A 202,034-nucleotide genomic window follows, 5' to 3' on the forward strand; every position below is an offset into this window, starting at 1 on the left:
AATGCGATCAAACTGAAGTGAACTTGCAGCAGTGCTTTTGTACATGCCATGCAGTTAGACACTCTACCCCATACAAATAATTATTATGAACTCTTGTTCATATGTATACAAAACATAGCTGAAATAGCCTGTTGAAACCATTACAACCTACATGTTTATTTTAAGCCTTATTTATTAATTAACTTAGCCTTAGGTATGTTATTAATTAACTTGATTATTTCAAAGTGTGTAATGGAAACCGACTTATACTCTAGGATATCTTGTTACCAATGCCTTGACCTCAGCCTATATCACTCTGTAGCAGAATACTTGACACACATGATAGTTTGTGTCTTGAAAACCATTGTTTGGATGAGATGGTAGTGAGGGAAGATGTTTTACATCATTGGTGATAACCACCAGGGAAGGATCCGTACTTTGGAGAGGGACTCAAATTCTCAATTTAAAGTTCAACTGAGCTGCTCTATAGCTATATTTGTATAATAGCTAATAATAATTACGTATTAATTACAGAGACGTAAGTGTGATAGTAGTAGCTAGATGATTACCTCTTAGCTGGACATATATCTGTAGCATGATAACTGTCACCACAGCATTCAATTGTGTTGCACTTTTATGTTGGCCAGTAGAAGTGCCCATGTGGAAGAGGTTGCCTTGGAGAATGAGGAAATTGAAGCAACTAAAAGGAATGTCATATTGATTAGGTGTTCCATCAAGCAATGGCTGCATTCTGTACAGTAGGGAATTTGGATCAAATTTCACAGCGAAAAGGAAAAGTTTAATTGATTTTAAGCTAATCATTTAATCACCAAAAAGTTGGCTTTGGCATGATGCAATTACTACTACTGCATAGGAAACCCCAAAGTATGTCTGCACTTTTTGGCTTCTTGCATGAATCCTGTTTCCAAAGATTATATACCATTTTTGATTCCGTAAAGTGAAGATTCCCACACCATAAAGTATGGTGGTATAGTAAGGATCATGAATTTCTTGGATTTTCAAGCCTAAAATTTCATCCTAAATAAAACCAGCCTCATTTACAGTATTGGTTAGGCGTAAAGTATTGGTTAGGCGTAATCAAGGCCAAAGTGTCCATACAGTGAATACTGATGCCCATACACTTTATAATACAGCAGTAGATGATGTTTAAGCAAAAACATTAACTGGCCATGCACTTTCGATCCCCTGCCACACAGTGAAGATATTATGATACAATTAGGGACTGTATCACAGCTGTTGAAATGTTATACATAATGTACAGATATCAGTGTACATGTAATTAAACCTTTCAACAAAAATGATTAATACATGCAACACAGGTTGCATTCCACATAGGCATGATATAGCTATGAATGTCTGTTGACTAAGATAATTACTAGTTCTGATGTGGTGAAGTTTAATCATTTAAAGTCTCCAGTTCTTGTTAGGTTAGGTAATCCAAAGGCTGCAGCACATGTTGCTGTCAGACCTTCAGTGCTGGTCACTGTAAAGTACTACTAATAATAAATAGTTAGGTTTAAAGGAAGAAAATCCGTCCCTCCCGGAGGAGACTGAGTGTGGCGCTCGACTAGACATTGGGTGGCCCGCAGTTCGAATCCTGGGGTAGGAGGGATTTTTTTCCTTTCTTTGGCCCTTTTCTGTTTCACCTTATTGTTAGCTAGGTTAAGTAATCATTTAAAGTCTCCAGTTCTTGTTAGGTTAGGTAATCCAGAGGCTGCAGCACATGTTGCTGTCAGACCTTCAGTACTGGTCACTGTAAAGTACTACTAATAAAAAAAATAATAAAAAGTGATGTAATTTTGTGTACATGTATAAACATGTTTATGTTTTAATGTACTTATTATCACAACCACAACAGGTAGCTACTTATGATCTAATACATTAACACATGTTGTAAAGTTTTATGGTCACTGTTGGCTGGTGACATCATGCATTTCCTGTGTGCATAAGTGATAGAGTTATTTGCACTTTCATAATTAATTACTATAATAAGTACCTGATGACCACTGTTATGATTTAAAAGGAAATGAAACATCTAAAACAAACTGTTAACAGTCATAAAGAATTTATAATTAAAACTCTTGCTATCATAAATAGGGAGCCGTCGATTTTGCTGGCAAACTATTTGGCATAGCTAATGGGGTGGTAAAAGCAATGAGAAAAATGCTGGCATCCAGTAATAGGTGCTATTTTTGTGAAGTGGACATAAAATAACACAAAAGATCGAGATATAGCTACTAATAGAACAGTCAGACGTGCTAAAATATCGACAACAGAACAACAAGTGACAATCGAGATACCTTAATAAAACAGTCACACATGTTAAGCAATAGCTATTAGCTAGCTTCCTGCTTTACATGTTAGAAGTAAGTGACTTTAAAGCGCAACCAAAGTGTAGCTTTTCACTTGGAAATATTCAATTAACAAAGATTAGTGCTGAGCAAAATTTATAATTCTTGAGCAAAATATGGAGCGTAGCTAATAGGTGAAAAATAAAAGAATTGCTGGAAAGAAAAATAGGTGGGAAAAAAAAGCAAAATAGACTGGTTCCTATAATCATAAACTATAGTAGTGTTGCATAATCTATAGAGTAGCTTAGCTATACCTGTGCTTCTAGGCATTATTCATAGGTAGTTAAATCAGTTTGTGTATATATATATATACAGTCACAGCGGCGGAGGAAGTAGTTCATATGAGGGGGGGCTGGGCTGACCCAGACTTATTTCTATAGTTTGGTAAAGTGAGACCAAAAAAAAAAAAAAAAAAAAGGTCGCAACCAACTGACAAGAGCTTTCCACCTCACCAGCTATCATTTCTAGCTGATAAACTACATAAAAATCCTTTCATAGCTCGCTACACACTGACTACTTTATTAGAGTGACTGCTCTATTAGAGTATCTCGATCTTTATCACGGTTTTCAGCCCCACTCCAAGAAAGATAATTTCGGTGTGATATCATTCTGAGGGGGGGCTAAGCCCCCCCTCAGCAGACCAAGGGGGGGCTTTAGGCCCCTAGCCCCCCCCTTTCCGCCGCCTATGTACAGTCAGTAATAAGAAGGAAATATACTTTACCTGTATAGCTAGCCTCTACCATGTTCTATGCCTCTCAGAACAGATAGGAGGTATGAGACTATTTAACCATAGCTTTATAATACGAATCACAATGTGGTCCAACTATACAATATGTATGCTTAAGTAACTTGATCAGTATAGCAGTTGTTCACAAAGTAGCCACATACATACAACATGCATGTGTGCGTGTCTATACACATGGGAGTATATTATTTTTTACTTTACAGTGACCAGCACACTGAAGGTCTGACAGCAACTTGTGCTGCAGCCTTAGGATTACCTATACCTAATTACTAGGACCAAGATACTGAGGAGAGTATCCTACTCTCATATACCCCTGTAGAAGGGCGTATCGTGAAGTTATGACGTATCGACATGATGTTTTGGTTTGTGACGTACTGGAAGCCCTAAAAGTGCAAGAATCGTTAGCACCCTTTCGCACTCGCGACGCTCAGGATATAGCCGTATTCGCGAATGACCTAGCAAGAAACGCTTACGAAGTGGTCTTAACCCATGAAGGAACGATTGTATAATTCGGTGAGAAACGCTTAAAACTGGAGTTAATTTGGTCATAGATATACTAACCCCAGGTACCTGGGGTTAGTATATCTATTATTATTATTATTGTTAATTAGCAAAGCCCACTAGGGGCAACACGCTAATGAGCATTGCAATTACATATTATATTATATTACTTACAGCATTCTTAAATGTTTCAAGATCTATTGTGTCGATGTTAGGAATTTGAAGGGAGTTCCATTGAATAATTGTTCGAGGGAGGAAGGAGTATTTGTACACATCAACTCTTGTTTGCAATTGAGTTAGCTTGAGAGGATGTTGAGCACGGGTGGAGGACACTGGAGTTGGTGACGGTAAGCAATGATCAGGTATTGCTATATAGTAAGTTCCTGACAATCTTGAATAGGAAGGTGAGTCTAGCAATTGTTCTTCTGTTTTGAAGTGTAGGCCATTCAAGACTGGTTAACATGTCTGTGATGCTATCATGGTTTTGGTTAGATCTGTGCCAGAGTTTGTTCAAAACGAAATGAGCAGCGCGGTGTTGAATCATTTCTAGTTTACTAATACTAGTGTGATAGTATATACCAACTTGATTGAGAAGTCCAATCTGGTTAAATGTTATCGCAAGCCGTCATTCACGTCCTTCATTAAATGCTTACCCAGAAGCACCAGCAAATTTAATTTCACTTAATTCCTTTATTATGGTTTCAGAAATACGACAATTTCCTAAGGAAAAGTTGGAATTTACATGTCATTTTCCAGGCAACAGTGTACTGATAATGCTGTTATTAGTGTATCAGTTGGATGTTGGTCAACACAGCTTATCACGTGGTGTTCACACTTGTTTACAAAAGTAACGTTGCAGAGGAAAAGTTTCTGCCTACAGAAGAAGATGAGCTTTATCAACCAGTTGTTGTATATTGTTTACCTCCTCATTTAATCGGACTGTTTTACTTACCACACTTGGCCATGGCTTTGATGTTGTGTTTATTGGCCTTCTTAATTCATTGAGTCTACCGTAAACATTTCAATGATGACAAAAGCAAAGCTGACATAGTTAAGCAGATAGTAGCAATGTTTTAGTGGCATAGAAGAATATGGTAACATTTTTTGCATCATTACTGAAAATGTTTTCTCCTATAACAACTTGGTAACTGTTTCCTTAATATTGGAGTGTACTGCTTATTTGTGTATTGTATACATGTGCCAGTTGACTCTGTTTATACCAAAAGTTGTGCCAGTATTAAGAAACTACTACTTTCACAAATAGCATTTGATATTATTTGTTTTTTAATTGTTGTACATAATTATAATGTTTATAGTTTGTAAAGATACATTTATGTAGAATAGATCAAATTTTTGTAATTATCCTGCTGTTCTGTTGTGGTTTCTTTCAAATTAACAAGCAACCTATATAAAGGTACCCTTTATAGGCATGCTCTGCAACATGCAGCCGTACCTGTGACAAATAGCTCAGTCTATCTATGTTTATCACACTGACACAGTGCACTGGAATTTAAGAAAAAAGAACAAACAAACAAAACAAAAAACTGGGAGTAACCTGGTGTTAAACTTGAGATTAACCTTGAGCTTTAAATCCTATTAGACAGGAATTTCAATAGCTAATGAATAACACATGAAGTAGTACTACTTTCAAACCATATTGAATCAACTCATATGCAATAGCTGAAATAGCCCATTGAAACCATTACAACTAACATGTTTATTTAAGCATCATTTATTAATTAACTTAACCTTATGTTATTAGTCAATTGCAACTTGATTATTTCAAAGTGTGTAATGGAAACCAGTTAAGCTCCACTTATACTCTAGGATATCTTGTTACCAATGCCTCGACCTCAGCCTATATCACTCTGTAACAGAATACTTGACACACATGACATGATAGTTTGTGTCTTGCAAACCATTGTTTGGGATGGATGGTATAGCGAGGGAAGATGTTTTATATCATTGTGATAACCACCGGGGAAGGATCCGTACTTTGGGAGAGGGGCTCAAATTCTCACTTTAAAGGATTTAATTTCAACTGAGCTGCTCTAGCTATATATATTTGTACAATAGCTTCTAATAATGTATTTATCACATAAGCATAAGTGTGATAGTAGTAGCTAGACATCTATATACATACCATAATGGCTACTTCTTAGTTGGATATATCTGTGGCATGATAACTATCACCACAGCATTCAATTGCCGGTGTTGCAGGTAGTGATTATAAATTTGGGAGAGTAGATTAAATATAAAATAATTGTTAGTTTTTCTTAGCACAGGTTTGCTGTTCAAACAGTGATCAAGTTGGCAGCGTAGTATGAATAGCTACACATCAGAATAAAACATCACTCATTTACAGAAAAAATTGGATAAGTCAAATCCCTTTGATCCCTCCTGACATACAGCTCTTCTCCTAATATGACATACAGCTCTTCTCCCCATGACAATTGCACGATTTCCATAAAATACTGCATGGATCAAGAAGAACACAAATGCTAACTTTTTATGCTAGCCAGTAGAAGTGCCCATGTGGAACAGGTTGCTTTGGAGAATGAGGAATTTGAAGCAACTTAAAGGAATGTCATATTGATTAGGTATTCTGTCAAGCAATGGCTGCATTCTACAGTAGAGTAGGGAATTTGGATCAAAGTTCACAGCAAAAAGGAAAAGTTTAATTTTATTGCTTAGGCTAATCATTGAATCATCAAAAAGATGGCTTTGGCATGATGCAATTACTACAGTGAATGTATAGGAAACCCCAAAGGAAAAAAAAGTATGTCTGCACTTTTTGGCTTCTTGCACGAATCCTGTTTTCCAAAGAAGATTATGCACTATTTTTGATCCCGTAAAGTGAAGATTCCCACATCATACGGTATGGTAGCATAGTAGAGACCATGAATGTTGGATTTTTCTAACCAAAATTTTTACCCTTAAACTAGCTTCATTTTGCCTTCACAACAACGTGCAGCATTGAATAGGGTAATGGAGGCCATATATATATATATCCATCAGTACAGTGAACACTGATGACCATACACTTTAATAGAGCAGTAGAGGAGTGCCCTGTCAAGGGGAAGAGTTCCTTCTGGTCTCAGGATCAGAATCATACCCATTGTTATGAGAAAGTCGATGGGCCAAACTTGCCAAACTTCAACAGGAGATGGATCGAGTTACTACACAAGGCAGATATGACTTTGGATAATATTGAGTAGAACACTTATCAAACATTGTTAAATTCTTGGACAAGGAGATCAGGGCTCTGACAAGACAAGCATTCAGAGCCCTCCAGAAGTTGGATCCGGTCAATTCCAGGAGACACATGACCAAACCTCTAAATAAAATTAATTTTGGAGATTAAAGAAAGATAAAGCCACACAGTGTGTACATAACAACACAATAAGGGACTGTATCATAGCCATTGGAATGTAACACATGCAGTGGGAAAATATCTATGCATACATAATTAAAAGTTTCGAAATGATTCAAGCAAGTAGAATGAAGTACATTCCACATAGTCATGGAATATAGCTATGTTGACTAAGATAATAGTCCTGGTCTGGTGAAATGAGGTAATTGGTGTATGTGTTTATACATTTTCATGTATATATTGTCATAACCATGACAGGTAGCTACTTGTGATTTAATACACTAACACATGTTGTGTAGTTTTGTGGTCACTGCTGGCTGGTGACATCATGTATTTCCTGTAAGCATAAGTAATAGAGTTATTAGCACATTCATAAGTCACAATGATTATGTGGGATGATATAGATCCCTGACCACTGTTATGATTTAGGTGATTTAAAGTGCATCTAAAATAAACTGCTGTGAACTTTTGCTGTCATAAACTGCTAATGTTGCATATTCAGCTTAGCCGTCTAGCTTCTGAAGGGAAAATTATGGGCACTATTATTTAAGTGCTTAGGATATCGATGTTAATTTCCCTGATGTATTGATATCCATTGGAATCTCAGAGAGTGACTTGTTATCTCAAAGTACCCCAAGTGGGACCAAGCGTTATGACCTCATACAGCACAAGTGCTGAAGATCTGTAGGACACATGGTCCTACAACCTGTTTATAAAGCTATAATAAGTATGTCAAGGTGTGAATAGGAGACCTGAAACCTGCAGCCATCTGATTTACGCTTAGGGAGAATAAACGTCTTAATGATTAAGACAAAAAATATATATAAATGCTTACAGGAGTATGCCAAGTGGTCAGGATGTATATATCGCTTGTCAAAGAGTAGTACACATCATCAAGGTGTGCATTATTTTGAGATCATAAAATTAATTTTAATCTTACATGACATTTAAAAAACTGATGTTAGCTACCAAGTGATTCTGATATAGCATAATTATACTGTTGATACATATGGTGTGCAGTAAAACTGGGTAGCTAACTTGATGACACTAGTGCCTATTTCATTCTTCAATGGAAGGGTCAAGGACACTAAAATTTTAACCTTCACTTAATCTAATAGTACAGTCAGGGGTATGTAATTGCTTCAAATAGTAGTATAATTATTTATTCATGTTCAGCCCATATAATTAACTATGAACAAGAAACCAGTAAATACAATATTGCTCCACAACAAAATCCTTGACACATAATAATAGTTTAGATTTGTGTCCCAAGTTGTGTCCTGCAGACCACTGTTTGGAATGAGATGGTATGGGAGCAAGGATCTGGAAAGAGAATCAAAATCTGAGCATGCCCAATTGTCATAGAGGATATCCGTATCAACTGAATAGCATTATATAGTTGTACAATATCTGTGTAGATATAAATATATATATTTTATAGTTGTAACACGCATACGAGGGATATTACCAAAATATACGCACGATTCACGAGAGCGCGCAGCGCTCGAGTGAGTATATTTAGTCATATCCCGAGTAATCGTGTTATAACTGTTATATTTTACACCCCAGTAGATGAAAACGATTATAGAGAAACAGCACCTCCTGGAGATGGAAATCAATAGAAATTCTTGGTGGATCAGACGTTTTACACTTTTAACGGTGCCACGCCCACATATAGTCGCGATTATTGAGTTATCCACGAAGGAGACAAGAGTTCATCGAAACTTGTTCCAGTTTCTGAGGTGAATAATTGTTGGTTGATCTAGGTGCTTGTTATTAGAGACTTGTTTACCATTTAGATAAGGATTTCGCGGAATGTGTGAAGTTACACCAAAAATGGTAAGCGTAGCCACAAAGCGTGGTATATATCAATTATATACCACACTTGTGGTTGAGATCAAAAGCACCGCGCTGTGGTATATAACTGATATACCACGGCAAACTGTGGTATATAACTGATATACCACGCTTTGTGGCTACGCTTACCATATATGGTGTAACTTCACACATTCCGCGAAATCCTTATCTAAACGGTAAACAAGTCTCTAATAACAAGCGCCTAAATCAACCAACAATTATTCACCTCAGGAACTGGAACAAGTTTCGATGGACTCTTGTCTCCTTCGTGGATAACTCACTAATCGCGACTATGTGGGCGTGGCACCGTTAAAAGTGTAAAACGTCTGATCCATCAAGAATTTCTATTGATTTCCATCTCCAGGAGGTGCTGTTTCACTATAACTTACTATCTATAGTCGTTTTCATCTACCAGGGTGTAGAATTTATAGTTATAACACGCTTACGAGGGATATGACTAAAATATACGCACGATTCACGAGAGCGCGCAGCGCTCGAGTAAGAGTGCGTATATTTAGTCATATCCCGAGTAATCGTGTTATAACTGTTATATTCTACACCCTAGTAGATGAAAACGATTTTAGATAGTAAGTTATAGTGAAACAGCACCTCCTGGAGATGGAAATCAATAGAAATTCTTGATGGATCAGACATTTTACACTTTTAACGGTGCCACGCCCACATAGTCGCGATTAGTGAGTTATCCACGAAGGAGACAAGAGTTCATTGAAACATATTATTATTATTATTAAATACAGAGAAAAAGGCATTATGCCTGTGAGTCCTGCTCATTACAATAAACAATTACATTAAGAATAAAAGTTATCAATCAAAATTTTAAAATTGTCAGTAGAATTAGACGACACTACATAATTGGGTAAATTATTCCATGAATTGATGGTTCTTACTGAAAAGAATTTACTGTGAACGTTCTTTTGGGCATGAGGTTTAAAAAGTGAAGTCATGTCCCCTTGTGGCACTTGACAAATTCAGGTGGAAAAATAATTCAGGTTGAAGATTAACATTCCCTCGTAAGATATTATATACCATAATCATGTCAGCACGATGCCTTCGATATGACAATGTAGGAAGCTTGAGGGTAACCAGACGTTCATCATACTCTAAACTGGACAGATCCTGAACACATTTAGTGGCCCTTCTTTGCACTCTCTCCATCCTGTCACAATCTCCAATATAATTGGGTCCCCATACAACATTAGCATATTCAAGGTGAGGTCTTACCAGAGCCTTGTAGAGTATTGGCAGGGTCTTTCTATTTAGAGTGTTAAATGATTTTTTGATTAATCCCAATACACGATTAGCTTTGTTTATAGCAGAGGTTGCTTGGCTATGGAACTTTAAGCTAGAATCCACTATTATTCCTAGGTCTTTATGTTCTGATACTACCTGTAGGGGTTGTCCATCCATATAATATGTATGACATGGGTTACAGTTACCCAGATGCATAACAAATGTCTTAACAATGTTGAAATTCAGCAACCACTTCATTGACCACTCTTTTAGTAATAAGAGATCTTGTTCCAATTGAAAGTTACTCTGCTGGTTTACAATTGGGCAAAACAACTTAACATCATCAGTAAATAACAACACTTGGGATGATACTACGCTGGGAAGATCATTGACATAAATTGAAAACAAAAGAGGGCCAATCACAGATCCTTGAGGCACACCACTGAGTACATTACTTGTTGCTGATTTAACACCATTAATCACAACAGCCTGCTTCCTTTGAGAGAGAAAAGATCTAATCCACTGCAGAACTTTGCCCTGTATGCCATAAGCTTCAAGTTTTAAAAGTAATCTTTCATGCGGGACAGAATCAAAGGCCTTACTGAAGTCCAAATACAGTACATCAACAGGGACGCCTTTCTCAAGAGATTCAGTCCAGTAATGTAGTGCAGTTAAAAGTTGTGTAACACAGGAGCGTCTTGGCATAAAACCATGCTGTTCATTAGCTAGTAGATTATTCCTAAATAGATAGTCAAACATTTTATCTCAGATCACTGATGAAACTTGTTCCAGTTCCTGAGGTGAATAATTGTTGGTTGATTTAGGCGCTTGTTATTAGAGACTTGTTTACCGTTTAGATAAGGATTTCGCGGAATGTATGAAGTTACACCATATATGGTAAGCGTAGCCACAAAGCGTGGTATATCAGTTATATACCACAGTTTGCCATGGTATATCAGTTATATACCACAGCGCGGCGCTTTTGATCTCAACCACAGGTGTGGTATATTATAACAGTTATAACACGATTACTCGGGATATGACTAAATATACGCACTCTCACTCGAGCGCTGCGCGCTCTCGTAAATCGTGCGTATATTTTAGTCATATCCCTCGTAAGCATGTTATAACTATAAAATATACCACAGTTTGCCGTGGTATATCAGCTATATACCACAGCGCAGCGCTTTTGATCTCAACCACAGGTGTGGTATATATATATAGGTACATCTGACAATAGGTACACATGACAGTGATGGTAGATCTACACATAGCTAGCTACTTACAAATGGATACATCTTAGCTGGATTAGTATATATGCGGCATCACCACAGAATTCAGTAGTGTTGCATAAATTGACAATAATTTTGGAGAGCAAACTTTGAAGTAATTAGAAGTAATTAGAAGTACACACTCTTCAGTGCATTCTAGGTAGCCAAAACTCTGAAGAGAGTGCCTTCACTGCCTTGTGGGTTATTATATATTCCAGGTTCTTCCAACTGGTTCATTGAGTAGCTGTGATGGAATATAATATACTCACAAGGTGAAACAAGCTTCACAACTAAACAACTCCATTTCTTTCTCTGCTTCTTTTATATACACTACAGCTACTTACAGTAATTATAGCTCTTGAAATTATTTTATTGTGTGTTTTACTTAATAATCATGTGGGGTCTCAAACTGGATCCCTTGTCCCTGTGCAGTTCCAAATCCTGCATGGTTTTGCTTGATTTCAGAAACCCACAACTTTCACAGTTCGAGAGAGAAAACCTAAACCAGGAAAGAAACATGAGTATAATTACAACTGTCATACCAGCCACATTCTTGTTTATGTGAGCATTTTTGCCTTGTGAGTCTTCCAATACCTAAACACATAGAATACAAAGTATAGCTAGATCTGCCACATGCATCCAGCTATGCACTTTGACTACATAATTATTAAAATAAGAGGTGCTGATGGCCTCAGCCTCATCATCGCCCAAAGCTAACCCAATCATTGTATATCAAATTGCAGCCAAATGTATTTGGAGTTCATATATATATATGGACTGGTGAGGTGGTATCCTGGTTGTCGTCCATCTCTATGCCAGACATTTATAATTAATATTTTTTAGTGGGAAATAATAGGATGTGAGAAGTGAGTACAGTCATGTTATGTATGTGTTATAGGACGTATCTGTATGTATTGGTAAAGAAAACTGCTACTCTACTTACTAGTCAGATTAGCACCATAGCAATGAAACACTTTCCACATTCTTGTTTTTAATTTTGTCTTGTGTGTCTTCCAATACCCAAATAGAATATATACCAAGTTCATAGATCTGCCAAGGTGCATCAAGCTATATATGTACCTTGACTACATTATAGTGATACAGTAACACATGTTGTGCAGTTTTGTGGTCACTGTTGTCTGACAGGTGACGTGTATGCATACAATTGAAAAATTTCTGTACGATAAACATGGTTATTATATGTTACTCTTGTTTGCCCAATTTTGGACTATGCGTCAACTGTCTGGAACCCTCATCTTATGAAAAACATCCGTAAATTAAAAGCAGTTCAAAGAAGAGCCACAAAACGTATACCCTCCTTCTATAATTTGACAGACTCCAAGAACTTAATCTACCCAGCTTACTTTATCATCGAACCAGTCGAGAATGGATCTGATTATGACTTACAAAATCCTGAACAATTTAGTATCTGTGGACAAAGACTATTTTTTTACTGTTAATACCAACCCCACCCGATCTAATGGACTCAAACCTTACAAAAATTACTTCAACACTGCTATTAGAGGTCATAGTTTTTCACAGAGAATCGTCAATGATTGGAACACCTTACCCCACGAAATTGTATCTGCACCTAATGTACTGATCTTTAAGACTAAATTAGATGTATTTTTTTATGACCGCCAGTTTGATTTTATTAGATGTATTTGAAATTGGTTTTTATAAGACTTTGTCTTCCTTGTACCAATTAACAAATAATATGGTAACTCATTGGTAAGTTAGGTGTTATAATGAGCGAAGTAATATTATGCTGAACTATAGTTATTTGATTTCGTAAGCCTTTTAAGAAGCCATACAATTCAAAGGAACTATAAACACATAATTATTAGCTGTTCCATAATGAGATTAGCAAACATTGCTTTTTAACAAGTTTTTCTTCTAGAATACAAAGACAATGCTTCCTGGATAAAATCACAGGTGATGTGTAATCATAGATAACTCCTGCACCAGATATCAGTGGCATGAGTTTCAGTCATAAATTGTCTGATTGCTTTCTTCAAAAAATTCCTCTCAAGCAGTTTCCCCTACATTATATGGAAAATTATTGTGACTGCAAAGTCCTTGAAATGCATTTTATCCCTTCATTTCAGGCATTTGAAGAGCTTCATGCCCATGTATAACGTTTAATTTAGTTATCATTAGAAGGAAGTTAGTGGTAACTTGATGATGATGAATAATGGAGTCTACTAATAGGTACCTATGATTTAAGAGGAAATGACATAATTATGATGTGAGGAAAACAAATATTGTTTCAATCATCAATTCATATAATTTTCATCACAAACTCTTGCTATTAGTGTTACAAAATATGTTTATATTAGAAGGCAGTAAAGCAGTTTAGCTACCTGTGTTTCTAAATTTGACAACAGGCACTAGACAGACAAGTTGATTAAAATCACCTTGTGTATGTAGTTAAGATAGAACAGGCATGTAGATGTAGTATAGCTTCCCATAGCCTCTATGGCTATGTTCTATGTGCCATTAAATTTAACACAGATAGGAGGCAAGAGACAGCACTAGTACTATTATATCAATACTACACTGTATAGTGTATGCTTACTCACTGTGACTCGGTGTAGCAGCTGTGCATATATACATGTATTGTGTACGTACAAATGGTACATTTATATCATTTTGTCATAGTGTACGTATGATCAATGTGCATTATTGTTGAGCTTTATATACTTGTCCACAGAATGAATGAATCACTAAGTTTATGATCATACATTTTATAGCCAAGGAGGAGAGCAATAACAGTCCAAGGGTGGCCCAAAGAATTTTGGTGACTGGTTTCCAAACTTTTGCTACACACATATTTAAATCTAGGGGGTATGAGGTCAAGATTTTCTAGAAAATTGTGTAATTTGAAATTGAATCTGGTAGCAATATTGACGGTTTAAAAATATAATTATGTTATAGGTATAATGTGGGCTGCTTAATTGTGCTTGCTTCTGGTACAGTATCAGGTGCAAACTAAAGAGTTCAAGGGACAGAGAAAACTTGACATTTGAAGCATACAACAGACATGGATGTTGTTCAGGGGTCTTGGGGCATGCTCCTAGGAAGATTTTCAGATTTTAGCACTTTCTTATAAGATTTTGGAATATTTTTTACTGTGTTGGCACAGGTAAATAAAGTAGCTAGCTAGCTACTTACAGTCCCTATAAGAGAAATACAAAATGTGGCTGTTCTATTAGAGTGGTTGACTGCTCTATTAGAGTATTTCGATCTGTGCTTTTGTACCATTGCAAATCACTGTAATATATAATTTCGATTACCTGAATACACTTGACCAGTTTCTGAAATCTCCCTAGATTCGCCCCCGCAGTCAATGAAAACTGATACTACTGGCTTAGCTACATTATTACACCATGACGCATTCCATGATGTATCACACTGCGTAATTTGGAATTAATCTAATAGAACAGTCAGGTAATTTTTTGAGCTGGAGTACATTATGTAGTTAGTTGCTTCAAAAAATTTACTAGTGATTATTTTCATTTAGCCCATGTAATTAGCTAAAGAGTTCAAGGGACAGAGAAAACTTCTAATCAAGAAATTAGTGATTTATAATTAGTTACTTGTTACTGGCAGTCTGAATTTTCCAAAATTACTGTATGCTTGTTTGTTAACATATTTTGCATTAAGATGCTAGTGAAGAATAAAGCTTTCTTTGCAGATGATATATAAATAAAAATAGGGTTGTGGGAATTATTTCCGAATAATTTTTGGAATAATGATGGGTAAAAGAATCGAGAGCAAATGCAGTTTTAGAGCAAAATTGGCATAAAACAAATCAAGATTGAGATACTATGTAATAGTCACTTACTCTAATAGAATGATTGGCACCGAACAGTTTATTACTCATTATACTAGTCACAAAGTATCTTGCTAGCAAAAATTGCATTACTGACAAATTGATACAGTGCTGTTGTACAATTTAATTAATTGAGGAAAATGAGTACATTTTGGGATTAAAAATAACTTTTTGGGAGAAATTCGGAATAGCATAGTGACAAAAATTTGAGCATAATTCTCACAAATCTGAATATAAACTTCCAAAACATGTTTTAAAACTTTTATGTAGCGATTCCTTACCACCTACCTTTTTCTGTAACTTTTCTTGAACTACACAAAAGCAAAGCTTTACCAATAATTTAGATGTTGTGTGGCTATGGTAGGCGTAGTCTCCTTCAAGAATAATACAATAAACCTATTTATCACCATGAAAATCTTAACCACAGGACTTTTCACTAATCAAACAGAAATGCTACATAGATATAGCTTTGCAGTGTAGCTAATCCTTTCCCACTTGAAACCCTATGTACTGTAGACATAGACACCATCTCAGTATTGTTCTTGAAGTTGGTTCTGAACCCAGAAACCAGCTCTATATTTTAATTGGTATAGCAATGTAAAAAAATTAATCTATTGTGCAAACAAACTAAGCTATATACTGCTAGCACAAAGCAACCTATAATCAATTGTTTGCCTGCACTTTTTCTACATTACATTGCACAGGATTTTTATAATAATTATTTTGTAAATTTGTGGCTAAATCGAATTACATTGCACTACATTAGGCCCAACTGTAATCGCTACACTGTTGCAGTGCCTTAACCAAAGACAAGCAATATGAAGGTTTCTGCAGGTCTTTGAAGTGGTACAATGTAATAATTATGTATATAAAAGTACATAAAACAACAATAATAGTAATAGAACAAAAACTATTAGTTGCAAATCACAAAGTGTGGTCATGTGTAATACACATGCCTTAGCTTTACAATGAAATGTGCTATTGACTTGAAACAAAAACCAATTACACAAGCTATTTCTTAGCATGAGAACTTTCATTTTATAGCAAGTTATAACAATTTTAATTATGCCTAAGGAAAACTAAGACCAATTTTCAGCACAAAAATGGTCGCAAAGGTCAAATGTGAGATGCCCCTAGGCCCAAATTTAAACTAACCTATAATGTACTAGTGTGTCAAGTTTCAGTCATGCCTTTTATCATTAAAGGCACATTTTCCCACCAATCTACTATATATACTATAAGTACAATTCACCATATTAAACATTCATAAAACGTTATATATATATATCCCTTATACTGTTTCATTTTGTAACAATATTCCACCCACTTTAATTAGGTACCTGACTATATTACTTAAAGAATGCTGTTGCCACTTTTTTACATTTTGTTTACAATAAGTAAGTACACCTACTTGACTCTTTGTAATAATTAGTTGTCCATCACATTATTCAGACTGGACACCAAGTCAAACATATACAATACATCGTAGTTGGTTGTACAGTATTTACAAAGAGATTGCAGCTATATATACCAGTCAGTGATCACCTAAAGTACAGTGAAACCTCATTAATAGGGCCACTTATGGGACCCATGATAAGTGGCCCTATTCTTGAGGTGGCTTTATTACTGAAAACCTCATTAATGAGGCCATAAAACAAAGTGGCCTTATTATCGAGGTTTTCAACAAACCAGCAACTGGCCAACTGCCTAGTTGCTGTAACAGCAATTTACAATTGATCTTAACACACTATGTGGAGTTTATCACAGAGAAAGATAGACTGTATACTAATTATTCCAGCATTACATGAGACATAATGGTTTGGAAAAGCATGAAGTATACTGTCAGAATAGTTGTTACAGCTTTCAGCAGTTAAAATATGCACTCAAGAGCAGCAACGTTTGCAGTGATGCCTTGACTTGCCTACTCAACTGGCTTCTTTATTGAGGGAACATTGTATTAGTTTTACCAGTTTGGTCCTGTAGTATGTGGCCACTGGCTTTAATAATGAGGTGGCCCTATTCATGAAAATTAAATTAATGTAATATGTTTGGACTTGTTAGACCTGGAAACTATAATGAGATGGCCTTGGTTACTAAGGAAGCTACTAAGTGAGGTTTCACTGTATAAATACATATATAGTGAGCAACAGTTCAGCTAGGCATAATGGTAGCAGTTCAGTTAGTTCACCAGCAACAGGTCAAATAATATAAAAGTTTAGGAGGCCTTGGGGGTGTAACCCCTAGAAGCTTGCTCTGAGTTTCATCTCCAAATTTCTACCGATGATAAAAATTGATCATGAGTTGGATGATGTTGAAAAACTTTGGTGGGTGTATCATTTGTGAGAATCCCAAAATGCTAGTGAGTGTTACATGCATCTAATCTACATAATAATTATAGATATTATATGGTGCGTAGCATACACAGTGGCGGAGGAAGTAGTTGATATGAGGGGGGGCTCCGCTGGGCTGACCCAGACTTATTTCTATAGTTTGGTAAGGTGAGACCAAAAAAAAAAAAAAAAAAAAAAAAAAAAAAAGGTCACAACCAACTGACAAGAGTTTTTCACCTCACCAACTACCATTTCTAGCTGATAAACTACATAAAAATCCTTACATAGCTCGCTACACACTGACTACTTTATTAGAGTGACTGCTCTATTAGAGTATCTCGATCTTTATCACGGTCTTCAAGAAAGATAATTTCGGTGTGATATCATTCTGAGGGGGGGCTAAGCCCCCCCTCAGCAGACCGAAGGGGGGCTTTAGCCCCCTAGCCCCCCCCTTTCCGCCGCCTATGAGCATACATAATAAAAATTATCTATGAATAAATGAAGTCACCTCACCAGGCCAAAGAAACAGAATGATTAAAGAGTTCTGCTTTGGAAGTCGCATTTCATAACTTAAAGTATTTTCCTACTCCTTAGAGCAAATCCAATCTTTACCAAAAGTTGCAAGAAGTCAGTGGCGTAGCTACCATTGAGGCAACCGAGGCAGCTGCCTCGGTAAAAATTCTCAACAACAGGCTAAGCAGGCCTGAGTTTTAGCACCCCTGTTTTTCTACTCAAACGTTTATATTAGACAGGATTACTGTATCACACATTTTAGAGTCTATGGCTGCCATTGTAGTACTAAGCAGGACCAGAGCCTACAGTGACATGGTGCTGGACCACTTTTCACCTTCTTGAATTTGTTAAAGATCGAGATACTCTAATAGAACAGTCATTGTAATATACTCTAATAGAACATTCAATACAGATTAGCCTCCATTCTCATTACACTGCTTGGTCTGAATTATTTACATTTATGTCTCATGGCATTGCATTGAGCTAATTGATCATACAAATCAGTTACAATATTAAAAAAATAGCCTCCACATGTCATTTCAAAGCATATATTTTCAAAAATTTCCTTGAGGGAGCATGCTCCCAGATGCCCTAGCTTGACATGCTTAACACATGTAGTTGATCATTACATGAAAGAGATATAATCTCTGAAAAATATCACATCAGATCAATAAAAAGTATGGTGTGCATGACTATGACCTCTGTTGCAGTCCATGGATGGCCTGACCACTCAAGTTATCTCTGGAGTAATTCAGTATTTTTGTGCCGGTTGATTGTTAAACTATTGTTTAATTAATAATTAAAGCATGGTATACTGTAGCATTAACTAAGCTGAAGGCCTACTTATGACATGTAGAAAAACGCTCATAGTCTTCTGAAACAGTTTCTTCCATCCAACCAGAGAGTCAACCTGCAAATTTTGTACCACCCATACTTGAAAGTATCTGTGAATCATTTGAGTCAGAAGCAGACCCTTTCAATTAGGTCAATGTAAGAGTCACTAGCAAAGCAAACCAGGTTAATGGATTCTTGCGTTGTAACCTTCACCAATTCCCTGTTTCTGTTAAGAGCAATTGTTATAAGATGATGGTCCGCCCCATTGTTGAATATGCATACTCTGTCTGGGCCCCCCACACCCACACCAACATGAGTCCATCCAAAGAAGAGCAGCTAGATTTTGCTACAATGATTTTTCTGGATTTAGTAGTGTAACAAGAATGATGTCATCATTAAATTTACCTACCCTCGAAGAAAGAAGAAGTAAGTCTAAGATAACTACAATGTATTAGATAATTAATGGCAATCTAAGTATACCCACAAATGATTTTATACCTAATCATCGTCCATCAAGGGAAGGATATTATAAACAGCTTGACACTATGATTGATTCTTATAAATTTTCCTTTTTCCCTTCTACAATCCTTCTACAATCAGACTCTTGAACACACTCCCCCCTTTGTAATTCACTCCCCTACCTTAGATGAGTTTTGTACTAACCTGAACATTCATTATGATCACACCTGTGCACAACAATCTTTTTGATTTCTGCACAGTAACAAATATAATATAATAATGTATAAACTTTGCCTCGGTAAAAATTTATTCCTGGCTAAGCCACTGGAAGTTACTGTAATATTAGTACAAAACGTCAACTCACAATACCTCTGGATTGCATCTCCTCATTGGTATATAAAATCCTAGGGAAATCATTCCCTAGCCTTCCCAGCAATCTAGAGTATGCTATATACACATGCTAAGTGTGCTTTGGACACTATTGGTTAATGTTGTAGGCAGGCCCTAACTTGTATGTACTTACTGCTCTATATATAGTCCCTCTGATGTCTCTTGGCAACCCTAATGATACTAGCTTTCACGTATTCCATTTCAAAGTTAGATTTTCATTGTGAAAGTTTACAATAAACAATTGCCAAAATTAAAATACATAGAAACTACCTATGACAATAATAGTTTTTTAAAACTGGCAACACTTTTGGTATAAACAGAGCCAACTGACATATGTACACAATACACAAAAAAGCAGTACACTGCAACATTAAGGAAACAGATACCAAGTTGTAAACATCATTGGCAGGTGAAAGCAAAGCTGACATAGTTAAGCAGATAGTAGCAATGGGGATAGTGGCATATAAAAATATGGCCACATTTTTTGCATCATTAAAATGTTTATGTTTAGCATCATTGAAATGTTTACGGTATACTCGACGAATCAGAAAGGCCAATGAACATAAAATTACAGCCATGAGAAAGTGCGGTATGTAGAATAATCCAAATAAATGAGGAGGTAGACAATATACTACAAACTTTTGACTAAACTGATCTTCTTCTTTAGGCAAAAATTTTTCCTCTGCAATGTTACTCTCATTAACGAGTGTGAACACCACATGATAAACTGTGTTGACCAATATCCAACCAACTGATATACCAATAATAGCAATGTCAGTAATCAACCACCTCGGTTTACGTTTGAAAGAATAGAATAATCGGTAAATCCTCCAGCTCTTTAGTAATGTAATATTGAGAATCAGTAGCAGTCCAAGATCAAACAGCCATTGTGTTGTCTGGCATATGGTTGAGAATATTACCATGTCAAGTTTTGTGATTGCAGTGATTACAAGCAGCGTTCCACTTAGCAGTAATAAGTTGTTACCAGCAAACAACATATAATTTAGCTGAGGGCTAGATGCCTTGATTAAGTAAAAATTTTGATAACGAAAATTGATGAAAGTGGAGAAACTGGTCCAAAGGAATCCTACTACTAAAAGTACTAACATCACTATACCAGCCCACGTCTGAGCCAGCACTGTTTCTGTTGGGAACTTATCTGAGGGAGGATCATCTGCTGACCACAATAAGGCTGAGTTATTAATTGATAAATTACCAAGCCTTGAACTATTACTCGAAGGATGGTAGAGACCAACTATATTGAGGATTCCATTTTCTTGAATCTGGCTAAATGTTATAGCAAGTAGTCGTTCACGTTCTTCACTAAACGAGACTTCCCCTGAAGCACCTGCAAAATTAATTTTAGCTAATTCTTCTACTATTGTTCCAGAAACAAAACAGTTTCCTAATGAAAAGTCAGTTAAACTGGAATTGCACTGGTGTAATTTTTCTTCCGTATTGTGCAGTGCCAAACCCAATGTCCACACAGAGTCATAAGTAATTGTAGCCCAATCATTTAACAATGAGGAGCTGTAATTGTCTCCTTTCTCAGTAGCATATTTTCTAGATTCTACAGTATAAGATTCAAAGTAATGATCAAACTTATTGCCAGTGACACTAATGGTGCTATCAGTGGTTAATTTGTAGCCCAGGCAAATACTTCCTTGTATTGCTTGTTTCAATTCTTCCTTACCCGTGCAGTATTTTCCAGTTGAGTTATCTATTATAATATGACATATATCAATAAGGATCCATATGATGTGAGGGTATACAAGTTTTTGACGGTGAAGGTAACACATAAAGTCACCAGCTGTTACCCTATCAGTGGCATACAGTATGCCAATTCTCATACCAGATGAACGGATGCCATTTACATCAATGAATTGTATGTAGTCCTCAAAAGATTCACCTTCATGGTTAAAGTCACTGCTGTACACTTCTTCTGCATCACTAATATAATACTGGATACCAGCACGTAGGGAATAGATGAAATGGTCTATCCAGATTTCATTTAAGCCATCGAATCCAATCTTGTGCACACCATAACGTTTCCAATTAAACTTGTCAAGAATACTAATTACTGCTTCAGAAGTTGATCCATCACTAAATATTGTTCGAAAGAAGTAAGGATATGAGCTGGTGAAGGCCAGAAAGTGTGAAGTTGCCCCATACGATACTTGAGGTAGACAGACATCATCTCTTCCAGCAATGGAGGCAATAGGTATGGTAGAACTGGAACAACCAGCTCCTAAAATGGCCACTGGTGTATGTTCAGTGTGCAGAGTGTTGGTCACAAACTCGAGAACTCCTGTGTCACGTGCACAACCAGAGTTAGCCTCTATCAATTCTAATTCAAATCTAGGCAGAATGCTATCATTTCTGTTTATCTCATCTATAGCCAATCTTGCAGCTGGTATGACATATTCTCCATCCCAGGCAGATCCTCGATATGGGAACAAGCCAAGGATTCGAAGAGCAGTTTTATTACGAGTAACGGCAGACTGCACCATCACAATTACTGTTGCTGCTAACACGAATAGAGAGTTCAGCCTATTCATTTTTGCTGTATGAATCGCTCTCAATATTGGTAGTGACAATGAAGGGGAGTTACTCGGCTATACTAAATCCACGCCAATTAAGGAATTTCAGTTCCTGTTTCAGTGAAAATAAGTCTTGTTTACGCGATGATGTATACTGAGCTATGTAGCTAGCTATTAATATTGACGTCATCAATGCGTAACGACCCGGCAGGCAGCGTAAGTTTCATGCTCCTTTGCCGCCTTCGGCGGCTCATAAGCTCCTGGTGCTACTCGACCACAAACTGATTATAATTATTTAAAAACTATCTCAACTTATCACAATGGGGCACCAGATTTGGTACGTGCTTTAGTCCCGAAAAAAGCGTATTCATGAGAACCACCTATAACTGTATCACCTATAACTAATACCATTAGGCCTTTAATTTTTTTTATGATTTTATTTTCCCGGGGTGCCTGCACCCCTTGCCACCACCCCCAGCACCAGATGGTAAAAGTGCTGGACAAAAAGACTGTAAACTCAAAAAAATCAATGAGATGGCAACACTTGGCCTTCCGAAATAGCAAGGTCAAGTGCTCCAATGGTCACAGGGCTGCCACGGTGTGACCTTGCTCCACGCAAGCAGGTCACTGCTGACCTGAGCAAAGAGAAGCTGGTGGAACATCTAATCCATGACACAACACTGCTGTAAGATTGGCCCCGTTGAGTTGATAGCATAGAAGCTAGACGTTTATAAGCAACTGTAGCCGCACTACCCATCCCTCCAAACGTGGAGAAAACCAATGGAGTGAATGAGCCCATTTCAACATCTCTTATTCTCTGTTCATACATCCTTTGTTTATCTCTTTCAAACCTTCTGTACAAGAAAGAAACCGCTGTGTTTCGATAACTGGGAGCAGTTGGATTGAAAATTCTAACATCAAAGAAAGCCTTCTGATGACGACTTCCCCAAAAACCATGTGCACTTACATCTAAACGTGCCTCATCCTCCACATTAGCTGTGGCATAGTGAAAGGACTCACCAGTTAGGCCCCTATTTGGTGATTATTAGTTTCTCATCCACCGCCCGCATCCATAGATCCTTTACACCGAGCTACCGCATGGTAAGCCATTATTTACTCTGCGCATGCTCAGAAGAACACGTGATACCAAACTGTTATAATTTTTGTTGATGAACGCTACAATGCGCTATATATCACCAGGAGAACTGTTGTTTTCCACAAAGTTTGCTGTGAGTCTGATCCAAAAATAAAAAGATCAAGATCAACATTTATCATGGGTACATGGTTCGTACATAAGCTAGCCATCATAGCAGTGCCTTTTGATGGGTTGAAAAACAAAGGTGTACCAGCTACAGGGTTACAAAGCAAAACCCAAACTTGTAAAATTGTGGCATCGAGATACTATATAATAGGACAGTCACCATGGTGTAAAAGTGCACAAAGAATGTTGGAAAAATTTAAAGGGTTTAGACTTCCACACTGAATACGCAAATTTCAACCACCAAGCCACTGTTATCATGGTTGTTCACTTCAGCTAATATGAAATTATAGTTTAAATCTTGATATAATATTTCATAAATCTAGCAATACCCACAGTGTAGTGTGCTGGCTTTCTTGGCTGCACGACACATTTCCATGCATCTTGATGGATGTTTATAATAAAATGTACCTCACCAATGTGACGTCAGATGATATAGTGCAACAAGGCATGAACTTAATAATATTTTCAGCGTTTCTGTAACAATTCCTTACCATGTTGTCACAGAATGTGTGTCTGCAGTCAACCCAGATTGTAGCATACATGGTGCTATGCATAAAATATATAATATTATTAAGTGATATTTGCACAATATTTGTACACACACTTTGTACACACGCTCTCACAGTACACAAGCTCGCAAGCTCAATACACAAAAACACACCAAACACACACACATACAGTCTAAAGTTTAATATTGTGATCAGATTTGCCACCATTTACGATTGGCATATTTCTCTCTCAATCTTCTTGCAGCTTCTCTTGCAGCTTCCTCATAAGCACTAGCACTATCCTTCATTTTGGCTGTATTGTCTGCAATGTCACCAAGCTTCTGTCCTCTCTCTGATAATGCCTGTTATGAATACAACACTAATATCACAATACACATGTAATGGTGTGAGATGGCTAGGCCAGTATAATTACTACTAATAACTGTCATCCACTGAGTGAAAATCTGACTAGTTAGCTTTTTTCAATATCTTTTGATGACTTATGGTAAACTAATATGGCCTGTTTTTAGCCTTATCTGAGGGGTGAGTGCACTTAGAGGAGTTATAGCAATACAGAGCAAGCTATAGTACCGCTAAACTGTAACGTCGTCTTGTGGGGGTGCAAGTGATTACAAAGCTTGCTAATTAAAAGGCGCGGCACTCACGAGTATTCATTCCAAATGAAACAGGATGAATATTTATGAACAAACTATGGTATATTGAAAATAAACTCACAAGTGAGTCAGAAGTGCAATGGTCTATGGAGTTGGGACTTGTCTCATTATGTTCACTATGAGCTGGGGAATTCATCAGTAAGGTATAGGTTATTACATACAGCCACCCTACGTGCAAGCAAGATGGCTGTTAGAGCTAAGAAAAGGCAATGATAAAGTTAAATTTGCTTAATATAAACAAAGATATATTTACTCCCCATGCACAGGAAAATTATGAGGGAATATAAGTAACAATATGTCAATTTGAGTATTGTTTCACTTTTACCAGAGCAATTAAAACATGAGGAAACGTATTTTTTTGTAGCAAGCATTTCTGTATGTCAGTGCATTTATTTCATAAACAAAATATGCAAACTAGATGGGCTTTTGTTGAGCAGGCCGCAATTATTAAATTTTGGTCAGCAATCACTTTTGCATACAGTGGTAATTCAGTTAAATTTCACAATTTTGTGCGTATGTATTTATAATTACTCTAATACAATGTGTCATATCAGATAAATAGACTGAGATTTCATAATATTCTCATACAGTACGATAGTACTGTATTTTAAGGATCATGGAGGTTTGGGTTTTTGTGGCCAAAACTATCACCCAAAACCAGTTTCACAATACCATCCTGGTGCCTTGGTAGTATTGGTTAGGTATAACCAAGCCCAAAAGTGCCTTCAGTTCTACCCTGAATGCTTCTAATAGATTGCTACAAAAATTTTATTTAATGGAATTTTCTACTGGCTAACTAACTGCTTGATACCTTTAGACAAGTGTAACTAGATAACGACTAAGGTTACAAGCTAGACTTTTTCACTGTTCGATGCTGCTTCGTCCCAAGATGTGCTACCACTGTATATACAATGCATGCATCATGGACTTACCTTTGTCCTCCTTTGTGTCTCATTTCTTCTTGTTGACAGCCAAAAGTGTCGATTCGCATACATGATGGCTTCCCTACTGGAATCGTCTGCATTTCCCGTAGTGACTGGATTGATTGCAGAGGCACTTCTTCTATACTGTTCTTCGTTTGCAGCACTGTGAAATGGGTTAAACATAGCTGAAAGCGAAGTGTAATAGCCACTTCACTTTCGACTCAGTAACTGATAGTTGGGATGCACGAATAGTCTGTATTTTTTGTGGTGACTGGATTGATTGCAGAGGCACTTTTCCTACCTGTTCTTCATTTTGTAGCACTGTGTAATAGACTGAAAACATAGCTGAAAAGCTGAAAACGAAGCATAATAGCTAATTCACTTTTGAGTCAGTAATTGATATTTGGGGCACGCGTTCAGTCGAAAACCTTACTTCTGGGCACCATCCTTTCTTTTGATGCGGTATGCGCGGGTTCACCAGTCACAATAATGTTACCAAAAAGTAAATAAACAAGTATACAGAAAAAATTAGTTTGATTAGGGATCACAGAAAAGAGTTTTTTCTATGATCCCTAATTTAACTTAACATTCTTAATTTTTCCGTATACTTGTAAACTTAGAAATTTCTTGTCATCTTGTAAGAAATAACAGTATTACACAAGAAGCAGAGTTGTAGCAGGGTATTTAGAATTTTACTACTCTTATCTAAACCTCTATTATCCAAGCACCTCCATTGTTCAGAGAACCCAAACAAATCATATGGATTGTAGTCTATTGACCATAATGAAGTTTGGGTTAGATGAAAGCACAAGGAGGGAGTCTAAAGGTTGCTATTTACCTTTAAGTGGTTTGTTTATTCTGCTAATAATAACTTCCACTTGGTTGATAATGAATTTTTACAGCCCTGGACGGTTCCACGAATGCTCTGTTGTGACTTCCCTCTACCACTAAACTGCATAGCACTAACTAATAGCAATGACAACAGTATGTGTATTTAAGTCAGTTACTTTAAAATACACAATTTATTATACAACTCTTAGTTACGGACATTCTGAGATACAGACAGTAGTATGCACCAGACAGCCTGGATAAGAGAGGTTCCACTGTAAAAGGTTTCAACAAACATTTAGCAATAAAAGGCCACATTTAGCAATAAAAGGCCACATTTGAAGTTAGATATTAACGACATCATTCCTTAAGAATTACGTAAGGACTATCATATACTCTCAAATCTTTACAGAACTCATTCACTGAAAGAACCATTGCTACAGGCAGCATAGCAAGTGAAGGCATAACAACTTATTCCTTCAAGTGTACATGTATGAACATTCAACTTTCCATAGTGTTGTGGTAAATAACACTAAAGTTATTGCTTCCTTGCTGTGTATATATGTATTGTAAGTTTCATGCAGAGCAGATGGTGTGTAACTAGGGTATCACATAAGAAAAACTAGTGCCAAACATTAATAATTCTTTATTATGTCATTAAACATTCCTTGACTAACTAAGAACCACAAGTATATCAAGTTACCTCTCTAGCATGTGACATAAAATTAGCAGAACCCACAGTTCCACCTGTTGGTTGACTTGATAATCCAGGACGAGTCTCAGCCACATTACGTGGAGGACGACCAGCACCATCACCAACTACAGCAATACACCATAACACTGGAACACATGTACTCATTACAGCAGCAAGCAATTATCATTGTCCAAACATTTAATTATCAATATCCTCAAAGTGACTGTTCTATTAGAGTATTTTGTCAACAGATGTACGTTCTATTAGAATGGAGCATTTCTTAATAAAGAAGCAGTGTTTGATTTTACACTCTTTTCAGTTACATTAATGCACCTTTCCCATAATTATTAATTTGGATAATCGACCCTCACTGTACTGCATTCAATTGAATTGCTAGTTTGTAAAACATGTTGTATGCCAAATGACTACCACGTATGTATTAGTGGTAGTTTTGTTGTTGGTAGGAGATGTTGTCATATTATGTAGATGAAAGTACTAGTAACAATAAAGTCTAATAAGAGTGTTCCTATTCACCCGTTATACTTCCCAGTAGGGGCCAGTATTATTTCACAATTCCACTTACACAGTTTATCACGGTCCAATGTGGAGTATTGACCAGCTTGAAATAATGAGTTCAATACTCCTGTACTGGTAGGCAGTTCAGAATTAACCACTCCCTTTGTGTGAAGTTCTGGTAATACATCAGTGAAAGTTGACCTGCAAACCAAAATTATACTACATGTAGCTATGTACCCAGTAAGATACTATAATACTATGCGTGAACACAAATATGCGTACAGTATACTGATAAATTTTTATAGGAAATGCTGGAAATGTAAGGTAAGTCCATGTGTATAAGGTTATGTGAATTGTCCAATTGATGTTAGGTGTGTATGGGATTTAAATAAGTGATTGTGTTCATGTTTTGCCAGCAAGATTCTCTGTGGTAACTCAACACACTGATGGTACATACAGTCATACACTGTATGTATTGTAGATACTTTAAGGACACAAATTTTCTACATACTACATATCGCCAAGAGTTCATCAGCTTTAAATTATTAACCCTTGGGGTGCTGAGGGTTACTGTAGTTGTCTTGTGCGGCTGTGTGAATTTGTAGTTACCACTTTAACTGCTGCATATTTTATTCATAGGTTAAAAACAAGGTGCCATTAGGCTTTTTTCATGAATTAACAGATGAAACGTGTGGATTTTTCTGCAAGCGCTTTATTCAAAAGTTATGGTGACATTTGCTGTTCGTCTTGCTTCTTGATGAACTCTCCATGTACAAGTGATAACAATAAAATTTTTTTCAACCATAGTAGTGTATTACATCTAGCAATACTCAGATGAGGGATTGACAAACTTGACAAAACCAGGGAAGAGATTTCAAAAGCTTTAAGATTTCCATCAGATCTTAATTACTATTAACTATTCCAGTGATTTACAGGATTTCAGGCCATGCTTTTCGTGAGTCCCTCGGATTTAGACTAGAAGCTTCTTGGATCTAACTTCATGAAACATGCGGTTGGTGTGCCACAATAGGCTAATGCCTAACGGGATTGTGGTCTATGTGATGTCCGAGGTGTTGTCACACAAATGACCACACTATTCGCTGCTGCTTGTCTTGTGCAAATTGGAGCCAAAGCTACTGTAAGTTGTTCATTAGGTACAAATTGCATTTTTATACCTGGTTTGTGTGTTAATTGAGGTGATTATAGTAATTGTGGCCCTGCTATAGAAAACGGGACAAAGCAGCAAAGCCGATCCACATGTTGTCACTGGATCTGAAGAGAGTATATCCATATGTCATTCAATTTCAGCAAGGGTTTTATGCAATAGTGCTTCATATTTATTGTGGTGGTCAAAATTGTATAGTGTATGTGCTCATATCCACTAACTCATTGTGTTTCAGTACTGATAGTCTCTGTACTTCACTGGGTGAGTACATGTAAATAGCTGATGATCCATTAGTAGCAACATGGAATGTCCTCAACACTCTGTACAGTTGGATCACACAATGATTAATAGATACATACACCTATTACATGTATACTAGTGGTGTGCGGTATCAGGATTTTCTTTTGATATGATATTGATACGATAATAGGGTAAATATCAAAATTTCGATTCAATTTTCAATAATTTATAATTGTGTAGTTGGAGTAATTGCGTGGGTGGCTGATATTTATAAACATGCTTCAAATACAATTTATACTCTAAAACTATTGCATAGAACTAATAATAAGCCTAGAAAACTGGTAGACAAGCTTTTAAAGTGGCTAGATTGTACAGAACCAACTTTCATTTATCGAAATCTGCTAAAGCAGTATACAAATCTATACAATAACGATATCAACAAATTATCGCGATATCGATATTTTTCAATATACTGTACACCACTAATGTATACAGCATGTATACAGTAAAGAAGCTTACAAATGTAGCTTTGTACCTTTGCACACACAATTGCATACCTGAGGTCATTTAGTGGTGTAAAGGGGATCATAGCAACTGGTCTCAGTGCTGGTAGACTATACACTAATATCTCAGCATTGAATGTGATACATATCAAACTGGGACACCCTATAAGGTAGAATAGAATAGCAATGCTAGTATAATGTCATTACAGGTTTACTTATCATGTTTCACAGTTTAGTTGCACAGTAGGACCCCATTATCCAAATACCTGTGTGCCAGTTAAATCATAAAATTGTTCAGTTAAGTGAATTTGTTTGGATAAATGAAACCCATTCATTTATATAGAGTTCTGTTCAACTACTCTAATAGAAGGTTCACCTAATGACGAAATACTCTAATAGAGCAGTCACTTACACTGTTCAGATAATCAAGTGTTTGGATAATCAAGATTTGGACAATCGAGGTCCTACTGTACTATCATATGTACACATACATGTATATTATTTTACTGTATACTTGTAGCCAATTCATAGAGTAATGGATGTAAATCATGTACGTGCATTATTAACCTTCAATATGACAAGTTTCAGTTTTAACAATCGAAGTCTTGAGTTTGTCCACCAGTTCCAACATTGTCAATTTTCCACCATCAGGTAATGTGTACACCTATACAAGGTAGCACTGTAGTTCACTCAATAAAAATTCATACGATGGGCACTTGAGCATGTTGGTCAATTGTGTAACAACTATACACACATAAGCAATTGCAAACACAAAACACATGTATACATAATTAATGTATATACATTTAATGCAACAGTACAAGTTGTACCCACACCAGCTCACCTTACACAATACTTCACTACATAATACTGCATACTGAGTACCACCACTTGTAGAAGCAGCTGTTGTAACAATGTTCATATTATTACACCACAGAAATATACATAATATCACAGATACTGTATGTACGTATGTATGAGTGAATAAATACGCATATTGGTAAACAATCCTTGTACATATGTACAAAGGAATTTCCACACAAATGTATAATTACTGTTTGTATTTCATTACTCATGGATATAATCCTACTATAAATTTGACCTCTTAATTGGAGGGCTTAAAATCAATGTAAGTACACACATACATACTGTACTTTTGAATCTACACATTTCGCTGTACATGCAATGTAATTCACAAATGACGTACAGTCCATACATATAGTGTATAATAGTACAAACGTACCCATTGAAGCAGTAACACTACTAAGTGTTGATTTGGCGTGACGTTGTGATGGTACATCAATGATGTTACCAGTGTCATCAAGGAATGACAAACTAACAGTGGGGTAGTGTAGTCTGTGGTAGATACCTGTTGATACACATTGACTGTTACACATGTACGTAATTACTATACTAGTGCAGTCATACCATATGAAATAGACAGGTGCAATAATTTGAGTGATAATGGCAATATTCCTCTTTGAAAGGCTCTGGGCAGGAAACCAAACTTTACTACGGTATGTAACCTAACACCATGTGATGCCATACGTATATAAGTAGCTCACATGACAAAAACCTGCATGTGTATATTTACTAAAGGTACTTGTAGCTACTGCAAACAAACATACACTGCAGGTAGACAACATACCATTAGGGCACAGCTCCACAGTCCTTGGTTGTCCTTTAGTAGTAGCTGATTTGACGTGTAAATCCATTGCAATCACATTACCATTATTAGTGCCCACCCATATGGAACCATTTGGGAGTAGAGCTGTAAATGAGAACAACATGCATCAATTTGTACAGTGTAACACAGCCTGTATGTGCAGTATGGTACATGGAAAAAAATGAATACAGTATGTTGGGTACACATTAATACAGTAGGTACAGTAAACTGTCAACCTCAGTTAGCATACTAATTCTGGTCACCAGTAGATTCATTATCAATAAGCTACACACTATAGAATAGCGCTCTCAATTCCACAATGTAACTCAGCATCAACTACACAGACATGTAAAGGGGTTATGTAAATAATTAACACTTGGGGTGCCGAGGGTTACTGTAGTTGTCTTGTGTGGCTGTGTAAATTCACTTTAACTGCCGTGTACTTCATTTATAGGTTAAAAACAAGGTGCCGTTTGATGAGTTTAACAAATGAAATGTGTGGATTGTCTGCAAACATTGTATTCAAAAGTTATGGTGATATTTGCCATTCGTCTTGGTCTTCCTCGCTTCTTGATGAACTCTCAAAGTACAAAAGTGACAGCAATAACAACCAAAGTAGTGTATTGCGTACATCTAGCGATACTTTACTGATTCAAATGAGGGATCAACAAACTTGAGGGACGAGATTTTATATCTTTAAGTTAGATTTCAAGATTTCCTCAATTACCATTAACCTTGTCCAGATTTTACCAGAGATCTGCAACACTTCTTCTTGTGGATCCATCACAACGACTGGCTCTTTAAATTAATCTTCACAGCACGTGGCTGGTAACCATATATAGTAAAAATAATGTGCCACAAAAGGCTAGTGCCTACCCGGACTAAGGTACCAAAACCAATCCACATGTTGTCACCTGGCACAATGGTCCACATGTTCATTCAACTTCCTGAGGGATTTGCACAATAGCGCTTCATTGTGTATGCAACAAGAAGTACGTATTCTGCTATTATTAACTCTTGGTCATATGAATATGATAGACACATGTCTGCTATGTGCACTCAGTTCTATTGCAAGATTAAGTTATAATCATTACACCAGGAGCTAGCTGTAGGTGTTTCAGTTTAGCGATATGATTAAATCTGGTTTCCTGAAATTGTTTCCATAAAACCATGTGTGTCTCTATCTACCTGTGTACTAGTGTATGTTTGCCCATATGCATGTGTCCATGTGAGCAAAACTGTTACATGGTAAAAGCAGCTAGTATTGAGAATAACAATTAAGAGAATTTGGAAAGTTTGCTCTGATGTGCCTACTAGAATATGAATGTAGAGACTCTCCACAGACTTTCTGGGTATCCCTTCCATTGGGGTTAAATGACTGAAAAACAGTACAGTAGAGTAGCGTATCCCTTCAAACTGAAAGGGAACATGTCCGGCCATTTTTAGGGTATGAAAAAGGCTTTGTATGGAGAATTTAATAGACAAACTATTAAGCAGTCAAGAAGACACTTTTGTGCATAATTTGTTGTAATTTACATTAAATGGTTTGTTCGAGTTGTAATGGTAGTTCTCTATTTGTGATTTTGGAAAAGCATGTCATGCCTCAAACAATTAGATTTTTTGAAACTAGCATGGTGCTGTTAATAGAAGAAAACACGTTTCAAAATTTTTCTTGTGATTCAAATATATATGGTTTATCTACCCTTAAACGGGTAGGAATTTAACTTATAATGCTGTGTTTCAGTAGTAAATATTTAATGTGTTAAATGCGCCCATAACGTGATACTCCAAAATTCAGTATTAAACTGGATGATTAATTAATTAAATAATTAAGGATATCCCTACCTTGCTTATCAGTATTCAGGTCAGCTATCCTCACAGTGGTGACATAAAGTTGACTGTTCCCTTCCCTGAGTGTGTTCTGTATTTCTGTGAAGTCTGTACCAGTGGTAGCGGTAATGGTGGGACCTGCCACTGTGAGTGCAAGACCATAATATGTATGTATATAGAATACATATGAATACACATGTACATGTAGTATCTAAAACATTGAGAATGTTGTCAATAGATTTACTGTATGAAATATGTGCTGTATAGTAGCAGTTCTTCCTGAATTATTTTATATTTCAACATATGGTACTACTGCTCAAATGCAACGTTGTCTTGCAAGAGTGTGAGCAATTAAAAAACTAGCTAATTATAGGGCGTGGCACCCATTTGACTTGCGAGTATTCATTCTGTTTCATTTGGGATGAATACTAGCGAGAGAATTGGGTGCTATGTACATGTACGTCCTTTATTCAGCAAGGTCATTGGTTGCACTCTTGTGAGACGATGTTGTATTTGAGCGGTAAAGACAGGAAATAATATTGGCTGAAGACACTCACTTGGAGGAGGAAGCTTTTCACTTTTTCTTCTGACCTTCTTGCTTATCTTTTCAATAGTAGCTGGTTCTTTAGCAGGAGAAATTTGACTCATCCATCCTTTTCGCTTAGCTTGAGCAAAACCTACAAAATGTTCACACCACATCCAAATAAACTGATTGGCTATTCTTGTTAACATTCTGTATGCTTCAGTCATTGACAGTGTACTTGGGTTGAATGCCCACATACATATCAAATGGTACGGTCGTACCGTTTAAGTAGGGATCGTGGTGAATGTTTTGTGCACTGCCCAAAATTCCGCCTTTAAAAATCATCCTACAGACATTGTATGCGTCGAAAACCACCTTTACTGAATAGTACTAGTCCATATAATACATAAAACAGCATTAAATACAGTAAAACACTTACAGGTGGCCGAATAAATTTTTTTTTAAATTGCCAAAAACTCCAATTTTAGTATCACTGCCTCACTGCCTCACTCACTGACCACAGTCGCAAGCCTAGAGCCCAAACGAAGCAGTGCACGGTCACCATTTTAAGCTACAACAACAACAAACTCACCAGTGGGATGTGCCTTTAGGGGTTCCGACGAGTGTACACCCTGTGCGCCTTGTCTTTTATTTTATCTTCAATCAGGCTGCTTGTCTCCTTCTTCATCAAACGAAACCATATCGAGGTGTTAATTTTCCATATCAACACTTTCTTTAAGCAGCATAATAGACGCCACAAAATTATTTAAGGTGCTTAGAGTATGCTACCGTATGGAGGTACTGGTACTCCATGATAGGTCACAAGATCACGCCCATTCTTTATTCTACGTATATCGATCTATTGGTCGAGACCACGCCCCTTTTATGCTAGCTGTATTTGTGACCACACACCTTCAAGTTGGTAGGCTGATTCAAGATACTCTAGTCTAATAATCGATCAAAACCACAATGAACACACCCTTTTTGGACAGGCACACATCTTTTGCAGGCTGATTGAGATACTCTAATACAGCAGTCACCCTAATAGAACAGTCACATGTTAATAGCTAGCTGTATGCTTTAACAAAAGACTAAACAAATTGGTATATTAAAAATTATGAATTTAAAAATGAAGTAGGGATCTGAGCGATAAAAAGTAGTGAAACAAGAGATGAACAATGGTAGCTATTACAGCATAGCTCAGTGAGAAATCCCTACTTTGGCATGGTATAACAATTATTTTGTGTTCAATGCCAAAGTAGGGATTTCCCATTGAGCTATGCTGTAATAACTACCATTGTTCATCTCTTGGTTCACTACTTTTTAATTGCTTGGATCCCTACTTCATTTTAAAATTCATAGTATAAATGTGTACTAGAAGAGGTTAGTCACATCATTATGACATATGGGATGTATTGGCAACATGACTGCACATGACACATGGCCAATGTACCTTTTGTCATTTCAGGCAAAAGATATAATGGATGTGTAGGGCATTTTTATTACGTAGCTAGGAAGGAACATAAGGATGCAGCCAAGTTCTACTGGAAGAATCCTGTATATGGCACTGAATTACATTATATACGTAGGTAGAACACTTCATATTGATAATATGGTAGTGAGGTGAAACAAATACAGGCCCGTAGCCAGGGGGGGTTCGGGGGGTTCTGAAGAACCGCCCTCTTGGAAAAAAGGTCCACAATTTTTGGTATACAAGTCCAAATTTTCAGGAGCAAAAGTCCATTAGCTACAGTTTACTAGATACCACTAATAAGAAACTAAATTAAGCGCTTCGAGTAACTCATTCATTGCATGGATTAAATGCAATGCAAGATCGAGATACTCTAATAGAGCAGTCAACCACTCTAATAGAACAGTCACCAGTGGCGATTCTACTACAGGGGGGGCCCAGTAGGGAACAGCATAACTATTGTTGTTTGGCTATAGTATAAAGTAGAATTTTCAGGGGGGTCTGGGGGTGCAACCCCCAGAAGCTGCAGGATTTTTGCAATTTAAAGGCTTGAAAACAGCCTAAAATTTGTTCTAAAAACATGAACAATGCTAAAAATAACAATGCCAATCTATACAGCAACTTTTCCCCAAGATTTTTTAAAAGCTATTTTTTTAACAGGGGGCCTTGGCCCCCCCCTTAGAATCGCCTATGACAGTCACAATATTTGGACCTTTACTAAAGGTCCACTTTTGGTCAAAAAGAACCCCCCTTTCAAAATCCCTGGCTACGGGCCTGAAATATGTTTGATGATGCACAATTAATCTACACCAGTGCACAGCATTTTGCATTATGTTTTCAATATGTACACTCACCCATTAACTCAATCTCATCCACTTCAACAAGGAGACACTTACAGTTCACAGTGTCTACAATTACTAGTCCACTAGTTAGTCCTATTACCAGTCTGTGATGATAATAGGGGAATGGGACACTATATGTGACTATTATGGAAAGTCAACCAAATACCGTATTTCTATAAATATAAGCTACGAGAAAATTTCACGAGTTAAATGTTCGTGTTAAAAAATTTTCACCTGTGTCCTCAAGTGACCAAAATTTTTTAACAATGAATTACGTAACTTTATTAATTTTATACGGCCTTTTTTGAGGCCTTTTTGTATACAGGAGAAGCAGAATGACAAGCAGCAAAACTGAATTGTGGCGTCTCCGTTCCATGGAGGCTGCACCTCAGATTCAGAAGTTGTCTGTCACAAGTCAAGCAATGGACTGGAGTGGAATGGCTGTAGCTAGAAGCTCATTTCATCAACTTGCATATTTGTGCATATATACTTCATTTAATGTGTCCTGTAGTAGTTGTCTATCACGGAATCAGATGGCATCATTACCAATGTGCGGCAAAATAGACCGGACAGCTCCCTTCTCTCCTAGGATGAGGGAGGCTTTTATTTTTAAAAGACCGCAGCAACCTCGATCCAGGTGGCCAGAAAGCAGTTCACCGAATTCATTCAACTTCTCGAATATTACGTTGGTAAAAAATTTCGCATAATAAATTTTCGTCGGGTGCTAGCTTCGACGAAATATTTTTAACGGTTTATAAATATAGAAATACGGTACAGTAGTCTGCTTAACATGTCATTATGTACAGGCCTAGGTATATTAACTGTAGTTCACAAGAAGTTTAAGGATGGTACAGGTACCTGTATGTACGTACTCATGGAACTTCAATACATTTAATGGAAAAAAAGTAAAAGGAATTCTGCTTTATACACGAAACCGTCTAATAAAACAGTAACTATATCAAGTCTATAACCATTATTAATATACATACTGGTGCAGGGTCACGTATGTACATACATACATACATACATACACATAATATGACCTTTGCCTAATGCTTGTTTTTGAAGTGGGTATATATATTACGTATAGCACGGTACTGTACTCACAGTGCGTTTAGCAAAATGCCCATTGCATTATGTACATGAATACAAAATACACACATCATAATAATTATTGTGTATGTATGGCCTGTACGTACATGTACGTATGTATGATTGTAAATTTCTAAAAAACTCTCCAATAGAACACATGCCAAAGCAGCCTCTTCTAGGCTTTAGAGTATGTTTTAAAAACCTTCTTAAAACTTTCAGAAGCGATATTAATGCTGTTGTAACATAGCTGTGTATAGCGTGTACTTGTACACATGTGTGTAATGTATTTGGGATGTGTCAATAAGAATACAGTAGTACAAGGAAGAACCAGGGTTCCAGCCCTTGCACTGTAACAGGGCACCCCACACTGTGGTTATATGCTGGGAAAGTTCAGTAGTTGTAAATATTTTTTGAGCTTTCCAATATAGTCCATTTCTTCTTCTTCTTCTTGTTTCACATGTCTACAGCCCACAGGAAGCAGAATTCAGCATTTAAAAATATTTTTGTCCAGGTTTTTGTTTTCTAAAGTGCTTGCAAGATATAGAGCAAGAGTTATAGATAGTTATGGCTCACAAAGCCATAGAAGCAACACTATAAAATACCACTCGCAGCAATGCATAAAACTATTGAGACGTGTTAGTCTAAACATTAAACATAACAGTAAATGCTAATCACTAAGATCCAATTCTGAATGTTTCACACTCTGAAATTTAATAAAGTTCTTCATTTCCGCATTGTCACAAAAGCAGTGTATTCCGCATACTAAGTGTTTTAATTGCATGTTGTTATGTGGCATGATAATTCACTCATGGTTTGTTGCAACTCTTCCTTTTTAAAGCCAATATAAAAGTATGTGCATACAGCCTGTATATAATGAAAAAAGTACAATATGCTCATACTGTACACACCAGACAGGCAGACAGACAAACAGACACAGAAACACATTGTCAGGCAGGCATACACAAAGTTGAACTAACATTCCATATTTAGAGCTATATTCTACACAAGTGATCACGGGATGAGGCTGATCCTTATCGATGGGAACACACCGACAACAAAACATCAAATAGAAACCAGCTCCTTCACCGGTTGATGGTGTCTCAGGTAACACATTCCAACCACAGTCAGTAGTACAACTAGTAACAGGTGACCTCGGTGGAGATAAGGGTACAGCTGAAGATGACTCCAATTTGACTGTTAAACTCTGCAGAAAGAATTGTAATATATCATACAAATAACATCCTGTGTATATATGTATCTTGATTAACACAGTACAATTCAAATACAAATCTAAATTCATTTAATGGTTTATTTAAATGACTACATCATTATCAATCTCAATGAAACATTCCTGGGCATTTGCCCGAGCATCAGCAGAACTTTGTCTGGGTATCAGAAAATGCCTTGCCTTGGCAGCAGTGCATGGTACAATGGCCTGACTGTTTTGAATATGTGCAGCTAATCTTCCATAAATGCTTCACATTTATATAGAAACTGCTAACTATGTGCCATCTAAAAATTACCTTATAAGTAGATTACAAGTTACTATATTTAATCTTGAAAAATGGAGATATATTCCCACCAAAAGAATGAATCGTGATTTGTTTTACACAATAAGAACGTGTATCAAAGTTACAGTGATAATTGTATGGCATTTTATCCTACAGAAGTAACTGATATTTATAATACGCAAGACAGCTTGTTATTGTTAATGATCAGTGTGCAAGTTTATTCTAATACAACATGACATGACAGAAAACTGCTATAGTTTGGTACTTTTGAGAGCAGCGTATGGTGTGGAAGAGTTTCAGTCAGCTATGGATATATGGATGGTGTCCTGTTACATCATACTGGATGCACTGAACTGTAGTATTCTCTATACACATACACATAGAGTTAACAGCTGTAGCTAGCCTTTCCATGCACTTGAAAACAGCTAATTTGATGAATGCACATATGAAACCCCAGGTTGTTCACCAGATAAGCTGTACAAGGGAAAGGGCCTGTCCAGGCATCACAGTTGTCCCAGAACTTTGTCAAATACAATTGTAAATTTCAAACATGTATTTCATGACCCCATCATCAAGACCATCTCGTGACATAGCAGAATATTTATCATTGCATACTACATATTCGTATACGTACATAATCTAGGTGACCCATTAATGTGAGTAGGATTATGTATGTACAATGTATGACAGATATACACACTCACCTTGATGGCAGCACCGGTCTGGGCTGGTTGGAAGGAGTAGAGCATCACACACAGTCCAATATTGACCACGCACATTGATAAGTCATCAGGATTGAGTATCACTTGAGACACAGGGAAAAATTCAGATGATGGTACTCTACTAGAGGTGTCATCTTTAGTAGCAGGTGATGGTAGGTCAACGATAATATAATCATCAACAGTGCTCATTGTAAGTTCAGAATTTTTACCATTACCAGACCACGTTTTCCTCCTCTCCGTATTAGCAGGTGACATACCTGTATCTGTACTTTGCGGAGGCATGGTTTGGGAAACTGGAGATGTGCTTTTAGTTGGAGGAGGTGGTGAAATATCTGTTGCTATTGCTGCCAAACTGGCTGAGATGTTGGATGGTGAGGTGGGTGATGAAGATTGTGCAGTTGGAGTTCTTGTGAATGACTCCATAGTGCTAATGGTCATGGCTAGCTGAATGGATACTGTAGAAGAAATATACTGTAGTAAGTGACATACACACATGTCATACAAACTACATACAGTAAATGCATACATACATACATACATACTTATGCACATATGTACATACATACATTCATGTACCACTCTGCGTGGGCAGTTCAAAGGTCCGCCAGTGCCATAATTTGTATATGGCACTCTTGTGGACCGCAGCGAGTACATTATAACTTAAAATGCACTGGTTGCGGTTTTGCAGACCGCAACAAGTGCATTATAAGTTATAATGCACCAACTGCAGTGCAATATACTATTGCACTGCCTGCGGTTTTGTGCAGCAATGCACAAGTTCTGGCAGCCAAGACCACTACGACACCTCACCTAATAGATGGAAAGACACATCACAGATCACTCGAATTCTTTTATAGCCTGTCACGTAAAGGTCGATTGTGAGCCACAATGTCACCAATACATATGTTTACCAAGCAGCTAATGGCAATCGGAAAAGCCAACGCGGTGGCCACAATTCTAGTCTACATATATATAAACGTACTTATACACCTTACTAGTCTGGTGCCATCTTAGCCCAGATTAAACTGTAGTCCACTTCGACAATGACTCAATAAAACTACTGTATTCTAAATAATACTCACCTTTACGTTCGATTGTGGTAAACATTTTTGTCATGCCACCAGATTCGAGTTTAGCCAGCGTGAATAGTAAGAATTAGACTAGTATTGTTTAGTAGTTAGGTTTTGTTTACTTAAACCGTCTGTCAGCTGCTTTTTTTTGCTCGAGAGAATCACTATGGCGATTAGTCTGGTGCTTAGTCTATATGGCGATTGAGTGATCACGCTGGCATTCTGAGCACTACATGATGAGAGTCGAACAGCGAATGCAGGTTAGTGATATAACCCATAGCATACTAGCTTTCAATATCTCAGGTGGCTGCAGTAGTGTAGAGGGAACGTCATTGCAATGCTCGGCTTGGTTACCCACAATCAATGTTGAAAACCTGGCCTATATAAGTGTTACAGCTGTCTTGTGAGATTCTCCCCACCTATTAGGTGAGTGGTACATAACAGTTATACAACGTACACTCGTGCTCTGTCTGTATAAATGCACTTGCCTTTGGGGCTGATGGCCCTCAGGCTCGTGCGTTTATATCAGGCAGAGCACTCGTGCCCGTTGTATAACTATATAATATGCACACATATGCCCACACAGACAAACATGTACGTACACTCGTACAGTCACATTTACTACAATTACAAGTATGCATCATGTAACTACATACTTGAGTTAGCCTGCCAGAGTTTCACACATCCATCACAATGTCTATAGGAATTTCATAACTAAATAATGTAGGCTATACACCCATATGCGTATACAGTAGAATGCATCTGTACATACATGTGCACTACTTGTGTAGTGGAATACTACCAATGTATATATTTAATACGTACAACACTGCTAACCCAGTAATCAGCAAGTTGGCCGGCAATTTGTCATGACTTTTGCTGCCTCCAGTAAATGGCCATGGCTACATGGAGAGGTGAAATATATACAATAGTGGTATTGACCTTGTAGTGTTGGTTACATTGAAAAATCAAGATATAAGTACTGTATGCATGTAATGTACAGTATGCATGTAATGTACAGTATGCATACAGTATGAATGTATGCACTACAGTATGTTCACGTTGAGCAGAATCCTCAAAAACATTTAATAACTCATGGATGCAATTACACACGATCTTGAAATTTGGCTCATTTGTAGTACTACTTGAACTGCTAAAAATATTTCATAATCTTTTTGTTCAAATGTTTGACATAATATTTACAGCCAATCAAAATTTTCTCAATACAATTCCTTTGGGGAAGCCATACAAACACAGTGTCCATTACAGCCCTTTCCCGAACTTGTAATGGAGCCAAACAGTACGTGTCTGTTGTTGACACCTTTGCTGTTACCAATAATCATCTGGTTGGCTGAAATATTAACTCTGTTGAGAAAAAATCCACTTTTAATTTTTAGCTGTTTTTCAGGATTCAGCTCAACGTGAACATACTATACAGTATGTACACTGTACAAATCAAACTCTAATAGAATATACACTAAGAGGCACTATAGTATTGTGCTTGCATGTTCATACAACATTTTGTATGACTGTAATATGAGCTACGTACGTATGTACAATCACGTATGTATGCATGGAGTACATACATGCATGTACATACTATAATATTCAAAGCTATGGTATTTGCATATACAGATGACAAAATTCAGTGTATACCTCCTACATGTATCCTAACCTTTTTCTTCAATGGTTGTTTGGACTGTACAGAGTAAAGGGAGCTGGTGACGTTGTCAGGACATTCATCCAAATACTCCAAACTGGTTACAGCTGGCTTGTGAAGATCCAGCACAAATGGCACATCAAATAAAGGGGAGCCAAATTCACCAATGTCAAACACATTTAGACCATCCTGACACAATACTACTAGTAGCTTAGGATCTTGCACAGCTACATAGGGTTAAATATGTATATAAGATGTCATTAAAAGAGTGACCCGCTGAGCAAAAATTGGCTGTTTTTGCAAAATGTTATTTTGCAAACGTACTAAAATAAAGTGGGTAAAAATACGAGTGCTACATAAAATCGTGAATGTTATAATCGCCGCATTGGTATGCACGAAAACAAAGCTCAAATCAATAAAATCTATACCCATCAGATTAGCCTTTTCGTGGAGAGTAAGCAAAGCTTTGTTTCATGTTTTTACAGCATAATTGTAGCACGTGAGTTATGGGTGCTTATTTACGATGTGGTAGTAATATAGTTTACCATTGTCATTTCATTGTTGGAATGACACTTTTCTTTGTCCACACAGAAACGTACAGGGAAAACACCACACGTACTTAATTAGTTTACCAGTTTATGGTGAACAGGCTGAGTCAAACCCTGTCTTCGTAGCTTGTTTCAGTCATGCGTTACGTATGATCGATTAAGTAATTTATTTGCCATATTGCTGCTGTTACAAATCAAATTTATTCCGGTTCCAACAGTTTATCGCTATAACTCCAACACTATTTATTACAAAAAGCTGTTGTCTACTCTCTTTTACTATAGATAACAGAGAGGCAATAAAATGGAAGTTGAGGAATGTGCAAAATGATTGGTTTTGCTCAACAGGTCACAAATATGTATGTGATTCTGTAATACGTGTGTAAGCACATATACGGATTTGTTTGCAATTAAATTTATTTCAAAAAAAAATGATTATAATTTTCATAAGAAATGTACTAAAAAAAGTTTAGTTTAGATTAAACTTTTACTTAAAGTTTAGTTCAATTTACAGTTATTGCAAACTGCCTATTTTCATGACAGCACATGTGAAAACTTTACATATATGGAACAAATATTAGCAATAAACATCTGGTAAAGAGTGGAGCAAAGCCAGAACAATTGTAAATTGAATCAACTACAGTGAAATGCGCAAAAAAAACTTTGCGATGAATTTTCATGAACACTGCTCCAAGCGTATGTCATGAACCATTCATTAATATGTTTCACGACCTTCTCATTCATTTATTGGTTAGTTGACTAAACTTGCATAGCTGCACAGCTGTTTAGAGTTCTGTTGCTTCTTTTCTGAAATTCATAGAGTCTAAGTTCATGAATCAATCTTAAATTTCACCTAGCATAGCTGCTTCTTTCAACCTTTACTTTGGTAGGACTGGTAACATAGAAAAGGAAAGACAAACAGTCACTATAGTTCATGAACATAGAATGGGTGCGTACTAGTTTACTTCATAAACAGTTCATGAATTCACCAACTGTTCATGACAAATTAGCCTTCATGAATGTAGATGAAAATTATTATTTTGTCCATGCCACAATGTTTTTGTGCACTCTACCATACCTACTGTGTGACAGCTCCATTAGAGTATCTCAATCTTTTGCAACATGGGTGCAGTGGTAGAAGATCCAAGCGTATCGTTTCTCTACATTTTCAATGCTTGAAGTGTTTTAGTTGCCTCTCGTTAAACAATCACATGCAAGGTTATGATTCAAAAATTCATATATCAAAATTTTATTTTGCAATGAAAAAGCTAATCTGTGCACAAGAGTATATTACGTGAAATATAGAAAATAGTATCTTGTGTATATACTTGTACAGTTTACTTACCGGAGAGGTGAGGGTAGCTGGGGACAGTGATGAAATCCACTATAGGACTATCACATAACAATATAGATAGGGATTTCCCCTGCATTAAAGCAATGTTGGTAGAGAGGTACTCTTTTGGGTTCCCTCCAGAAAACACAAACAGTGGATTGCTGTATGAAAATAATTAAGAAAACTTGTATGCATATAATTAAGTGCGTATGCACGTACGTATGTACAATAGTAGAGCAGGGATTGGTTCAAAGCTCCAAAAAGTTCAGTTTTACCATAGCTTTGCGACAAGAAGTTTTACAGGATAAAACTTGCCATCATTCCAGTATTGTACATACTGTACAGTACATACACATTACTTTTCAGTATGCACACATACAGTACATCTTTGTATACATTGTAGGTACTGTATATACGTATGTACGTAGGTACATACATGTAATGTACAGTAGTATCTAACCTGCTATATGCATAATACGTAACTCTAACCAAAATGAAACAAACCTGTCTATAAAACTGTCCCTATGTGGTACAAATGTGCATACGTAAGTATATAAAATTGTGATTAAGTTAGGCATGGAATCAAGGAAATTTCACTTTCAATTTGGTTGACCACATATGGTTTCAACTCCGCCCTTGTAAATACCTGTATATATGTACAGTATAACTTCTGTACCCATCAGTGTAAAATTCCAAATATTTATCCAAATTACCTAAATTCCATTAATTGCTATCACACACAATGTGAGGTCTTTCCTCAAAAAGACCTGTACCTCACTTTCCCAACTATGTTACTGCTCGAATGTGACGTCGTCTCGCAACAGTGCAAGCGATTAAAAACTTGCTGGCGTGGCACCCATTTCGCTCGCGAGTATTCATCCTGCTTTGGGATAAATACCGTATTTTACTGGTTAATAGCTGTGGGTATTGTACTATAACTTTCAGCAAGGAAAATGATGCGGGTATTATGCGAAGGCGGCTACTATCTGAGGGTGGATACTATGAGCTTGTGTAGCAGTAGCCTGTGGCGTTTATACGGATTTTCAAATGGCTGACCTTGTGTAACCATCGTTTAATACTGTAAACCACTTGGCTCCTCTCAGAGATGCTATTTCCAGGCTTAAAACAACTCCTTTGTTTAGTTTCTCCTTCAAACGTGTGTCATCAACACTTGTATCAGCATATTCAGATACAAGCCGTGGCTCTTATCCGAGGGCAGTTCTTATGACAGTAATTCAAGGTTGTGCTGTGGCTACTATCCGGGGGCGACTATTATGTGAGCCGCGACTATTATGTGAGCCGCGACTATTAACCGGTCAAATACGGTACATGTGAGCAAAACAGATACCACGCCCTTTAATTAGTGAGTTGTTTATTCGTTTGCACTCTTGTGAGATGACGCTACATTGAGTGGTACCATATGTGACTGGATCTACGAAAACCGTTCTTATCGCCCAAGACAGGAAGTTTGATTTTTTCTCACAAACGCAAAGCTTAATGAATGCACTATCAAGTTTCACTGCTATAGTCGACCAGAGTAATGTGGTCTGCTTTTGCTGGCTGCTTTTTAAAAGCACAGTGGCGAGCCGTACGAGTGGTCTGGGGTCTTGATGGAGCCCTGGCCAACCAGGAGATGGCTGTACAGATCCGTGGTACTGGACAATGACCTGTGCTGTAAATTTTCTATCATTTTAGCCAGTTATGAGTCCTGAATGGCCCATAAATTTGCCTAATTCATACCAACACATTTCTTTTCAATTTTTGAACACCATCTTGCCCGCCTTCCAGGGCCCCCACCTCCCACCCTTCTGGAGCTCACCTGATACAGACAACCTCCATTTAAAAACTATCTAAAATGGCGGGAAACTTAGCTGTTGGCTACTTCTTCAGTAGAAGGTAAGAAATTGTTGTGAAACGTGTGAAAAATTGGTATGCGTAGCTACCACCATTGGCCAGCTACAACACTTCGAATATTTAAAACTGAAGTTTCTCGATACTTTTAAATGGGCGATAAGACTGGTTTTCCCAGAGACAGTCACATATGCTGAAATACCGAGTTCCTATTAAGCAGCAAAATAGGCTAGAACAATAAAAATGAAGTATTCAATTTGTTCAAAGAAACATAACAACAGAAACTGGAACCTATTACTGAGCCAACACACCAATCACTCGATTAGCATTGCCTCAGATGTATTCATGTACTGCACACATATTAACAAGGCTACATACATTACAATGGCTACACACCTATATTAACATGGCTACACACTGCACTTACCCCTTAACATTCATCAATTCCAATTTTCCAACAGGATTGAATTGACCAGTCATGGGCCCCCTCTGACCTCTACTGGTATCTGTAAGTATGTAAGTAGTAGGTCAGTAAAATTTGGCACAAAAAACTACCATCATTTCATTTGTGTTCAGTAACAGTATGAGGCATTTTTTTCAGGAGTGGGCATGAGGATATTGAGAATTACACCTTTGAGAAAAATCACTCATTATGTTTATGAGAAATGCCAAAACTATGCCACCATTTTTGGCCGATAACGTTAGCTATAATACATATAGTAAATAATTATACAGTAATATCTAATCTTTTAGCTGGTTGTTGTATTAGAGCATTTCATTTATACACACTTACGACATACCAAAGGGATAGAATAACCTATTTGGTGTTCCATTAGACTTCACATTCCATACTCCAATTGAGCCACAATCAAATGAGGCAGCAAATTCTTTGCCAGATCCTCTCCAGCTCAACGATGTTAATTTCTGTAATAGAACAGGTAGACATATTTACGTATGTTGAAGGGACAGGATTAAAGAATATTAAATAACTGTCTTATGTACATGCACTATACAGATCAGACACCAGTACATACATTTTAGTATGTACTTGTCCAAAGGTTTAACGGTACATTATCACAAGGTGTGAACTGTTGAACATTTGATATACAGTACTGATCATCCACAAGTAGAGGAGGTAGGACATATATTGTGTGCTGCTTGCTTAAATTGCATATTACTATCATGTCACTCTCAACAATCACAGTACACAACCAGCCAACAACGAGGCTCAATAGATATTTAGATAGCACTTCAGGCTTCACATTAACTTCGAGGATATCTTTAAGGGTCCCTAGATTTCTTGGCAAAATGGTAAAAAATCACTATTGTGCATGCATAACAGGGGCTAGTGATTTTTTATAAAAAATTATGCAATTAGAGTGGCGTGCACACATGTCCTACCTCCTGTAATCCACAAGCGGCTATACATGTTTTAGCTATATTCTAGAAAACCTCCAACATTGCATACATGTTTGTACTTATGCACATAAATTCTCTAATAAAATAGTCACCAAAGCAAGTACACACACACACACACCTCAGTATGACTGTAACGACGTTCTACTTGTTTAGTGGCTAAATTCCATAGTACCATTAGTCCACTGGTGTAACCTAGCAACACCTAAACACCAACACAACTACCAGTCAGTATAGTAGATGTAGCTAGCCACAATTACCATACAACAAATCATATCACCTTTCCCTGATCCAGTGGATGTTCTAACATGTCAACTACTGCTCCTGGTCTGTTCCTTTGACCACCTTGACTATTGACAATAGTCATAACATGTTATAGCTGCTATTTGCACAGTATTAGTAGTAAATGCAACACACGTACAACCTAGTGTGTGCCATGTCCTAGTACATACATAAATGGAATAACATGTAATATACCTGGCAAGTACTGGATCTTAACTGTTTTATATAAATACGTATGGATACTTTACACACAGTACACATACAGTTTGTACATACACTTCAATACACAAATACACTCCATTGTCATCCATACATACACACAGTACGTACACATGTAAATAACATACCTGACAGCCACTTCATTCCAGGGGATGTTGTAAGCTGACAAGACAAGACCCTCCACACGTACCAGAAGGACATTACTTTTGTCAGTACCAACATACAGCCAATGAGAACCATAAGTGTATGAACATTTGGTGACCCTACCAGGGGTGGGTAGTACAACATTACATGAACCACGTATGCAGTACATGCCTTCTAAAATAAAACAGCACGTATTTTGTAGTAGCTAACATACTTGTCTTGTTTAAACTTCAGTTGTTGCATCAGCCTAGCTGGTTTTTGCTGCAGTACCCACAAGTTAAGTGTGTCATCATTAGTAACACTAATCAGGTAACCCTGTGGTAAGGAAGAATCTGATCAGTATAGTATCATAACAGTACAAAATCTACACTTTTATTTTTATCATTGACACATTATTCTTAACGAGTCGTACATAATGTTGGCACCCTGTATCTACAAGCTGAAACCCTGTCACAGGTAGGATATTATTTGCAACAAGATTTTGAATTAGTACTGCTCTTTGTAGAGTATAACACTAAAAATATTACAACTTACGTGTACCCATTTCCTGCATTTTTACCTGGTGTGTATATCATTACTTTGTGTAAGGATCAGTAATGATAAGGAGACTCTTTTGTTCTTGAAGAGGTATACATCATTTACATACTACATGATTACAACTTCCCACATAATAATGTACATTATGGGTCTAGTAGAGTTCATTTAACTTTAGAGTGTGTCCTATTACATCATTATGTGTCATCAAATAAGCTCACCTTGTTTGTGATGAAGATCAGTTGTTTAATGGGTACCCTGGGGTCATGTTGTAGACACACCTCCAAACCTGCCTTACCAAATGTAATGAAATGTGTTAAGGGAACTTCACCAGTGATGAAAGAATTATGCTACAATATTCTCTTCGTTATTCTATTCCAAATTTCTCCCAAAATATATTCAGCGCACTCAATTTTATTCTTTAATGCTTGTCCTCCTTAACCAATGTTAGCTTGTCCTCCTTAACCAATGTTACTCTTATCTAGCCAGAACGCTTCATTAACACTAATTATTAAGCCAACGACTCATGATAGCATGTTCTGATAGTTCCTACATTAATCTGTACTACTACATATCATGCAAAGAACACATGTATACAAAAGTAAGGATGTAGCCCGCACTTTGTATAGCTAAGGACCTACGTTAGTATGACATAGCTATACTGGCACAAGAAGATCTTTATCACATACTTTGCTTCACAATCACACACACACACGTACACACACATGTACACACATCAAAGGATATATTCTGATGGTTCCCATGTCATTACCAACAGCCACCAGTGACTGGAGCACATCATATGATAATGAAGTAGGATGATATGGGAAGCCATGGCTGAACACCTATCATGTGATCATCATGTGATTATCATGTGACATTAGCTCCAAATTAAAATCAAATCAGTGTAGCACAATATCAAGAGTTAATAATAGTAGGGAAGAAGAGTATCCAATGCTCAATAGGCCTGTGTAAAATGAGCATGTAGAACGAATGGCTTCTTGGTCAGACGTGTTAAGCCTTTATGAGGCCGCCGCAAGTAATTGATACACAGAATATATACCAAGTCTTGACGTCTGTGCGTGTCTCGCTGGGTAACAATGAGTATCTCTTTGTTGTTGAGCGTGTAACTATCCACCGGAGAACTGCAACTCTGGATGAACTGCTTCGAAATTCGGTCAGTTCTTCGACAGCACAGTGACTCGTTTCAGTTGAAGCATAGATTATATATTCCTTACGGTAAGGAATATATAATCTATGATTGAAGGCACGCTCAATTCTTGAACGAGTATTTCTTCCTCCACATCACGGCAGGCGTTTATTGAGATGCTTCTACTGACGATGCTGGTTGAAAACAAGGCTCCCAGCTATCTTCATGGACACGCCAATAACTTTTCTCTTCGCTTTTCTCGAGATGGCCTTTCACTTCTCTCGTCCGCACTACTCAAGAGGCTATTGGATACGCATACCGGAGTAGACATGTGCTACAAGTATGGCTTGTATAGTACCGGCTTGTATAGTACCAATAACGTAAATATCGGATCTGTGCAGTCAGCTAAAAAAAAAAAATCACATTAACACTTTGAGAAAATACGAAAAAGTACGGTGATATCTGGGTTGCTCTACGCGCTCATTTAACACAGGCCTATTCAGCATTGGATACTCTCCCTCCCTACTATTATTACTCTTGACAATATAAATACACATTATTAAACCTTGATGTTATAAATAGCTGCACACTGTGCACAGTGTAATGGGTAGATTACTAAATCAATACTAGTTGTTTGAAGACGGAGACAAATTACTAGCTAGTGAATAAACTATCCCATAATTACAACAAAAACTTCAATCACATTAATAAATAAGGATTCTACTTCACGCTTGGACTTGCACTATTTATACAGTGACACTGTGTATTAAGGATAGCTTGGGACCAACCAAAGTGTCCTGATTATCAAGGTGTCCTGATTAATAGCTTCCACTGTAGTAGGCAATGGTTCTATCATAATATCATGCGAAAAATGGTCAACTCATGCTTTGCCACAATATTGCAGTGGAGAGTATAATACCCTCGTGTTAAGCGTCAAACTTTTTGTCTTTCCTGAAAATGCTTTTGGCTGCTTCTGGGTGGTTAAGGTACATAATTGCATCTTACGAGTACAATTTTGACAACAAAACTATATAAAATTACAGGTAGACTTCAAAGCCACAGTTTTAAGTTTAGCCGGCTAACCAGTATCTCCGTCCTTCATATGAAAATTCGTATTATGTCCCATCTGCACTGAAGTTCTATAAAAATCCATTCCTGCAATATTTTTCACAATACCTGCGTATGATAGCTTAGTGTACTGTGCACCTATCAATGTCCTGCGGGGCACAGCTGAAAACAGCTATAGTTGATGGTTTCCCTGTTACAGTAATAACAAAAAAATGTTGTACCCCTCCTCATCTCGAGGATTTGTGTATCTTTTGTCGGAAATTAAGTGCCCCACCAGTGGAAGATATTGTAAATACTAAGATAAGCTGTTTTTTTTTTTTTGGCAGACCGAGACCATGGTGATTGCATGAGTGATTCTGGCTAAGCTCATGTCAATTAGAGGGATACTATATACAAAATCCCGTGGTGGGCATGTCAAACATTATAGGGCACCCTAAAAATATTTTGCCTGAAAAGGTGAGTTTTCATTCTACCCATTGTACAACTCCCCACCTATGCCCGGTTGGGTGGGGATTTGCCGCATTACCAGTTTGGTGGTATGTATGGCTAAAACTAAGTTTGCATGATCTCACTACTAACAATTTAGTGCGATACATATGGGGGGTGGGGTGCATTGTAATGGATAAACAGCCTACCTCGCTTGCGACGAACTGACGTGCTTCTAAAGTATCCCGTATCTTACTACCACGATCCGGACTTCTACCAACCAGTTTCTTTATCGAAGTCATTTGGTATTCCAAAGAGTGAGCTACAATGTATGTAGAGCATGTAGAGTTGACACCTCAGTCACTCGAGTCCAGTTAAACGCGCATAGTCCTATGCGATAGTTAAGCACCTATATACTATAGGCGCTTAAACATAGCACGACGCATGCGACGTTTTTTTTTTTTTTTTTCAATTTATTTAAACAGGGAAGGTAGCATCAGCAAAGCTGTTTTTCAGCTACGCCCTGTATACAGCATACATGTATAAAACTACATACATTTACAAATTAATATTAACTACAATTATATTGTTCTAAATAGCTACTCCTGAATTGAAATAAAGTTGATGCGTGATACAAAGCAGCTGGCAGAGCGTTCCACAATATAGTACCTCTGTAATATAGGCTTCTTTTCCCATAATTAGTCCGTAGCTGTGGAACAAACAAGCGATGAGCATTTCTGCTGATACGTCCCGTAACATATTCAAATATGCCATGGAGATAATCTGGAGCCAACTTGTGCAATACTTTGTAAGTTTGTAGAATGGTATGAAACTTGCGTCGTTCAGTAAGGGACTGTCCTGAGATAGATGAGTCATTACAAAGAGAAATATACTTAGAGTGAAATCTTTCTAAACGTCTAGTTTGGCTTGCATTTGTTGGTTGCCACACCACATCACAATATTCTAGAATGGGCAGAAGATACACTTGGTACAGTAACTTCCTGACAGTAGGAGGAGGTTTTAGGCGATTAATAGAGTAGATTTTTCCCCTCACTCTTTTCAAAACATAATCTATATGATTTTGCCACGTTAAATATTGATCTATAAACAAACCTAGATACTTGGTTGATGTCACTTGCTTCAACATACTGTCATTAAGTGACAAGCATAAAGTCCCACCACTAACTCTTTGTCGTGTACCAATCAACATACAAACTGATTTATCAATGTTCAATTTAAATCCATTCACTGACATCCAGTTAGAAGCCTCCTCAAGGCCATTCTGAAGTACTTGCTCCACTCTTTCTAGTTGACTGCTACTATAGTGCAACTCTGTGTCATCAGCATACATGTTAACATCACATAAAGTAATTGAATTTGGCAAATCATTCACATATATTGAAAACAGCAGAGGTCCCAAGATAGACCCCTGAGGAACTCCTATAGTAACAAGTCCCTTGAATGAAAGGGCATCTTTTACACTTACTTGCTGTGTTCTGTTACATAAAAAACTTTCAATCCACTCATACGCACCTCCTCTAATGCCGTAGCAGTCCAACTTCTGTAACAGGATATTATGATTTACACAATCAAAAGCCTTAGTCAGGTCTAAAAAGATGGCACCCACATACTGTCCAACATCAATTGCCCGGAGCCATGATTCACTGACATGCAGCAGCACATCTTGAGTAGAATACCCAGCTCTAAAACCAGATTGTTTGTTTGAAAAAAGGTTATAACAAGTAAAATGTGACACAAGCTGATCAAAAACAACCCTCTCCAGAATCTTCGAAAAAACCGGTAAGACAGAGATAGGACGAAAGTTAGACAGTGAACAATTTTGATTAGATTTCTGAACTGGTGTCACAACAGCATTTTTCCAAATATCGGGAAATGTTTGTGATATAATACTTTTGTTAATAAGTTTAGTGAGAAGCATAGCCATATTGAATGTTGAGGCTTTAATAAACTTAGTTGGTATTTTATCTATCCCTGCAGATTTGTGAATACTCAGGTCACAAATGCGCCTATGTACTTCCCACACATCAACTTCCTTCATTACCATATCCGGCACATCCGAAACTGCAATATAGGAAAGTGGAGACGTAGTTGACAATTGCATCTTACCAACAGTTTTATGAGCAATAGTAAGAAAATGCTGGTTAATGGATTCAACATCTATATTAGGGATGCAGCTGTGAACCCTCTGTCGCATTGATAGATGTTTAAAATTTCTCCAAAACTTATGTGAGTCATTTGATAGATTATGTGATAGTGTTGCCAAAAACTTCTGCTTTGCAGATCTAGTCAAAGCTGTAACCTGGTTTCGACTTTTCTTGTATCTATTCCAATCTTCAGGGTTGCCTGATTTCAATGCCCTACGATGCAACCAGTCCCTCTGGTGTCGCAAAACAGTAATATCAGCATCATGTGACCATGGATGACTAGTACGTTTAACCCTCATCTTTTTAAGAGGTAACACTGCATCAAGGACATACTGCATCACTAAAGTAAACGCTTCTGTACAAACACTTACATCATCAACTTTAAATATCTCATCCCAGGAACCATCAAGCAATGTCATAGATAGTTAACTGTTACTGTACTTTAGCTATTATAAGTAACGCTATATTTAGTATGATGTAATGCTGTGCTATAATTGGAGTATGTAGTGTGTTATTAGATCGAGTGTGCGTGTTGTGGTATCCTTCCCTTCCCGATCAATCGTGTACAACAAGGAACCTGGTCTCCTTCTAAACGTCCCGATATCGACATCTGGTGCTGTATCCCAGGATCTGTTGCCTTACTCCAGGATTTCGCTTGTCCTTCGACATTATTTTTTAACCACTCACCTAGACGTCGTGGTACCGTGGCAAACCTAACGGTACCACTGAAGGCAAGCGATACCTTGTTGCGAACACTTGTTGTTGCTCTCATTTACCTTAGGTCAGGATGGAGGACATTCAACGGCACCGCGGTTCACGAAAAGGCTACCGCTCACACCTCACGAGATTGTTCGCTAATTCTGATGAACTGCTGAACACGGTCACTACCGACCTTACCGAAGAGACAAGGATTAAAACCTCTACAGCTCTGGAGTCGTTAATTCATCAATTTAATCGTAAGGAAAAGTTACTCACTGATTTAGACGCCAAGATCCTCTCACTCATTGAAAACGAGGATGAATTAGAGACGGAAGTTCTTGAAACCGAAGAGGTTCAGTGTAAAATAACAGAGACAGTTGGAAACATTAAGTCATTCATCAAAACATATTTGCAGAACAGCATTCAGCAGCCTACTCACTCAGAGCAGCCTAGATCAAAACTACTGGATTCACAACCAACACTAGCTACAAACTCAGAAGCCACTGGCGACACAGAAAGTAACTTGTCCATGACCCTGGAGACTGGTGCTTCACTACCTGCCCCTGTCCGCGACAGTAGTTCCACTGATAAGGAAGCAGCGGTAACATTGCACACCCTACAAGACAAGTCTATTGCCTCTGACACGGGTGCTACCCGACAAGACAGGTCTATTGCCCCTGGCAAGGGTGCTACTAACAGTGAAGGTGGAATAGCTATACGCCTACCAAAGCTTACAATCTCTGTGTTTGGAGGTGATCCATTAGACTGGCAGCCCTTTTGGGATAGTTATGAAGCAGCAATTCACAATAATTCACAGCTAACTGGTGCACAGAAGCTAACTTACCTACGTGCCCAATTACGTGGTGATGCTGCCCAAGTTATTGCTGGACTTCCGCTTACCTCTTCTAGCTACCAGCACTCTGTTGAAGTTTTACAGAAACGTTTTGGTCAAAATCACCTACTGGTTAGTTCACACATCCAGGCGTTAATTGACCTTTCAACTCCAACAGACACCTTAGAGGGCTTAAGACGGTTTCATGACCTGATTGAAAGCCACATCCGTAGCTTGGCTTCCCTAGGAAAGAAAACTGACTCTTACAGTGCAATGCTTGTCCCCTTCCTGCTAAGAAAGCTACCAGTCAACACCATCAGAAACATAGCTAGAGCTCGTGAAAACAGTGATTGGACTATAGAGGAACTTCAAGCAGCCCTACTTAAGGAAATCAGAATATTTGAAACCAGTCTCCATAGTGTCATACCCCGAAGATCGAAGAGTTCTGAAGGTGCCTCAACTCTTCCAACAGCTGCCTTTCATGCAAATGTTAAGGGCACATCAACTAACCACAGTCAACGCCCTAGTTGCAGCTACTGCAAGAACACTACACACAATTCCAGCAACTGTGATACAATTAAGACGCAACAAGCAAGAGTAGATTTCATCAAACAAAATAACCTATGTTTCAATTGTCTGGGCCATCACAGGGTGTCTAGGTGCACTTCAAAGACACGTTGCCGGCTATGCAGAAGGAAACATCATACCAGCCTCTGCACCAATAACACGGATGATTCAGCTAGTAGAGCATCCAGCCAGACAGCACCACGTGGAACTCTTCAAAGTCCGGCCACCACCAATCCTACTAGTAATCCACCAACTATGAATCCGTCGGCTAACAACTCCAATCCAGCTCAAAATACACCGCCAGTAGCATCCTTGACAATATCAACAACTGCAACTCTACAATCTATACAGTTGACAAAGGAGCCTATCTGTTTGCTGAAGACAGCAGTTGCTACAGTCGCCCATGAAGGCACTCAAGTGGACGCAAACATTCTATTCGATGAAGGCTCCCAACGTTCCTTCGCAACACAAATATTAATCGACAAGCTACGATTGCAGCCTCATCAGACAGAATTAATACAACTCTCTACATTTGGATCTCCTAACCCACAAGTAAAGAAACTGAATGTCGCAAGTCTTCAAGTGATCACTAAATCAGGTACACCTATCTCCATAACTGTTTTAATTGTTCCCTCCATAGCCACACCCTTGGAGAACACAGTAGAAACATCCTGTTTGACTGATCTACCTCACCTCAAGGGACTTCAGTTAGCACATCCAGTAACCAGATCTGACAGCTTTGAAATTTCATTGTTAATTGGTGCTAACCACTATTGGGACTTCGTGGGTGACCACACTGTTCGTGGCAATGGGCCTACTGCAATCAGTTCTAAACTTGGATACCTCTTGTCAGGTCCACTTTCAATTACAAACCCACAGCAACCAAGGAACATCACCAATCTAATGTGTATGATAACCAATAGCAGACAAGAAGAGGAGGAACTGCAACACATGTGGTCTGTTGAATCTATTGGTATTTCTCAATCAACCCCACTTGATCCCGACGAACAATTTTTTCAGAATTATTCTTCAACCGCTATTTCCCGGTGTGCTGACGGCTCATACATGGCAAGGCTCCCATGGAAAGAACAACATCCTCTGCTACCAACTAATTTCAACATATCTCAGAAGAGAACCACCTCATTAGTGCGACGACTAGCCCAAACACCACACATGCTATCAACGTATGATGCTATCATTTCTGACCAGTTAAAACGTGGATTCATTGAAAGAGTACAGGCATCTAATACATCCACTGGCGTCCACTACATTCCACACCATGCTGTGCGAAAGGATTCGGTGACTACGCCTATTCGTATTGTGTTTGATTGCAGCTGCAGTGAGTCTAGATCCTCCGCAAGTCTCAATGATTGTCTTGAACCAGGTCCTACGCTACTAAATGATCTGTGCTCAATCATCCTCCGATTTCGTCTACACAATTACGGATTTGCTACAGACATCGAGAAGGCCTTTCTCCAAATCAAACTACATCATAATGATCGAGATTACACAAGATTCTTGTGGCTCTCCGACACAAGTAATCCCAACAGTGAACTCATAACATACCGCTTTCAAGCAGTATTATTTGGAGCAACCTCCTCCCCATTCATCCTGAATGCAGTTCTACGTCATCATTTGCAACAGTATCAAACAACTGTAGCAGATGACATCACTCACAACCTTTATGTTGATAACATCATTTCAGGTTGTTCATCAGCAGAGGCTGCTACACAGTATTACCAACAAGCTCGACAAATCATGAAAGAGGCAAACTTCAACTTACGCAGTTGGGCATCCAACAGTTCTGTATTGAACACTCTTGCTGCAGAGGATGCTACCGCAGACCCTAATACAACTGTTAACATCCTTGGCATTCAGTGGTCAACTCATGATGATCAACTACACCTTACTCCTAGCAAACTTGCCAACATCAATAACTTAGTCACCAAGCGTGAAGTCTTACAGCAGTCCTGCAAAGTTTTTGATCCCATAGGGCTTGCTACTCCTGTTACAATTAGAGCTAAAATGCTCATTCAAAGGCTCTGGAAGGAGAGTGTGGACTGGGATGAACCATTGAGTGATATCCTATGTCAAGAATGGTCCTCAATTTTTACAGATTTAGTCTCTGTTAGTGAGCTAGCAATTCCACGCCAGTACTACAGCTGTGAATCTAAAATGACCAATGCTGAACTACATCTGTTTTGTGATGCTAACATCAAGGCCTATGGCACCATCGCCTTTTTTCGTCAGAAGGATGAAACCACCTTTGTGATGGCAAGAGGAAGAGTGGCTCCTTTGAAACCTCTTACAGTACCACAACTTGAACTACTAGGAGCACTCACAGCAACACGACTTAGTGATTATCTTCAAACTTCCTTCACACGACACAAATTCAAGTCATATTTTTGGACTGACAGTCAAATAGTGCTGTACTGGATACAGGGAAATAAAAAGCTGAAGCCATTTGTACAACACCGTGTTAGTGAAATCCAACTAATTACACAGAAGTATGACGCCACTTGGCACTACTGTCCGACAGCCGATAACCCTGCTGACATGATCACTAGAGGGTCCAGTACCAGTCAACTTTCATCTTCTTTACTCTGGAACAAAGGCCCACCATGGTTAACTAATGACAGCAATTGGCCACAATGGACCCCTTCCTCAACCTTCCACTTACATGTGGCAGCCATCACCTGTGAGGAATTTATACCTGCAGCTCCACAACCATTGTCATCATCCCCAACCATCAGTCTTCACAACATCATCGATCCCAACAATTACAGCAGCTTGGGAAAATTGCTAAGAGTCTCAGCCTATGTTTACAGGTTCATTACAGCCATCAGGAAACGCAATGACTGCCAGTGTGAGCAACTTACAGCTACAGAAATTGACCTTGCCAGAATACAGTGGATAAAGAACAGCCAGTATCAGATTTATGCAACTGAGATATCCAACCTTAATTCCCCTAACTCCAGTAACAAACAGTCTACACTAGTACGTCAACTACGATTGTTCATCGACAGTAATGGCCTACTTCGATGTGGTGGGAGAATCCATAACGCTCCGTTGACACAACTAGCCAAATTTCCATATCTATTACCTCCAAAACATCCGTTTACAGCTTTAGTAGTGTATGCTGCACATGTTAAACTCTACCACTCGGGAGTTGGAACTACAGTAACAGCCCTGCGCCAGTCCTATTGGATACCAAGAGCCAGACAGTACGTGAGATCACTTCTCCGTCGATGTGTAATATGCAGAAAACATTCAGGCAAACCATACACAGCCCCAGACCCAGCTCCTTTACCAAAGGCAAGATTGCAGAATGTACAGCCGTTCTCAGTGACTGGGGTGGACTTCACCGGAGCTCTCTATGTGTACAACCGAGGCGAGGAATTCAAGGTATATGTATGCTTATTCACATGTGCTACCAGTAGGGCAGTACATCTGGAGGTAGTTGCTGATTTGTCGACAGAGACATTTATCCTGGCCTTTCGTTGTTTTACTGGACGCAGGTCAACACCTCATCTGATGATATCTGATAATGCCACCACCTTCCAGGCAGCAGCTGAAGAGTTAAAGGCCCTATATTTGTCTCAGGAAATAAGAACAGTGCTAAGCCATGAAGGAGTGACCTGGAAATTCATCCCGAAAAAGGCCCCATGGTTTGGGGGATTTTGGGAGCGCCTGATAGGCCTCACAAAATCCGCAATCAAGAAAGTGCTTGGAAGAGCCCACATTTCTCTAGAGGTTCTGCAAACAATTGTGGTAGAAGTGGAGGCCCTGATGAATGATCGGCCTTTGACATACGTGTCTGATGACCCAAAGGATCCTGAACCATTAACACCCTCCCACTTGTTATCTGGAAGGAGAATCACAAGCTTACCACATGAACAGAGAACTATGGATGAGGTTAGTGATCCAAGTTACAACGAACACGATCGTCTCTCCAAAGATGCAAAGACTCAAGGCTTGCTGTTACAACACTTTACAACGAGGTGGAGGAATGAATATTTAACTTCCCTCCGGGAATTTCATCGCACGTCTGGAAGCAATGAATGCAAAATTGCTGTGGGGGATGTTGTGCTTGTGCACGATGATGGGCCTCGCGTCAAATGGAGATTGGCTGTTGTCGAGGAATTGACATATGGAGGTGACGGTTTGGTGAGAGCCGCAAACATTAGGACCAGTACAGGTCAAACAAATAGACCTATTGTCAGGCTGGTCCCACTTGAAGTATCTGCTCAAGGCAAGGACACTGTCTGTAGTAAGGACAACAAACCGGATTGTGAGGTCGAGAAGACAAGTTCAACGAGTAATAGTCAAGTGGATATCCCCGAAGAAGTTATTGAAACGCGTCCTACAAGGAGCTCAGCTAATAAGGCTCGAGAAAGATTAACACAGTGGGCTAACATTCTTTCGGGGGCCCCGGAGGATGTCATAGATAGTTAACTGTTACTGTACTTTAGCTATTATAAGTAACGCTATATTTAGTATGATGTAATGCTGTGCTATAATTGGAGTATGTAGTGTGTTATTAGATCGAGTGTGCGTGTTGTGGTATCCTTCCCTTCCCGATCAATCGTGTACAACAAGGAACCTGGTCTCCTTCTAAACGTCCCGATATCGACAAGCAAAACCTTTTCAAGCCTGGTCTTGTCCAACTTTCTATAACATCTAGAATAAACAATCCTACAATGTGATGACCTGTTAATACCTCTAGCACAAAAGTGTGTATAAGTGTCTCGTGGGCTCGCGTTAAATGCGCAAAACGCGAGCCCGGCTGCACACGGAACCGTAGTATAAAAGCTACTGGAGACCAGGGACGCCATTTGCCGAGTTGTCAAGCAAAGCTGCAACCGAAAATTGTTTTAGACACAAAACACAGTGATTAACTGAGTTCCTCTTCAGCTAACGTCGACGTGGGCCACTGCTAGCTATAGAACTTGCTAGCTACAGAGTACAGAGCTCGCTAGCTATAGAGCTTGCTAGCTAACTGCTAGCTGATCCAAGCGGACGCCGGAGTTATGGACCAGCAGCAGTCAGAGTCAGGTTCAGCTGAATGTGAGGATAGCAAAGCCAATGATACTGCAGCCAAAAAAAAAGCACTCTGTAAAACAGTTTCAGGAACCAGGTTGAATCCAATTGTGGTTAGTCTGTGTGACATGATCCAATTCGGTGTATTTTTTATCTAATGTTTCATAGTACTATATATTAATAAGTGGTAGTCTATAATGAGTTAGCTAGTCTAATGCTTATCAGCTTGGACTGCCGCTTCTTTTCCAGGCCCTATTGGACTGCTGCCCTTGTGTGTAGCTAACAGTTGTGGGGCCCCCGGGATACTAGTCAAGTGACATAAAATTATGTGTATAGGATACTCATGTTAAATGTGTGTGTGTGCATCCCAGCTTATAAAGTTCTAAAATACATTGTAAAGGTTATTGTAGCTAATTCTCACTCCTCGCAGTAGCTAAATCACACACTCAATCATGAAGCCATATACTCGGAACTGTGACAACATAGCTATGTAGACAGAGAAAATAATATAAAAGTAATAATATTTAATAATGATACATTACCAAATCAATAAAGGATACACACATTAAACCTATGCTGATACTTAATTCATTAGCTAAAAAGGTTGAATGAGTCTGTATAAACATGAATGTAGCTGTTACAATAACAACTTGTCTCAAGAAGAAACATTGCAAGAATGAAATCCTAATAGATGCTTTATAATGCAATTATGATATCCTCCTTTGGCGTTGTACAGAAAGATTCCTGTGATTCAATAAGGAAAAGTGAATGTTTAAGTAGTAGTTGAATCAGCTCTAGTTGGAATGCAGAGAATTCGAAGATGTTGGGCCTCAGCTGTTGTGACTCCCTTGGTGCATGTCTAGATTGCATGTTTGGGGGGATCAAGTCACTACTGGGTCTGGAAATTTTTCTGCATTCTTTATGCAGGCCTAACCTACTCACAGGTCCCTAGTTGGATAGAACTTATAAGTTCTATCCAACTAGGGACCTGTGAGTAGGTTAGGCCTGTAAATACAGGGAGTCAGAAACATTTATCTAGAACCATAAAGAATAATAATTAATATAAAAAAAGTGTAGCTACGTACATGTACATGCAGTGCTATAGTTATAGTGTACAAATTTTCTGTGGTGCATGCATGTTGGTGTCATTTTGTAAGCTGCTTAGTTAATAAAGTGGAGGAAAATTAATAAAGATTGATGTTTGATGGTATTACACACCATAATAATACAGAGCTATTTCTCTCATGTTGACCTGATCTGATATTTGATGTGTAGCTGTTTTGCATGTTTGGAAGAATCGTTTTCGAATGCCACACACACACACACAAGCACACACACACTCACACACACACACACACACACGCACACACGCACACGCACACACACACTCACACACACACACACACACACACACACACCACACACACACACAAACACACACACAAACACACACACACACCACACACACACACACCACACACACACTCACACAAACACACACACACACAAACACACACACACACACACAAACACACACACAAACACACACACACCACACATAAACATAAAGCTTTGGCTTGAGACTTTTAGCCATTTTATCTCACACTAGATTTAGAGGTTCATTCACACACATTTAAAGCACGCATTGATATTTAGCAGCTGCATATATCATATTATCATGATAGTAGATAAATTAACTTTTGAATCACCCTGGGGAGTTGGTATATTCCTATTTCATAGGAATCTTGGAATAGTGTATATATATGATAAATAATTGTGCTAATTATAAGATGAACGTAGAAATGTGACGTATGTTATAATTAGTTTGTATTTGAAATACTGTTGTGTGTATATATATATATTTTAATGTTGCACTTGTTAATTTGCCTACAGTTGGGAAAGTTGAAAAAAGCAGCCAGAGAGAATGATTTGCAGGCATTTAAAGACTTCCACAGTAGTGGCAAAAATGTTACTGAATGCTTTGTTGACAATTTTGGGGTAAGTGTGTACTACATTGAGTGCAATAAGCCTGACACTAAAGTAAGTAATCTCAGTGAGGCACAGTGATGTCACTGTGAGGGTTATATGTACATCTACTGTATGTAGCTGCACATTTAATTGAGAAACTCAACCAAGTGTAATAAATTTTCAATGAGACAATAAAAAGTTGAGTGCATGGATATCAAACAAATTTCCTGGATTTTTTAGCCTTTTCTTGTTTCTCCTTTCCTACATGTGTTTCTGCCAACTTAGCTGTTTGTTCCAAGCATTCAGGTCACCAAACTGCTGTATATACAACAATCACTATCCAATCAGTGATAGAACAGGAGAGCACAGCATTTTAGGATACTGGTTCTATGGAATCTATTCTGTAACAGGGCCAGGGATTTTATAGCAAAGGAATTATAAAGACTTCTGTCAAGTTTAAAGGCCTTTCGATTCTGTGAAATGAATATTTGCTTTCTGGTCAAACTTTGCTACGTATTACTACCATGAATGATAATTGTAAGAGATGCACTGATAGCCAGCCTTAAAATAATAATTATAAGCTGTATGTATACAGGTGAATACCACAGACTAATGGCTAACAGGTCACAAGTGCAATTTGCTATGTACTGCAATAACTGCAATACAGTTGACTGAGACGTACACAACATTTATAGTATAGTAATGCAGTGCTACCTGCCAAACCTCCTACAAAGAAGTTTGGTGGGATGTGATGTCAAGTGAATAAAGTTTATACAATTGTTAACTCTAGGATTCTTCAGTGGATAAACAGCCCCAAAAAGTGTAATAATCACTTGGGTGCAATTGAGGTAATTATTACATCATTCTTGAGGTGTGCTTATATGCTCAAGAATCCTAGCAATGGGTGTCTTACACTTATATTTATGTAGACAATGGCCCTCATAAATGGAATCTTAAATGGAATTTTCACAAAGTATGTAATTTGTCAAAATGTGTGGCTAGGTGTTTAACTGAGTAAGACACCTGTGTACAGGTCTCTTAACAGATTAAAAACCCTACATATTTTGCAAATACCAAAGCATTCTCTGAATGCCATTTTCTAAAAACTGTTAACCTTAGTGTTTATCTTGTCACACCATCAACAAATAGCATGTCAATACCACTATGTCTGGCCTCCCTCCTAGCTTAATAACACACACTTTAATAGGCTAACAGTGCAACACAGGTAGTTGGAAAAGGCGGATACGGTTGGATGCGGATGCGGACGCGGACACGGACATTTTCAAAAGCACTTTTACATTTATATAACAGTTATTTTTCATACCTAACGCTGTTTTTACAGCAGTCTTTGCTTCCAGACCCAGGGGTCGATCTTGTCATAGCACTTATCCATATATAAGTGCATGTGCGAAGGATATACTAGCACTCTAAAGACCATATAGCGTTGTATACATGCTCTAGAAATCTAATTCAGAGTTACAGAGATTAATCTAGCATGTCCCAACCTAATCTCGTAGGTTAGGTCTTTGAAATCCTCAACACTCGGTATAAGTGCCTGCGCCTTATGCATGCTAAAAGGCGTAAGATTATGGATTTGGTCTGCTAAGCTAAGTTGCATGGGGCATACAAGCTAATCTCTACAACTATATATCTCTGTATTAGACTTTAGAGCATGTATTATGGTCTTTGGCATGCTGTGGAGTGCTGGTCTAGCCCTTCGCACATGCGCTTATAAATGGATAAGCACTATGACAAGATCGACACCTGGGTCTGGAAGCGAAGACTGCTGTAAAAACAGCATTAGGTATGAAAAATAACTGTTATATAAATGTAAAAGTGCTTTTTGAAAATGTCCGTGCCTGTGTTCGAGCCCGACCGTATCCACCTTTTCCAACTACCCGTGCTACACTTAGAATTTTTTTTCTCAATTATGACCTTACAACTAGTGCAATTTGTCAGCAATTGTCAAATGTTATTTTGCACACTGCAAAACATTACCCTGAAATTATGAACTGCAATGCCTCCAGCGACAGAATATACGTATATGTGACAACTGATCCAAATTGCTCATCAGGCAAAATCAAACAAACACCACCAGTGGATAGCTACACTATCATACTGGTACTTTTACTCCTCAATACTACTCAAACTACCTGAGGCTGGTATGGCCTGATATTGTGAGCCAAATGATTTTTCTGTTTATTTTGTTGCATATCAGTCACTAAAAAGCCAGCACAGCCCTTTTATCTCGTTTCTGGACTTCAATCGTGGTCTGCCTCCATTTTGAAGTCTATCTCTTGCCCACACTGCCACCCCACCCTCCTTTCCTTTGTGAGCACTAGTGATACTACTTCACTCGTCCATCTGCTCCCCTTCTCTATCTTATTTGGCAGGAAACTCTACAAGCAGCTACAAGTACTGAAAGATGTCTGAAAGGGAATACGATCGATTCATCTCTTGTGTAAATTTCATATGCGTGCTTGCCTGGCAAGTAGAGGTGGGCGATAGCAAAATTTTCACAAAACTATCGCGATAGTAATAAATATATCACGATAACGATATGTATCATGATAGTATCTAAAGGACAAATCAGTAGTTAGCTGCTTGTACAATTGAAAATTTTGTGAACAAACTTGCTAATTTATACATTGTTTACACCTAAACATTGCTCCTTTCTTGTGAAAAGGCAAGAATATGGTTCATGAATAGAACTACTTAGTAGTCATTTAGAAATGTAACATCCATCACGATAGTGTAGAGGCTAAATATCATGATACGATTTGAAAATTAATATCTCGATATTTTTTTTACTATTGCCGAGCTCTACTGGCAAGTTATGCTGACTTGATTTCTTTACATCCATTTGTCTCAAAAATTCTAATGTGCTCATTTTTCCAAAATCCAGTCACATAATATTATACTAGAGCAAGTAGAATCAGGCCCATGGACTACACCACTATATTTATAATGGTAGCTGGAACCAAGAGAAGGAATGACTTCAACTGTGAGGTAATCACAAAGTCACCGACAATAAGTGTATTGAATACCCACTACTAACAGAAGAAGATTCTGGCTGTGGACTGAAGAGTGTAACAAAACTTCTGAGAATGCAGAATGCTTTCAACTGATGAGGCTCTATTAATCCATTATGTTCACATTATTATGAACTTAGGACACTGGCAGCTCATTTAAGACTGAAAGCTATAACATGGAAACAGGATTTTCAAGTGCTGTAATTTCTTGGAAGAGTGTGCATCTCTAGGAGAACAAGAATTATAGCTTATTTGCAAATATAAGAAACACTGGCATTATTTGGTGGTACAAAAAATGTGTACCAAATTTTCACATTTTTTTATTACAATTTCTTATACTATACAGAATATTAGTTGTACAAGTAGCTAACAGCTATGTTTCCCACCATCTTAGATTGTTTGTATTATGAGAGGTTGAATATATCAGGTGTACTCCAAACAGGTGCAGGGTGCATGTGAAAGGAAGGCAAAGAGGTGTTCCAAAATTGACGAGTATACATGTAGAAATGAAACAAGCACACAAAAAAATGGAATTTTCAACTATAGTAGGGACCATAGCACATCAATAAAAAGTACTGGAACAAGCTGGAGTATAGTGCATGATATGAAATCACAGTAAAACAATTAGAAGTGTTATATCCCTACTGTGCTAAGATACCACAACGGAAATGTACAGTAGGGATGTAACACTTCTTATTTTTTACTGTGATTTAATAATATCATGCACTACTCCAGTTTGTTTCAGTACCTTTTTATTGATGTGCTATGGTCCCTACTCTAGTTGAAAATACCAAGTTTTTGTGCACTTGTTTGTTAACTTTTTTATAAATAATTATTATGACTGGTGAATCCACACATATCACATCAAAAGAAAGAAAGGTGCAGCGCCCCAGTTTTATCAATTATCATCTGAAAAGTTAAGTATCCATTATGCTTCATTATCAGCTATGTTCAACCCGTTATACAACAATACAAATCAAGAACTGTTCGAAAAGCACCTCTGCAATCAATGTAGCCACTATGAAAAACATGGACGATTTCCATTATGAAAGGGAGTCATCATGTGATACCGACAAATTGACACATTTTGCTGTCAGCAAGGATAAATGGGACACAAAGGAGGACACTGGTAAGTCCATGAAGAATGCACTGTATGTACTGCGGTATGCCAAAAGGTACCTCTCAGGCCGAAGCGACATCAAACAGTGAAAAAATCAAGCCCGTAGCCTTAGTTGTTGTTGAGTTACACTTGTCTGAAGGCATCAGTCAGTCAGTTACTCAGTCAGTCAGTAGATACTCCATTAAATCATTTTTTTTAAATTCCATAGCAACTTGTTGAAAGCATTTTGGGTCGATCTGAAGGCTTGTTTGGGTTTAGTTTTACCTAATCAATACTGCCTCATCGTCATCTGGGAAAAGTGAGACTGTTTTTTGGTGATGTTTGTTCATGGGCCACGCCTACACCTTTGTGGTCCCTACTACATAGTACTATCGTACTGTATGGTAGACCAAGTTGTGGTCCAAAACCAACTTAGTTTGCAGTACGGTATGATTGTATGCGTCTTTATTCAACACCACAGAGCTAGAGTTTCATCATTGCCTCAGATCCCTTGTATAGCTCACCATTGGCTTGGAAAAAAAAAAGCTGTCAGCTAAAGCAGACCAACTCTGTCTGATTTATTTTAACAGTGAAATTCAACAGTGACATGTTAAATATTATTAAAACAAGGGAGGGTTGTAAGTTGTCATAATTACTCATATAAAAGCAAAAATAAAATATGTAAGTTGCTTTTTGTTTCAGAAGCTCCAAAATACTGCGAATTTTCTTGCTAGGTTTGTAAATTAAGTTGCTTCTTATCATTCTATCTAAAGTATGATTAAATAGCAAAAGGTTCTCCCTTAGAAGTTTTATTGTGTGTGTGTTGAATGATTTGTGTGTAAATCATAACAGTGATTATTATGGGGATTGTTTTGGCTAGTTGCTATTAATAGTAACAGTGACCACACAGTAACTGTAGATATGTCAAGCATGTCGGTGTACAGTAGCACATAATGCCAACGTGTTTATTTAAGCTAATGATGGGATGTAGGAGGCTCTCATTGGTTAACACATGGTACAAAGTACATACCTACAGCAATTAATGAGTTCAAATTGTTATGGCTATTTGCAAATTGTTACTCTACAAAAATCTCTTTGTCCCATTACATTAAAATGGAGCCATGCTCTTGCTGATGCAATGTAGTTAGAACACACTGACAAGATCTCTATGCAATTAAGAGACTCAAGGACTTTGTAACTATGCGGGTAGCTGAGAGCACATCATTGGAAAGGCTTTAAATTGTGTAGAAATTGGTGAACATTCTAATTGTTTAAGAAAATTTGGATAATGTTAGTCCACTGCAGTTTTCTGCACAAAAATCTTTATGGCAGTCATTGACTTTAAGTATGGCATGTAATTGCCTTAAGTGCACTTCCAATAAGGTGCATGGAGCTTTCTATTGAATGACTGATGGATTGACTGACTGACGGATTGACTGACTGACTGACTGACTGACTGACTGACTGACTGACTGACTGACTGACTGACTGACTGACTGACTGGCTGGCTGACTGACTGGCTGGCTTACCGACCTACCTACGTACCTACCTACCCATACCTACACTTACTGTATCTACTTATACTGATGCTCTGAGACAAGGATAATGGCAAAAGCTAAGGGTTTCTTCTTCACTGTTAGATTTTGCTTAAGCCTGAGAGGTGCCTACTGCATTAAAGTATGGATATTAAGGACTTAAGACCTGTCCTCCCCTCCTTGACATGTCAGTTCAAAGTAAGACATCTGATTTAAAATAGTTTATGCTACGCCTGTAACAGTTGAATTTGGTTGCAGTTCTTGGGGTATTCACTGGTTTTAGAAAACTGGTTAGCTTTTTAAAACAAAATGTTCTGGTAGAATAGTTGACAAAACCTTAAGCCAAAATTCTTGGCATATTTTAAAGTTAATGACTATACAGACTACATAGTACATCACTTGGCTTTTAATTTGTACAGTCTCTATAGTTGTATGGTAACTTGATAATTAATTTATAGGTGCTTGTTCAGCAAAATTAAAGATGTTGGAGAAGCCATTTAAGTGATTTTGTGAAACTATTATTTAGGGTTCCCATGGAATAAGTAAAGCAGCTGCTCTTGTATGAAATCAGTCAGCAAATTTTCTAGAACTGCCCATGAGCATAGCCATCTTTCCAATTCGCAAGTTGAAAAGTGGTAACTAGCACTGGATACTGTAATGAAATATCTTCTCTGAGCAAAAGTGATAGATTTGAAGGCTTCATAGAGCCTCTATTAACTATTATTAAACATCTGTACATTTTGGTCTGGCTGAAGTGATTGCTAATTCCGTATGGGAATGGTGAATTTCTGGAAACATTGTATAATACATTTTTTTAATGGATAGTAAAATCATAATATTATTGTATTAAGATGGCTATACAGGCTATTAGGAGTATAGCCTATATAATTTAATGTTGAATTTTTTTTCTCTAGAGTGACTGGACAGCCTTACATGTTGCTGCACAGTACGGTAGCATGGATGTTTTATCATTTATCGTCCAGTTGGGTGGCCAAGTAAATGCCATAGATCGTGTAAGTTCTATTGTTATACATATGGGTGATACTGAACTTCCATTACTATATTGTATAGATATGTAGTTAGAATACAGGATGACAGAGCATCTTAGTTATTGACACAAATCTGAGATTATGGCAAGGAAAAGTGTTTCAGTAAAATGCTACTATGACTAGTGTGATTATGTCCCACTAAGGTTTCAATTCCTGTAATGCATGCATAACTGGTTACTCTAGTTGTTTTGTTTAACCATCTAACCATCATAATAACCACCATATAACAGATCGATCTAATAAATTACACGTTGAGCACAATTTCAGCTTCACTACAGGTTGTTTGTCCTTTTAACAATGCAGTGTACTTACCCTGAAATCGTCACGCCCTTATGGTCCCGGTTATGGGATTCCTCACAGAATATCATGTTGCGCGAAAGTTACATAATCACAGAAAATGTCTCATCATGAAAGAAGACTAGTTAGTTAGTTGTTTGATTTGCTAATCATGTCTATCATTAAAAAGGAATGAAAGAAGATGACCTGTGACAATGGGGACAGGTACAAGCTACTTTTTCAAGATATGGCACGGTGGCCATGCGTTTCTTTATGCATGCTTATTGGGCGTGACAGTAGAAAACTTGAAGAAACTAGACCTGAGGTGATCACTCTGTAAGGTAACGCCTTAGAATAGTATTAGAAGTAGCATTATATGTTCTCAATTAGATTGATAGAGATAGGATTGTGTTTACAGCTGATTTTACCTTTTTTTTGTTGTTAATAACAATGTTGTGGTTTAAGGTGTGTAAATGAAAACACCTTGATCAAGTTCCTAAGCATGCCATGGATTGAAAATGGGGATGTATTAGCCAACCTGAATGGATATTCACTTAGTAATTATATATCAAAACACACACACTATGTACTAACCGGAAAACCTGATGGTTAGGTGGTTAACACCATCCATTCAATTACCTCTCTTTACAAATTTATTACAGGAACTGTGTAGTACTGCAGTTATTGCTTAGACATCCTCTTCACCATGTAGGTCCAATCAGCATTATTAAATTTGGTTCCACTGCAATTATGACATAATATTAAAATGTTAATTATAAACTTGGACATGGAATATGCATACAAGTATAAGGAAAAATTACTTAGGAATTTTAAGTTCGATTAGGAATCATAGAAAAAAAAAGTAGGAAAACAAGGGAGGTCACCTATACCTGCAGATTTACTATATAGTAGATTTTTAATCCCTAATAATGGGTATAGGGATTAAATGTTCACTAGCATACGTATCTGCAGGTGTAGACAACCTTCCTTGTTTCCCTATGATCCTTTATCTAGCTTAAAACTCCTATTTTTCCTTATACTTGTTTTTTTTTTTTGAAACATTATTATGACTGGTGAACTCCGCTCATTGTGCATCAAAAAGGATGGCGCCGGGGTTTACATTTGCATCTGAATGCACACCCCAGCTATCATATACTGATTTGAAAGTGAAGTGGCCAATATGCTTTGCTTTCAGCTATGTTCAGCTGCTCTACAAATGAAGAACAGTAGTTGAAGCGCCTCTGCAATTAATCCAGTCAACACAAATATAGACAATTCGCATGGCCCAACTATCAATTAATTTTACTGACTCAAAGGAAAAGTGGCCATTACACTTTGCTTTCACCTATTTTCAGCCCATTACACAGTATTACAAACAAAGAACAGTATTTACAGTGCCTCTACAGTCAATCCAGTCACCACGGAAAATACGGATGATTTCCATTAACAAACATAGGAAAGCCATGCATTGCTCTACTATGAAGCAACAACTTGGGCTGTCAGCATAAAAAGAAATGAGACACAAAGGAGGACAAAGGTAAGCCCACGATGCATGCATTGTACATACTGCGGTATGCCAAAATGCACGTCTCAGGAAGAACCATGAAAAAATTAAACACGTAGCCTTAGGTGTTACATATCTAGTTATGGTTGCCTGAAGGCATCAAACAAGCAGGCAGGCAGTTAGTCAGTACATAAAAATTCCACAACCAAGTACTAAAGATAATAAGAAATGTGGTCAATGAATGAATTAATGAATTAATGTATGTGAAAACTAGAAGACGTACAGACATGCACTAACCGGCGATAGAATTGCCATTGAACAAAGGCACAAACTACTGCCATTAATCTTGTTGTTCATCTTGTGCAGCCAGCATGACAAACCTCCTTTGTATTGGTGTGGGGCATGGTTTGTTTGTTTGTATTGTTTACTTGTACTTTATCCTTCCACCTGGTTTGCTAGGCTCTGGTTGACTTGGCTGTCTGCTTGTAAAACAGTTTTATTGTTTGCTTGTATTGCATGTTTACTTGTGTTGTACATTTTGCCTTCACCTGACTTACTAGGCTCTAGCTGGCTAGGCTGTCTTCCTTTATCTGGCTCACCTGGCTTGCATCCTCTTAACTACTACAAGTTGTGTATGCATAATATTATAGTGATGGAGGTAACTCCGTGAATATTACGCGTTTACATTCATAGCTTATGAACAACAAAACCGATTGCAACTAAATTTAGACTATATGGTATGGCTCATTTACAGGTTTACTAAATTACTTGGTCACCTGACATGCTGACGTGCTCACTTAGTCACCTACACATGTTCACTTAGTAACCCGCCCTCAAGCAATTTTGTACATGATAAATAATTATAACATGAAAGGCACACTGCAGTACTTGATAATACAGCAATACTCTTCTTCTCTGTGTTCCACAAATAATTCTGGACAAATAGTAGGCTAAACAGCATATGTACTGTAGCTTTAGCCATTACTTTGGTTACCGGTTGAATAATTATTTTTGTGGGACTGTAAGGACTTTCAGGAATACACCGTTCCTCTGTTCTGCATTGCTCTTTCACCCCACACTCAAAAGGTACGTACTTTAAACCATAGTCTAAATAAGTTAGACACTGTGATCAATGGGAACTAAGCAATTTAGCAACCCCTCAGACCCTTAGTAGCATCTTCGCTGCGCTCAGGATGCTACAGCCTCAGGCCATCAGGGTTACTAAATTGCTTAGTTCCCTTGGTGTTGGTGTCTAACTATTATTTGGATAAGAGCAACATACATCAAAAATTATTTATGCTTTCATGTATACCAAATTATGAGTGATTTGACCTAGCCATTATGGAGAGATGGCACAAAGTATCTGGCTGTGTCAAAAAATGCTTACTAGCATGAGTAACTTCGTGACTTCATGAATTTCTGACACAAAGCTTGCAAATTTCTGACACACCAATCTTGCTGTAATTAAAGTTAGAAATCATGCCAGAATAGCAAATCAGTCCTTAACTAAGCTGTAACTATCTAGTAGTACTGCCTCGGGTGGTTTCAAGCTTGTAGGAAATTTCAATGCACACTACACTACTTCAATCAAACTGAGTTGGCGTGTAATCCTAGGGGTGCTTTTTTCTTAATCCTAGGGTACTATTCCTAATCTTAGGAGTGCTTTTCCTAATCCTATGGGCACTGTTCCTAATCCTAGGAGCGCTGTTCCTAATCCTATAGGCTTGTTTCTTAACTGTAGGATGAAATCCTAATGTTCATGCAACAAATGACTGGATAAATAAAATTAATATGTGTACCATGACTGGTGACAGGCTAAACATCCTCTTCATAACTGTTACAGGCTATTGGTTCTTTTTACTGTATCTTCATGATCTGTATATAGTAGTTCAGACCACAAAAAGGTTTGAGGCTCAATAGTTAACCTATGGAATTAGGGCCTGCTGATTATGATAGCATAATTTTGAGCATAATAGGTGCCTGAAAGCATTGAACACAATGCTAGCATAATAGGTAGAATACTTGTACCATACTATAAATCCTTGCTTGTCAAAATGCAAATCACTGAAAATTGATATACTCTAATAGAACAGTCAATAACTCTAATAGAACAACCAAGCAACTGACTGTTCTATTAGAGTATATCGAATTTTCTCTGAAATGCAAGCAAGGTTTTATAGTCTCTACTTTAGCCACTTATTGTTTACTTATAAAGTGTACCTTTACTAGCAACAAGGCATAAATGTTGAGCATAATTTTGAGCATAATAGACAAAAATTTTGAGCATTGTTCAAAAGGATAATAGGTAAAATAAAAAGCATAATCAGTGGTCCCTACCTATCCACATACCAATTTTTAGCTTATTTGCATAAACTGGTTTACCTTGTAGGTGTGACAACATAATTATTTGTGACCAGATCTGTGAAAAGGGTCTTAGCCTTTCCAAATTTTCAAGTTTGATGAGTCATAACTCATCATGTATTTAACCCATTGTCTTAAAATTACATGATATGTTAGGAGTGTAAGGTAACCAAATTTCAGGCTGGTATCATACTTACAAGTCAAGTTATGGATTGCCAAGTACATGCAATTGGAAAGGCTATAAGACCCCTTTTTTCGCAGATCCTGTCACATTTGTGTTATTTTTTGTGAGGCTGTTTATCATATTGTAGCTAAGTTTAGTACCAAGACGTGCCTTAAAAGCCTCTTTTGTGTGCCAAGTTTCAAATGCATTTACATTTTATGGCAGCATTTGTAAGTGTGCTAAAAGAAGTTGAAATTAGGAAGAAAATAACAACATAGAATTTTAGCCTATTTTTGAAGTCTCATATCTCAGGAAAACTTGAAGTGATTTTGCTCAAATTTCTTACATGTATGTGGACTACTGAAGTTGGAAGGAAAAATTGCCCAGCAGTGTGGAGCTACAAATGCTTAATTGCATTTTCTTTCTTCCTGTCAACATACTCACGGTGTGGTGTGCTGGCTTCTTGGGCTACACGACACACTACATACCATAAGTCTTGCTTTTGCAGTAACGAGTAATACAATGCATCAAATAACGAAGTGTAGTGAGTAATACAGATATTCAGATATTCCATCTGATAATTGTAGTGGTATAAAAATTATACATGCTAATGTGCATAGTATCCAGCGCACAATAGGTTGCATTATGGATCTAGACAGCAGCACTGGAAACAGTATCGCAGGCATGAGTGATAGTGCATCAAAGCCATGAACAAACCGCATGTTCATGATATTGCCCAGGAGTTAAAGCCAAGTGGCACCTTTGAATGCCCACACCAATGTAGTATATACTGACTATAAACTTTTATGTGACAGGATGTATTTTGTGACTGCATTTCTGATTTTTACAGTTACTTATGTATATATAGCCAATATACATATACATTGTGATCATGTTACATATGTCATTGCTTAGAACAAGCAGACTGCGCTCCACCTTGCTGGTCACAATGGACATGCTCAGGCTACTAAGTTACTAGTGGACAAGGGTGCTAGTATTGATATGAAGGATAAGGTACATAAGCCACTTTGTTATGTATGCAATCATTTGTATAGGTTTGGAGCAAACGAACCAAGCATCCCATCAAAGCCGGGCCAGCTCTTGCTTACCTCAAAAACACAAAAAAGTTACGTTCATACAGACAGTGAAGGACATCATTAGGATTAACAGGCTAACTTAAGGGTAGCATTAGGTTAGGGTTGACCGGATTAGCGAACAGGGGTCTTCCATGCACATCAAATCTATCAACTTTGGTGACTCATAACTTCAGACTGGAAAAGTTTATTGACTTGAAATGTAGTCGATGGTGAACATCAACATAGTTTAGTGAATGGAGAAAATTTCAGATTAATATATATTTCTCTATCATTAAGTTATGTATGGTCTTTCATGCTCATGGAATTGGATGTATGTATGTGGAAGACCCCTTTTCGCAAATCCGGTCACACCTGGGTTGGGTTCAGCTTTGGTTTCTTCTTTACCTGGCCTTCTTCTGGTTTCTAATTGAATAAAATAGAATAGTAAGAGAACTGGGTAGCTAGCAGTGGTAACACAGCCAATATCATACTGGCCTTTCACATTGGTATTCCAGGTTGAACCCTGAAAGTTTTGCATTTTTTGTTTTGTTTTTCCAACCTTTTTGTTGAAGTTTTTATTGCATAACTAGACAAATAGCCCCTTCCTTTCAAATACTGAAATTATTTCCTATTGCCAGGTGATGAAGCTGTAGTGTAGTTTACTTTTAAAATAACTTTACATATCTTCAAAGTGGTATATATACAATAGCAATTTCCTTTTTTCATGTTCAATCTGTTGTTCATATAGTATAATAATAATAATTATGCATATTCAGTGAAAAGTTTCCATAATGGGCACTTGATCCACCCAGAATTTTAAATCTTCGTCTTTTGGCGGTAAAAATGTGCAAAGTCGGTTTTGTTGCTACCAAAATCATTGTCCTTATTTATGGAGGATTTTACTATTGTGTCCATAATTTGGCAATTTGTTAGAGAGGTCCTCTGTTGTTTATGCCTTTTTCTATTTGCAGGATGGTGAAACAGCATTACAACTTGCTGCACATCGTAAACACAAGAATATTGTTAAATACTTTGTCAAGGTGGTAAAAATGGATTACAAACAATATGACGAGGTGATTATTACTACACAAAATAACTGCACACATTTTTATATTCTCACTATTATGCAGTAAGAAGATTTTGTGTATTTGATTAACCTGCAGCTATACTAGTGAACATATTTAATCCTACTTTGCCATATATCCATGACTGAATTAAGGATTAAATGTCCACTAGTATATTTGCAGGTATAAGAGGTGCCCTCCCTTGTTTCACTACATTATCTCTATAATCCCTAATCGAACTAAAAATTCCTATTTTTTCCTTCAGTACTTCACATATTGCAACATGATTATAACTGGTGAGCCAGGAATACTGCATCTAAAGAAAGAATGGCATCATAAGTAATGCTTATATTTTAATGCACACTCCAACTATAAATTGTGACCTGCTGAGCAAAAACCCGACTTTTTTGCATAATTCTGTTTTTAATAAGATAAATGACATTGAAATACATTGTGCAAATAACGCATTCGACATAAATAATGTACTTTTAATTTGCTTCACCAGATAAGGTTGACACCATCATCTAGACTACAAAACAGTCATAAAATGAAGATTGAGGAAGATGCAGGCATGTCAAGTTTTTGCTTAACCAGTCACAATTATTTCAAAGTGAAGAAGCCATTGTGCTTTGTTTTCAGCTGTATTCAGCCCATTACACAGTGTTACAGAGCAGTGCCTCTGCAATTAATTCAGTGACCTTGGTAAATACGGACTAATTCCATTACAAATGTAGGAAAACCATTATGTGCTAGCTACCACAAATCCACACCTTGCACTGTCAGTGAGAACACAAAGGAGGACAAATGTAAGTCCATGATTTGTACATTGTACATACTGCAGTATGCCAAAGGGGGGTGATAAAGGTGATTTATTGAAATATTGCCCAACTCTATCATACAGCAGTTAGTTATTGTCAGTCTGTTGATAACTTTGATACATATTTTTTTTAATGTGTATTATAGCAACATACAAGAAGCATTTTTGGCTGCTCCAAACAGGGCTGTACCAATTCTAGTCTTGGTATCAGTGTCTGGCCGATTCTTCTGTTTCATAAATTATCGGAATCAGCCATATTATTGCTTCAGATACCAATTATTATCACATGCAAGAGTATTATGATCTCCATTTGGTCTACAGTGCCATTTCTGGCATAATCAATGCCTGAAAGCCATAATACTGATAACTTCCACTGATCTATCCTGACACTTCTCTGTGAAATTGCACATCTGATAAAAAATTGATAGAGTAGTCAATAGTTTTAACAGTTATCAGGTAGTAGTTCATTTTATACCTAGTTGTCAAATGCTGTTTTTGTGCTCACCATTCTCTGCACTTTTCTCAAGCCAGAGTTGTAGAGCACAGAAATTTACTGGACTGGCTGCTAAACTGATTTGCATTTCTGTGTCATCTTAATTAAATCTAGATTCGCTACTTCATAATGAACTTGCTTTTTAGAAGTACAAACTTGAACAACTTGGTATAGGCACTTTTACTCGCAGATAATTCCAAAGTGATTACTTGGCTCATGAAGTATCAGCAAAGAGCAGAATCGGTACAACCCTAGCTCTAAAGACACTTTTGGGCTTGATTCTACCTGACCAATATTGCCAAGGTGCCATGAAGATATTGTGAGGCTGATTTCAGGTTAATATTTTATTGTGAGAAAGTTCAAACCTTCATGATCCAGTACTACTGTACTGTATGATGAATATCTATACGCATACACAGATTAACATCCTACATCCACTTGGCCTGTATGCACTACTGCTTTATGGCATGCATTAGAGCTATGCACAGGTTGGGGATAAACGGGGCAGCCCAGGACACTGCGAGATGCTAGACGCTAAATGTACCTGCGTCTGCTCTAGTGAGGAAGTTAGCTGCTGTATTTATATTGCTATAGCCAATACTTAGTCACATCAAGCAGCCTGACTGCACCATTCCCTGGGTGCCCAAATGTGAAATAATGTATTTATGCCAAGTGTGCTAGCACGCATGATTGCATTGGTTGAGTGAGGGTGGATGTCAATGATTAGCCAAGGGCGGGTGGGTAGATGACTGTTTGCAACAGCTTTGATGTTTATGATTGACTTCAGTATAAGCAATTCCAAATAGCGCCCCTTTTGGCACAAGGAGAGATTGCATGATCGCCGTTTGCACATGCAACGGTATTGATTATAACAATTTTGGGTTCCAGTTCTATTAACCAGGATTCAATGCAAACTAACTATACCCCAAGCTCCCTTGTCTGTTAACCTTATTTACAGTGGTAAATTGTGTTAACACTGGTATGCAATTGCTGCACTATCAGGTTAGCTAACAATTTCCACATCAAATTTGCCTTCAACTTGTCTTGTCTGCTTTTGGTAAATGATGTTTTGACAGTCTGTATAACCATGCCAGATGTATGTAAAGGTCTGTGAACACCAGGGATGTGTTGTAGATGGTTCAAACACTGGACAGCCGAATGAGTGATATGTCTGTTTTGTGAGATTTCAGCCTATTTGCTACTTCTGACAGGCTGTATTATGGTGTGGTGCCTTCAATCACCATCCTCGTCCTTTTTGTAGTCTATATCTTTATCAGCTCTGCATCTATCTAAAATGGTGGGACACTCTACAAGGATTACATTGGCCATGAGATACTCTTAAATATCATGGATTGCTCCATCATTGGTGAAAATCCAAATGAGTAGCAGCAAGGGAAGGTGAGTTACAATGCTTTCAAATGTTTTTCTATGAATCAACAATTTGCCCATATGAGTGATTTTCCAATATTTAGTCATATGCAAACATCATACTCCTTAAAACTCCCAACTTGGAAACTCTCACAAAATTCCAGTACACATTTGCTGGTCCTCAGAAAGGTCAGAGTAAAAATTCCACATTCTCACCATTCTCTCTGGATCATATGATCTCACATGAGATTGATCTTATCCATTGTATGTGACTGGATTTTGCAACATACCAGTAGACAGTTTGGTAGACAGTTTTCTAGCTGCCTGTATATATACCCATACCGAATGTCTGTACAGGTCTGTGATGAACACCAGGGACATGCTGTAGATAGTTCAAACACTCTAGACAGATATATGTCTGTTTGTGAGGTTTTAGCCTATTTGCTGCCTCCGACAGACTATTTTGTGGTCTTCTGCCTTCAGTTAACTTCCTTGTCCATATGGGTTAATTGTTGATTTACAGAAAAAACATATTTCAATGTTTAAAGCATTGTCACAGCTACTTGTGTGGATGTTTTACCAATGATGGAGCAATACATTATCTTTAATAGTATCTGGTGGCCATGGTAATCTTTATAGAGTTTGCCACCATTTTAGATAGGTTTTTCACCAGTGTTGCTGCAATAAGAAAGGGCAGAGGGTGGGGGTGGTGGGGTGGGCAATACCAACATGCCAATATTCAGTCACATACATAGCAGGGTGTATTTGGTGTCAATATGGCATACATGCAATGTGTAACTAGCCATTTTACAGACCCAGTTATGTACGTATGTACTGTGGGAGAAAGAGGTTCTCTTCTTGGTTATGTTGTAACGTTGTGGCAGTGACGATTTAACTTATGATGATAACTGATACTACATTTTTATATCCGATCTGATGTCAATACTGCACCATCCTTCTTCACTGCTTTATTAGAGTATTTTAAGTAGTGTGAGAACTGTATTACAGTATCTCAATCTTTTCCAATGAAATTGCACTAATTGCAGATTTTCTTTTTGTGAGTAAAACTTTACAACAATTTCTTCAAAAAGCCAACATGATACTTGATTTCAAGTTTTCATCACACTTATTCTTTCCAAAATGATGCCTATGTAATGAAGTAAATGCGCATACCTAATTTCAATATGTATAAGAAATTGTATGTTATAACCAGTATTGCTGTTTTATCATTTAGAGCTCAATAGAAGAAATTGAACTGCTCCTTAATGAAGAATCACACGGTATGTATGTGCTTGCCAATACTTTAGGCTATAATAATATTTTACTAATAAAATATGTTTGTTTCAAACAAAGCAATCTGAGACCAAGCCTGTGAAAATTTTCAGTACCAAGATTATGACCATGAATTTACACTTGTCATCATTTTTTCACCTACAGCACAATAGTGCAGATAATATTATGGTGTCGTATTTCCTTGTATAAAAGCTCAGGCTTTTGTTTTCTTCCCAGAATTTTTGACCCAGCCTGTCAATTAATAGGGCATTTATTTCAGACCTGGAATTTATTTTGGATTAGTCCAACCAATGCCTGGCATTTAATTGAATTGGGGTAGTGGTAGAATGGGACTACTGTAATGGTAAGCACAGAAAACAGTGATACAGTGTGTTGACTATATAAACAAGTGTAGTCAAGGCTTAAAATTATTGGCAGATAGTTGTATCATACATAACTGCATGCACTCGGACTCATCTGGACTACTCACATGATTACTAGTAGTACCTTCATCATTCAGAAGGCTCTAAACTCAGGTATGAAGAAGCAGCAGCAACAAGGGAAACAATTAAAAGCCATTAACAGTAGAATCAAGTAAATAGCCTGGACCTCTATTTGAGACTAGACATTTATTTTCCAAAGGTGCTGGAAACCCCCCGGCTTATAATCCAGACAAGTGTTTAATTGAATGCGGCTTTTATACAAGGAAATATGGTATTTATATTATCATCTGGGAAACACCTCAATAGCTGTACTTGTTATTTAGCTATCAAATAAAAATAAATGGAAATTTTGTAGTTCTATATAGTACTGCACTGCACGGAATAAGAATTTCTTGGCAAGCTCATTGTATTGTTCTCCATATGTGTGGCTATGTAGTGAGCAAATTAAAGCATACCTGAAGACTAAACAAATTTGCAGTCCAGCAATTACTTTTAAGGTATACATTTGTAATGCAATTAATGTTGGATATTTCTGGCACCATTTATTCCAATAATGTGGTGCACAGAATTTATGTATGCATGATTGATAGGAAAAATATTAATGTAGGAATTTTAAGGATAATTAAAATTTAAAATATTGGTTAACTCTATAACAATAATAAGCTACATAGGCTGATATATCGGTCATCATTAAATGCATGACCATTACAAGTAATGCATGCTTAAAGAATTGTTTCTAAACTGCCAGCACAGACAATCTTGTCTGATGTTATTAACTAAAAACCTTATATCAATTAAAAGCTTATTCATTGGACTACATAGATGATATGTTTCTGTCTTAGTAGAGATAAAATTTTTGCGCCAGTACTGTAGTTGCACTACCAAAACTAAATACAGTATATGCTATGCAGAGAGATGAGAAACATGAATAGACAACTCTTTAAAGCACTCCCTATCCTTGTGCATAATTATAAAGAATATAGCACTTGGAAGGGACTAAGACTAATGGAGCATTAGACTATAAAAACAGCAGACTAAGAGACAAAATATACAGCACTAACAAACCATTGTGCTGTATTCATCTCTCAACATGTCCCTTCCTGTGTTGTATACAAAATGCTAGCTACAGTTCTTCACTCGTTTAAAATTTTAAACAAAATTATTTCCTTCTTAGCAACACCTCCAACTTTTACAACACTGCCATCACCTCAAGAAGTAGACCTCACACAAAAGGCCACTTTCATGTGTTCTGCTACTGGTGACGATGTGAAATACGAGTGGACAATTGGATCAGGATCATTTCCTGCTAAAGTGACTGGTATATACACCAATACCCTGGTGATCCCAGATGTGAGGTCATCTGATGATAACACTTACTTATGTTCAATTAGCAATGACGGAGGTAGTGTCTCATCAGATCCTGTTCAACTGACAGTTACTGGTATGAATGTACTGTTATACATACTTCACAACCAGTATACATGTGTCATGTTAACAGGTTTGCCAAAGGTTACAGTGACACCAACCAGTCTAAGTGTAGAAGTTTCACAGACTGTGAAGCTTACTGCCACAGTGAGTGGTGTAGGGAAGGAATCCTTCACCTATCAGTGGAACCAAAATGCAGTAGATATCCAAGGAGAAAGTGCACGTGGGAGTACTCTTAGCATCAAATGTGTAACAAAAAGTCATGGTGGGTCTTATGAGTGTATTGTCAGTAATGAATATGGAGATAGTGACAGATCTACAGCCAAACTGACTGTAACAGGTGGGTTTTAAAGTATGAGCTCTTTAATAACTACTGCAGTATTATGTGACTGCCTCTGGGAAAACTGGTATTATTGCCTATTTATAAGTATAGAGAAACATCTGTTTTAAGTATTCAGTGTGTTGTAGCTTAATTAATGGTTTTAGTTATGTATGTGCACCAAAATTTACAAGTATTTACCTTCCACTAAACAAATAAAGAACAGCTAATTTTCCCATCATTTTCGATGGTTTTAAACCCTGATTGACTCTATCAGGCAAGCCCTAAAGGGGTGGGTGGTGGGCACTGGAAGGAGGGCAAGAGGCTGTTTACTAATTTGAGGAGGAAATTTTAGGGATGAACTAGACCAGGTTATATGCCATTTAGGGCTCAATAACTGGCTATAATGAAAGGAAATTTACAGCACAGGTCATTATCTAATACCATATAGCTGTGCAGCCACACACAGCAATCTCCTGGTTGGCCAGGACCCTATCAAAGCACCAGACGGCTCATATGGCTCACCACTGAGCTTGGAAAAGCAGCAAACAAAAGCAGATTACTTAATGTTGGTTCACTGTGACAGTGAAATATGATAGCACATTCATAAAGCTTAGTGTTTATGTAATACTGTGGCAATAAGACAAGATTCAGTCACATGTATATGTATCCCCTCCAAAAACACCTTCGCTGTAAAAAAAGACGCGTCCAAGAAACTACAAGTACCTGAAATAAAAACAGCTCAGCTGTAGAAAAAAAACTAACAGGCAACTGAAAGAGCTGATATCCGGAGCGGCCAAGAATCAATGTTGCTACAACTACCAAAGTTTTACCAAGTCCATGCTCAAGTAAAATGAAAGTAACTGGCAGCCAAAACAGCTGATATCTGAAGTGGCCAAGAATGAAATTTATTTTGATACAACCAACTACAATTATTAATGAAGTTGTAATATTGAATCTTAATCATTCAACTGTGTTCTATACATTCATCCCTGCTACATCGTAAATTAATTCTTTGTTACTCTAATTGGCTGGTAATTTGGCCGCCTTTTTCAATAGTCAGTATAGAGAGAAAAAAAAGGCGGCCAAATTACCAGCCAATTAGAGTAACAAAGAATTAATTTACGATGTAGCAGGGATGAATGTATAGAACACAGTTGAATGATTAAGATTCAATATTACAACTTCATTAATGATTGTAGTTGGTTGTATCAAAATAAATTTTATTCTTGGCCACTTCAGATATCAGCTGTTTTGGCTGCCAGTTACTTTCATTTTACTTGAGCATGGATTTGGTAAAACTTTGGTAGTTGTAGCAACATTGATTCTTGGCCGCTCCAGATATCAGCTCTTTCAGTTGCCTGTTAGTTTTTTTTCTACAGCTGAGCTGTTTTTTTTTTCAGGTACTTGTAGTTTCTTGGACGCGTCTTTTTTTACAGCGAAGGTGTTTTTGGAGGGGATATCACTAATTTTTATCAGTTAAAAACTCAAGCCATGGGGGGTGTATGATGAATTCTGCATTGTAGCGGTGTTGAGACAAAACACAATGTGATGAACATATATCATACATTCCTAGTAGCTGTAAATTGTTATTAGAACCAGAGCTGGTGAAAACTGCAATTTATGGTCTGGCCAAGTAATGGCTACAGTCAGGATTACCACTAAAGATGTGTGCAATACACTTATTTGCAAAGCATGCTTTTGTAGGTTGTCTGGGAGGATACCAAATCTGAAAAATGACATAGCAACTCTGTGATTTACATCTGGGAGTAGAAATTTAACACTTTATGCTATATTGTTTGATGACTGTTCTATTAGGGTATTTTTGCCTCACTGTTCTATTAGAATAATTATATTGATACTTTTCCATGAATAAAACCTGCTATGGCCACTGCCATATAGGCCACAAGGACAACTCAGCAACTTGGTTTGCCAGTCACAGCACAAGATGCTTTGCTGAGGGTCTATTATAGAGATCACACAAACGTGTGAACACCAGATTTTCATTTCAATACATAGACGCACGCATACATCATATACAAGCACAAGGCACACACAAAATATGCAAACACTATACATACTACTACCCATGTACACACATATCATATACACCACATATTGGTTGTACTTGATGTAAGCAAGTAATGCTCTCGTAGGTGAGCTGGTAGTAGTAGTGCTCTTACTTGGTGTTAAAAAGTTCTTGCAGTGCTCAAAACAGAGGTACTGGAGACTAGTGAATTAAGGATTATCAGACATCATATTCAATCACAACTGATAATTGTTGCAATGTGAAATCAATATTAGTTGCTTATGTATAATGTGTGCATGATTTATCCGACAATATGATTACCACTTTTGGTATGAGGTAGAGTACTGAAACAACTTTTAGAAGGGAGGATGGCCGTAGCCCAGACATTTGTGACAGCAGGGACCTGAGGATATGAGGACGTACACATTAGTGTGTTTTTCACATGCAAACATGCCAACTATGGGGATTTGCTGGGGTATACATATGCCTTACAGGATAGCTTTTAAAAGAATTTCCCTTTGAAATTGAATCAAGTAAGATATTTAATAGCACCGATTTGGTTTACTGCATGGATGATTTTTTTAGCACAAATATTTCGGCATAGCCGTTCTTCCATACAGAAGCTACTAAGAACAATTATTATACCTAAGATGGAAAACTGGGGGAGGAGACAACATCATCAGACAGACCACCGCGGTGCTCGGTGCAGTGGATTCCTCAATACATTAATTGCCGGTGTACTCCCATCATGAGTGCCACCACATATAGTTCAGTGGTTAAAGGACACACGGTCACAAAACTCACAATCCGTAAGAGTATCGGCGTACATTTACAAGTGTTCACATGTGCTACTGGAGGTGTGAAAGGGACTTCCCCTACTAGCACAAGTGGTATTACCAAATACGGAAATAGCGCATCACCTTGATTGTGAACTACTTTGCGAAAGTGTGTAGATCAAACTGTAAGTTAATATCGCTTATAAAATGTTTTTGTATGTGTGTAAATAAGGTGCACGTGTTTCAGTCCTTCTCTTCAGTCTTGGCTGAACATGAATAAATTAATTAGAGTTAGCAGTTGAGTGCATATTAGGAGGAACCTCAGATGGTGGTTGCTACTTATATAGTTGTTATGCACCTATCAATGTAAAGCCCCACTACCACAGGTCAGGCGTAGCCCATCACTAAGTTTTTTTTTAAACCTCCGTCACAAATCACAAGCTTATCAGTATTAAACTGAGACGCAAATGACTAAATTATGTGTGCCACTACGCGGTATCACCAGGAGTTGCTAGTAAATGCGCACACACTAACACAACATTCAACCCGCTAGTGAATCCACCAAACGAAAATATTAGAGACACACTTCTATGATTACTCACGTGGTAGAGCATTTTTTAATCTAAAAAGAGTGACCTGCTCTAAGTGACCTCCCTGCGGTAGGAGTCGCAACTCACAAGTGACAAAGGAGACCAGATGATGCTACAAAAAACTGCCTACGAGGTGATAAAGTCTGGTTAAATGTACCAAGTTTCTTTTCTCGAGTCGATCACACTAGACCTTTGTACGGCAGTGCAGTGGCATGCCAGTTAATTTTTTGACTTTGTCAGTCAGTCAGGTGGATTAGTCACAAGCTTACAAGTTCTGCTAGCAAGACAGGTGGGATTTCATGCAATATATGGCATTTGAATTGTGCCAAGTGAAGTGAGTGAACACGTTATCCTGTCAGCAGTGTGCTAGGACTGCAGCACAGGCTGTGGCTAATGTAAAGTAACTTGTATTTGCACTAAAACATTAACAATATAGTTCTACCGGACTGTGGATGAATTTGTTGGAGTACAGTTGTGATGATGCTTGACGAATATGCCTCCATTGATAAGTGATAAGCAATCAGTAATGAAATAATTACGTAGCTAGTTATTTAAGCTGTAATAATACAACATTGTATGTTGGCTAGCCCATCATTAGGTCATTAGCCTGTTTTATAAACAATGATTTTGAGTGTTTTGTGGGGGAATGCCTGCCCCTCCATCACCTTCTGGCTAGCTATACCCCTGCCACAGGTACGGCTGAGGTGGGGATTTCATCCCTGAAAATTATTCCCCACCTACTGGGAAGTACTGGTGATACAACATTGCCCCACATATTCAGTAGCGAAACCCGGGGTTAGTTGGGCTTTGCACAATCACCCATTGTGCCTGTCACAGTGTAGCTATTCCAGTTGCAAGTTATTTCAAGCAGGTTTTCGTGATGACAAATAGTAAGTCAGCATCCATGAAATGCAGCATTGGTGTGTTTCTTGGACAATGACAAATCCCCACCAGGAAACTTAATGGTCCATTCCCTCACCAACTCGACCTTCCCCCACCTTCAGCCCGTACCTGTGGTAGTTGGGCATTACATTGATAGGTGCATTAAATGTGCTCCTGTTACATAATTTGTTGTTTATACTATGAGGTCTTAACTGCGTCACATTATCCTGCATTTTCAAGGTCTCATTATTGTGGCGTACTGCATCATCAACACCATATTGCTAACGTCTGTGTTATGGGCAGATTGGGACCAATGATTACATGTATTGTGATTATAGCATTGTAATTCTCCAAGTCAGTTGGGACTCGTGAGTCCATATTTTTGTCTTTGTAGTGCCAACTTTGCCAACTTGCTGTTTACAGATGTGTTCTCAGTAGTGTGAGAATATATCAGTTATAGATGTCACTATAGTCGTGAGTCTTGACTGGAATTTCCAGGAACTTTAGCTGCAGGTAAAAGATAAACACAAGTGAATATTTGCATGAATAAGGTTTTTTGCTGCGTGTTGACTGGCAATGGTCTAAATGACTGGATTTATTTGTGTTTTAGTCAGGCACATGTTACTTTATGTAAGATGTTTGGTGTCCCAATAGTTTCACAGATCTAATAGTCAGACCGTTTTCTTTCCCTACCTAGTTTCTGGGACGAATGTACATTTCATGATCACATTCGAAGGTTCTGTAAATTTATGCTTGAAGGTGTGTTTCTAATATTTCAGTGCAATATGCATTCATATATTTTTGCAGAAATGTACTGTTGTCATTGAGATAGTGTTACAATGTAATCTAAATTTATTTTCTCAAATGTTACTATGCTTATATACTATAGTAACCATGGTAACTAATGTTTGTTGGTAAAATGCATTTGTCACATATCTCCTTAATGAACGAATGTTCAAATTTTCAGACATTTGGACGTCCCACCACTAGTTATTTTACAGATCAATTATTAGTAATGGCTCTAACCACCAGTGTCTAGATCATGAGACTGCCCTGATTATGAAGGTGTCCTGGTTTTCCAGGTACATTGATGTGCAATGAGATTTTGTAGAACCTTTGGCTGCTGGTTAATGTGTTTTATAGTGCATGCCAAACTTGTTACCTAGGTTTAGATTGACCACACAATTAACGTGTTGTGTTTCTTGACAGGTACAGTGAAATTCAGACATTGGTTTATTGGAAGAAGGCATGCCATTAGCTTGGCCAGATGACAAATGGAGGATCCGCAGAAACCTTAGTTGCACCCCACCCCCATCTCCTTCTTGGCAGCACTGAGGATTTGTGTCCTGTCAAGTACACAATGGCAGATCCAACATTAAGAAGCAAAGCCAATAATCGTTCTTATTTGTCTACCAACATGGGACAGTGGTTATTTTAAAAGTGCACTTTGTGAAATACTGTATTGTTGTATGTATCAATTATTAGCTTGCATGACATGTGATGTTAGTCACTAGCCGTCTGGCTTTACTGTGCATGAGCACCTTTTCGTCAGAAAGTTAAGTACGAATTGGGAGTGACAATGTCTACACGAATGAAAGCAATCACGTGATATTACATGGGTGGCGCTAAATGGAATTATACTGAAAACACTCTCCCTAGGGAAGTTACGTTCTTCACGCTTTCACAATACGTTTATATGAGTGTTGGGTTTGTGTCCACGCCGCGTCTTTAAAAGTTATCGTATGGATTAGGCGTTTGGTAAAAAAATCCGCAGTACAGGCAATCCAGTGCTAGAAAACTCCTGTGCCAGTATTACTCCACAAAAGCAGTTACATTCAATGATAATAATGGCGATAACGCTAACACAAGCCGAGATATCAGCGAAATGAAGTGAACTTGGTCTTATTTTCGCGGTTGCGACAAGATAACCACTCATTTACAATTCCGGCGCCAGCTGTGCAATACATTTCTAATGGGAATGATTGTGTAATTCAGGGCTAAAATTGTGAAACCATCTCTACACGTAAATAACTCAAGGTAGTAGCCGCACGCGTTTTATTTGTGGCGTGCGCTTTGTAGTTTTTTGGCCACGCGCCTCACTACCGTGAGTCTTGATCATATGATAGTACTGTGGAATTACAGTATGAGGTGTGCACTTTTCTAACAAAAATGTATTGACCACAAACCAGCCTAACAATACTTTCACCTTGACAGTATACAATTGTGCCTTCAGTGTGGTCCAAAATGCTTCCAATAAGATCCTATGAAATTTAAGAAAAAAATTGTTTAGAGGAATTTTCTGCTGATTGACTGATGCCTTCTGACCAGTGCAACTCAATAACAGCTAAGACTACAGGCTTGATTTCCGGGTTATCCGGCTTATCTGGGTCATTTCGGTGACATTTTGTCCAGGTCAAGTGGGTCTTACCCACTTCACTGAATATCTGGGTCTGACCTGGATGAGATCACGTGTGACTATAAGTTAACAAGCTTGATTGTTTTGGTGGAAATGAGGTTGTAAACACTCAACAAACTTACGTGGAGCCACACCCACCATTCAGGAATATGCTTTGCCATCAGTGCGGGATATGTAGAGCCATTCCCACTTGTAGGATTTGTATTGGGTTTCTCTGTAGGCATGCATGGCATCACTGGATCCGTTGAAATGTAGATAACTAACTTCTGGAAATTCTTAATTGCTGTATATATATATATAGCTGTATGTAGACTGATGTGGAGCCACACCCACTTGATAATATGTAGCTACTCACTTCTTGCAGACAATCCTTTCTATAGTGTAAAAAATTGCTGGGCTAACTATATAATTGAACTTGAAACTTGTGACTTTTAATCTGGCTATTGAGGCACGCCTCTAATTAAATCGGGTCACATGCGGGTCAGATCCGGGTCCCATCCAGATTACTATTCGGGTCAGTTGGTCAACCGGGTCAACAGTACTGACCCACTTAAAACGTTGTGTTTCACTGTTAGACATCACTTCAACTTGACAGGTGCCTTTGTGGCATACCACAGTATGGTCAATGCACTCATCATGGACTTACCTTTCTCCATCTATTTCTCTTCACTGGCAGTACACATGGTACCATAAATTGGCTTCATTTTCACTGATCATGTTTACAAATATAAGGAAAATCAGGAATTTTAGAGATGATAGATAAAGTAGGTAAACAAGGGAGGTTACAGTTGAACCTCCCTTATCCTGACCTCTATTATCTGGGCACCTCCATTGTCCATTGTCTGGACAGCCCAAATTAGTCATGTGGCTTGTAGTTTATTGACTATAATGATTTAATGTGATTTGATTCATTGTTTGTCCTCTAGGTAATCAACATAAGCCGTTCTTCCTTACCAGACCAACTGAAAGAAACAAATATGAAACATAGAATAAAAAGTACATTAGTGCTAAAATAATAATAACTACACTACACAGAAATACAAGCAGGACACAGACAAATTTACCACTCGTAATTGTAACGATAGTCGGACCCTAGCACGTGTAGTGAATCTTAATTTCAAGAAATAACGCACACCAAAATCATGTGTACAATCATGACATAGCTTAAATTACAAGGGCTACTTGTTACATCTCCCTTCTTGTAAAAAAAATGCTACATACGTATGCAAGTATAAAACTGATATACACACACTACATATGCATAAAACTTCCTAACAATACTGCATAAAATAATTATGATGCATAATCAGCAGGAAAAAAAATGTATGCATGTTAACTATAGTAAATATCACTTACAGTGTTCTTTTCTCATGATGGAACATAGTTCTCCATCCACTTAGGGGTCTTAGTAACTCTCCCAGATCTGCGTGGACTATTAAACTCAACTACTGGTGGAGGCATTGCTATTTCAGCATTTGGTGCTGGGTTATCTTCTGGGATGTCAATGTCTGTTGATATCTGCGTAGGTTGTGATTCTACTATGGGAAGAGTCCTATGAGGTGGCTCATTTACATGAATTAGTTAGCGACGATTGCGCCTAATTGGCAAGTTTTGTAATTACGTAAATTGGCAAGGTTTGTAATTGCCAAAATTGGCAAGTTTTGTAGTTACCAAAATTGGCAAAGTTGTGGAATGACTAAAAATAAAATTGGCAAATTTCCAATATTAACAAGTCATCGGATTACCAAAATTGCCAACTTAAGGAATTTCTAAAAAGCAATTTTGCTAATATTGGCATAATCCATCAATACTATTTTTACCAAATTTGGACATTAAAACCCACAATCAATTCTTTATACCAGGAAATATATAAGTAAGTACGTAAAATTCCAAACTTGGGAATTTTCCGCTAGCTACTGCTTATAAGTTCCAATGTTGGTAACTTTGTGAAGGTACCACAATGTGCACAGGAATAGCCAAATTTGGCAATTGTGCACATCCTGAAAGTTGCCAAATTTGGCATTTCTGGGAAATGATCAGTTTTGGTGATTTCTGGAATTGCCAAAACTGGCAATTACGCACATCCCAGGAGTTGCCAAAAGTGGCAACTTTCGGGCATGTGCATTATTGCCAAAAACACTTACCTCCCTAGCAACCAAGTGGTAGTTATTATTAGTAGAATAAACAAGCCACCAAAAAAGTAAACAGCTATGTAACTCAATTAATACTCTTAATCATAATAATATGCAACAAGATGGCCACATTATTTTGGGAGACTAATGTACAGGCACAGGTCCATAGCCAGAGAGGTTCTGAAGAACTACTTTCTTAGAAAAAAGGTTCACAATTTTAATATATATGTCCAAATTTTCAGAGCAAAAGTCCATTAGCTATGGTTTACTAATAAGAAGTGTTTCAAGCAACTTTTCAGTGCTTGAAACAGAAGATCAAGATACTCTTATAGAGCAGTCAACCACCCTAATAGAGCAATCACTCTAATAGAATAGTCATTGCTCTTTTCTGTAAGTACTTAATTAATTTTAATCAGTTACAAAAACATTCTGAATGAGAACATCTAAACTAGTGCTTCCATTAAAATATGGGGCTTGACCCCATGAATAACATCCATACTTCAACTCCATGCAATGTGTGAATTTCACGTATGTACCAGACCACTCAGATAAGAGAGGTTCCACTGAACCTACACCTACAAATATATACGTTTTCGTACTTGTTTGTTTACTTTTTGCAACATAATTAAAACTGGTGAACTCATGCTTACATATTTTTAATGTACTAGACAGTGTCTGATGCATCCATGAGACCAGCCCAAAAGAATGCATTACAATTATATCAAGACACGTGGTAGTGTGTTGTGTGGCCAAGAAAGCTCACTGTGAGTATATTGACAGGAAGAAAGAAAACAGCTTTTTCACGTATGCATAGCTCCATGGCCCCTTCTCCAAAGCACACCATTTTTGCATTATTGCTGTCCACCAGGTAGGATAGCCCACATAATAAAATTTGCAAATATCATTTGCGAGACATGGGCATTCAAAGTATTGTTTTGATTTCTTTGTTCTTTTCTTATGCTGTACGGGGGGTTACGGGGGCTTCAATTTATTTTCGCACACACTTTGCAAAAAAATGCAAATGTGTAACTCTATTGCCTCAATCATTGGCACAAATGAAGAGCATGTAATGGTAGATTCACGCACCAAGTTTGCTGAGAGTTTGAGGAATATGAGTATTTATTCACATAAAAAAGATCAAACTTCTGTCACGGCTACAGGGTAAATCGAGTATAGGAATAACTTGGAAATTGGTGTGTAGATAGGCTGATCATCGTAGCAGTGCCTTTTGATAGTTTGAATAGCAATAGAGTTATAGCGACAAAGTTATAAAGCAAAAACCAAACAAGTGTAAAATCGTGGGATTGAGATACTCTAATAGAGCACTCACCACAGGTAAAGAAGGTGTACAAACAAAATACCGAAAAACTTACCAGAGTTCAAACCAGGGAATTCCATACCTAACTCCTGCATCCTTAACTACTAAACCACTGCTACCTTGGCTGATCACCTCGCTTAATTTCTGCTTTATAAATATAAATTCTAGTTGAAATCCTCTTATAAGGCCACTCCAAATAAATTTTCCGTTTCCCGTCCACTGCCCGCATCTAGTTATTGTCAGCTCTAAATATTCCATTATTCCGTATTCTTCCATTATTTTCCAGTTATTCTTGCATACTGACAGGCTCAGTAAAAGCCATCTTGAAACAGTGTCAGCTCACGTGTCAACAGTGCTATCACGTTGGCACGTACTTCACGTTTGCTATTTTTGCAACTTAAAAAGGAAGGAACAAGCTTAAGCATGCTTTTATGCAGCTTTTTATGGTTGTGCCAGGCAAATAATGGCTTCAAAATCTGCTAATCTTATAATAAAATAATGGAAATGGACCGCCCGCCCGCATGCAAATATGCTTAAGTCCAGGATGGGAAACAAAAAAATTATTTGGAATGGCCCAATCAAACGTTTGTACTTTCATAAATCTACCAATAGAAGTTCTAGATTGTCCTAGAACATTTTATGTATGTTCTAGCTATTAGAAGTCCTCAAACAACTGTGCACTCTATTAGAGCATTACTCAAATATTGAATTTAATCATGCAAATGCAATACATTATAAGTCTGTCTTCAATAATCACCATTGTATCTGCATATAAAAGAAGAAACGTGAGTAAAAAAACCTCAAAGTCAGCCTGGTTTTGGGGCCTTATAAAGCGCAAAAAGAAGTGAAATCCATGCAAAAACAGTCAAGCTGTGAAAATTGGTGCAGCCTTAAAAAGCCTGGGTGAAAAAAGTTGTGAAATCAAAGGTGGTGGCCAAGAAATGGCTGCAATGATGTTAATGCTAAACAAGTTGATGCTATGCTATTTCTAAAAACCAAGTGCCATGCAGCTAGCTAACTCATCTGGAATTAACCAATAAGTTTGGGTGTGCAATAATACATAATTGATTTATTGTAATTCTCGGATTTTGTAATTCATGAAATTTTCGTAATCCTTCAATTACGTTGCTATGCACTGCTAAGGAAGCGCTTCTTAAACAAACTGCTTTTAACAACATATTATGAACAGAAGTATCTTCTAAACTTTCTATAGTTTGATTATTGTGTTTTTTTTTTCCCACAAATTCTCTCGACAAAGCCTCAGAGCTGCTCTTCATCTTTGTTTGCTTATGTAGGGGATACGCCCCCTTCCCAACTTGAAAAGATAGGCTATTTCTGGTAGTCTATAAGGCTAGCATTGTTGTTTCTCAATTGTTAAATGCCTGTAAAACCCAAAGGGAAGGCAATTCACAAAGTCTGAGGAGACTCGCCACACCCATATTTCAGATCGCCAAAAAAGAAATGACCTCAGAGTAAAGTTTACCTGTGCGGAAGTTTAGTGCAGCCTTCATTTTGCTTTGATATCTTACGTAAAAGCTGCTTTCACCATTAAACAATTTTGCTCATGTGGGTACGTATGGACAAACGTAGATAGGTACACACACACAGACACACACACATACACACACACACACACACACATATACACACACTTTTACAAAAACAATTTCGGTAAACCAGGTGTGTGCCCACGTTTTTGGCCAGCTGTGAGCACGCGCCTGATTTAAAATTTTTAATAATGCCTGTGTGCATTGTTAAAAATTTATTAGCATGTAGCCATTTCTTGGCCACCAACTTTTTGCATTGTTAAAATTTATTAGCATTAACATCATCACAGCCATTTCTTGGCCGCCACCTTTACTTCACAACTTTTTTCACTCCGGATTTTTAAGACTGTACCATTTTGTGTTTTTATACCTACAGTGATATCTGCTTACTGCATCAAAGAAAGAGTGGTTCCAGATTTGTTTTCATCTGAACACTTGCCCCAGCAATCAATTACTGACTCGAAAGTGAAGTGGCCATTACACTTCACTTTCAGCTATTTTCAGCAGCATTACAAGTAAAGAACAGCAGCAGCAGCAGCAGTTCTGTATATGAAAGAAGCCATATAACAATAAAATTACAGGATTCCATCGTGTGAGCTTTGGTATAGTGTTAGTTAAGTACTCAAGGCTGTAGCAACACTTCTTATACTTAAAAGATCGCAAATAGCGTCTCTACATGGTGAGCAATATACTTCTACCTGTAAGGTGCATTATCAAGATTTGCTACTGATGAGTAAGCACTCTCTCACAGAGACATAACGAAGTGCCATAGCACTGATACCAGAGATCTTTCATGTTATGAATATGCTTTCTATACACCATTTCCTTTTCCATGCAAATCAAAAAGTTGGGTGGAGTCAGTTAATCTTGTTAATTAAAACTATTTGCGAGTGCAATGGATGACTACATTGTGTAAACAGCATGGCTTCATGCTGTTCGTAATACCTTTTCAGCTATAAGTCACTAAGTCTAAGTCATTGACATTAGGTTAGGTAATCCTAAGGCTGCAGCACATGTTGCTGTCAGACCTTCAGTGCTGGTCACTGTAAAGCACTATTAACAATAAACACTTTAGGTTTAAGGAAGAAAATCCATCCTTCCTGGAGGAGACTGAGTGTGGCCCCGACTAGACATTGGGTGACCTGCAGTTTGAATCCTGGGGTTGGAGGGATTTTTTTCCTTAATTTGGCCCCTTTTCTGTTACACATTTTCAGCTATAAGTCACTAAGTCTAAGTCCTTGACATTAGGTTAGGTAATCCTAAGGCTGCAGCACATGTTGCTGTCAGACCTTCAGTGCTGGTCACTGTAAAGCACTAATAACAATAACCCAGCTATTGGCTTTGTTGCCATGAATGATGTCTGTGTATGCAACATTAGCTACTCTACAGTCTACAGACTAGCTGTATAAATATGATGTGATGCATGTGTGACATATTGTTTTGTGGGAGGCCATGCATATGCATTTATACATGCCCACAACATTGATTCCTTCAGTGTGGTATACAGTATATACCTGATGGACATACAATACTAGCATGAACAACAAACAAACTCTGCACAAACTATATTACGTATCTCTTTTCTGACATATCATTGATACTACTGTGCACCAGTGAGCCAATCATAATGATATGCTCATACTATAATTGTAATTCATGCACCCCTAGAAAACTGTATGTCATTCTTCTATTAGTGTACTGTCTTGGCTGAAATAATAAATCCACAACCACTGACTGTTTAACTTATAATTATATGCTTGTCAGAGTTCCATGCATGCATATATGTATTGTGGCAGGTAGCTAGCTTAGCACCATACCGTGTATTCATGAACACTGCATGAGGATGCTAATCTTACAACAGTAACTGTGGGTCTTGAGTGGACTACAACATACATGTACTATACTAAATATTAGGAATTTGTAACATACACAGTCACATAAATACACTGTACTCTCATAATGCAGTCCAGTGTGTCTGATAACAACAAAGCTTGCACTGAACTTGACAACTATTAAATTCACTACAATAATCATCATTATCAATAAAACATTAAGAAAATGTCTTGGCTTTTTTCATTACTGGATTTAAAAAAAAGTGCACAGACTAGATGAATAAAACATTGTAAAAGTGGAATAAGGATTGCTGAAAAAAGCCATGAAACAAGATGGGATCACTGGTATGGTAATATAAACCACACATCCCTATTTTGACTTGTCTCAATATGATGGACCATGTAATGAAAAATTAATCTATGATAGGGATTTGTGGTTTACATTACCACCCCAGCGATCCCTTCTTGTTTCGTGGCCTTTTCAGCAATCCCTATTCCCATATAAAATTTTCAATTTTTTGTTCATCTAGTGATAATGGAAACCATCCATATTATTCACGATTGATTGCAGATGTGCTTCTTGTACTGTTCTTCATTTAGACCACTTAAAGAAGGAAAATTAAGGATCATAGGAAATAGTAAAACAAGGGAGGTTTCCTATACCTACAACTGAGCAATCAGTCGATGGCACTGGTAGGCTCCCACCAGTATAACACACACCTAACACCTTTATTTGAATTGTTTTAAACCAGAAAACACCTCATTGAACCTTAACCATACCAATGAATTACCTGGTGGTGATGGCTCCATCACCACTGTACCACTTACAACATTAAAAGACACCCTGTAAATCATTACACTGCTATACATGCATTAGATTTGCACTGCAAATACTGCTTGCCCTGATTGAAGAGAATTGTATTAGTTGTACACACCGTAGTTGCTATATGACACAAGACATTAATGGTAATATTAATTTGTTTCATTACTTCTGAGTAAACAATATTGTTAACTGCAACACAACACATTGTTATTATATTTTGTCTATTGCGTACCTATATATGTACGTAGTGCTTATGAGTACAGTGAATACCATCTCTGTCACAACCAGAGATACTACCTTTTTTACATGCCAGGAGTGGTCAGCAATACCTTCTGTGGGTTGGGTGGGAGGGGGAAAGGAACCAGCTGAAGGTTGAGTAGTGCCAACGTCGTGTTGAGGTGACAGATAATAATCATGTGCCTATTTCGCACATGCGTACATCCTAATCACAGTTGTTTTGGTTACCACAATTACCTCATCTGTTTTGTAAATTAACTTGGTTTAAATTGCACTGATGTAAACCTCATGTATTAGTGGGGCACCTATTAGAATGTTTGTGATTGTCGTATTATCTGGGTTGTGTAATAAAGGGCCATAACACCATAGGTAACATGGTTTAATTGTGAATTAAATTCTAAGTATGTTTCCTCCATAATTTTAGAATACACTAATTATACAGTTCAATACATTAGTGTGCCATACTACTACCAAGAGTTAATAATAAGAGAGGAGAGTGTCTAACGCTGTATAGGCCTGTAATAGATGATTGCGCAGAAGTTAAACGGCTTCCTTTCCGTGTAACGTATAGGGTTCTAGTATTTGTTCGTTTCTTTACCGCAATTAGTTTAGCCGCACCGTGATGAATCCTCGACAATATTCGAAGACTGAACTAAATACTGAGCTGTATGTACAGGGAACAGTGTTCCTTCAATTCAAGAATGCTTAAAGGTAGGGTAACATGGCGACGCAGTGAAAATTCGAAGCGATACTCCTCCTTTGGTTCAGTGTTTATTGGTTTCTCAGACGCTCTCCCCCACAGTTATCTTCGAGGTTAACAGCCACACTTCTTTACGCAACAGAGCGATGCTCTTCGTGGTGAACTTGAACATCGAGTTGAATGCACGCCCTTGTGTCTGGGATAGCCTTTGTGGTTAAATGCGAAAATATACTAACCAGTCTGTACGTTACGCGGAAAAGAAGCCGTTTAACTTCTGCGCAATCATCTATTACAGGACTATACGACGTTAGACACTCTCCTCTCTTATTATTAACTCTTGCTACTACTGTTGTAGCTGTCTTTGCTATCTTGAAATTTGAATATTTTTGTGTAATTCATACATAGGTACTCCCCCTGGCAAGTCACGCAACATACCAAGTAAGTCAACCAATAGATTTTTATTCTATGCAAGTTAATCTCTTGAAATGTAGAACCTACATACCCTCTTTTGATAAGTTACCTTGAAAATGTATATGACTGGAAGAATGTGGCAAAATTCCTACTTAATGATAAAGATGGCTCTACAATTGCACGTATTGAGAATAGCAGTAGCAATGTTACAGAGTGCTGCAATGCAATGATTCGTCAATACTTGCAGAATTATGAAGCTTCTTGGCAACATGTGATAGAGTCATTGAGGAATGCAAACTATAAGAAAGAGGCTACTAAAATAGAGAAAAAAATGGGCATCAATGGTATGTACTTACATAATACGTGCAGTATATTATGGCGTTTTGCAATGTGCAACTTTTATTTTCCTCTATAATGAAATACAGTATAGTGTATGTGTAAATGTGTAGGTATTCATTATTTGTGAAGTGTGCAACTAAATCTCCAATATACATGTAGTAACATGTGGGCTTCTTGCAGATCCAATCAGAAATCATCACGTGATTGCAGAAAACTGAACATGAAGAGCTGAAAATATTGAAGCTCATGCCTAGTTCTGCTTTCTTGAAGTCAGAATAACTGAGACTGACTAGCAGTTACTGCCGTTGCATGTTCTATGGTATCACAGCATCACAGCAGCGTGAAGAACAAGTGCATTAATAAATGGTCTGAAGACATGACTTGAGTGATTACAATTAGGGACCAAATGATCATGCTAGCATGATGTAGAGCATAATTAAGTACCTGAAAGCATTGAGCACAATGGTAGATAGGCAGAATACTTGTGCCATACTATAAATCCTTGCTTGTCAAATACAAATCACAGAAAAAGACTGATATACTCCAGTAGAACAATCAGTACCTCCAAGTCAGCTGACTGTTCTATTAGAGTATGTAAATCTTTTCTCTGAAACACATTTTGACAAACAATAGTTTCTACTTCAGACAGTTATTATTTGCCCATCAAGTGCATATTTATTAGCAAAACGTATGAACTGAGGCACAAATATGTTGAGCATAATCAGCAAAAGTTTGAGCACTGTTAATAATGGGTAAAATAAAAAAGTATATCGGTGGGTCCAATCTCTAATTACAATAACGATGAGTTGTTGGCTTATTATTGTACATAGGCACAAGAGCAGCAAATAGACTAGGCATGATTTCACATAAAGACTACAGGTATCACAAAATAACTATTCTACAATGAAGCTTACCAATCTAGGTCATTCATAAAGTCCATATACAGTTTAGTTGAAGACAAAACATGCTTAAGGAAGCTCGCGGCAATTAATAATTGTGATTTAGTATTGTTACTTGTACTCACATAACACTGAATCCATATGTTACTGGTGTTGTAAGTGCTTCTCTTTCTCTTCTACTTTTTTTATAACTAAATGGGATTCTTTACAAAGTGCTTCAATCAAAATTGGTTATTCATTTTTACAGTAGTGCATGCTGAAAAAAAACGCTGTGCATATACATATGTCTCTAGAGAACTGATCAGTATATTATCTCCCTACAGAATTTGAATCCGTTTCTGCTATTGCTCATAAAACTTTTGTTTTTAGTGATTATGTGCAAAGATAGTTGCACCCAGCATATTATATAATAACCACACAGATTCTTATTAACTGCAATTACCAACTTTTCAAGATAATAAATTATGTCATTAATAAACACTGTTCTAAACACAAAGAAGCTCTAATTCCTCTTCTTCACACATGGCAACAGTTTCCTGCTATGCCTGAAATCCCTAAGTACATTAAATTTTCATACACTGCATAACCAATATTATGTTGCTCATATGATCCAAAACAAATGCAGTTAAGTTTGTAACTGAAAAAGTGTGCCACCAAAACTGCATTGTTTGATCAATGTAGAAATGTGTTAGTATGTACAGTAATTGCTATGTAGTTTATACTATGTAGTAACTACCCATTTTGATTCTAGTAGTCACATCTCCTACATCTCCAACTCCACCATCACCACAGATTGTAGACCCCACCACAAGCCCTGCTGCTGTTCCAAGTAAGTATCTGGTGTAAAACAGTATACTGTAATAAAGTTCTGCATAATTATAGCGGTAGGCCTAATTGTGTAAACTATTACTACCTCTTTAAGAACTTTGGAGTAAAAGATCAAAGTGAAAATAGTGCTATATATTTGCCATACAGAGCGGTGCATGTGATCACAGTGCCATATACGCAAACACAGTGCTATATTAGTGACCACAGTGCTATATCGAGGTAGTTATAGTAATGTGCGAGGGCTTGAGACTACTAGTTAGTACGTGGTGTCCTACTCTAAAAAGGACAATTAACTGGAGAATCGGAGAGGCAGAGGAAACAGCGCTCCAGAAAGGTATGTGCATCCGTATTTAGAGCAAAGTTGATGGTTGCACTGAAGGCTTGCTAGGTGAGTCTTGAATAATTTTGCACTTGTTTCATTCAAGCTCCTACTCAAAACTTGGAAGTTCTTTTATAAATCAGTTGAGGCATTGCCTTGCTCATGCTATATAAAAATATAACACTCAAAGAGTGGTCTCAAGACAAAATGTAGCACTCAGCTTTGCCCTGTGCTATATTTGTCTCTCTACTATATACTCTTTTCATGCTTTATTTTTTTGCATAGCACTTGCAGCAATGCTTTAACATGATTAAAATATTGTTCTTTAATGCTTTAACTATTATTTAATATATTGTTATATTTTAGATATTGTTCTCTGATTGTACATCTACATTCAGTTTTTGAAGCAAAAACAATTTTTGTAATTTTGTATAATAGTGCCAACATAATTTTAAGCACAATAGGCTAGCAAAAGCATGAAGCATTATGCCAGCATAGTAGCTCCCATGGCTCAGTCTACTCTAGTTAGTCGCTAACTTCCTATAGCTTCATTCAGCCACCATGGTAGAAAAATATTGATATGGTGAAAATGAGAAAATTTCCTTCACAACTTTCCTTCACAGCAGCTTTGGAGTATAATTGTACATAACTAGGTCCAAATGTGCCTTTGGAGTATCTCTAGATGTTTTTGATGTGTTTGTATGGATTTTAAAAGTTATTTGGCAGATTTTGCTCTGATTATGACTTTATCCTCCAACATTAAAATTTTAATACAATGCAATACCAATATGTTGCTCACATAATCCAAAACAAATGCAGTTTGAATAAGTGTGCCATGAAAACTGAAATGTTTGGTCAATGTTGAAATGCGTCTATACTATGTAGCAACTATCCATTTTGTTTCTTGTAGTCATATCTCCTACATCTCCAACTCCACCATCACCACAGATTGTAGACCCCATCACAAGCCCTGCTCCTGTTCCTAGTAAGTATCCAATATACTGTAACTATGGCAATGAAGTTCTACTTAGCAACAGGCCTAACTGTACATTATGTAAACTATTAGCTCTATATTGTTCTCTTATTGTGCATCTACATACTGTTTTTGAAGCTAAAGCAATTTTTAGTAATTTTGTATAGGCTTGCACAAAATTATGCCAGCATAATTTTGAGCACAATAGGTTAGCAAAAACTTAAAACTTTATGCCAGCCTAATAGGATGATTTTCAAGATTTTAATTGCGCATGCCAATAATACAGCAAAGCATGGACACACTACACATTATTACTGCATTTCATATCAATTTTATTGTTTCTTGGCTGATTATTCGCATTTCATAGGAATAAGATTGATATACTATAATAGAGCAGTGACACATTCTAATACAGCAGTCAGTGAAGGCTCATATACTCTAATAAAACAGCCAACTCTAGAGCATAATCTTGATTTTAAGAACATAATAGTCTGGATTTTTTGAGCACTGATCAAAAAGCATAATAGGCTATTTTCAAAGCATAATTGGCTCAAACCTAATTTTGTATCACGGCTGCTTTAAGAAATTGATAATGGGCAACATCTATATAATAGTTAGACATCGAAACACAGGGTTCTATGGAATTTGGAAACCCTCAGGCCTTGTGTTGTGGCACACGAGCGAAACTAATTTAGACAATAGCTCGTGGTTGTACCTTTGCTGCTGCTTGTTGTACCTTCATAGCTGCTTGTAACATGAGAAATGTAGTTTTCTTGAGTAGAACAAGCCCTGTCAACTTGTAACGGCACTTGCTATCCAGCTAAACGCTCATGATTTGCCAATGTTACAGGTTTGTAATTTCCGTGTTTTGTATTGCCCCAGAGACAAGGATCTATCGAGACATAAACAAGGGATGTACAGGATATAGATACCTGTAAGTAGCCAATGAAATTTATTTCACCTTGCTGTGGTCTAAAATTGACTATATAATTATAGGAGCATATGAGTAGATACCAATTACAGTAGTTCAGTAAATTGAGCTATTATTGTTCCTATAGCCTGTATAATAGCATCTGTTTCAGTACAACATAATTTTCAAATAGGTGTTATGGTAATACCGCTCAAAGCAATGTCATCTCAAGAGAGTGCAAGTGATTATGAAACTTGCTAACTAAAGGTTGTGGCATCCATTTTACTCGCTATTCATCCCATACTCTCAAGTAAATTTGGTACCACAACTTTTAGTTAATGAGGCTACAATCTGGATTTTTTCACTGTTCGACATTGCTTCATTCCTAGATGTGTGCCTTTTGGCATACCTCAGTATGTAAAAAGCACACATCATGGACTTACATTTGTCCTCCTTTGTGTCTAGGCTTGTGCCTATTATGCCAGCATAATTTTTGAGAATAATAGGTCACCTGAGAATAATTCCGGAATAATAGGATGATTAAAGGCGTGATTTTAGAATTATTGGATGTCCACGGGAATAATCAGTGGAATTAAAAGGCATGTCTATTCTTGATTAGCTAGAAGAAAGAGTTAAGCTACTAAGAGTGATATATAGTTGACATAAGTATACGGGTGCTGGCTGAAAAGGAGCTAAAAACCTTTAAAAGATCGATATACTCTAATAGAACGCTCAAATACTCTAATAGAGCAGTCAGATCATGACTAGCTACAGAAACTAAATGAGAATTATTTTGAAATAATAGGCTAGACACAAGAATAAAAAAAGAATAATACGTGAAAATTTTGGGAATTCTGGAAAGAATAATAGGTAATATTTTGAGCAATATAGGCTCAAGCCTATTTGTGTCCCATTTCTTTTTACTGACAGTACAAGGCATCACTTCATGGTATCACAATGCATGGCTTCACATTTATGAATGGGAATTGTCTGTATTTTTGTGGTAACTGGATTGATTGCAAAGGAATCTTAGTTTGTAATGCTGTATAACAGGCTGAAATAGGTGAAAGTGAGCCACTTCCATTTCGAGTCAACAATTGATAGCTGGGGCACATATTCACATGAAAACATTAACTCTAGTGCCATCCTTTTTTTTTGATGCGGTATGTGTGGACTCACCTGTCATAACAATGTTAAAAAAAAGTTACAAGCAAGTATATGTTAGCAATCTGCAAAAACCCGACACAATCGTGCATTTTTTGAAAGCCTGTTTATAATCTGTTTAGCCAAATGTATGTTCTGTCAAAGTTTCATATGTCAATAACGTTGGGAGTTTCAGTCCTACAAAGTGACAACAGAAAGATCAATTTGTACTGCAAGTATAGAGAACATAAATCACAGACACTTACTGTACTAAAACAATTGTAACTTGCACCATGAAAAAATTTGCACCATCATGTTCGCTATGAATAGGGAAATCAATTACTGTGTATGTAAGTTTTTCCTTGTAGCACCTTTCATCAATATAATATTATACAAAGCATAGGTGTTGGCTAGGGGATTGAAACCCCACTTAGTCTGCTGAAAGGGGGATGATATCTCGCCAAAATGATTCTTCTTGGAGTGGGGCTGAAAATTGTGAAAATATCAATATACTCTAATAGAGTAGTCAAAAGTGCTTCATAAAAACTTGTTCCTAAAAGTGGTCTAAAAATGAAAAAAAAATTGCCTGCAGCAGGAATCAAAGCACTGACCTTTTGTTTTAAGAGACCACTGTATATACCAAGTTTTCCAAGTGTCTAAAGGTTAACTTTTAAATGCTGTATGTTCATTAACTATGTTGCAACAGCTAAAAACTTTGCCAAAAGACTGCAAATAGCTTGGTTTATATACCTTTGACTAAAATAGCTGGTAGTTTGCTTCAAATTATACTTATAAGTGAACTTTAAGACATTGTGAATGCTGAAGTGGCGTTCCTCCCAGACTCCCTGCTGCCAGAGATTCTATACTCTGGTCAGCCCCCTCACATCAGCTACTTCTTCTGCCACTGATACAAAGGTGAAATCAATAAAGAAAGATCGATCATGTACTACTGTTTCAATGTGACATAAACAAAAGCTCAAAACTTGTGTATCCTTGGGTCTACTACAACAAAACAAAGAGTTTTGAGCTTCTCTTGAGTAGGCGAATAAGATGATATCCAGGTTTTTATTGTTAGACACTTTCTTCACCAGAGAACAAAGTATTCAAAAAATGTATGGAGTTTTTAACAATACACAAGTATTTCACCCATTGTATTCAATGATTTATACTGTAAAATTAAGCTTGTGCGATTGTGTTTGGTTTTCACAGATCTGGTCACCTTTAAACTGTAGTAGGGATTAAATCAAGAGTACATAATATTTCCCATATAAATATTATGTACTCTTGATTAAATGTTCACTAGTATATTTGCAGGTGTAGGCGACCTTCCTTCTTTCCCTTATTTTATCTATTATACTTAACCTCCTAATTGCCAAATTTGTAGGGGCTCCAATCTAGTGCTTCTAAACTGCTATAACTTACCATACAATCATATAAAACTATATATCTATTTACTCACTATTGAACAAGAAATTTGATTATCCAGTTGTTGTTTACACAAGAGTAACCACAAAGACATTATATAACTTTAAAAGGACAGCACTCCAAGCCATACAAGTACCAATTTTTTTTTGAATCCTGTAAAATTGTGTTTATGACAAAATAACTTGTATTTTATTGTATCATGCTACTAAGTAGAAAACTTGTAGTGATCTTCTAATGGGATAATTGTAAATAAAGTGATGATGATGGTATAAATTATGCTGTTTTACTCGTAAGCTATCTCCCCATTGTTGTTTGGTAGCAAACAGAACCATTCTATAATTAGGCTTGAGCCAATTATGTTTTGAAAATAGCCTGTTATGCTTTTGAGCAGTGCTAAAAATCCAGCCTATTATGCTCTCAAAATCAAGATTATGCTCGAGGGCTAACTGTTTTATTAGAGTATATCTGCATTTCCTGACTGCTGTATTAGAGTAAGTGACTGCTCTATTAGAGTATCTCGATCTTATTACCATAAAGTGTGAATAATCAGTCAAGAAATAGTAAAGCTAATAGCATTGCAAAGTTTTTGGATATGAAATCTTAATGCAGTAATAATGTGCAGTGTGTTCATGTTATGCAGTATTTTTGGCACGTGCATTGTGCATTTTAATTAAAATTCTTGAAAACTGTCCTATTATGCTGGATGTTGAAACTATGCTGACATAATTGGCACAAGCCTATCTGTAAGGTTTCACCCTGTGCTGGCGAATCATGAACAGTTACATCAGTAAGGTTCTAGTAGCTGGTACAAACATGTAGTATCGTCACGATTATAACACTGACAAGACCTTGCAGTAAACAAGCCTGTTAAGTTAATGGTCTACAATGGGCTAGCACTGCTGTTGTTATGGTTACATATATTTCCAAGCATTCTGTGCTGTTGCATTACCTTTGAGCAGTTAGGCCATTTACGATCTTCTACTTGGCCTCTATACATGTAATTCTGCAATGAAATGATTCCAAGTTGTTGTAGCAGGCTGTAAAGGAAGTGAGAATTGTTCACTACCCAACCCAAATTGCTCAGTAATTACTTAAAACTGCTTCAAATGCTTGTCACACTTGTATGGTTTCAGCACTTGTATAGCTTGGTGCTGCTCCTTTAAAGTGCAAAAATTGATCTAAGTGAAACCAAACATGAAATTTCTATACAGACTAGCATTGTTTGTAATAGTACAATAAACATCGCTAACCTGTTTACAGTTGAAGCGATTATCTCGAAGTCAGCATTTCAGTGAGTGTACATGAGCATATAGGCACGGGGTCAAAGTATCAAGGTGTAAAATAGTAGCAACGCACCACTCCAACATACTCTCCTTACTGTTTCTCTTCATTAGTAGTGCCACTATCACTTCAAACAATCATTTACAATGCTTGTTATCAACATTCCAAAAGTGGGCGATTACATCTTCTATCCATACAATAGTGCACGAGAGAGCGGTCATCCCTGTTCCCATTAACTTAAGGACATGTCCGCTATAGGATAAGCGCAAGAGCTACTAAAATGCTTGACTAAAGGTACAGAGCACTTAGAATATGATGCTATAGCTGTCCCTATATCAAAACCACCATATGGCAGTTGTGGCGGTGATAGGGTTAATTAATTAATCAAACTTAAAATTTCTAATAAACTTATAATTATACGATACTGTATATTAGGAATTACAGAGATTTGCACCTTATCACAAAGATATTGACACAAATTAAAGCTCACAATACTTTTATGGCAAACTGCCAGTTTTGGTTAGGTAGCTCACGTGAACTTTCACTTCTCAAACATTAAATAGAACTCTGTGGATATTATTGTGTTGCGTGATTTTGTAATTAACTTGTTTTGTTAAGTTTGAATCATAAAATATAATAATTGGTGACCTCAATGTCTGTCATGTCAAACACAGAAACAGAGGAACCACCACAATAAAGAAATTGTAATAAAATGGAATTCGAAAATGTGCCAACATAATTATGTGACCCGTTGAGCGTAGTTTGCATTATTATCAAAATAATTTCTTTGTTATCCAGAAGGAAAAACCAATGAGCTGTCAAAGTTTCAGCCATAGCTTTATTATTATTATTATTATTATTACTAGGACCGGGTCACACATAACCAAGTAAATTTGTTAACATATAAAACAACTTGTATTTGCTTTGTCTAACTGTGATGTATAATAAGTATTGTAGGACCTCCGTTATCCGAACATCTGTTTCAGTTCAACGTTAAAAGCTTCCAGTTAAGTGAATTTGTTCAAATAAATGAAGCCCATTTGTTTATATATAGAGTTATGTTCAACTACTGTAATAGAACATACACTTACAGTACTCTAATATAGTATGTTCATTTAATGGCAAAATACTCTAATAGGTCACACATACCCCAGTGCAGTGGTCCCTTTAATGTTTGGCCATTGATACCCAAATGTTTTGTTATTCAAACAGAAGTGACTGTTCTATTAGAGTATTATGTTCAGAGTTTACACTGTACATTCTATTAGAGTATTTGAATGGAATTCTGTATATAAATCAATCGGTTTTAACTTCCCATTATTTAATGAATTTAAATAATAGAAGGACCACTGTACAGATAACAAGGGGAAAACCATGTGCACAGTGTACATACACAAAATACATGGTAATATTATAAAGTTGATGTCACCAGTACCAACACAAAGACACTGAAAGCTCAGTACAACTTCGTAAAAATGTTAAAGCATGCTATCAAAATTATAGGGCAACAGATGAACCAGCCAACACAGAGAAAAACCATCATAGAAAGATTGGGAGTTATCCATCGCTTAATTTTATCATATGTGCACACAACAGTCACACATTGTAAGATATTATAGCAATTTATTAAACAGTGGATCCTCAATAATCTGAACAGCACTGTTCTCAAGTTGATAAAAGTAGTAAAATTGTTCAGATTGTTGACTATATACAGACACCCTATTCAAATACTCTAATAGAACAAACACTTGTTCTAAAAATACCCTAATAGAACAGTCATTTCTACTGTTGGGATTAGCAAGTGTTCAGATTACAGGAGTTTGGATTAGTGACGATCTATACTGTCCACATACATTATAAGCTATATGCCAATAGTTTATATGATAGAATCTTAGTATGCACGCTAACAACATGGCTACCCACTCCCAAAATGACTAGCTCATTACATTTACATTAGCACTGCTATTGTAGCCATCAGTACTCCAATATAATTGTAAAGTGATAGGTTTATTTGCTACGGTAGCTATAAGCCATGTTTATACACAAAATTAATTTTGTTTTAAGAAGTGTACAGAAAAGTGTATCTACAATATATTGGTCTTAACCAGTAGTCACACATCCAAACTGCTGCAAGGTATGGTGAAAGTGATCTTTAAATAAGATGCTCAAAGCTATACTATTATTCGCTGACATGTGTGCCTATATGCACCAAATGGATAGTACTGATATGTCTAGGGAAGCTGTATACATGAAACACGAACAAGTACTATTTATAAGAAAAACTAGCAAACTAGCAAATTCGCTCTAATTATAAGACGGTGCTTGTATTCATTTATCAATTAGAGTATTACAGTCTGCATGAATCTTATGTTTGATGCTGTCTGTAAGCTTACATGGAGCCAAGCGCATGGCCACTAGCAAGAGTTCATAATATATAAGAGAGGAGAGTATCCTATTTCAGTATAGCCTGTACATATGCATATCTCGAAGCGATGATGCAATACCTATAGTCACTTTTAATGTGTTAGTTGGTCAGGTATCTACTCAGCATTCAGTTTCAATAACCCTTGTAGTTTGCAATAAGCAGTCCACTGATGACATTGTCAACACTCCTTAACACTGTATGTGTAACTTGATATGACATCCTAAAGAAATCAAAGGTTTACTGTATTACTTCGAGATACATACCCTGTACATGATCACGATAAGTGGGTGTGGCTCACAAAAATAAAGATTGTAGCAGGACTAAGTTAAAACACTTCAACGTGAACTAATTGATCCATTGCACACATGATCCAATCCAGATATTTAATTACGCATCGGATGATCTAACCCTGTGAAAGGGATCAGTGGACAGCTCACTGTGACTGAGCACTAAATCTACAAGACAGACATTTCAGCACAACAAACATTCAGGATACAAATTCATCCTTCTGTCAGCCTACAACATGTGCAACAGTGTAGAGACAATTTACCAGTAAATTTAATGTGTGTATTTCGCCAAATTGACAACTGCAAATTACCTAAATATTATCTTGTTGTTACACAGCATTTACACATGCTTTGAGGTTATGCTATGACGTTATCACTTGTTAGCAGAAGTCTACTGAGTGAGTGGGCAAAAGACAATACCAGTTAATAATCAGTTTTTCTATTCCGGTTCACAACACTATCACACAGAAAACAAGTGTCAACTCTGTGCTTGGTGTACATAAATTATATGGTCAACTTATATAAAGCTAATGTCCCCAATACCATGTATGACACTGAATAGGACCATTATCAACCCCATCTGCTTTATTCTCAGTACAACCTAGTAACAATACTACAGTATGCTATAAAAATTATAGCATTACAGATGGACCAGCCAACACAACACAGAGTAACAATATTAAAGAAAGATTGAGAGTTATCCATTACTTAATTTCACTGAATGTACGTACAATAATCACATATGTGACCATCTCAGTGAAAACCTGTCTAGTTCGCACAACCTCCAAATATTTTATTTTATTTCTCAGCATTATCTGCATAGTCTAAGGAATGGTTCACCAAAGTTTCAGCCTTCTGTGGTGAGTAGTTTTGGAATTACAGTGTTAGAAAGTAGGAAGAACAAGGAAATCAATTTGTACGGTGACTAAACTAAAAATAAACTACAGGCACTTACATTCGTAGCCATAACTTCCATTTGGATTAGTCTACAAAGTTAAAATTTGACTTACAATGTTCACCATGGATTGGCAGACCAACTAAGGTATAGTGTTTGCCTTGCATTCACCTGTGCATAGGGGTATGAAGGTGGTTTTGTTAAAAAAAACAGCAATAACTTTGTTTACGTCTACTGCTCTGTAAACAAACTCACATGACACGCAAACCATTGGAAGATTTTCGAACTCCCCATGAGTAAGATGGTAATCGATTTGAATCTTCCTTCTTCAAGTACTGGCCCGATAAAAACTTACATATTTTTTCTTGTAGTATATTTCGATTTTTTCAATGCTCATGCTTGTGCGAACTAGACGGGTATTCGCTGAGATGGTAAGTCATCATACATACGTACTGTACACAGTCATACATTACAAGCTATATGTAACAACAGACATTTAACCAGAACATAACTACATTAGTATTCTATAGCATACTGTATGTATGCAATACATAGACTATTGTTATGCGAGTAGTTAGCAACAAGTTTATAGTTGTTTGCGAGTGAATCTTCGGGTTTGTTTTGAGACGTGAACAGGCAGCACTGCTATAAGACAGAATCTCAGTACAAACTCCACTAACACTGTTACCATCCACAAATTGAATAGCTCATTAAATCTACATTTGCACTGTGATTGTAGTCATTATTACTCAGTGTTAACAACATTGGTTTGATTGCTATAGTAGCTATAAGCCATGTTATCTACAATAGATTTGTCTTGACCAGCAGTCGCACATCTAGTACTGCAAGCATATAGTAAAAGCAAATGTTCAAAGTTTATTATTTATCTTATGACACATGTGTCTGCATCATGCACAGTACTATTATTATTATTTGTTAATTGGTACAAGGAAGACAAAGTCTTATAAAAACCAATCTCAATACATCTAAATAAAATCAAACCGGCGGTCATATAAAAATACATCTACTTTAGTCTTAAAGATCAGTACATTAGGTGCAGTACTGATATGTCTACAGAAGCTGCATACACATGAAACGCAAACAAGTCTTATAAGAACGACTGCTCTATGACAAACTATTTCTTGGTGCCCCTTACTCGATCTTGAGCACAGTAAACAGAGTCTTTATCATAGAAATTTTGTTTTGCTACCTTTTAGCTAAACAATACTTGTACAGTAGCTACAAATAGTAAGTCACCACTTATGGACTAGTCACTAAATAACAGACCACACAGCGTAATATCAGTGATTTTACATCAGTTCAAACTTGTAAATGTGGTCCAATAATACGACATTTCCCCTACTGATTCTTGGCTAAAATCTCGTAAGTGTATTCTAATGCTTTTGCGCATTTTAATACTCAAATGAAATACCCTAAAAACTACTTGCACTAAAGTAATAGTTGGAGTACATTACATAGAACTAACTTCCAAGTAAGAAAATATCGTTACTTCCACCAATATTATTGCTTTCCCTCATAGGAGTCAAGCGCCTGGTTTAACGCGCAGGTGGCGCAGCGCATTTGAATTGGTTGCTATGAGCTACAAACCGGCCTTACTAGTTTCTGGGCACGCAAATAGGTTTTACGAGTGGTAACTAACAAGTTACTGGTTGTCAAGAACTGAAAGTGTATGGCGTTATATGGAAAACTCTATTCAATAACGAAGGCACGGAAGAAAATATTCCTTTTTATTTTTCCTATTTTGCTATCGTCTAACACAATCCCGTTGAGCATTTTTGTGTGCTAAGTAGTTTTGCTGTACATTAATTAATTAATTATTTATTTATGACGTCACTTATTATTATTATTATTACTTGGTTATGTAATTATGTAATTAGCACTTTACAGTGACCAGCACTGAAGGTCTGTCAGCAACATGTGCTGCAGCCTTAGGATTACCTAACCTAATTTCAAAAACTTATACCTAATGACTTGACCTAGTGACCTGGTGAATAGTTGTGGAGTTATAGCGATAGACAGTAGGAAGTGCAAAACTAGTACAATCGATTTGTACAGTGACTATACAGAAAAAAATTACAGGCGCTCGTTTATTTGATCATAACTCACGAAGGAAATGAGCTATGGAGATGGGACTTCGCTCATTGTCTTCACAATGAATTGGGGCATTCAGCAAGGTACAGTGGTTGTCCTACACACACCCATGCATTTAAGCAAAAAGGCTGTTTAAACTTATAAATGGCTACATTTACGTAATTAGATTAGATTAGATTATCGATTTTTGTCAAAAGACAAGGGTCACACAAAAGGCAAAGCCTGCAAACGTGCTCCCCTTACAAAGACATACATACATACATACATACATACAGTTACAAGTATAAAATAAAACATACAGCAAAAACATGACACACGACAACTACATACCTATACAAAAAGAAAACAAAGAGAAAATTACAAAATCAGGTTAGCTGAGCAGAAATCGACGAAGTGCCATCCGAAAAGGAATTGCTTTGGAAATTTGTAAAATTTCTACAGGTACTGAGTTCCAAAGAAATGGAGAATTTATAAAAAAAGAAAAACGGTATGCGTTAATGGTAGATGATGATGTGGTAAGTGAAAGTGAATGGGATCTAGTATTGGTGCTTGAAAACTTGAAATGTGAGTTGAATGGGATAGAAACTCTGTCATGTAAAATATCGTGTACTTGAGTTATAGTAAAATAGGACTGACGAGTATGGAGTGTAGGCCATCTTAGGTCCTGCAAACAAGAAGTAGAAGATTTGGACCAGTTATGTGATTGAGGATTCCATCTGCTACCACACACCCAGTGTGCAGCTCGTCTCTGAATTGCTTCTAGTCTATCAATGTCTCTGGCAGTGTGTAAATACCATACAGGTGAGGCATATTCTAGTAATGGTCTAACAAGGCAATTGTAGGCAGCAGATTTAACAATAGATGGACTTGCAAAAAGAGTGTGTCTTAAATAGTTGAGTGAACGGGAGGCTTTAGCTGTTATATGTTTGACATGATCACTCCATTTAAGATGAGAATTGATGTACATCCCCAAGTAACGAACTACTGATTTAGATGGAATAGGCTGGTCATTAAGATGGTACTTGCACATTGGTGGCGATCGCTTATAAGATATACAAATACTTTCACATTTTTGTGGGTTTAATTTCAGTTGCCATAACTGTGACCATTGATAAACTTTGGTCAAGTCTTCTTGAAGTAAATACTGCTTGAAGTTTCTTAGTTTACTAGAGTGGTATATCCCCAGTATATGGAACAGTTAATTGTTTGGAATTTTAGTAGCTTTTCAGTAAACCTGCATTCACTGATGTTTACTGAGATTTTAAAACTTAGTAAAACAATTATGTTCCATATACTTAAAGTTACTGACATTTACTATCAGTATAACTGGGCACAACTACAGTAAAGCAGCTTAACAAATTAGTAAACTAAGAACCTTCAAGCAGTGAAAGTTTCATCATGAGTTGAAACAATTTGCTTGTATAAGGCAATGTCATCAGCAAATAACTTAACAGTACTGTTGGAAATAACGTGATGGATTTCGTCAATGTAGAGTAAAAATAACAATGGTCCAAGAACAGAGCCTTGTGGGATACCTGAACGAACAGGAAGCCATTCTGAGAAACAGCCATTAATAACAACTCTTTGATAGCGATTGGTAAGGAACGAACCAAACCAAGAGAGTAGATTTCCATGTATGCCGATACATTCAAGCTTAAGTAACAGGTGGCAATGAGGAACCAAGTCAAATGCCTTAGCTAAATCCAATAAAACACAGTGAACTGAGTTTCGTCTTTAAAGCAAAAAGCCCAGTAATATTTTATCGCAACGTAAACAAACATCCATAACCCATGCTTGCTTTATGACACTGACACAGAACAAAGATATTCGTACTCACCATTAACAGGCAAATCCGATGGTCACTTAGTTATCTTGATTCGAACCTTGTTTTACTGTTTACTGAAGTGACTAAAACGTGCATAAAATTATTTTTGTAGTACGCATTTTTTACCCAATGTATTTCAATGAGGTTTTTCTCAAAAACAGAATTATGCAAACTAATCGGGTTTTCGCTCAGCAGGTCACATATTTATGGGTTTCTAGCAAATCCAGTCACATATATTATGTAAGAATTGTACTGGTTGGATTTTAAGAAGGTACTGGCTGGTTTTTAGAGGTACACATCAGTTTTTAGAGGTGCTGGTCAATTTAAACCAGTGTGGGCAGAACCATGATTACTACTAAGCTACAATGCTGAGATAGCTACCTGCCATCCCTAGTATGCATTCATGTCCATGTTTTTACTTTTAGCCAGAAAGTCTATTGGAGGGTTAATAAACATGTCCATGTTCTTGCTTTGATAAAACACTTTTTTCACAAGTTTTTACCAGGTGCTAACTTGTTACCTTGAGAAGCTCTATGTAGGTATAATTTCACCCGCAATAAAAAGAGAGAATGGCATACAATTGCAATGAGCATGGTGTATTAGTGTAAAAGTAAAGCTAAAAATTAAAGAGCTATTGTGCTGCATAACAACACTAAAAAATACTCTTATGAAATTTTTGTGAAAAATAAGATGCTGGATTAATCAAGACACACGGTAGTGTGTTGTGCAGCCCAAGAAGCCAGCGCGCCACACCGTGAGTATATTTACAGGAAGAAAGTAAATGCGATTTTCACATCTTGGTAGCTCCGTGATTCCTTATCTGATTGAAACCAAAGTTGCTACAGAAGTGCCGGCTAGATAGGGGAGTCCACATTCCAAATTTGAAGAAAATCGCTCCAGCCATTTCCGAGATACAAGTGGCCAAAGTTTGGATTTTTTTCTTCGTTTTTTTCTTCTACTTCTTTTCACACACTTTGCAAAATCCGCCATAAAACGCGAATGTGTGCTCCAATCAGGCTGAAATTTGGCACAAGTAAAGGGCTCATTAAGGTGAATCTCAGTACCAAGTTTGGTAGGAATCCGATGAATATTCACAGAGTTATGACTGATTATTTGCGTACAATTAGGTCAAAGGTCTGTCACACCCACAGGATAAACCGCTTGAGGGAATGAGCTGAAAATTGCTATGTAGATGGAGTAACTATCGTAGGAGTGCCTTTTTGTGGTTTGATAGGAATCCAGTTAAAGGCCATCGAGATATGATACAAAACCCAACCTGTGTCAAAATTACGCAATCGATTTTTATGAATAAAAAAACTATTAGTTTTCACGCCTACCAGGCAAACCGCTAAGAGCAGTGAGCTGAAAATCGGTGTGTAGCTGGAATAATTATCATACAAAGTCCTTGCAGTAGTATAGAAGAATCGGAATACAAACCACTGAGTTATGATTCCAAAGCCAACTACGTGTAGCATATGCGAGATCGAAATACTCTAATAGAACAGTCACCCTAATAGAGCATTCAGCTACGTTTATAATTTACTCCATTATAGAATTATATTACATTGCAAGTTATTCTGTAGGGAATTCAGCTACAAACAAGTCTACCTGTAGTTAGATCAGCTAGAAGAAGGTACCTAATAGAAAGTTCAGCTACAAAGAAACCGTCATGTAAAGAGTTCAGCTGCAAACAAATCACCCTGTAGAGAATTCAGCTACAAACAAATTGCCCTGTAGAGAGATCAGCTAGAAGAAGTTACCTTGTAGAGAGTTCAGTTACAAAGAAACCATCGTGTAGAGAGTTCAGCTGCAAACAAATCCCCCAGTAGAAAGTTCCACTATGAACAGATCACCCTGTAGAGAGTTCAGTTAGAAACAAGTCATCCTGTAGAGAGATCAGCTAGAAGAAGTCACCTTGTAGAGAGTTCAGCTACAAAGAAACCACCATGTAAGAGAGTTCAGCTGCAAACAAATCACCTGTAAAGAGTTCAGCTAGAAAGAAGTCACCCTGTAGAGAGATAAACTAGAAACAAGTCACCCTGTAGAGAGTTCAACTAGAAAAATTATATTGTAGAGAGTTCAGCTACAAAGAAACTACCATGTAGAGAGTTCAGCTGCAAACAAATCGTCCTGTAGAGAATTCAGCTATAAACAAATCACCCTGTAGAAAGATCAGTTAGAAGAAGTTACCTTGTAGAGAGTTCAGCTACAAACAAGTCATCCAGTAGAGAGATCAGCTGGAAAGATCACCTTGTAGAGAGTTCAGCTACAAAGAAATCACCCTGCTTCATCTTTTCTTCTTCCTGTGGTAAAGAAAATATGATAGGTTAAAACCCCCTAAAGTTGGCCATAGACCGGCTTTGGGGTATACAAATACAAAAAGAAGTGAAATCTAATCCAAAACAGCCATACTGTAAAAAAAGAGTGCAGCCCTCAGAAAGGCTATGATGAAAAAGATGTGAAATCCAAGGTGGCGGCCAAGAAATGGCTGTGATGGTAGGTTAATGGTAAAATTTTAATAACTACAATTCAGGTGAATTTCGTGCCAAAACCAAGCAGCACCAAAATTCACCTGAATTGTTGTTATTAAAATTTTTACCATTAACCTACCATCACAGCCATTTCTTGGCCGCCACCTTGGATTTCACATCTTTTTTCACCATAGCCTTTCTGAGGGCTGCACTCTTTTTTTTACAGCTTGGCTGTTTTGGATTAGATATGCTATATCGAAAATGTCATGGCATATTTACGTTTGACATTATTATGTGAAACTGTGCTGCAGTACGAGGTTCACCTTGTTATAGATAATCTTTTCTTTGTTTGTACAATACAATAGGTCCTTGATTATCTGGACTTGAATTATCCAAACCCAAACAATATGATTACATTTCTACTATTAGATTATTTTGATAACTGCTGTATGTTTAATTATAGTGGTGTATGTTCTATTAGAGTGGTTGAACACTGCTCTATAATAACTGAATGGGATTCACTTACCTGGTATATTTACTTATTTGAACAATTAATGTCATGATTGAACTGTCACACAGGTTTGGATAATGGAGGTCCCACTGTATACCCTTTGGTATATAATAATTAGAATGCCACCATATCCAGAGTATCACAGTTTAATGCTATAAGGTTATACCATTTTTAAAATTTCACAATGATGTTGGTTATGAATCAGTTTAGTGTGACTGTATGCATAAATGGCTATCTGGAGTTTCATGTGTTATTTATATAGCATCCAGTAAACACGAAGCAAAACAACAACTTCCAGATCAAGTAGAAAAACCCCCAACAATGCCACCACCAAGTAAGTATTATAATGCAACTACAGAAATCAGTATTAGAAAGCCTTATCACAACACTATGCATTGTTAGTGAGGTTGATATATTTTGTTATTTAATGATCAGTAAAATTTTGAGACACTGTAGTGAATGTATACATTGATTCTGTCGGAATAATTTTTGAAGGAACAAAATTCGTACTAATGTAATAGAATAATATGCCTGCAAATACGCAGTTGTACTTACAAGAATACAGCATTACCACACATTGGTGAAACCAAAGAATGCATACCTTCTTGCCTGTTTAGAAGTTTGCAAATAGTGATACTTTAATAAATAGTACAGTCATTTAATGTAATACGTACAGAACAATCTCCAGAAGAATATGAGAAATTTACTTATACATACCTGTAAACTTGAATGATGTTGTGAAAACAAGGCACTCATGCAGTTAATACTATTCCTTTCTAGCTAAATAGACAATCAGTCAACCATGTATATATAATATCAAATGGTACGGTTGTACTGTTTAAGTAGGGATCTTTGGAAATGTTTCGTGCGCCGCCTAAAATTCCGCCTTTAAAAATCATCCTACAGACATTTTACACAGCGAAAATCACCTTTACAGAATAGTACTAGTCCATATAATACATAAAACAGCATTAAATACAACAAAATACTTACAGCTGACCGGATATAAAATTTTTAAAAATCGCCTAAAACTCCAAATTTAGTCTCACTGCCTCACCACACAGTCGTAAGCCTAGAGCCCAAATGAAGCAGCGCATGGTCACCATTTTACGCCACAACAACAAACTCACTGGTGGGATGTGCCTTTTGGGGTTCCAATGAGTGTATGCCCTGTGCGCCATGTATTCCTTTTTATCTTCAAGCAGGTTGGTTGTCTTCTTCTTCAGACATTGAAACCATACAGAGGCATTAATTTTCCGTATCAACATTATTTTTCTGTAGACACCACAAAATTATTTCAGAAAGCGCTTATGCTGCTGAAAGAGTATAGTCTCGTGCCCAGTCGGGCTTGTGCTAATGCACAAACACCGTCTGGTGACAATGCTTGAGTTTCTTGGGCCCGGAAGTGCTATCCAGCCAAAATATTGGCTGGCCAATCAGAATCGAGGAGTTGCATAATCACTTAATAACAGTGAAAAACATTCGAAAATGGCTAGGAATAAAGTAAAACTCACAAAAGGGCGATTTTCTAGAAGCGATCTCTTATTAGTAGAGGATAGTGTTTCATTACTGGCGAAACGTTGAGTCACCATTCTTTGGTTTCATAAGGTGAGATCAGAAGACAACTTGACAACAGACCTCTTGAACAACCTGGCTAGGTGAATACTTCTAATAAAGCGGCTTTAAATAGTATGCTTTTTCATCAACTTTCAATACATTCATGCGATTATGCAACTCCTCGATTCTGATTGGCCAGCCAATATTTTGGCTGGATAGCACTTCCGGGCCCAAGAAACTCGAGCATTGTCACCAGACAGTGTTTGTGCATTAGCGTGAGCCCGGCTGGGCATAAGACTAAAAAGAGCAGGGCGCTTATACTTTCAAGTGTTGCACATGAAATATTAAGGCTGCTGAGATGTCACTTCGACTTTTGCCAATGCCTGGACTGCAACTGACAAAGAGACTTAAGACGGACTGACACTCGACAGCTTGTTCCTCTGAACACACTGACTCAGCCACCCAGTGCCAGATGGTGAGATCGGCAGTGAGTGATTCATGTGATTGGATAGTACTTGAGTGGAAATTGTATTGCTTCATCCTGTTAGTCGAGACTAAGCTCCAGACAGTTGAAAGGTCTGTTTGTTCGAACAACTTCCGGCTGGGGTGAATAGAACGCGGACCATCATACTGAGACAGGTCATAGATCTGAGCCCCACTGCTACTACGATCAAAGGTAAGCTATGCACGCTACTGCGGGCCTATATGCTTCAGCTTTTGGCACAGTACATACTTTAATAAGCTATAACTAGCTAGCTACGCTACAACAAAAAACTAAACAAACTAGTATTTTAAAAATTGTTAATTTAAAAATGGAGTAGAAATCTATGCAATAAAAGTAGTGAAACAAGAGATGAATGATGGTATTACAGCATAGCTCGATGGGAAAGTCCCTACTTTGGCACATTAGCTATAATTTTGCTCAATTCCAAAGTAGGGGCTTTCCCACCGAGCTATGCTGTAATACCATCATTCATATCTTGTTTCACTACTTTTTATTGCATAGATCCCTACTTCATTTTTAATTAACAATTTTTAAAATACTAGTATATTTTATATACCACTTTGGAGTGGGTATGTACTTCAAAGGTGCCGCTCAGGGTTTAACTCACATATTCACAGGGAAATATCTACTAGATATTACCTTGGCAATCATGGGAACGTGGTTTGCTCATGGCTTTGATTCCCAACCAGTTCAAAGATACGAAACGTTTTGACTCATTTTATTGAGCAACACAGAGCATTTTATTGTGGGTTTCAGTTTACATAGGCAAGGCTCAGTGTAGTTGCTAAGTCTAGATGATTTGACAGTACTAAACTATATTCTAAGATGAACAATCTGTAAAACAATCACTTGGGTGATGCGTAGTTACGTATTTCTACCCACTACCCACTGCATGTCAACCATTGAGCAGACCATGAAACAAGAAGAATATTACAACTAGGTGAGTAGCTTATAGTCATAAATGCTCAACTTAATGTATTAACTTACTTACTGCCACAATAGCTTTAATGTAGTATTAAAAACTTTACAGTTCAAAAATCAATCCCACAATCAAAAGAACGTAATGATGCAGTAATAATTTTCTGAGAGCTATTTGTCCACACAATTAAAACCACAATCAATTATCAGATGCTAGCATCCAAAACAAATAGGGTGAATGCTCTGTAGTTCTTTAACCTATCAGGTGAGTGTGCCCTGAGTGTAATATCTATGTATACATCAAAACAGTCAAGCTGTTAAAAAGTGTGTGACCTCCAAAAAATCCAGGGTGAAAAAGATGTGAAATCCAAGATGGTGACCAAGAAATGGCTGTGATGGTACGTAGGTTAATGGCAAAAATTTTAATAATGCCAATTCAGGTGAATTTGTGCTGCCTCCTCCACTAGGATTCGGCACCAAATTCACCTGAATTGTCGTTATTAAAATTTTTGCCATTAACCTACCATTACAGACATTTCTTGGCCACCACCTTTGATTCACATCTTTTTTCACCATGGCCTTTTTGGAGGCTGCATTCTTTTCTTACAGCTTGGCTGTTTTGGTTTAGATATCACTTCTTTTGTATTGTAAGCCACAAAGCCGACCATAAACTGGTTTTGGTGCTTCTTTTTTACCTGTTTTTTTCCTTACTGCAGGGATTGTGGAACAAAGAAGTAATTGTGTGTGTAGCTTTTTGTCTGATTAAATATTTGTGCATTTAACAATGAACAAATTGAATGATTATCACATAGGTAATAAGGTGACTTCATACATAACTGAACTGTAGCTGAAACTTTCATTGTTTGTAGTTGAACTCTTATAAGGGTCACTTGTTTCTAGCTGAACTCACTACATGGTGATTTGTTTCCAGCACATATTTTTACAGAATGATTTATTTGTAGCTGATCTCTCTGTAGGGTAGCTGATATCTCTCTAGGGTGAAGTTTGTTTCCAGCTGATCTCTCTACAGGGTGATTTGTTTGTAGCTGATCTCTATATGAAATAATTGTTTCTATATAACTGATTTCTCTTCAGGGTGACTGCTCTATTAGAATGACAGTTATATTTGAGCTGTATTGTGCTTACTTTAAGTCTACAAGCATAAGAAATATTAGGAATTTTAAGGTCGATTATGGATTATTAAAAAGGTAGTGAAACAAGGGAGGTCACCTACACCTGCATATGTGACTGGATTTTGGAAAAACGATCCAAATCGCACATTAGAAGTTTTGAGACAAACGGTTTTAAAGAATTCAAGTCAGCATAACTTGCCAAGGGTAGCAAGCATGCGTATGAAATTCACACAAAAGATGAATCAATCTATTACCTGTCAGACAACTTCCAGTACTTGTAGTTGCTTGTAGAGTTTCCTGCCAAAATAAGATAGAAACTCTGAGCAGTTGGATGAGCGGAGTAGTATCATGAGTGCTCACGAAGGGGTGGGGGGTGGGGGGTGGCAGGGAGGGCAAGAGGTAGACTTCAAAATGGATACAATGATTGGAGTCCAGACACAAGATTACAGGGCTGTGCTGGCTCGTTAGTGGTTGATATGTAGCAAAATCAACAGAAAAATGTCTGGCCAACATTATCAGGCTGTCCACCAGTAAACCACTGATTCTTGCCAAGCCAGGTCCTTCGCAAGGCCTGAAACTGCCATTCGAACCACACCACCCAGAAAAGATGTCTGTTAAAACCAGCCTCGAGTAGTTTGAGTAGTACTGAGGGTCAAAACTAGTAGTACGATAGTGTAGCTATCCACTGGTGGTGTTAGTTTGATTTAGCCTGATGTGCGATTTGGATCGGTTTTGTAAAATCTGGTCAAATATATACTAGTGGATATTTAATCCCTACTTCAGTCTATACCCATGACTGAATGTTCATTAGCATATCTGCCGGTTCAGCTGACCTCCATTGTTTCCCTACATTTTTCTATGATTTGTAATCAAATTAACATTCCTAATTTTTCCTTATGCTTGTTTGTTTACTTTTGTATAACACTGATATGACTCGCATACGGCATCAAAAACCAGAGTTAAAGTTTTGTCTGAATGTACATCCAAGTTATTGATTACGGAGTCAACAGGAAGTGGCCATTACGTTTTGCTTTCGGCTATGTTCAGCCCGTTACACAGTGCTACAAATGAAGAACAGTGGGAGAAGTACCTCTGCAGTTTTAGGGTCATATTGAAGGCACTTTTGGGCTTGATTACACCTAACCAACACTGCCAAGACACCAGCATGGTATTGTGAAGATGATTTTAGGGTTGTTTTTTGGCTTGAAAAACCCAATTCTCCATGATCCCTAATATACAGTTCTGCCGTACTGTATGATTATTGCACATTAAAGTTATAAATGGCAGTTACTGTTGTGCAAACATCAACTCATAACTGTGATTCACATTGTTTACTTAATGGAGTGCTGTATAGGTTTTGTGTAGTTAAGTCAGTGAATTGGGCCTATACAAATTTGATAATGGAGGAGGGACTAAATATAGTACATGATTATGTAGCCAATTGCTACATTATCTTTTTAACCATTTCATTCATTTAGTTGAGCATCCAAAATTTACAACACAGCCATCACCACAAAGTGTTGGTCTCACACAAACTGCCACATTCACATGTTCTGCTACTGGTGATGATATGAAGTACCAATGGACAATTGGATCAGGATCATTTCCTACTAAAGTGAATGGTTTAAATACCAATACCTTGGTAATTCCAGATGTGAAGTCATCTGATAATAACACTTACTCTTGTACAATTAGTAATGATGGAGGTAGTGTCACATCAGACCCTGTTAAGCTAACAGTTAATGGTATGAATGTAATGATATTGTATGCATCTATAAACATAGTAGAATGTTTTAAATTGCTATGCTGTGTGTAGAAATTCATTTCCACTATAATATAACAGCAAAAATTTTCCTCAGCCAGCTATTGCACCTAAAACAATGACTAGGCTAATGGCGTGCCACATTGTTACTGCTGCTGACTTAAAATGCACAGTACATGCAATCTAATTGCAATGCAAATGCCTAGTGGGCCACTTGCTCAGGCTGCATCTTAAGCTAGTCAATCATAACCCAGGTAAAAACAAACTTGCCCCAAAAATCTTGCAAGATTGGGCAAGAATCTTGCAAGATTAAGGACCTTTTTACTTGCACAAGTGCAAGATTTGTGCAAGAATTTGATGTAAGATTAGCAAGATTCCTGCAAGTTTTTTTTTACCTGGGAAGTTAAGTTAAGTTGTTGCATTTTTCACATCATTGTTATGCATAACTTGAACTCAGATGAAAATATTTTATTATTCTTTCTACTATATCCTGCGACTTAACTGAACTCATGCAGGTAGCTGAACTTTCTACAAGATGACTTGTTTGGTGCTGCGATTCCTACATGATGATTTGCTATGGACCTGAACCCTCTACAGGGTGATTAGTTACCTCTGTACTTGGTCACTTTTAACCTCTAATAAAGCAATTTACTGCAAGGCTCATTGCTCTAATAGGGTTACTTCACTATTAGAGTATTTCCATCATACACTTGCTACAGGTATGATAAAAGACACACAGAACAGAAAATACTCTATAGATCATCAACCTTTGCACACCGTTTCCTGTAAATTCATAGGCCCTAGACCAGGTGGAAAATCAGCAAGTGGAATACTAAGGTTTAAAGTGTTTAGTTAGTGCAGAACAAAATATCGACACTAGCTAAGGAAGCAAGCTTGTCACACTAGTAGAACAGGCAGAACAAAATGTGATTTTCATGCATACGTAGCACCATGATGCCCAAAATTATTATTTTTGTTATGACAATGCCCTCCACCTTCAGTAGTCTACATACCAAATTTAACCTTAATTTTTGTGTCATTCCCTATATGAGCCAAAAGTTGCCATACCATGCAAATGATTTATTTGATTATAATTTTTCTTTATGTATTACAAATGGTCTGAACTTGCCCATACTATAGTTGGTACATGCTCACCTGAGCCCCCGCCAAATACAGTAATATCAAATAAGTGAACATGTGTTCACTCCCAATGGTTTAGTACTGGAACAAGCATGTTTTCATGTTGTAAACATGTTTATACGCCTCAATCGTCCATACTAAATGTAAGGGATATTTTAAAGCCTCATAACTCACTTGTTCTTGCCCATATCAAAGAGCGTTCTTGATTAACAGTTCTGGTGTTTAAAGGACTTCACAGTGCTACAAAATGTTTGGGCAGCTGGCCCATGTAACAAGAGTTATTAACAAGAAACGAGGGCTCAGGTGAACGCTAACCAACTATACAAAACAGTTATAATCCTTTGGCATGAGCTCTTATTATAAAAACATGCTACACATCAGATTGTTATTATGGCATAAAATTATCAGGGGCGGATCCAGGAACTGGCAAGAGGAAGGGAACAACAGGCTATGTTGTAGGTGGTTGGGGAGAGCCAGATTATCATGTTAGTTGCTGAATTTTTTAAGCAGCAAATAATTGCCTCTTGGTAGTGTCTCACTGTTGATATTTGCCATTTTGGCCTTTAGATGGCTGTGAAGCCTTAAAAGCTATTTTAAAAGCTCTGAATGTCTTTAAGAACAAAACGACAATTACTTTTAGAGGTGTTTAGTACACACGAAGGTGCTGGGGGACAATTTCACAGCTAGTTTGACTTTGGTTTGCCTTGGTTTCAGGTGAAATTGTAATAAAAGCTTGTAAAACGTGCATATTTTCATGAGTTTTATAAACTGATCTTGGCCATGGCCTGACATAAAGTTAATCAGAAATATGGCTGGCTCTTCCACAAGGTGGAGAGGGGCATTTGCCCCAAATTCCCCATCCTGGATCTGCCATTGATTATGGCTATAAGATACATTGTTCAGCCTCTAGCCATTTGACCATGGTCAGTAGACAGGAAAGACGCAAAATGGGTTGTGGTGATTTTCAAAATTCTATATTGGTACTTCTGTAAGGGTTTTTAAAAAGACACTACATAAACCTTTCTGAATTTATTGCATCGAATAATTATTTGCTTCTATCATGATTATAAAAGCAGTGCTTTAGACTGAGCCTTTTTGGGAGGGGAGATCTGCTACTGTACGTTGAGCTCTTGTTAACATTCATTTAGATTTTGAACTTGACCCAAAAATCAGCAAGATTTTATTGGAAGCTAAAGAGAAAGGTCATACTATTAAACTGCGACATTCAAAAGTTTTGATCTGTGGATCATCAGCAGCTGGCAAAACTAACTTTTTGAACTTGCTACTGAGAAATGATTTTGTTGAAGAGCACAAAATGACAGGAGTAACTGATGCCAAGCACAAAATGGTGGTTAGGAAAATAGCCATTGGAAAAAACAGTGAAGGCATCTATTTTAAAAACCTTGAACTAGAACATCAGATTCAGTGGTTAAGATCACATCTTCATCACAAAGCAAATGACACTAAAGTACCAGTAGATGGAAATGACCGTCTTTCATCACACCAGTCATCCGGTAACCTAGCTGCTCAATTACCAGTCAAAAGAACAAAAAGTTTGAAAAGATGTAACAGTGAAAGTGCCTTGCAGTCAGCACAATCACCACTTTCTCCTATAAAGCCTTTACCTTTATCACCTGAAAAGCTTGAAGAAGATGTTGGTGAAAATGGGATGTCATCTTTAACTATGCAGCAAAGTGCTAGTGTACAACAGACTGAAATTGAACAGAAGTTAACTACTATGCTTAATGATCATGAGATTGAACAGCTTCCTGAAGTGTGGGATGTGTTGACATTCCTGGACACTGGAGGACAGCCGGAATACATCAGTATGTTACCAGCAGTAAACAGTGCAGTCATGGTTACCTTTGTGGTTCTTAGTTTGGAAAATGGTCCAAGTAGCCTTTCACGAAAAATCACTGTTTATGAAGGTGAAGAAAATTACTCATATGATTTAACATATGACTACAGCAGTCTAGTAAAAATGCTTATATCTATGAGAAAGCCCAAAACACATAACCATTCTGTTCAAGTACAAGGTGATACTATAGGAAATGATAGGTCATACCTGTCTTTTATTGGTACTAAAAGCGATCTGTTAGAAAATACTGATGAAACTTTACAGAATATAGTTTTGAGCATTGATAAAGGCTTACAAAAGATTGTTAAAGAAGCAGAATGTGAGGCTGATTTATTAGACATTTCAAGACCACATAATAGCCCTGGATGTCATTTGATACCAGTAAGTAATCGTCATGCCAACACATCGAAGGAAGACAACAATGCTTTACTAATTCGTAATGCTATTTACAAAAAACTTGAAGAAAGGAAAGTACATGATATTCCAATTGAATGGTTACTACTTGAGCTCGAAATTAAGCAATGGTGCAGGGTTAATGGTAGCAAGAGTTATATGACAATTGATGAAGTTTATAAACTGTGCAAAAAATGCAGTATTAATGATGATAAAGAATACATTGAAAGCTTCTTAAGATTTTACCACATGGTGGGAATTTTTCTATATTACAATTTACCTGGGATAGAAAATCCCATAGTGATTACCAACCACCAATGGTTGTTTGATAATCTCAGCAAGCTAGTTGTTTTTGCTATAAAGGCTAAACACAGCACTTTGGATCAACATCAACGAATTTCATTGGAGAAAGGCTTAATGTGCAAAAAATTCATGAAAGAAATCAAGTTTGATTTAATAAGTGACTACTTCATTAAGCTCTTAGAACATCTAAAAATCATTACTCCTATTGATACTGAACCAGAAGATTACTATTTTGTCCCTTGCATTCTTCCTACTTCTCCTCTTGACAGAGATGAAAAGTTAGCCCTTTTAAATGAGTATGGAGGTAATCACAATGCAAAACCATTACTTATTCAAATTGCCAACAATTCAAAGTCAGCCTTAGCTAACTCATACTACGGGCTGCCAAGAGGTGTATTTGGTTTTCTCATAGTTCATTTGCTTCAACTACAAAACACAGACCCCAAATGGCGCTTTCTTAGAATGCTATTTACAAACACTGAAGGTAATGCATGCATATACCATAATCTTGTCACCTTTCAGTATTTTCCTGTGGACAACAAGAAACAAGCGTATTATATTATTCTGATTGACAGATTTCTATATTTAGAAATCCAGGTACGATCTAAAGAAAATCCAGAATCAAATCATACCTATGTTCAAATTAAAGATCTTGTGAAGTATTGCTTTAAAAAAGTTTGTACGAAACTAAACTTTGATGCAAACAATGTTTGTGTGGCATTTGCATGCTCTATATGCAATAAACGGCATCTGGCAAGAAAAAATTTTGATGCAGATTCGTCTGAGCCATTTCACTGTCAGAAGACTAATATGGTAGATTGGTTTGTAGATAGTGTTTGGTTTAGCAAGGTTAGTGGAGTTTATAATTAAGTGTTAATTGTTATCATATTTTCACTTTAATAATTTCCAATTATTTTTTCATTTTATTCTTATCTTTTCCCTGAGATTATTCCTCGAAGTGATACTATGATAGGCAATCCAATTTGTGCATGTAATGTTAGAAAAATCAGAGAAGAATGTAGAAAATAAAAAATGAAGTTCAAATAAACTAGGGTGTCTGTATTGCAAATGGCTTTATTAGAGTGATTTAGCTTTTACAGTTTTGTTAAATGCTATCCTACTAGGGACCTGTGAGAAGGCTAAAGCTTGTGAATACAATATAACAGTACTTTGTGCATTTATTGTGATTAGTTAAGACCTGTGTACGTGGTCATATAAAAACATAATGTGACAGGAATTTGGATGACTGATCCAAATCACTGTTCTGTAGTTCAAACTTAATAGAATTATAAGCTATTACAATTCTTCAAGAAGTAGTAAGCACGTGAATGAGATTTCATCAATGAGGCATGATTTACCTTTCAGAGCATTCCCTAGATCTACTAATGGCTGTCTGAAAGGCTGCAAAAGTGACAGGGATAATGATTGAAGACTAGAGATAAAATAGATATGGCTCCATATGGACTGTATTGTAGCGAAATCAACACACCAATAAAATATTTGGCCACTTGCACAAGGCCACCCACTCTTGATGAATAATTTGTCATAAACCTTACCACATGATCTGTAAAGGCCAGAAATCATCATTGATGTGCTTATGACACTATAACCATTTTTTACACCACAAACCATATAAGGCTGGTTTGAGTAGGCTTGTTCCAATTATGCTGGCATAACTTCGAGCATAATAAGCTTGCAAAAAAGTATCAAGCATTATGCCAGCATAATAGGACGATTATCAAGATTTTAAATTAAATGTGCTATGTATGCACCACAACTACAGTGAAATATGAACTCAGTACACCTTAATACTGCATTTCATATCAAGAAAATGTGCAATGTTATTATTTTTATTGTTTCTTGACTGACTTTACACTTCATGGAAAAAGACTGAAATACTATAATAGAGCAGTCACTTGATTACTCTAATACGCCAATCAGGAACCACTGATATGTTCTAATAAAACAGCCAACTCTAGAGCATAATATTTTGATGCTGAAGGCATAATTTTGAGCATAATAGGCTGAATTTTTGAGCACTGCTCAAACGCATAATAAGCTATTTTCAAAGCATGGTTGGCTCAAGCCTAGTTTTGAGCGCAGCCTCTTGTAGTTACTCAATGGTGTGGTTCTTTCCCATACATGTAACTGGGTTGGAGTTGTAAAATTATAGTTGAATTATATACTTCAGTTATGTGAACAATGTTTTTTGTTGCAGGAAGAAATCATTCAAGAGGCTCAAGGTATGTGATATACTATTAATTTTACTGAAGAAGAAATCTTTAGACAATTCTATAAAATTATATTTTATACATGTACTGTAGTATTATAAAATATGCAACTGGGCAATATTAATCGAGCACAATTAAATAAATACAACCACTTGCAGCTATTATCATATTGGATCCAGATTCAGATCCCAAGAAAGACATTTGTCTCTTTTCCCCTCCACAGTATTTCCCTGTTCATAAAAGATTGAAATTTTATAATAAAGTAGTTACTGGGTGGGTTGAACAGTGGGGAACTAAGCAATGCTATAAAATGACATTAAGTGTGTGAATCACTTTAAGCACACAATATCATTCACATGCATTCACACACAATTTAATACCACTCTAGGAAGTTCAGGAGATACGATTTCTTGAGGCATTAACATAATATTCAGCCAAGGAAATACACAAATTACACTGTAATGAATAATGAGTCAATATTAGCTGCATTTGTTGGCTAAAAAGAGCCAGTGTGTTAATGAAGGTACCTGCTTTTGTGAGCACCTTCATTCACAGTGTAATAGTGATGGCATCTAGAAATGAATGTATATACACGGCCACAATAACTGTTTAATAATATAATAGTAGTGAACATGTAATGCACTTACGTAGCATTCATTCAATGGCAACAATTAATAGAAACACAACACTTATCAAACCTGTCTTTCACCCAGAACAGCTTCATGTACACTCTGTCACATATTAAGTGCCTCTAAAATATTTACCAGCTTTGGCTTTGTTTCTCATTGCAGCTACTTTGGAAACACCATTAATTACAGATCTCGTAATTAACAAGCTTAAGTGATAAGGTTAAATAAGTTGGCCAGTATAATACCCATAACATTCAGCATTGTCAATTTGTCAACATGCAGGCACTTAACCAGCATGTAGCACCTTACACACAGTATTGTAGTTCAAAAGTGCCTACAAATAGCATCTCAAAGTGTAAAAGTTCAATTTCTCCTGGCCTGGAAGACCCAAGAAGCCCCTAGACTAGCTTCCATTGGTAGCATTATGACTGAGTTTACCACTTAACTTTTACTCTGACTCTCCTGATGTTTGTTTACACTTTCCTTACATATTGTGCTGCTGTACTGTGGATAACATGATAGTATAATTTTGTAGGATGCCTGTCACTATCAGATGCTTATACGAAATATTACCCCAAGCTGATAATTACTTTACCAATGATGGATGCCACTTTTATAGCAGCAGTTAGAGAGTTTTTCTTTGGAAATACAAAACCTACTATGGAAGCATTCAGAACATCAGCTGACAGGGCAACATATTTTTTAGACAATATCATTGAAAATGCCCTTGATATGTATTTTGTGAAACTTCTTAATGCAATGGAAGCATACAAAAGTGCAGCAGGACAGCTGGCTATTGAAATTAAAGAGAGCATACAGATAAGTATGTTACTACAAGGCATGCAATAGTTTGTGTATATATGACTATCAAACTGATCATCATTATTATTATTATTGTTTTTAAATTGATAATTTATAAAAAGAGAATATAGCCATACAAATTTATTTACATAATTAATAAATCTACAGCCTTTCTAATACATGCTTATAGTACAATTGTGGTGATGTATTAGCATCAAGACATACGTACGGTAGTGTGTCGTGCAGCCAAGAAAGCTAGCATGAGTATATTGACAAGAGGAAAAAAAACATCATTTTCACGTGTGCATAGCTCCATGGCCCCTTCTCCAAAGCACACCATTTTTTGCACTTTGCCAGGCAGGATAAGCCACTCAGCAAATTTATTACAGCATTTGTGAAATACGGATGTTCAAAGTTTCAAATTAATTTCTTGGTATTTTTCTTAAGCCATGGGAGGGCTAGCAATGCCTTTTGATGGTTTGAAAAGCAGTAGACATGCAAAGTTATAAAGCAAAACCCAAACAAGTGTAAAATTGTGGGATTGAGATACTCTAATAGAACACTCAACTTAGGGTAAAAAATGAAAAAATTCACTAGAGTTCAAACCAGGAACCTCCATGTTATCACCCCCATCCTTAATCACTGAGCTGTTACTATCGTGGCTAATCACCTCACTTAATTTCTGCTTTATAAATACTATAAATCTGCTTATAAATTAATTAATGTTTCTAATTTCATAGATCTACCAATAGATGTCTATCAGAATGTGCACTCTATTAGAATATTACAATAATTTGAAGCAAAACATGCAACCATTTTTTAATTTTGACTTCAATAATAATCATCATTCATAGGCAGCTCCAGGATTTTTGGTGACTGGTTTCTGATCAAAAGCACAGCTAGATTTTAGGTGAAGACCAAAAAAAAAAGGTCTACACCTCCGGCTATTCTCCACTAAATAATATTTGTATCACTGTTAAAGCACATAAAAATCTTTATTCATAACTTCATAGTTTCTGAATACTGTGACTGCATAATTAGAGTGACTGACTGCTCTATTAGAGTATCTCGATCTAAACGTGACCGGTTTCCAGAAACCTCACAAACCCCGCTGGAGCCACCCCTGTCATTGTATCTGTATAGAAATGAAGAAATGTGAGTAAAAACAAGCATCAAGTCAGCCATAGCCTGGTTTTGGTGCCTTAAAAAGTGCAAAAAGGTAAAATCCACACAAAACAGCCAAGGTGTGAGAACATGGTGTGGCTTTAAGAATCCTGGGTGAAAAAGTTGCAAAATCAAAGGTGGTGGCCACAAAATGGCTGCAATAATGTTAATATTATTAATTTTTAAAATAATTTTAAAATTTATTAGCATTAACATCATTGCAGCCATTTCTTGACCACCACCTTTGATTTCACGATCTTTTCATTAAGTCCACACTATCTTTTTACAGCTTGGCTGCTTTTGTGTGGATAGCGATAAAAAACCATATGTATAACTGATTAGATGCCAGTGCTGCATACAACTATACTTTTAATGTGTAGATATTCTCCCACTAACTTTTTTATAAAATGTGTGATGAACTTTAATCTAATAATGAACAGTATTATTGCATACAAAGGTTAATGATCTGTTATTATTATTATCGTGCACACTGAATGTATTGTATAGTAGGAATCGCAGAAGATTGGACTGTTGCACCAAAAAATAATAGCCAGTGTTGGGAATAATGCATTACAAAAGTAACGCGTTACGTAATAGTTATTACATTTTGTGATTTCAAGTAATATTACGTGCTACCATTCACAGTCTAGTAATATAACTTAAGTTACTTTCAAGGAACCCATTGTTCATTATATTAGTAACAAAAGTAATGTGTTATTACATAACGCATTACTATTAGAGTTCGTTAGCAACGTGTAATGATATTCATAACACATCACCAGGTCCATTACTAACCAATTGGTGTTACTCAACAGCTTAGTAGCTGCAATAATCTACTGTCCCGATCCCCTATAATAAAATTATCCATATTAGTTCACACCTCAAGCAACCAGTTACGTGATTTGCCAGCAATGTTTAGGTATGGCTGAAGTGGTAAAAATAATGAACATCTATACACAGGTGCAAGAAGCCAGTAGCTATATTTACACAGGAGTGTTTATTATATGCTAGCTCAGTAACTAACATGCAAGCCGGGTGTAGAAAGGTGTATAGTCAGAGCAAAAGTAACTTAATGTAATATATTAAGTTACTTTTCATTTGGAGTAACTAACTTATTACATTGCCCAAAAGTAAAGAGTAATATGTAATATATTATATACAATGACTAAATAATTTTCCCAACACTGTAATAGCCAGGCTCACTATTGCATCACAATACTATGACACCTTGGCAGTATTGATTACAAGTACAAATAATTCCTTAAAACAAGATGAAACAATTTGAAATTTTATGTAATGGAATATCCTACTTGCTGACTGGCTAACATCACCTCTAAGTCACATATAGTGTGCTTATGTTGAGCTGAAGTTGAAAAAATAGCTACTTTCAAGTGAATCAAGTGGTAGACTACTCTTTTGCTTAGCACATGCATTTCAACACAGTACAGTTGGTAAAACATGTCCTTGTTTTGTCCCATTTCTTTCACTCGAAGGAAGTACGTACGTAGTATGCCAATGGCTTCATGTGTGTCACACAAATGAGACAGGAGTCATTCGACATTTTGCTCCTTGCCTCCAACCGTCACAGTATGCATTAATGTTATTGTTCTCCATATGCAGGGCTGTGTATTATATAGTGGCTACTTTGCTTACTAATGCAGTGAATAATATAAGCCCACATGATCATAAAATTGTATTCATAAAATTATGTCTGACACCATTCTTTCCTTTGATGTTATGCTATAGAATTTTATACATAATAAACAAGTGTATTATAAACTTATGAAACTTACAAGCTGTATAGTAGGGAGCATTTCAATAAAAATGTTTAATATATTATAAGGAAAATCATCACCTGAAAAACTGTGACAAGTTTGAATACTAGCTGAATTATACATAGTGTTATTGTGATTCACGCCAGATAAGGGATGGTGTAACGATGAATTAAGTGCAATCGCAGCAATGCTATACATAGTATTACTTAATAGGTGTAGTATTAGTAATTACAGCAATAAAAGCTGGCATCACAAGGTGGTTGGATAGTAGTAGCATCTGTTCTGGATATCATCTGTTGGTGGCCCGGTGTGCAAGACTATTAATCAGCCAGGATGGTAATTTATGTTGTAGCAGCAGTTGAAGTAGTGAGCTGCTTATCTTATCAACTGCAGAGGACTTAAATTGTGTGAAGTTTGTGATAGAAAGTGGTGAGTAGGCTGGGTTTGAAAATGAATGTATTATTTGAAAAAAGGAAGTAGTTACTGAACTGAAAGTTTCTTTTTTTGCGGATCGCACAAAATAACTGACAATCATCCATCAACATGACTATGAAGCAACTAGTTGGTATACCATGAGTATTCGACTTTAAGGTATGCATCTAGTAGTTGCCTCAAGTATTCAACTTTAAGGCACACGTCTAGTAGTTGTCCCAAGTATTTAACTTTAGGGCATGTGATAAGCAGTATTAGCATTAGGGTAAGAGTAGGGTTCAGCTTGTCAACTTTAGGTTACGTTCTTCTTACTATATACAGCTTACTCAAGTCTTGAGTCACTTGTATAAGATAGAAAAGTAGGGAAAGTGGGTAGCTAGCAGTGGTAGCACAGTGTTTAGCACATTGGCTTAGCACACCAGTAGTCTTATGTTCAATCCCTGGATGGGTTTTGGGTTTTTTGTGTTTCTTTTTGTCTAAGTTTTACTGTCGGTTCAATAGCCAGAACGGCTTATTGAACCGACTTTCGGTTCAGTAACCACTGCCTTAAAAAAGGCTTGTGGTGGGTGGATGAAAGTATTCTCTGGACTTGATGGCCTAGATGAAAATCAGGGAGGTAGGATTTATTGGATTGATTTTAAATAATGGCTATTCTGTCAGTATGCTAACCATGCAGGGCTAAAAAGTTCACTAGCTAGTAAAAATCCATAGAATGCAATGCAAGCATGAGAGGTATCAGCTAGGGAGTAGTGTGATGGACAAAGTTCATATTTCACCATCTGAATGCGATTGAGATGGGTTTATAAGCATGCAAAATGTCCATTAGATTCATCACCATACATGTAGAATATTGCTTTACCACATTATTGTAATAGTGCAAATAATACCTTCTGTGTAGAGTACACATATGCTATGGCAGACGTGTTGTAATGGAAGCCTTGTAAAGATCAGGATGATGCATACACTGCTAAAGCAGTACAGTGATGCATAACAACAGACAATTGTAACAGATAACTGCAATGGTTGGAGTGGGGACTACATACATAACTACAACTCATAGCATGCAGAATCATTACATGAACTAATTATTTCATAAATGTTTAGAGTAAATTGCATAATGTGAAGGATCCTTATTGTTTACCGTACTAATGAGAATAGCAGTGAAACAAGATGGGGAAATAGTCAGCAGCAGTTGTAGCACCTCAGCACATGGCTAACATGGCCAGGAATAAGTATAAAGTGCAATACAATGACCCTGTTGGCGTGTTGGGAGATGCTTATGGTTCATGGTACAATTGTTGAATGCCAGAGTGCAGTAGCAGTAACAGCAGCAGCAGGCCTAGGGGCGTAGTTAACCAGAAGGTGATGGAGGGGCAGGCATGCCCCCCACGAAACACTCAGAATTGTTCATGCATGCAAAAAAAAGACTAATGATCCAATGATGGGATAGCTACCATACAGTGTTGTATTATTACAGCTAACATAACTAGCCATGTAACTATTTCATTACTGATTACTATCAGTTATCACTTATCAATGGAGGTCAATGATGGAGGTATATTAGTTGAGCATAATCGCACGTGCCACTGCTGTACTCCAGCAAATTCGTCCATAATCCGGTAGAACTATATTGTGAATATTTCAGTATAATGCAATGTATCACAGTTACTTATGTTAGCCACAGCCTGTGCTGCAATTCTAGCACACTGACAGTATGACGTGTTCACTCACTTCAGCAGGCAAAACTCAAATGCCACATATTACATGAAATCCCAGTTCATACGCAAGTTCATAACCTGTCTTGCTACCAGAACTTTTAAGCTTATGATGGATCCACCTGACTAACAAAGTAAAAAAAAATTAGGCAGGTATGCCATTGCACTGTCGTACATAGATCCAGTGTGATCGACTCAAAAAAATAAACTTGGTAAGTTACATTTAACACTTTATCACCTCGTAGGCAGTAGGTTCTTATCGTCATCTGCCTGTCACTCTCCTTTGTCACTTGTGAGTTGCGACTCCTGCGAGGTCACTTCAAGTGAGTCACTATCCTTTTAGGTTTGAAAAATGCTCTATCACATGAGTAATTTAGGCTAAATACAGAAGTGTGTCTATAATTTTCATTTGGTGAATTCATGAATGAGTTGAATGTTGCATGCGCATTCACTAGCAACACCTGGTGATACCTTGTAGTTAGTAGTGCACATAGTTTATAGTCATTTGCGTGTCAGTTACTAGTAAGCTTGTGATGAGGTAAAAAAAACACTTAGTGATGAGCAAATAATGTCCCCCCCTTAGCTATGCCTCTGAGCAGTAGTGATAGAAGCAACAGCAGTGGGGCCAACGGTAGTATATAAAGCCATCATTTATACCCCCTTTTACCCTGGTTTTCCAGGATAAGCGTAAGGCAACTACCGTATTGGGCGAGGCTTATGATGTTTATGGTACAGTTGTTGAAAACCAAAGTGTGGCAGCAACAGACAGAGGCAGCATACCAACAACCAGCAAGATTAGCAGCATTTTCCTAGCCCATGATTTGCAACACTTCTTACCCAGGTGTCCCAAGCATGTTATTGGTAGGAGAGTGTTACTAGGCTGTGTCATGCAATAAGGCAGCTAGCTGTAAATATTTTAAAGTATTTTATTTTATGTTTTGGCAACTGCCAGCAACAGGATTAAAGCAGCACTAGCAGCATTAACAGCAGCAAGTGACAGTAAGCAACTCTGTTGATGTGTTTTTTAGCAACCGCAAGCTAAACTCTAAGACGAACTCCTAGACCATTTTGACTTAAACCATACTGCAGTATTTATGCTGTGCCCTTCATATGAAAGCTAGTTATCACTGCTAGAAAACAATGAATTCACTTAGTAAAGTGACTCACAATGCTGGTTTAGTCAATATTATTGCCAAATTTGATCTCACAGTGCTAAATTTGCAGTTAATTTCCCTGTGAGGGCATGCCTAGCGATGCCTTAGATAAAGCATACTCCTCATGCTGAGTGTGCCTCTCACTCTGCACTTCTGAATAATTCCAGAACTTCTTCACACCACTACAAAACACAGAGTCACTATCAGAATATTAAATATATGGTACATTGGTCAATTTTCTGTTTTATAGCTAAAATGAAGCACTGGGTGTTTTTCAATTTTGTGTTAAAATTTAGCTTTGTATCTAAGAAATATTGCCAATTTAGTGTTAAATACATTACAAACTAACTTTTCATAATAATGCAATTTGAAAATACATTTTGACAACTTGGTATTCTCTACTGACCACATTTCAAGCCAATAGCCTTTTGTAATTTGAAGTTATGAGGTGTCAAAGTTGGTAAGTTAATCATGTGTGGAAAGCCCCTTTTTGCAAATCCAGTCACATATTGTAATTGTATTAATACATACGTATGCAATGCATTATTATTTCACCAACTAATTTTTAAGCATTGTCCATAAAAAGTAACAGAAAATAGATGGTATATTTATTAACTAGTCAGACATCGAAACATAGGGTTCTACGGAATTTAGCAACCCGTGTGTTGTGGCACACAAGGAAAATGAGGTGGCTATTACAGGGCTTGAGGTATTCTAAATTTCATAGAATCCTGTGTTTCGCTGTCTAACTAATTTAGACCTCAGCTCATTGTTGTACCTTTAATTTGCTGCTACTTGTTGTGCCTTCACAGCTGCTTGTAACATGAAAAATGTAGTGTTCATGAGTAGAACAAGCTCCTGTAATTTGTAACGACACTTGCTATCCAGTTAAACCTTTATGCGTTGCCAATGTTACAGGCATGTAATTGTCGGGTTTTGTATCGCCCCAGAGACAGTTATCTACTGAGACATGAACAAGGGATCTACAGGATTTTGATACCTGTAAGTACTGTAGCCAATGAAATTCGAGCATTTCACCTTGCTGTGGTCTAAACAGTGTTAGAGTATTACTGAGCAAAAATCTTGAATTGTCCTTTACTTTGATGTAATGGAAGTTAATGATAAATGTTAGTGTGTATAATTATGCTTAATGTTCTCTAAAGTGCTGTTGTAATACAAACAAGTTGATGTTGTGCTATTTCTAGAAACCAGGCACCGAAGCAAACAATGTATTACTATTATAATATATTTTTAACCAATAGGTTTTTCATATATTTTTAACCAATAGGTTTTTCATAATTCATGAAATTTTTGTTATTCTTCAATTGCCCTGCAATGTACTGCTATGGAAGCCATACCTCTCAACTGTAATACCTCTGGCATGATTCTCACATTTTGAGGTGTAATCTCATGCCCTCTCGCTCCCAATGTATTGAATCTCATGCCTACAAGCACTGTAGCTGAACTTACGGTTCAGTATTAGAATTTAGAACCAATAAAGTCTGTAAGTCTTTGGATATTTATGTATTTGTAAACAGTTTGTGTCATGATTGATTGATTGATTGATTAATTAATTAATTAATTAATTTATTCATTCATTCATTCATTCATTCATTGTCCATTAATTCTTGCGATGTAATTCTTGGTAAATGAGGAAATGGTGCTGGATCAGAGCACCGGATTAAGACATGGACATTAAGATGTAAAATAAAAAGAACAGAATGTTTCGACTCTACAAGTGTTATTTGAGTTTTATTATGTGCTGTACCTTGTGTCATAAAATGATCACATGATGCCATGGATACACTGCACAACAAAATTTAGAGGACAAACAACTACATGTGGCTTAACACAAAAGGATACATGCCAGTGCTTTCAAAGGATAAAGTGCACTAACAGAATATCAGAATTCAATGGATACATTAGTGTGTTCAACTAATTCTATAGTGTGTGGCATAGCTGATGATGTCGTGTTTATGCTCACAAACTCTCTCAACAAAGCCTCAAAGCTGCTCTTCATTTTTGTTTGCATACACAGGGGGTATGCCCCCTTTCAAAACAAAGGGATAGGCCATTCCTAGTAGTGTACAAGACCTGCACCATAATTGTCAGCTGTCAGACGCCTGTAATACCCGAAGGGAAAGTAATTCACAAAGTCTGAGGAGAGTTGCTACACCCGTATTTCAGATCGCCTCTGAACAAAGTTTACCCATGTGGAAGTTTAGTAGAGACTTCATTTCAATTTTACTTACGTAAAAGCTGCTTTTAACATTTAATTATTTGCTCACGTGGGTGCATATGGACAAATATAGGTAAATAAAATAAAAAGATAGATAGATAGGTAGATAGGTATATACACACACTTTTATGAAAACAATTTCAGTAAACCAGGCAAGCTCCCACCACAGCCGACCTTTGGCTGGCTGGAAGCACAAGCCTGGTTTAAAAAATAGCTAATCTCATCAATGATACAGTTTGTTGCTGTAATTACTGATCTTTTGTATGCCATATGTTTTCCATTTACTATAGTCAAGCCCTTAAAATTCACAACACCACCTTCACACCAAAGTGTAGACCTCACAGAAACTGCCACATTCAAGTGTTCTGCTATTGGTCACAATGTCCAGTATCAATGGTCAATTGGATCAGGATCATTTCCTAGTAAAGTGACTGGAAAAAACACCAATACCCTGGTGATCCCAGATGTGAGGTCATCTGATGATAACACCTACACTTGTACAATTAGTAATGATGGAGGTAATGTCACATCAGATCCTGTTCAACTGACAGTTACAGGTATGTATAAGAGTATAATGATATTAAATTAATTTTTGAGTTGTTATACTGTGCATCCTATATTGCCTCACATAGAACTATAAATTGCTGCTGTTGATTTTTACACCTCTTTTTCCATACAACCTGCACATCACTGTACATGACTGTTGAGTTAAACTCCAAGCTTTTAAGCTGCTATACTAGAGTATCTACAGTACATTTCTCAATTGTAAGTTTCCATAATTCATTCATACCCATTGCTCTTCAAATTATTTTGAACCTTAAGCAGTACGTAGCTTGTGAATGCTTACTGTTAAGAAAATAGTAATAAACCTAGATACAGTGTACCACTACCATCACACACATACACACATGCACGCACGCACACGCACGCACGCGCGCACACACAAACACACAAGCACACACATGCACTTACCATTGAACACTTACCATTGAAGTCCATTAAAGTGAAGCCATCCACTGAATGATGCTTCCCATTATTGGCTACTCGTGGACATGTCGTATGATACATGTGTCTGACGATGTCCTGTCTCCTTTGAAATTCACAGTGACAAATAAACTGTGCAGAAAGAGCGGTGTTTTGTACCTTCTGCAGTCCTTCCTGGCACACATCTCTCGACACATTTTGGTCTTTGGCAAGATGGTGCCAATCAGCTTCAACAATACCGAACCTCTTCAGATCCTGCCTTACCTTGTCTCTCCAACTGAGCTTGGCTCCATGCACAGGCTGAGGCTGTGGCAACTGCATTCTCTTAGGAATCCTAAAGTCATCTATTCTTATTGTGTGACCAAGCCAGCACAAATGTCTAACAGAAACAAATCTTTCATAGATATCTCCTTTCCAAACACAGTTCTTATTTGGACATTTGTAAGGTGTTAAATTCTCTGCTCAGCTTGACTAACACTCAGTATACAGTGCATATATGGATTAGGAAACCACTTGATCTTCCTAATTGTTCATTCTTTAATGGCCCAACACTCATCCCTATACAACAATACCACCATTACCATGGAAGAGTACACCATCTTCTTTGTAGATAAAGAAAGACTTGTATTACTAAACACAGAACCACACAATACCCCAAAGACCTGAGAGCCCAGTGAGAAGCCTTTCCAATCTTGTCCTGTACATCTGACAACACACTTCCAGATGTCTCCACAAAGAAACCAAAGATTTTACCTGCTCCACAAACTGATCATGGATGTATATTGGAGTCAAGTCATCCTCCTTAAATGACAACCAGCAACAAGCAGCTTGGTCTTGACAACACTTATGGTTAATCCGAACTCTGCAGCAGTTTCATCAACCACTCTAGCAGCCTCCTTTATGTCTTGTCTGGTATAACATAATATCGCACCATCATCAGCAAACAGCAGTTCAGTTAACTTAAAACTCAATGGGGCTTTACCAACTAACTTTCCATCATACTTATAGAACACCTTCACATCCTGAACCCTGCGACGGTCCCACCAACGCTCATTCACCCAGTTTAAATACAAAGTAAACAATGTAGCCTTGATGCAATCAATCAGTCAATCTAAATGCTGAACGTCTACATATTGCCTATTTGAAAGTATCAAGAAATGCCAGTTTTAAGTATGCAGTGTGTTGTAGCTTACCAATAGTTGAAGCTGTGTGTACCAAATTTTCACACATTTTATACCAATTCCTTACCTTCCAGAGCATCCATTGTACAAGTAGCCAGCAGTGAATTTTCCCACCAATTTAGATAGTTTTTAAACCAAGGTCAGGTGAGCTTCAAATGGGGTGGGAAGCGGGGCCTAGAGGAGGGTCAGAGGTTGTTTAACAATCTTAAAGAGGAAGGTGTAGTCATGAATTAAGCCAAGTATGGGCCATTCAGGTCTCAAAACTGGCTAAAATGAAGCACATTTACAGCACAGGTCTTTATTCAACACCACAGTGCTGTACAGCCACATACAGAAGACAACCTCAGGCTGGCCAGAACTCCATTAGGGACCCAGACCACTTGTCACTGCACTTGGGAAAAGCAACTAGTGAAAGCAGACCACTCAAGTATAGCTGATTTTGGAAATGAAATTTGGGGATTTATTCATGTAGCTTTGTGTTATTGGTGAAAAATCAAATCTGCTGACATGGGCGATAAGACCAGTTTTCAATATGTCCTCAGATCAACTCCAATCCCTTCAAAAAGTTTCCATGGAATTAAATATTTTCGAATTTTATGCTGACAGACAGACAGACTGACTGACTGACTGACTGACTGACTGACTGACTGACTGACTGACTGACTGACTGACTGACTGACTGACTGACTGACTGACTGACTGACTGACTGACTGACTGACTGACTGACTGACTGACTGACTGACTGACTGACTGACTGACTCCAGACAAGCATAACTCAACAATGGATAAGGCTACAGGCTTGATTTCTTCACTGTTCAACGTTGCTTCATCCCGAGATGTGCCATTTTGTCAACCGTAGTACTGTACGTACAATACACGCATCATGGACTTTCCTTGGTTCTCTTTTGTGTTCCAGTTCTTTTCATTGACAACACAAAGTGACAATTAACGATTGTGGTGCGATGCATATTCCCTGTAGTTTATCACCTGTATATATTTTCAGTAGCAACTGGATTGCTTTCAGAGACACTTCGCTTACTGATCTTTTTTGTAACTCTGTGTAAAGGTGAAAGCAAAGTGTAATGGACACTGCACTTTCAAGTAATTGGGGCACAAATTGTCCATATTTTGGTGGTGACTGGATTGATTGTAGAAGCACTTTTCCTACTGTTCTTAGTTTTTAGCACTGTATAATGGGCTGAACATAGTTGAAAGTGAAACGTAATGGCCATTTTGTTTTTGAGTCAGTACTTTTGATAGCTGGGGTGCACGTTCATATGTAAACATTAATTCTGTAGCCATCCTTTATTTTGATGCAGTACGTGTGTTCACTAGTCATAATACAGTTACAAAAAGTAAAGAAACAAGTATTAGAAAAATTTAGAGTTTGATTAGGGATCATAGAAAAAAGTAGGGAAACAAGGGAGGTCGCCTACACCTGCAGATATACTAGTGGACATTTATTCCCTATGTGCATAGAATAAAATTAATTAGGTCCACTAGTTTATCTGCAGGTGTAGGCGACCTCTCTTGTTTCCATACTTTTTTCTATGATCCTTAATCAAACTTATAATTCCTAATTTTTCCTTATAATTGTAAACATGAACAGGCTGTTGGGTATTAAAACAAGTATCTGTTTGTTGTCAGATGTTCCAACATAACAGTTTTAAACCTCTTGACAAACAAAACTCTGTGTGATCAAAAATGTTGCAGATTGCAAAGTTCCCTCAATGTGAGATTGAAGTCCTTGCAATAAAAACCTACTATACAATTGCATAAAAAGTGCTGTATAACATAATGTGAAAAGAAGGGGAGAGAAGGAAGAGAACATTTTCACTATGTTAGATCTACCTTCAACACTTTTACTGCTGTTTACTGCAAGTACAGATAATAATTTGAACGCACACAATTAATTTTATAGATCACCCTTGTACTCATGATCAAGTGATATTGTATAGGCTTTAGCACTTTCCTTATTGTACAGTATCTGTCATAATGACACCGGGCTAAAAATTCCAGATCTTGGGCTGTGTAATGCCTTTAGCACTTCCTAGCCTTGTGATGTTTCTGCATTTAACAGAGTTTCAGGTTTTCAGCTTCCTTGTACAATACAGATACATGTAGTTAATAAGGAAGGAGTAGTATGGATATTTTATGTTCTGGTACTTTTAGGTAAACCCAAGTTGACTTTAGAACCAGCTACTTTGAATGTTGTCATTGCAAAACCTGCCAAGTTTACTACAACAGTTAGTGGAATAGGAAAAGAAACTTTCAGTTACCAATGGAAACACAATGGAGCAGATATCACTGGGGAGGTTGGAGATAATCTTGAAATTGCTAACACAACTAAAAGCCATGGTGGAAAATATGAGTGTATTGTTAGGAATGAGCATGGAGATTGTGATATGTCTTCTGCTGAATTGATTGTGATAAGTTAGTGTGGCATATATTAGATAAACCCTTGCGCATACTCCACAGCAAGCATTTAGCTTATCACAGAGAATTGGCTGATTATACAAAGTTGTAATAGGCCTTGTGTGTACACCTTTGTGAATACAAAGTATTTCATTAATAAAAATCCAGCAAAGAACACTGCAGTGTTTCATATAGCAGCTGTCATAGGAGACACAGTTAGGGGGTTGAGAGGGCAAAAAGTTTTAGTATAAAACAGTGCTTATTTCAGTAAGAAGAGAAGAATATACATAGCACACAATACTATATTCATTGACATAACTTGGCCCAGCGGCGGAAGAAGTAGTTGATATGAGGGTGGGCTGGGCTAACCCAGACTTATTTCTATAGTTTGGTAAGGTGAGACCAAAAAAAAAAAAAGGTCACAACCAACTGACAAGAGCTTTCCACCTCACCAGCTACCATTTCTAGCTGATAAACTACATAAAAATTCTTACATATCTCGCTACACACTGACTACTTTATTAGAGTGACTGCTCTATTAGAGTATCTCGATCTTTATCACGGTTTTCAGCCCCACTCCAAGAAAGATAATTTCGTTGTGATATCATTCTGAAGGGGGGCTAAGCCCCCCCCCCCCCCCCCCCTTCCACCGCCTATGACTTGGCCATGGGTTGGTATAGCTGGATGATTGTAGAACACATACAGTCTAAAACTCTAGTTGGATATCTCCTGAGAAATTGCTTAAGTGAGACCTCCTATATAATTTGAATTTGACAGAACATTGTTGATAGTTATATTAAGTGTATGCTTTTCAAAGCATGTGAAAATTAGTTAACCTATCTGAGATATCTCTTAAAATGTGTAACAGTTTACCAGCTACAGTTATTGAAGAAGATTTTAAAGAGAGAATATACTGAAATATTTTGTATTAACCCAGCTATTGCATAAATATTGTGTAATTGTTTGTATCTGTGCATAAATACTCCATTTTGGAGGTTTGTACAGTATTAATATAAATAAATAAATAAACCTGTTTGATAGCAAAGAGTGCACTAAGGTGCAGTATTGCATTGATAACATTCACAAAACAGAATAGAATTGTGACTATTCTATTAGAGCATCTTGTTCTTTGCACTAAACTTAAACTTATTTGTATTGAACTACACAAAGCTAATAAGCAAATAGAAGACAACAGTTATAAATGTACTTTATAGTTATAAACTGTACACGTTGTGAAACAATTGAGACAATGTGAATGATTCCCAACATGTTTTTGGTGTTACAGTTATAGTCCTGAAGTCTAAGTGCAGTAAGAAAGGGCCATGGCCCTCCCTCAGGTCCCTCCATATAGTTGTATGCCAGGCTGGTTATACGTTTCATACAACATTGTAAAAGGTTGATTATGGAATGTATGGTATATACCAAATATTTTAAGCGAATTGTACAGAAAACCAGTTTAAGGAGTAAAATTTGTACCAGAAAACTCAATTCATCAGTCATTTATTATTGCATGCTTTCTTCATTATATAGCATCTGCAGATGTGATTGATGAATTATATAATATACTAGTAATAGTATGAATCTTCAAACAAAGGTTGCTCCTAATAATAAAAATAAGAAAATAATAATAAGAAAATAAAAAGGCTTCCAAATACAATGAGTTGTGGAGAGCAATAATTTTATATATAGATCTGAACTATAATGTGTGGTTGTAATTGATTTGTTCATTCTACAACAGAATTTACATATGTATGTAATATATTTCCCATTTAGTTAAGCCCTTAAAGTTTACAACACAACCATCACCTCAAAGTGTAGGCCTCAACCAAAAGGCTACATTCACATGTATTGCTACTGATGATGGTGTTAAGTACCAATGGAAAATTGGATCAGGATCATTTCCTAGTAAAGTGACTGGTATAAACACCAATACCCTGGTGATCCCAGATGTGAGGTCAAGTGATGATAACACCTATTCTTGTACAATTAGTAATGATGGAGGTAGTGTCACATCAGATCCTGTTAAACTAACAGTTAATGGTAGGTTAACAAATCACTGTACAGTGGTCATTGGCCAAAAATATCACCCAATAACCAGCTTCACAATACTGTCCTGGCACCTAGGCAACTTTCGTGTATACCAAGCCTAAAAGTTCCTTCAGTACAACCCTGAATGTGCTTCCAATAGATTGCTACAATTATAAGCAATATGGAATTTTCCTATTCCCTGCCTGCTTGCTCTGATTGCATGCCTACCTGTCCTGCCTTCCCTTCCTTGTGCCTGCCCTGCCCACCTACCCACCTGCCTGTCTTCCCATCTACCTGCCTACTCTGCCTTCCTGCCTGCCTTTCCTGCCTTGTGTTAGCCCTGCCCACCCACCCACCTGCCTGCCTTCCTGTCTGCCTGCCTATCCTGCCCTGCCCTGCCCTGCCCTGCCCTGCCCTGCCCGCCTGCCTTGCCTGCCCAGCCTGCCTGTCTACCCGCCTGCCTGTTTTTGCTTATTGTCTGATGCCTTCAGACCAACATACTGTTAGAGGTGCACTGATATGACTTTTAGCCGATATTCCGATAACCGATATAAAATAATATTATCAAGCTGATAAACAAAGCTGATCCGTTATGGTAGCATAGACCTTTCCGCTTACAATTTTCACTCTAAAAGTGACAGTGTGGACTTTAATCAACAGCTTACTTTACATAAACAGGCACTGCTAGGATATTACTTGTGCACGCGAGTGCCCATAAATAGGAGTTTATGTATATCTGTATCTGCTGCTTATTTACACATGTTACTAATCTGATACCAACATGTAGAAGCAAGGCTGATATAGCTGGTAACCAATAGCCGATCCGATTATCTGTACACCTCTAGATACTGTAACTCGATAATGACTAAGGCTATGTGCTCAATGTTGTTTCACTATTCCATGTTGCTTCAGTCAGACAGATGCCTTTTGACATACCTGCAGTACGTAGAATGAACACATAGTGAACTTACCTTTGTCCTCCTTTGTGGAATCAACATTTGATAGCTGGCGTGTGTTCAGCCAAAAACATTAACTCTGGTGCCATCCTTAGGTTTACCAGTCATAATTATGTTACAAATAAAGTAAATAAATAAGTACAAGGAAAACTTAGGAAGATGATTAGGGACCAGGATGGTCATGCCTACCCAGTGAACTAGCACTGGTACACCTGTGCACTACTCAGGTGCTAGGGAAAATCCTCCTGGGGTAACACTGGTAACTCGCAGGTAGCTGTACCATGTATCACAGGTGAAGGTGTGGGCACCCTAAGTCCCACTTGGACCTCAACTTCTATAGACATGGGCAGTTGGCATTTGCTTCCACCAGGTACCCATTAATGTTACAGCTGTATGGGCTGCTTCCCCAGTACCAGACCATCGGGTCCCTATTTTAACAACTGGATAGAATGGAGCAATGTGAGTAAAGTTTTTCTTCAAGGAAACAACAACAACACCAAAGTGGCACAACTGGGAATCATACCTGGAATCTTTTTACACACATACACATACACAAACACATGCACACCTTATCTCCTTATCGTCCTGTCAACTGACAAAAGCAAGGTCCTAAATCTAAAGAATTTGGCCTAGCACAGACTCAGTAAGGTGAGGTCATCAGGGGCGGATCTAGGATTTATAAAAGGGGGGGCTAACTCAAGGTACTAATCTCTTGGGTAGAGGTGTGTGAAGTACACTTCCCAGCATGCTTCGCATGCTGGAACTAGGGGGGCCTGGGGGCATGCCCCCCCAGGAAAATTTTGAAAAATAGATGCTAAAATACTGCAATTTTGAGACATTTCCACATAAAATTCATAATATTTTCTGCCCGTAGATATTTTATATACTGCCTTTAGATTATAGGTATGGCTCTCTGAAGCATTTTGCTAATGGAAAAGTTTGGGTAGATACAGACAACCAAATACATGATGCACCCCTCTCACAATTGCACAAAACTGAATAGGTGCATGTTAGAATAATAAGGTTGAAAGTGGAAAATTTTGAAATTTGAACAATACAAGATTGAATCTGAGAGCACTTTCAATGGAAATTGTGTACCTGAATTAAGTATTGCCATACATATTAACTACACAAGTTGATGAATGAAGCCCTTTAAACAGACCAATGCACTTCATTGTATGTATAGGTGCTGGCAGATTTGGAAAAATTCCATAACAGAACCAACTACATGTTTCCAGTGAATGTTTTATTAGAGTAGTTAGCTGACTGCTCTATTAGAGTATCTCGATCTTGTACACCTCCAATGCTGATCCGGGTCCTTGTTGCATAAACTTTAGCATAAATCCACTGATAATACCTTGGAAAGATGTTTATAAGGTGGTTTTATGAGTATTTGTATTATTAGTGATCATATAATTATGCTAAGACAAAATTCCATTATAATACTCAGCATATTGATCAAGTAAAGCCTAAATATGAAGGGGGGGGGGGCTTCAGCCCCCAAAGCCCCCCCCCCCCCCCCCCTGGATCTGCCTCTGGTCATAGTGACAATGAAAACTCTGCTGCACCCATAGTAGAACCATTTCTGTTTTGGTGAAAAGTTCTCCAAACAATACCTACTTTGGCAAAATTATTGGTAATCAGCCATCCTCTCCGTATGACCCACCAGCATAGACAGGGTTGCACCAGTAACATACCAATCCCATGCATCAGACATCCCAAATTCAATTGCCAACTGCTCAGAGGAGATGTGATCCCTCCATTGTTAATGTCGAGGAATCCCCCTACACAATGATTGTGGAACTCTACCAGTCTCCATGTTTTATCAGCCTTCACAGCCCAAGTTGGACTCAGGTGGCCACTACAGTTTAAAGGTAAACACACCTACGAGCACCAACTGACAAAGCCTTGTTGGCAAAGATGGATTGATGGAGGTACCCAAACATCCTAGCCACCCAGACAACTCAGCGTACAATTTCTTCATCACTACTAATGATACTTCCTAAGAATTGAAAACTCTACATCAAGTCTACAACACACATACACACACAAAAAGCAAAAACCAAAGTCTTCAGCTGCCATGCCAGCACAGTCATACCTACCCAGTAAACCAGCACTGGGACACCTGTGCACTAGGAGTCAGCACAGGGAAATCCTAACCTGCAGGAGGCTGTACCATGTCCCACAGGTGAAGGTTTGGGTACCCAAAGGCCCACCTAGGCCTTCACCTGCTGTGTGAGACATGGACGTTCCCAGTTAATACCAGGTTACCATTGATGTTACAGCTGGGTGGGCTGATTCCCCAGGCCACCAGGTCCCCATTTAAACAGCGGTTAGGCTGGAGCATTGTGGGTAAACTTTCTTGCTCAAGGAAACAACCACACCAATTTGGCTTAACCGCACACAAACATATACACACAAAACACACACACACTTACTTTACATTTTCTTCTTCACTATCTGGTTATGAGTCATGTGAACTTTACACTACCAGTACATGCCTGGTTTAATAGCAATGATCATAGCACAGCCACACAACAGCCACACAAAAACCAGAAGACACATTGGAACTATACTTTATAGCAGCAGTGTGTTCCCATGACTTCACCAATTTTGTAAGCTGCACCTGCCCTGAGTGTAAACTAGAGGTGTTACAACTTAAGATGTTAGTTTACATAAACAAAGTCACATAAACACAGTGGCAACTTTACTCACCACTTCATTATAATATGTAACTGTACAAAATACATAATTTTAAGCACTGCATTGGCCACGTAGGATACACTTTAAACTGTATGTATGTATGTATGTATGTATGTATGTATGTATGTATGTATGTATGCATGTATATATGTATGTATGTATGTATGTATGTACTGTATGTGTGCATGTGTGTGTGTGTGTGTGTATGTATGTACGTACGTACGTATGTTTGTATGTATGTATGCATGTATTTATGTATGCACAGTAAGTTGTTTGTTAATGTAGGTCTTCCAGCATTGACTATTACTCCACACACTCAGTTTGTGGAAATTGCACAAACTGCTAGGTTTACCACTACAGTGGATGGCATAGGAAAAGAGAACTTAAATTACCAATGGAAACATGAAGGATCAGATATTAGTGGAGCGACTGTAGATACTCTTAAGATTACTAACACTACACAAAATCATGGTGGAAGATATGAGTGTACTGTCAGAAATGAGAATGGAGAAAGTGATACGTCTTCTGCATTTTTGATTGTGATAAGTTAGTACTGCATATTCTTTATCTACATGCATATCCCACAGCAAGTCTTTAGCTAACTGGAAGCTGAAAGAGATTCAATCAGCTTCCTGTTTTAGTGTATATTGTGTACCTCCAGTGGCATAACAAGAATAACACTGATACGTAAACTGTATAGATAGAATCAATAACTAGAGGGGTCTGGGGTCCCCACGAAAATTTTGGACTTTGAATACTCTGAGATTGCACCTGGACTTTGAATACTCTGAGATTGCACCTGGTGGCTATTTTGATACACAACAGCTTAAGTTCACAAAGCTAAAGTATGTACATTTATTATATGTGTTGACTGTTCTATTAGAGCATTTGACTGCTCTATTAGAGTGCAATCTTCTCAGTACTATTTTTCAGTGTGCAGACAGCCAAGCCTGGCATGGGTTTAGTTATGCCACTGTGAAACTCAGACCCATATAAGACTGAAGTTTGGAAATTTACCTACTGTAGCATGTTAAAAGTGATGTGTCATGTAGCACAGAAAATGTTTTACAAAAGTTTGATTTCTTGCTATAATTAAAGACATTTGTGACCGGAATTATGAAAAGGTACCTTTTTCACATAAATACTTTGACCTATTTTTTAACTTTGAAGCTTCATAACTTTTATCATTGCATAATATAATCGCCTGAAATTGTATTCTGCCCAACTATATGAGACTGCCTTACAATTACATTGTTCAATCGATAGACTGATACAGATAAACTGAACAAACAACAGACTATCATCTGTAGTTAGTTTGCATTAACCTAAGGTCTCATTTCTTATTATTATATAACTCTTGCAACATGGACCAGCCGGCCAAACATAAATTTTTATTATCACTGCAAAGCCCTTTACACACAGGAAGTGTTTATCAAAAAAGTGCAGGCAAGAATAAGTGAGTTATGAGTTTTAAAATACCACATAGCATTAATGTTAGTATAGACTAGGGTCGTGCAATTACATCTATATAATGTATATATATATGTAGATATCCGATTAATTAGATATTGTAAGACTTATCAATATAAGGATGATAGGTCTTATGATATAAAAGTATAGTAATTTACTGAAGTTTACTATTTAGAAAGTAGTAAACTTCAGTAAATTACTTGTATACCAAATGAATATCTCACAACTCTCCCACCACCTGTAAATAGTGCTAAAATAACAGTTTTCACTTCTTCATACTCTTCTACTTTGCTCACTTTATTGGTTACATTTTTGATAGCTACCTGTAGCTAATTATAAAATGCATATTTGTTTCAATTATCTATATAATGAAGATACGTTCAAAAGGAAATAATTATATTATCAAGATTTGTCTAAATTTGCTATCGAGCTAGTATAGACAATCAGGTGTACAAACATGTTTACAATATGACAACATGCTTTGTTCTAGTGCAAAGCTGTTTGGAATGAACACCTGTTCACCTATCTGGTATCACTGTATTTGGTGGGGGCTCTATGAATGCAAACCAACCGATTGCATAACATATATATATCATTTTTTTTACACTTTGAATTAGGGAAACATTGATTTCACCGGCAAATTTTTTGGCATAATGGGTGAGTAAAAGGTAAAAGCAATGAGCAAAATGTTAGTATGATAGGTATGAAGTGGACATATAAATTGCACAAAGATAGGGATACACTAATAGAACAGTCACACACGATAAAATATCAACAATACACAGCTAATTGTTATGGGAAATTGAGATACTCTGATAGAACAGTCACATATTATGTGACCCTATTTTGAAAACCATACATTTTGGCACATTGGTCGAATTTCTTTTTTATAGCTAAATTAAGTACTAAGTTGTTATCTACCTACATTGATGCATTCCAAAGATACAACGTGTATGGTTAATGTACTGTCTAATGCATAACAAATTAACTTTTCAATATTAGTTTATAATACTGTACAGTGATCAGGTGTGACAAATTGATGACAAATTACTTTGTTGACAAGATTTGACAAAGATTTCCATTCTTATAATCTAAAAAGATAAAAAGAAATTGGTGTCCCATGCATTGTAAAACTACTACATGGTCTGATATAATTGAGTATATAGAAACAAAGAAACTATAGGTGTGAAATTTCATAGCAAGAAAGCTTAATAGTTGCTTTATCAAAATGTACAAAATAGATTTTAAAACATCTCTGAAATTTCAATTGAGCATCCCCACAAATTTTGCATGTGCCCAAATGTATGATTTTCCAAATATGATTTTCCAAAATATGGTCACATATAGCAATTTCTTGCTAGATATGGTAAGAGCAAAATTGCAGATCAAGATACTCTAATAGAACAGTAATTTAAAAATGAAATTCTAGCTTTGCACTTTAAGAATGGGTAAGTAACAAAGATTAATGCTCAGCAAAATAGATAATTGTAGCATTAAAGACCCTCCTTATAATTCCATGAGACCCCAAACCAGGGGCGGATCCAGACTTTTAAAAAGGGGGGTTCCACTTTGAAATTGCAACTTTAGTCTAGCTGTATAAGTTGAAGACCAAAAAAAAAAAAAGTCATCGCCTGCTGACAATAGCTCCCACCTCGCCAACTATATTTCCTTCTTTATTTATAACTAGATATATAGCTTGCTACACTGCTCCTCAAAAGACTACTGTGACTGCTCTATTAGAGTATCTCGAGTGAGAAAGGCGTTTCAAAAGGGGGGTTCCATGGAACCCTTGGAACCCCCCCTGGATCTGCCCCTGTAAACAAGCATAGCATATCACAAGAGAGTGCAAAATCATTATATACAACTGTGACTTAGTAGAGACATTAGAATACATAACTTTATACTCAACTTAAAACATTGACCTAATTTTACAATTGTGTAATGTTACTGTTTGTCACATTAATCAAATCAGTCTTACTACTACTGTCATCAGGGGGTGGATCAAGGATTTCCCAGTGGGGGGGGGGGGGGGGGGGGGGTGCTAAGCTAGAGGCATTTATAGTGGGGGATAATAATATGGCATCCGGTTGATACAACTGCTGTCAACTAGTAGTGCAGTGTGAGATGAACACTCAGCATGAGGAGCATGCTTTATCTAAGAGGTCTTGGGGCATGCCCTCACAGGAAATCTTTTGCAAATTTAGCTTTCTGAGATTGAATTTGGCGCTGAACCTTATTAAATAACTAAGTGAAATCATTATTTATTAGCAGTGATAACTAGCATTCATATAAAGGGCACAGCATAAATGCTGTAGTATAAGTTCAAAGTGGAAGTTGGTCTTTGTTCTATTTAGTTTAAAGAATTTTAATTGTGGGTGTTCTATTAGAGCAGTTGACTGTTCTATTAGAGTATTTAGATGTTTAGCAGCTATTTAGCAGCTTTACCCCTTTGTTCCCCTCTTGTTGATTTCTAGAAGAGATTAGCTCTTCTCTTCTCACTCTTTCCATGTTTTCATGCTTTAGATGCAACTGCACCTGTACTGTAACTTCTACTATCTTTCTAGCTAGCACATGCATGGTAAAATTTTGGAGGGGGTGCTTCAATCCCCCAAGCACCCCCTTAAATCCATCCGCCTTTGGTCATCATCACATAATCCTTGTGCAAGTTATGGAACTTATATAATAGGTAAAAAATGAAAGAATTGCTGGAAAGAAAAATAGGTGGAAAAAGAACCACAATAGACTCATCCCTAGCATCATCTATTGTAGGAAAGATCCGGTTATCCAAATATTGGCATGTCCATTTGATCATTGTGCATCATACTATGAAACACAAGAAATAGCTTAAATTAAATGTGCTTTCATTTCATCAACTATTTTTAATGCTATATTGTGGCTATGGCCATTAATGAGTGTAAATGCACATTATAGCAGTTAGTGTGTAGTTCCCACACTTAATTATATAATCACATAATGGGCTGGGCAGTATCTCGGTATATTAGTAATACTGCAGTATTCCAATGAAGTGATACACATACCATCTAGATTTCAGTGAAACAATATCGCGATATCAATGTTACAATGGGTTTCACCTACAAAAAGTGTTTGTAACAACTCTTTTGAGGCTAGGAGATTGTTATATTGCACCACAAGTAAACACGTGATGCTGCTGGTGACAAGAGCCTGGTACTTGGATGCCAAAAATTGTTGCAAAAGATCAAGATACTCTAATAGAGCAGTCAACTACTCTAATATAACAGTCATCTATAAATATCACTATAAAATTAATATCTCAAAAACTAGATCATATGCTGGGGCACTAAATTCCAATACTGCCCAGCCCTAATACAAAATTCTACAATGTGTTACTGTGTTCATCTGTATTACATAGCAGGTGCTTATTTATTATAATCCACTTCTCTAGAAATTCTGTTGCTACAAGTGTAACTGTTGATTTTGGCATAATATTATATGTAATCTTAACAAGCTTACAATTCTACTAGCTTTGTTGTACAGATATACTGCAATGCTAGACCTTGCATTAAGATATCACCCTCCAAACTTTAAACATTTATAAACTTTATTATAAACTTTAACAGGTGCATAAACTTTATTTGTATATACTTGCTAATTGCTTGCATAAATGTTCTTCTTACATTTACAGCACAACCATTATCCCAGAGTGTAGACCTCACACAAACTGCCACATTCACATGTTCTGCTACTGGTGATGATGTCAAATACCAATGGACAATTGGATCAGGATCATTTCCTAGTAAAGTGACTGGTATAACCACCAATACCCTGGTGATCCCAGATGTCAAGTCATCTGATGGTAACGCCTATTCTTGTACAATTAGTAATGATGGAGGTAGTGTCACATCAATTCCTGTTCAACTAACAGTTACTGGTATGTGTAAGAGTATAATGATATTGATTATGTGATCGTATAGAGAGATTAGCTTAAAAAAAAACATCCTGACTGAATGCATGGGAGATTCCTGTAAGCATGTTCTAGTATATATCAGATAGCTGTAGGTTCGAGGCTTCCCAGTTCCAGTCATGAATGTTTTCTTTCTGCAATATAACATCCTTAACAGGCTATAGGACTAGGTGTCCTACAGAGCTTCAGCACTTGTACTGTGGTAAAGCCTAAAGTACCCTGTAGAGAGTCCAGCTACTAACAGGCCACCCTTTAGATAGTTCAGCTGCCAAAGCAAGTCAGCATTTAGAGTGTTCAACATATTAACAAAATTAATCACCATGTAGAATGTTCAGCTACAAAACAAGTTATCCTGTATGGCATTTGGCCATGTAGCAAGTAACCCTGCAGAGAGTTCACTCTGTAGAGATTTCAGATTAATTCATCTTGTAGAGAGTTTATTAGATTGTACATATTTCAGCCACATATATAGCAAATTACCATGAAGATAGTTTCAAACAAGTCATCCTTTAGAGTGTTCAGCCATGTAAAAATCACCCTGTAGATATAGTCAGCTACGTTGTACATGGTTCAGTTACATAACAGGTCTACCTTTTAGTACACAAAAATCATTTTGTTGAGTTTCAAATATGGAAATATTTCAAATAGACACATAAGAGCACAATTCCTGTGGTAAAAATCAACAAGCTCCCATATAGGCTGGCTTTGGGGCTTGCAATTAAAAAAGGTAGGTGATATCTATAAGAACACAGCCAAACTGTAAAAAGGGTGTGGCCCCTAAAAAACAGGGTGAAAAAGTTGTGAAATTAAAGGTGATAGTAATTTTATTTAATTGCTGAGATGCTAGATTAACGGCAAAACATTATAACAACTATTCAGGTAAATTTGGTGTTGAATTCTTTGAAGGATCGGAGGCAACACAAATTCACCTGAATTGTCAGTATTAAAATTGTTGCCATTAAGCTACCATCACAGCCAATAAAACTTAATACATTAGGGGAAGTGGCAATTTCATAGGGTAAAGAAATCTAGTTATTAATTATTCTCTGTGAAAAGGTAAAATTTTGTGTTGAAGTCTTGTTAAATTTCTTAAAATCTTAAATCCATTAGATCTAGTACTGTAACTGGTATTCATTGTAAAAAATATGTTCTTTATCTACTAATATTGCTCCATTAAAATTTTTTATGTCATAATTAAGTCCATACGGTAAGATAATCTAGGCAGGTTGAGGCTTTTTATCATCATTTGAAAAGTGAAGTATTCATTATGCTTCGTTGTCAGCTATTTTAAACTAGTTACACAGCAGTACGTATCAAGAACTGTTTGAAAAGCACCTCTCCAATCAAAGTAGCCACTATGAAAAGTACAGATGATTTCTGTTATGAAGGGAAGCCATCATGTGTTACCACCAAACCAACACCTTTCGCTGTCAGCAAAGATGAATGGGACACAAAGGAGGACACTGGTAAGTCCATGAAGAATGCATTGTACATACTTCAGTATACCAAAAGGCAAGTGTTCAGCTGAAGCAAAGTTGAACAGTGAAAAAATCAAGCCCATAGCTTTTAATTAGCTGTTTTCGAGTTATACTTGTCTGAAGGCATCAGTCATTCACTAGAAATTCCATTTCATAATTTTTAAGAAATTCTGTAGCAACTTGTTGAAAGTGTTTTGGGTCGATCTGAAGGCTTGTTTGTGCTTAGTTTTACCAATACTGTCTCAGGGAAAAGTGAAGCCATTATAGCAATTTAGTTAGGCATGAGGCTATTATTATCATAAAGATGAGTGTAATGCTTTTGAGCAGTGCTATCCATTATGCTTTGGAGAAATGAATGCCCACACTTTCTAAAATTTATTCTACCATCTTTGGTCAGTATATTGCTGTTTCATACCATTTACATGAACTCATCTGATTATTCCAGAATATTCCTCAATTATTTCAACTACCTATTACTCCCAAAATTATACTGGCATAATAAATGCATACCTAATGCATTTCCTAAAATTGTCCATGTTAGATTAGCCTTTAACTCTTTTGGAAAATAGCAACCATTAGGTCCTACTTGAATAAAAGTGATTCTTATGGTTTACGCAAATCATGAACACACACAATACACATAATTACTCTTGTACTCATGATAAGGTGATATTGTGTAGGCTTCTACACATGCCTTATTGTACATACAGCATCTGGCATAAGAAAGAATTGGTGTCAGTAAATGCCTCCATTCCTTTGTACTCAAACCTCAATGCTTCGTACAACCTACGTGTACATGTTATGAAACAGACATCTTGTGAATTAATGTCAATGTGTTTATTTAGGCTACTATATACATGTGTTATTAATGTACATCCCTACATGCTTCATTCATATGGGCTACTGATGAGAAATTCATTGTGTATGTAGTAATAGTATGAATCCATGAACAAAGTGTTGCTCCAAAAGGCTTCTAATAAAATTAATCATGGAGAGCATTTATGATAAAGACATCTGCAATGCTGTAATGCATGGTTGTAAATATAATTACTATTCATTTTGCAATATAGCATTTACATATGCAATGTTTCCCATTTAGCAAATCCCTTAAAATTCACAACACCACCATTAACACAAAGAACGAAAGTCGCACAAACTGCCACATTCACATGTTCTGCTACTGGTGATGATGTGATGTACCAATGGACAATTGGATCAGGATCATTTCCTAGTAAAGTGACTGGTATAAACACCAATACCCTGGTGATCCCAGATGTGAGGTCATCTGATGACAACACCTACTGTTGTACAATTAGTAATGACGGAGATAGTGTTACATCAGATCCTGTTCAATTGATAGTTACTGGTACGTAAATTAACAGGTTACTGTTCAATGTCAATCATTACAATGATATGCAGGTTTACCAAAGCTGATTGTGCTGCCACCCAGTCTGACAGTTGAGACTATGGAGTCTGCCAAATTTACTGCTAGCGTTGGTGGTACTGGTGTTGAGAACTTTGCTTATCAGTGGCAACACAATGGAGACGACATAGATGGAGAAACTGGAGACACTCTCAGCTTTAACAATGTAACTGTAAAGGACAAAGGATTATATAAGTGTATTGTTAAGAATCAGTATGGAGACAGTGATGTATCCTCTGCGCAACTTATTATTCCAGGTGCGAGTGAAAATTTGGGCTAAATACCACTCTTGTTGAATTGAAAATTGAAATATCATTTGGTTTCACCTTGTGAAATTTTACCCATTTTAAATGCAATATACGTATGTACATCTGGGAAATCAGTCTTATTGCCTATTTAGAAAGTGTGGAGAAATGCCGGATTTAAGTATTCAGTATGTTATAGCTCTCCAATGGTTAAAGCTACATGTACCAAATTTAAATTTTCACATGTTGCATGAAATTCCTTACCTTCCAGAGCATTTAGATAGTATTTACTTGATGTTTACTATATCAGGCAAACTCCAAAAGGGGTGGGTAGGTGTTAAATTTTGGTAACTAAAGATGTTTAAAACTGTGTTCGGATGGCAGTATAGTTACAGTATATGTAATTATAATGATTCAATTTGCACCCTTGAAAGTAATGAAAATTCCATATTCTACTACAGGTGTAAGTTGACATGCAGAAATTTATGATGTTGTACATTGTAATTGTAGTAGCACTGTGATGACTATATTTTCTTTATTTTTATTAGTCGCAGCTCCAACATTAACAATACTGCCATTACCCCAAAGTGTAGACCTCACACAAACTGCCACATTTACATGTTCTACTGCTGGTGATGATGTGAAGTACCAATGGACAATTGGATCAGGATCATTTCCTAGTAAAGTGACTGGTATAAACACCGATACCCTGGTGATCCCAGATGTGAGGTCATCTGATGGTAACACCTACTATTGTACAATTAGTAATGATGGAGGTAGTGTTACATCAGATCCTGTTAAACTGACAGTTACTGGTAGGTTAACAGATCACTGTAACGTTTTTATGCCACTTGGTTTGCAGGTGTACCAAAGATGATTGTACAGCCATTGTGTCAGAGTGTCATGACTACGCAGTCTGCTACATTTACTGCTGTAGTAAGAGGTGTTGGGGCAGAAAACTTTACTTACCAATGGAAACACAATGGGGAAATTATAAAGGGAGAAATTGGGGACATCCTCAACCTCAATAATGTAGCAGTCCGTAATGAAGGCTCATATACGTGCATTGTTAAAAACCAGTATGAAGACAGCGATGCATTCACTGCAGAACTTGAGGTTACAAGTAAGCATAAAAGTTGTGCCCACATTCCATGCTTGTAAGAAGGTAGAAATTCTATATTTTAGTGCAGGTCATAGAAATAATCTACACCTGCTACTAGAGGACATTTAATATCTGTTTCATCATGGCTGAAGTAGGGAATAATGTTCACTAGCAAGCCTCGCTTGTTTCATTGCATACAATTTCTAATTTTCCTTACACTTGTGTATTCATATTTTCATAACTTCAAGGCATGCAAAAGTGTGTCATGTGGCCAAGTACAGTCAGTGCAAGCATGCAACAGACAAGTGTGTATTTTACAGTGCAAGAAAATACCATTTTCATACACCCTTAGGTCATTAGTGCCTTACCTGAAATTAACCATTTTTGCAGTGAAGTATCGTTTGGATAGAGCAGAATCTGTCCAGCCATAGCTGAGATACAGTAGTTGCCTTCAAAGTTTGTTTTATTTCTTCATACTTTTCTTCAGACTTAAAAGACAGAAAGAGCACAAACCGCACATTTATAGTACCAATGTTGTATACATTAAATAGCCAGCAAGGGAATTATGACTGATTTTTGAAAAAATTCAAAAACGACATTTTGTCACGATTACATGTTAAACTGCTTAAAGGAATAACTTGAAGATTGATCTGTACATGGAGTAGCCATTGCAGTGCAACCCTTTGTGGTTTGAAAGACATCATGCAAGCAATGATGCAGTTATAACAAAATACCAACCATGTGTAAAAATGTTAAAGCAAGTTTTGTTAATAGAAATGTAATATTATCCATGCCTACCAGTTAATGGAGTGAGCTGAAAATAGGTACATATATATATATAGGTAGAATAAACATTTAGAAAGGCATTTCAGTGGTGTACAAGGAATCAGATTAGAAACCACCGAAAGTCAACTAGATGTAACAAGTGCTTGATCAAGATACTCTAATAGTGCAGTCACCATACGTAATAACATACAATCAAGCCACCATGTAGAGAGTTTACATGAACAAGTCACCCTCTATCTAGAGAATTCAGCTTTTTTAGTATATAGCACTGTTAGAGCAGCTTCTAGAGAGTTAAGTTCAAATTTTGTAAGTTTATAAAAATTGTGATTCAAGAAAGATCTTGCATTGTAGCAAGTACTGGTACTATATCATGTTTTGTGTTTGGTTTACTGTTCATATTTTAGATATGCTTACTATATCATAATAATAGCTATTATTGATTTCATCATATAGTCACACCTCCAGCATTTACAGCACCACCATCACCACAAAGTGTAGACCTCACACAAACTGCCACATTCACATGTTCTACTACTGGTGATGATGTGAAGTACCAATGGACAATTGGATCAGGATCATTTCCTAATAAAGTGACTGGTATAAACACCAATACCCTGGTAATCCCAGATGTGAAGTTATCTGATGGTAACATCTACTCTTGTACAATTAGTAATGATGGAGGTAGTATCACTTCAGATACTGTTAAACTAACAGTTACTGGTACGTATAAGATTATAATAATATCGATTATGTGGTGTTTTTTTGAGTAGCTATACTGTGCATATGCATTCATACATGCATCTCCACTGTCAGCTATAGTGCCCCACATAATAGCTATAAATTATTGCTGCTGATTTTACACCTCTTTATCTATATATAGTAGATTTTAGTATGGCGGCACAACCAAAAAATTGTGCACTTTTTCATAAAGCCATGAAACTTTCCACATAAATAGTAGTCCTCAATACATGTATTTTAGATGTAGTGCCATCGCTGATTTGACCTTTGGTGACTTTTACAGCAATTTTTGTACAGAAAATTGATCATTTTTGTCTTTAACTCCCTGAGGTAGTAATTAACATGTTAAAACATAGTACCAAACAAACAATCTTGCTGATAAAAACAACTAACATTCCACTATAGGTGATTTCATTACAAAGTTATGATCATTTTTACTAGCTGCAAAATTTGATAAATTTACCTGCCCTCAAGGTGTGAATTACCTGTGGGCAGATAATTATGGATAAATTTATCAAATTTTGCAGCTAATAAAAATACTCATAACTTAAGAATGAAATCACCTATTGACTTCAAATAAAAACCAAGTTGCTTCTACCAGCAAGATCTTTTGTTTGGTACCATGTTTTAACATGTTAATTACTGCCTCAGGGAGTTAAAGACAAAAATGACCAATGTTCTGTACAAAAAATAGCCATAAAAGTCACCAAAGGTCAACTCAGTGATGGCACTATATCTAAAATTACATGTTATGAGGAGTACTATTTATGTGGAAAGTTTCATGGTTTTATGAAAAAGTGCACAATATTGCCAATTTTGGGGGCTATGCCGCTATACTATTTAAAACTTTGGAGTTTAATAGAGCAGTCATGTATGTAAAGTAATTTGTAAGTTGTATAGAGTATTTACATTACTCATTTGTAAGTTCCCATAATTCATGCTCATTGGCACATACCCATTGCTCTTCAAATGATTTACCTTAAGCAGTAACTGGTGATTCAATAGGTGAATTCATAATGTTAAAAATATAATTATGTGAACTTAGATACCAGACACACACACTCACATACACACACACTACACACACACAGAGGCACACATACACACACACATAGACATGCACCTTAAGTGTTCTTCTTTGCTACCTAGTTATGGATAATATGACCTTCACCACCAGTACACATCTCTTTCTTTAGCTGGAAAGGAGGCAGATCATATGAATGAAAATGAAGGGTAGCCTTGAAAAGTTGTAAAGTAAATCAGTGGAAAAATCATAATACAGTATAATGGGAATGATTCTAGAAGAAAACATTTGCGGATTTTGCAATTTTACATGCATTTGTGAATATTTTCTTACAAGACTTTTTTTGCAATAAAAAAATAAAATATAATTTTACCTGAAAAAGTTGTACCTTTAGAGGGCTAATACTAGCACTGAATCTTCAACCTTCCTCATATGATTCATGCCTTAGTTTATGCAATATTCATATACCGAGTGTGTATAGCTACTCACCTCACAACTAGCTAGCTAAACTACTATGACACTACAGTGAGGCACACGATCATGTGATTCGAACAGAGATGCAAAACTTCAGCAACAGTAGCTAGGTAAGTGACAGTGGAAAGAAACCATTGCTAGCTACTACAGCCAGGTGATTCACTGTACATGGGCGTGTCTTTTAGTGCCACCCCCAGTGCCTCTTGACTATTGACGATCCACTCATTATTCTGAACATTAATGAAAATTTAAATAAACACTTTAAACTACTTCTCAACCTCAAAATCTGCAATCTACGTAACGTGTCAGGGTCTAGCGTTCCCCGCTCCATAACTAACTAGGCATATGCCCATTTCCTAAATTACTTCATGCATACAATAAATCACGAACATTTTCTCATGAATGAATTAGTAGATCATTTGTGAATGCTTTCTTCCATGGATCATTCCCGTTACACGGTATATGTCAGCAAATTACCATATAGAGGAAACAAACTTTGGCTGTGGTAAACTTTGAGCTAAATTGCATTTGGCGAAATAAGTTCAAGCTTAATCTTTGGCTATAAAGATGCTAATCTCAGGGTGCTATGAGTAATTGGCTGGGTAAACTTTGTCAAATTTAAGCAAATTGCCGGTTTTACCCTGCCAAAGTTTCCCTCTATGCAGTATTAAAAGTTGACAAGATACTTTTGCATGTATTCCATTAGTTTGTTTGAGTGGTACTTCCTTAGCAGTGCATAGTAGTGTAATATTAAAGAATATCATATTAAAAGCTTATTGGTCTAGCTAGCTGCACATCCCTTGGCTGACTCGAGATACTCTAATACAACAGTCACTCTAATACAGCAGTCACTCTAATACAGCAGTCATACATGTATGATATTCTAATAGAACAGTCACAAGTCCAGCTGTGCTACAACAAAAAGCTAAACAAACTAATGTTCTAAAAAATTGTTAATTTAGCAGGAATCTATGCAATAAAAAGTAGTGAAACAAGAGATGAATGCTGGTATTACAGCACAGCTCGGTGGGAAAATCCCTACTTTGGCACAGTAGCTATAAAAATTATTTTATTCAGTGCCAAAGCAGGGACTTTCCCACTGAGCTATGCTGTATTACCATCATTCATCTTTTGTTTCACTACTTTTTATTGCATAGATCCCTACTTCATTTTTTAAAATTAACATTAAAAAAAAAATACTATTGCAATACCCTAGTAATAATTGTGATAATAATTATTATTATTTGCATTATATATTACAAAACAAAAACCTATTAGTTAAATCATATTATTAGAGATGTCAAACAGATGTTTAAAAGTATGACAAACGCATTTTTGTCACAGCATCTTGTAGAGCTCAAAAGATGCTTCAGATTGATATATAGGTTTGCCACATTTGCTTTTTTAATCACAGCAAAATCTCCTTTTACTATATACACTAAGTCTGTCATGGTCCAAACACTACCCTGTCTCAGTCCGTCTTTGGATACCTGGTCCCAAGACAAATCACGACACTGCAATAACAAAGTTTAGTATTAATTTTATAGGCAGTTTTGCTGTGAATAGCCAGTAATTGTTAAATAAATAAATAAGTACGTGGTTCTCCAGACCTCTCTATTGAGCACTATTGGTAGACATAAGCAAGTGACGTTTGGTGATTACCTCACCAATCGTGAAGTATTGTCACTCAGGAAACTAGTACAGGTATTTATATTGCATCTAGCACTGACTTAAAACCACCCAATTGATAAAGTTCTATATACATATGAATGTGGCAATCGATAAAACTAGTCAGCTGTCATCTTCCATACATTTTCTATGGTGGGATCTGGCTTACACACACAAACACATCTAGCTACTCTTATCATGAGCACACTCACCAGAAGAGTACTACTTTAATTAACCAAGTCATCACTATGAAATAAAAAATCTAGTTCCTCAACTGTCCTCAGGACTCCAAATCATTGTGCCACTAATAATAAAAATTACTGGACAAGACATTCCATAATTGTTGTGGAGTTTGACATCTCTAATAATAGCAACTGTACTTCTAAAGACCCTGTGACCATCAAACTAACTATAGCTGAATATACTGTAATCAACAATGTATAAATATTACATACTGTGTGTGTGTGTGTGTGTGTGTGTGTGTGTGTGTGTGTGTGTGTGTGTGTGTGTGTGTGTGTGTGTGTGTGTGTGTGTTATGTATGTTGTGTAGTATGTTGCTTTGGTTAATGTAGGTCTTCCAATGTTGACTATTGCTCCACACACTCAGTATGTGGAAATTACACAAACTGCTAGGTTCACTGCTATGGTGGATGGTACAGGAAAAGAGAACTTCAGTTACCAATGGAAATATGAAGGATCAGATATTAGTGGAGAGACTGTAGATACTCTTAAGATTACCAACACTACAGAAAGTCATTGTGGAAGATATGAGTGTATAATTAGAAATGAATATGGAGACAGTGAAACTTCTTCTGCATTTTTGATTGTGATAAGTCAGTTCTATAATTATATTCTTTATACAGTTGCATACCCTCACAGCAAGCATTTAGCTAACTGGCGAGTGTTCCATTGGTATTACAGCTTTTGGATTACCTAACAGAAATACCTCTATTGTGTTAGGTATATCATGTTCCTCCATATACATGAGACCCATATGAGGCTGAAGTTTTAAAAATCACCTATACACATGTTTGAGTGAAAATAGAGTTTTAGTGTGGCACTGCTAAAATCAGCAAGTGCAGTCAGATTTCATCATGTTTTGAAACACAAAAACAGCTTGAATTAAACATTTTTATACTTTTAATGCCACACTTTGGCTAAGGTTATTAATGAGTTTAAACATGAGTTTAAACACGCATTGTAGCTGTTATAGTAAGCAATACACACACATAATCTTGTACAATGTTTAGTGAGTTCGTCACTTTGCATTAGATACAAAGCGTTTATTTATTATCAGTGTTGGGAGTAATGCGTTACATAAGTAACGCATTACTTAATATTATTACTTTGGTGGTAATTAAGTAATATAACGAAATACACTATAAAAACGGGTAATATAACTCAAGTTACTTTGCTTACAAATGTAACGCGTTACCTAAGTAATATAATTACTGTAACGAGTCTAATATTATGTAATATTATTACTACAAGTAATGAAGTTACTATTCTCGTTAGTTATCCTCTGAGTAATGCCTAGCCACAACGAAGTAACGAAGCCTACCGAATGAAGCTTATTCACCAGCTTTATTTATAACCAAGATTTGCACATTGTCCATGCAGTCATGTCACATGATAAAGTGGTAGTTTTACACGTGACAGCTTAACGCTGTGGACACAAAGTAATATAATATGTAATATTATTATAGTTACTTTATTTTATGGGTAATATGTAACTGTAACTAAATAGTTCAGTTGCAAGTAATATGTAATATGTAACTAGTTACTTTTACAAAGTAACTTGCCCAACACTGTTTATTATACATCAAATTTTGTTGTTATGTATGTACTGTATGTACAATAGTTGTTGATGTTTGGCATTGTTTTACCAAGCATAACATTCCACTAACTCTGTTGAACTGATTCACTGTAATGCTAGACCTTGTATATTTTGGCACACAACCTTTCAACCAGGTCATACCTTCATAGAGACTTCCATAAAGAAACATACAATTATTTTACTTGCACTTGACAATTGCTTACATAAAATTCTTCCTGTATTTACAGCCCCACCATCATCGCAAAGTGTAGGCCTCACACAAACTGCCACATTCACATGTTCTGCTACTGGTGATGATGTGAAGTACCAATGGACAATTGGATCAGGATCATTTCCTAGTAAAGTGACTGGTATAAACACCAATACTCTGGTGATCCCAGATGTGAAGTCATCTGATGACAACACTTACTCTTGTACAATTAGTAATGATGGAGGTAGTGTCACATCAGGTCCTGCTCAACTGACTATTACTGGTATGATCCTATTATATTATCAATGCAAAGTGAATATTCTTGTTCTCCAAGCATGAATTATAGATATACATATATGTGCCTTAGATTTTTCAAAAGAGATCTATATAGACTCTGCCAGCTCAACTTTGGTAGCTACGTATGTACTTGTATAGTAAAATATAAGTAAGTTGTAACTGCCTATTAAAATTTTATAGTTTAGACTTTGGTCATCAATGCCCCTGAAGCTTCATATACATAAGCATTCATACAGTATGGTAGTACTGTATATTAGGGATCACAGAGGTTTGGGTATTTTTTGCTAAAACATCACCCAAAAAACAGCTTCACAATACTACCTTGGCAGTATTGGTTAGGTATAATTAAGTGCCTTCAGTATGAAATTATTAAATGGAATTTTCTGCTCACTAACTGCCTGCCTACCCGCCCACCCGCCTGCCTGATGCCTTCAAGCAAGTGTAACTTGATAACAGCTACAGTACATTGCCACTGTTAAAATTTTAGTAAAAATTTTAGTTACAGCATAACGAAAACCAAAACTAATTGTCTTATGATTTGTTTGTAGAATAACTACTTATTAGAAGCATTTTGGGTTGCACTGAAGGCACTTATGAGCTTAGTTATACCTAACCAATCTTGCCAAGGTGCCATGAAAGTATGAGTTCTGGATAATAGTTTTCATGGGAAGGTGCACACCTTCATGATCCCTACCAAACATCATCCAGTGACAATACAGTCCAAATTCTTGGTCCTAATAAAAGTAATTAATGTTCATTAATGTTTAAGATATATACACTCCGGGCCTTATACTTATAATGTATGCATTTCCACAGAGAGGTAATTTTAAGACGACTTTCATTACTTAAAAGTATAAGGAAAAATTAGGAATTTTAGGTTTGATTAGGGATAATAGAAAAAGTAGGGAAACAAGGGAGGTTGCCTACACCTGCAGATATACTAGTGAACATTTAATGCCTACTTCAGTCATGGGTACCTTATACTTGTTTGTTTAATTTGTAACATTATTGTGACTGATGAACCCACACATACCACATCAAAGAAAAGGATGGTGCCAGAGTTAATTGATAAAGTAAAACAAGCCAGTTTAAACTTCAAAAAATGATAAATCACCTTTTTTTACCTGAAATGCATGATACCTACTAGCCAGTATTTATCTTTACACTTGTATGATTAGGTGCATGGAAGACTAAGAATACAATTACTCCAAATTCAGCTCTACTGTAGTTGATATAAACTTGCTACAATAACTCTAATAAAATTAATGTGACCAGATCTGTGAAAACGGTGCAATTGCATGTACTTGTGAATCCATAACTAGACTTGTGTGTATGGTACCAGCCTGAAATGTGGTCACTTTACATTCCTAACATAGCACTATTCCTGGGTGTAATTTTAAGACAATAGGTTAAACACATGATGAGTTATTATTATGACTTGCTCAGTAAACTTGAAAATTTTGGAAATGCCCTTTTTTGCAGATCTGGTAACTAATATATATTTTAGGCCTTAAGTGTAATTGATAAATTGAATGTACAATTGTTGGTCTAAAATAATGGTGACCAAACTCCATTTTGTTGATAGCTAACGTTGCCAGTTCTCAGAATCTATTTTTTTCAAAAGTGAATTCTCACAGTCTTCCAGAAGGTTTCATGTAGGCCTGCGCCTATTATGCTGGCATAATCTTGAGAATAATAGGTCACCAATTTCGTGAGAATAATTCCGGAATTATAGGATGGTTACAGGCATAATTTTAGAATAATCAGACGACCACAGGAATAATTGGTGGAATTAGGGGGCATGCCTCTTCTTGATTACCTAACTATAAAGAGTTAAGCTACTACAAATGATATAAAGCTGACAGGAGTGCTGGCTGAAAGGAGCTGAAAAGCCTCTAAAAGATTGATATACTCTAATAGAACGCTCAAATACTCTAATAGAGCAGTCAGATCGTTTCATGCTAACAATCTGCAGCCAGCATCCGGATTTAACTGCATGATTATCTGCAATTCTGAAACTTGTACATCTTATACCAGTGTATCTTCTTCAAGTCTTTGAGCATTATTATCTACCTAACTTAGTAATTACAGCATATTATTATAATACACTAATAATTAAATACACTTGAATCATTACTGTAAATAGCTATCTAATCCAAAACAGGCAAGCTGTAAAAAAAGTGTGCGGCCCTCAGAAAGGCTATGGTGAAAAAAGATGTGAAATCCAAGGTGGCGGCCAAGAAATGGCTGTGATGGTAGGTTAGTGGTAAAAATTTTAATAATGACAATTCAGGTGAATTTTTGTGCCGCTTCATAAAAATTCACCTGAATTGTCGTTATTAAAATTTTTACCACTAACCTACCATCACAGCCATTTCTTGGCCGCCACCTTGGATTTCACATCTTTTTTCACCATAGCCTTTCTGAGGGCCGCACACTTTTTTTACAGCTTGCCTGTTTTGGATTAGATTTCATTTCTTTTTGTATTTGTATATCCCAAAGCCGGCCTATGGCCAGCTTTGGGACTTTTTTAACCTATGTTTTTTTCTTTACTACAGGAAGAAGAAAAGATGAAGTAGATGTACTTTAAATATTTTATCAGTAAATGTACAAATTATATATACTGTATAATACATATGTGACCGGATTTGCGAAAAGGGGTCCAATTTGCCAACTTTGACAATTGATAACTTCAGATTGGAAAGAGCTATTGCCTTGATATTTGGGCAGTGGTGAGCACCACTATAGCTGAATACATGGTGAAATGTTCAGGTTAATATGTTACTTAAACACTGAGTTATGGTCTCCAACATTTACGGAATTGGATGTGTGTGGAAGACCCCTTTTCGCAAATCCGGTCACATATATTGATTACAGAAATCTCCATGGTGGTTTCTTTGTAACTGAACACTCTACAAGGTGACTTCTTCTAATGGCTCTCTCTACAGGGTGAATTGTTTGTAGCTGAACGATCTACAAGGTAACTTCTTCTAGCTGATCTCTCTACAGGGTGATGTGTTTGTAGCTGAATTTTGTATAGGTGATTTGTTTGCAGCTGAGCTCTTTACAGAATGGTTTCTTTGTAGCTGAACTCTCTAAAAGGTAACTTCTTCTAACTGATCTTTCTACAGGGCAATTTGTTTCTGGCAGAATTTTCTACAGGGTGATTTCTTTGCAGCTGAACTCTCTACATGGTGGTTTCTTTGTAGCTGAACTCTCTACAAGGTAATTTCTTCTAGCTGATCTCTCTACAGGGAGATTTGTTTGTAGCTGAACTATCTACAAGGTAACTTCTTATAGCTGATCTCTACAGGGTGATTTGTTCGTAGTTGAATTCTGTACAGGTGATTTGTTTGCAGCTGAGCTCTTTACAAAATGGTTTCTTTGTAGCTGAACTTTCTCCAAGGTAACTTCTTCTAACTGATCTTTCTACAGGGTGATTTGTTTGTAGCTGAACTATCTACAAGGTAATTTCTTCTAGCTGATCTCTCTACAGGGCGATTTGTTTGTAGCTGAATTCTGTACAAGTGATTTGTTTGCAGCTGAGCTCTTTACAGAATAGTTTCTTTGTAGCTGAACTCTCTACAGGGTGATTTGTTTGTAGCTGAAATCCCTACAAGGTAACTTCTTCTAGCTGATCTCTCTACAGGGTGATTTGTTTGTAGCTGAACTCTCTACAGGTGATTTGTTTGTAGCTGAACTCTACAAGGCGATACTTCTAGGTGATCTCTCTACAGGATTCCTTGTTTCTAACTGAACTCTCAACAGGGTGATCTGTTCATAGCTGAACTTTCTACTGGGTGATTTGTTTGCAGCTGAACTCTCTAAATGGTGGTTTCTTTGTAGCTGAACTCTCTACAATGTGACTTCTTCTAGCTGAACTCTCTACAAGGTGACTTGTTTCTAGCTGATCTCTCTACAGGGTGACTTGTTTCTAGCTGAACTCTCTACAGGTAATTTGTTTGTAGCTGAACTCTCTACATGGTGGTTTCATTGTAGCTGAACTCTCTACAAGGTAACTTCTTCTAGCTGATCTTTTTCACTGCATATTTGTTTGTAACTGAGTTCTCTACAGGGTGATTTGTTTGCAGCTGAACTCTCTACATGGGAGTTTCATTGTAGCTGAACTCTCTACAATGTGACTTCTTCTAGCTGAACTCTCTACAGGGTGACTTGTTTCTAGCTGAACTCTCTACAGATGATTTGTTTGCAGCTGAACTCTCTACATGGTGGTTTCTTTGTAGCTGAACTCTCTACAAGGTAACTTCTTCTAGCCGATCTTTCTACAAGGTGATTGAGTTTTTTGCAGCTGAACTCTTTACATGGTGGTTGCTTTGTAGCTGAACTCTCTAAAAGGTGACTTCTTCTAGCTGAACTCTCTACAGGATGATTTGTTTGCAGCTGGATTCTCTACGTGGTAGTTTCTTTGTAGCTGAACTCTCTACATGTTGGTTTCTTTGTAGCTGAACTCTCTACAAGGTAACTTCTTCTAGCTGATCTTTCTACAGGGTGATTTGTTTGTAGCTGAATTCTCTACAGGGTGATTTATTTGCAGCTTAACTCTCTACAAGGTGACTTCTTCTAGCTGAACTCTCTACAGAGTGATTGATATTTTTTGCAGCTGAACTCTCTACATGGTGGTTTCTTTGTAACTTAACTCTCTACAGGGTGATTTGTTTGTAGCTGAACTCTCTACAGGGTGATCTGTTCATAGCTGAACTCCCTATAAGGTAACTTCTTCTAGCTAATCTTTCTACAGGGCGATTTGTTTGTAGCTGAGTTCTCTACAGGGTGATTTGTTTGCAGCTGAACTCTACATGGTAGCTTCTTTGTAGCTCTACAATGTTACTTCTTCTAGCTGAACTCTCTACAAGGTGACTTGTTTCTAGCTGATCTCTCTACAGGGTGACTTGTTTCTAGCTGAACTCTCTACAGGTGATTTGTTTGCAGCTGAACTCTCTACATGATTGTTTCTTTGTAGCTGAACTCTCTACAAGGTAATTTCTTCTAGCTGATCTCTCTACAGGCCGATTTGTTTGTAGCTGAACTCTCTACATGATGGTTTCTTTGTAGCTGAACTCTCTACAAGGTGATTTCTTCTATAGCTGATCTTTCTACAGGGTGATTTGTTTGTAGTTAAACTCTCTACACGATAGATTCTTTGTAGCTGAACTCTCTACAAGGTGATTTCTTCTATAGCTGATCTTTCTACAGGGTGATTTGTTTGTACCTGAACTATCTACATGATGGTTTCTTTGTAGCTGAACTCTCTACAAGGTAACTTGTTCTAGCTGATCTCTCTACAGGACAATTTGTTTGTACCTGAACTCTCACATGATTGTTTCTTTGAAGCTGAACTCTCTACGAGGTGATTTCTTCTAGCTGATCTTTCTACAGGGTGATTTGTTTGTAGCAGAACTCTGACTCTACAAGGAAACTTCTTCTAGCTGATCTCTCTACAGGGAGATTTGTTTGTAGCTGAACTCTCTATACATGATTTGTTTGCGGCTGAATTCTCTACATGATGGTTTCTTTGTAGCTGAACTCTCTACAAGGTAACTTCTTCTAGCTGATCTCTTTACAGGGTGAATTGTTTGTAGCAGAACGATCTACAAGGTATTATACTAACTTCTTCTTACTTATCTCTCTACAGGGTGATTTGTTTGTAGCTGAACTTTTTACAAGGAAACCTCTTTTAACTGAGCTCTGTACAGGGTGAATTGTTTGTAGCTGAACTATCTACAAGGTAACTTCTTCCAGCTGATCTCTCTACAGGATGATTTGTTTGTAGCTGAACTATCTACAAGGTAACTTCTTCTAGCTGATCTCTCTACAGGGTGATTTGTTTGTAGCTGAATACTGTATAGGTGATTTGTTTGCAGCTGAGCTCTTTACAGAATGGTTTCTTTGTAGCTGAACTCTCTACAAGGTAACTTCTTCTAGCTGATGTATCTACAGGGTCACTAGTTTGTAGCTGAATTCTCTACATGGTGGTTTCTTTGTAACTGAACTATCTACAAGGTGACATCTTCTAGCTGATCTTTCAACAGGGTGATTTGTTTGTATCTGAACTCTCTACAAGAAATCTTCTTCTAACTGATGTTTTAACAGGGTGAATTGTTTGTAGCTGAACTCTCTACAGGGTGATTTGTTTGTAGCTGATCTCTATACAGGTTACTTATTTCTAACTCATCTCTTGAATTCTGTTCAGGGTGACTGCTCTATTAGGATGACTGCTCTATTAGAGTATCTCGATCTCGCACTTGCTACACCAAGTTGGATTTCGTGTTATAACTCCGTGGCTTTAAGTCTGATTCTTCTACACCATTGAAGAGCCTTTCTAAGATGATAACTCCATCTGTACAGCGATTTTGAAAGCATTACCCCAAGTGGTTTACCTGGTAGGCGTGGCAAGCATAATAATAATAATAATAATAAAATAAAAATATTAAAAATTAGCTAATCTCGATTGCGTAATTGTTACACACTGTTGATTTTTTCGCTGTATCTTCCTGGTTTTTAGCTCGATTTCGTTCAAACCACAAAAGGTTTGAGGTTCAATAGTTAACCTATTCACCCACCGATTTTCAGCTTCTTCCCATACGCGGTTTACCCTGTAGGTGTGACAACATATTGGTGTTATTTTTCGTGCATAATCGCTCATAACTCTTTGTCTGTTTATGGTATTCCAGCCAAAGTTGGTACCGAGATGCGCCTTTATACCCCCCTTCTGTGTGCCAAATTTCAAGGCAATCGGATAACGCGTTCGAGTTTTATAGCAGTTTTTGTAAGTGTGCGACAAGAAAAAGAAAAAGAAGAAGAAAAAAAAAACGAAGAAACTCAGCCAATTTTTGAAGTCGCATATCTCGGGAACGCGCTAAGCGATTTCGCTCAAATTTGGAATGTAGAGTGCTGCAGTTGGGGGGCATGTCCACAGCAAAAATCGTCTTGTTTCATCAAGGAAGCACAGAGCTACGGAGGTGCGAAAATTGCGTTTTCTTTCTTCCTGTCAATATACTCACGGGTGTTACGCGCCGGCTTCTTGGGCCGCACGACACACTACCGTGTGTCTTGATTTTCTTTCTTCCTGTCAATATACTCACGGGTGTTACGCGCCGGCTTCTTGGGCCGCACGACACACTACCGTGTGTCTTGATTCTAAGTCTGCTGTAACTATTAATAAAGTCTATTATGGATAGAAAATAGAAAAATGATGTGTAAGGTGGAGTATTTCATATATGGCTATTAATAATTCGGACAAAACTACTTTAACAGCATCTTGAAAACTAAGCGACTAGCCACAGATATATACTGAATGAGAATAATTATGGAATAATAGGTTGGATACAAGAATAACAAAAAGAATAATAGGAGAATTTTTTGGGAAATTCTGGAAAGAATAATAGGTAAAATTTTGAACATAATAGGCTCAGGCCTAGTTTCATGTTCCAGTCACATGGTTATTAGATTCTCAGTCTTATACAGTAGTATGGTGTGTTTATGATACACAGGTTTACCAAATGTGACGGTGACACCATCTAGTCAAAGAGTAGATGTTTCACAGACTGCCAAGTTTACTGCCACAGCAAGTGGTGTAGGAGAGGAGACCTTCACCTATCAATGGAAACGAAGAGGAGTAGATATCCAAGGAGAAACTGAGAGTACTCTTAACATTACCAATGTGACAAAAAGCGATGGTGGAACCTATGAGTGCATTGTTACGAATGAGTATGGAGACAGAGGTGCATGTTCTGTGGAATTAAAAATTTCAAGTAAGCAAACTAGAAATCTCAAGGAAACATGATTGCATCTGATATCAAATCCATTCCAATACAATACTCTAGTTGACTCTTAATTTATCATTTACTGTAGAAATTGAGGGATCACACACTACACTATACAGACTCATTAAACATACACTAGATAACTCACAATACTACATGCACACTACTCTGTTATACACTCATACTACACTACACCACACCACACTTCGAGTACACACAATACACACACATTCAATATAAAGTTCTATTATAATAATTGCCTTTTACTGTTAGGAACAAATATCAATCCAATCTTGTCAGTGTTGTTGATTTCACTTGTCTTCTTTATAATGGGTAAGTATTATTAACACTTAATGTAATACACTTATTGTGTTCTTGTACATATATGAAGCAATGGGCATGTCATGCAGACTATAGTAAATGATTATGCTGAGAATTGCCTACATTTGTACATGGATTCACCACTCAATCGTCTTTAGATCACATGTGCAATAATACAACATAAATATTCTTGTTTGATGCCACATATTATGGTACTTTCACGTTATCTATCTACTAATGAAGCTTTGTGCAATGAAGTTTTAATCAGAATGAGTTGCTCTAAGTTGTGAAGACCGAATCTAGGCCTCTACTTCAAGTTGCTATCACTACATGCATAGAATAACATTTATTATGCTCCTCCCATTAAGTGCACTAATCATTTATGGTTACCATGCATTTACTTACATAACCCCCAGTCCAGTCACACATGAATACACAGTGTTCCTTTGACACTTTAATCCAAGGAACAGCGAGGAGTAGCCAAAAAGACACCGCCTGATCATATACAATGCCACTGTGAATTTATGTGACTGAATTTGAGGGTAACCCAGTATTCATGCACTCAAATCAAACTCACATTTTTTCACAGTGGATCGCTGACCTACTATATTACCACAGAGCTGTCAAGTCAGGATTAACAGCAACTCTTTCATATACCTTGTGATAGGCACAAGTATAGAGGTTTGGCACCATTTAATGGCCATGGTTTTGTCAGAATGATATTTACTATGCTAGGAAAGCCAAAGAAAGCTGGCTAGTCTCATTTGGGATTGAATGCTTGGTGCAATTTTTGCACAGCTTTAGACACCACGAAGCAGGAATGTATCTATTATTTAGGGAATAGTATAGGCTATGCACTGGCCAGTGGAAGGGACTGGGAAATGTTCTTGATAAAATTTAATAAGTTCTAGTAATTATTGGTGCAAAATTATTCTTGTTGTAAGCATAAAAACAATTGAGAAAATAAAGATACTCTAATAAAGCAGTCAACTTCTAGCCATAATTTTAATCCAGCAGTGACTTACAGTGCATATATAATCAATTAATTATGCTGATATTTAGCAAAATGTTCAGGTTTGAGAAAATAAAAGTGTGGGTAAATTGCCAGAAATAAGTAATTGGAAGATTTTAGGACTTAATTAAGTTATAATTGATGATTACTTTAACTTGCCATATCTCAGTACTGACAAAGCTTTCTTTGCTCATCACAGCCAGGTTTTGTCAAATCCAGCCAAGGAAATATGTGACCGGATTTCATATAACAAGGCTTCCACACACACAAAATCAAACTTACGATTTTACCAGAAATGGATTGCTGGTCTAATACATTATCATATTTCACACTGTACTTCCTTCAGCACTGGCAAGTCTGGTTTCTGTAGCAGCTTTCTTCCGACCCTGTCAAAGCCACGAGTGTGAGATTGGCACCATTAAATGGCCATGGCTTTGTGATAATGGTGTGTAGTGAGATGGGACTTCACAGAGAGCTCGCCAATAGTGTTCTCAGTCAATTTGGAGTAATTTGAGGGCCATGGAGGGCCATGGAGAGCCCAAACGTGGCCTCTGGATTCCAATCGTCTTCTTACTTCATTTTATACCCGTATATTAAGACCACCGTCCACCCCCACCCTCTCACCCTCCCACCCTATTACTACCACCTGTGATATTATTACCCGCTCGAAAAAAGCTGCTCAAAACAGGGCAAATTTTGGGTATCAGAAATGTATACACCCACTCAGTGATATCTAGTGAACACATGAACAATTGGTACAAATTTTGTTTGCACAGCTGTAGGCACTGGGAAGTTATTACACAATGATTCCTTAAAATTGCCATATCTCCTAACAAAGCTTTGTGCGTCGAAGCCTTGTTTTGTCAAATTCAGTCACATATTTGAAATTAAACATAGGTTCTAAAGTCTGTATATAAATACTATAATTCTATTTCATAATGTTTCAGAACCAAACTCAAGGGAATGGATCATTGAGAATAAGATGACAGTGTCTTTTGGAGCTCTCATAGGTAAATTGCATGTAAACATACAGATGTTGATGATTATATCATTTCACATAGCACAGTTTGCATAACAGATTTTTGTTTGTTTTAATTTTATTTACCATAATATTATCTAATCCAAAACAGCCAAGCTGTAAAAAAAGAGTGTGGCCAAGAAATGGCTGTGATGGTAGGTTAATGGTAAAAATTTTAATAACAACAATTCAGGTGAATTTTGTGCCAAGACCAAGCGGCACCAAAATTCACCTGAATTGTCGTTATTAAAATTTTTACCATTAACCTATCATCGCAGCCATTTCTTGGCCACCACCTTGGATTTCACATCTTTTTTCACCATAGCCTTTTTGAGGGCCACACTCTTTCTTTACAGCTTGGCTGTTTTGGATTAGATTTCTCTTCTTTTTGTTTTTGTATATCCCAAAGCCAACCTATGGCAGGCTTTGGAGCTTTTTTAACTTATCATTTTTCTCTACCACAGGAAGAAGAAAAATATGAAGCAGTTGTTAAATACTTTAAATATTTCTAATTTTATCATTAAATGTACAAATTGCGTGTAAACATACAGATGTTGATGATTTTACCATTTCACATAGCACAGTTTGCATAACACATATATTTATAAAAGAACTCTCTACATGATGGTTTCTTTGTAACTGAACACTTTACAAGGTGACTTCTTCTAGCTGATCTCTCTACAGGGTGAATTGTTTGTAGCTGAACTATCTACAAGGTAACTTCTTCTAGCTGATCTCTCTACAGGGTGTTTTGTTTGAGGCTGAATTCTGTACAGGTGATTTGTTTGCAGCTGAGCTCTTTACAGAATGGTTTCTTTGTAGCTGAACTCTCTACAAGGTAACTTCTTCTAGCTGATCTCTCTACAGGGCGATTTGTTTGTAGCTAACTTTTCTACAGGATGATTTGTTTGCAGCTGAACTTTCTACATGGTGGTTTTTTTGTAGCTGAACTTTCTGCAAGGTGACTTCTTCTAACTACAGGGTGGTCTTGTTCGTAGAGCTGAACTCTCTACAGGGTAATTTGTTTGCAGCTGAACTCTCTACAAGGTGGCTTCTTCTAACTGACCTCTCTATAGGGTTACCTGAACTCTCCACAGGGGGATTTGTTTGTATCAAAACTATCTGCAGGGTGATTTATTTGTAGCTGAAGTCTCCATAGGGTGATCTGATCTCTCTACAGGGGGTGATTTGTTTATAACTAATATCTCTACAGGTAGGTTTGTTTGTAAATTAACTCTCTACTAGTTGATTTGTTTGTAGCTGATTTCTCTATAGGGTAATTTGTTTGTAGCTTAACTCTCTACAAGGTGATTTGTTTGTAGCTGAACTCTCTACAGGGTGATGTGTTTCTAGCTGATCTCTCTACAGAGTGATTTTTTTGTAGCTGAACTCTCTAGCTACAGAATAACTTGCAATGTAATAGAATTCTATAATGGAGTAAATAAATTAGCTGAATGCTCTATTAGGGTGACTGTTCTATTAGAGTATCTTCATCTCGCATTAGCTACACTGAGTTGGCTTTTGAATCATAACTCAGTGGTTTGTAATCCGATTCTTCTGTACTACTGCAAGGACTTTCTATGAAGATTATTCCAGCTACACACTGTTTTTCAGCTCATTGCTCTAAGTGGTTTGCCTAGTAGGCGTAAAAACTACTACTTTTTATTCATAAAAATTGATCGCGTAATTGTGACACAGGTTGGGTTTTGTGTCATATCTCCATGGTCTTTATCTCGATTCCTTTCAAACCACTCCTACGATGGTTACTCCATCTACATAGCAATTCTCAACTCATTCTATGAAGCGGTTTACCCTGTAGGCGTGATATTGTTTTATACGAATAATCAGTCATAAATCCTGAACCATTAATCGGATTTACACCAAATTTGATACTGTGATGTACCTTTGGACTCCCTTTCTGTGTGCCAAATTTCAAGGTGATTGAAGTACGCATTTGAGTTTTATAGCAATTTTTACAAGTGTGTGAAAAGACAAAGAAGAAGAAAAAACTTAGAAAAAAATTGAAACTTTGGCAGCTCGTATCTTAGACATCGCTGGAGCGATTTCCTTCAACTTTGGACTGTAGACTCCCCTAGCTGGCAGGCAACCCTGTAGCAAATTTGGTTCCAATCGGATAAGGGATCATCGTGATACAAAGGTGTGAAAATGATGTTTTCTTCCTGTTAATATACTCATGGTGTGGCACACCAGCTTCTTGGGCCACACGACACACTACCATGTGTCTTGATATCAGTCTTTCCTGACTGTTGTATTAGAGTAATTAAGTGACTGTTCTATTAGAGTATCTCAATCTTTTTCCATGAAATGTAAATAGTCAGCCAAGAAACAATAAAAATAATAACATTGCACATTTTCTTGATATGAAATGCAGTATTAAGGTGTAGTGTGTTCATATTATGCTGTATTTTTGGCACATTTGAAAGAATGGGTAAATACGCAAGTTCCAGAAAAAAATATGCATGCTTTTAGAAAATGTGAGACCTCATTGAGACTTATAAACCATTGAATGGCCACTATACAATATTGACTGGTCTAAATTTTCTCACTAAGTACTGTACATGACATCACTTGAAACTTTTTTTTAAAAACCATGCAATTGAGAACAAATTTCTTTAGGCAGAGAGTTGTTAATGAGAGGAATTACTTACCATCCAACATATATAGTCTAAGCACTTACTTTAAACAAAAACCTTGATGAGTTCTGGGAAGTTACAGGACATGGATATGAAAAAAGGGACCTGGAGCCTAAACCTTTATTTATTTTTGAACAATTATGTATGTATATCCATAAAATTAATAAATAATAATAATAATCTCCTCACTAGTTGGTGAATTAACATTCTTTGAGCAATTAGCTTAACACAGGTGCACACTTCCTGGTACCGAGGTTATAATTTAGGCAGGTACAGTAGTTAACATCATAAGGAATTAAAGCTACAAAAGAGAAGGCACTTACAGTACTCTAACAGAACACACAGGACAGCACACAGACAAATGAGCATGCATGCGATGGGCATGCTCACACCTCTCCTAAATGTGGTAACAGTTTCCAACAGTCCATGCCATATGCATTGCTACCAGGATGGTATATATTTGCTTACTATCAGCGAAAAGGTTATTAGTTAGAAAAATACGCATCAGAAAGGCATAAGTATAAAATAAAAATAAAATACTCCACAGGCAGGATTCGAACCTGCAACCTATGATGCAATAAATGCAACAAATTTAGGGAGGTGCTATACCAGCCAAACTGATTGCCCTCAATGGAATACAGTTGAAATTTTCTCTGTGTCTTGTTACCCAGATAGGTGGGATTCCATTGTACTATTATAATAATTATACTGACACACAATCAATGGACCACACACAAATCAGTGATAAGCTGCAGCATGTGTTTCATGGTTTACTAATTCTACTCATTCATTTTGTGTTCTAAGTACACTACAAGAACATGTATTGCATTGAAAATAAGAATACAATTATATTATGAATGCGTACATATTTAGAAATAGCATGTTGTTAATGTATGATGGTATTTCAGTCTTAACCATTTCATATATACTCTTTGTCTCGTTTCAGCAATCATCCTCTGCCTTTTCATGCACAACAAAACACTGAGAAAACGTAGTAATTAAATTTACATTATATAAGAGTATTATTTGTATTAAGCTGTGACATAATCTGTTGTAAAGTAGTTTTAGTTATGTATTTATATTAATGGTTTACAGGGTTTTTCCCTCTAATTACAGTACCATCCATAATAAGACTTGAGGTTTTTTTCTCTGTAAACAATGTTTCCTTTATTTTTATGCTTATTGAATTTGTACATAGTATACTATGTTTTACTACTTTTAGTTTGCTCCACTTTTACAATTAGATAGTAGCTAATGCATCTGTGTATGTTGCTACGCAATTGTATAGCTCTGTATACTTTACAGCTATTGAGTATGCTATTGTAGGTAGAGTTATCTTTGTTTTCATTGTGTGAGTATAGTTCAATATTCACTGCTATTATAGCACTTTGCTGTGGTCCTCAGACTTGTATGTACACGAGGTGTGTATCAAGCAAAGCACTCATTCCTGTTGTACATAATGTAATACTGACTCTGATAGTGTAGAAGAAAATAATTTTTAATTGTTTGTGTAAAATTGTACTCCACATACCAGACTAAGGTATATTCTAGCATTTGTGGTATACATTCATGTATTATGGTATTACTATTGGTAGCAATTTTTCTAAAGTCGCAACTATAAAATATATGCACTAACTTTAGTCTCCTAGGAGATTTCTGTACTATGGGATATGCTTGGAGGATAAGTTTTCTAATAGAGTATTTTACTGTCCTATCCCTAGCTTAAAGGATGGGGACTCATTGGGGAGGGGGTGCACATGTCCCAGGGGTGAGGTTTCCGGGAACCTCTTGGATTTGGCTTACTTCAGAACAGCTGTCCAGGAAAATATCTTTTGCTAGTATTATACTGATTGTTCCTTAGCTACAACCAAACCATCTCAAAGAGCATAATATGCACACAAATCACACTCACCAATATTCATCGGCTAACTGATACCATTGATATCACTTCCTTACAGCAAAACTTAAGGATCGACCCCAAGTTTTAATTGCTAACGTCCATCGAGTTTAATCAATATAGTTTGTGCATTAGTAGTAAACCTTCCAACACTACATGCAGAACAAACAGAGGGGTGGTGGTATAGTATTGATATAACAAAGGACAAGCAAATGCCAAGATGAAGATGCAAAGGGTTGATTAGCACCTTAGATCAATATTCTCTAATAGAGCAGTCACTTTGTAGTGAAATACCTGATAGAGCATTCACTGATTAAAATGTTCAAAGATAGTTGTGACTGGGCCTGCAAAAATACTACATGTGGGCACAAACTACACCCTGTCACACAACGAGTCATTATATCTCAGTACTGGAATAGAATATCTACATTCTACAACTTGCGTTATAAAGCAAATTAAATGAGTAATTTTTTGTATTTGTATTTGTATTTTAAGGATAAAGGCTTATGCCTGTGCATCCATAAACAAAATTAATAATTATTATGTACTTAGCTATTCTAATTAATACATGCTAAAAAATTTATGACCATAGCGTAATGATATCAAAAGTTATGAGCAATGAAAGCTTTAAAAATTTGTTAAATTTTGTGCCCACGTGCCCTATTTTCGCAGGCCCGGTCACAATTTTAAAAAATGTTGCTAGCCTGATGCGTTTATATAGCTAGCATAAAGCTAGCTAAATAAGCTAACCATATAGTGAGAATTCAGCATATAGACTTATCTATGATTTATTCTTAGCCATTGATATCCACTTGCACACTAGTATTGGTCAGCTAGCACTACAATTTATTTTGTAGGAACAGTCTCACAGTGCAGCAGCTACAAGCTTAAGGGTAGCAAATGACTTCCATCATGCAGTATTGGAGGAAAGTTTTAACTCAGATGAAAAGAAGTTAACTATAAGCTCACTAAATTAAATGTTACCTATTACCAAGAGTTAATTATATTAACTTTTGCTATGTGGTAGGCATTGATCTTTTAACTAACAAGGTTGAAGTTACATGTTCTGCTACCAGAGAATTCAATGAAGCTTAACATATGCATATGGCATATTATATAACTTTTCTTTGGTAAAAATTTGTAGAGCTGTGACCACAGTATGCCCTAATAGAGGTACATAGCTGTGTATCTTGGGACTTTGCAACCAGTAATCAGTTACATATAATAATTAGTTATTAATTATTTTTGCTCAAAATTAAATTTTGCATAGATTGCAGAATGTTTATCTCTGTATTGTTATCAGTTAATTACAAAATTAATAGGCTGGAGTTCAAGATGCTCAAAATTTTGTCCAAAATGCTTTCAGGAATTTCCCAAAATTTTCACCTAGTACATCTCCATTAATTTCTCATTCCCAGATTTAGTTGGCCTTTTATATAGGCAGCTGCTAAAACAGGTTAATGAGGCCACAGTACACTACACTGTACTTTGAATCACAGAAAATTCTGTGCACAACTGCATAACACAGTGGATTCTACTTCTCATTAGGGTATCTGTGCACACATAATTATACACTTTCCTTTCCACATCCAATCTCTGTGGTAGTTAATTAAGAGTGTATTCTAATCTTTGGAAGTGGAATGGATGAAATGGTCAACCCAAGTGTGTGCACAAGGGAAGGGAATGATGCAAGTGAGCTATTGCACACTTTTAAATGAACAGGGACAAAAGAGGGTCCAGTTATCCCTGTTTACTTAAGGGCATGTCCTCTACAGAATAAGCACAGGGGCTACTAAAATGCTCAACAACACTTACAATGCAATGCTGTGAGCATTTAGCTATATAGATCGAAACCACAGATAGGGTAAATTAATGAGGTACGTATGCACATACATAACATTGTCATTACCGCAAAATTTTATTAGAGCTGTACCAATTCCCACTTTTAGTTTTAGCTGATACCCAATGTATTTTCTACTGATAGTTAACCAATACACAATTACAGGGCTCCACAAGTTTCACTTGAGTTTAATCCACAAAAGTAATGCCTAACCTAATGTTATGAAGTTGTACATGTACCAGAAGTCAAAGCTGGGAATCAGACAAGTGGGCGAGGGGCTCCATCAGTCAGGAACTATCAAGCTATATATGGATGTGTGAAAACGGCATTTTCTTGGTTCCTGTAAAATACACACTTGTCTGTTGCACGCCCTCACTGGCTGTACGACACACTATCGTACTTAGAATTTGGTTTGTGGTCATCACAAACCATAAACAAATCGCCAAAATAAATACACACCAGTCCCCCAGCAATACTGCAGCTAGGCTAACAGTCTGCTAGTCACAGCCCATCACAACCAATTTTCTGATTATCGTAAAGGCAAAGCAGTAAATTATAGGCCACTACTGATTACTGACAGTACATGCAGTTCTAATTTTTACAGACTATTGTTATACGTAAAACACCGTTTTGTACAGTGTTGTATGGTTATGCATCTAAAACAACAAGAAAAATATTACAATGACAAAATTGTTTTACTGTGTATGTACAAGCTTATGTACATACAGTACAAAGCTTCAATAGATAAATTGTTAAAGATAATAAAATAAATAAATATAGTTGATAGTACACTACTAACAGGTAAGTGATAATATCAAATCCTACACATCAGAGTCTGGTAATACCAACAGATTCCAATGATGGAGGGTGCTCTATTTCTTCTCTACTCTGGATGAGCTGTAACTCCAAATGCCCAGCAGACAGTTCACCACCATCAGCCATTTCTAGTACGCGCATATAGGATTTACAAATATTTACAAATGGTTAGCTATGTAACTACTATAGGAACATCGTAAATACACAAGTACACACTACACTACACACATGCCCAGACACCATCCATCCATCCATCCAGACAGACACACGTATGCCTAAACACTCACATGTACACCCACACAGACACACACAAACAGACACACTATACTACACACACGCTACACACACACGCTACACACACCAGCTCATCATTACCATTTACTGTATGCTTAGAATAACTGTTACAATATAGAATTGCTCTATTATAGTACACTACAACTTGTCAATTCTGGCCAAATTTTCTAGACCTTATTACATTATGCAGGTTGCTTGCATACTCATTAAGGTGGCAGTGTACAGGAAACCCATCTAATGGGAAGCCTTATGAAATGAAGTCATAGATATTACCACAAGAATTTGCTTTATTAGATTATGCGATTACACTTATGGATATGCTGTGTGTTAAAGTGCATGGCTTTGTTGTAAGAAGACATTCATCATTGTGTAATGTGTAGTAGCATTCACAAAAGTAAGTAGAGTAGTATAGGAACTTAGTTTAAGGGAATTCGTATCCTTTGCACGGAATTTTGGTGGCAAGGATAATTTGTGGTTTTAGTATGGTATCCCAAATAGTGAGGACAGTTTTTCTGTATCTGTTTTCTTTAGTATACTAGTGAGTTAGACCTCTATTTGTGTTATCTTGTGTAATATACGTAGGCGTAGTGACCAGTAGTGTAAAGAAACAGCTTCTATTGCTGTAGTGAGTAATATTCGTGATGTTTTTGCAACTTTGCGATGCCACGAAAATTATAACGGCTAATAACTCTTGTGTGTTGAAGCTACCTAGTCTTTTCTGTTACTGGGCACTAGCTAGTAGCCTACACTAAGGTGATCACAGATCTGTAGGTGTTCCCTATGCGCCAAGTGGTTATTTCGAAGGCGCATTTTACCCGTGGCGTAAGTCCGTAAGTAAAGATCCCACTTCTCTGAACTAGTAGCCAGTAGAAGAGCGTACATTACTTCTTCAATTGCAATTTGACTTGTGTGTGTAACCTGTAGGGTCTGTGTGTTAGAACTAAATTTAGAAGAGTATGCATATTTTCGTAATTTCAATGGCTTCCAGTATACCACCACCTTAAGGGAATTTTACAATAGCCAGTTTTGACATGTAACCTTATTACATGTACGTATACCTTCACCTGGTTTCATTGTATGTATTTCAATCTATTTGTTGAGTGCAAAGCACGATTTGTTTCAAACCCACCGAAACCCTCCCTGGATACTTACATAGTCGAACAGACGGTAACTTAAACCACTCACATACTATTTAAAAAAAAACAGAATTACATACTTGTAGCATTGTCTAGTGTCCTCCTCAGCACTGCCTGCATTGAGGAGAGTGTCCTTTCACACGCTACCTACAACATGAAGAATAATACCAATCACATGTAGCATGAAGAACTGGTCATAGTATTGAGACAAAGTCTTATCAGAAAAAAGTACAGTGTATTTGGCTTGACAAAATTTGCTGATAATATTACGGTGAAAGCGTGGTAGGCACCCAATACACATACTGTATAGTAAAATTGGGAAAGAAAACTTAGAAGAAAAATGACCAGACCTTTTGTTTTTCCAAAAAATTACTGTTGTCTTGTATATACGTACATACAGAGAATAGAGAGAGTAACTGCTGACATACGTACAACTCTCAGTCACACAAGTGGATACCACAGGAGTCCATACAGCTACACATACGTACTTTTACTCCATGTTCACTCCACGCTAAGTACAATGATGTGAACAAGTCTCCAGTACCAGTAAATCTAGCAGCCATCATGGGGACTTGAAGACCAACCACGTCTCCACCTGTACAAAGTGTAACAAACCAGGCACAGTGTATCACCAAAAGCCAAAAAGCACTGCAGAGCATTTATCTTTACTACCACTCCTCTACTCCTACCGATATAGTGGCTGATACCAAGTAGGTCACAAACAAGTTTCATAACTTCTTTAATAAGACCACCTTATTGGCAAACACATAGCTAAGGTGTACTTCATAACCTCATTAATAAGACTACTTCATTATAGTGACAACATCAAGTAGGTAAAAAATGTGACCGTCTCAGCAAAAACCAGACTTGCTCACACAACTGAACTTCCTTATTTTCTCAGCATTATCTACAGTGTCCAAGAAATGGATTACCAAAGTTTCAACTTTTGTGGTGAGTAGTTTTGGAATTATAGCGCTAGTTGTAAGAGCAAGACAATTGATTTGTACAGTGACTATATACTGAATTAACTACAGGTGCTTACATTTGCAGCTATAAAGATTACTTGCATTAACCTACAGTGATGGAATTTGACTTAAAATGTTCACCATGGAAAAGCAAAAACACTTGTAGTCCTGTAGTCACTTAAGCATATGGGTATGAAGGGTTTAGTTGAAGAAACGACAACAATCTTGTTTATGTTCACCGCATCAAAAACAAACACACGTGACATGCATACTGTTGGGCTACAGAAATGCTCCATGAGCAGGAGAACAAGATGGAGTATAGTTTTAATCAATTTGAGTCTTCCTTCACTCAGTAATGGTCCAATAACAACTTGCATTTTTTCTTTGTAACATGCATATTCTTTAATAGTTCGATTTTCTCAAAACACATGCTTGTGTGAACAAGTAGGGCTTTTGCTGAGATGACTACAGCTAAGGTATACTTCATAACCTCATAAATAAGACCACCTCTGACTATATGTCAAGTAGAGCTGTGAACTTGATAACAAATTCAAAACCGGTTAACTGGTTTCTGTGTAAATACAGTGATATTGGCAGACATAATGATACTCAACAAGCCTGCTGGAAGGTTTAGGGTGGTACCAAAGTGACCATCAACATCCCGTCTTAAAATAACAGTTATTACAATCACATATTTACACATGCTTTGAGGTTACCTTATGATGTTAATACTTGTCAGCAGGGGTAATTAATTATGGTTACCAAGTGAGTGGGATAAACCAGTTTAAAGGCTTCATAACTGGTAATTGGCTGACCTAGACAATACCAGATAATAACCAGTCTTTTTGCATACTGGTTCACAGCACTAATGTCAAGATGGTCCCATACATAGTTAAGGTGTGTCCTCATGATCTCATTAATAAGACAATATTTACTAACCCTACAAATGAAGTTCAACCACATATATTACATATATCAAGTATGGAAGGCCTCATTAAAGAACTTCAGACTGTACTACTATTCATATCACGATGCATAGTACAGAAGTTATGTTATTATTAATTACGAATTGTGTCACGAGCTGTTATGCATACTTTGCGTAATATTTAGCAAATATACAATCCACATATATGGTACTGCTCAAATGTAATGTTGTCTCGCGAGAGTGCAAGCAATAAAAAAATTGACTAATTAAAAGGTGTGGCACCTGTTTCGCTCACAAGTGTTCATCCTGCTTTGTTTGGGATGAATATTCATGAGTGAAACAGGTGACACGCCCTTTACTTAGTGAGCTTTTAATCGCTTTTCACCATACTGCGACTTTAGATCTTATTTTAATCCTTCTTTCCTTGCAGGAGTGATCCTTCCTCAAGATGGATCGATTGAGTGAAGATGGCTGAAAAAGGCATGCACCACACTTTTAAAATGCTTACTATCATAGTAAGTGTAACTGCTGTTTTATTTGCTTTCAACTTTTTATGTACAAACCATAATTATATCACGTATCGTTTAATATACTACTATAAATTATGCATTACTTAACACTAAGTTACTGCGTGTTACGGATCATATCACGATATGAATACGATAACAATACGTAAAGTTATTTGTATGAGGCCTACCGTTCTTACACGTACCATACTTTGAAGACAGTACTTACACAGTATGCAAAGTATACGCTACACTGACATTACAGTAATAATATAGCATGGCAGGGTTTTCTTTCCCAAAATATCATCCAAAAACCAGCCTTACATTTCCTTTATGACAGCTTGGCAGTATTAGCATAATGAATCCCATAAATGTCTCCAAAGATAGACCCCAAACCTTTCCAACAAGTTTCTATGACATTAAAAAAAAAATTTTTTTGCCAACCACAGCAGTTATGTACAAAGTACATGCATCATAGATTTACCTTTGTGTTGTGTCCTCCACTGCCTGCAAACAGTCACTACAGAAACTATGGAAGATTTTTATGACAGCCAACTACATTAAAGCCAGCACACCTTACCGCTAATCAGCGCCTACATGGGGCACCTCTTGTACTGTTCTTTGTAACACTGTATAATGGGTAGAACATATTAACCTTCTGCGACTTACTATTCCTTTTGTCTTCAATTAAATGGTGTCTTCTTCATGCCAGGAACCACATGAAGGTGTTAATTCTCTGTATTGACACTTTCCTTGAAGAAATGTACTGTACTCAGATGCCACAAAACTATTTGTGACCATCTCAGCATAAACCCGTCTAGTTCGCACAACTTCCGAATTTCTTTTTAATTTCTCAGCATTATCTGCATAGTCCTAGGAATGGTTCACCAAAATCTTAGTCGAATATGGTGGGTAGTTATGGAATTACAGTGCTAGAAAGTAAGAAAAGCATGGAAATTGATTTGTACAGTGACTATACTAAAAATAAACTACAGGCGCTTACATTAGCAGCCATAACGTCCACTTGGATTTGTCTACAAAGTTGGGATTTGGCTTACAGTGTTCACCATGGATTAGCAGATCAGCCAAGGTATAGCTTTTGCCCTGCAGTCACTTGCACAGAGGAGTATGAAGGCAGTTATATTGAAGAAACAGAGACGTTTTTGCTTACGTCCACCGCATCGTAAACAAACACACGTGACATGCAAACCATTGAGGCTACAGGAATGAAACAAAGATTTTTGAACTCCCCATGAGTAGGCAAATACGATGGTATATAGGTTTAATTGATTTAACACTTCCTTTCCTAAGTAATGGCTCGATTAAAACTTGTGTAAAATTTTCTTTGTAACATGCGTAATTTCACCTATTTTTTTTTTAATTTCATTTTTCTCAATACACATGCTTGTGCGAACTAGACGGGTTTTCGCTGAGACAGTCACATTTGAGGTGCTTAATTGACTGCAGTATCCCTGGTAGCAGCTAAGCTGGCTTGCATTGGGCCACACCCCCTCAAATGATCCACCACAACACATCTAACAATCAGTGTTGAGACCACACCCCTCAATAATCTAGCTCCATAGAAAGCAAGGTATTGTACCACACCTCTCCCTCCCACTGAATAGCTTAGTGGCAAGATTGAGATACTCTAATACAGCAGTCACAGCAACACGTGTATTAACACACTAGTACAATAATTTAGGGTTCCAGCAATAAAAGGTAGTGAAACAAGAGATGATCGTAGCTATGAGGGAAAATCCCTATGTTGGCATTAAAAAGATGGTGAAATATACCAATTCAGGGATTTTCCCACATTGCTACAATGCCAAGTAGGGATTTAACTATCTTTTATTGCTAGAATCCTACTGTATCTTTCAATTTTATTGCACTAGTCCTTTTAACATGTGGGTCAGACCCGGACAATCCATAAAGCGGGTCAGACCCAGACAGAAGGTGACCCGACCCGGTTTTAATACTGAAACAAATAGTCTGAGAGTGAATAAAGGGCAAATATGTACCTTTTTCACTGGCTAGTAACACTAGTTCATTATCATATTGTGGTAGTGACAGACTTGTCAACACAACGTGTTTCACTCCTTTATCATGAAATGATTTCAACACCTGTAACAGGTGAGAAAAAAATTGAATGCATTAACAATATTGTATGCCCACATCACATATTTTTACAAAATGAGAGTGTGTGGAGACTAAATACATTATAATTATAAGCACAGTTATAACACATTTCAAGTATTAGCAATCTTCACTTTATTACAGACTGAACATGTTATAAAAGCCCAGAATCTCAATAGATCAATATGGAAAGGATGTGATCGAGGTACCACATTTAATACATATGTACATATAACTTATGTAGGCAGTACAACACACTTACTGTATGACAACAGATTTAGAAGACAAACGGAAGCCAAGCTCTAAGACTTTAAACTGTGTTATGTACCTTAGCAAAGCTGGACCAGAGCTATTGCTAGGAATTGGTAGAGGTCAGACACAACAGTGCAATAAACCATCAGTCACCTGACACTACTGTTACTACAATTTGACAAGAGATAAGCGAACAAAGCCCATTCACCTATGTACATACATACGTACATCATTATAACACATTTACTCTAATAGAACATACACCATTAATTGCATTCAGACAACTGATTTGCATGGACTATACTAGTCTCACGTAACCAGACCACTATTTCAGCACAGCGGCTTATCAATTAGAAAATATAAGCGCTCGCACTGAAAAACCAATAGGCTAGTTGTGATAGCACCTGGTAGGAATGTGGAGTGCTGCTTGAAAGGTGTTAATGAATCAGTACGCATAAGAATTTGACAATACATGCTGGTTTCTCTTCGTTCCGCAAACTATTTACACTTTCATGATGATGAGAACATTGTATTTACACCCGAGACACTGATAGAGGTGCTGTCACAACTGGCCTACTGAAAATGTACCAGACCTTTTCAGCACAGGCACTTATTATCTTTAATCGATAAACTCCTACACTGAAATAGTGGTCTCGAGACTAGTATCTAAGGGTCTATCTGCAAACTACCATAAACAGATCATCTCATTAACCATACGTATATCTGATTAATACGTGACTGGATCTGCAAGTTTGGGCAAGCCTATTACGTTGAGTGGAATGTGATAAACATTTAGAATTTATAAAAAATCTGTTATTTTTTGAGTGTGCGTATTTTGATGCAGGAAAGTACTAAGTACACTTGGCATCATCATGTTCTCTAAAGCAAGAGCAGTTTGGAAATCTTCACCTCGTGTCAGTGTTCTTAAGGAGACAGAAGATATGAGGGTTAGTTTACCTCATGTTGAATACATATGCGGTTCACTATCGTTTTCTTATGGTGTTTGTCTCACCTTATTCGTAAAAAGGACCCGTAAGACATAATTTACTCAGAAATGGGTTTACCAGTTTATGAGGAATGTGATGATACAAGTTATATAATTATACACTCCCTTGTATCTGTGCAAAATTGTAAGTTACAATCCTTTAATTATCACTGTACAAATCAATCTTTCTATTGTTTACCACTTTGTAGCACTGTAGCTTCTAAAGCACTTAGCTTCCAGGACTGTGACTTGTTGGGACGATTCCTTTGGCTGTCTAGATAAACAAAATGTAATAAAAGTGGAATTTGACAATGCATGGTTCTTGCAGATCCAGTCAAATATGCAACTCAAAAAATAATTTAGACACACTGACCATTTTAGCATCATCAACCGAAGTGATCTTCATCCCTGACAGTAGTCTAAATAATACAACACCATATCACATGATATCGGTTGGGATCACAAGACACGTCATGTACAAGATCACATGAAGTGGCATATGACATCTTGCAGTCACATGAGGTGGTACACTTACTCGGCCTCATACTGGTTAGGAGTGATGATGTCAGCAAGTGGTATTAGCTTGTCACGGTAGATCGGCAATAACTCCTCAGGAACATACTAACAACAAATGGACAAACACCATTAGAACATCATAACTATATTCCTAAGTCTACGTACAACACAATACTGTATAAACAGTGCTTAATTGTGGGATGTCATAATCAGGGCTGAGTAATACTATTGTTTTATTGATATATCGCGATATTTTGAAAGTATCAATATCACGATATTTTGTTATTAACTATCGTGATACCATGCATGTACATTACCGTAATTTGCTTTTTTCCATTGTAAAATTTTTTCGTATGCAAAATCTGTACGAAAATTTTTATACAAGATCGAACACTACTCTAATAGAGTAGTCATTCACTTAAAAATCATACGAACATATTTTTTACACGAAAATTTTATCACGAAAAATTTGAGCACGGAAATAAAGCAAATTACAGTACTGTCATTGAAAACCCCATTTATTATGCAGTACTTGGCTTGTAAGTGATAACCTAGTTACCCCTGCAGGGAGGTGTGAACACCATAATTATATAATTATCCCTTTCATGGCTGAATTTCCTGGCGCACTTTACAAGGCACGTCGAATCATGTTGTATAAGCTTCACTGTACACTAAACTACTTGGTTACTATACCTCTACATAAACGCTGTGGACTAACAATCTTGACTGGGTTGTTTTTGTTTACATAAATAAAACCACAAAGTAATTATAAGACAACAAAACTACAAAATACGCTAAAAGCAGCCTTGAGAAACAGGCGGCCACTAATAAACTATCTACAAATAAGCCAAGGCACTACTATGATCACAAAAGATCCAGACCGATGCTACAGTAGAAACAACCATGTAAGTGGTAACTAATTTGAGTGTAATGTAAAGATACAATAGAGTCTAAAGCAGTTATACGGGCACAATGTGGAGTCTATGAAATTTATAGACCCCAGGGCCTTAGTAGTGCCCATGCTTCACTCGTGCACTACAGATTTGAGCCTTCGGGTTATAAATTTCATACATTCCACATTGAGCCTGTATAACTATTATACAGAAGGGCTATATGCATGTACAGATGAATAGTATACAACATAATACTATACAAATGGATATATGTATGGTGCTCTATTGACCCAGTGTGAACACAAAATGATCCACAAACCCTATTGGCTTGAAGCACTTCTCCTCCACTTTTTTTTCAGTGCTACAAAGGGGGTAGTTCAGCTTTGTGACTAACACACTTCAAACTTGGTTCACTACATTATTTGTGACCCAGTCTGGGAAAACCGGTCTTATTTCCCATCTCAGCAGATTCGATTTTTCATCCAGGACACAACGCTACATGATCAAACTATCTAATTCCACAATCAAAATCAGCTAGACTTGAGTGGTCTGGTTTTCCTGGCTGCTTTTCCCAAACCCAGTGGCGATCCGTATGTGCGGTGTGGGGCTTTAATGGAGCTCTGGTCAATGGATATATGTGGCTGTACAGCTCTGTGGTGTTGAATAAGTACATCTGCTGTGAATTTCCTTTCATTTAAGCCAATTTTGAGACTTGAATGGCCCAAAACTTAGCCTAATTCACCCCTATGCCGTCCTTTTCAATTTTGAACACCATCTTGCCCGCCTTCCGCCCCATTTGGAGCTCACCTGATACAGTCAACCTCAGTTTAAAAACTATCTAAAAAGGGCGGGAAACTTAGTTGTTGGCTACTTGCATAGACTGGGTCACATTTATTGCTGGTGGAGTAGCAGATATCTGAGCTGGGCCAGTTTGGTTCAGAGTATAAATACAAATTATACGTATATATCAAAAATCCTGATTCATACACAACCACTCACCATCGCTCCATTATCTCCCATTACTGGATCACATACTACAAAATGTACATTAGAATGCATTACATGCAGACACACTGTACATAGTCACTGCACAAATAGAAAATACAGTATGTCTGAATTAATATTCCACAGACTATCAAGTATACTGCACTGATTATCAAGTGTACTGCACCGATTATCAAGTGTGCTGCACCGATTATCAAGTGTGCTGCACCGATTATCAGTTCAATAATCGATAATCAGGATTATCAAGTGTACTGCACCGATTATCAAGTGTTCAATAATCGATAATCAGTTCAATAATCGCAATATCAGGCTGACATTGGCTACTAGCCAATTAATCAGTTTTGATGAAATCAAAGCCTCCATTTTGCTGTGTAGTATAATGATGTGGGGGAGGCTAGACATAAGTTATTTGGCATTTTAATTAAATTATGTGTTGATGGTTTAGCAGTGACTACAAACCATGCCCATAGCAAACTGTCAGGTTTTAGGCCATGCCCAACAGTAAACTGAGGTTTTGGGTTTCTATGTAGTACCTGCCACTTGTCTCAGCTGTATAGCAGTAGTAAAATGTACTTAAAACCTGTTTACCATGAGTAACTTGTACTTGTTGTATATATCTAACTTTACATTTTAGCCTAGAATGAGCTGTATATCAATGGTTATGTCACTAATATGAGTCATTTAATAATGATGAGGACGAGTGTTAGTGTTGTTAGTGTACATCAGATCGGTTATCGGTATCGGCTAATTCTGTTGCTTAATATTGGTTATCGAAATAATCAGCTAATTTGGATATCAGCGCAACACTAGTGTACATGTACATATTTGTCTAAGCAAGCTACAGTACCTGTGGGTGCAAATTCTTTAAGGGGCCTTAACACGCAAGTTTCTGCATATCAATTTTATAATACAGGAATTTTTTAAAAAGGTGGCCTTAATAGACAGGTGCCCTCTCCATACAGGTGACTGCTGTAAGTACTAAGACAGCTTATCACAGTTGCACATAAAAAAAAATCATATTTACGAATTTGCAGTGCAACTGATGTACATGTGCATCAGATCTGCAAAACTCTGCGCATGTCTCGAATTCTTTATTAACACAACCTACAGTACGTAGCCTCTGGAAGTTTCAACCTCATATACGGAGTTACAGCCCTATACAGTAGCAACAGTATTCTTACTACAACAGAATTGCTTATGAACGCAATGATGAACAGAGTTGAAGCTTGCACCATCGTGTTTGCCGTGAATAGGGGAATACATTGTTGTGTATGTTTTTCTTTGTATCACCTTTCTATACAAAGACAAAATTAGTGGACAAAGATCCTGTCCCTTTGTTATGACAAATATAATAACTTCAACGAAACAAGGAATTTTTGAATAATAATTGGGTTTTTGCAGATCCGGTCAAATATTGTCCACTTGCATGTACAACTTTAATGGACACTGGGCAACTGGAGTTCTCCCAGGCAGTATGTTACTGTACCTGCATCATCTATAATATTTCTTTAAGGATAACAAGCCACAGTGTTGCAATATACTCTACTGCTACATACATAGGGAAGACAAACAGTAGGGACTTATTAACAAGGTTATACCTACAGTGTGGTTGATTCCATGTTGCTCAGGACTGTTACTGTATGCCAAACACATGTCCTTACCATACTTCACCGAAGGATTGTGCTCTCTGACTTCCTTCACTAAACTGCACAATCTCTCCAGGAAAGACGCTGATGCCACATAACCTACAGCAGTCACAGAAAGTAGCTGCCTATACATACAGTGTATATATCGTATATGTAAGTGCAATATTGTTCAGTCTATGCAATAGTAATGAAACACATTCCATTTCACATTGCATTGTACAGTATATGCTACACTACAGTACACACTTAAACTACTCATTCTTTCAACAGATACCAACAACGAGAGAGTTATGACTTATAAAAATACCAGCACTGTACACAATGGAAACATTTTTAACAACACTTTCATATACCCATTGAAGTAAGCAGTCATGATTAAAAACTGAATTCAGGAAACCAAATTGTATACAGTACCCACAGCTACTCTGTAGCCAGACGTTGGAACATGCCTGGATAAAAGTTTTAGTCAAAAGACATATCTTACTTGGTCTGAGAAAAGGGGTCTTATACCCTTTTCAATTGCATGTACTTGGCAACCTGTAACTTGACTTGAGAATGTGGTACCAGCCTGAAATTTGGTCACCTTATACCCCTAACATATTGGTGTAATATGAAGGTGATAGGTTGAAAACATGAAGAGTTATGATTAGTCAAACTTGATAATTTGGAAGTAGTGCTGAGCGATAGTAGAAAATTCACTATCACGGTAGATATTGAAATATTATTCACGATACGATAATATCACGATAATTACACTTTGGATGATCTTCAGTCAAGTTCCAAGTATTCAATGCATGTTAAGCATAATTAACACCATCATAGATTACTACATATTTGCTGGGGTACTAGCAAGAATTCATAATATATATACTGAGGAGAGTATCCTTCTCTCATATACCCCTGTAGAAGGGCATATCGTGAAGTTATGACGCAACGCTTCTGAGTTCTCCCGCTTCTCTTTGTATAATTAATGATGTTAATTGAACATAATATCGATTGAACGTGTGCCTAACAACATTGCTAGCAACCGAACTAACTCTAGCTTTCAGCATTTCTCACCAAACTACAAGCATGTCTTCATGGTTTTAGACAACTGCATAGGAATTTCTTGCCAGGCCATTCGCGAATACGGCTATCCTGAGCTTTGCAAATGTGGAATGGTTCTAACAATTCTGGCACTTTTACGGCTGCTCGTATGTCACAAACCACAACATCTTGTCGTTACATCATAACTTCACGATACGCCCTTCTACAGAGGTATATGCAAGTAGGATACTCTCCTCAGTATATATATTATGAACTCTTGGTACTAGTAATGTACTTGTCAATTTCATACCCCGGTGGGGGAATATGGGGAATTTGACAAATCGTGATGTCAAATTCCCCACTACTGGGGCAAAATCGGCTGTCAAATCCCCACTATGTCCCCGTCCCCATAGTAGGGGATTTGACAACACCTCAAGGATGACTACGCGCATATTTCATGCATGCGACTAGTAATAAACCTGCTCTGTAGCTAGTAAAATTATAGCAAGTGCGATTTTATTGTTTAGAAATGCAACTACCGAAAATCGGTCAGTGAATTGGACAACTGTCAATTGCCCCAGGGGTGGGGACAAGAAGCAATGTCAAATCCCCACCTGGGGTGTGGGGACGCCTGGGTGGGGAATGAAATTGACAAGTGTATAAGTGCATCAATTAGGTAATTAATCGTAATTAATTGCGTGGACGGCCAATATTTCTACAATTTTTGTTACAACCTTGCAGCCAAACTTTTCCATGATAAAGCAAGCCAAGTAGTTATAATAAAACAGCCAAGCCAGCTTCTCAAGCAGCATTTTTAGTGGAATTCTAGACTCGTCGTGAAACGATTGACTAATTGCGTGGGCGGATGATAAGCTTGTTATAGCCTTGCAGCCAAATATTTCATGAATAAGCAAGCCTATAGAATTACAAAACAGTTAAATAAACTTGGTAACAATGTTTCTAGTGACCTTACAGCAATATTGCGATGGTAAGCTGTAATTATCATATCGTGATAATGATTTTTTGATCGCGAGTATCGAACTATCGATATTATCGCTCAGCACTATTGGAAAGGCTATAAGACCCCTTTATGCAGACCGGGTCACATAAAATTAATTGTGGCAATAAGTTACACTATAACACAAACATACGGAACATAGAATTTCGCATACATACACATACACAGCTTACCAGTTAAAATATAAGAATACTTCAACAGCCTATTACTCCTTAAACCAGTTAGCAAATCATCCAATTCTTGAGAGCCTAACACTTGTCCTTTGAAATATTTGTAAGCTAAAGATAACATAAGAAAACATACTCTACAGAAAATACAGTAGAAAGCAGTCATGTGTTTCCCATGAACATTTATAACAACTACTACAAAAGGTTCAAAAAATGTGATACTCGTACTTCTACAACCAGTCATGTGGCTTTGTTCTACACCTCTACACTGTAATGGTAACAGTACAACCACCAGAACAACATGTATGTACACAGAGAGGAAAACTTTGATAGCAATTGGAGAAATATAAAATCCGGCATAGTAAAATACAGGGCTGTACACATACACAGTACATCACATACAGTATTAGGTCTTCAATGTATCACAAGTAATACACTTACAAGTATACAATGTATGTATTTATGTATATACAAGGGAAAAGACAATTACTACACATCAGTGAATAATGTAGTGTTAACACCACATGGAAGACATGTGTTAACACAACATGGAACACATGCATGTGTCAAGCATAGCAATAAACAAAATTAAAAGTAACATGTACTACGTAGCTATACCACAAAGACACACACATGGGCACAAAGGTCAGCTGTACTGTACTTACCAGTGTGATTGGAGAACTGTACGGAGTTGATGGTGTCCACTTCATGACCGTGTAACTGTATGATGATATCACAAACCACAGTAAGTAGTATTGTATGGCAAAACCTGTCTAATCAGGTCACTCACATGGCTATTGTAGAATGTTTATTTGCGTACTGGCCTACGTATAAGAAAATACATAGTGGCCTCAACAGTGACCAGCATAGACAGGTTTCACTGTATGGTATGGGGAACAACAACTTTGTATTACATTAATGGCTGTTCATGAATGCTTCTCTTTAGAAGAGTATGTCGTGAACAATTCATGACATGCAAGTGGTGACCTAACATGTGAACACTAGTGAATCAGTTACTATCACAAGTCTCAATAATTGCAGTACAAAATCAGGCAACAATGGGGTTCACTGGATATTTATAGATAGCACTAAACTTTTAACTTAAACTTTGATTTGTAAGAGCCCCCAGATCTCTTGGCAAAATGACAAAAAATCACTTTTACTAGCCTAAACACGTACTCTTTTAAAACAAAGTACATTTTCTCAAAGCCTTATGTGAAGTGCTAGTGTACTACAATATTTGCTGGTTTTGTATTATATACAACTACTGAGACTCTCATGAAATTATAAATACTACAATTCCGCAATTACAGTAAGCAGAGTGCACCTCCTCTGGTGATGAGATTAAGCACTTATTCATGAAACAGGACACATTCATAATGCACACACTACACCATGAAATAAGGTATGGATGCAAGGGTGGGTACATGCTTGTCTGTGAATTCACAAGCTGTTCACAGTTGGTGAGCCTTCATGGAAATTTTGATGCATATTGCAGAGTTCTTGTGTACTCTACTGTATATATATATATACAATGGGTAAGTTTTGAATGGTTAGATTGTCTGCACAAATGTATGCACCTTCTTTACAGACTATTTCTGTGTAAACTTTGATGACTAATACACTAGAAGTATTGGAAGGACTGAAACACAACATGAAGCGTACTGTACTTCGCTCGTATTACAAACAGGTAGCCCAATAACACTGTAGCATAAAGGTCAATGAGTACTGATCATCACACCAACATTTTATAGGTAGCAAACCTACAGTAGCAGTGATGAAAACATCTTATTGAGTACAACATACATACAGGGTAGCTACAGGAGGTAGACTCAGGGATACCGCACAGTATAGGTTGCAATGTGGTCAGCACTGGCAGGCATATACCCTAGTTAAATTGCATCTTATTGAAACAAGTTCAACAGTTAACCACAATCAACAATAATACTTAAAAACAAATAGGCCATACATGAACTACTGTTTGCTCTTCAGTAGCTTCCACACTAAGCTATGCCTATGGCTTGTGTCTCGAGCGCGGGTCTGCATGCTGACTATGAGTGCACCACGTGGTGTACGTATCACGCCACTTACTCATCTACAATATATCGCTTACCTGGAGAGGAAATACGGCACAGCTGTTCCCAACATAACCGTGTACCACGTGACTTTGTATGGAGAGTACAGTCTTATTGTTTGCCATCCCTGTTCTACACTGCGGTGTGCACTAGATGGAGTACGAAAACCGAATATTCAGCTCGCTGATGTTTCCGTAAACTACTACCGGAAAAGTGTATTAATTTGCAGCCTTACGATTACCTAACATTGAAAATAGATAGAAAGCTAGCAACAGTACAGGTGCAACCGCATCTTAAGCACATGCATGGGCAATGAAAAGCGAATGGAAACAGCAAGAAGGGAAGAGCTAACAAGAGTTAATAATAGTACCTCTCCACTATTATTTTATTGGCAGTGATTAGGCCACTCCAAATAAATTCTCTGTTTCCCGTCCACCGCCCGCGTGTGATTGCTGCCAGCTCAAGATATTCCATTATTCCGTATTCTTCCATTATTTTCCGTATTCTTCCATTATTTTCCGGTTATTCTTGCATTCTGTACAGGTTTACTAAAGCTATGTTAGCTCACGTGTCAGCAGTGTCGCGTTTGTGTTATTTTGCAACTTAAAAGGAAGGTACAAGCTTAAGCATGCTTTTATGCAGCTTTTTACATACCAGGCAAATAATGGCTGAAAGGCTGCCAATATTATAATGGAAATGGACCGCCCGCCCGCATGCAAATATGCCTGAGCCTAGGACGGGAAACAGAGAACTTATTTGGAGTGGCCTTATGCACTTGTCAATTTCATGCACCACCCCCGGGCGTCCCCACACCCCAGGTGGGGATTTGACATTGCTTCTTGTCCCCACCCCTGGGGCAATTGACAGTTGTCCAATTCACTGACCGATTTTCGGTAGTTGCATTTCTAAACAATAAAATCGCACTTGCTATCATTTTACTAGCTACAGGGCAGGTTTATTACTAGTCGCATGCACTCGCGCATGCATGAAATGTGTGCTTAGTCATCTCCTTGAGGCGTTGTCAAATCCCCTACTATGGGGGTGGGGACATAGTGGGATTTGACAGCCGATTTTGCCCCAGTAGTGGGGAATTTGACACCACGATTTGTCAATCCCCTGTATTCCCGGGGGGTGGGGCATGAAATTGACAAGTGCATTACTGATGGACTGTTGAACTGACAGTCACGTGAGATCAGTCTTCCAAATAGACTATGACAAGGGCAAACTAATTCTAAACAGCAAATTATACAGTAGGAATGGACGATTATATGAAACTAGCCTGCTTTAATAATCATGTGAGCTATGTACACAAGTGCATAAATTTAATTGTGGGATGCACGGCATGGTCTGAAACTCCTCCACTTAGACTACTCTTCAGGACATCCGTCTACAATTTTATGTTGGAACTACGGATGGTAAGGAATTACAAAGGGACTGCTATAGTCATAAAGGCAGAAAATGTTACCATCAGAGACTTGGGATTGTGGAAAAAGCTTCAGTAAAGGACAGCCTAAATATATGTTGTGAAGAATTCCTGTGTTCATGGTGGACCATTGTTTATGTTGGTATTAGTACAACAGATGGTACATATTTTGTGTACTGAGACAAGTAACTACATTAGTATATCTTATTACCCCAGTACCACAGTACTAGTGTGTGAAAATGTACTGCACAGGAATATACATTGTAGCTGTATTGGTGTGCACTTGGTGTGTTTTTGTATGCTCAGGAGGTGCTTGGTATTGTGATACAGCTCATCATCTAAATTGTGTTTTATAACGGCAAATATATGCAATCCATTAAGCAGAAATCTGATTAGTTTGCACAGTGTTTTTGCAAGTATAATACACATTCAATGCAATGCGCATACTACAAAAATGCTATCGTTTCAGTAAAGTGTGAAACAAGACACATTGATATAGCTATAGCTAGCAGTCCTTTTGTAATTCACAATTCTTCACCATAATATTGTAGACAAGTGTCCTGGAGAGTAGTCTACTACTTCACGAGCAGGGTGTGTGGTTCAGGGGTGTGTGCTTCAAGCCACACACCTCTGAACCACGCTGTATCCCACAATTTAATTCATGAACTTGTAGCTCACGTGATTATTAAAGCAGACTAGATTCATATAATTGCCCATTCCTACTGTATAATTTGCTGTTTGGCCCTTGTCATAGCCTGTAAAAGTCTATTTGGTAGATCTCATGTGACTGTCAGTTCAGTAACCACTGCCAAAAAATCAAACCTGTAGCCTTAGTCGTTATCGAGTTATGCTTGTCTGAAGGTATCAGTCAGTTACTCACTCAGTCAGTCAGTAGAAAATTCCATTAAATAATTAAGAAAAAAATTCTGTAGCAATATGTTGAAAGCATTTCAGTAGATTCGAAAGCTTGTTTGGGCTTAGTTTTACTAAACCAATACTGCCTCATTGTCATCTGGGAAATTGAGGCTGGTTTTTGGGTGATGTCATTTCATTGGCCACGCCTACTCCTTTGTGGTCCCTATACATATGATACCATGGCCATGCACTTGGAATTTGCCTCATTATTATATGCCAAAGCCCAAGGGCCACAGGCCTGAGGGCACAGGCATATATATATCAGGCTAATCCCTTGTGGCCATGACATATCTACAAGTACACAAAAAATTTGGAAATTTCAACTAGTCTAAGAGTATGGACCATAGTACAATGAAAAAAAGTACTGAAACAAGCTGGAGTAATGCATGCTATTAAATCACAGTGAAACAACAATAATATTATATAGAGAATAATACATACACACATGAGCTAAAATAATATAATTATACTAAATATACAATCAAGTTGGAAGGGAGACACTTGGCATAGTGGGGAAAGATGAATACAGGGTAAAGAGGGAAGAGTGGGAACTGGTAGGTACTAGCGGATTAAGCAAAGAGATGAATGGATGGTAATCATTGGAATAGAGTGGTACATTAAAGCCAGAAGTCAGTTCGTAAACAGAGGGATCTGGATTGGAAAATACTAAAGGTCTATTACTAACTGTAGGCGGATGATAAATGGGTAGTTCTAATGGGTAGCGAGCTTGATAACTAGAGTGCCTCAAATAATGTAGTTGCCCATCACACAGAGTTTCAGAAGCAATCATTTCAGCAACTAAAGGAGGGTTCACAGTATCTGGGGGTACCGAAGTTATCAAATGTGAAATTTCTGCTCTGCAACAGCAGCAGTGGCCATTCTAAATCAGTTGGCCCAACTTTCATTGTCATAACAGCTCCTTGAGATGACGCAGAAGTAAATTGAATGTGTGAATGTTCAATAACAACATCATGAGGATAACTGAGAAGTGTTATATCCCTACTGTGCTCAAGATACCATAACGGAAATGCACATGTAGAGATATAACACTTCTTTTTGTTTTACTGTGATTTAATATCATGCAGTACTCCAGCTTGTTTCAGTACTTTTTAACGATGTGCTATGGTTCCTACTCTAGCTGAAAATTCCAATATTTTGCGTACTTGTTTGTTAACTTTTTTTGCAATGACTGGTGAATCCGCGCATACATTCCTGTGCACCATTATTGGTTTGTGCCAATAATGAAGCAATATGTCAGTATACCAATAATGAAGCCACAGTATATGATTACCTTCCTTCATAAAGTGAGTGAAATAATAATGTTTATAGCAATTGTGTGTCTGAGTGTGTGTCTTGTACTAAAACCAATTTTACAACAGAAGAGAACACTGTACTTGAGGCTGTATGTCTCCTCAAGCTTCTGGCAGGGATCAAGTTACAATGGCCTGGGATTTTTTTCTGCATTTAATATTTCACTGTCATCTATAGGATTCAGCATGATTCCTGCCTACACAGGTTTAGCCTTCTTGTTGGTCACTCATGCTTTTCTAGGTGTATAGATTGATTTCAGACTGAAGTAGAACTCCATATACATGTCCAGCCGTGTGGTTTCTCATAGGCAGGAATTCCATGAAGTTTGATGTCAAGCCCGATTCTAGCACTTTAATAATTTTTCAGGTCCTTTACGTACATTACATAATGGAGCTACTGATACTGGTGTGGTCTTTACATTATTTTACTGTACTGGAAGGTTGTATAGTATAGAGTGTTCACTTTGTCACCAAACTTGGTACAATTTGCATGATATGGTGCCATAAAAAATTACCAATCATATCATGCTCAAAGAACCTAGCTGGCAAATAAAACCAATAGAAAATGTATCGGTAAAGCCATAAAAGTGCTCAATACTAACTATAATATACTGAAACACTGCATGTGCATAGACAAGCACGAGATGGATGTCCAAAAGCTGATCAAGGGAGGCGTCCATTGCACCTGTAAATTTTAAAAACATTCATGCTATTTTAGCAAAAACAAAGATTTTGAAGCATTTGTATGATTTCCTGTCTGCTAGCAATGAGCTTATAACCTAGTTTTAGAGTTTCCAAACATGCCCTAAGACAGTGATTTTAAAGTGGCACTGTATCTAAAATGGTTTAACATACTTCCACTGATATGAATGATTTCATCAAAATTTGTTGCTAAGCGGCTCAACCAATACTTTTTCATACAGATTTCATTCATGCATGTACGTAACAGTACTTTGTAGATTTCATTGACTGTGGATACCCCATGGAAATACATCCACACCAAATTCTTGTATAATTATTGAGATCTTCCATATTATGTAGAATGAAATG

At 37.2% G+C, this 202,034-nt stretch overlaps 6 protein-coding genes and 1 long non-coding RNA gene across 8 annotated transcripts; 4 read left to right on the forward strand and 3 right to left on the reverse strand.

The window, feature by feature from the left end:
* Positions 1-3,481: 3,481 nt before the first annotated feature.
* Positions 3,482-5,005, forward strand: LOC136258348 (uncharacterized). The gene is made up of 3 exons (XR_010702757.1): positions 3,482-3,609; positions 3,774-3,944; positions 3,998-5,005. It is a non-coding gene; the product is annotated as an uncharacterized lncRNA (long non-coding RNA).
* Positions 5,006-19,926: 14,921 nt separating this feature from the next.
* Positions 19,927-22,420, reverse strand: LOC136259424 (gamma-aminobutyric acid type B receptor subunit 2-like). The gene has a single exon (XM_066052912.1). It carries the CDS (start codon positions 22,266-22,268, stop codon positions 19,977-19,979), a length of 2,292 nt encoding a protein of 763 aa, XP_065908984.1. The 5' UTR covers positions 22,269-22,420; the 3' UTR covers positions 19,927-19,976.
* Positions 22,421-24,058: 1,638 nt separating this feature from the next.
* Positions 24,059-51,286, reverse strand: LOC136257757 (syntaxin-binding protein 5-like). Of its 2 annotated transcripts, XM_066051062.1 has the most exons (28): positions 51,107-51,286; positions 48,999-49,098; positions 48,475-48,554; positions 47,934-48,034; positions 47,704-47,838; positions 47,355-47,424; positions 47,196-47,279; positions 46,459-46,582; positions 46,086-46,164; positions 43,820-43,968; positions 41,945-42,156; positions 41,107-41,171; positions 40,926-40,966; positions 39,182-39,654; positions 37,944-38,170; positions 35,887-35,978; positions 33,596-33,715; positions 33,054-33,182; positions 31,191-31,313; positions 30,786-30,911; positions 30,387-30,445; positions 30,110-30,206; positions 29,597-29,705; positions 29,021-29,119; positions 27,702-27,835; positions 27,128-27,243; positions 26,435-26,562; positions 24,222-24,361 (listed from the first exon to the last, which is right to left on the reverse strand). In XM_066051062.1, exons 1-27 carry the CDS (start codon positions 51,197-51,199, stop codon positions 26,458-26,460), a joined length of 3,342 nt encoding a protein of 1,113 aa, XP_065907134.1. In that variant the 5' UTR covers positions 51,200-51,286; the 3' UTR covers positions 24,222-24,361; positions 26,435-26,457. The 2 variants fall into 2 exon arrangements, with proteins under 2 accessions (XP_065907133.1, XP_065907134.1); XM_066051061.1 differs by lacking the exon at positions 26,435-26,562 and having other exon boundaries at positions 24,059-24,361.
* A 2,189-nt stretch (positions 51,287-53,475) lies between these two features.
* On the forward strand, positions 53,476-58,742 carry LOC136257499 (uncharacterized). The gene is made up of 2 exons (XM_066050716.1): positions 53,476-58,384; positions 58,435-58,742. Exons 1-2 carry the CDS (start codon positions 53,850-53,852, stop codon positions 58,598-58,600), a joined length of 4,701 nt encoding a protein of 1,566 aa, XP_065906788.1. The 5' UTR covers positions 53,476-53,849; the 3' UTR covers positions 58,601-58,742.
* Positions 58,695-59,615, forward strand: LOC136259425 (uncharacterized). The gene has a single exon (XM_066052913.1). It carries the CDS (start codon positions 58,695-58,697, stop codon positions 59,613-59,615), a length of 921 nt encoding a protein of 306 aa, XP_065908985.1.
* Positions 59,616-60,015: 400 nt separating this feature from the next.
* On the forward strand, positions 60,016-178,441 carry LOC136258393 (uncharacterized). The gene is made up of 33 exons (XM_066051700.1): positions 60,016-60,313; positions 62,094-62,198; positions 68,749-68,847; positions 74,103-74,201; positions 75,235-75,336; positions 79,240-79,285; positions 80,895-81,161; positions 81,219-81,485; positions 97,152-97,184; positions 97,238-97,501; positions 99,147-99,224; positions 100,453-100,527; positions 116,063-116,134; positions 121,392-121,658; positions 123,964-126,218; positions 127,588-127,612; positions 128,765-129,052; positions 137,800-138,066; positions 141,848-142,108; positions 143,864-144,130; positions 148,063-148,323; positions 152,912-153,157; positions 155,768-156,034; positions 156,088-156,348; positions 156,885-157,151; positions 157,199-157,459; positions 158,678-158,944; positions 162,701-162,961; positions 164,193-164,438; positions 171,964-172,224; positions 172,510-172,569; positions 174,517-174,579; positions 178,188-178,441. Exons 1-33 carry the CDS (start codon positions 60,191-60,193, stop codon positions 178,241-178,243), a joined length of 8,037 nt encoding a protein of 2,678 aa, XP_065907772.1. The 5' UTR covers positions 60,016-60,190; the 3' UTR covers positions 178,244-178,441.
* Positions 178,442-181,723: 3,282 nt separating this feature from the next.
* Positions 181,724-197,530, reverse strand: LOC136258043 (pyridoxal kinase-like). The gene is made up of 11 exons (XM_066051345.1): positions 197,375-197,530; positions 195,927-195,981; positions 195,268-195,372; positions 193,066-193,149; positions 191,399-191,433; positions 189,526-189,611; positions 189,364-189,409; positions 187,639-187,741; positions 183,713-183,819; positions 183,305-183,371; positions 181,724-181,922 (listed from the first exon to the last, which is right to left on the reverse strand). Exons 1-11 carry the CDS (start codon positions 197,459-197,461, stop codon positions 181,807-181,809), a joined length of 891 nt encoding a protein of 296 aa, XP_065907417.1. The 5' UTR covers positions 197,462-197,530; the 3' UTR covers positions 181,724-181,806.
* Positions 197,531-202,034: the final 4,504 nt, after the last annotated feature.

Source organism: Dysidea avara, chromosome 6 (genome assembly GCF_963678975.1).
Source record: "Dysidea avara chromosome 6, odDysAvar1.4, whole genome shotgun sequence".
NCBI lineage: Eukaryota > Metazoa > Porifera > Demospongiae > Dictyoceratida > Dysideidae > Dysidea > Dysidea avara.

Coding starts and splice junctions, on each gene's coding strand:
- LOC136259424 (XM_066052912.1), bottom strand. CDS start 22,268: ATGAATAGGCTGAACTCTCTATTCGTGTTAGCAGCAACAGTAATTGTG.
- LOC136257757 (XM_066051061.1), bottom strand. CDS start 51,199: ATGACTTCGATAAAGAAACTGGTTGGTAGAAGTCCGGATCGTGGTAGT. Junction 46,583..47,195: donor GTCGTTACAGTCATACTGAG/GTGTGTGTGTGT, acceptor GTTCTATTACAG/AAATTAACATCGTTGAGCTG. Junction 43,969..46,085: donor GAATTGATGAATGTTAAGGG/GTAAGTGCAGTG, acceptor ATTTTCATACAG/CAATCCACTGTTTGTGTTTT.
- LOC136257499 (XM_066050716.1), top strand. CDS start 53,850: ATGGAGGACATTCAACGGCACCGCGGTTCACGAAAAGGCTACCGCTCA. Junction 58,385..58,434: donor TGGATACCAAGAGCCAGACA/GTACGTGAGATC, acceptor GAAAACATTCAG/GCAAACCATACACAGCCCCA.
- LOC136259425 (XM_066052913.1), top strand. CDS start 58,695: ATGATATCTGATAATGCCACCACCTTCCAGGCAGCAGCTGAAGAGTTA.
- LOC136258393 (XM_066051700.1), top strand. CDS start 60,191: ATGGACCAGCAGCAGTCAGAGTCAGGTTCAGCTGAATGTGAGGATAGC. Junction 99,225..100,452: donor AAGCCCTGCTGCTGTTCCAA/GTAAGTATCTGG, acceptor TGTTTCTTGTAG/TCATATCTCCTACATCTCCA. Junction 148,324..152,911: donor TGCATTTTTGATTGTGATAA/GTTAGTACTGCA, acceptor TTACATTTACAG/CACAACCATTATCCCAGAGT.
- LOC136258043 (XM_066051345.1), bottom strand. CDS start 197,461: ATGGCAAACAATAAGACTGTACTCTCCATACAAAGTCACGTGGTACAC. Junction 195,373..195,926: donor ACAGTTCTCCAATCACACTG/GTAAGTACAGTA, acceptor TGTTATCTTTAG/CTTACAAATATTTCAAAGGA. Junction 189,612..191,398: donor TGGGAGATAATGGAGCGATG/GTGAGTGGTTGT, acceptor ATTTGTTGTTAG/TATGTTCCTGAGGAGTTATT.